A 288,358-nucleotide genomic window follows, 5' to 3' on the forward strand; every position below is an offset into this window, starting at 1 on the left:
GCTTAGGCCTCACTAAGTTGCTGAGGCTGGCTTTGAACTCATGATCCTCCTGCCTCAGCCTCTCAAGCTGCTGGGATTACAGGCTTTTGCCATAATGCCTGGTGCTTCACCATCTTTTCCAAACACTTTGCCTTTAGTTTAGGGTGGTGCTTAGAGGCTGTAGCACTTTAAATTTGGTTCCTGCCCTCTTAGGCAACAGGCAAATGTTTAGGGCAGGAAAAACAACTGAAATATCAACTAATAAACCACATGAGGTACATACTGTCCATATTCCAAAGCATAAACCTGGGAGTAGTCTGTTTAATCAGACCATAATATTTCTCTTTCCTGATAAATCCACTGAATAGAGCAGGTTCTTAACCTCAGTGCTATTAGCATTTTGGTTCTGAAAATTTTTTTGTTGAGAGTGCTGTCCTGGGCATCATAGGATGTTTAGTAGCATCCTTGGATTCTAATCACTAAGTCATGCTGTTAGGATTAAAAGGGGTATAGAAAAAGAGTCTGAGAAAAAGGTTAGTTAAAAGGTTAGGCCATTTTCATCCGTTTGATTTAGCACTAGTAGTACAAATTAAGCTAATTATTAGAATATGCATTGAGGGGTAAATTCAGATTATTTTCAGAGTTTTTAATTTTTTAAAAAAATTTTTAATTCAGAGTTTTTTGAGAATCATGTGAAGGGGCAAGTAGGATTATAGGTAAGATAATTGATAATTAGCATAAGATAATTTGATATGCCATTAGGAGCCACCCCCCACCCCCAACAAAAATGTCTACCAATGTTGTTAGATACCACTGGGGTAAAGTCAGCAGGTGTTCAAAAGCCCAGGTGTACAAAAAAAAAAAAGTCAATGAATGCATTAGCCAACAGCTGATGGAATCTTTTTCTTAAAAAGAGTGAAAATGTCAGTAACTGATAAACTTGCAAGTTTCTGAAAACTTGAAGTTGTTTCCAAATACAAAGTTTTTTTTTTAACAAAATGCCTTTTATAAAGTTACTTTTAATTTTTTTAACAGAATGCCTTTATTTTATTTGTTTATATTTATGTGATGCTAAGGATTGAACCCACTGTCTCACTAAGCTACAGCCCCAGCTCCCTAATACAAAGTTTTAAAAAGAGAAAAACAGATATCACTTGAATTCTGGCTTGATTTCTTAAAAAAAGAAAAAGAAGGAAGGGAGAAAGAAAGAAAGACATAAAAAGCTTCATTGAAATAATTCACAACCAAACTATTGGCCCATTTAAAGTGTGAATTTAAAGTCCACATTTTAATTTAAATTTTCAATTTAACATTCCACTTAAAGTCAATGTTCTTCAGTAAGTCCACAGGACTGTGAAAACATAACTCCAAATTTTAGATATCCATTCCCCCTAAAAGAAATTCCACACTTGATACCAGTTGCACAGGTCACTCACCAGGCAACCACTAACCTACTTGGTCTCTACAGATTTGCCTATTCTAGACATATAAATAATTATACAAAATGTGATCTTTTGTGATGAGTTCTTTCACTTAGAATAATGTTTTGAAGGTTCATCATTATCATGGCATGTATCATTACTTCATTCCTTTTTATTGCTGAAAAATAGTTATTGGTGAATGTATATTTCATTTTCCTTGGGTATACATGTGAGAGTGGAATTACTAGTTCACATGATAACTTCCTGAGTTTGAGGAACTGCCAAACGGTTTTTGAAAATGGTTACATACACAAAGCCCTGGGTTCAATCCCCACTATCACATACATGCACACACAAAGAACATGTATACACACACACACACACTAAGACTGCATCATTTTATATCCCCATCAGCAATGTACAAAAATGTATAAGGGCTTCCATTTCTCTGTGTTTTCCTCAATCCATACTTGTTATTTTCTGTTTGGGTTTTTTTTTTTTTTTTTTTTTTTTAGTCATAACCCTCCTTCTCTCATGGTGGCTTTGAATTGCATTTCTCTTTGGACAAATATCTATTCAAATCCTTTCCTGTTTTTTTTTTTTTCCAAATTAAGCATTTTATTTTGAGATATCGATTTACATGCATTTCTAAGAAATAATAGTCAATACAAATAATGCTTAATACTCAATTTTCCCGATGACAACATTTTATAAAACTACAATATAATATTACAACCAAAATATTGACATTGATAAGTCAAGATACAGAACAATATCCAGCCAAGTGGCTTATTAAAGCTGGTCACCAACAGCTGGTCACCAACATGTTGTCCTTTTACAGAAAAACCCCACTTCCCTCCTGCCCCACCCTGACAACTATTAATCTGTTCTTCAAGACATTTTGTCATTTCAAGAATGTTATAAAAATGAAGTAATGTGACAGTTTGGGATTTTTTTCCCCACTCAGCATAATTCTCTGAAGATACATCTAGGTTGTTACACGATAGTTTGTTTCTTTTTATTGCTGAATAGCACATTATCCTCAGGATATATCCATTTGTTTAACTATTTACCTAGTGAAGAACATGGAGGTTATTTATGGTTTTGAGTTATTACAAGTAAAGCTACTGTGAACATATGCACAGGTCTCGGTTTGGACAATCATCTTCTTTCCTCCAGGTTAAATGCCTGGGATTGAAATTGCTGGGTTGGACATTTAATTTTCAAAGAAATTGCCCACCTGATTTCCAGCATCACTATACCATTTTACCTTCCTTCAGCAAGGTATGAGCAATCTAGTTTATGTACAGAAGTAGAGCTTCTGCCCTCTGAGTTAATGCTGAGTGGGGAAAGTGAGACCTACTCCTCTCTGAGGCACTGGTTTGACCATGTTTTTATTTCAATTTCAATTTAAAATTTCACTTAAAGTCACTGTTCTTCAGAAAACCTGTAGGATCCCAAATACACAATTTTAGACATCCATTCCCCCTAAAAGAAATTCTACACTTGATACCAGTTACACAGGTCACTCTACTGTGGGAAGGGTAAAGGAGCTTGTTTGTGTCTCAAATGCCATAGACTCTCTGTTCTTTTTTTTTTAACATTTTTTTTTAGTTGTAGGTGGACATAATATCTTTATTTTATTTTTATGTGGTGCTGAGGATTGAACCCAGTGCATTACGCATGCTGGGCAAGCTTTCCACCACTGAGCCACAACCCCAGCCCAGACTCTCTGTTCTTACTGAGAGATTTTAGCAGATTTTCTTGAAAGAATGTTTCCTCATTTGCCATATGCTCTAGAGACCTAAAAAAAAAGAAAAAAAAAATTTGCTAGGGAGAGGATCTGCTTAGCTCCTTATACAATGTTACCCAGGCTTGTAACTTTGACAGACATGATACCAATTCTGATAAGCATGTGCAACTTAGAGGTCTGTTGCTCCTAAGAGGCCACCATGTCATTGTCAAATTTAGTGCAGACACCCTATCAGCTTAACGCACTACAGTCTCAAATTTCTGGGCTAGGAGATCCTCCTGCCTGAGCCTCCCAATTAGCTTAGGCTAATTAGATGCATGCCATTACACCTGGCTCTTGATTTTTGATATGACCAAGAATTTGGTAGAGAGGGAAAATTCCCCATCCTGCCCCCAAATTCTAGATCCTCTAACAAGGCAATCATTCCAGGTCCTCCCATGGATGATGAGAGTGGAAATGCTGCCCCTTCCCCTACAGTCTTGGTTGCCTATAAGGCTGGATGAAGTATACTGCCCAAACATCTCAGGGGCTGACCTGTTTTGAATTAAAAAAAAAAAAAAAATAGAGTTCTCTCCCCTCCTCCACTTCCCTCCTCTTTCCCTCCCCTCTCTCTTCTTTTCTTTTTCCTAAAGGGGTTGGGTTTATCAGATAATAAAAATGGACTCGTTCTTGAAAACCGAAGCTAGCTAATACTTTAAATTTTATGCCAAATATACTTCTATTTCCAGAGGCATATTGTCTTTGTGCATCCAGCCAAGTGGCTTATTAAAGCTGGTCACCAACAGGGGAGTCAGTGGACCAGGTTAAATAAGTAAAGCAAAGACAAATTTTTGTTTGTTTGTTTTAGGGCTGGGGGTATAGCTTAGAGGTAGAGTATGTGCCTAGCAGATGTGAGGCCCTGGATTAGATCCCATATACACCCCAAACCTCCCTCCCCCACATACAGAGGTTTTCTCCTCCTCCTCCTCCTCCTCCTCCTCCTCCTCCTCCTCCTCCTTCTCCTCCTTTTTTATTGGACTGCATTGTGAAATAGTTTACAGAATGACATATAATAGGACTTCCTGTCACTCCTCTTCCCCTGCCATATAATTCTCCTCTACTGACAGGCTATTCGTGAACTTAGTTCCTTATACTATCTTTCCATGGACATGCTATGTAAACAATATGTATCTTGTTTTCCTCCAAAGTCTGAGTTGAATTCTAGTTTTATCCTTTACTAGCTGGGTGACCATTGGCAAATAAGTTCACCTCTTTTCAGATTCTTCATCTGATAATGGTACTTACTGAACAAGGTTAGGGTGAGCATTTGGGGATTTAAGCCAGGCACAGTGGCATATGCCTGTAATCCCAGCTACTCAGGAGGCTGAGGCAGGAGGATCGAAAGTTCAAAAGCCATCCTGGGCAATTTAGTGAGACCCTGATTCAAAATAAAAATAGAAAGGGCTGGGAATATAGCTCAATGATAAAGCACACATGGGTTAAATTCCCAGTACTTAAAGAAAAAAAAAGATTATGTTTAATGGTGCTTTTTAAAATAGAAATATACCTATGTCAGCTGTTGTTCTAATGGAAACAGCTACCATGTACCAACAGTGAGGTGGAGACTGGCTGTATTCAGTAGGTTCTCCAGGATGAGAACTATAGATGCAGGGGGAACACCAGAAGTAGACTGAGAGAAAGAGAACATAAGCCATGGGGAAATTCTATTATGGTTAAAGTTGGTATAAAATAGGGTCTTATGTAATCCCAGTGGCTCAAGAGACTGAGACAGAAGGATTGCTGTTGAACCCGGACGCAGAGAAAAGACCACTGAAGCAAGCTTGTATTTGTGTACACAAAGACAGCTGATCAGCGGCTCTCTCTCCTAACGGGGGTTAGAGACCAGCACCTCCAGTTCCCCAAGAACAAGATTTTATAGCACAAAAAGTTGCAAAGGGGGGGTGTCTTGAGAACTTACAGATAGCAGGATTTTGACAAGCATGATACAAAGGCAGATAGCAGGTTAATGATCTACATGGCATGATATTTCAAGGTAGGGAGTAAATTCAGATCCCAACATCAGAATTTATGAGGCACCACTGAGGTTTCAGAGGGGGTTGTTTTCTGGTCAGGGGGAGCCATGCATGGATGCGTTCAAGGCGTGGGCAGGAATTCCAAACAAGTTTAGAAATCACAGTAATTTATAGTAAAACAGAAATTAACTTTTCATGATTTTGTGATGAGATGGCTCCCAATCTTAAAATGGAATTAGGCTGGGTTCATCAGTTGAGAGTTCAAAGCCAACCTAGCAAGTAAGTGAGGTGCTAAGCAACTCAGTGAGACCCTGTCTCTAAATAAAATATAAACTAGGGCTGGAGATGTGGCTCAGTGGTTGAGTGTTCCTAGGTTTAATCCCTAGTACCCCCCCCCCCCAAATAGGGTATGAATCATTTACAAGGGGAAAACTTTGGGAGTCAGTGACACACAAAACTATCATGGAGGTAGTTGGAAAACATTTTCATCTATCATCTGTGTACTGACGGCATCCTGTAGGGCTCAAGCCTCTGTGTGACCCTTTTCCCAAAAGAAGCCTGCTTTTGAATCAGTGACAGTGTTGGGGTTAACCCCAAATAGACTTGAGTGGGTTGGGGTCTTCCAAAGATCACGTAGAGGGGCTGTTTCAAAGATTATCTAGAATTTAATTTACAGCAGGACCAACCTAGGAGATCTGACACAGACTCAGGCCAGGAGACTAAGACTCAAACTGAGTTAAGCATACATTTGTTTCCAACCTTCTCTTTGACATAATGAGTAAGAATAGCAGCAGGGAAAATAAGAGAAATCAGAGGGGCATGGGCAAGGAATCAAACATTGTCTTCAGTCTTCCTCTACTTGAATACAAGATTGGAAACATCCTACAGGGAGCCTGTCCTAGGCTCTCACTGTCTCTTTAAAGGATCATTGAGGAGGTGGAGTGAGGGAGATACCAACAGTCTCTGGATAGGATGCCAAAAAGGTGAAAAGGTGTATAGGGCAGGATAGCTGTAGGCAGGCTGAGAGGAAGTAGTTCTCAGGCTGGAATTGCTCATTTTCTGTTTTGAGAAGAGCTGGGTGGGAAGAAGAAACAGTCATCTGCTACATTTAGGTTCCTCTCAAATTACAGATTCTGCAGCTTCTGCAAGGCCTCCCATGCAGGTCTGGCCACCAACTGCCTGAAATTGGGAGTGTGATTAATGGCTGAGGGAACACCAAGTCAGACCCCAAGGGTCCAGCAGAGTTGACTCTCTCTGAAGTCTTAGAATATGCTTTTAACAAGAGTCAGGTGCTCATTCCAAAGCCAGAATCAATCCCCGTTCTAAAGAAGTTTGGTCATCCCACTCTAAGCCTCAGGGTCAGATCCATATTGTCAGTGCCTTGTTACAGCTATTTGGGAGGCTGAGTCAGGAGGACCACTTGAGACTAAAAGTTCAAGGCCAGCCTGGGCAAAATAGCAAGACCCAGTCTCTAAAAAATAAATACACAAGGAGTTGATGAAGAGATGGTTAAAAGGTTTGAAAATGATTGCCTCTGTAGAGGACTAAAGAGTGAAAAGAAGGGCTAGGGATGTGGCTCAAGCGGTAGCGCGCTGGCCTGGCATGCGTGCGGCCAGGGTTCGATCCTTAGCACCACATACAAACAAAGATGTTGTGTCTGCTGAAAACTAAAAAATAAATATTAAAAATAAAAAGAGTGAAAAGAAGCAGGATTGGAGAGCAGAAAAAAAAAACAGTTATGTTAACTTTCTTTCTTTTTTCTTTGTGATGCTAGTGATGAAACCCAGGCCTTGCACATGCCAGGCAAGTGCTCTAACACTGAACCATATCCCAGCCCCAGCCTTCTTCTTTTCTTCCCTTTGTATTTTTAAGAGTTTCAAATCCTTGCAAAAGTTGGAAAACACATACAATAAAATAACACTGAAAGAACTATTCAGAAAGATGAACTGATAAATTAGATTTCATTTAAATGAAAAGCTTCTGTACCTTAAGAGATGCTGTTAAGGGAAAGAAAAAACAAGCCACAGGACAGGAAAAAAAAATCTCAAAAACACAAATCTGATAAAGGACTTATTCCAGAATATATATGTATTTTAAAAAGCTCACAAAATTCAATACAAACACAAATAACGTAGTTAAAAATGGGCAAATTATTTGAACAGACACTTCACTAAAGAAGATACACAAATAGCAAATATGCATATGAAAAGAAACTGGACGTCACAGGTCATTAAGGAAAGGTAAATTAAAACCAGGAGACACCAGAAAAACTAACAATATAAGCTGGTGAAAATGTGGAGAAACGGGATTCTCACATATTGTAAGTAGGAATAGAAAATGCTTTGGAAAAGAGTTTAAGAGTTTCTTATAGAGTTAAATATAATCCCAATGCTCAATATTTACTCAAGAGGTAAAAATTGGGGTTCACACAAAAATTCACAATGCAAATGTTTGTAGTGGCTTTATTCATAACTGTCTAACACCAGAAACAATTCACATGTCTTTCATCAGATAAATGGATAAACAGAGATCAGTACATCCTAACAATGAAATTCAAGACATTAATAAAAAGGAACAAACTACTGACATGCAAAAATGTGGACAAAGGAACATGACATCTACCCAAGAACAGTGCTTCTTGAACTATGAGAAACAATTTGAAAAATTTCCAAACCATCAGACTGATAACTTTACAAAATGCAAAATTAATTAAAGACATGCAAAAAACCAAGTTTATCATTAATCCAACATACTCTGTGAAACTGCTGAAAATGTTTCTGAACACTCATTCTGACTGCTTGTATTGATCTTGTCACAAACAGCAGTAGTATACATCAGGAGGGCACATCTGAGTCATTTCCAGAGCTTTTCTGAATTCATGTGCCTGCCTTCCAACCCCACAGGTTTGGCATGTTCATTATACACTCTTCAGAGGACTCTGATGCCCACCTGTGATTAAGTCTTACTCATAGCTTTAAAATACTACCAAATCTACTGTCTCCATCTTGATGCAAGTTCAGAGACAAAAGGTCCCCACCTGCCATTTTTTACTCATTTTTAAGATTGGTGCTTTATAATTGTACATAATAGCGGGATTTGTTGTTACATATTCATATATGCACACAATATAACAAATTAATTTGGTCAATATCATTCCCTAATATTTCCCCTTTCCCTCCCTGTCCTCTACTCTACTAATCTCCCTTCAATTTTCATGAGATCTGTTGGGGACCGCAAATCAAGTCAAGATGGCGCCTGGCAGTTTGCCAGGAGGAGTGGTTTGTGAGGTAATTCGGCTGAGCCATTTAGATGGTGGGGATTCCTTATTGGCTGACTGGTGTATCTAGATGATGCTAATTGAGTCAAGCTGTGTGTAATCAGTTAGGTATATATACCTCTGCTGTTCCGCAATAAAGCAGTTCCCATTACCTTGGGTTCCCGCTACCTTGAGTTCGCACTACCTTGAGTTCCTGCTACCTTGAGTTCCCGCTCAGTTCCCCCGCAATAAAGCAGTTCCCGCTTCAACCTTCAAGTTGCTTGTCACCTCCCGGTTATTTTGCCCAGCCGGACTGCGGGAGAGATCCCCACCCCATCTTTTTCTTTCTCCTCTCAAGCTTCCATACGTGAGAAAAAACATACAACTCCTGACTTTATGAGTTTTGCTTTTTTTGCTTAACAAAATGTTCTCCAATGTCCCACAAATGACATAATTTCATTCTTTATGGCTGAATAAAACTTCACTGTGTATACACCACATTTTCTTTATCCATTCATCCACTAATGGACATCTAGGCTGGTTCCATAGTTGGATATTGTGAATTGTGCTGCTCTAAACATGGTATGCATGTATCTTTATAGTTTGCTGACTTTAATTCTTTAGGATAACTACTCAGGAGTGGGTTAGCTGGGTCATATGGTGGTTCCATTCCTAGTCTTTTGAGGGACTTCCATAATGATTTCCATAGTGATTGTACTAATTTACTATCCCAGCAACAGCATGAAAGTGTTCCTTTTACTTCACACACTTTACAGTATTTATATTTACTTAGGTAGCAAATATTTATGATTTGCCACTGAGCTACATCCCCAGCCCTTTTAATTTTTTCAAGACAGGGTCTCACTAAGTTATTTAAGGCTTTTCTATGTTGCTAAGGCTAGCCTTGAACTTGTGATCCTCCTACCTCAGCCTCTGAAATTGCTGGGTTTACAGGCATGTGCTAACACCTCCAGCTTCCAGCAATTATTATTGTTTATATTCTTGATGGTGATCATTCTAACTGGAATAACATGAAATCTCAGTATAGTTTTGATTTTTATTTCCCAAATTGCTAATGATGATGAACATTTTTTCATGTATATGTTAGTCATTTGTATTTCTTCTATTGAGAACTGTCTGTTTATCATTTGCCTATTTATTAATTGGGTGGCTCATGGGAGGGTTGAGTTCTTTATATATTCTGGATATTAACCTTCTGTGAGAAGAATAGTTAGAAAATATTCTATTGGTTCTCTCTCACATTCTTAATTTGTTTCCTTTGCTGTGCAGAAGCAAAGACCTCAAAGAGGACTTTTACTTCCTTGGTTAGATTTATTTCTAGATTTTTTGTTTTTTAGGCTATTGCAAAATAGCCTAGGGATTGTTTTCCTGATTTCTTTTTCAGTAGATACATTATTTATGAATTGAAAAGCTATTGATTTTTATATGCTGATTTTGTAAGCTGCTAATTTTCTGAGTTTTTATTAGCTGTCAAAGTCTTCAGGTGGAGCTTTTGGATTTTCTAAGTATAGGATCATATATACAAACACTGATAATTTGACTTCTAGCTTTCCTATTTTTAATTATTTCCTTCTCTTGCCTAATTGCTCTGGCTAGAATTTCTAGTACTTCCTTGAATAGGAATGACAAGAGTGGACATTCTTGTCTTGGTACACTATAATATTGGCTTTGAGTTTGTCATAGAATCTTTATGATGTTGAGGTATGTTCCTTCTATCTCTAGTTTCTTCAGTTTTTTTTTTTAAATCATCAATTGGGTTCTGAATTTCATTGAAAGTTTTCTCTACATATATTGAGAAGTGATTTTTGTCATTAATTCTATTTATGTTATAAATTACACTTATTGATTTGCATATGTTAAATCATCCTTGCATTCCTGGGATAAAACTAATTTGGTCATGATGTACAATCTTATTAATATGTTGTTGAGTATGATTTGCTAATAATATTAAGGATTTTTGTACCTAAGTTCATCAGGGATATTGGTCTGTAGTTTTCTTTTTTTTATGTATCCTTTTCTGGTGCATCATTATGTGCTTATCTGAGATCTTTCTTATTTTTCTTATGCAGGCACTCATAGCTATAAGGGCTATCGTGACTTCACAGAATTAATTTGTAAGTGTTTCACCCCTTTCTATTTAGGGAAATAATTTGAGGAGCATTGGTATTTCTTCTTTAAAGGTCTGGTAGAATTCACCTGAGAATGCATCTAGTTTTGGACTTTTCTTTATTGGAAAGCATTTTACCACCTCTTATTGTTAGCTATTGGTCTGTTAGATTTTCTGTGTCCTCTTGATTTAATTCATGTGTATCTAGAAATGTATTCACTTCTTCTAAGTTTTTAAGTTTATTAGCATATGTTTTCAAAATAGTCCTTAATGATCCCCTGAATTTTTGTGATGTCTGCAGTAATTTCTCCTTTTTCACTTCTAATTTTACTAATTTGGTTCTTCTTTCTTTTTCTTTTGGTTAATTTGGCTAAGGGCTTATCAATCTTATTTATCTTTTCAAAGAACCAACTCTTCATTTCATTGATCCTTTGTAATTTTTAATTCTAAATTTTATTGATTTTTTGCTCCAATTATTTCCTTCCTTCTACTGATTTTGGAATTGATTTATTTTCCACAGGCTCTGAGGTGCATTATGTGCTTATCTGAGATATTTCATATTTTTCTTATGTAGGCACTCATAGCTATAAACTTTCCTTTTAGAACAACCTTCATAGTTTCCCAGAGATTCTGGTATATTGCATCTCTACTCTTGTTCGATTCTAAAAATTCTAAAATTTTTCTCCTGATTTCTTCTATCACCCATTCATCATTCAAACATGTACTATTCAATTTCCATGTGTTTACATAGTTTCTGTGGGTTTTTTTTTGGGGGGGGTTTGATTTTGAATTTCATTCTGTATGATAAGATGCAAGGAATTATATCAGTTTTTTTTTTGTTAGTTTGTTTTGTTTTGGCATTTGGTAAGACTTGCTTTGTGTCCTAAAATATGGTCTATTTTGGAGAAATTTCCATGAGCTGCTGAGAACAGTTGTTGGAAGAAATATTCTATAGATGTTTGTTAAGTCCATTTTATTTATAATGTTTTTCAGGTCCAAAGAGCTTTTACTGAGTTTTTGTCTGGATACACTATGTATTGGTGAGAGTGATATGTTTAAATCACACAGTATTACAATACTGTGGTCTATCTAAGTCTTTAATTTGAGTAGTGTCTGCTTTATGTAATTAGGTGCACCAATGTTTGGGACATAAGTATATATTATTATTATATCTTCTTGTTGGATTGTTCCCTTTACAAGTATGAATTGACCTTCTTTGTCTCTTCTGATTAATGTTGATTGCTCAAAATCTGCTTTGTCAGCTATAAGAGTAACTACTCCTGGGGCTGAGGATATAGCTCAGTTGGTAGAGTATTTGCCTCACGTGTACAATGCCCTGGGTTAGATCCCCAGCAACACACACACACACACACACACACACACACACACACACACAGTAGCTACTCGTGCTTGTTTTCAGGTTCCATTTATATAGTATATCAATATGTCAATTTTTATCTTTTCCCTTTCAGCCTTTGGCTGTCCTTGCCTGTAGGGTGAGTTTCTTGCAAAATCATATAGTTGGGTCTTGTTTTTAAATTCATTCTGCCAGGTTATTTCTTTTGATTGGAAAGTTGAGACCATTAGGTTTCAACATTTACACCTGATGTAATCAGAGAGATGTTTGATAAATCCCATCATTTTGATTTATTTCTAATGTCTAATTTAGTCCTGTTTCTCCTTTGCTTAGCTACTCTTCAAATGATATTTGTTCATTTGTGAGCTCTGGGTTTTTGTTTGTTTGTTTGTTTGTTTTCCTCTGTGTGAAGTATTTCTTTAAGTATTTTCTATAGTGCCAGCTTAGAAGTCATAAATTCTTTTAGTTTCTGGTTACCTAAGGAAGTTTTTGTTTCTTCTTTGATTCTGGATAGATTTTTTTTATATATAGCTATCTTGGTTGACAGTTATTTTCTTTTGGGACTTGGAATACATCTGTCCAATCCTCCTGGATTTTAAAAATTTGTGCTAATAAATCATGCTGAGAGCCATTGCCAAGTAGGAATGACGCATGGCAATTTGTCAGCCTACCCAATGTTGCTTAGAGGAAGGACTCTCCATATTGGACCCAGGTCATTTGCAGTGACATTGCATGTATGCTTGAGTAAGGTGACCTTGCTCAAGGACCAGGGCGGATCCAGGTTTAGGGTGTATCCTGCTGGGATTAAGGAGTATCCCGCTCCTTGGGTTTAGGGCAGTTCCAGGTTTAAGGTGTACTCTGCTGGGAATAGGGCGTATCCTGCTGCCTCAGGCGCGCCCGCTCCTTGAGTTCTTAGTTGAGTTCTCGTGGGATTCAGAGAGTATTTGGGATTTTGCCCAGAACGTGATTTTGGCCCAGAACATGGATTTGCCCAGAACGTGTGTGTAAAGTGCCGGTGACAGTTCGAGAATAAAGAGTTGCTGTTTGAATCTACAAGGTGTGTGGTGGCTCGTGATTTTGTGCCCAGCCAGACTGCAGCAAAATCAGAAGTAATTCTTATTGGCTTGCCTCTAAATGTGACCTGACAATTTTCTTTTCAGGCTTTTAAAACTCTATCCTTGCTTGGTGTGTTGGCATACACCAGTAATCCCAATGGCTCAGGAAGTTGAGGCAGGATGATTACAAGTTCAAAGTCAGCCTCAGGAGCTTAGCAAGCCCCTCAGCAACTCAGCAAGACCCTGTTTCAAAATAAAACATAAAAATGCTGGAGATGTGGCTCAGTTTTTAACCCCCCTGGGTTCAATTCCTGGTAAGAAAAAACAAAACAAAAAATTTTATCCTTGTTCTGTATGTTAGGCACTTTAATTATAATGTGTTGTGGAGAGGTTCTTTTTTGATCTTGTCTATTTGGGGTTCTGAATGCTTGCAGTATCTGGATGTTCATCTAATTCTCAATGTTTGGAAAATTTTCTCTTATTATCCTGAAGAGGTTATTAATTTTATTAGCCTGTATCTCACAACCCTCTTCAATTCCAACGATTCTTATATCTGGTCCCTTAATTTCTCAGAGTTCTCATATATTCTGGTCATGGTTATTTTTATTTATTTACTTATTTATTTTGTACCAGGGATTGAATCCAGGAGTGTTTAACCACCGAGCCTCATCCCAGCCCATTTTTATATTTTATTTAGAGACAAGGTCTTGTTGAGTTGTTTAGGGTCTCATTAAGTTGCTGAGGCAGTCTTTGAACTTGCAATTCTCCTGCCTCAGCCTCCCAAGTTGCTAGCATTATAGGCATGCATCACTGCACCCAGCTATTTTCCTTTGTTTAATAATACTGCCTGAATTTTTGAAGATGGTCACTTTATCTTTCAGCTCTGAGATTTCTGTCTTCAGCATGAAATATTCTATTAAAGGCACTTTCAACTGAACATTTAATTTGATTTATTGTGTTTTTCATTTCTAAGATTTCTTTTTTATTCTTTTTCAATCTTTCTTTATTGAATTTATGAATCATATTCTACATTGACTTCCTTAACTCATTTAGCTGTTTTTCTGTGTTATCTGGAATTCATTGATCATTTTTATAATCACTTTTTTGAATTCTTTATTTGGTATTTCATCTACTTCAATATCTTTGCAGTCAGTTGCTAATGAATTATGAACTTTAGGAGGTGTTGTGTTACCTTGTTTTTTTTCATATTTCTTTGTTGGGTTTTATGTATCAGTTGGGATGGATTTCTCTTCCATTTTTAAGTGTGGACCTTTTAAGGGCACAGCCTTCTCTTGCCAAAGTATCCTAGAGTCATTTAGATTGAGGCCCCTCATAGGTGTGGTATCCTATGTGTTAATTCTGTTTTGGCTGTAGAAGTGGATGTCTATGAGCAGGATTCCTACTTTAAGTCTGGTGATTTGTTTGAGATTTTTTTTCAAGTATATTTTTTAATATTTATTTTTTAGTTATAGTTGGACACAATACCTTTATTTTATTTATTTTATGTTGTGCTGAGGATCAAACCCAGGGCTCTGCATGTGCTAGGTGTGTGCTCTACCTCTGAGCCACATTCCCAGCCTGAGCTTTTTTTTCTCTTTTATTCTTCATATTAAACTATATATAGCTGAGGTTTGAGTGTGGTTAATTTGTGTGGGTCAGGTGTGTTATCTTTTGGCTGAGTTTAGTTCAGTATCAGACTCCCTATTCTGTGAACTTGTAGTGTCCCTGTAGATTCCCAGCATCTCACAGAAGGGGGGAAACAAATAATAGCAAAACCCAAAGCAAACAATACACAGCATTAAAATAAATACCTGGTTCCCACTATGACAGCTGCAAACCTAATTACCACAAAAACAGGACTGGTAGGGTTGACAATTGCAAATAGCAAAACAATAAAAAACTGTGGACTAGATCAGACATTAAAGTACAGTAGATGTCAAATGTGTCATCCACAGTACTAATAACTGCAACAACATGAACAATGGGGGCAAGAGTTAAATAAACCAAAAGTTCTAAAAGACGGTAAAAATATAGTTAAGAGAAAAGAAAATGTGATAGGAAGGTAGAAGAAAGTTTAGAATGTTCAAAATATAAACAGGGAGATACAGAAGAAAGTGGTATAAAGGAGGAGAAAAATAGGAAAAACAGAAAAAAAGGAGAGAGAGAACAAGATAATTTGGCTGTTAGAAGAACAAAGAGAAATAAACAAACATAACAAAACAAAACCAAAATAAAAAAAGCAAATACCATCAAAAAACAATAAGCATAAATAATTATTATTTAAAAAATGATAAAAGCAAGAAAAAAAGCAACAAAAGTGTATATGTACTCATGAACAAATCAGCACAGTAAGAAGACCATCACCAACAATTAAAAAAAAAAAAAGGAAAAGAAAAGGAAAAAAACATTCTTAATGAAAAAATAAAATTAAAAAATTATCTCCAAGGAGGTGGTCAAAACAGTCAATGAGGGGCTGGGGCTATAGCTCAGTGGCAGAGTGCTTGCCTAGCATGTGTGAGGCACTGGGTTCGATCCTTAGCACCAAATAAAAATAAACAAATAAAATAAAGCATGCTGTCCATCTACAACTACAAAAAAAAAAAAAAAAAAAAAAAAAACAGTCAACGTGGATGGATGGTCACTGCCTGTGCTGACTATCCTTTCCATTTCTTCTTGGGCTATGTTCTGGGCGTAGGGGATGGGGGGAGACCAAGAGCATGTGCATGCAAGGCTGGGTGTTGTTAACCCCTTCCTCTTTTTGTGATACTTACAAAACTGCCAGCTTGAGTGTCCTAAAACTAATGCTGGTTGATAGGAGTTTTGTCTGGACAGACCAGATGGATGCACTCCCAGGGCAGGACTGCTACAGAGTTCTGAGAAGGAGTTCTGACAGCTGGGCTTAGGTCTAATCAGGACTTAGGGGCTTTGTTTGGTGGTATCTGCTCTGGAAGAGATTAGATCAACATAACCACAAGGCCTAGGCAGATGCTTATCTCTGCTGCAAGTCTGAATTTCAGAAACCTCCGGAGAATACTACTCATGGGGTAGGGAAGCCAATCCTCCATACACTCTACTGCCCATGAATATGGCCTTCCCAGGCTTGGTCCCTGAGTGTACTCAACACCTGCCTATTAAGTTTTCTGGCCCTCTTCAGCTGGTCATGTGAGCCACCAGATTCAAAAGGGACAGTGAGTTGTACTCCCCTGTTTTTCTGACTTGAATTCCTTCTCTGTGCCTGTTTCACTCGCTTTCTGCTAGTTCTGTCACAGACCACATGATAGGGACAGTATAGCAATGTTTGCTATGATCTCCCAAGCTTCCAAAGCAGTAAGCGGCACTGTGGTCTGCTTAATTTTATGGCTTCCAACTCAACTTTTTATTTGCCAGTTGAGAAATACAGAGCAATTTTCAAACACTAGTTTTCTGTTCAGTGTCTGGACAAGCTAAGTTCAGGCTGCTTTTCTGGTCTGTAGGATTTTCCTTACCAAATTTGTCCATTTTGTTTCTCTCTGTGTGTCATTCCCTCCTCTATGCAGTTAACCAGTATCACTGACACTGCTTCACTTGGCTTGGCTCCAGTACTCTTTCTTGTTCTTTGTTCAATGCACTAAAATTTTGGAGTCTTTAAGAGACTCTGACTTATGTTGAATTTCAGTGAATTCCCTTTCACCCATCCTGCTGAAAATCGTTACTCAATAATTGAATTCTGATTCATGAAGCAACTAGAAATGCAGCCATCCTCTTATCTGCCATCTTTAATCTCCTCAAAGTCCCCTTCAGAACTCACTAAAAGCAGTATTGGACAAGGGGGTCGTGGATTATGAGATTGAGGCAAGAATACCAGGGAATAGAGGAATGGATTCAAGTATACTCTCTAACAACTACATTACTATCTGGTGCTATATCAAACATCTTTTCAACTTATAAAATGTTGATGTCTGGTTCAAGGGTAAAATCTCTCTGAAAAGAAAATTAGAAGCAATCAAAATTGCATTTCATAGATAATCGCTCTCAGCTAAGATGACACATATATTATGTTTCCTTCTCCACAGCTCTGCTTTTCTAAGAACTGGCCACCTCCTGCATCCTGCATAGGAGGAATTCTGGAAACCTTCCATACCACAGAAAAACTGTACATCTGTAATTCATCCCAGAGTATGACCAGTGGGTTCAGCAGCCAGTTATTTTCAAGAAGAGTCTGGGGAGAAAAAACATACCACCTTTTAAGATTAGGGTCAACAGTGAAAGACAGGGAGATAGGGATGGAGCCTCACAGAAATATTCACTTAAGACCTCAGTGGGATGTGGGTGTATTTCATAATAGAGTGCTTGTCTAGTATGTGTAGCATGTGCAAGGAGGCACTGGATTTGATCCTAGCAACAGTAGACACACACAGAACCCCAATGAAAACAGGAAGTGCTGTCCTTCAACTAAAAAAAAAAAAAAATCAGCGACTTAAGTGGCCCCAACAGAACTGGGGATCAAGAGGATGCTTGTGAAAATGACAAGTAGGCTGGATCAAAATACAATTTATTTTTCTCACTACTCCTAGTAAATACTATTTTATTATCACTGTGTATATTGAACTGATCCCACCACAATGTTAAATGAGTGCAAAAAGTTTGATGTATACAATTGTACTTCTCTCTGAGTTCCAGTTATGGCTTAGATCTAACAATGTCCCCCAAAGAGTACATGCATTAGGCAATGTAGCATCATCAGAGGTGAAAGATTGGATTATGAGAGCTGTTACCTCACCAAATTAATCTATTTGATGGATTAGTAATTTGAAAGGACTACTGAGTGGTAACTGTGGGTCACTGGGGTAGCCTTGAACGATATTTTGTCCCTGGCTTCTTATATACTGTCTTTACTTTCAGTTGCCATGAACTGAGCAGCTTTCCTCCATTATCTCCTTCTAACATGTCCTGCTTTGTCTTGGGCCCAGACCATGATATGCTGACCATAGACTGAAACTCCAAAAACATGAGTCCAAAAATAAATGTTTCTTCCACTAAATGGTATCTTACCCTACCTCATCCCCAAGGTATTTTGGTCAAAACAAGGAAAAACTAACACAGAAGTTGGTAGTGGGAGTAGGAACATGAATGTGACATAACTGATCATGTTGCTCAGAATTTTTGTAACTGGTTTGTGGTAGGAATTTTGGAAAGTTTGGAAATGTAGGCTAGAAAAGCTTTAGAATGCGGTAAGCAGAGTTTAATGGGTAATTCTGGTGGGAGCTCATAAGTCCAGTATGTGGACAAGCAAAGAATATGTTCATGAAGTTTCAGATGGGAATGAGGGACTGGATTGTGAATTGAACTAAAGGCCATTTGTGCTATATTCTGGCAAAGTATTTTGTAGACATCCTAAGAATCTCTGTGAAGCTGAATTTATTTATATATTTGTACCTTTTTCTAGCCAGTTTTCACATATACATACATTTTTCAGAATGATAAACATAGAATATATGTAATTTGCTATCTTTTACTTTATAAATTAAACATTTCTCCAGGTGCTATAGAATCTTTTTCCCCCCTCATTAAACTTTGTCTTACTGGATCTTAAAATTCTATGACAGATTTTTGGTCAAGTTGTTTCCATTAAAAAGTACTGATTTAAGCTAGACATAGTGGTCACACCTGTAATCCCAGCAGCATGGGAGGCTGAGATGGGAGGATCTAAAGTTCAAAGCCAGCCTCAGCTTCAGCGAGGCACTAAGTAACTCAGTGAGGCACTAAGCAACCCTGTCTCTAAATGAAATACAAAATAGGGCTGGGGGTGTGGCTCAGTGGTTGAGTGTCCCCAGCACACACATGAATAAAATTTTCTGTGTGCTGAATTTAAAGATGATGAAGTAATTCATCTGACAGAGGAAATTTCAAGGCAGCACAACATTCAGGTGATGGCATGGATATTGCTGGTTGATTTTAGCCAAGTTTACCGTGATAATCAGGAGCAGAAGGAGAAGAAATATTTTTAAAACTTTCAGTTTGGCTAGAAAAGCATATGTAAAACTGGGGCCAAGGAAGAGTGGTTGCTGAGGAGATTACTGTCGCTAAAGGTAAGCTAAATACTTTGCACAAAGACAGTGAGAAACATGTCTTGAGGGCATCTCAGGAACCAGCAAGACTAAACCCATCACAGACTTAAGGGTATAAAAGTAAAAACTCATTTGGAAAGACTATGTCAGCACCTGCTTGTACACAGGTGCCTGGGAAGTAGTTTCTCCAGGCTTCATTTTATTGTTCTCAGCAGCGCAGGAACTCAGAGCTATTGCAACCATGCTCCAAGGGAGTCAGGCTGCTGCCTCGAGCTGGCAGTAAACCTTGGCATCATCCACATGATATTGGTTCTACAGGAATGAAGGTTTCTGGAATTAGGGGATCTTGAAGGCTTTCAATGAGATTGTAAAGAAAGATCTGAAGGCCAGGCAAAGTGTAGCAGGGCTGGAATCTCTGTGGACAGCTCCTGGAGAAGGAGATATTTGAAGCAATGAGAAATGAAGCCAAAGCTGGAATGGAGACCTTGGGGATTAAGAGATGCCAGGAACATGGAAAGTCTGTTGAGGAAAGCTGCAGGAAGTGAACAGAGGCAGGCCAAGAGAGGTTACGTGGGCTGCAATCATCAAGGCCATGGGGCAGGATATCACATCTCACTGCCATGTGCCCTATATGCAAGATGTGTAGCTATAGGACTTCTTTGTCCAGCTACATTTTAGTCTTATTCCTTCTTTTTGTCCCTATTCCTCTCTTTTGGAATGGGGATATTTACTCTATATATTATAATATATATAATATTTATAAATTATATGCATGCAGTTTGCTTGCTTTTGATTTTTTCAAGCATTTACCTTGAATCTTGGAGGAGATTTTGGACTTGGAGTTTTTAGAAATGATGGAACTGGTAATTATGGGGACCCTTGGGGTATGGACTGAATGTATTTTGCATTGTGAGATGGGAATGAGCATCTGGGGGAAATGGTTTACTTCTAAAAATGTGCCCAAAGACCTATGTATCAGGAAATTAATCAAAGTAAAAGCGGTGAAAAGATTGGATGATGAAAGTTATAACCTCATTGGATTAATCCATTGGATGGGTTAATAATCTGAGTGAATGGATGCTAACTGTAGGCATGGATGGAGGAAGCAAGTCATTTTGGATGTGGCCTTGAATAAAACTGGTCCCTAGTTTCCTCTCTTTTTCTCTCTTCCTTCCTGCCATGAGCTGATACCATACTTCACCATACCATTCTACCATGATGTTCTGCCTCACCTTGAGCGATTGGAGTAGGCTGACCACGGACTAAGACCGCTGAAACCTTGAGCTTAAAATAAAATTTTCCTCCTCTAAATTGTTATCATCAGTTATTTTGGTCACAGCAAGGAAAAGCTGACTAATACATAGTTATTTCCTTTTCCTTTTTCTTCAGTACTGAAGCCAAGGGCACTCTACCACTGAGTTACTGTCTCAACCCTTTTTACTTTCTATTTTGAAACAGGGTCTCCTAAGTTGCTGAGGCTGAGGCTGATCTGGAATTTGCAATCCTCTTGCCCCACCTCCAGAGCCACTGGTATTCCAGGTCCACCATGCCCAGTTCAGTCCTAATAGTTCTTCATTGGTATGTTCATGTAGCAGGCACTCAACAAAATTTGAGAATATTCCTCCAATTTCACTCTCTAGGATAGTCTGAAAACCTCTTAAACAGATTACTATTTCCAGACTACAAGGGCTCCTATAAATCATTAGAAGACAAATAAAAGAAAAAGATGCAAAGGACCATTTTATGAGGAAGAAGAAAAATATAGCAAAGATGTGAAGATGTTCAAACTCTCACTGATTGGGAGAATGAAAAAAGTGTTTGACTCATCATATTGGTAAAAATGTATTTTTTTAATATTTATATTTTTTAATATTTATTTTTTAGTTTTAGGTGGACACAATATCTTTACTTTACATTTCTGTGGTTCTGAGGATTGAACCCAGTGCCTCATGCATGCTATGCGAGCACTCTACCACTGAGCCACAACCTCAGCCAGTAAAAATGTATTTTATCAAAGGTGTATGTAAACACATATACAGGGAGGCATGTGCAAGGATGTTCCTTGCAACATTGCTTACAATGGAGAAAAGTTGGAGACAACCTAAAAACCCATTGTTTAGGGAACTCAAACAACCACAATGTACTGTGTCTATGGAATACAATGCAGCAGTTGAAATTAATGAGGTAAATTTATATTTAACAGATGGGAAGAAAAACTTCTCTACCACTTCTCTAGGAATTAACTGACAACAGGCAAATGATTAGGAGAAAAAACATACTATGCAAGCAGGACTACCTCAAAGAGAGTAATTTAGGAGTAAAGAAACATCAGCTTAATAAAAGCAGAGGAATTTAGGACTTCAAAGGATGTGTGTCAGGCATATTTTTATTACTGTAACAAAATGCCTGAGATAACCAACTTCAAAGGGTGAAAGATTTTGATTGAGGCTTGTTTACACACATTTTTTTTTTTTTGGAATGTCCTTGTGCTCAAGGTTAGTGACTTCCTAACTGGAGACCTTCCTGGGGAGGGGCAGGTTAGGGTGGCAGATTCCAGTAAAACTCAGCTTTCACCAGATAAGAGAATACAGATATTATTTCTTTCTGCATCTTCTGTAGGTCAAATGTTTCTGTTTTTAAGTATTCCCTAGGCCCATTTGATGGGTAGTTGGTCTCTTTAGTACTAATATAGAAAAGTCTCAAGATATACCGTAGGGGTGAGGTGGGGATTTCTAAGACAATACATAATAACTATACTTATGTTACAGAAATACAGAAAATAATACTGTAAATGTGGACATACTTATAAGTAGGTTAAAAAAAATCATGGAAAGAACCTTAAAAGCAACACAATCAAAATGACAGTAGGCGTTATTGCAGAGGGGAGTAGAAAAATAAACTAGGATCAATGGTATTGGCCATGGGGACCTTTGTTTTAATTATAAGGTTTAAATGTTTCTCAAGTACAAGGTATACATGCATTATTTGTGTAGTTGAAATCAAAATAAAACTCCTTAAGACAAAATATTCATAAGCTTCTATCCAAAAGGCCAGGAAAACAGGGTTCTGTGCTCCTGGAAAGAGAGGCACTTTATTCCTGTGATATAGTCCCTCCTTCTCTAGTGACCTAGGTTTCTTGAGTGGCCCTATACTTCTCCCTACAGAATACTCTGTAGGATATATGGCCAGATTAAGACTCTTAAAAGCCCCTGAAAAACACTAAAAAGATTATGGTTCTCCTCCCTCCTCTACATTTGGGATTCAAAAGAAAAAATCACTTATACAGAGTTTTTATTTTTCCTGTATGACTACAGTGATGCTTTTGATATTTGAAAAAATTTTTAGTTTCTCAAAAAAGTGTGGCTTAGCTGGGGCTAACCAGGGAATTGATTTACTGGGTAATTTAGCACTTGGCAATACAATGACAAGAAATGACATCATCAACTTTGGGTCATTTCCCAAAGAGAAGGATAAAAGAATGGAAGGAAAAGAAAACAGTTTAATCATTATGAGACTCTTCAAACCAGAACCTTAACAACCTTGCACACAATTAATTTGCTAAACTGCCAGGTGCAAAACTAGGTGTGGCATTTGAGCTACAAAGAATGGCACAGGCTGTGGTTACGGTAGCAACCACTTCTCTCCAAAGGCTCACTCAAAGCAACAAGGACTTGCTGGGTCTTGCCCCTGAGCAGTGGTTCCTGGGCTGGTTGCCCAAGGGTACTTCAAGTTGATTCTCTCAGGATTGGGTCTCCAGTGAGGAGATTTCTCTAGCTCTTCAGAGATAGGAATTAACTGGGTGGTAACTATAGGCAGGTATGGTATGGCTGGAGGAGTTGGGTCCCTGGGGGAGTGCCTTTGGAGTATATATTTTCTACTTGTTGAGCCAGGTTATCTCTCTGCTTTGTATGTCCGTATTCCCAGCTGCTTTCCATCGTGATGTTCTACCTCACCTCGCACCTCAAGGAATGGACTGGATATTTATGGAGCAAGACCTCTGAAACCATGAGCCCCTAAATAAACTTTTCCACCTCTAATTTGTTCTTGTCAGGTCTATTGACACAATGATCAAACAAAAACAAAAACAAAAACTGACTGACTAGAAGAGGTTGATGGGTAAATAGAAATCCCAAGACAAAATTCAGTTTTGCACAGAATAGCAATCTTCACTCCTTTTAAGTCTTCCACAACTGAATTCTTCTTTGAAGGAAAGGTCAGGAAGAAATTTTTTGTTTCATTTTGTTTTTTTAAACCCTCATTTCCTCTGGCAATCTGCTTAGGGGATATGAACGAACGAACCTCCTGGGTTAACAGGACAGTGGTTTCTTTTTTGTATTCCACTCACTTTCCCTTTCCTGTCCAGGACCTAGGCTCTAGTGATTCTCTTTCAGGAGGCAAGTAAGAGACTCCTGAAAGAACCACAGACATCACTTCTGAGTCAAGACAGAAAGGCCCCACAGGGCTCCCAGGGATGCTACAGAAATTGCTTCATGTCTCAATTCCCCAGGGAGGGAGCGAGCCTGGGGGTTTGTTCAATTGCGCAGTTTACTTCTGTAAGCAGCCATAGGTTCTCTTATCCAGCTATGTTTGGCTTTGTTTGCCTTCCATGGGAACACAACTGCCTTGCCTTCCTTTTCTCAGTTCTCAATTTATAAGAACTTGTCACCAAAAACCTGAGTCCTGGATAATGACCTGGGTATGATTCAGGTTTGTAAATATCAAGGCGAAAAAAAAAGGCCCATGAAGAGGTGTGACCCCACTCATTCTTGATCATGTTCCCATCTCACCAAATTATTTTTACCTTCATTTATTTGGCTTCTCTACCCAGTTTAGAATACTCCTCAATCCTTTTCAAATTTGCCTGATTTTTAAAATTTTGGCTTACCATCTTTCCTAACGTCTCCAGGTCCCACTGCCCCTTCTCTTTGCTGAAACTTATAGCAATTGTAGTTGGCACCACTCAATTGAGCAAATGAGAATGAATTGGCTCCTGACTTGTGTATTACTTGTAAATTGTTACCGGTTTCAATTTCTTAAGGAGATAGTTCCTAAGAGTAATGATAATAATAGCAGCAGCAAACATGTGTTGACTCTATGCCAGGTAGTGCTCCAAAAGTGGAAATATTAACTTATTTTATTCCAGAATATGCCACTAAGGTAGGTACTATTGTATCATCACCTCATTTTTTTTATAAAGAAAAGGCATAGAACTGTCAAGCTGCCCAAGGTTACATAATTAGTAAGTAAAAGAGTCAGGATTTTATCTGGATATTTTGCCGGTAAGTCTCCAAAAGATGTCTTTTAGACTATATCCTAATCCCATTTAATCCTAATCCTGTGAATTAGATTTAACATCCCTATTTCCAGATGAAAAAACTAAATTTTCTGAGGTCAAGAACCTGGTGTAGAACTGAGATTCAGATCTAGGTTTGACTCTAATGCTATCCTTTCCTCACCAAATGTAATACTCAGCTCAATCATCACATCTCTCTCCCTCTCTCTTTAAAAAAAAAAAAAAAATTTGTAGTTGTAGATTGTCAGAATGCCTTTATTTGTTTATTTTTATGTGGTGCTGAGGATCGAACCCAGTGCCACGTGCATGCTAGCCAAGCACTTTACCACTAAGCAACAGCCCCAACCTCTCTTTTTTTTTCATGATATTGGGAATTAGAACCCAGAGCCTTGCCCATGCTAGGCAAGTGCTCTACTTCACATCTCTTAATGCTCATTCATTACATGCACATTTGTAGAGTAAGTTGGAGCATACCACAAGGTAAAAGGGGACAGAAAAATGTATAATATATGGTACCTGCCCTTTAAGGAGTTCACAGCCCTGTAAAGACAGATGTGAAGACAAGGAGGTCTACTAAATATAGCTACTGAGATGGCAGTTAAGGAAGTTCAGCAAGCACAAAGTTTAAGTGCTTAGAGGTGTCTGGGACTGACACATAGAGAAGTGGACTCAGAATTTACAATTTGTTATACAAACAAAAATCTTCACTATAGGAAATGTAAATCTAAATACAATGAGCCAGAACATAGGTATTTTTATAAGCAGATTCTTTTGAAGGATCTAGCAGGTAGAAAATAAAAATAAAAGAAAGTAGCCCTGAACTTTCTTCCTGACCATGCACTTGTGCAAGTCCTCTGCCCTTTCTACCCAGATGTTTCCTCATTATTGACAAAATTCTAAAATAGCTTCCACCAGAACTTACAAACCAGTCATTCTAAGATCTATGCCAATTCTTAGCCATGTTTCTAAAAATAGAATAAAAATCACATATGGGGGCTGGGGATGTGGCTCAAGCGGTAGCGCGCTCACCTGGCATGCGTGCAGCCCGGGTTCGATCCTCAGCACCACATACAAACAAAGATGTTGTGTCCACCAAAAACTAAAAAATAAATATTAAAATTCTCTCTCTCCTTTCTCTCTCTCTCCTCTCTCTCTTAAAAAAAAATCACATATGATCCCCAAATTTCTACTTCTTTAATATAGAAACTGTGTGATAACATTAAAGGAATGAGATTTTAAAAAATATTTCATCCTAAAATTCTTTTAAAACAACAGTTTTATCTTCTTCCACTTGAACAATCAAATTCATATTTCTCCCTTTTGTCTCTCCCCCACTTATATCCTGTGAATCAACAGAACTTAAATCCCTCACACCACCAGAAAACCAAAACCAGTCAAGAGTAGGTGAAAGAAAAACAAAAGCCCAAATTACAGGTCTTAGTGAATAAATGATGCAAATATGCATATTTTACTATCTACTCATGTGCAGCTTTAGTAATTTATTCTGATAATTTATGTACTGAACTTTTAAGTTCTGTTAGCTGGCACCCTTATCTGACAGGCAGCAGGCCTAAGCAGATTTCTTTGCAATAAAGGTTAGCTCAGTGTGACATACAGCTTGATGTTATGTGAGACAATTAGGGTCATCCCCATGTAAGGGCAAATTGACCATATTTAGATAAAATTGCTATTTCTCAAATTTTGAAGTTTAAAACTATACACCCTATAATTAGAGTTAAGCATAAGCTAATTATGTTCTATTTAGGTTTTCCTTTCTAAAATATGCCACCTTAAATTTCCACCTTAGCTGTAAAGGTGGAAAGCTAAGAATTGTAAGAAAGCAGATGTCCCAAAAAGGGGTACAGCATCCTGTTCTCTTAGGAAAATACCCAATCATTTCTCAGCTGATCCTAGGATTCTTTCTGTATCCTGGTCCTTTTCACTGGTCTAGATATTTACTGTTCACTTCAGAAAACAATTATTTTCTAACATCTGTTTAAGATTTATTTTCCTTTGATATTTATATTCTGTTTTCCAAATTTTCACCCAGGTCTAAAAAAAGAGCTTCAACAATTAATAGCTCCACATGATGCGAGCTATTTAAGACTTCAGATACTCAGTGTCATCCTTTGTTTTTCACCGCCTTCTTGCATTCATAAGAGAATAGTTAGGATAAGGTTTTTTAAAATGCTGTAGTTCTTTTTGAATCATCATTAAAATAAGACTGGGAAAAGAGAAATTATATAAAGGAAAGTGGAGGCCACACTGGTGGAATTCAGGTCTCCACTGATAAAGCTGATAAATCGGAACCAGCGCTTCCAAGAAAGCCAGCTCTGAGAACAAGGCCAAAACCTGCTCATTATCAACATGAAACTACCAAAGTCTGGAGTTACTTTCTGACTAGATTTTTACTTGGCTGGATTCTTTCTACAGACTGAAGCTAAAATGCTTATTGCTGAAGTAATTTTGACAAAACCTGATTCAGGCTGAGAATTATTTTGGTCTTTCATTTCCTCAACTTGAAATAGTTTAAATCTAGAATCACCAAAGTAGAAAACCTTGTAGTGGAGTAATGGAGTCTCTGGGATCTTTAGTTCTCTTCCTAGGTCCTTTCTTCATGCTTGCATTGTAAATGTCTCTTGCAAAAATTTACAAAAAAAATTTTAGTTTCACAAAATATAAAAAATAATATACAATCAGGTAAGAAATAGAGTGATTTATTCTCATACTTTCTGAGAGGGAATACAAATTTATATAACCTTTCTGAAGAGCAATTGGGCAATGTTTATCAAAATCTTAAAAACCATATATTCCACTTCCAGAAATTTATTCATGGAAAGTAAACTCTTTTCATAGTTCTCTCCATTATCTCTGTACATAAAAGGTTGATGGGTCATTTCACAGTTCTTGTTTGTTTTTAAATTTTTACAGTAGACTATATTAAAATATACTCCTTTTACAATAAAAAAATCAATAAATATAAAACACATCCTATTCAAAACAACTTTCATTCAAAAGTGGTTAGTATTAAGTGTGGAGACCATCTTTGGCATTTTTTTTTTTTTTTTTAGTTATTTTGAAAAACATTAATGGTAAGTTTTTAACAACCTAGGGACTGGGGATTTAATAAACAAAAAAACTCATGCCCACTTTTGTGACTATTACTTTCACAGGATAACTTAAACAGATTCAAACAACACTAAGTGGCCCATGGACCATTCCTTCATGCTTCCACAGACTTTCATGGGCTCTCTAAGTCAATATTAATATGGTAGCTATACTTCTTCCTTCTAAGACCATCTGGAATTTATTATCTGATGAGATACTCTCCTCCATTTTACAGCAGGAGAAATTATCTAATGTGTCCTTGATCACATGGTGGTAGCCTGGGGATCAGAAAGCAGGTTTCAATAGTGTTGTTTTATTTTTATTTTTTATTTTGCCAAACCACATGTCTTTTCTGAATCTACTTAAAGTACTGTTTCAAGATGTTTTCTGAGGGGCCCATAGGGGCTACATTTAAAACCTCTGGTCATTGTTTGCTAACTGCTGGGATGGTTTCAATCAGGAAGAAGCCAATATTTTCAGTTTGAGTGCTGGAAAAGCTCTTAAAATGTCTCTAAACGATTTAAGAGAAGCGCCTTAACAGAAAAGGACTTATGCTTGTCCTAGAATAAACTCATTAGAACTGACATATGCTGCAACCACAGACCAAGAGAACCACATTTTTTGAACACATTATATCCCAAAATCAAATGAGATTTCCAAATATCATCAGTATTAAATGACAAAGCTGTTCAAAAAGGGCTACAGCCTCAATATGCTGGTTGACATCCTCCTTCACCTGGAATATTCTTTATGTTTGATAACATATTATGGTTTAGATATTAAATGTCCCCTAAATTCATGTGTTGAAGGCTTGATCACCAGCCCTTGGTGCTATAGGGAGGCAGTGGAACCTTTAGGAGGTGGACCTAGTAAAAGGAAGTTAAATTATGGAGTACGCACCCCTGTTCTATCCGGCTTTTCTCTTTGCTTCCTGGCCATAATGAGATGAGCAGCTTTGCTCCAACATGTGCTTCTCACCTTGAATATTCTGCCTCACCACAGGGCCAAAAATAATGGTGCCAAGCAACCATGGACCTTTGAAATCATGAGCCAAAATAAGTCTTTCCTCTTTTTTTTTGGTGGTGCTGGGGATTGAACTTGTGCTGGCCTTGTGCATGTGAGGCAAGCACTCTACCAACTGAGCTATAACCCCAGCCCCTTCTGTCCTCCTTTTGATTATCTCAGGTATTTCTGTCTCAGTGATGGAAAGTTGACTAACTCCCTTTTCTACTAGGACCTACTTTTTATTATACTAGTTTTTCTTGAAGACATGTTCTGGAGGAGGCTTTGTTTGATAAGTCAGGTAAATTTTTCTGAGGTAAAAGACTTCTAAGTAGACATTTTCCCGTCCTCACAATCCCAACTTGAGTCAAGAGAAGGAAGGGAGTCCCTTTGTTTGGAGGCCAATTTGGTTTTATGCTCCAGAAAGGTCCAAGTCTCAGTAGCTGAGATCAAACAAAATCCCCCCAAACTTAGGTGGAACTAATTCAATTATCTGCATCAGTTTGAGGAGAATCTTACTAAGGTCAGGTAAATCTCTTCTGGTTCAGGTAGCTTTCTCTAAGCCGTAGCTTAGGACACATGATACTTTTTAAAAAATGTTTATTTATTTTTTTGTTTTAGGTGGACACAGTATCTTTATTTTATTTTTATGTGGTACTGAGGATTGAACCCAGTGCCTCATGCATGCCAGGCGAGCACTCTACCACTGAGCCCCAGCTCCAGCCCCAACATGATACTTTGATGAACACTATATTTGCATGACTAAAATGTTTTCTTCCCCCTTTACTAATTCTTGCATGATTTAACATATATAAACTCCTAAAATTTTTCTCAGGAATAACCAAAGGAAGGATTACCAAAGATGACCCCACATAGCCCAATCCTGATTCCAAGTCTCTGAGGGTAAGGCCCTAAAAGCCTGTTTTTTCTTTTTGTTTTTATTTGCTTTTGTGTGGTGGTAGTGGTACTGAGGATAGAACCCAAGGCTTTACAAGATAAATAAGTGTTCTACCACTGAGCTACATCCCCAGTACCCCCATCTTTAAAATAGTTTAATCTATGCTTTCAAAAAATACACCTTGTAGTTCTTCTGCATGCTGAAGTATGAGAACCCTTACACCAGAACAACTATAAGAGTGAATGAAAGGGAGTGAAAGAAATCCTGGCAAGCAAAAGCAGGCAAGATTTGACTTTTAAGGATTTAATATCAATAGGGGAACAAGATTTTAAAAAGGTCAATAGGGAAGGATTGTGAATATTGTTTCAATAACTCCAAGTCTTTCCTACATCAACTTCAGTTAGGCTGGTTGCATCAGTGTGCTGATAGTTTCTTCTACCTCTGAGAGCTTCTTCAAGATTTGGTTGACTTTGATCTCATCAAACTCCAAACACAGAAATTCAGATTCCTGTAAAATATAAAAGGATGTTTTAGAAGAGATCCCTAAGATAGCTAAAGTTTTTCATCTGGCAAGCTCCAGAGTCCCAATGCAGCAAGTCCAGCTCAGGTCTTCATACCTAAGTGATATATTACCCCATAAAGCAAATCCATACTACACTCTAAATGAAATTGCTTGTATGATGGTGTTTCATAAAATGTAAAGAGATACACAGATCTCAGGTACTCTCATTATGAGGAATATAAAAATTTCTTCCCATTTGTCATCTAATGTCATCCTATAATAATTTTAAGTAATTACTCAAATATTGCTATTTTATAGATAAGAACTCTAGGGTACAGAAAAGTTAACCTATATCCAAAAAATTAGAAAATGGCAGATTGGGATTATGAACTCCCAGTGTTGAGTGACTCCAAAATCCATGCTATCTCCACAGCACCCTGTAGACTAACAATGAAAGGAGGATTTTGATTTGCAAGTTAGTCTGGGTTAACTCAGATTTAGTGGTTAAGCCAGAAATTGTTACAAATTCCTTGGGAAACATTAGTCAGAAAATTAAAATACCCAAATATTGAAACAGCAACAAATATTTCTGGGGTCTTTCCACCTACTACAAGATTTCTCTCCTAAGATTCCCCAAATAAATTCCCTTCAATCAATGTTAGGATTACTAAATAAATCATATATATATATATTTGTGTGTGTATATATATATATATATTTGTGTGTGTGTGTGTGTATATATATATATATATATATATATATATATATATATATATATATATTTGTCTGATATACATGGCAGAATTTTCATGTATATCGGACAAATCCTAGGTCTGCAATGTTTTGAGAGAAAGGGGAAATTACATGTATCCAAGAATGACAATATTCAAGATCCTTAAGAAAAATAATCCACTAATTTTACAGTAGTAAGAATCCAACGAGATCATATAACCCAATTGCTTTGTTTTCTAGTTAATGAAATTAACATACTGAGCAAATTAAATAACATGCCGAATCGCTCTGTTTGTTATTGCAGAGTCACCAGTTAATGCTTTCTTTTCTACATTTTCTTCTTTATATATTAAAGGAGATCAGAATATGTCATCCCAAAATATGTCACTTTGGAATATGGATTATTTTGTGAACCAAGAATCAACAAGTGGAGAAAGTCTTCTTAAAGTTTCCTTTATCTGAATAAAAAAGCAGAAACTTCTGAGAAATGAAGACTGCCTTATATAAATCCCTCCTTTGGTGGAGTTTTATGGAAATAAAGAAGATGGAAAGTTGGCACCAAGATGAGTCTGCATAAAATAGGCTCACTAGCTGGACCTGAGGGTAATCCCAGCTACTCAGGAGGCCATGGCATAAGAAATAAAGTTCAAGGCTAGCCTGGGTAACCATCAGAGACTCTGACTAATAAAAGAAGAGAGGAAAAGAACTGGGATTATAGCTCAGTGGTAGAGAACTTGATAGTGTGTGCAAGGCCCTGGGTTCAATTTCTACTACAAACAACAACAGAACAAGCTTTACTAAAAACCCTAATCTACCATTAGTTCCCCCATATAGTTATCTTCCCATAATTTACCACCCCTAGTCACTTCATAATTTATCACCCTTTTATTAAGATGGTATATAAGATTTCAAGTCTAACTGCCTCTTTGGATTTTTAAATATATATTTTTTTTCCTGTATAGCCCTTGTGGACCTAATATTGAAAATATCAACATCAGTAAAAATTGTAACTTTTTCTCCTGTTGATATTTTCTCAGTTTAATTTATAGGTTTCATGCAAAAAACCAGGAAGGTGGAGGAAAAGTTTCCGTCCTACAATACCACAGCACTTCCCACTCCTATCCCCAAAGGGGCAGGTAAAAGATAACCAACAAATCTCTTCACAGCCTAAATCCTTAATGTTTTAGATCAAACTCATTTCCTACCAGGATCTGAAAGTATAATTATTATTAGTCTATAGAATAGCTGAAGGTGGCTATTAAGCAAATGTTTGGTTCTTTCCATCTATATACTAAATAACCTCTTTGTGTATAACTTCCATTTAAATGATCTTATCTAGGCCCTATAAGCTATACCTCAGTGAGTCTTCTGCAAAACAATAAAATTATAAAATAAAAAGATAAAATAATAAAATTAGAAAATAAAAAGACATGCCATTAAATACTTAAGTGGAACCATTTAGAACAAATTCAACTGAACAAAAATTCTATAATTTTCTATGCTATTACTATTTCTCACTTAAAATTTCACAAAGCTGTTATGAATTTATTGATCTCATTTATCAATATAATACAAATTTGGCAAGTTCTAATGTATTGTGTTTTCTTTTAAAAATGATAAAATTGGTGAAGTAGGCCGCCAATTCCATTTCAAAGCATCTCTGTGCTTGCCAAGTAGATAAAATGAGCAAAGTTAACCCTCCCAAACTAAAATATATATATATATATATATATATATATATATATATATATATATATATATATATATATATATAGAGAGAGAGAGAGAGAGAGAGAGAGAGAGAGAGAAGTTATTGAAATTAAATGGTGGCAGACATGTCCAGGGAATATTGCAGGGATTTGACCCCATTATGAATCTTGTGATAGATAAATGTGAAGATGGCAACTAGTGGGCAACTGAACAATATTGGAATGATGGTAATATGAGGAAATAGTATCATGTTAGAATCCTTGGAATGGGTATAAATAATGGCTGTTCAGCAGAGAAATACATGTCCTCTCTTCAAAGAGCCTATTTAACTATGATATAAAAATCAGGTCATATACATTTTCATATTAAACTTTTTGTTAAATAAACTTTTAATAGTTAGAAAAAAAGAGATAAAGTTGGGGGAAAGAAGGTGTCAGTAGGAAACAGTACCTTAGAAAACAAGTACTAATTAAAGAGATTCATGTGAAAAAGCTGGCTAGATTTTATAAGACTCATTTGCAAAATTTTTCTTTTGGTTTCATCTGTTGTTATAGAGACTACTTACTGAACATAAACTCTGGCCATAAAGCCTGTTGTCTGGCCTGTCTTTTCATAAATTTAAATAACTCTCCGACTTACAGGTATGCAACCTATATATTCTGTGTTTAACAACTAAGAGACAAAGAACATGGAGGTAGAGGTTAAAATTGGCACTGGCTTCTTGAGATACAATTTTATAATAAATAAGATATCCAGTAGTTCTGAAATTGCCCATCAGAGAAATTCAGAACATCTTGATAAGTAAACTTGTATTCTCCACTCATTTCACAGTTACTGGGGTTTTCTCAGAATTATCATTGATACTGCTCCTTAACTCCTTCATGATACCTTGAATCCCCAAAATAGCTCCTCTGCAGCAAAGATATCCAAGTTCCTAAGTAACCATTTATTGAAAATTAAAATGTTATAGTTCCCTGAAAACTGTGCTGATTATTCTCCATTTGTCCTATCATATCCATTCTCTACCATTCTGTGCCTTGTTTCATGTCCTGTGAAGCTGTTTTCCGAAGGCACTGTCACTCTTTTGTTCTCTAGCCGACAGCTGGGTTTAGGCAAGAAGAGAGAGAGGTCATAAACTTTTATTCCCTAACCCCCAACTCCTCTTCCTCTGCCATTTTCAACATTGTCTATGAGGGATATTATTCTTCTTTTCCTACTTTACTTACTGACCTCAATTACTCCATCTGATTCACATAGAGCGGAGTCTCTTCAAGTGCAGAATAATGGAATACAAAACCCAAAGAGGAGGAGAACAAGGATTTTTAACATGCCTAAATTGATAAGCCTTTTCAAGTGATTCCCCTTTCATGGGCAATATGTACAAGACCCCCCAGTGGATGCATAAAATCACAGATGGTAGTAAAACCTAAATACACCATGCTTTTTTCCTATACATATGCAAGCTAACTTACTGCCTTTTACATCTTAATGAAGCACTTATGTTACACTGTGGCTGTAATTTTTCCAGTATGAGGTGTGACAATAAAACTAGCATGAATTTCTTTTTCTTTCTTCATTATTTCATAGATAGAAAATTTTATTCTCACCGTGGACTTCCATAACCTCAGCATATAATTTTTCTTATTGATAACTTCTCATTTGTTATTTTATTATTATTTTTAACTGACACATAAACAAATAATATATATTTACGGGGTAATGTGATATTTTGTTACATGTATATATTGTGTGGTGTTTAAACTGGATTATACATATCTATTTCCTCAAACATTTATAATTTCTTTATGGTAAAAACATTGAAAATCCTTTCTTATGGCCTTCTGAAACATAAAAAATATCATCTCTAGTCATTCAACTGTGCAATAATATACCAGAATGTCTTATGCCTATCTAAGTATAATTTAGTACCTATTGATCAAACTCTCCATCTTTCCTTCTCCAATATTCTCTGCGGTCTCTGGTAACTACCACTCTATTCTCAACTTCTGTGAGATCAACTTTTTTTTTTTTTTTTTTTTGGTGCTGATGATTGAACCCAGAACCTTACACATATTAAGCACACATTATCACTGAACTATAATAAACATTTTATTTTTATTTTTTAGTTTAAGGTGAACACAATATCTCCATTTTATTTTTATGTGGTGCTGAGAATTGAACCCAGTGCCTCACGCATGCTAGGCAAGCGCGCTACCACTTGAGCCACATCCCCAGCCTGAAATAAACATTCTTAAAATATTTTTGTAGTTGTAGATGGACAACACACCTTTATAATATTTATTTATTTTTTTACATGTGCTACGCAAATGCTCTGCCACTGAGCCACAACACCAGCCCTGAGATAAACATTTTAATATTCAATATGAGTGAGATCATATAGCACCTGTTTGTGCCTGACTTATTTCATTTAACATAATATCCTCCTGTTCCATACATGTTGTTGCATATGACAGGATTTCATTCTTTGCTATAGCTGCATAGTATTCCATTTCGCATGTATATATATACATATATACATACCACTTTTTAAAAATCCATTCATCTATCAATGAACACTTGTCTTCATTTCTGGTTATTCAAATAGTACAAAATAAACATGGGAATAAAGATGTCTCTTTTGACATACTGATTTAATTTTCCTTTGGTATATACTTAATAGTGGGATTTCTGGATTATATGGTAGATCTAGTATTAATTTTTTGAGGAACCTCCACAGAGTTTTCCATAACAACTGCACTAATTTATAATTCCACCATAGTGTGAAAGTGTTCCCTTTTCTCCACATTCTTACCAGCACTAATTATCATTTGTCTTTTTTTTATCATAGTCATTCTGATTGATATGAGGTAATATCTCATTGTGGTTTTGGTTTGCATTTTTCTGATAATTAGTAATGTTAAACAGATTTTTTTTCAAATATCTGTTGGCCATTTCCATGTCTATTTTTGAGAAAACATCTATTGCCCATTTTTTAATCAGGCTATTTATTTTTACTATTCAGTGGTTTGAGTTCCCTATATATTCTAGATACAACCTCTTATCAGAAGTATAGTTGACAAATATTTTTCTCCAGTACTGTTCTCTCTTCACTATGATGATTTTTTTTCCTTTGCAGAGAAGAAACTTTTTAGTTTGATACATTTGTTTATTTTTACTTTTGTTTCCTGTAGTCTTGAGGTCTTGTTCAAAAAATTCTCAAACATTCCAATGTTCTGAAATGTTTCTCCTATGTTTTCTTTGTTTTGTTTTTAATGGTACTGGGGATTGAATTCAGGGCCTCATACATGCTAAGCAAACATTCTACCACTGAGCTGTATCCCTGGCTGCTTCTAGTATATTTACTTAATTAATTTATTTTTGGCACCAGGGATTGAACACAGGGATTGGTACCAGGACTGAACCACTGAGCCACATCTCTAGCCCATTTTTATTTTTAAATTTTGAGACATGGTCTCACAAAGTTGCTTAGGACCTTGCTAAATTACTGAGGCTGGCTTTGAACTTGCAATCCTTCCTGCCTCAGCACCACCCCCAGTCCCACATTTATTTATTTTTGATAATGGGAATTGAATGCAAAGGTGCTTTGCTACTGAGCTGCATCCCCAGACCCTCCCCACCTTTTAAATCTTTTTGCTTTGAGACAAGGTCTTGCTAAGGCTAGGCTCAAACTTGCCATCCTCCTGCCTCAGTTTCCAGGTTGCTGGAATTACAGGTGTGTCACCATGCCTAGTTCTTCTAGAAGTATTTTAAGTATTTTCAGGTCTCACATTTAAGTTTTTAATCCATTTCGAGTTGATTTTTTGGCATCTGATGAAAGACAGGTCCAGCTCATTCTTCTACATGTGAATATTCAATTTTCTTAGCACTATTTATTGGAAGACTGTCCTTTCTGCAAGGCATGTTCTTAGCACTTTTGTCAAACACCAATTGGCTGCGGTGGTGTACACCTGTAATCTCAATGGCTTGGGAGGCTGAGGCAGGAGGATTGTGAATTCAAAGTCAGCTTCAGCAATTTAGCAAGGCTCTTAGCAAGACCCTGTCTCTAAATAAAACATAAAAAAGGACTGGGGATGTAGCCCGGTGGTTAAACAATCCTAAGTTCAATCCTCAGTATATATATATATATAAAAAATCAATTGGTTGTAGATGCATGAGTTACTTCTAGGCTCTCTCCTCAGATCCACAGGTCTATATATCCTTTTTGTAATGGCAATATAATGCTGTTTTGATTACTACAGTCTTGTAGTATATTTTGAGGTCTGGTAGTATAATTCCTCTTGCTCTGTGTGTGTGTGTGTGTGTGTGTGTGTGTGTGTGTAGCAGGCACTGGGACTGAACCTAGGGGCTTATGCATATTAGGCATATTCACCACTGAGCTACGTCCCAGATTTTTATTTTTAGTATGTATGTATGTATTAATTTATTTATAGACAACAGGTCTTGGTAAGTTGCTCAGACTGGCCTCAAACTTGGCAATCCTTCTGTCTCCATCTCCTGAGTAGCTGGGAGTACAGCCATGTGCCTCTGTCTGGTGTCTCTTGCTTTATTCTTTTTGGTCAAAGTAGCATTGGCTATTTGGAGTTTTCTGGTTACACACAATTTTTAGAATTGTTTTTTTCTAGTTCTATGAAAAAATGTCATTGGTATTTTTATAGGGATTGAACTGAATCTATCAATTGCTTTGGGTAATTGGAACATTTTAACAATACTGTTTCTTCCAATCCATGAACACAATATGTTTTTCCATATGAGTGTGTATTTGTAGCTACTATAAATGGAGACTGTTTTCTTGATTTATAGTTAATTTGATATTGGTGTATAAAAAGGCTACTGATTTTTGTATGTTGATTTTGTATCCTGCAACTTTGCTCAATTTGTCTATTAGTTCTAATAGTTTTTGGTAAAGTCTATGGGGTTTTCTAAATATAAGACCATGTCATCAACAGTTATAATTTGACTTCCTCTTTTCCAGTTGGATGCCTTTTCTTTCTCTTGATTGGTGGCTCTGGTTAGGACTTCTAGTACAATGCTGAATAAACGTGGTAAAGTGGGCATTTCTGTCTCAGAGCTTAGAGATTAAGCTTTTTTTCCATTCAGTATGATATCAACTGTTAGCTTATTATATATGGCCTCTATTATTTGAAGACATGTTCACTCTACTTAATTTGTTCAGTTGTTATCATAAAACATTATTGAATTTTATCAAATGTCTTAGATTCTGTAGCTACTGAAATCATCATATGCTTTTTGTCCTTCATTCTGTTGGTATATTGAATTATTCTTACTGATTTCTGTATGTTGAAACATTCTTATATCCCTGGGATGCATTCTACTTGAACAACTTTTTTTTTTTTTGAGGTGGGGGTGGGGGGATGGCAGGAGAGTGTGCTGGGGATTGTCTGGAACATGCTAAGCACAACCTCTACCAGTGAGCTACACCCCTAGCACAAAGGTGAATAATCTTTGTTTAATGTGTCCTAGATTTGGTTTGTTATTATTTTGTGCAGGGTTTTTCTCTTCATGTTTATCAAGGATATTGGCTTAACAAGCTTTCTTTTTTGTTGTGTCCTTGTCTAGTTTTGGTATCAGGGTAATGCTAACCTCACACAATAAGTCTGGAAGAATTCCTTCTTTAATTTTTAGAATAATCTAAGAGGAACTGGTATTAGGTCTTCAAATTTGGTAAAACTCAGCAGCAAAGTCATCTGATCCTGGGCTTTTCTTTTATGGGCAACTTTTTATTACTGATTCAATCACATTAGGTGTTATTGATCTGGTTTTCTATTTCTTCGTGATTCAATCTTGGTGAGGTTTATGTGTCCAGGAATTTGCCCATTTCCTCTAGGTTATCAAATTTGGTGGCTATTATGGTTTGCATATAAGGTATTCCCCCAAAGCTCATGAGTGAGACAATGCAAGAAAATTTATAGGTGAAATGACTGGGTCTATGAGAGCCTTAACCTATCAGTACCCCAATCTACTTGAAAGGATTAACTGGGTGGTAACTGTGGACAGGTAAGGTGTGCCTGGGGGAGGTAGGTCACTGGATCTGACTATATCACAGCAATCCTGCAAAAGGTTTTATAGAAAGAGATTAGAATTATTGGGAGAAACTTGAACTGTTACTTCACACAACTATTTTTGAAAATTAAGCCAGAAAGACCTTTTATTTGAAATATTTTCCTCCCTTCAATGAAAAGGACTACATTATGTCTTTGAAACATAAACACTTTTGACTAGCAGTAATGCAGTCCATAACACTTTTAAATTAAGTAAATATCAGGAGATTTGGCCAAGTGAATTGCTCAGTGGTAGAGGGCCTTGGTTTAATCCTCAGCACTAATAATAATAACAACAACAACAATGATGACAATGATGATATCAGATTTATTTTCTCCCAGGAAGAACTCACTCAAGTAGCCTGCCTTAAAGCTCATGGTTTACACATTAAGAGGGGGTTGGGGGTAGAGGCTGTACAGGTGGGAACAAAACATAAAAGGAGGAAAGTACCAAACGCAAATCCCTTTCCTTACCCAGTAGCCCCTATCAGATGCACACACATATCCATAGTGAAATATCTTCAGTTACTCAGATCCCTTGATTCATACCCTCCCTGTCTTTCTAATTATCCATTCACTAAGGCTGCTAGGCATTAGGAAAATCTAGGGACCTTACAAAATGGAAATTAGCAAGATAAACTCAAAAAAATGTCTAAGCTTTCCATTGCTATAACACATACCACAGATAATCAACTTATTTTTTTTAAAAAAGGTTTATTTTGGTTCACAGTTTGGAGGTTTCAGGCCATGAATGATTGGTGCTTCTGCTTTGGGCCCAGGATGGCACAGTATCTTAGGGTAAGAGTGCTTGGAGGTAGTGCGGGCCTATTCACTTCACACAGGGAAGTGAGACAGAAGCAGGTAGATGGTCCCACTATCTTACTCAAGGGCATACCTGCAATGATCAGAGGACATCCCACTAGTCTTCACTTTTAAACTTTCCATCATCTCTCAACAGTGCCAAGATGGGGACTAGTCTTTTAAACAGAAGGGCCTTTGGGGGACAAATCAGATCCAAACTATAGAAAAACAAGGCTGAATTTATACATACACACCCACAACCACCTACAACTTACCCGCAAAATACACATCCTTTTGCTCCTGTATTTTCACTTTTATCTATAGGCTTGGGGCTGTGAGCTAACAAGGCAATGAAACTGCAAGAACACTGTCAACTCTAAGTTGTTTTAATTTCTAAAAAAGAAAAAAAAATGGGGGGCTAGGGTTGTGGCTCAGCAGTAGAACATTTGCCTAGCATATGTGAGGCACTGGGTTCATCCTCAGCACCACATAAAAATAAATAAAAAACATAGAGGAATTGTGTCCATCTACAACTAAAAAAATTTAAAAAAAAAAAGAAAAAAATGGAATATGTCAAGATTCTTCTCTAGGTTTAAGATTTCTTAGCTGGAAACAAGATACAGACATGATTTAGAAGAAAACTAGACAAGCTTTTCCTGCTGATGTGTGGACAAAAGAAACATGTATTTTGGCTCAGGCAATGCTGACTTATTTCTAAAAGAGAAAAAAATAGTTTTGTTCTTACAAGAATGGGTGGAGTGGACCTATCACTGGATAAATTACATACAGTTAAAGATTAGCAGGGTGCAGTGGTGCATGCCTGTAATCCGAGCAGTTTGGGAGGCTGCGATGGTAGGATCCCAAGTTCAAAGCCAGCCTCAGCAACTGTCTGAAAATAAAATATTTTTTAAAAAGGATGGGGATGTGGCTTGGTGGTTAAGCACCTCTGGGTTCAATGTACCAAAAAAAAAAAAAAAAGATTAACACTATTATTTTCCCCCAGAGTGTTCAAAACAGCCTGACATGCATTCTACTCCCCATTATAAGTCAGGGAATAATGAAAGAGACATACCATTGATCATCATTTTACTATAAGAAACCAACCAACCAACCAACCCACCCAGAGATGCCCCAATTATGGAAAGGCCAGAATTTCCAGTTTGATGCAACCCATCTGACTCTTGAGTCTGGTCACTTTTGAATTTGATTAGGGTACATTTAGTAAAATAAAAATTCATTAGGAATACTAAATTTTATGTTGTGTACATGAGCATGAGGATCTAAGTAAACCTTTACAGGAAATTTTAGAAATATTCAACAAAACAAAACAAAACAAAACGTAGCCAAGTTATATAAACACTAAAAGCTGAATACCAATGAATCGCTGGATAATTTCTATATTTTTTTCAAAACATCATACCCCGGTTTATTTTACAACTTCTCATTTTTTTTTTTTTTGGCGGGAATTAATGTTTAGCTGTTAAGATTTTCTGTATTTTGAAAACCTTTGGCTGAAAAATATTTTGGTATAAAACTATTTTTAGGTACTCTGGTTTGATCTGCAGGAAGGCACGCTAATTTTTGACAATGGACAGAGTACCTAAGGAAAGACTATTAAATAGCTGCAAGGCAAACCACACTGAAGGAAAGAGAAATTTCACTTAAATCTTTCAGAAACCAAATGACAAAACTCCTAGAACATTAAAGAAAGAATGTTGGGCCTGGAGTTGTAGCTGAGCAGTAGAGCGCTTGCCTTGTACATGTGAGGCACTGCATTTGATTCCCAGCACCACATATAAATAAGCAAAATAAAATAAAGGACCATTAACAACTAAAAAAAAAATAAAAGAAATAAAAAAAGAATGTTGCTCATTTTAGATTGAAATTCAAACTGGAACTCATCATCATTCCTAATGAGGTAAATACTAGAGCAAACTCATTTGCAAACAGTCCACAGTATATTTACATGAAAGGAATTGAGATTACCCCTCCCCCACAAATTAAAGTCATCTAGAGTCACCATACTTGAACATCATTAGTGAAGCTGCACAAACTACGCAACAGCACTTGCTTTCTTAGGGGTTTCTAATAACCTACAGATTAAGATCAGAAACATGGTGTAATACATCTAACATAAAAACAGGAGAGCAATGATGAATGACAAACTCCTTGGCAGGAAGGAAGGCAGAAGTGGTACCAATCAAACCATTTCTGGGATTGTGGGTTTTCTTCAATTAAAGGAAGAACCAACATACTCTACCAACAGCGCCAACTATTTATTTCCAGCATTCTCAATGTGGTTTACGTTATTAACGACAGTATCATTAAGCAGAAACAGGCATAGTTTGAAAATAAGAAAGCAACATATCTCTATCCCTTCTCTAGAAGAAGCAAATAAAGCTATGTAAGAAAGACAAAGTTTGAAATGATCAAGGACAGAAAGATTTTCAAATTCAGAATATGTTAATTCAGGGAGAAAAGTTTTATATTTTGTTTTTGGTGGGGAGCTGGGGTTGTTGGAGATTGATTTTGGGGGTTCCCAACTGCAAAATGTCTTCCAATTTGTACCCCTGTATTAGTTTTCTAGGGCTGTCATAACAAAATACCACAGATTGGATGGCTTACACAACAGAAATTTGTCACCTTTCTGTAGCTTAGATGTCCAAGATCAATTGGCCAATAGATTTGGTTTCTTCTGAGCCTTTTCTTTTTGACTTGTAGATGGTCATCTTGTCATGTGGTCTTTTCTCTGTGCACAAGCACCTTTGGTGACTTTCTCTTCTCATATGGACACAACTCATTTAGAACTCAGCACAATGTTCTTTTAACTCAATTGTCTCTTTAAAGAATTTATCTCCAAGAATAATTATATTCTGTAGTATGGAATGGAATTTCAACATATGAATGGGGGGAGCACGATTTAGTCAATAACAACCCCCAGTGCTTAGGGGGTCCTGCACTTATCAAGAATCTGGTATTTGTGGTTGATATGACAAGGACATCAACCTTACGCTTCACTTTTAGTTTGCTGCTCATGTTGTACAAAAATGAATCTCTAGTAGTTAGTTCAGAAATAAGAAAAAAGAATACAAATACAGAAAGTCCATTTGCTCATTGGCCAGGTCTGCCATCCCAGTTTGACAGAAGCCATATCTGGCCTCACCCTCACCGAACTTTATTTTGAAATATCATTTAATCTATAGTGCTGCCAGGACAGGGATTAGAAAATGGCACAAAGAAATCTCTCCTAATTACATCCTAATTACATCTCTTCTTACATCCTATTAAGTGCCTTGCCTGCCATGTTGTGTCCTAAAGTCTAGACTTGGGATTTGGCACACATTCTGTGACAGAATAATGTGGGCCTGAGGGAAGGAGAAAGGACTTATAGTCACACATGAAGTTAGTCAGTTACCTGCCCCTCTAGTAAGAAGTAGCTTACTGCAAACTTCTGGAGGTGGTATGCAGGGGGAAAAGAAGAGAGGAGGTTGCATCTTTATAGTCTAGAGTTGAATTCTGACATAACTTGCTGGGGACTTTGTTCAAATGCAATAATCAGCCCTCACATTAACACAGTGCTTTAGTTTAGAAAGCCCTTTCACATGCATAATCTCATTTGATCCTTATAACAGTTTTGTTAACTAGGAAGAGACAAAATTTGCTCATCTGACTCAAAGCAGATCTTCAAGTCATATCTGGCAGAAAGACTTTGTCAGAAAAGTCTTTCTTTTGTAGGCTTTGATACACTGTGACCCTACTTATGGAAAAAAATAAGCATCATTTATTTAAAACTGCCCAAAGTCTATAAACTACAATTTAAAAGTTTATTTCTTTGCAAAAGACACAGCTAGCAATCAGGTCCTAACTAGGGAAGAAGTATGATTCTTCCTTGGTCATCACCATTCATGCAGTAGACTTTGGAAGTAGTGAAGGGAACAGAGAAGTTTGGAGGTAGATGGAATACAAGGATCGTCTCTGGGCCATTGGGAGAAATGAAATGCCACTATTAAAGAAAAATAAGCATGAAAGATAGGAGTTGAGATTGTAGGAAAAGGCTGACAAATCTGAAGACATCAGCAAATTCAAGGAAAGAAAATTATAGTTAAAATAATAAAATATAATGATAACATTAATAAGTAATGATAACTAACAAGGGCTAATATATTGAATACATACTAAATATCAAACCTTGTACACACATTATTTCATGTAAGGATAATTTTATCACATTTTGCAGGGTAGGAAAGATAATATATAACTTGTTCAAAGCCACACAAGTAGTAAGTGGCAGAGTCAGTTTTAAATCCAAGACTGGCTTTAGAACCTGAGCACTTAACTATTCGACAAGACTGACTCACATTTATATACAACTTAAACCCCATCACTAATAGTTATTAAGTGCCCACACATGAACGCTATTCTATGATTCGATTAACCTTTTTAAAAAATATATTTTTGTAGTTGTAGATGAACAGAATACCTGTATTTGTATTTATTTATTTTATGTGGTGCTAAGGATCAAACCCAGTGCCTCACATGTGCTAGGCAAGCACTGTTCCACTGAGCCACAACTCCAACCCTTGATTCAATTAAATTTTAAGAAAGACTCAAAGGACAGTTGAGTGTTGCCAAACAGATACTCAAAGTCAACCTATAGTAACCAATAAAACCCATTTATAGATAATTACGTCCTGGCTCCATTTGGAAAACAGTAGTGTAATGGGGCAGCAATACAGCTTATTAATATACTCATGTACTCAGGTGAGAAACATATTTTATTTTTTTTCAAATATCCATCTTTTAGTTTTAGGTGGACACAATATCTTTATTTTTTACATTTATGTGGTGCTGAGGATCGAATCCAGTGCCCTGCACACGCTAGGTGAGCGTGCCACCACTGAGCCACAATCCCAGCCCCCAGAGAAACACATTTTAAAGAGATTAAGTTTTTACAATGGTCTCTTTTCTCTTCTGTTGGTATGGAGGTTGAGAGGCAGGGAAGATTCACAAGATAGCTAGCTTCTTATTACCATCAGCAGGAGAGCTGAAGCAAGGTTTACCTTTGTTATTCAATGGACCAAAGTGTGATGAAGTTTTGAGAATGAGATTCCTTAAATTAATAGAACCAAATTATCTGCTTACACCCAGTGTTCTCCTATCTGTAATCAGGAGGAATTCCTAATTCTGTCTTCTTGTCTGATCCAAGAACATCAAATTACTCATCTTTTAAAAATCACATCAGAATTTACAGGCACTTTTGGAATGCAAGATGAATATATTAAATTGTGGGTTTAAACCTTTAATATCCTTCATATTGGCCCACATCTATTCCTTAATTGAAGAGTAAGTGATACTGCTGGTTACTGGTGACGAGTTCTGCTTCCTCACATGTTGAAGTTTAACATTAGAAAAGCACGAAGAAGCAAGCATATAAAACAGGGTTTATTTTAAAATGGGTAACATAGGCTTCTCCTGGGACGGGGAAGCTGGTATCCTGGTATCCCAAGAAGTAAGTGTGTTCTGCCTTTTTTATATGTCCTTGGCTTCCTTTGTTCTCCTGCTCTCTTCCCCTTATCTAGGCCCAGGAAATGGCCCATGTGAGATGGCCAAAAGGCGAGAAGCAGATGGACAGGAGGATGGAGTGATCCAAGCAGGAAACAGCCCTCGACATATTAATTAACAACTTTTATAACTACAAGGGTGGAAGAAGGGGTCTAAAGGAATTAACATTTCAATCCCTTACAGGTAGTTTCCAACTTCCCAGACCCAAACTGGCCTATCTGTCTGTCTTTAATTCTGGCTTCATAAGTAGGATTAGGTGAGGCTGAGGTTGTGACTCACTGGTAGAACGTTCACCTAGCATGTGTGAGGCACTGAGTTCGATCTTCAGCACCACATAAAAATAAATAAATAAAATAAAGGTATTGTGTCCAACTACAGCTTAAAAAAAATATTTCAAGTAGGACTAGGTGGGTGGAATAAAGGGAAAGAGAGCCCTGATTCACTCATACATAACATGATCAAGGCTTGACTGACAACCACTAAAACATAAGGAGAATGCAGGTAATATATACACTGATATAAATAAACAAACATAAATAATTAGATAAAAAAATAATTCTTGACTTTGTAGCTTATCCTTTCATTAAAAAGAAAACATTTAGCACGTTACTCAAGCTTATATTAATAAATAAGAAATATGAATTATATAGGAAAAATACTGTTTGGGAAGATATTACTAGCCAAACAACTAATTACCTGACATAAAAGTAAGGTTATGACCCCAGTGGAAATATAAGAAAAACATCTTGACTAAAAAAATGACTTATGCATTTTCTCTGTGAAATTACTTTGTCTTACTAACTTGGTTTGGCAAATTTCTTTGCCAAAGGAGGAAGCATAAATAGAATATGAACCTTAAATCCTTGTTGAACTGCCTCATCAGCTAGGTTTTGCTAGTTTCTGGAGAATTTTAGCCACATTTATAGAAGGTAAGACATCTGACATTTTTTTTTTTGTTGTTGCATAATTTCAAATACACATAAAATATAACAAAAATATGACTCTTTTTTACCCACATTCACCAGTTATTCAATTATTTACATTTTGGTATATTTGCTTTATCTTCTACTTTTCTCACAGCCACTTGAGAATAAGTGTGGGATGTCATGCTCCTTTATTCCTTTATATATTAAACTTACTTTATTGTTAAATTTCCTAAAGATGAGAACATTCTCTTTTATAGCCAGTTATATAATATTGATAAATTGGGGTTGGAGTTGTGGCTCAGTGGTAGAGTGCTTGCCTAGCATGTGTGAGGCACTGGGTTCAATCCTCAGCACCACATAAGAATAAATAAAGGTACTGTGTCAATCTACAAATTAAAAAAAATCAAAAATATTGATAAATTGAGGTTGAGCATCCATAATCCAAAAATCTGGCATCTGAAATACTAAAAAATCCAAAATTTTGAGTGCCAACATGATGCCAGATGGGGAAAATTCACACTTGGGTCACAGTCAAAACACAGGTTCACTAAAAATACTATATAAAATTATGTTCAGGTTGTTCGAATAGGTTGGTATATATGAAACATAAATGGATTTCATGCTTAGAGTTGGGTATAGTCCCATTATTTTGGTACCAGGGATTGAACTCAGTACCCATTGAGGCGCATACCCAGCCATTTTTTCACTTTTTATTTTGAGACAGGGTTTCACTAAGTTGCTTAGGGCCTCACTAAGTTGCTGATCCTCCTGCCTCAGAACCTCCAAACTGCTGTGATTACAATGTGCGCCTACACCCAGACCCAAGATATCTTATTGTATGCAAATATTAAAAAATCTGAAATAATTGAAAAACTTCTGGTTCTATGCATTTGGGATGAAGGATATTCAATTATACTAATGATCTATTAATCTAATTCTGACAATATTCAAATTTTATGAATGCCCCAGATTTGTTTTTTCCTAGTCTGAAACCAAAGTCATGATCACATACTGCGGTTCAGATGTCATTATTATCTTCTACTCATACTATTATTCCCACAAGGAAAGTCCTCACTTCTAAATTTTACATAGCCTAGAGTAAGTCTTACTTCCCTAATGAGAATTTTCTTATTTTTTTCATTCAAATAAACCTGTTCCTTTCTGAATTTCTAAAAAAACTTAGTGATCTTGTAAATGTAACAACTATTGCACACACAGTATTTTTTTTTTTTTCAGTGCTGGGGATTGAACCCAGGACCTTGTGCATGCAAGGCAAGTACTCTACTAGCTTTGCTATATCCCCAGCCCCTTGTACACGCTCTTATAGTGTCTGATTCTCTGTGTGCGTATATGCCTAGTTACTGATTCCTATCTCCAATGATTAGCAAACAAAGGTTTTGAAGTTGTACAAACCTAAATGAAAATCTAAATCAAAATTCTATCACTTTCTACCTGTGTGGTTGATTAGGTTTTAATTTCCTAATCTGTAAAATAATGATTTTTACAGAATTGATGAGGTTTGTGTAAGGATTTTACAATAACACATCTAAAGCAACTCAATAGTTTCTGGGGGCAAAACTATTTCTTATGTCTCTGATTTTGCCATGGTACCTTACACCAACATTAAAATTATATTTGTTAGTTAAGCAGTATTTCTTATTTTCCAAAGGGAAAAATAAGTAGTTACTCTGCCACTAACACACTGTACCTCTAGCAATCTAGACTGGCCAACATACTTCACTGCCAGCCTGAAATCAGCAGCAACATCCTTTCCTCTGAGCTTTGGCTGTGACAGTGGCTAGAGAAGCTCAGTAGAAGAGTATGACGGGGCACAAATGCAAACAAGAACTAGAGTTGCCAAGAACATGCACCTGCTTGGGTGACTATTAATGAGCACTCTGACTAAAAATGTCAGGAACTCAGGTGCAAACTCTCCTTCCTCTCTGTCCATCACTGTCAATCCTGAGAATACCCAAATCAAGCACTTTTCTTATAACCAAATTGAAAGATAATTTTAATATTCAACAATAACATTAAAAAAAATCAGAAGTCCACAGTTCAAATGCCATTCATATTTTATTTTCATAATTTCCTTGCTCTTAGTAAAAAGGCAAGGGAGCTAGTAGGTAGAACATTTCAAATCTGTTGTTTTGATATGGTAATCTCAACTTCCCCATCTCTGAGAAAATATCAATAAAGTCATTTATGTTAAATGAAACCTCTATGTCAGGGATTGGAAAAACAGAAGAAGAAAAAAAAAAACAAGAACTACAGCATCTGTAAAACTTTAAAATATAAACCCACTGTAAGATTTGGAATAAAAAATTGAGTTTTTCTGCCATTAACTCAAATATTCCATCAAAGTGGAATGCAAAAAATCGTGTTAAAGTGATTTGTTACCCCCTCCATCAGCTGGAACTGCAAATGAAAGTCATGTGTTCCTTAGGAGTAAAAAAATAAAAATGAAACAAACAAGAAAATCCCTGTATTCTTCATTTCAAGATGCAAGGAGGGGCTTCCAGTAAAGCTAATAAAGGTTTACATCTGTGATCTAAAAACAAAAAATTCTAAAACAGAACCTTTATTTTTATTTTTGTCAGTAAAAAGTAAAAATACTGTAACATGAACATTAAAATGGTATGTCAAATAATTGTCTATAGGGCAGAGGCCCTAAGTTTGAGACTTTCCTCTGAGAAATACATTAAACAGTTTTAGAAATGTGAACTCTTAATTCAGGTTAAATCTAAATACATGACAATGAAAATGTTATAACCTGAAGGCATTATTAGTCTCCGTTCCTTTGGATATAATGGCCCCTTTGGAAATTTCCAGAAATTCACAAATACTTTATTTATTTATTTATTTTTTTGGTTGGAGAGGGTACTGGGGATTGAACCACTGAGCTTTTACCACTGAGCTACAACACCAGCCCTTTTTTATTTTGAGGCAGGGTCTAGCTAAATTGCCAAGGTGGATCTCAAACTTGGAATCCTCTTGCCTCAGTTTCCAAAGTCACTAGGATTATAGGCATGCACCACAAATACTTTTCTGGATTTTTTTTTGGGAAGGTGGGGGACCAGGAATTGAACTCAGGGGAACTCGAACACTGAGCCACATCCCCAGCCGTATTTTGTATTTTATTTAGAGACAGGGTCTCACTAATTGCTTAGCACCTCACTTTTGCTGAGGCCGGCTTTCAACTCATAATCCTCCTGCCTCATCCTCCTGAACCTCCAGGATTACAGGCATGGGCCAACATGCCCAGCTTTTGTGGATATCTTTAATTTGGGGAGAAAAGCTCATCTCTCATTACTCTGATGTGCTGGGGCTCAAAAAATGATGCCCCAAAGTATAGTATTTTGACATGCTAATCTAAAGTAGTCTCAACATCTCCCTGCCTTTCCTTTTGCACCCTGTGTCTTGATTCTCTTTTTTTCCCAAAGTACAGGATGGGGCTTTTCTCTAAAGTTTATCCACTAAAGGCCAGGTCTTCCAGAAGAAAGCCCAGGTCTTCCAGAAGAAAGCCCAGTCTGAAATTTGTCTCAGGTTAGTGTGTCTATTCTTTAGGCATTCACACCCTCTATGATAACCTCCACCCCAGCTTAGTTATTCTTCTCTTTCCCTTGTGAAAAGCACATATAAGCCTCAACCACCTAGTTCTTGTTTGAGTTTTTATATTTTGGATGACTCCCATTTGCTTGCACATTATTTTGTTTATATTAATTAAATAAATATATTTAAAATATTTGTTTATTATAGCTCATGTTCATCAATTGTTTTTGTTTTCAGTCAAACCTACAGAAGACAAGGGAAGTTCCCTTAGTCTCAACAATTGCATCACTCATGAGATTGTCATATGATGTTTAAAACTTCCGTACATTTAAAGCATTTTGAGTGGTAGGGTTAAAAAAGGAGTCTGTGAATGTAAATTCTGCTATTTTATACCCCATTTCCCTCTCCTTCTATAGGAAAGTCAGGAATTGAGCCCTCTCCAATCACTACTATGGAACCCAAAGCAATATTAGGGGGGAAAAAATCAATGATTTGATAATTGGACTATTTGGATTTGGATCTGGCTCTAACATTATTAGTTTCATGACCGTGGGGGAACATATATTTTTCTTAACTCTTGGTTTCCAAATATAAAAAATGGAAAAAATAATACCTATTTTGTAAGAGTGTTTAAGATAACTCATGTACAAGTCCCCACCACTGTTTCCTGTATGAAACAGGCTCTCAATAAATGTTAGGCTCTCTTCCTACACTGTTACACATATCATGTCCCTTGATATTTATAAAGAGACCTACTAAATACTTGGACTAACTGCTCTGTTTTCTCCCCAAAAAGGCAGTTGGCTCTTAATAGTGACAGCCATGTGAAAGACTCTTGGGGCCTGACATTGTCCCAAAGAAACAAAAAAGTTCTCATACTGATGAAAAACACCAACTGCTTCAGGCTACAACAAGCCCCAAACAGTAAATCCCTTCCTGCATGTTTTTATAGTGTTACTTAACATCCTGAGAGCTCTGTGCTCTTCCAAGAGTCTTTTATCCTTCCAAGGATCAGGCACACTGTTTACCTTATTTTCCCTTCTAAATAGAGGTTTTTATTGAACAAGACCACCTACTATATTAATATTATGAATCAAAAAGGGCCAGGTTCAACCAGGAAGAAAGTGACAGTTTTAGGACTAAACAGTAAGCTATTCTTAACCTTTTTAGAATCTGGAGTTTTATACTTTCTGCTCTCAGAAATAGCAGAGTTGCTGATGCACTGGTTCAAACATGTCTGTGTATTTCCCTTGCCTATACTACCAAAGAACTCTTACCATGTGGGAGACTTCTACTGAATGAAGTCCACAGTCTCAGACTACAACTATAATTTTAAAAAGCGGTGCATCTCAAACTCTCCCTTCATATGATAGATAAACTTTGAGACATAGCACCTCTTGGAAAGCTCTGAACTAAAGTGTCTTATAAGCAATGGTGGCTACTGCATCCCAAAACTTACTTTAGGAAACCAGAATATGCCACTTCAACATAACCGTTTTGGCATAAGGACTATTTTGAGAAACTGAAAACACAGTTATCCTTTTGTAAGAGAAATTTATATCTAAAAAGAAAATCTCCATTTGTAAGGGTACCCTCTCTATGGCAGCAAGAGGAGGATGACTAAACCACTAAAGGCTCTTAATGCAGAAAGCATAGACTTAAATCTGCATAGTAAATCTTAACCTTTGTTTTTTGGTGCTTTCCTGGGCATGTTAATCAGGTCTTTTCCCACATCTTTCTTTACTTTGGAGAATGATGGTATTTAAGCTTCAAGTTTAAACTACCTCTTTGAGGTCTACTGTAGAGACTGACTCATCTCTCTGGGTTATTTGTTTTATATATTGGAGCTATGTAAGTTATTAAACTTGTTTTTCTCTTGCTAATCTATCTTCTTTAATAGAGCATCACAGTAAGAACTCATGAAGGGTTAAGAAATTATTTTTCCTCTCCTACACTACAAAGGGTAAAAGTACAAGTAGCACTGAATAGGTATGCCATCTAACACAGAAACTTTACCACATAAACTGTTTCAACTCCAAACATCTCAGTCAAAGTCCACACTCTCTTACAGGGCTGATCTCTCTGTCAGATCTAAAGGAAAAAGTATACCTACAAAAGGCAACATACACTGACTTTCAGCAGCCATTTTTTAACATAAGGATCACAAAACCTTAAGCATTGATATAGGCATAAAATACTCAATGTTTTATACTTGGCAGGAACAGTTCTAGACAGTGGGAATTCGGTTTTAAAAAGCAGAGTCTCAGCCATTGAGGAGCTCCAATTTTAATGGAAAAGAGAGAATAAATTAAAACAACTTACAAAAGTAATTTCAATAGAATGTGTAGTCTACTATGGTAGACATGTAGAATAATACTTTTGATGTCATCAGAAAACTGTTAGCTACAACCCAAGTACCTTATTCAAAGGGGCAAAGAATTATAGATAGAGGATGACCTAGTTCCAAAATTCACCTCTTACATTACTATTTGCTATGGTTAACATCAAAGCCTCTGGCTTTTGGTAACTTACAAAAGGAGGATGACATCATTTATAGGCAGATAATGAAGACCTAGGCAGTATAAAATTACAGAACACAAAACAAGAAATCAGATCTAGGATCTACTTCTAATTCTATCACTTTATATTCAGAGGAACTTGGGTAATTCACTTAAACTCTTGAAGCCTTATTTTCTCTTAATCTAGTCTGTCCCACTTCATAGGTTTTAGAAAGTTTTAGTGAGTCAATAAAAGAACTTGAAAATGTTTAAAACACTGGGGAAATACTAACTACACATGCTAATCAAAATGTTAAGAAGCTCAAAGGAGAACAAACAAAATTAACTACATTTAAGATTATCATGAGTCCTTGCTCCTGTATATTAGTTGTTCTTAAATCTTTCCTTCCATATTGTTTCCTAAAAGAAACACCCACCTTTTCGAGAAATGATCCCCTCAAATGACACCTTTAGGAGCAAACTCCTATATTAACACACCTTCAAAGAATTCTTTCCTTCTGATTCAGCAAAATCTTTTTGGAGAAATTTAAAATGGGAGCTCCTCCAGCCAATATCACCAAGCTAATCTTTTTCTTTTAGATACCTAGAGTAAACTTGGCTTGTTATAATACTAAATTGAGCATGCCCAAAAGCATGTGTCTACCACCTTTAAGTGTCCATATCTACCATCTTAAACTTTTAACATATGATCTTTGATCTTGAGCTGGGCATGCCCAGAAATGTACATCCTTATATTGAGTGTGCTCAGGAATGTCCTCACTACTAAAGTGCCTTCCTATACGAATATGAACATGAATATGAATAGGGTCCCCAGTAAAATCCCCATGTTTCCATTCTTTAAGGAAACCAATGTTTTACAGAACTTTGGTATTCTCCTTACTTGTGGGTAATTAATCTCTCTCATAAGCCTAGTACATGTTGGTCAAGCACTCTACCTCAGACCTTTTAAAATTTTTATACCAAGACAGGGTGCCACTAAGATGTCCAGATTAGCCTCAAACTTTCAATCCTCCTGCCTCAGCCTCCCAGCCATCTAGGATTACAGTCATGCAAGGCCTATCTGGCACTCTGTGGGAGACCAACATTGCTTGTGACTGAGTCACACTCCCCGGCTGGGTGCTGAGGCGCTCAATCACAGAAATGTGGCAGAGCTTACCCTTCTTGGGTTTGAGGGATGGTGTCTCGTGCATGGGTGTGTCTTGCTACAGCCCCATGGGTGGAGCTACACTCACCTGTTCCTTTGTAATATAACCCGTTTAGGACAGAATCTTCCATGGAAGTGCCTTGTGTGTGTGTCCCCTTCTCTTACTGTGCCTTTGGGTGTGGCCTACCCAGATGTCAGTCAACCTGCTGACAGTGGACATCATGAAGATAGACCCAGCCCCCTGAAATCTGACCCCTTGCCTCATTTGAATAGCTTCTCCTCAATAAAGGGGGTCAGCGCGTGCTCTCTTTCTGTGGACCCTTAAGGTCAGAGGAGCTGTCACAGCGACCCCAATGAAAAAGGTATTTGTGTCACTTGTGTGGTTATTTCGTGCAGCCCAGTTAGCCCAGTTCAACTGGAGTAACCCCTGAGCCTTTTAGTCGTGAGAACAGAAACCCGGCAGCACTCTTTCTCCATTCTTTTATCTTCCAGTTGTGCTCATTGGCTTCACACTTTTCAAAAAGAGAATCTATTGTGTTTGGAAACAATGTCCAGCTAAGAGCCAATTTTAGTGATTATCCCCTACCTCACTGGGCCAAGAACAAAAAACTATTTTCTTGTGTTTCACTTCTTGGTATTCTGCTCCATGATTAAATGCCTTCATTTTTTGGTGCTAAACAAGGTAAGCACCCATAGGGGGCAAACTCCTATACTTTTATAGAGAAAAAAGCTGCTGCCCTTTTAAAAGACTGTTAATGTGCCTTCAAATTGTTTTTTCTTTATGTTTCAGCTAAGAGTCTATGGAGAAACATACAAGGAACCAGCCAACATTACCAAGTCACTCTGACTCTTTTAAGTGACTTAAACTTTGCTAATTATGACATAGAAGAAATAAAATGAGAAAGGTAGAAAGGAGAAAAAAGGAAGGAAAAGAAGACTACATTTTAAAAGCCTTGTCCTAAAGTTCCTCATACCTTTCCTCCCCAAGCCAGTTCTCTCTCCCAGACCTATCCCTCCCCAAATTTCTATAAATCTTCACTCACAATCTTAAAGTTACTGGAAATTTGCCCACTTACAAAAACTGCCCTGTACACTGTTTAATTGGCCTATAAATACAAGTATTTTTGTAATAGATTGAGAAAATGGAGATATAAAATCTATAACATAAGGTACTTTCCTTACATTTTTATCTATTGATCAAATAATGGAAAAGAATCAATCTTAGGATTCTAGGAATTACCAGGCCACTGTAAACCATTTTGTGATCACCAGACTGATGTCAATCTCATGTACCTTCCCATTGCCACCCTCACCAAGTTCCCTTTAAAAGAAGAGCCTGGGAACCCCGAAATTATTTCTCACTCTTAAGATGGACCACTGAAGAAGACAGAGTTACATGAAGGATTCAAACTCAAAGGCCAAAGGTCATAGCCAATAGCCTTGATGCTTTTTCAATACCTGTGTAACATAGATTTTGACCAATGGCCTTGATACTTTTTCATTTAACACAGATTCTGGTCAATGTTCATACCCCAAAACTATATATGTCCTAGGATAACACACCAAAAACAAACAAACAAAAACAATATCCTGCAACCAGGTCCCCTTCCACATGGAGGGAGTTCTATCTCTTCTCTTCTCACTTAAATAAATCCTGCTCCATTTACTCTTGCCTTCTATTATTGTCTATGAATTTTATTCTTCAGATTTGTGAGACAAGAATCCAGGAGAAAATTGGCTTGAGTTACCAGGGTTTTCTGTGATACTAAGAGCTGTACCACACAATTCGGTAGTATTAGATATGGAAAATGACAAACGCCAAAATAATGAGGCCTGGGAAAAGGGAGTGAAAAAGAAAGCCACACACTGACAGCATTGATTCTTTCCCAATACATTCTTTCCCAGTGATAAGACAAGCCCCGGGGAGGAGATAGGAGATATCTGAAATGAGAGTTTCTGGGAAGAAGCCAAAGCATTGATCCTTCCCTAAACAAATCCTTTCCAGATACCAACCATAACCCCAGGCCATCCATCTGGTCCAGTAAGATAAATCCCAAATATTGACCACTGACCCCAGACCCCCTCCCATTCTGCCCAATAAAACAGACCCCCAAGTTCCTGAGTGCCCAAACTGACACATTCATTTATTAAGTCACCTCTTAAAGAAGTCCAATCCCCTTCTTTGTTTAGTGGCTCATTTTCCACGAGGAAAGTGGGTCCACCGGTGTCACCCCCGTTCTTGCCCAACCCGTTCTGGCATGAAACTTCATTCCTGAATAAAAGGTTGCGATGAAGTTTGCATCAGGCCCAGTCCTTTTGTGCTAACAGGTAGTAGCAAAGAATCTAGTTTTGTCAGCTACAACCCTTGGGGCTGATGTCGGCAGATATTACCTGCTGTGTCTAGCAGTCCAATAAATGCACTTTATTGGCTGCAGAAGCCTGTACCCTGCATAAACCCCATTCGCTAACAGAAGCAGGGAATGTAGTTTCTTCTCAAATTCTGGTTTCACCACAATCTCCTTTGAATGTGTACTCCTTGCTTTCCTAAATAAATCTCTGTCCCTCAATATCTGATGCATGCTGAAATTCTTTTCTATCACATCCACCAAGGACTCCATAGTCTTAAAGTGAGGCACCCTCTCTGGGACCTCTTGGGATCTCCTCCAATGACAATTATAATACCAAACTCCCTGCCCAGAAAGGTTTGTGCCTGCCATCTTCCTTTTGAATATGATTTATGACTCTCAATTAAGCATGCTCAAGAATGTGCCCATCCCACATGTGCTTTCCTGTATGAATATGAATATTTTATAGGTTTCCCTAATAAAATATCCTTGCTTTCTTTGTTTGAGGAGAGTACTGTTTTGCAAAGAATCTTTCCAGTGTGACTGCAAGAACTGCTAATGGAGGACCACCACAGCTCCTTACTTGCTGCAAGTAATCAATCTTTTCTTCATTCTTTTATTTTCTGGTTGTATTCATTGGCTTTCCACTTGTCAAGAAGAGAATCTATTATGTTCAGTTATACTTACTGTATGAGTTATTCTTTTTTTTTTTTTATAATTTTTTATTGTGGGTTGTTCAAAACATTACAAATTTCTTGACTGTATGAGTTATTCTTGATGATTACTTTCAACTTGGAAGTGAAAGGTAATAGATATGAACAGTAGAACACGTAGTTAAGGGAATAACTCTATAAAACTAGACCTTCTGTGCTGACTCCAACATGCTTTCTTTTAAGAAGCAATTTATGGGCTGGGGTTGTAGCTCAGTGGTAGAGCACTCACCTAACACGTGTGAGGCACTGGGTTCAATCCTCAGCACCACATAAAAAGAAAGAAAGAAAATAAAGGTATTGTATCTATCTACAACTAAAAATATTTTTTTTTTAAAAAAAAAAAAAAAAAAAGGCAATTTACCTTCAGCTCTGCCTGGCTTAACTCAATAGAATATGCTATATTTCTCAACAAACAACCTGTTATCTACAGGAAAAATGCAGTCCTGAAAGCCTGCTAATAAGAACCTAAGTTGCCCTGAAGGGGTTACTTTTCTTGCCTTTACATAGACCAGATTCCAGAATTCAGGGAGATAAAATATAGAACCAGTGGAAGTCTGATGCAATCCCACAGTCATTAGAAATCAAGAGGTGGACCTGGGCTGGACTCTCTGGAAACTTCCTTGGGACTCCCAATAAAGCTGGAGGACAGGAGGGGCACTCTAGCCCTCTCCTCTATCAGAAGACCCACGCTCTCCCTTGAGTGTCCCATATTTCCTTTTATATATCTCTTCTCATAAACTCTTACCTGCTACTCTGAGCGACATGTCTGGAATCTTTCCAGTGTGACTGCAAGAACTGCTAATGGAGGATCACCACAGCTGTCTCAACTCAGTGGTGGGTAGAAAGTTAAGTATAAATTCACCTCTCAGCTATTAAGACACTGATTATCAAGCACCTTAATAACCTCTTAGTAACTTCTCTTTTTGGAAAACTGCCCTTTTGTTCTCCAGAGTATTTCTATAGCTACTATTTTAAATTCAATTGCATATGGGTCAGGAGGGCCAAGTAGAGTGTTAAAGTCAGGTAGAGTAATGTGGGGAAGAGAGCAAGGAGTGGTGGGACTGAAGTGGTGAGTGCAAGGATCATCTAAAGGGATAATCATTTCTTAGCTCTAGCCTACTATTGGTAGAAAATTCAACCCAGTATTGCCAGACCTTTGTTATTTCAAAAGATTCCAGAAACTATATTCTTGTGTGACATTCATAGGGGCTATTATAAATTGAAGGGAATCACAACATGATGCCCCAAAACGCTATGATGGCATAAGGATTATCTTGAACTGTAACCACAGAAAAACTCTCTACTTCCCCATATTTACCTAAAGAGAATTTTGAGGAGTTCCCACCCCTATTTTTTTTTTTTTATACAGGAAAAGCAGAACTACTCTTAAATCACCTGAGAGGACTCCAGATTCTTATCAGCCCATAGCTGGAATGGCAGAAATCTATATAAAAACCTTATCTAAAACAATCCTTATCTTCCACAAGTTTACCCTTCCACTACCTTCCTATAACTTACCATCCCTAGAAAGCTCAATTCTCTTTTCCTTTGTCTTTCCACATATCCACAATCTTCCTCTGAGGGTTACAAAGTTCTAAGGTTTCTTTGGGTATTCACTTCTTTTCTATAAAGTCCTCTACATACAAACATAACAAATCATTTCTTCCATTAATCTGTTTTCTGCCAGTTTAATCTGCAGGGCCCCCGGCCTTGAATCTAAGAGTAGAGGAAAAAAAATTTTTCATGTTTCATTTTGCAGATTTCCTTCGCCATTTTATGAAAGACTGAGTTATTTACTTAAAAAGTATTTACTAATGCTGATATGTAATTTATCATTTTTTTTCTGATATGTGGAAGTAAATATTAAACCTGGCCTTGCAAGCTAGACTTGGGAAAGAGGAAACTTCAGGCTAGGCAAACATGATGTGCAAAGACAGAGGTAGAAATATGCCTGGCATGTTGGAGGAGGATGGAAGATTGGATTTCTTTAGAGAAGTAGAACATAAATAGGAAAAAATTGTGAAAGATACTGAATTCTAAAGATTTTCATGGATAACTTTTTTCTTTCTGTAGCTTTACTGAGGTAAAACTGAAGTACAATAAAATTTTTGTGGATCTGCAGGGAACCCAGGCTCACAGTAGGCCTAGGTCTATCCTGCCACTGGTTGACACACACTGGAGCTCAGGCTCCGGACTGCCTCTTCCATTCAGCAGACCACCTTGGGAGCTCAGGCCCAGCCCACATCCACCCACACCAACATACGCAGCAACCAGGCCTGAGTTTGCCACCTCCCACTTGGGAGCCCAAGCCTAACCCACTTCCATCTTAGGACACTGCAGATATCGCCATAGCCTTCCACCACATAGTAGCCCCTACCTTTTTGACAAGAGACAGGGCCCAGAAGCAGCTGCATCTCAGAGCAGGCATCCCAAAGACAGTGTAAGGCCTACCCTTTAAGCCCCATCCTCTGTAAGACATTGCATCCATACTGGAGCACCTCCACTATTATCTCAAGTAATCTTGGCTATTGCCGCCACCACCTTTAGTTGCAGTAGCATACATTGAGGGACACCAGCAAGGTCTGGAAGCCCAATATCAAGGTGAGGTGCAGACAATCTGCACAGGTACTACAAGAATATAGGGTAGAAACTGTAATATCTCAGATCCACACTGCAAGAAAGGAAGATACATAGACAACATGAAAAAACAAGGGAGGAAAGTGCCCCAAACAAACCAGGACACTATAATAACAGAATCCATGGACAGGAAGTTGATGAAATGTCAGAGAAGGAGTTCATAATGTTCACATTGTTGAGAGCCACAGCCGAAGGGGCCCCAGCAAACTTCCAGCTGCCAGCAAACTTCCAGCTGCCAGCTGATGACTGGCTCACAGCGGCCCCAGCAAACTTCTAGCTGCCAACAGATTGGCTCCTCTGCGGTGATGCTCATTGGGCTGTTTCCCCGCCCTTTCAGACCACAGAGCTGCTCATTGGAGGAATTTCTTTGGCTCTGCCCACACGACCCAGCCAATCAGCCTCAAGAGCAGGAGGATGGGGGGAGGTAGAGAGGCTGGTGGGAAGCCAGTGGTGGCAGTTGGGCTCTGAGGGTTTTTCCTGAAGAGTTGTGTGGTGTGGTGTGTGTGTTCTAAAAATAAAGTTCGTTTCTTTTGACAAGTGGCTCCTGAATTGTGACCAGCCAGACTGCAGCATCACATAATTAAAATGATCTGTGAATTAAATAATGACTTAAATGAGCAAATACTAACAAAAATTGATCATTCCATTAAAGGGATAAGAGAGCAAATACAGGTAGCAAAAGATTACTTCAAGGAAGAGATAGAGACTCTTGGGGGGGGGGGGACAGTCAGAAATCCTTGAACTGAAGGAAACAATAAACCAAATTAAAAGCTCATTAGAAAGCATAACCAACAGACTAGAAGATCACTTGGAAGAAAAATGTCAGATAATGAAGACAAAGTATACAATCTGGAATATAAAGTTGACCACACAGTGAAGATAGTAAAAACCATGAACAGAACATCCAATAATTATGAGACAGCATCAAAATACCAAATCTAAGAGTTATTGGGATAGAGGAAGGCATACAGTTTCAAACCAAAGGAATGAGCCATCTATTCAATAAAATAGTATCAGGGGCTGGGGATGTGGCTCAAGCGGTAGCGCGCTCGCCTGGCATACATGTGGCCCGGGTTCGATCCTCAGCACCACATACAAACAAAGATGTTGTATCTGCCGAAAACTAAAAAATAAATATTAAAAAAAATCCCCCCTCTCTCTCTCCTCTCTCTTTAAAAAAAATAATAATAATATCAGAAAATTTCCCAAGCATAAAGATTGAATTGGAAAACCAAATGCAAGAGGCTTACAGGATGCCAAATGTACAAAATAACAACAGATCCACACCAAGGCACATTATAATAAAAATGCTAACATACAGAATAAGAAGAGAATACTAAAAGTCATGAGAGAAAGAAATCAGATTACATATAGGGGGAAACCAATATGTACAGATTTTTCAACCCAGACCCTGAAAGCTAGATGATCCTAGAACAACATGTATCAAACTCTGAAAGAAAATGGATGCCAACTAAGAATTTTATGTCCAGTAAAATTAAGCTTTAGATATGATGATGAAATAAAAACCTCCCAAAATAAACAAAAGTTAAAAAAATTTACAACTTGAAAGCCTACACTACAGAACATCCTCGGCAAAATATTCCATGAAGAGGAATTGCAAAACAAAAATGAGAATCAGTAAAGGGAGGTATTACACTAAAGGAAAAACTAATCAGAGGAGAAACCAAGTCAAGTTAAATATCAAAAATAAACAAAAACGTATGGGAATACAAATCATGTCTCAATAATAACCCAGAATGTTAATGGCCTAAACTTACCAATCAAGACATAGACTAGCAGATTGGATAAACAAAATTGACCCAACAATATTCTGCCTCCAAGAGACTCATCTCATAGGAAAAGACATCCACAGAATGAAGGTGAAAGGTTGGAAAAAAATCATAACACTCACATGGACTGCAGAAGCAAGCAGGGGTTTCCATTCTCATATCAAATAAAGTAGACTTTAAGCTAAAGTTAATCAAAAGGGATAAAGAAGCACACTACATACCGCTCAAGGGAACCATAAACCAACAAGACTTAAAAATTATAAATATATATGCCCCAAACAATGGACCATCTACGTTCACTAAACAAACTCTTCTCAAGTTCAAGAGTCAAATAGACCACAACACAAGAAATTTGGGTCACATTAACACAACTCTTTCATCACTAGATAGATCTTCCAAACAAAAGCTGAACAAAGAAACTATAGAACTCAATATAGAATCAATAATTTAGACTTAACATATACAGAATATTTCATCTTTCAATGAGAGAATACACTTTCTTTTCAGCAGCACATGGATCCTTCTCTAAAACAGACCATATATTATGCCACAAAACAACTCTTAGCAAATATAATGATCTGCATTCTATCAGAACATAATAGAATGAAATTAGAAATCAATGATAAAATAAGAAATAAAAGCTACTCCAACATCTGAAGACTAAATAATATGCTATTAAATGAACAATGGGTTGCAAAAAATAACAAGGAGGAGATTAAAAGATTCTTAGAGGTGAAGGAAAACACAGATACAACACATCAAAATCTCTGGAACACTATGAAAGCTGTACTAAGAGGAACGTCTATTGCATGGAGTTCATTCCTTAAGAAGAAAAAGTCAACAAATAAATGACTTAATATTACATTTCAAAGCCCTAGAAAAAGAAGAACAAATCTACACCAAAAGTAGCAGAAGACAGGAAATAATTAAAATCAGAGCTGAAATGAATGAAATTAAAACAAAAGAAACAATTCAAAAAATTGACAAAACCAAAAGTTGGTTCTTTGAAAAAATAAAAAAAAAATGATAAACCCTTAGCCACATTAACAAAGAGAAGGAGAAAGAAAACTCAAAATTACTAAAATCTGTGATGAAAAAGGAAACATCACAATGGACACTACTGAAATACAGAAGATAATTAGAAACTATTTTGAAAATTTATACTACATAAAATAGAATTCTTGATGACACCGACAACTTTCTAGAAACATATGATCTACCCAAACTGAATCAAGAGGGCATATACAATTTAAACAGATCAATTTCAAGCAAGGAAATAGAAGATGCCACCAAAAGCCTACCAACCAAGAAAAGCCCAGGACCAGATGGAAACACAGCTGAATTCTGCAAGACCTTTAAAGAAGAACTGATACCTTATAGAAGAAGAAAGAAGAAAGAAAGAAGGAAGAAGAAGAAGAAGAACAACAACAACAACAACAAAAAAAACCCAATAACAACAACAACTGATACCAATAGTCCTCAAATCATTTTGTGAAATACAAAAAGAGGGAACACTTCCAAACTCATTCTATGAGGCCAATATCACCCTGATTCCAAAACCAGACAAAGACACATCAAAGAAAGAAAATTTCAGACCAATTTCTCTAATGAACATAGATGCAAAAATTCTCAAGAAAATTCTGGCAAATCGAATACAAAAACATATCAAAAAGAATAGTGCACCACAATCAAGTGGGGTTCCTCCCAGGGATGCAAGGTTGGTTCAACATAAGGAAATCAATAAATGTAATAATATCACATCAACAGACTTAATGACAAGAATCATATGATTATCTCAATAGATGCTAAAAAAAGCATTCAATAAAATACAGTACCTCTTCATGCTCAAAACATTAGAAAAACTAAGGGTAACAGGAACATATCTCAACATCGTAAAAGGTATCTATGCTAAGCCGTAAGCCAACATCATTCTAAATGGAGAAAAATTAAAGACATTCCCTCTACAAACTGGAACAACACAGGGATGCCCTCTTTCACCACTTCTATTCAACATAGTCCTTGCAATTCTAGCCAGAGCAATCAGACAGACAAAAGAAATTAAAGGGATAAGCATAGGAAAAGAAGAACTCAAACTATCACTATTTGCCGATGACATGATTCTATATTTAGGAAGATCCAAAAACTGCCACCAGAAAACTTCCTAGAACTAATAAATGAATTCAGCAAGAATCAGAACACAAAATCAATACCCATAAATCAAAGGCATTTCTGTATATATTTCTGTATATCAGTGACAAATCCTCTGAAAGGGAAACAAGGAAAACTACCCCATTTACAATAGCCTCAAAATACATAAATAAATAAACAAACAAACAAACAAATAAATATAATGCTTGGGAATCAAACTAACAAAAGAGATGAAAGACCTCTACAGTAAAAACTACACAATGCTAAAGAAAGAAATTAAAAAAGACCTTAGAAGATGGAAAGATCTCCCTTTTTTGTTGGATAGGCAGAATTAATATTGTCAAAATGACCATACTACCCCAAGCATTATTCAGATTTAATGCAATTCCAATCAAAATCCCAATGACATTCCTCATAGAAATAGAAAATGCAGTCATGAAATTCATCTGGAAAAATAAGAGACCCAGAATAGCTAAAGCAATCCTTAGCAAAAAATGTGAAGCAGGTGACATCACTATACCAGACCTTAAACTATACTACAGAGCAATAGTAACAAAAACAGCATGGTGTTGGCACCAAAACAGACTGGTAGACCAATGGTACAGAGTAGAAGACACAGAGACCAACCCACATACACTTATCTCATACTAGACAAAGGCGCCAAAAACATATAATGGAGAAAGGACAGCTTCTTCAACAAATGGTGCTAGGAAAACTAGAAATCCATATGCAACAAAATGAAAATAAACCCCTATCTCTCACCATGCACAAAACTCAACTCAAAGTGGATCAAGGACCTAGGAATTAAACCAGAGACACTGTGCCTAAGAGAAGAAAAAGAAGGCCCAAATCTCCATCATATCGAATTAGGCCCCAACTTCCATAATAAGACTCCTATAGTGCAAGAATTAATATTAAAATCAATAAATTAATATTAAAATCATTAAATGGATTCAAACTAAAAAGCTTCTCTCAGCAAAAGAAACAATCAGTGAGGTGAATAGAGAGCTTATTAATGGGAACAAATTATTACCACAATGAGTCAAATCACTAATCTCTAGAATATATATAAGAACTCAAAAGCTAAACACCAAAATAATAATAATAACCCAATCAATAAATGGACCAAGGAACTGAACAGACACTTCTAAGAAGGTGATATACAATCAATCAATATATGAAAAAATGTACAACATCTCTAGCAATTAGAGAAATGCAAATAAAAACTACTCTAAGATTTCATCTCATGCCAGTCAGAATAGCAGCTATTAAGAATACAAACAACAGGGGCTGGGGTTGTGGCTCAGTGGTAGAGTGCTCGCCTAGCACGTGTGAGGCCCTCTGTTCAATCCTCAGCACCACAGATAAATAAATAAATAAAATAGAGGTATTGTGTCTAACTACAAATAAAAAATAAATATTTTATAAAAAAAAAAGAGAGAATACAAACAACAATAGTATTGGTGAGGATGTGAGGGAAAAGGCACATTCATACATTTCTGGTGGGACTGCAAATTGGTGCAACCAATATGGAAAGCAATATGGAGAATCCTTGGAAAATTGGGAATGGAACAACCATTTGACCTAGTTTTCCCACTCCTAGGTCTATACCCAAAGGACTTAAAAACTGCGTACTACAGGGACACAGCCACATCAATGTTTATCGCAGCACAATTCAAATAACTAAACTGTGTAGACAACCTAGGTGCCTGTCAGAAGATGAATGGATAAAGAAAATGTGGTATATATACACAATGAAATATTATTCAGCATTAAAAGATAATTAAATCATGGCATTTTCAGGTAAATAGATGGAGCTGGAGAATATAATACTAAGTGAAATTAGCCAATCACAAAAAAAAAATGCTGAATGTTTTCTCTGATATAAGGATGCTGATTCATAATATGCTGCAAGAGGGGTGGGAGGATTAAATAAACTCTGATAGGGCAAAGAGGAAAGGGGAAGGGAGGGGAACGTAGGGGGCATAGAGGTAGGAAAGACGGTGGAATGTGATGTTCTTCATTAGCCTAAGTACATGTATGAAGACATGAAAGATGTGACTCTACTTTGTGTACAACCAGAGATATGAAAAATTGTGCTTTATATGTGTAATATGAATTGTAATGCATTCTGTTGTCATATATAACAAATTAAAATTTTAAAGACATTTTAAAAATAAATAAATAATTTTGGTGACCGATACAATGAATTTAAGAAGCATTTCCATTACTTTTTTTTTAAATTTGAAATCATGCAGACTGTGTTTCCTGCCTGATTCATTACATTACAAATCAATCACCTTAAGATATATAGAACCCCACCCCCACATGTCAACAACTTCAAAATTAAATAACACACCTATAAATACCTCAGAGGTCAAGGAAGAAAGCACAAGAAAAGTAAATTAAAAGTGCTTTGACCTAAATGATAATAAAAGCTTAAAATATCAGGATCTCTGGGATGAAACAGTACTCAGATGAACACTTATAACTTAAAGTACCTGTATCAAAAAGAAGGTAGAATAACAAATTATTTTCAAATTACGTAGCAGGAAGGAATAAATAAAGAATAGAAGCATGAGTATATGAAATAGAGAGGAAATATTACAGGTAAAATTTGATAAAAAAAAAACAAGTCTAATCAAGAAAAAAGCAAGAACAAGAAATTTGTATCAATGGAAAGGGAGCTATCAAAATAATCCTACAGATGCTTATATATTAAGGTAATATTACAATTGTATGACAACATAAATAATAACTTACATAACAAGGTCTATATTATAGAAGAATCCATATGCTACTAAGAAGAAATGTATTCAGTCATTGATGGATGAAATATTTTATATGTCTGTTAAGTCTAAATTATCAAGTGTACTTTTAACTTCTATAGCATCTTTGTTTAATAGTTTTTGTTTGCAGAATCTATGGGGAATCTAACATGCCTCTGCATGTTAAAGCTACCCAGTATTATTGTGTTGTGGTCTATTTGATTCTTGACATTGAGAAGGGTTTGTTTGATGTATATAGATGTTCCATTGTTTGGGGCATAAATATTTACAATTGTTATGTTCTTGTTGAAGTATAATTCCCTTAAGCAGTATGAAATTGCCTCCTTTGTTCCTTCTGATTAATTTCAGCTTAAAGTCCACTTTATCTAATATAAGGATAGAAACCCTTGCTCGATCCATGTGAGTGATGTTTTTTCCCATTCTTTCACCTTTAATCTATGGATGTCTTTGCCTATGAGGTGAGTCTCCTGAAACAGCATATTGTTGGGTCTTATTTTTTAATCCAATCTGCCAGTCTCTGTCTTTTGATTGGTAAGTTTAGGGCCTTAGTGTTCAAGGCTATTATTGAGTTATGATTTGTATTCCTGGTCATTTCAGTTTATTTCTAGTTTTTAATTTGAATTAAGTTCTTGTTTGATAGACTATTTGTTTAGTGTAGTTACTCCCTTTGCTGGTTTTAACTTTTTTTTTTCCAAATTTATCTTCATGGAATATTTTGTTGAGAATATTCTGTGCTGCAGACTTTCTATTTGCAAATTCTTTTAATTTTTGTTTATCATGGAAGGTTTTTATTTCTTCAAATACAAAGCTTAATTTTACTGGATACAGAATTCTTGGTTGGCATCCATTTTCTTTCAGAGCTTGGTATATGTTATTCCAGGATCTCCTATCTTTGATGGTCTGGGTTGAGAAATCAGCTGAGATCTGAATTGGTTTCCTGCTATATGAAATCTGATATTTTTCTCTCACAGCCTTTAAAATTCTATCCTTATTCTGTATGCTAGGCATTTTCACTATAATATCCCTTGGTGTGGGTCTGTTGTAATTTTGTACATCTGGGGTCCTGTAAGCCTCTAGTACTTGATTTTCCATTTCATTCTTTAGATTTGGGAAATTTTCTGATATTATTTCATTGAAAAGATTGTGCATTCCTTTGGTTTGTATCTCTGCGCCTTCATCTATTCCAATAAATCTTATATTTGGTCTCTTCATGTTATCCCATAGTTTTGGGAAGTTCTATTCATAGTTTCTTAACGTCTTCTTTCCGAAGTCAACTCTATTTTCAAGATTATATATTCTGTCTTTATTGCCTGAGGTTCTGTCTTCCAAGTAGTCTGATCTGTTGGTGATGCTTTCCATTGAATTTTTAATTTGGCTTACTGTTTCCTTCATGATTTCCTTCAGGATTTCTGGGGTATTTTTTCCCCCAGAATCTGCCTCTTTATTGAAGTGATGTTTCACATCCTGTATTTTCTCTCTGATTTCATTATCTGCCTCTTTATTGAAGTGTTCTTTCACTTCCTGTATTTTCTCTCTCATTTCATTTCTTATACCGTCCTTTACTTCTCAGATCAGTTTAACTATGTACATTCTAAATTCCTTCTTGGACATTTCTTCCACTGTGGTGTCATAGATTCTGTTGTTGGAGTATCTTGGTTTGTTTCGGGCAATTTGTTCCCTTGCCTTTTTACATTGTTTGTGTGTCTACCCATCTAACAGTAGGGATCTGAGACAGTAGAATTTTTACCCTGTGGACATATAGTGTCCCTGAAGGTTTCCAATACTTCACTGTTTCAGGGGAGACAAATAATAACAACCAATGCAAACAATATACAGAATTAAACCACACAGTTCCTACTATGATATCTACAATGTTAATTATCACAATAAACAAAAGTGATATGATCAGATATTGCCTACAACAAAAACAGCAAGTTTGCAAAAGGGTTTATAATTTCAAATGGTAGCCAGGGAAAGAACAGAAGTGATAAAGGATGTGATGATTATGAGGTAGGAGGAGAGAAGTAGTAAAATATTAAAGGAAGAGTGAAAGAGAGAACAAAGAGATTGGCTGTTAGCAGAAGAGAGAATCAAGGGAAATAGGTAGGAAAAAATATATATACAGTAAATATTTTTAAATTAAAAATAAAAATAAAAGAATACCAGACAAAACTAAAATATACTAATCAAATATCTTAGTTCACACACACACACACACACACACACACACACACAAATCCATAAAAACTAACTGGCTTCAAAATGCTAGAAATGAGAAAAAAATAAATATGCATAAATAGCCACACACCATTAAGGTCACAATTAAACAGAGAAAAAGAATTTAAAAAAAAGATCTTAATAAAAAGTTAAAGAATTCTTTCAGTTGGAATTCAAAAGATTCTGTATCTCTACTCAGCAGTTTTAGGTGGGTTTACTGGAGTGTGATGCTCCACTCTCTGGACTGTTGAAGTGAGAGGATAATCCTGTAGGCAGAATTCCTGGAGGCAGGGTTTAGGCTTATGCAGGCTCAAGGATCTTGGCTGAATGCCAATTGGTCTGGAGGTTTTAAATGAGCGCACCTCCAGCGCCAAGTATTTGCTGGCCCACGCTGGAGGACTGTACCCTAGGGATCCCCCAGGTTCCAATTGTGTGGTGGGGGACCCAATTCTTAGCTCCCTACGTCACCTTCAGACCCCATGTTTCCTGGTTTTGGGTTCAGTCTCCAAACAATCTCTTCCACCCTTGCCTTTTCAAGTTCCTGGCCACACGCATCTCACCAAGCTGGTCCTGCAAGCAGTGGGATTGGAGGGAGAGGTGTACAGCCATGTGGGTTTCCACAATTAGTTTGTCCCCTATGTAAACCTCTCTCCACGTTTGATTTTCTCCTGGTCACTTAAGCACACTCTATGTTGTGCAGTGTGTGTTTACTGGCCCTGTATTTCAGGCCAAACTAGTCCCAGCACAGCAGCTGCAAAATGATTCCTTCCTTTGTCCTCTGCATGTCACCTGCAGAGATGGCGGCTTCTTTCCCCACACACGGATGTCAAGCAGTGCGTCTTTCAAGTTTGCTGGGCAATGTCCTTGATTTCTAACTGCTCAGTACCCAGAAACGATCCTGGCCTCCCGAAAATGTGGGTTTAATTCCTTTATCCCTCCTCTACACTCATGGCGGGACCACTCTGGCTGGTGCCACTGGGGATTTCTTCCTTATTTTAGTATATCCAATCTCCTAAGTGCTCAATCTCCTTTGAATGTCCAGTCTTAAATCCAGTAAAGTGCCCCCCCCCCTTTTTAGTTCATCCACCTTGCTAAGAAGCTGCCTATCTGTATTCTTGGTTTCTACAGAGCAACCAGGAAAGTAACTTCCTCTATTCCCCCATCTTGAAAACCTCTCCTTTTAATGGATAACTTTTAAAGGATAAAGTCTATAGACAATGGAAAACCATTACGAGGAAGGATATCATTGTACTGTATTTTCTATCTTGTCTATGGTCATGTTGCTTTTCTTTACATTTTTGCAAAGTAGAAGATAAGGTTGAAATGCTGACCCATGAAACTTGGGAGTTCTGAAAAATTCCCAAATGAATACCAGACCAGTTTAACCAACCACACTCTAAGTCAACTCTGTTGGCAATGTGGTAGTCAAGGCTTTCAAAGCAAAAATTAAATGATCTTTTTTTATATTTATTTTTTAGTTATAGGTGGACGCAATACCTTTATTTTATTTTTATGTGGTGCTAAGGATTGAACCCACTACCTTATGTATGCTAGGCAAGCGCTCTACCTCTGAGCCACAATCCCAGCCTCAAATTAAACGATCTTTAAAGGCTATTTCTTTTGGATCAATAAAAACATTTAGAATTTAAAACCCAAAGAAAAGGTTACTAGATAGTTTGGCACATTGTCAGATTCATCATCAGGCAGTGTTTTCATCAGACTGTCTGTCATTTGGCAAGAAGCTCATTGGGCAAGTCTGGCCTCATAAAAGTCTTCAAGCTAGAACAAAAGCCCAGAATGCACTGCCGTCCATGTTCACCAAGTAGAGACATGCCTCCAGCGGCTCATGTTTCAGCCTTAGATCCATTCCTGTTTTCTTCTGCAACACATAATTTTGGGATTATCAGTCCAGTGATACTCTTAGTAAAATTGCTGAAAATAAATGGCCAGGAGAATAGAGCTAGTGATTTCACTATGATCAGAAATATTAAATTACCAAATTAAACACTTTTAAATACTCTTTTAAGTAAAGAATTGTAGAGGACAAAGTTGAGAGGGGTCATACTTATATTCTAAAGAACTTCATTATAAGGCAATGAAGAAATCGTTAATCAATTCTGGCCAGGTGATGAGGGCCACAACCAAGTTAAGATGGCACCTGGCAGTATGCTAGGAGGAATGGTTTCTAAGCCAATGCCAATGAGCCATTAAGATGATGAGGATTCCTTAATGACTCATTGGTGTTGGCTCAGAAACCACTCCTCCTAGCATACTGCCAGGCGCCATCTTAACTTGGTTGTGGCCCTCATCAGCCAGGTAAAGAACATTATTAGATTTTAGGAAAAACTAACCTGGTGGCAATTTTCAGGCTTGCTCAAAAAGGGGAGAAAGATCAGAGAAGGGAGAACAATTCATGCAAATGCATGGAGTTGAGAATCAAAACAGGGTAGGTCTTCATGATAGTGAGGAGACCCAATTTAGGCCTCATGAGCCCAGGAAACCATCAGGAACTATTGCTATTCTTTAAAAAGCATGTATATTTCTCTCATACACACATACTTTTACCCACTTGCATGTGTACTTCCCATAAAGAGTCTACTGTTTACTGATTCTGTTTTCCCCCTCCCTTCTATAAAATTTTTATAGTACATAGATGACCAGTAATTACTACTATAACCTAAGCTCTATCTGACCTCTCATAGTGATGTAGGAAAGCTGATCCCCTAGCAGCTTTCCTACATCACTAAATTCAAAACTCAAAGAAGAATCCACCTCACGCAAAAACTATCATCTCCACCTAAGCAGAGCACATCACACCTAGCTATGTCACAAATACTTATGAATGGACCACTTGTGTTCAAGGTTTCGTCTGATATAGCTAATTGGGGCCAGGGAGTATGGTTGAAAGGCTGGCATGATATACCATTCACACAGCAGGGATAAAGTGAAAGTAGTTTCTCTTAGGTCATTTGGCAGGTAGATATTTTGTGATGCTATAAAAGAATACCATACCTTGGGTAATTTATAAAGAAAAGAAATTTATTCTTTATAATTCTGGAGTCTAGGAAGTCCCAAGATTGAGGGGCCTGCATCCAACAAGGGCTTTCTTATTACATCATCCCATGGCAGAAGTGAAAAAATAAGAGAGCACTTGTGTGAGAGAGCCAGAGGGAACTCAGAGACATAAGTCTTAAACACCTCCCCAAACTGTTACATTGGGGATTAAGTTTCTAAAACCTGATTTTGGAGGGAACATTCAAACCACAACTATAAGGCAGGTAATGATAAGTTATTTTTTGCTATAGCCTAGGAAAAACAAAAAATAAAGGCATCTTACTCAGATCCCAGAGAATATTTAAAACCAAATAAAAATGATAGCCATGTATGATCAGCAAACATGTAAGATTAATAGGTACTGACAGAAACAAATTGAACATCTGACTTAAAAGGATGTATATGTGCCCTTGATCTAAACAAACTACCACATATACTTAATTTCACACAAGTGGAAAATGATTGTTTATTTTCTGAAGGACTTCACAGGTGTTTTAAATATAATCCCCTTAGGGCTGAGATTGGAGCTTGATGTTATTTGTTATTTGTTTGATTAGCATGTACAATGAGATTTGATTCCCAGACTGCTAAATAAATACATAAGTAAATCCCTTAATACTGAAAAATTAAAGTTTCAGAAATTTAATGTTCACATGGCTATTCTAGGAATTTATATATTATTTATAATGACACATTTATTTAATAAATCATATTTAAATTTAATAAATTCTATTTAGGTTTAATATTTATATAACATCCTGTAATCTGGACCCCAAAATACAAATCCTAAACAAAAGTAGGTAGGCAAATTGAACATCTGACTAAAAATGGTGTTATGTATGAATTGATTTATTTAGGTAAAGACGGTGATAGAAAGGTAAAGATTTCAATTTTAATTTAAATTCAGAGCAAGCAATTTCACCTAGATTCTGATAATCAAGCAGAGATTTTCTATGAGTTTTCTTAGAATTTTGTATAACTCATTCTACTCTATGCTATATATAGTTGATTTCTTTACATGGCTATTTCCTGAACCTAGAACACAGACTGTTTTTTGTTTATAGTTGTATCTCCAGCATCTAGCATCATTGCCTGGCACACAATGGGCACTTCTAAAGGATAAATGAGTGGCTGGTAGGAAAGATGTATGAACAGAATAAGAAATATTTTGAATTTCACCAGTCCATATTATTGTTCTACAATAAGCTTTAATGAAAAGAAGACAGACGTGACATGCACAACATTAACATTTTATTATTGAAAACAGTTTACTATGAATGTTAGAAGATTCTACTTATATTTCAGGCAACATCCAAAAACAGCAACTTTTTCTGAGCTTTTAACTATATGAGAAGCAAAATTATTTTTTCTAGTCATTTAATTAGGGGTAATATGAAGATGAATGAATTCTTGAAATTGTTCAACTCCTCTGCTCAATGAGTTATAGAATTCAAAGCTGAAAGCAAAGACTACAATATGCAAAGTTCTATACATAGTCTCCACCTATATAATAAAATCAAGGTGATATGGAAGAGATGTATATAAATGATGAACTAAATTTGAAGTAACATCACAGATACAGTACATTAAAATCAAGGTGATATGGAAGAGATGTATATAAATGATGAACTAAATTTGAAGTAACATATCACAGATACAATACTCCAGGTTTTTGTACATACATATGGAAGGGGAATATTAAGTCTGGCTGGAGGATTAAAGAGATTTATGAAGAAAATGGCATTTGTATCAGGATTTTTACAGGAAGAAAAAGAGTAAGGATATTTTAAGTAGAGGAGCAGCAAAAGTACCAAATGGTTAAAATAGTTGAGAATGTTTATATAAAATTTAAACGTATAGTCTGATGGAAGGAGAGTCAAGGTGGGATGCAGTCAAGGTGAGAGGTCATAATAAGGCGTGAGGACTTCATACTTCTGGTGATGGGAAGTTGTGATACAATGGAAAATAAATATTTGGTCTTTGTCCCTGGTTCTGGCACATAGCTCCTAAAATTCTTGCTATCTTTAGTGATAGAACTATTTCTAATATGCTTTACCTTGCCTCGTCCATCTTTTCCATTTGGCTGTCACAGAATAGTATCCTTTAAGATAAACTGGTAATTAGTAGATACAGTACTTCCCTGAATTCTTTGAGCCATTCCAGCAAATTATTGAACCTAGGAGGGGAAAATACTCAATTTATAGCCAAGTACAACAGAATATACATAACCTAGGGTATCAATACTAAAAAATGGCAACTGAAGAGGGGGTAGTCTTATGGGACTAAGCTCATAGGTGAGACCAATAGTATCAGAATTGAACTACAGAACACCCAGTTGGTGTTCAGAGAACGGGTTGGTGTTCAGAGAATGAGTTGAAGTGAGGGGGAAAACACCATACATTTCATGTCAGAAATATTATGAATAAAAATAGTCCAGAAAAGTCATTAAGAGGAACCAAATGGTCAGGTATATATTCTAAGAAACAGTGTGAAAGACTAGAAAGGTAAATAATTAGAAACCAGGAGAAGAGGACCTGATTTCAGGCAATGACAATGTTAGTGGTGAATGAGTATACACAATACTGTAGACAAAAAGGACTAGACTGGAGACGAAAAAGAAAAGCAATGAAGATCACTTATATTTCCAGCACGGGTTATGAGTATGATGGTGATGCCATTAACTGAAACAGGAAATGAGGGAATAAGACATACTAAGTCAGAATAAGACATAAGAATAAGACATACTGAATCAGAAAATGCTTGTAGTACTTTTATGTAGCACTATTTAACATGAAGTTAAGAAATGTGGATCTGAGTCTCTGAGGAAAAGAGAGAGCTTAAGACAGATTTGGAAGCAGCTCACGAGGAACTAAGAATGAAGATGCTGGCTAGAGAGTAAACAGGATTTTCAAGTGAAAACACAGAGAAAAGAGAAGAAAGCTAAGGCTAGATGTTTGTTTATAGGACAAGTAGTGAAATAATGAAGAAGGCATCAATGAAGGAGACAGAAGGAAAACGATGGAAAAAAAATAAAGAAACCTCAACAGTAGAGGAAGAAGTCAAAGAAGTCAAGGGAGGAGGAAGAGGTCAATGTATAAAATATGACAAATGGACTGAAATAAAAGATAAAGATGATGCTAATTCTGGCAGTTAGCTATCTTTGACTTTTGTAAGAACAATTTGAGAAAAACAGTGGGAGGAAGAAGATGGTTACCAGGCCTTGTTTTTTGTTTTGAATACTTTTAGTCATAGATGGAGATGATATCTTTATTTAATTTTTCATGTGGTACTGAGAAACCCAGCGCCCCACATGTGGTAGGCAAGTGCTCTACCACTGAGCCACAACCCCAGCCCCCAGGCCTTGTTTTTATACAAATAGGACAAATACAGGTTTATGGTATGAGGATTTGTTGTTTACCATCTGTTCCCAGTTAGCCCTTTCTTTGATGGATTCTGTAGCAGGCATGGCCCTTGTGGACTCTCTCTCTAAATCATTAAAACTTTAGGATACCTAAACTGAAATTTCAGAGAATCATAATTATTGAAAACAACTGATAAAATTATCAATCTTTGTTAACTTTCTTAAGACTTAAAAAGTACATTTGGCTACTTATAGAACATTATTTAGAAAAAAATCATTCTGATACTAGATTGTTGTTTTCTTTAAAGATAAAGCTCTTTATCCAAAAGTTAATAATGTGAATAGTTAACATCTCAAAGAGGTTTGGATGCTAGGTGTATTGTCTAGTACTAGAACCAAATGTTATTCTCACTGAAGACATTAAGATCATAAATAATAAAGAATAGTGTCCTTACTCTTTGTAAAGAAATATTTTTGATGAGAGGGGCCATCATCAAGAATTTTTAAGCACCCACTAGAAAATGAATCAGTTAAGCATGATTTTTTAAGCACCCACTAGAAATGAATCAGTTAAGCATGATTCATTTCATGTTCTTATCTTTTGATTAGAAAAAAGTTCAAACTAAATTATAGCAATTCTTATAGTCCTGAAAAAAGCAACCATGGACTTAGAGAGGTCTAGAAAAATTAAGAAACAGTTTTTAAAAATTGATCCCTACTTTTGCTTTTATTTCTATGTGAAGCAGAATTCTAACCTCTTAAAGACCACAGCTACTTCTGTAAATTAGGGTAATAGTATTTGCCTGCCCACTTCAGAAGGCCATTTGAGAATTATGAGATAATATTCTTGTAACTCTTTGAAAATAACAGATGAAAGGCTTTAATTATCAGTATCAGTGGAATTATTCTGATGTCATTTTTCTTATTCAGGTTTCCCTAAAGTCTGTGCTTGGAAAAGTCTACCAAAAATAATAATAATAAAATAATCTTTAAATTTAAGTCTTAGTTTGTCACATCTAGATGTAGGTAAGTTACAACTACAGACCTTATGTAGAGCACATAAAAGAAGACTAGTGAGACAAGACATTCTGTAAAAATAATGGTTTCCATGTAGAGTTATAGATAACCATTTAAAAAACAACTGATAGTGGCATAATTTCTTTGAATTATAAAGAAGAGATGTCATAAAATAGAATATTTTTAAATGAGTTAGGAAGTCATTATATGACATTTGAAAATGGAGTTATGGTTAGAGTTGACTCTATGAAGAAAAAGAAAAAAATGACACTTTTCTAGCTACCAGAAGAGAGGAATTCAATTTCTAACTTACATAATATACAAACACATTCCCAAAGTTAATGCCAAAAAAACAACAGAAAAACCCAAAACAGGAGAATATTTTTAGAGAAGATCTAAACCTAAAACCTAAAATAAAAGCATAAGAAGACTGACATATTTGGATACCTAAAACTTAAAGTCCTTCTGAAGAAAAAAAGCATTATTAACAAAGTAAAAAAAAAAAAAAAAGCAGTAAACTACAATAGTTTAAAATTACTAAAACACAAAAAAGCTTCCGTAAATTGATTTAAAAATCATAAATAAATAATTTAAGAGAAAAAACAGGCAGAAATGTGCACAGGCAATTAATAAGAGGAAATTTAGATAGCTAATAGATATGAATGAGTCTCACTAATAGACAAAGAAAAGCAGAGTGAACCATGTATGTTTAATATGTCAAAATATACTCTACTGTCATGTTTATCTAAAAAAAAACAAAGAAAAAAGAAAAGCAGAGTGATGCATTAATGAGATATCATTGTTTTTCTAGGTTAAACAAAATTAAAAAGTGATAACATTTAGGTATGCTAAGAAGTAGGTAAAGGAACATTCTTAGGTACTGTGGCAAAAGTGCAAACTATAGCACCTTTAAAAAGTGATCTAGTAACAGCTATTAAAAATTAAAATATGGAGTGGAGTGTATTGCTAAGTGGTAGAGCACATGCAAGGCACTGGGTTCAATCCCCAGCACCAAAAACTGTGTGTGTGTGTGTGTGTGTGTGTGTGTGTGTGTGTGTGTGTCAGAGAGAGAAACAGACAGATGGACAGACACAGAATTTTTTAAAAATATGCATACCCCTTGCAACAAAATTCTACTTTCGTTCAGGACTTTTATAGAAACAAAAGCATCATTATATAAGAACACATAAACACAACTTCATTCCTCCCTCCCTCTTCCCTTTCTTGTTTTCCTGTTAGATAGTTATAGTGGCAAAAACACCAATAAAAACAAAGTCAAAACATCTTAAATGTCATTAATAAAGAATAGTTGACTAGAACGTGGAATGAGTACTATGCAGTTCTTAGAAAAGAACATGTTATGCCTTTATCTACTGAAATGAGTTGCCCAGGATCTGTTTAGTGGTAAAAGTCACTTGCTTGAACAATGTGTATAATAGAATCCAATTTTGGTAAAGACATTCCCAAACTCCGTAAGTGTGATTATGTTTGCATTTGTAAGGGATATGATGTGAAAATATACTACCACTGGTAGCATTGGGGTATATCTCATTAAAGTTTTGTGTATTTTTATAGTTTTCACTATTTTACAAGTAAGTATTCTTCTGTAATTTTTGAAAAGGCACTTGATAAAATTTTCTTGAGACAGGAGTTCTTCATACTATTTTAATGACTGTTTAAAGAGAACTGAGACTATAAACCCTTGTTTCTTTGCTGAAATTCAATTGTATCCAACAATTTCCTACTGATTTCTCCCCCAGACCACAAAGCAAACCAAAACATGTCTTACGCACCAATTAACAAATGGCAAGTACACAGTTTATCCACATATTCAAAGCATATTTATTTTTAGTCAACTCTACTAACTACAGCAATGAAAAAGGCAGACCCAGTGCTAGCTTTCATTCTGGCATTCTTTTGGGGTTTTTTTGGTGCTGGGGATTTGAAACAGGGTCTTACTAAGTTGCTCAGGCTGCATATACTCTGGCACTGAGCTACAACCCCCAACCCCTATCCTAGCATTCTTTGGAAGCATATTCTTTTGTGTATGTGTATGGTCCTGTGGATGGAACCCCAGGACCACAAATGTTAGGTAAGTGTTCTACCACTGAGATATATTCTTAGCCTTTTTTTTTTTTAAACACTAAAATATGCCCAGACTGGCCTCAACTTGGAATCCTCCTGCCTCAGCCTCCCAAGTACCTAGGATTACAGGAATGTACCTGGTTAGAAGTATATTCTTTATTCAATTTGTATACCATAGGTAGGTACCAGAGCAAATAATACAGAATGCCAGCCATTTCTACAAGAAGAAATCTGAAGAGAACAAGTGTTTATATTTCATAGGAAGTAGGATACTTTGAAGCACTTCAGACCTTTTGGAAAGGTTACATTCAGAGCTAATACTTTTTAATCTTCACATTCTACCACTCCATATTTATTTAAATGCTTCATAAAAACCCTATTTATCAATTCATACTGAATTTCCATTTCACTCAATTTCTTTCTATTGATGTCTGACAAAGGCAAAAGCAGACAGAATTTTGCCTTTGCCTTGGAAAGATCTCTTTTTAAATCATGTCCTCAGGAATGTAGTATAACGGAAAAAATGGTTTGTTTCTGAATGCCTATCATGGCTACTCACTGAGTTAGCTACTTCTACACAAAAGTAATAAAGACTAGGTCTCTGTCCTGAAATTTACAATCTCTTAGAGTACAGAGAGATGTACATATACCTTATCCACAAAGTGAAGTAATGTACAACAACAGGGTTATATCTAGAAAATACCCATGTGAGAGAGAGAAATACCTCTGACTGGGGTGTTTACCTTCAACCATTCACTTCTCAAAACAAAAGGAGGGGGTTGATTTGGTTAACCCTAAATTCAACTCCCTGTTTACAATTCCCTGTTTTTTTCCTTTTATAATACTTATTCTAATAAGTATAATTAAAATTAATTTATAATTATTAAAAATTGAAACAATAAGTAATCTTTTCCCTATCTTAAACAGAAGTAAATATGTACTGTTAGTTACTATTTAAACATGATACTGAACTTGCATAAAACAATTATTCTTAATAATAAATGCAAAATTGTTCTCCAAATGTACAAAGGATCTTTATTTTTTCCTCTCAGTAAATAGATCTTCCTCAATTTTCTGGTTTTAGATCTTATCTACCTTATTCCTTCCCTGAGCAAATGAAAGCCAACACACTGCTAAAATAATCAATTTGTTACAGATTATTTTCAGAATAATAATTTAGGCCCTGATACATTGTCTGCCCACAGTTCCTGTATTTCTAGCTATATGCTAGACATGGCTCTAAATCCATCCTCCTAGTGTCTTAAACCTAATCACATAGTCCTGGGTTAAAATTCTAGTTCTACCACCATATTAGTTGTGAGAACCAGATAAATTACTTAAATACTCTGAATTTGTTTCCTCCTCTATAAAATTCAGATAAAGGCAGTTCCTTCAGCGAAGTTTATTATGATGTTTTAATAAGATAATTAATATAGACCTAAGCACAGCACCTTACACACACTCACATTTAAAATGGATTGTCCCCTTCTCTAGTGAACTTGCTTATTATCATGTCTTCCCTATTTTGTCAAAAAACACTACTTTCTCTCTCGGAAGGGCCTTCCATGTTCTCCCTGGAGCACACTTTCATTTCACTAAATAAACCTTTCATGCTATTTCTTCAAAATGAAACAAAACAAAACAAAAACACTAATATCCTTCCACTCACCAAACTCAATTCCCACAGTTCTCGCTGATACGTTCCTTTTCCTTGTGGATAACATCCATTTAGTTGTCAAATCTTTCAATTCTGCCCAAATAAATTCAATTGCAAACAATAAACATTTATAGAACACTTACTCTGTTTCATAGGCACTGGGTTTAAGTAGGTAGGGATTGAAAGAAGAGTACCTTACACAATCTACCTTCCAGAAGGTCACAGTGTATTATCCTCAAACACTACAATCATTATGTATCTATTCTTTTTGTGCCACTGTCACAACTACTACCTAATTTTAGGTCTTTACCTTCTACTACTTGAACTACTGCATTCATCTCCTGTAGAGGCTCCCAGCTAACTTTTCACTGTAATACACACAAACTACTCACTATAAACAGATTAGCTTTCTGAAAGATGCCTATAATTATTTTACTTCTTTACTTAATCTTCTACATAGCTTTCCAACAATTACTTCTTTTTCTTGGTATGTGCCTCTACTTTTTGATTCCTTTCCTTTATTCTCTCTACTCTTTCATTTCTCTGTCCCATTTTTGTTGTCTCTCATGTACCATTATTTTAAGATGTGGGCTAAAGGCATCCCTCTTTTATGTATCCCTCTCAGATGGCAACTCCACCTCCTCCTAATTTTGGTCCCTCTCAGAACTTTATCTGTCCGTTCTCCTAGCAATAATCCTTTCCTAACAAAGACTATAGTTATGTACTTCATACCTCCTCTCTGCAGGTATCTGATTTATTATTGCATCTACACAGAATTTTGAACATAGTAAGTACTCAACAAACTACTGAACAGTTGATAAAAGGATGAAAGTGTGTATGGACCACAGTCAGTCAGTTGGGGAGAATGAGACACATCAAATCCATTGCATGCTAGCAAGTGCAATCTGAATAGCTAAATCAGTGGGGAGGGGATTTGATAACTACAGAATTTTTTTTCCCTTTCCCTTTATCACAACCTTTCTCCCTAAAATTCAGAGGAAGAGTTCTAAAGAACTTATTGCCAGAGTGGTCTCAAACTCTGGGAATTCCAGCAACTCTGCTAGAAAATATTTCTTTCTCAGGGACTTTCACATCATGAAAACGGCATGAGAAACATGGTTCATACAAATCAGATATTAATAAATATATTGCTTAACTTTTATTTCCACAAACATTTATCATACTAACACGCTGAGCAAGAAGTTGTGCTAGACACTTAAACATGTATTGTTAGTATCTGAATTTTAAGCTGCAACTCTCAGAATGGGTGAAAAGCTAGCATGTATGGCTATGTAAGCAGAACTAAAATCAGTAAAGAATGCTATCTGAATTCTAGTTCTTCCACAGATTATGAAGCTTTGAGAAATTCATTTGGGAAACTCATTTATCTAGTTTCATTCTGTTCAACTACAAAACAGGAGTTCTAATATTTACCTCATATGATTATATTGAGACAGCATAAATAAGAAACTGTTAGGGTCTGTAAACAAGTCAAGATGGCGGCTGCGGCAAGGAACTTTAACCAGAAACTAAGACATTATAGTTAGACCCTTTTTTCCTCCCTCTGAACTCAGAGAATTTTCAAAGATCAAATTCGAGATGGGGATAAGATAAGGCAGTAGGGCTAAGAATTGCAATAAACTAGATACTTATAAATTTTAAAGGAGACAGCCACTATTTCACTTCAGCCACAGGAACATAGGCCAAATGATATTTTTGATATTTTTAAGAGAAGTGAAAAAGTTCATATTAGTGTGAACTCTACCATTAAAAAACAAATTGAAATACAATTCAATTTTTTTCAAATTTGTGCACCAAATAAAACATGTGCCAGCTAAATTTTTTTAAGTCACTAAGTTGTAATCTAAGACATAATGGCTAAGACAAAAGAAAAGCAGCAAACACAGTTCCATGCTAGAATTTTCTAAAACGTGGTGAGAGTGGAAAGTGATGCTCTGTTAGGTTTTATCACTTGGTTCTTAAAGTTTTGCCATGCTGCAAAAGTGATAACAAATAGGTATGGGGTGGTGGTGTGTGGAAGAAGGAGGAGAAGGAGAAAGAGACAATGATGATGACCACAACAACAAACTAAATACTGCTGTTCACAGACAATGCCAAACACAAAAAATAAAGGTCTTGAATATTCTTTATATCATATTCTGATCCCAGAGACATAATACAAAATATAATACCCCTGAACTTGCAACAGGCATCTGGGTTCAAAGTATGATATAATACAAAATTTGACTGACCTTTGTTCCAAGTTCCTGGGAGAGAACATTTAAAATTTTGGAATTTCACAAGTGACAGGAGCTTGTCCTAATGAGATAACTCAGAACGGAGGCAGACCAAGCTAGAAAGTTTAGGGAGTTGGTACTTCAGTGCTTAATATCAGCTCAATCTCTGGAAACAGGGAGGACTGTTGACTGAGTTTAACCATGTGGCTAAAGATACAATCAATCATGCCTATATAATGAAAATCTATTAAAAACTCTAGACACAGAAGCTCAGTGAAATTTTCAGGCTGGTAAATGCACTGATGTGGTGGGAGGGTACCATATCCTGATTTCAATGGGACAGGGTATTGGTGTTTTGTTTTGGGGACCCATTTAGACTTTACACTATGTGTTTCTTCATCGGGCTGGTCCTGATTTGCGTATTAAATACTTAAACTGTAATCATAAAAGTACTTTCCTGAGTTCAGTGAGAAGCTGTAGTTAATTATTGAATCTAAGAGACCCAGAATAGCTAAAGCAATCCTTAGCAAAAAATGAGAAGCAGGTGACATCACTATACTAGGCCTGAAACTACACTACAGAGCAATAGTAACAAAAACAGCATGGTGTTGGCACCAAAACAGAATGGTAGACCAAAGGTACAGAATAGAAGACACAGAGACCAACCCACATGAATAAGTTATCTCATACTAGACAAAGGCGCCGAAAACATATAATGAAGAAAGGACAGCTTCTTCAACAAATGGTGCTGGAAAACTAGAAATCCATATGCAACAAAATGAAAATAAACCCCTATCTCTCACCATGCACAAAACTCAACTCAAAGTGGATCAAGGACCTAGGAATTAAACCAGAGATACTGTGCCTAAGAGAAGAAAAAGTAGGCCCTGTTGAGAGCCACAGCTGAAGCGGCCCCAGCAAACTTCCAGCTGATTGGCTCACCGCGGCCCCAGCAAACTTCCACCTGATTGGCTCCTCTGCGGTGATGCTCATTGGGCTGTTTCCCAGCCCTTTCAGATCACGGAGCTGCTCATTGGGGGACTCTTTTGGCTCCGCCCATGCAACCCAACCAATTGGGCTCAAGAGCGGTTGACAGGCTGGCCGGGAGAGCGTGTGGTGACAGTTGGGCTCTGAGGGAATTCCTGGACAGCTCGCGTGGTGCGTGTGTGTTCTAAAAATAAAGTTTGTTCCTGCTTGACAAGTGGCTTGTGAATTGTGCCCAGCCAGACTGCTGCATTTGGTGGCCCGCACGGGAACGACTGAGGGTAAGTGATAAGGTAAACTGCTTGCCCCTGAGGGCAGGGCGAGAGGATGGGTAGCCATTTTAAGATTCTTCTTTCATTTTGTTTCGCTTTTGTTTTAAGTTGCCTGTCCCTGGAGATGGGTGAGACGGAAGAAAAACCGCTCACATCTGAGGAAAAACTATTTGCGTCTGAGGAACAGATAGGGAGAAAAGACGGATGGACATTTCAGGAGGATAGAAAGGCTGATATAATGAATTTTTGTTCCATTTTTGTTTCATTCTGTTTCGGTTTTGTTTGGTGTTATCTTGTTAGGTTGTGTTATCTTTATAGTAAAAATATGGGATCAGAAATTAGTAAAAAACAAACAGAAAAAGTGTTAAGTAAATTGTTAGAGGAAGGAGGCACCCCAGTAAAACCAAGAACAGTTAGGGCATATGTCGATACAATACAAAAATGTAGCCCACGGCTTTTTAAGGAGGAGTTGTTGAATATATCACAATGGGACCATCATGGGGAAGATTTAAGGGAGAGGGAAAAGAAAAACCCAGGAACTCTGCCAGTTGGCACACTGCCATTGTGGATGATGATACGATTTTGTTTGCCTAGTCCAAAGCCTTCAGTTCAAATTATGCTAGAAGACATGTTAGATCAAGTAAAAGAGAAGGTCTCTCGAGCTAGTCAGACAGAGGAAGAAAATTTAAAGGAGGAAAAGCCATCAGGGGAGAAGTTACAACAGGAGGTTGTTACTAAACACCTTTCTATCACCAGAGGGTGTAAGTGTCCAACCAACAGTTCCACCTCCATATGCTGGGAGGCCCACAACCCCCGTAGTTGATAGATGGGATCCTGAGACAGGACCTCAAAGATTAGCATGCCCTGTATTTGAGCAGGCAGGAGGGCAGCGAATTCACCATGTTTTAGAGTTCAAAACAGTGAAGCAGCTAAAAGAGGCTGTAACAACTTGTGGTCCTCAAGCACCCTTCACTGTAAACATGGTCGAATCCATTACCAATTTGAGCATGACGCCAGCAGATTGGATTAGTATGTGTAAAGCTGTGCTAAATGAAGGACAATACCTGTTATGGAAGGTTGCCAATGAGGAATTTTGCACGGAGACGGCTAGGCAAAATGCAGCACCCAGTTATCCTCAGAGAAATCTAGATATGTTGTTAGGAAAGGGACCTTATGAGGGTCAGCAGCAACAAATTGCATATGATCCTGCCATATACTCACAAATTGCTGTAGATGTGGTTAGAGCATGGAAAACTTTACAAGGACATGGAGGTTTATAAGGTCAATTATTTAAGGTAATACAAGAAGCTCATGAAACTTACACTGAATTTGTAGATAGGCTTACTCAAACAGCTTACTCAAACAGAGTTTTGGGGAATACAGAACAAGCAATGCCATTAATAAAACAACTGGCTTATGAGCAAGCAAATCGTTGGTGCAGAGAGGTCATTAGACCATGGAAACATGAAGATTTAAACACATATATTAAATTATGTAGAGACATTAATGAACAAGCGCAAGTCTTGGCAGCTGCAGTACAACAGGCTTTAGATGCCAGGCCAAAAACATGCTACAATTGTGAACAAACAGGACATTTTAAAAGGAATTGCCCCATAGAAGGAGGGTTTAACAAAACTAGGTATCAAAGGAGTAGAATACCAGGTATTTGCCCACAATGCCATAGAGGGAGACATTGGGCTAATGAATACCATTCTCAAACCACCATAGAGGGTACTCCATTATCAAAAAACAGACAAGGACCAGGTGTTTACCCACGATATCATGGAGAAAGGCATCGGGCTCCATTGCCAAAAAACGGACAGGGGGGCCCAATGCTCCGGGGCCCACGACCACAAATATATGGGGCACTGGAGGAACTCAGCAAAAGCATCAGGGTAGTGCCCAGGACACATTATCCATTAGATCCCTCACTAGACAAACCAAAGGAAGTGCAGGATTGGACATCTGCACCTCCACCAGAGCAGTACTAACTCCAGAGATGGGAGTTAAATCATTCCCACAGGGGTAAAAGGGCCTCTTCCCCAAGGAACAGTAGGCTTATTATTGGGACGCAGTTCTTCTACTCTAAAAGGACTTACGATAAGTCCTGGGGTAATTGATCCCGATTATAAAGGTGAAATAAAAATTATAGCCAGTTCTCCAAAGGGTATATCAGTAATTTCACCAGGAGATAGAATAGCACAGTTATTAATAATACCCAGCCTACATGATAAATTTTCCAGTCGTACTGTAGAAAGAGGTTCCAGGGGATTAGGCTCCACAGGTGTAGATTGGGTTATGCTTTCTTTAAATTTAGATTCTCGCCCCATGCTAAAACTAAATATTCAAGGACATGAATTTAATGGGCTACTGGATACAGGTGCAGACCTTAGCATCATCTCTCATCAAGAATGGCCAAAACATTGGCCATTACAACAAGCCACTCAAACGCTTCGAGGCCTAGGAGTGGCGACTAATCCCCATAGAAGTGCAATGGTATTAGATTGGAAGGATCCTGAAGGATGTGAAGGAACTATACAGCCATATGTATTGGATCATCTTCCCGTAAATTTATGGGGACGAGATGTTCTAGATCAATTAGAACTAAGATTAACAAATAACATCAATTCAAATGTGTCCACTATTATGGCTAGACAAGGTTTTAGGAAAGGAAAAAGATTAGGAGAACAAGAACAAGGTATAGCAGCACCAATACAAATACATCAAGGAACAGACAGACATGGATTAGATTTTCAGGAGGGGTCATTGAGACAAAAAAAATTACTTGGAAATCATAAAGACCAGTATGGGTTCCTCAGTGGCCCCTGACTAAAGAAAAGATACAAGCAGCCCATGACTTGGTCAAACAACAATTAGCAGAAGGACATATACAACCTTCTGTATCTCCCCATAATACTCCCATTTTTGTCATCAAAAAGAAATCTGGTAAATGGAGATTATTGCAAGATTTAAGAGCCATTAATAATGAGATGGTTATTATGGGACCTGCTAAATCGGGGATTCCTCAATTGTCTGCTTTGCCAAAAACCTGGTATGTTTTAGTTATAGATATTAAAGATTGTTTTTTTTTTTCAATTCCAATTCATCCTGAGGATAGTCCACGTTTTGCATTTACTATCCCTGCACTGAATCATGAAGGTCCTGATCAGATATATGAATGGAAAGTACTCCCTCAAGGGATGGCTAACAGCCCAACTATGTGTCAAATTTATGATAACAAAGTAATCCAGCCACTTAGAAATCAAAATCCTGAACTACAAATATTTCACTATATGGATGATGTATTATTAGCACACAAAGATAAAAACACATTGCTAGAATGTTATGCCACACTTACAAACTTATTAAAAAATTATAATCTAGAGATAGAAATAGATAAAGTACAATGAAATTTTCCAATTAATTATTTAGGAGTTCTATTATCCTCAATCATGGTCCGTCCACCAAAAATTCAAATACGAGTAGATCAACTCAAATCACTTAACGACTTTCAAAAGTTATTAGGAGACATAAATTGGATAAGGCCTTATCTAGGCATACCAATAGGAGAGTTGGGACCTTTATTTGATATCAGATCCAAATTCACCCTGAATGTTAACGCCTAAAGCAAGAAAGACATTAAAAATCATTGAAACATATATGGAAAATATGTATTTGGATAGAATTGATATAAGTTTACCTTTATTATTTATTGTACTACCAACAAAAAATATTCCTACAGGAGTATTTTGGCAAGAAGGTCCATTATTATGGATACATTTATCTTATTCTCCTAACACTATTCTTACTAGGTATCCTGAGGTTGTAGGACAACTAATACTCAAAGGAATAAAAGCAGCAAAAGGAGTGTTTGGAATTTCTCCCAATAAAATTATTACTCCATATACTATGAATCAAATTGATGAGTTAGCTAATGAGTCAAATACGTGGACAATACTCATGTGCAAATCTAATGTTTCATTTGATAACCACTTACCATCTAATCCTTTGTTGTCTTTTTGGTCATCGCATCCTGTAATTTTTCCAAAAATGACAAGAAAAACACCTATCATGAATGCTCCAAATATATTCACTGATGGGTCAAATAATGGTACAGCAGCAGTAGTTACCCCTGATCAAACTTTTACATTTTTAGTACCCAAACAATCAGCTCAAAAGGTAGAGCTTAATGCAGTATTACAAGCTTTTGTGATGTTTAAAGATTCTGTATTTAATTTATTTTCTGATAGTCAGTATATAGTTAATGCTATAATATCCCTTGAAGATGCTGATAGAATTTCCCCTTCCTCTACTGTTTTCTCTTTGCTTTCCACTATACAAAGTATAATCTGGGACAGAAAAGATCCATTCTTTATAGGACATATTAGGGCACATACAGGATTGCCTTGAGCCTTTAGTTTGAGCAATGATTTAGCAGATAAAACTACACATGACATACATATTTTCTCTACACTAGAAGAAGCTACAAATTTTCATAAAAAGTTCCATGTCTACGTTAATACTTTACAAAAGCGTTTTACAATAACTAACGAACAAGCTAGACAAATAATAAAACAATGTCAAAATTGTGTGACCTTTTTACTACAAGTTAATCTTGGAGTCAATCCTAGAGGATTGATACCTAACCATATTTGGCAGATGGACGTCACACACTTGCCAGAATTTGGAAAATTAAAATATTTGCATGTTACAGTTGATACTTCTTCTGGATTTTTGATGGGCTCCCTTCATGCCAGAGAAAAAACTAAAGATATTATAGCTCATTGCTTACAGAATTTTGCCACTGTGAGCATTCCAAAACAGTTAAAAACAGATAATGCCCCTGGTTATACTTCTACCTCTTTTAAACAATTTTGCTCATCATTTGGCATTACTCATATAACAGGAATCCCATACAATCCACAGGGACAAGGCATGGTTGAAAGAGCTCATCAAACTATTAAAATGTATTTATTAAAGCAAAAAGAGGAAACTGGGAAGGGGGTATATATTCCCCAAAGATAAACTTAAAATAACCCTTTTACTCTAAACTTTTTAAATTTGGATTCATCAGGGCTTAGTGCTGCGGAAAGGCATATGTGTCCAAAAAATGTACATAAGCCCAAGATACTTTGGAAGGATATTCTAACAGGACAATGGAAAGGTCCTGACCCAGTGATTGCCTGGAGTCAGGGATCTGTTTGTGTGTTTCCACAGGGAGAACAGCAGCCGATTTGGATTCCAGAGAGATTAACTAAGGTCCTGACCCAGTGATTGTCTGGAGTCGGAGGTCTGTTTGTGTGTTTTCACAGGGAGAACAGCAGCCGATTTGGATTCCAGAGAGATTAACTAAAGCGATTTCTATAGACCAAAAAGAAGATGATTTGGCTCAAATCCATAACAGCTGATATCCAGAACTCCAGTTTGGCTATCTTTACATCTGCGACAGTGGTTCTCCCACACCTGGAGGCTAATGAAACCAGATGCTTTTTTCAATATCTATTTTATTACTGCCCTTTCCCACATCATGAAGTTGGTTTTTGAGCTCACACAGACCTAGGTTAATGTTTTGCTGATCAGTTCTATTTTTTTTGACTATGGAGTTTTTAAACATTGCAAAGGACATTTCACCTGAAAAAGGTTACAAGGCCTTTACTATTATGTTATGTGTTGTATGTATTATATTATGTGTGCACACTTGTGTTTTGTGTTGTATGTTTGTATGTGTGTATGTCCATATATCATATATGACGAGCTCTCATGAAAAAATGGATCCAAATATTTTTTTTCTTATTATCGTGATTTAAATGGTTTAATTTATATTGGGTAAACAGCTGTTGAGGATTGTTTTAATATGTGAACAAAAAAGGAGGTTAACAGATCTGTTTGTTTACTTTCACCTTTCCTTTTCATTATATTTAATAATTCTGTTCAGGTCTAATGTAAATTGTTCAGAAAATTGTTTTCTTTTAGTGCCTGCTGGAATGTTACATAATTTTTTCTTTAGCCATTATTGCCAGAATTCCTATGTTCATCCCAGTGCCGGTGAAGACGAAGATAAAACCAAACTACAGCTTCTGCAATAGCTATCACTGAACTGCTTGCAGAACTTGCCTGGACTATGTATCACTTGTGGTAGTGCCGGGGTATTTTTGCTGATGGTGTCATCGGTGGTACAATTTTTCCAAAAGGAGCCGTCAATTGGCTTGGTGTATCCTCCTCCCTTCTGCTTGTGATGGTCATTCAGCTAAAATTTGGGGGCCAACAGAGGTGAGGCAAAGAACCTCAACCCCCCCACTGGTACAAAGGCCTATCTACAGATGTGGCTGTATGCTGGACCGGTAGTCAATGATGGTTAAGATCCAATTGCAATGGTACCAACCTAAGACAGGAGGCTGACACCTTGAGGTCAGCTCAACCGATGATGGGTAAGGACCATATTTAGTATTGGACAACCTAAGACAGGCACGGTCCCTAAGCCACATGCTTGTTGTTTAATTAAACAGAGGGGAGAGATGTTGAGAGCCACAGCTGAAGTGGTCCCAGCAAACTTCCAGCTGATTGGCTCACCGCGGCCCCAGCAAACTTCCACCTGATTGGCTCCTATGCAGTGATGCTCATTGGGCTGTTTCCCCGCCCTTTCAGACCATGGAGCTGCTCATTGGAGGACTCTTTTGGCTCCGCCTATGCAACCCAACCAATCAGGCTCAAGAGCGGTTGAGAGGCTGGCCGGGAGAGCCGGTGGTGGCAGTTGGGCTCTGAGGGAATTCCTGGAGAGCTCGCGTGGTGCGTGTGTGTTCTAAAAATAAAGTTCGTTCCTGCTTGACAAGTGGCTCGTGAATTGTGCCCAGCCAGACTGCGGCAAGGCCCAAATCTCCATCATATCGAATTAGGCCCCAACTTCCTTAATAAGACTCCTAAAATGCAAGAAATAAAATCAAGAATTAAGGGGCTGGGGTTATGGCTCAGTGGTAGAGTGCTTGCAATGCATATGTGAGGCACTGGGTTCCATCCTCAGCACTACATAAAAATAAACAAATAAAATAAAGGTATTGTGACCATCTACAATGAGAAAAATATATTTTACAAAAAAAATCAAGAATTATAAATGAGATAGATTCAAACTAAAAAACTTCTTCTCGGCAAAAGAAACAATGAGGTGAACAGGGAGCCTACAGCTTGATAGCAAATTTTACCATTCACACATCAGATAGAGCACTAATCTCTAGGGATATAAAGAACTCAAAAAGCTAAACACACAAACACACACACACACACACAGAAACAAATAACCCAATCAATAAATGGGCCAAGGAACTGAATAGACACTTCTCAGAAGGTGATATACAATCAACAAATATATGAAAAAAATGTTCAACATCTCTAGCAATTAGAGAAATGCAACTCAAAACTACTCTAAGATTTCATCTCATGCCAGTCAGAATAGCAGAATACAAACAACAATAAGAATTAAAAATACAAACAACAATAAGTGTTGGCGAGGATGTGGGGGGAAAGACCCACTCATATATTGCTGGTGGGACTGCAAAATGGTGCAGCCAATATGGAAAGCAGTATGAAGATTCCTTGGAAAACTGGGAATGGAACCACCATTTGACCCCGCTATCCCACTCCTCAGTCTATACCAAAGGACTTAAAAACAGCATACTACAGGGACACAGCCACATCAGTGCTTATTGTAGCACAATTCACAATATCTAAACTGTGGAACCAACCTAGATGCCCATCAGTAGATGAATGGATAAAGAAAATGTTGTACATATACACAATGGAACATTACTCAGCAATAAAAGAGAATAAAATTATGGCATTTTCAGGTAAATGGATGAAATTAGAGAATATAATGCTAAGTGACGTTAGCCAATCCCAAAAAAACAAATGCTGAATATTTTCTCTGATATAAGGAAGCTGATTCATAGTGGGGTTGGGAGGGTGAGCATGGGAAGATTAGACGAACTCCAGATAGGGCAAAGGGGAGGGAGGGGAAGAAAGAGGGCAAGGGTGTAAAAAGATGATGGAGTGAGATGGACATCATTACCCTAAGTACATGTATGAAGACACGAATGGTGTGAATATACTTTGTATACACTAGAGATATAAAAAATTGTGCTCTATATGTGTAATATGTATTGTAATGCATTCTGCTGTCATATATAACAAATTAGAATAAAATTTTAAAAAAAACAAAACACTAATCTATTTTCTATTCCTATAAATTTGCCTCTTACAAACTGTTATATAAATGGAATTATATAGAATGCAGCCTTTAAGTCTGTATTCTACTTAACATAATACTTAAAGAGATTCATTCATGGTATTCAGTGTGTCAGCAATTCATTCATTTTTACTGTTGAATAGAATTCCATCATAAGTATGTACCACAGTAATTGACGCACTCACCCACTGAAGGACATTTTTGTCAATTATTAAAAAGCTGCTATGAGCCGGGTATGGTAGCGCACGCCTATAGTCCCAGTGGCTCGGGAGCTGAGATAGGAGGATAGTAAGTTCAAAGCCAGCCTCAGCAACAGCAAGGTGCTAAGCAACTTAGTGAGACACTGTCTCTAATAAAAAACAAAAAAATAGAGCTGAGGATGTGGCACAGTGGTTGAATACCCCTCACTTCAATTCCCAGTAGCTCTCCTCCCCACACAAAAAAAGCTGCTATAAAAGTTTGTGCATAGATTTTTATGTGAAGATAACTTTTCATAAGAGTAGAAGTGCTGAGTCATAATATATTTAGCTCTATAAGAAGATACCAAGTTGTTTTTCAAACTAATGTTGTACCCTTTTCCAGCCTCATCAATAGTGTATAAAAAATCCAGTTGCTCCACATCTTTGTCAGCACTTGAAACTGTCAAACTTTTAAATTTCAGCCATTCAGCAGGTTGATAGTGCTATTTTATTATGTCTTTAATTTGCATTTTCTTAATGATTAATGATGACTAGTATCTATTCATGTGTTTAGAAGCAGAAAGATCTCTCTGACCTTTCTTTTTAAAGACCTCATGTGACAGGTGTCCTCTCCTATCCCACAGGGAAGGAATATTATTATACAAAGAGGCCTAGAAAAATCTGGACAGATCTTGCTAAATACCCCCCCCCCAGTTTATTACCATTTTTGTCTAATCATTTTTCATCAAGCCCAACTATTTAAAAATATAGTTTTCTTTGGGTCTTTGAGCCTTTGCTTCTGAAGGTTCCCAAGTCTTATAAAGCTTATATTTAAATAAGCTTCTCTTGTTAATCTGGTTTTTGTTAGAGGAATGTTAAGATAAAAATTTGGGAATAAAGGGAGAGATACTGAGTCTCAAACATCCACAAATCACTAAAATGCAGAAAGCATCCATGAACAGTTACAACCCCCTGAGCAACACAGTCCATACCCTTGTCTAAAAAAAGTAACATGAAGGTAATGTTCAAGCTCAGGAAAAAATGGTATGAGATTGTATAACTCTACCCTGGCTCTGTCTCTGGTCCAGCCCCTGGCAACCTCCCTTTATAAATGTTAACACACCACACCACTGGGTTGCTGTTTCTCCCTTTGTAGATAGCTCACATTCTCCCTTGAATATGTATTCCTTGCTTTACCCCCCAAAGCCTCTCTCTTTCTTGAAACCGCCCCCATTTTCTTTGAATATTTTCCTGAATAAGCATCTGTCCATGCCTTTGACTGGCACATGCTGAAATGCTTTTCTGTCACATATGCCAAGAGCCCTGCTGGTCCTGAGTCAAATTAATTCTCTTTGGGAACTCTGCAGACCCCTCTTTGGAGACACTGGTTCTCCTGTGGCAGTGTTAGCCATGAACCCTGCAATGGATGATGAAAAGATACTGCTTTTTCTCCCTTAGGACCCCAAATCACATGATTTTCATGGTTCCTAGGGAAAATGATACCTGACAACAAAGAACTCTTGAAGGTCAAATGACAAAAAAGAACGGAAAATGTCTTAAATAAACATAAATAGAAGATTTATTCTTGTTTTAAACTTAGAAGACTAATTAATTTTAACTACTCATAAAGATCATGATTCATCTTTTTTCTGTACATCTGACATGGAAACTTGAACCTCAAACTTTAGCAGTAACAAACAGCCCCCCAAAACTGTTTAGATTTTATCTTGATTTGCATCACTGACCAGCCATTATAAAAGTGAAGTAGCTATAGTCAGGATTTCCCCTCATTGTCCGCTAAGAGTTAAGGCATTTTCATAATCACTTTCATGAAGATATTCTGCCCTCCTCTCCTCCCTCATTCTACAGTATAGGTATTTAAATACCAAAGAAAGATCATCTTAAGAATTAGAACAGGGGCTGGGGATGTGGCTCAAGCGGTAGCGCGCTCGCCTGTCATGCGTGCGGCCCGGGTTCGATCCTCAGCACCACATACAAACAAAGATGTTGTGTCCACCGAGAACTAAAAAAATAAATAAATATTAAAAAAAAAAAAAAAAAAGAATTAGAACACAGGGGCTGGGGATGTGGCTCAAGTGGTAACGCACTCGCCTGGCATGCACGGGGTACTGGGTTCAATCCTCAGCACCACATAAAAATAAAATAAAGATGTTGTGTCCACCAAAAAACTAGGAAATAAATATTAAAAAATTTTCTCTCTCTCTCTCTCTTTCTCTCTCTCTTTAAAAAAAAAAAGAATTAGAACACAGTAGAGAAAGGGGTGTTGGCAGGGGAGGTATTCCTATAGGTCATTTCAGGAAAAAACTGTAAATTAGAAATGTTAAAGAATTCAAGAATCCACTTTCTTTTCCCCAATTTTATCTTCCAAAAGAAATGAGTACAAGTACTCTTAGTCAATTCAAATTAAAGCTGAGTAATGTCATTTTCATTGCCTATAAGCAGTCAAAATGAGTGGGAAATTCTGGTGTACTTCTAGGGTGGGTGGTAATGGAAAGACCCAACCACTACATCTGGGTCTGTCACACACCCCTTACATTGTGACTAGCTACTTCCCAACCTTATTTGTACTTTTTTTTCAAAAAGTTCAAAATTTGACTTTAATAATTAAGTTGTATAACAATTCAAATGGTTCTTTCTCTTCTAAATTAAACAGGAATATTTAGGTTAATTTTTGCCTTGAGGCATAATTTATCAAGTTTCACCCAGAAACTTTTATCAAAAATAAATTAACAATTACAATAAACATCATGCCATCATCTCAATGATATTATTCTTGAAGGAGCATCTGAAATGAAAGTAACAATTAAAGTCCAGGTTCCCTTTAAGTCAGTGGATACAAAATGTCACTACTGTATTTGTTTGGGTCATGGTAGCCTGGTGTTAGAATCAGTTTAGGTTTATATATTTTGAATTTCTATATCATATTGCTAAAATTTCAAACTACATCACATACTTACCAGGTAAAAACAATTTTTTTTACAATGGCAAATACTGATACAAAAAGACAGATTATATTCCTTTGAATTATGTGTTTTCATCCACCTATGCTGAATAACTTTAATAATACTTAATTAAAATAGCTGCAGTTTTTAGTTTCTGAGAATATGGTGAACGAAATATCCTCTTACAAATGTAGGCTAGACACAATACATATGCTCTGTGTGTGTGTGTGTGTGTGTGTGTGTTGCCCAGGCTGGCCCCAAATTTGCAATCCTCCTGAATCAGCCTTCTGAATCACTGGAATTAGAGGTATGTGCCACTATGCCTGGCAACACATATGCTTTTAAATAAATGACCAAAGCCTATAAAGAAGCTAGGGGATGCTAAGAACAAAGAGGAAGTTGAAAAATCCGTGAATTTACTGATCTCACAAGACAGAAGACAGAGCCTGAGGCTCAAATGAGGCAGAGATAGAATGGAATTGCCTCTATGAAACTGCAACCTTCAGAGAGCTTTCTCCTCAGCAAAATGGTGGACAAGTCAAAAATCTACTTATCACAAGAGAAGGCAATAAAGAGATCATGTGATCTCTTAGTCCAAAATTATAAAGCACAGGAAGATAAAATCTAATATGAGTGAGAATAAGCAGAAACAACAGAAGTTAGACCTTCAAGAACTTCAAAAAATAGAATAATCAGATAAAGAATAAAGGACATTATTGTAAATGAACAGGCAGATTTTAAAAGAGCAAAATATGGGGCTGGGGCTGTAACGCAGTGGCAGAGCACTTGCTTTGCAAGTGGGAGGCACTGGGTTTGCTCCTCAGCACCACATAAAAAAATACACGAATAAAATAAAGGCATACTGTCCATGTACAACTACAAAAAAATTTAAAAATAAAAGGGCTAAATATAAATTGTAGAAATGAAAATAAAACCACTAATTCAAGTGGCTATTCTAATCTCAAAGAAAAATTCCTTTTTTTTTTTTTTTACCTTCACGCTATTTTATTTATTTATTTGCTTTTATGTGGTGCTAAGGATCGAACCCAGGGCCTTGCACGTGTGAGGTGAGCGCTCTACCGCTGAGCCCTAGCCCCAGCCCCTCAAAGAAAATTTCTTAAAATGTCCACATTGATGTTGGAATTTATACAATGTTAATCTGTATATAGACTATCATAGCAAGACAAACACACAGACCAAATTTTTTACTAAAAATATTTAGAGTAATTAATATAATAACATTGCTTTAAGGAATACAGCTGTGTGATCTGAAACTTGATATGAAAACTATCTCATTCAGTCAGTCATTTAAGGAACATTTATTGAGCATCTACACTATGTACTAGGCAGATATAAATAAAATTCCGGGATATGTATCATCTGTCTGTACTAAATAGAGATAATACTTGGTTGTAAAATAATTTAATTTGTATGTCAAGCTTCAAGTAGACTAAATGACCAAGTAAAGTGCCAAGATTATGAAGACTTTGATGACTGGGTCTAGAAAAAAATGCATGACAGGCAATCAGAATATTTATGTAGCTAACAAGCTCTCTGTCTCAATTTTTCATCTGTTAAATGATAATATCCCTTTTTTAAACTTCTTAAAGAAACTGTGAGGATAACACACACACACAAAAAAAAAAAAACACATATATAAATGGGATTTAAATGTGCTATAGACACAAGGAATTGGGCATATTTTTAAAAAGAAAAAAGTGCATCATCTGATTTGTCCTGCACATGTCGATCTATATAAAATTATGTTTTAAAATAAAATCTCGGGCCAGGTGTAGTAGTGCATGCCTGTAATCCCAGTGACTCAGGAGGCTAAAACAGGAACATCACAGGTTCAAGGACAGTCTTAGCAACTCAGTGAAACCTTGTCTCAAAATAAAACATAAAAAGGCAGGGAATAGGCTGGGGTTGTAACTCAGTGGTACAGTGCTTGCCTAGCATGTGTGAAGCACTGGGTTCAATCCTCAACACCACATGAAAAAATAAACAAACAAAATAAAGGTATTGTATCCATCTATAACTTAAAAGAAAAAAAAAAAAAGGTGGGGGATGTAGCTCAGTGGTAAAGTGCCCCTGGGTTCAATACTTAAAAAGAAATTAATTTCATTAAAGAAATCTTAAATGATGACAGTAAGAGACATATCTCCATACGTCTGTACCATTTCTACAAATTTTGTGAGCATACTGACTGCCTTTCTTATAAATTATCTCTAAAAGAATATTAGTATAGTGAATAGTTTTGGAAGACAGAGAAGGAATCAACGTCCAGAGAAGGGGTCAAGTCTGTTTATTGCCAGTATAATAATCTCTGCTCAGCATTCAGGGTTCCTCTCCTATAATGTACCCAACTACATGTGAAGGTTTGACCTGGACCTCTTTACCTCTTTCCATTAGAACAGGGACTTGGGTAAATGGTGCAAATTCAGATGAAGTGGCTACTGCTATTACCATGAAAGAAAAAGTTATTTGTCTCTAACTCATGAATTTCATGACTTCTGATAGCATCCATAAAACCATGCAGAATGGGATTTGGGGTCTAGCTCAGTGGTATACAGCACTTGCCTACCATGTGTGAAGCCCTGGATTTGATTCCCAGCACAAAAACAAAGAAACAACAACAACAAAACAAAACAACAACAATGAATGAAGCCAAGATGAACTTAGCTTGGGCAAATAGGGTAAAATCTCAGGTTCTTCATAGTTCTTGAGAGATAAGAACAATAGTATTGAAACCAAAGTTTTGAGATGAAACTTGATTCCCCTTCTGCTGGCAGGTGAAACTGGAGTTTCTCTGCTTCTACTGGCAGGTGGGGTCTGTATAAGGCTGCAGGCCTCTGCAGCCGGGAAATGTTACAGCTCTTAATGGTGGGCTATGCGCTCCAGTGTTGTAGCAGACCCCAGCAGCTCACCATCAATTTCTTCTTCTTTCCAGGTCCTTGTCTTGTACATTTGAAGAATGAAACCCACAAACCAGGATATGTGTGAGTTTAATAATAGAATTTATTGAAAAATAAAAACAGGAACATAACCCCTGCAGTGCAAGAGGGACCTGGTAGCAGATTTTTCCCCAACCAAATGAGCTAGTCTAGGGGTTTATATAGCACTTGGATCACTGCTATTGATCCAAACTTATCCTATTTAGGGTTTGGAAAGTACTAACAGTATTGGTCAACTCTTTTTTTTTCTTTTTTTTTATTGGTTGCTCAAAACATTACAATGATCTTGACATATCATATATCATACATTTGATTCAAATGGGGTATGAATTCTTATTTTTACCACGTGTACAGATTGCAGGATCACATTGGTTATACAGCCATGTTTATACATACTGCCATACTAGTGTCTGTGGTATTCTGCTGCCTTTCCTATCCTCTTCCTATCCCTCCTCCCTTCCCTTCCCCTCCCATCATCTCTCTCTACCCCATCTACTGTAACTCATTTCTCTCTATATATTTTCCCCTTTCCCCTCACATCCTCTTATATGTAATTTTGTATAACAATAAGGGTCTCCTTGAGTCCCAATTTCCATTCAGGTCTGCCCACTTCCATTTTCTCGCAGCAGGTCAGGAAGTGAGAAGTCACAGCGATGGGATAGTGTATTCTCCCATATTCTGGGCTACAACACTTCGTGGAGCAGGCTTTGTAACAGGCTTCTGCCACAGGCATCCATACTGTGCCCAGGCCTCCTGCCAAAGGATGACCTGTTGGTGCGCCTTTGCTCACAGTGCCTCAAGATCACCAGGCCTGCTTGGTGGGCTCCATGAAGCCTTGGGCCATTCTTGCCACCTGTGCTCCAACCCACCTGGGCTAACACTCCACCCCTCTACCACTCTACTGCCACTTTTTTTGTGTGGGGGGTTGGGGTACTGGGGATTGAACTCCACACATAAGTATATCATACTCAAACTACTGAAAGGCAAACATAGTGAAATCTTGAAAGCAGACAAAGAAACATGGTACTAGATTGTGTGAACAGCACTACTGACCAACTTAATCAAACTGACTTTTGTAAAATGCAATACCCAACAATCCACAAAACATATTACAGTTATCTCTCAGTAGTCATAGAAGGTTCATTTCAGGATCCCCATGTATAATAACATAAATGAATGCTCAATTATATCACATATAATGGCATAATGTTTGCACATAATCTATTATACACCCTCCCATTTACTTTAAATCATGTTATACTGTATTGCTTATAGGGGTCAATGACAAGAAAGAAAGCCTACACATGTTCAGTACAGATGCAGTTATTCTTCTGAATATTTTTGATCCAAACTGGTTGAATCCCATGGATGCAGAACTCACAGCTACAGAGGGCCAACTATACTTTCTTGTTTGCATGGTCTATTTACTAAAATATAAATCAGATGCATATTCAGAAGATAAGTTCTAATAAATTTCAAAGAGATTTATTAAAAACTTACATGGAATATGTTCTCTGAACACAATATAATTAAATCAGAAAGTATTAATAATATACTATAAGAACTCTAAATATTTGGATATTAAACACAGTATTTTAAAATAAACCATGGCTTCGGGCTGTAGTTGTGGCTCAGTGGTAGAGTGGTTGCCTAGCACATGTGAGGCACTGGGTTCGATCCTCAGCACCACATAAAAAATAAATAAATAAAATAAAGGTATTGTGTCCATCTATAACTTAAATAAATAAATAAATAAATAAGCAAGCAAGCCATGGCTCAAGAAAAAAATCATAAGGATAATTAGAAAAGATTTTAAATAGAATAAAATGCAATATAATGCAGTGCTCAAAGATAATAACTTTACACACAATTCTTTACAAAAATAAACACAAAAACCTTAACAGACTTTAGCAAATTAAGTCCTACAACATATTAAAAAGATCATTGGAGATTATGGGGTTTATTCCAGGACTGCAAGGTTTAAAGTGATAAGATCAGACACACACACATGTATATAGATACGTGTACATGTATATCTGGTTATGAGATTTTTACATATACATATATATATTTGCATTATATATTTATATATATTTATTCTAGGTGATCATTACTAGATTTTTAAGCTATGGTGTATTTATACAACGGAATACTATTCAGCAATTTAAAAAATGATCACAGAATTAGTACCCCTTATCTGCAATTCTGCTTTCATGGGTATCAGTTACCTGTGATCCAAAAATATAGAAAATTCCAGAAATAAGCAATTCCTAAATTTTAAATTGCATACATTTCTGAGGAGCATGATGAAATTGCTTGTCATCTAATGGTTCCTATCCAGGAGGGATATAAAACAACCTTTTATTCATCATATCCATGCTGCATTTGCATGCAGCTCTTAGTCACTAAGTAGCTATCTTAGTCATCAGATCAACTATTTCAGTATTATTGGCTTAAATATTGGCCCTAAAGTAAAAGAGTAGTGATGTTGATGGGTTTTATTACAGAATATTATAATTGTTCTATTTTATTATTAGTTACTGTTGATAATCTCTTACTTTGCCTAACTTATAAAAATAAATATATATCTAAATCATAGGTACATATGTATAGGAAAAAAACACATATATTTGGTTTGGTATTATACATGGTTTCAGGCATCCACTGAGGTCTTGGAATTTATTCTTCATGAATGAAAGACTATTAGAATCATAAATGCAACAATATGTATGAATCCCAAAAATATGCTGAGTGAGGTAAGTCTTTTACAAAAGAATATATACTGTGATTTCATTTAAATTAAGTTCTACTTTAGGCAAGCTGATCTATGATTTTTTTTTTTTTTAAGAAGTCACAACAGTGATTGCTTTTAAAAGCTAGGATTATCTGGGAAGAGGCATGTGAGAACTTTAAGGGGTTATAGAAAATGTTCTGTATCTTGATAGGGAATTTAGTTAAAAACAGTGTATCCACTTTTCAAAATTCATAAAAAGATACATTTCAAATTTTAGCACTTTATTGTATGCCAAAGTTACCTTAAAATCATAAACAAATTTAGTTATGAAATGTTATGCAAAAGAATTAAGGTGAGAAGTATACTGATGCCTGCAAATTACTTTTGAAATATATATAAAAGGATGAATTAATGGATGAATAGATGGATGGAGAGACAGTGATGAAGCAAAGAGCAGAATGTTAACAAATGTAGCATGTATGTGCTGGGTATGGAGCTATTAACAGTATAAGTGTTTCAACTTTTCCTTTTGAGAATTTACATAATAAAATGTAGTGGAAAATTAGTAATAAAATGTATGGGGAAATTACTTTAAAAATAATTTAAGACAGGCAGCCCAAGAGTAGACAATTGAAAATTATGTGGTTCATAGACTTAACCTGGTTTACATTCTTCTATCCAATTTACAACAATATATAACATTATGTTTCTTACTATTTTGCTAACGTGTCCACTGTTTGTTGTTATTTTAGATTTATATATTTACTTTTTTTTCTAGAATAACTCCATTATTTTCTTAGGAAAGTTACTTAAATTCTTTTGAATTTCATATACAAGTTTTTTTGTAAGGTGCTTTGAGAAAGCTAAAAGTGTTCCACAATTTTAAAAAATAATAATAAGGTCCTAAAACATCTACAATTTAATAAAAGAAACTAAATTCTTGGTTTTCCAGGCTTCATTTTAAATAGACAAAAATAAAAACATAGCTGCATGTGAATATTTTATGTACAGTAAAAATATGCCAATTGTAATACCTCATGCACAAAAGGCCCTTTTCTCTGGGATAAAGGGTATGACATCAATGTGATATCCTTGGACAGATCTGTTCTTTCTTGGAATTCAGTCAAGTATGTTTTCAGATATCCTGCAAGACACTGGCATTATGGCAAATTCAATCATTTCAGTCACTCCCGAAATCCTACTGCTAAGATCAGTCAATTCCACAGGAACTCATTGTGCTCATTTGAACAATTCAGAAGGAGTTGGCCCTTTCTATTTTTTACTCATACTCCCAACCTTAAACTCAATTCATCAGCTTCAAAACTGCATGCTGACTGAACATTAAAAGTTGAGAATAATGTTTTCTCATTCACTGGGAATGATAGAAGCATCATCCCATTTTCTATCATTGCACAAAACCCTATTGATAAAAATCTGATACCAAATAAATGCACACACGCATACACGACTTCCTAAAATACAAGGGCAAATTACTGCCCATTAGCTGATCTTGGTCTTCATTTCTATTCTAGGAATCCCCACCTCCCAAGGTTCCATGTTCTATTTCTGTATGCTGTCTTATATTATTACTAGGGAAACTTTTTTTAATCAATACTCTATTTCTGTCATTTTTTGCCTCTGTTCCCACATTCATCTTCTTCTTTCAATATTCTCATATATTCAGGAGGTGAGATAAGCATCCTCACCTTTCTAAGGAGGTAAGCTGTGCATCAGAATTATAAAAGGTATTGAGAATGATACGTCTTCATCAGCCTAGGTTTTATAACCAGAACTATTTGAAGACTGGAAGGATCTTTCATAAACATAGCTACTAGTCAGCTGACTCTCTGATCCAAAGAGAAAGTGTGTTCAAAGAGAAAGTATAGGCTGGGTTTGTAGCTCAGTGGTAGAGCTCTTGCCTAGCACATGTGAAGCACTGGGTTCAATCCTCAGCACCACATAAAAAATAAATAAATAAGGGGCTGTGGCTATGGCTCAGTGGTAGAGTGCTTGCATAGCATTATGAGGCACTGGGTTTGATTCTCATCACTACATATATATTAATTAATTAATTAAATTAAAATCCATCAACAACTAAATTTTTTTAAATAAATAAATAAAGGTGTCATGTCCATCTACAACTAAAAAAAATTTTTTTTAAAGAGGAAATAGGGCTGGGGTTGTGGCTCAGTGGCAGAGCACTTGCTTTACACACTTGCGGCACTGGGTTCGATCCTCAGCACCACATAAAATAAAAATAAGTAAACAAAAAAAGATATTGAGTCCATCTACAACTAAAAGTTAAAAGAGGAAGTAGTCTCTAGTGATATATAGAAACTCAAAAGGATTTTTATGTAAATACGCTGATGCAGAATTCATATCAAGTCTATTTTTCCCCTGATTTTTGTCTGTATTTAAAGTTATTATCAATAGTATCCTAAAGACACTATGTTAAAACTGGCATGAAGCTGTTGAAGTCTTTCTACTCAAAAACAACAGATGAAATAATAAACAGAGTATGGCAGGCTGCAATCTGTTCCAATATCCATCATTCCCTTTTCTATAGAAATAAACTGGACATGTAGCTACCCAGATTAAAAACATGTTCTTCCCTCAACTAAAGTTATATATGACCATGTGACTAAAGTCTAATCAATGGGATATAAGCGTAAGACATATGGGTAGCTTCTGCATCCATTGCCTTAGGAGTGAATATGATAGACCCTTGGGCCAAGAGGACAAGGAATCATAGCCAAGCGACAATGGAGTAATCTGATGGAAAAGTCTGGTATTCTGAAGACTGCATGGAACAGTATCCATCTCTGGACTTTTATTTAAAAGCCAAATAAACTTTTTCTTCTTCTTCTTTTTTTTTTTTTTTTTTTGCCATTCTGGGACTCCAACCCAGAGCATGCTGGTCAGGTGCTCAACCACTGAGCTACACCTCAATCCCAAACTTCTACCTTTCTAAAGCCTTTCATTTGGATCTCTGTTACTTGTTGCTGAACTTAACCAATAAGGAAAAACAGAAGACCTCAGGTACTTCTTTTGAGTAAGTTGCAGAGTTATCCAACTGAGGCAGACTGCATATTGTAGATGATACATTTTCTGAAAAAAGAGATGAGGAACTTTTTAGTACTATTAGTCTGCAGGGTTATTTGTATAAAAATTGAACTCAGCTAAGTGAATATGCTAAGTCTTTGGCATATTTACAGAATGCTAAGAGTTGCTATGGAGCCTAATCACATTGATAACTTGACAGAGTATATGAGCTTACTAAACGATTAGCATGCTCTACTGAACATATGGCTTTAAAAACCTTTGGACTACTTACAATGTTGCTTTCTGTCAACTGCAGGAGGCCCAAATGGAACCAATTATGATTAATGATAAGAGATTTAAAATTCATTCCTGAAAGAGTTATACCTAAGGAAATCTGTAAAACAATCATTCTCAACAGTAGGATAGACTAACCAACCAATGAAGTATATTACAAAATCGCTTTCAGAAACTTGTCAATTTTTTTTAAAAGGCGCTGAGGATTGAACCCAGGGCTTTGCTCATGCAAATCAAATACTCTATTCTGAAGCTATAGCCCCAGCCCAGAAACTATCAATCAAGAGGCTTGAAAGATTAAAGTGTCATGGAAGACAAATACCAAGGATAAGGAGAAGAAAGTCTGTTATAAGTTATTGACATTTTAGATTGACAAGATGCACATATGAAAAAAACTTGCAGAGTATAAGCTAATTGCTTGTCAATCTAGAAGCCTATCAGAAGATACACTGAACCTACCTAAGGTAAGCAGGTTATAAGATAAATAAGCTACATGAAAAACAGAATAAAGGGTAATTTACTCTAAAAATCTATAAAAATTATTTACAGCTTTGTGTCTTGGTCCTCAGCTTGAAACTACTGGGAGGTAGTAAAAACTTTAAGAGGTAGAGGCTAGTAGAGGTATTTAGGGGCATATCCTTAGGAAATGTGGGATCTCTCAGTCTCTTCTCTTTTTACTCTCACTTCTTAGTCATGAAGGAAGTAGTTTTGTTTCACCATGAACTTCCACCATGATGTGCTCCCACAGGCCCCCAAAAAACCAGAGCCAACCAATTAATAACTGAAACTGTAAGCCAAAATAAACCTTTTCTCTTTAGCTGATTATCTCAGATATGTGTTACAATAACAGAAAGCTGACTGACATTAATTTAGAGCATTTCTGAATTAATGATATAAGTAAATGAAAAATTAGATTCATGATAACAAATGCTTAACTCATTCAGAGTTTTTGATTAACAGCACATATCAAGGTATACCTGTTCTTTCATCCCAGCTTTTGTCACTGAGTTTCCATTTTAAGGAAGAAAAGGTATTTAAGGGGAAAAAAAAAAAGTTTAATTTCAAATAGCAATAGCATATTCTTTGACTAGGTCAAGTTCCAGAATATCAGTAATGAATCTTCAAGGGGAAATAAAATCAAATTTAAAGGCAAAAACTTTTCTCATCTTAGATTTAATTATATTTTTAACTGCCACATGATATAGCCAGTACCAAAAATGTCTCCACAGCAAGGCATGTAAACTGATCTTTTAGCAGGCCTCTTTGAAAGTGAAAAATCCTTTCCTAAAATGAATTATTCAAAGCTGAAAAAAAATAATAGAAGACAAGTGAGAAAATAATAAAGGGAATATTTTTCTTTCTTTTTCCCCAAACAAAAGAAAATACAAAATTACAAAATGCATATACCTTGAGTATTTTTTTATTTTGAGAATAAAATAAGTATAAGAAAAGAAGAACTTAAACTAGCACTATTTGCTGATGATATGATTCTATACCTAGAACACCCCACCCCCCAAAAAAAAACTCCACCAGAAAACTTCTAGAACTAGTAAATGAATTCAGCAATGTAGCAGGATATAGAATCAACACCCCAAAATCAAAGGTATTTCTGTATAAGTGACAAATCCTCTGAGAAGGAAATGAGGAAAACTACCCCATTCACAATATCCTCAAAAAAAAATAAATAAATAAAATAAGATACTTGGGAATCAACTTAACAAAAGAGGTGAAAGATCTATACAATGAAAACTACAGAACCTTAAAGAGAGAAATCTTCAAAGAAGACCTTAGAAGATGGAAAGATCTACCTTGCTCATGAATAGGCAGAATTAATATTATCAAAATGACCATATACCAAAAGCACTATACAGGTTTAATGCAATTCTGATCAAAATCCCAATGGCATTCCTCTCAGAAATATAAAAAGCAATCATGAAATTCATCTGGAAAAATAAGACACCCAGAATAGCTAAAGCAGTTTGAAGCAGGAAGAACAAAACAGGTGGCATCGCTACACCAGACCTTAAACTATACTACAGAGCAATAGTAACAAAAACAGCATGGTATTGGCACCAAAACAGGCCAGTAGACCAATGGTACAGAATAGAGGACATGGAGACTAACCCACAAAATTACAATTATCTTATATTAGACAAAGGTGCCAAAAACATGCACTGAAGAAAAGAAATCATCTTCAACAAATGGTGCTGGGAAAACTGGAAATCCATATGCAACAAAATGAAATTGAATCCCTATCTCTCACCATGCACAAAACTTAACTCAAAATGGATCAAGGACTAGGAATTAAACCAGAGATTCTGTGTCTAATAGAAGAAAAAGTAGGCCATAATCTTCATCATGTGGGATTAGGCCCTAACTTCCTTAATAAGACTCCTATAGCACAAGAATTAAAAACAAGAATCAATAAATGGGATGGATTCAAACTAAAAAGTTTTTTCTCAGCAGAAGAAATAATCTGTGAGGTGAACAGAGAGCCTACATCCTGGGAGCAAATTTTTACCCCTCACACATCAGATAGAGCACTAATCTCTAGGGTATATAAAGAACTCAAGAAGCTAAACACCAAAAAAACAAATAACCCGATCAATAAATGGGCCAAGGACCTGAACAGACACTTCTCAGAAGAGGATATAATATCAATCAAAAAATATATGAAAAAATAATCATCATCTCTATCAATCAGAGAAATACAAATCAAAACTACTCTAAGATATCATCTCACTCCAGTCAGAATGGCAGATATTATGAAGACAAACAACAAGTGTTAGCGAGGATGTGGGGGAAAAGGTACACTCATACATTGCTGGTGGGACTGAAAATTGGTGCAGCCAATTTGGAAAGCAGTATGGAGATTCCTTGGAAATCTGGGAATGGAACCACCATTTGACCCTATTCCTCTTCTCTGACTATACTCAAAGAACTTAAAAACAGCATACTACAAGGACACAGCCACATCAATGTTTATAGCAGCATAATTCACAAAAGCTAAACTGTGAAGCCAACTTAGATGTACTTCAGTGAATGAATGGATTAAAAAATGTGGCATTTATACACAATGGAATATTACTCAGCATTAAAAAAGAACAAAATCATGGCATTTGCAGGTAAATGGATAGCACTAGAGAAATTAATGCTAAGTGAAGTTAGCCAATCCCCAAAAAAACAAATGCCAAATGTTTTCTCTGATATAAGCGGGGGGTGACTGATAGTGGGGTAGGGAGGGAGAGCATGGGAGGATTAGATTAATTCTAGATAAGGAAGAGGGGTGGTAGGGAAAGGGAGGGGGAAAGGGATTAGCAAGGATGGTGGAATGTGATGGTCATCATTATATAAAGTACATGTATGAAGACTTGAATTGGGTGTCAACATATCTTATATACAGAGATATGAAAAATTGTGATATATATGTGTATTAAGAATTGTAATGCAAAAAAGTACATGTATAATGGCATAAATTGGCGTGAACATACTTTATATACAGAGATACAAAAATTGTAATGCAGAGGAAGATGGTGGCAAATAGAGGGCGACACCCCCATGTCCGCGTCACTGCGCAGGTGATTAGTGAGTTTAGAAGGGCCGGAAGCTATCTTGATAAGAATCTCCAGCAAAACTGGGGTGCACTGAAACCTAGAGGAAGAATTTCAGCACCTGAGGATCAGTGATAGCGGCTCAACTGCGAGTGAGCGGTGCGCCCAGAGATTCAGGCTGATTGATCAGAGGCCCACCCCATAGCCGGAGCCTGCACAACAACGTGCCAGCAACGCAGAGAAATGGTGCTACGGATTCTGTGGGGTCCTGCCAACTGTGCTCTCACAGTGCTCCAGGCTGAGTTCTGGGATTGAGACGGGGAGAGAAACGGTCCAGATCTGCCCTCCACACCAAACACCCCACCGAGGAAGCCAGCGGACACCATATTGGGGAGCTGACGTCACCATCGCCAGCTTCCGACAGATCAGACCCCATGGCAGCAAGTTTAGCGACAGAACACGTGTGTAACACTCAGCCCCTCTCCCATACAGCGGGGAAACAGCATAAAATCTCTCCCCGGCTTTCAGGTGGCGTGAATATCAGAGGCATGGGGAAAAGTAAAGACACCTGACCTCCAACTCCCCCCTCCCACCAGCAGTGAAAATGAAACTTGTCTCGCCAGCTCTCGGGGGAGTGGCTATTGGAGGGAATCGAAATAATAGGGGGCCGGTTCCCAATACCCGCGCTCCACATCCAGGAAACTGCAGGCCCAGAGTGTAGCTTGAACTGCGGAGAGGTACCACACTGGGGAAGGCTTGTCTGGCGGGAGAAGCAGGAGACTAGAAGCCAGGAATAAACCTAAGTGAACAGGATTGGAGAGACACCAGGTGGGGGAAGAGGGAGTGGCCTCATACTGATTGTTTCCTACAGCCCGAGGGCAAAATCTTGGTCTGGAAGGCACAGCTCCACCTACTGGAAGCGAAGAAAATAGAAGCCTAACAGTGCTTTTTTTGCTTTTTTTTTTTAATTGTAATTTTTATTTTACTTTATTTTTATCATTTCTTCTTTTTCTTTTCTATTTTTTTCTCTTTCTTTCTTCTCTCCCTCTCTCTTTCTTGGTTTGCTTCCTTACCTTTTCCCTATCTTTCCTCCCAAGCACGACCACTCCGATTATGTGTAATTTACTAAATGCAAATAGATGAATGTTACCAGACGGTCTATAGTCCGCCTAAGCCCTTAACTACCCCCAAGTACTCCTGTCTATTCTCTTGTTAATATCCGCCTGCATTTGAGCAACCCCCCAAAGAAGCTAAGATATACTAACCTCCATACCATCACATCTCCCGACCTCAACATAAATCTTAAGTTCAAACCTCAGTTCTCTATATGCCATCAAAATCTGTAGGCCTTTAATGAAACTAAGGAATTTACCTTAAATCACATTAAATCCAACATCTCTAAACATTGTCTCCCAACACAAAGGAGAGATCTTGGAGCTATACAAAACCAAAACAAATTTATAGGAGAAAATAATAACACAACAGTCAAACAGAGCTGGAAAGAAACATGAGCACTACGAAAAAAGGAAGAAAAGGAACACAAATAATGCAGGATAGCTTAAAATTACGGAGATGCTAGATGCACCAGAACAATGGTCAAATAAGGAACTCAAGGCATACCTGACTCAGATGGAATGGAATCTTAAAGAGATCATTAGACAGCAAATGCAAGCAATGAAAGAACACCTTGACAATGAATTACACAATTCAAAAAGCAAACGAACAACTCTACAGGGATATAGAGGTTATAAAAAAAAAAAAACCAAACAGAAATCCTAGAAATGAAGGAAAGTATAAACCAAATTAAAAAATCAAATGAAAGTATCACCAGTAGAGTAGACCAAGTAGAAATCAGAACATCAGACAATGAAGACAAAATATATCATCTCGAAAAGAGTCTAGTCAACTCAGAAAGGTTGGTAAGAAATTATGAGCAAAACATCCAAGAGATATGGGATATCATAAAAAAAAAAAATTTAAGTCATTGAGATACAGGAAGGTATAGAGGTCCAAACCAAAGGAATGAGCAATCTGTTAAATGAAATAATTTTAGAAAACTTTCCAGACATGAAGAATGAAATAGATTTACAAATACTAGAAGCCTACAGGACACCAAACATACAGAATCACAATAGACCAACTCCAAGACACATTGTAATGAAGATATTCAACATACAGAACAAGGAGAGAATATTAAAAGCTACCAGAGAAAGGAGGCAGATTACATTTAGGGGTAAACCAATTAGGTTACCGGTGGATTTCTCATCACAGACACTGAAAGCGAGAAGATCCTGGAACAACGTTTTTCAAATGCTGAAAGATAATGGGTGCGAACCAAGAGGTTTATATCCAGCAAAACTAAGCTTCAGGTTTGACAATGAAATAAGACAAATCCTCTGAAAGGGAAATCAGGACAACCACCCCATTCACAATATCCTCAAAAAAAATAAAATATTTGGGAATCAACCTAACAAAAGAGGTGAAAGTCCTTTACAACAAAAACTACAGAACATTAAAGAGGGAAATACAAGAAGACCTTAGAAGACGGAAAGATATACCTTGTTCATGGATAGGCAGAATTAATATCATTAAAATGGCCGTACTACCAAAAGTACTCTATAGGTTTAATGCAATGCCAATCAAAATCCCAATGGCATTCCTCGCAGAAATAGAAAAAGCAATCATGAAATTCATCTGGAGAAACAAGAGACCCAGAATAGCTAAAGCAATCCTAAGCAGGAAGAGTGAAACAGATGGAGAAGGTGAAATGCACGGAAGACGGAAGGTGACCCTCATGGGTTCACAAAATATATATACGATGGTGTGAGGGGGAAGGGAAGGGGGAAAAAAAGAGAGAGATAAGTGTCACAGTAGTATGGGTAGACAATAGGGATGGGAGGGGAGGGGAGCGGGGGGATAGGGAGGGCAGCTGAATACAACTGACACTAGGATTGCTGTATGTATACACATGGATGTATAACCAATGTGATCCTGCAATCTGTACATGTGGAAAAATGAGAATTGATACCCTAGTTGAATCAAATGTATGATATGTCAAGATCATTGTATTGTCTTGAACAACTAATAAAAAAAATGCATTTGAAAATAAAAAAATAAATAAATAATTGTAATGTATTCCACTGTCATCGTGTATTTAAAAAATAATAATAATAAAGAACACTTTTTAAAAAACAGAATAAAATAACCAAAAGGACAACATGAAAAAATACTAGCAACTTCACTGAAATGGTAGTAGTAAACTTTTCTCTTTTATCTATTTTTTTTCAAATTTTCTCCAACATTAGTTTTGTCACCATTATAATTTTTAAAAAAAAGTTACAAATAAGTAAATAGCAGAAAAAGTCTTTTAATAAATAGTTGTATTTCTTTTGGTCATAAAATAGTGATACTTATACTTATTTTGTGCAATGATTTAATATATACTTGTTACTCAGAAGCCTGATAAAAATAAAGAATTTTTGGCCTCATCTCACTTGCTAAATCACCCTACATTTTAAGCTAATGAAACACTGTTTAAGAATATTCACCTAGAAATAAACACCTCTCTCCAATATTAACAACTTCCTATATATCTCAGCCCATATTTATCATGTTTTTTCATTTACTTGTGAGATATATGCATTCAATTTCAATACATATTGATGATAAGAGATAATAAGAATATGTTAATCATGCCAGGCACAGTGGTGCATGCCTATAATCCCAGCTGAGACAGAAGGAATACAAGTTCAAGTCGAGATTGGGCAATTGAGCAAAGACCCTGTCTCAAACATTAAAAAAATCAAAGTGGTCTAAGAAAAAGGAGGGAGAAGGGGAGTTGCACGGAAGATGGAAGGAGACCCTCATCGTTACACAGAATACATGTATGATATTGTGAGGAGAAAAAGAAAAAAAAAAGTGTGTCACATTAGATTGGATAGAGAGAAGTGATGGGAGGGGAGGGGAGGGGAAGCGGGGATAGGAAGGGCAGCAGAATAGAATAGAAATCATGACTGCTGTACGTATATAGGTGACTCTATGACCAATGTGATTCTGCAATCTGTACAATCAGAAAAATGAGAAATTATACCCCAAATGTATGAATTGCCAAGATCATTGTAATGTCATGTGTAGCTAATAAAAAAAAATCGTCTAAGATGTAGATTAGTGGTGAAGCATATCTGGGTTCAATCCCCAATACCCCCTCCACACACACACACAAAAGAATATGTTAAATACACCACTATATTTGGGGTAATGTTTTTTAAAATAAAATGGAGTTCCAAACCTCAAACTCTAGCCACCAACCCCTATTACATTACACCACATCCATTAAAATGAGCCAAAACCAGATTCTGAGTATGCCAGAGACACTCTTAATAAGTCTGAAATCCATTAATGAGGAAACACTAGAACCATAGGGTGGCATGATACTACAATACTAGAATACCAAGTACACCCTGTCTCTACCTTATCAAGGCTTAGTCAACAACTTTGACTTTTTAGTTGCTTGAAATGCTCACCCTTAGCACTATTGACATTTTAAGCTGGGTAATTCTTTATTGTGGATCTTTTCTGTGCATTGTAGGTGGTTCAGCAGCATTCATGGCCTCTATCACTAGATATCAGCAGTATATTCCCAAAAGAATCTGTAGGGGCAAAAAGGTGTGAGAATTTTTTTCACCCATAGTAGGGGCCTTAGCCAACACTCCTATAACAAAAAACAGGTTAAAAAGAGAAAAGTGTAGCAAATTTATTTAATCCAAGCTTTACTAACATGATACAAGGAATACTGTTCCTATGCTTAGGCTGAAGAAGAATGTACAAATCATGTGGAAATGTGATTGGACAAAAGAATATGATATAATGGAAATAGAGATCGGGGAAACCGAGCAAAGCCCATCTGTTCAGATTCTTTCTGACCTCTATGTGTAGCACTCCTTCCTCCAGGAACACAAAGGACACCTCTGGAATGAATATTGCAAGGGGAGAAAGGAGGCAGTGACCTTTTCTAGATTTTAATAGTTTTTTTAAATATTTATTTTTTTTAGTTGTAGTTGGACACAATACCTTTGTTTTATTTATTTATTTTTATGTGGTGCTGAGGATCGAACCTAGGGCCTTGTACATGCTAAGGGAGCGCTCTACCGCTGAGCCACAACCCCAGTACCTTAATAGTTTGTTTTGAAGAAGAGGGATTCTAGATTTCATGATCTACCTTGACAAAGAGTAATTCTGATGGGATAGAAGATGGGAAGATGGGAGAATGTAAAAACAAAAACAAAAAAAAGAACTTGGTGCTGAGGGTTTTCTAAATTCTCTCAAAGTACTCACCTTTGGGATACTATATTCTGAGTCAACACGTCATTCACGTAATTATTATATTTTTCCCATTTCTCAGGTTCTATCCACACACACAAAATATATACATTCTGCTAATTACTACAAGAAAATCTATATATCTATAATCTTTTATAAATCACACAAATTAGCACTGAGAAAAAGCTGATACAGTTATAAGAAAGACTGGTAATGTAGCTCATTTGGTACCACTATTCCTGATACTGTGATTCAAAAAGAAATTAAGAATAGCACAATTCCTACTTTCATGTTCCTCAAAGTCTGATGAGGCAGATACAAGCAGGTGCAAGCAACTACAAATGTGACAGACCTGATAAAGAGGGAAAGGGAGGAATTGTGAAAAATAATATAATAGGGGGAATTCACCCAGACAGAGTAGTCAAGGGAAAAAAAATCTCCATTGTTAAAGGACATTTGAAACATGAAAGATGAAAAACAACTGGTTAGGTTAAGTTTACCAGAATAAGCACTTAAGCTTCCTTCCTTGGAATTCACATGAAGAATAATAACATTCCTTCACCTTCTCCCTCTCTCCCTCCCTCCCCCTGCCCTTTCTATGCTGAGGATCAAATTCAGGCATTGTGACTGCTAGGCAAATGACTCTACTACTGAGCTACATCACCAGTCCTCCTTCACCTTCCCTCTTACGTCAGTTTGCTATCTTTATTTCAAGTTCATTATATTTCAAACCTCAAGACAATTCAAATTTAACAGCTTGTATATGTGCAGGCAGGAGAAAACTACAGAAGAATCTATCTCCACCTCTGTTTTCAAACATTTGGTCAATAGATTTAATTAAATCTAACTTCCAGAAGTAAAGTTCAAGTAATTCAAATTTGAAGTAAGGACAGAACAAATAGGACACACTTTCTGCCTAAGGGATACTACTAAATGAGAATTTTAAAAATTTTCCTCTTTCCTTATGAGATTGAAAAGTGATTCCAAACAGATTTGGTTATTTAAAAATAAAAATATAAAGAACTGAAGGGAGTGCAGTTAACAAACATGAAATAAGGCAGTGAACTCAAGTTTGATATTTTGATGAGAGACACCCACCCCTCAGCTATTAGTAAGTCAAGCATCTTCAGTGAATAGTAATTGCAATTCTTATTTAACCTCCAATTGTCCAAGACAAACTATTTCCTTTGCCCAAAGCTACATCCAGTATTACCAGCTGAGCTGGTATTTCCAAAAGCTCTGACTCAGACAAATCTCAAGATGATGACAGAGCCTGGCATCTTTGAATAAAACAATGTGTATTTAGCAGATGAAAGACTGCATACTCAGCATTCATCACTTTAAAGTTAGAGAATACTTGAAAATCTTCTCAAATGTCTAAATCTTCATAGAAAAACAGGTTTAGAGTATTCTTTGGCCTTAAAAATAGAAAGGTTATTTCAGTTTCTGGTAAATACCTTTGGAGGTAGAGGCATTAACCAGCCTGACAACATATGTCAAAAGGTTGTTTACACTTTTGATTATTTTACCCCAGTGCCAGCATACAAAACACAAAACCAGTTCAGTAATTACTCAACCTCCTTTAGTAACAGAGCTGGCAGAAGAATACTACTAAATGGGAATGAAAGAAAACAAAAATCAACTTCACAAATGTAATTTATCAAGCAAAGAAATCTAGAAGTATTTTTCATTGGGAAAAAAAAACCCAAGATCTGAAATTTTTAATCCAGAGGTAGAAATGGATTCATTTCAAATAAACTAAAGCCATGAATTTTTAAAAGTTGTTTCAGGCTAAAGCATATCCCATGTTAAATGATGGTACCTACTGACTAATAGGTAATAGTGTGTCCCTACATTAGTCATATATATATATCTGGAGGAAGAGCAATTTCTGGTGTCATGGACCAAAAAGACGCCTATAATGTTTTGATAGCAGTGTGAAGAAGAAAATGGTGATTAATGGTCAAAAAAAATCTTGTACTAAAGAATATCACAAAACAAAAAGTAAGCTGACCAGGTATACCAAAACCCCCGGCAAATCAATCTTGGCAATATACAATTGCAAGACTTTCTTCCTGAAATATTTTAATTTTGTCTTCTGAATTTTGAGACATCATGTAATTTATCTATGAACCATAAAAGTAGGATTCAGTTAATAAAAATTGTTTTAAAAGGAATATGACTTTGAAATATATTTCAAAAATATATAAAAGTAAAAGGTAACACTTCATAAATGATTTTCCACTGAGAAAGAGCATGGTTAGTGGAAAAGATGAGTTTTAAGTCCAGAGAGAATTGCATTCAAACCTTCAGCCCTACTACTAAAACGTATGACTTTGGGTACATTGCTTAACATCTCTGAACCTCTGTCTTCATTTATTTATCTTGAAATGATTGTTTTAAGAACTGGCTCAAAAGAGACACTATCAACAAGTGCATATTATTATAATTATTATGGAAATGCTACTTACATAAACTTTTTCCAGGAAGGCTTTTGAGCAATAAAGGACCTGCTTTTGTGCAAGAAAATACCTAACCAGCTAAAAGTTCTATAACTCCTGTGATACCTAACCAGCTAAAAGTTCTATAATTCCTGTGAGGATTCCTAATTCTAAAAACTTCTTGTTTTAGTAGACGTTGTTTTAAACAAGGAAAGGGAACATCATTGTCAGTTACTAAGTTTTGCTAACTTTCAGAAGATATATTACCTGCTATATCCATAGGTAGATATATTCCTACATTAAGTAGGACTGTGCTTTCCTTTATTTCCTTAATTACCAACCAGAAACTGGACAGCTATGCTAAAAAATTGTCATTGCTAAGACAGTTGAATAAATCTAACATAATTTTCCTATGCACACATATGAAAATACCATCACACCCACCTGTAACAATAGGGTCCTAATTAGAATAAGATATATCCTATGCTTGTATAATCTTATCAAAATGGATTCTACTGTTATGTATAACTAAGAAGAACCAATAACATAAAATTTTTAAAAAAACTGTAATTGCTGCAAGAGCAACTTACTTTCCCTAATTATCTATGTATCTACTTGCTATCCTAGAGATTGAACCCAGGGGCACTTTACACTGAGCTACATCCATACATCCCCAGTCATTTTTATTTTTTATTTTGAGATGTGATTTCACTTCCCAAACAAAGCTTCTCAAATCCCAGGGATTACAGGTATGCAGCATCAGCCTGGCCTAATTTCCCTGATATTTAAAAGGAATATGTTGTGAAAGAGCTAGAAAAACAGCCAGCACCACCTAAGGACACTGTGCTATTCTCACATACTTTCTTTGAGTCGAGTTAGCTAATCAACTCCTCAGAGAGGACATTCTGATCATCACATAAAAGACTAGTTCTCTGTGCATGCCTGTAAATCCCAGCAGCTTGGGAGGCTGAGGCAAGAGGATTGTAAATTCAAAGCCAGCCTCAGCTAAAGTGAAGGGCTAAGCAACTCAGTGAGACCCTGTCTCTAAATAAAATACAAATAGGGCTGGGGATGTGGCTCAGTGGTCGAGTGCCCCTAAATTCAATCCCAGTACTTAAAAAAAAAAGACTAGCTGTCTTTAAGACTGGAACAGTTACTGACACTTCTGAAAAAAACCTATTCTTTTGTGGGGCCCTGTGATTTTACAAGCTATGGAATTTAAACAGTATACAAGCTTGGGATGGTTTCTTCAAGAAAATGTGAAGATTATATTTTCTATTTGAAGGGAAAAAAGGATATGGCATCCAACTCAACTAAGCAGCATAAAAATGCTAACCCATTTTTCAGGCACAATTTTTTTTCCAAGTTATATTTAATTTATCTACTTGTGCTGCCCTATGATTTAACAGAGATCATAATACAACTCTTCCTGACAATGCAAAACAATTTTTATTTTAAAAGCCAACAATAATCACAAAGTAACAACTTTTTTAAGGTATCATGAAAGTAAGCAAGCAACAAAATTTAGTTTAATGTAAATAGCAACAGGCCCCCAGAGAAAAGATAATACCTGTGAAAGATGATACCCTGGCTCGTTGGGTTAATATAAAATGAAAACAGAGATATGAGTTAATCAATTTTTAATCATCAACAATCTTCACTGGTGAAACATATCTACAGACAACTAGCATTTTTAGTTGTTTTTTTTTTTAAGTTGGAAACAATACCTTTATTTCATTTATTTATTTTTATGTGGTGCTGAGGATCAAACCCAGGGCCTCACCATGTGCTAGGAGTGCTCTACCGCTGAGCCACAACCCCAGCCCCACATTTTTAGTTTCTAACCACCAATGAATTCTATGCTTCTTAACCTGCTTCAATAGAGTTAACTAATGGGATGAAAAAACTATCATCTTTAGTAACAGAGTAGAGTACATAAAAAGATTTGGGTTTCTAAGTAAATCTGATTAAAAAGAAAAAGTACTCTATAAACATAGTAGCATTTCAGTAGAATGAATCAGACATAACTCTCCTATGTTCATAAGTGAATACATGACCAGTGTGAACTCCACATCATGTACAACCACAAGAATGGGATCCTAATTAGAATAAGTTATACTCCAGGTATGTATAATATGTCAAAATACACTCTAATGCCATGTATATCTAAAAAGAACAAACTTTTTAAAGTATGGAAAAAAAACACAGTAGCATCTATTTAGAATTTAATTACATTTTGTTTTATGTCATAAATAGGCCTGGTTCACTAGAATCAGGGTTATGTCTAACTATTGGGAGGGTTTACAAACATAAGTAAAGAAAGAAGCAGAGCATGATAGAGCACACCTGTTATTCCAGCAACTCAAGAGGCTGAGGCAGGATGATTCCAAGTTAAGAGACCAGCCTCATCAACTTAGTGAGGCCCTAAGCAATTTAGTGACACCCTGTTTCAAAAGCTTAAAAGGGCTGGGGATGTGGCTCAGTAGCTAAGTGCCCCTGGGTTTAATCCCTGGTGTACACACACACACACACACACACACCAAAAAAAAAAAAAAAAAAGGTAAAGAAAGAAGCCTAAAAGTTAAGGCAACCACCCTAAGCCAGCATTTTAAGTGGGTCAGACAGTGCAGATATCCTAAAAGGAAAATAAAGGCAAAAGGAGGCCAAGCTTGCTAGCATACATCTGTAATCCCAGCTACTTAGAGGCTAAGGTAGGAGAACTACAAGTAAGAGGAAAACATGGGCTATTTAGGAAGGCCCCTGTCTCAAAATATAACTTAAAAACAAAGGCTGGAGAGGTGGGAGGGAAAGGGAGAGAGAAGGGAAATTGCATGGAAATGGAAGGAGACCCTCGGGGTTATACAAAAGTACATACAAGAGGAAGTGAGAGGAAAGGGAAAAATAATACAAGGGGGAGAAATGAATGACAGTAGAGGGGGTAGAGAGAGAAGAGGGGAGGGGAGGGGAGGGGAAGGGGGATAGTAGAGGATAGGAAAGGCAGCAGAACACAACAGACACTAGTATGGCAATATGTAAATCAATGGATCTGTAACTGATGTGATTCTGCAATCTGTATATGGGGTAAAAATGGGAGTTCATAACCCACTTGAATCAAAGTGTGAAATATGATATATCAAGAACTATGTAATGTTTGAACAACCAACAATTAAAAAAAAGAAAAAGAAATAAAAATAAAAAATAAAAAATCCTGGGAAAGCTACTAAAATAAGTATTCAAACATAATTAAAAAGTTCAAGCTGAAGGGACATTCTTGCTATGTTGAGTATTTGGATCCTTGAATACAATATTTCTTTCCATTTAAAAAAAAAAAAAAAACAAAGGCTGGGTATATACTGAAATAGTTCAGTAGTAGAGCACTTGCCTTGCATGTCCAAGGCTCTGGGATCAATGGGAGAGTGGGGGTGGGCAGCAAATGGAGACAAATAAAGTAACAAATGGCATGTAATCCTTTCTTCCTGGAACAAGCAAGCTCTCATGCAATAAAAAATGAAAACAGTCAGTTAAGTGGTCAGAAGACCAAGATCAATTGCCAAGAGAGATAAGAGTAGTAAGGCAATGGCCAACAAAGATAGAGATGAAGAATTGAGAGAATGTTTACAAAACCTCAAAAGTACACTTAGTCTGCATTTTCCCTACCATTTGGAATCCTATTTAACAATACCAGTATCATCCTTTGAAAATAATTGGTACTAACACTAAACAAGAATAAGCTGCATTTATAATCTATAAATCTAAACCTAAAACCTGGAGGCTATAAGTGAAAAAAAATTAAGAGGATACAGTCACTTAGAGCACTGTACCTATATATTTTTATCAAATTCTAAGACTTAAAATAAATAGCAAAATAGCTAATGTATGGGGCTGGGGATGTGGCTCAAGCATGCCTGCGGCCCGGTTTGATCCTCAGCACCACATACAAGTAAAGATGTTGTGTCCGCCGAAAACTAAAAAATAAATATTAAAAAATTCTCTCTCTCTCTCTTAAAAAAATAGCTAATGTATTCTGGGTATTATCATATAGCATACTCATACAAATGTTAAAACTAAGGCTTGTGACACTTCAGGAAATATTTTAAGCATACAGAATGTTAAGAGAACACATAAGAGGAAGGAGATAAAATGAGGAGATGCTCAGAAAGGAAAGAAAAATATCATAACAGCATCTGATGGATTCTTGCCAAGAAACTGAACTTGAATCTGATTAAGTTCTCCACCAGGGGTGATTTTGCCCCCAAGGAACAGACTCCACCGGCCAGATACAAATATATACCCCAAAGCCACGCCCCAATTCCCATCTCCTCCAGCCACACCCTACCACTTCAGTTACTACTCAGTTAATCCCTATAAGGGGATTAATTCACTGATTGGGTTAAGACTCCTACAACCCAATCATTTCTCCTCTGAACATTCTTGCATTGTCTCACACATCATGGAGAATACCTCACGTCCAAACCATAACAGAGAAGCTGAGAGACACTTCTCTAAATCTAATGGAAAACATGGAAGTCAAAGAAACATGCTAAAACACTTTATGGGGATGCAACTGGCAAAATCCATAACATAGAAAATTCTGTGGGATAAACACAATACCTTCAACAAATAAATTGTAAGAGAGAATGGGTACATGGGTAATGGGTACATGATATTTTTTTCTCTAATACATGTTTGAAATTTTCATTATAAAAAGTTTCTTTTTAAGCCTTCTTTATGTGTGTGTGTGTGTGTGTGTGTATTTTAGTTGCAGATGGATACAATGTCTTTATTTATTTTTCAGTGGTGTTGAGGATCCAACCCAGTGCCTCACATGTGAAAGATAGGCGCTCTACCACTGAGCTACAGTCCCAGCCCCCTATAAAAAGTTTTTAAGGAAGAGTCATCATCAGTCTTTGAACTTTATGAATACATGCATCCTGCTGTATTCTCTTTAGCTAATAACCTTATACCAAATGACAGCTGCATCAAACACGAAAAGCCATCAGAATGGAATATGCCATTTTAAAAAACAGAATGCACTTCCCCTAGTAATATCAGCATTTGTAGTGTTAGGTACAGTGGATGTACAGCAGTACCCCATATATAGGAATCTTATATCTGTGACCATTTATAATCATTACAAAGTGATCCCATGATAGGTTAAACAATTCTAGTACATATCTTTGGACAGTGAACCCATATTCTCCTTTCTCATAAATTGGATAGTAAAGCTAATTTCTTCTAACTTCTGGTAACCAGAATGCTACTAGTAAGACCAATTCGAGAAAAGCAGCCCAGAAGCAAGAACTGTGAGTTAATATACCAGTACCTTCCAAATAATAATAGCTAATATTTATTATGGCCTCCCCATGTTCCAGACAGTTTTAAACACATTTACCCACAGCGACTCATTCATTCTTTTTGTTCGTTTGTTTTGTCGTTCATTCTTAAATAATTGAAATAAAGTATTCATCAAGTAAATGTTCATATGGTTACAGCAGAATCAGGAATTATTACAAGTGACTAAAGAATAAAATTATTTGACTATATCTCATTAATAGAATGTATTCAAAGAAAAATCAGCAAAGAAAACTGCAACACTAAATCTTAACGATCCATCCAATAGTTTTATTACCATTATTATTTTGATAAACTGTTTGATAAGCCTGATAAAGCTATTTACTTTTCATCAAAATCTTTGGATGTACAAAAAGTTCTGTGAAGTGATGATCATCTTTCTCTCAAGATGATACAGAAAAAATAGTACATTAATTTTAATACTGGAAAAATAGTACATTATTGCAGATGTATGAAGAAACTTAAAGACAGAGTGATCATGATGAAAACCTGTTCTTGGCAAAAATTTTTACATAAAACCAAAATCACTGAAGTCATCTTGGCAGCAGAACTTTATGAGTGGCTGATAGTTCCTACTCTGTTCTTCTAGAATACTTTGAAAGGGTAACTAAGTCTCAATACCACAGTGAAGAGTATGTTCTACTCTACTGTTTTGTTTTTGTTTCTAATGTCCTAAAGAGGCTAACATGAATAATCAAAATTTGGAACTTAATGGAGTTGTTATTAGCACCTGTTTTTAGATTAAGGCATAGGGACTTGAAGACAATGCTGTCCTTTTCTATCACAAAATAATGCTAACAATTTCAGTGTACCTAAAAGATACATAGGAATGTGTAAATTTAACAAAGTTCTAAAGGAGGTAGTCCCATGTTGCTAGTAACTTTTATTACCTAACATGACATGCATAACAAAAAAAATTATGAGTAAAAACAGCCTTATCTTATGTAGGGTTATGTTACTCAAAATAAAATCACAATTGCTCTTGCCAGGTGCAATGGTGCACTGCTTGTAATCCTAACGACTCGGGAGGCTGAGGCACAAGGATCACAAATTCAAGGCCAACCTCAGCAATTTAGTAAGGCACTAAGCAACTTAGTGAGACTCTGTCTCAAAATAAAAAATAAAAAGGATTGGGAATGTGGCTCAGTAGTTAAGTATCCCTGGGTATCATCCCTACCAGGAAAAAAAAGTCATGATTACTTTTAGTGGAATAATTACCAATGTTCTTCTTCTTTTTTTTTTTTAATGGTTTTTAGTTGTTGATAGACTTTTATTTTATTTACTTATTTGTATGTGGTGGTGAGAATCGAACCCTGTGCTTCACATGTGCTAGGCAAGCACTCTACCGCTGAGCTACAACTCCAGCCCCTAATTACCAAAAGATGAATAATAGCTTAGTCAACTTGTTAGATCAAATTACCATCAAAAATTATAGTAGAGAGGCTGGGTTGTGGGCCAGCGGTAGAGTACTCGCCTATCGTGTGCAAAGCCCTGGGTTCGATCCTCAGCACCACATAAAAATAAATAAATAAAAACAAAGTTATTGTGTCCAACCACAACTAAAAAAATAAATATTAAAAAAAAGAAATTATAGAATGAACCAGACATTACTACCCTATGTGCATATGTGATTACACAACCTATGTAACTCTACATAATGTACAACCAGAAGAATAAGAAGTTATACTCCATTTATGCATGATGTGTCAAAATACATTCTACTGTCATGTATAACTAATTAGAACAAATTTTAAATTTTTTTAAATTACCGTCAAGATAGTAAATATTATAACTATGATTTTATAAAATATTACAGTTCTTGATTTTTGTACTAACCAGAGACAGACCAAACTCAAAATGTGGAATGCTATACTTACAGTTCACATAATTCAGAACTGAGCCAGGATATAACTATTTGTACTAAAAAAATAAAAACACCAGCATCATCTTATTAATGATTGAGATTTATGGTTTTAGGTTAGTGACTTTGAAAGAAAAGTGAATAAAAACTGCACATTAAGTATATTAAGATAATACTAAGATAATGGCTTATCCTTTAAGAAATACAAAAAAAGGATTAGAATAGAAACAAAATCAACTGATACCAAAATAAGAAGCAAAAGAGAAAATATGAAATTACAACCCTCCAAAAAAAAGTCTTGACTAAAAGGAATTACAGAATATAATGGTATTAGATAAGCTTTGGAAACAATGATTTTTTTTTTTTTTAATTGAACCCAGGGCCTCAGGCATGCTGCGAAGCACATGCTCTACCACTAGACTATACTCCCAGCCCTGAATCCTTTCTCAACAGTTACCATATGTTTACTGTTCAGGCACAGTAATACATTTAAATATGTATCTTATGTATATATAATGTATTCTTTATTCTTTAGAACAATACTTAAAAATGTTACTGTACCTGTTTCATGCATGAGAAATCTAAGGATCATAATGATATAGTGATTTGGGCAGTAAATATCAGAAGTAAGATTTAAGTTTAAAAATGTCAGGAAACAGAATATATCATCTTTCCTCTACACTTTCTTTGATTATGATATTTTCCTAGAGAATGTAATGGACTAAGTTTCAAGGGATGAGGTATACCACCAGGAGAAGATAGCCCTGAGTAGCTTAAAGTAAAGGAGATAATTAATTACACACCAACAGGTAGCTAGATGGATTGCCGAGTTCTGATATAATATCTGGAGTCTGACACACAAAAAAAATATAAAATATATGTCAATAAGAAAATTTATTCAGCCCCAACCTCCCTCTACAAACAAAAGTTAACTCAGAATGGATCAATAGCCTGAACTACACAGGGGTAAAATCTTCATGACTCAGATTTGGCAACAGATTCTTATATTTGCAGCAAAAGTATAAACAACAAAAGGAAAAAAATTGTCAGGCATGGTGGCATGCCTCTAATCCCAGTGGCTCAAGAGTCTGAGGCAGGAGGATCACGTTCAAAGCCAATTTACTGAGGCCTGAGCAACTTTATTGAGGGCTTGAGCAACTTAGCAATTTATTGAGGCCTTGAGCAACTTAGCAAGACCCTGTCTCAAAAAATGAAAAAAATATATAAAAAATGAAAAAATGGGCTACTGATCAGAAAAAAATACTTACCTATCAAAGATCTGGTATGGTAAGAGTTTAATATAAAGAATATATTTTTAAAATTCTAAAACAACAAAAACACATATGACTCAATTTTTTAAATATGCATGACCTAAGCACACAGCATTCTTGTCTATGGCGTTCTCATAGATATAGAGGGCAAAGTTATATAGACATGTACTTCAACTTTGCTTCTATGGTGTTGTTTGTATCCTTGGCTTTATACAAAAGCTAACAAAACTTTATGATGTAAAAGATTTAATTTGCTTGAGTCAATGAGTTTACACGAAGAGAAACTGGAAAACTATCTAATAAACCCACCACATGAAGCAAAGTAGTACCACTGTCAATATTTATCTGATTCTGTACTTCCCATTTCTCCAATCTGTTTATGACTTATTCTAACATGACCACCCTCAGAGTATTTTTCCATTTGTCCATTAAAGGTGCGCATTTCTCAAAGTTTTACTCCTAGCTTTCTTTTTGTTATGGTTTAGATATGAGGAATCCCCCAAAAGCTCTATGTTAATACAGAAATATTCAGAGGTGACACGATGAGATTATAAGAACTGTAACCTCATCAGTCCATCACCTAGTTTGATCAACTGCCTGGGCAGGTAGGGCAGAGCTGAAAGAGTTGAGTCACTGGGGGCACGCCCCAAAAGGGTGCGTATTCTCTCTGGCCCTGTCCCTTTGCCTTTCTCTGCTTTCTGATCCCACCATGAGCTAAGTAAGCAATTTCCTCCAATGGGCCCTTTCCCCATGACAAGCTGCCCACCTTGGAGCCAGCTATCTATGAACTGAGACCTCTAAAACCATGAGCTCCAAATAAACTTTTTCTCCTTTAAATTGTTCTTGTCAGGCAACGCAAAAGCTGACTAAAACATTTCTGTTCTTCAATAGTCTCTTTAACCTCAACTGAAAAAATATTCATGACTCCCACACCTCTCTGATTGCCAAGGATATATCAATGAAATACAAAACCAAATTTCTAAGTTTCTAATAAATATCCTAAGAACTTTTTAATAAAAGGGAACTAGAGTGAGGCATGGTGATGCACACCTAATAATTCCAGTGGCTCAGGAAAGAGGATCATAAGTTCAAAGCCTCAGCAACTTAGTGAGGCCCTAAGCAACTTAGCGAAATAAACTTGTCTCAAAATAAAAAATAAAAAGAGCTAGGGATGTGACTCAGTGGTTGAGTGCTCCTGGGTTCAATCCCTGGTACCCTCCCCTAAAACAAACACATAAACAAAAAGAGCTAGAAATTACTAGTTTTGAATATTCACAGTCTTTCCAAATGCAAACAACATGAAAATAAGAAACAACTTCCAAGCAAAATTCAAATCCAAGGCACTATCTAGAAAACATGGTTTAAAAAACAAGATTGAGAGTATATCTATAAAATTCTTTGTTAGAACATCAGAAAGATCTAAGATGGTGTCTCTGAGTACCACAAGCCAGACAAAAGGCCTTTTAAAGATTTTAAAGGTGTGACTTACAGATTATTTTAATCAAACAGTAGAGCTTCTAAGAAGCTGAAAGGCACTGTAACTCTGGAGAATCCCAAGAAAGAAGATAACTTGTCTCAAAGAGATTTTTAGGTGTGGCTTCTGTCTAATTAAGTGACCCGAAAAAAGATCTACAGGAAACCCACAAAGTTTGAGAGAGAATTAAACTAGCAGAAACACTGCCCATTCAAACAGAAAGACAGTGCAAAACAAAAAGAAAGCCTTGAACACGAAAACTGCCACAGGCTAGAAGTAGGTAGAGGAAACTCTGCAACTACAGTCTACTTTTCATAGAAAAGAAACAATAACTCAAGAGTATGAAACCAAAAGCCTAGAAGGCAGAGCTAAGAGCCATGAAGAATTATTCCCAGATCTTGAACTCTAATCAATAAACTACCAATCTGGATTTCAGAACTGGTATGAAGCAAAGATATCTTTGTGTCAACATTTTCCTTCTTTTTGAACAAGAATACCTATAGTGACTATCTTACACCAGCTCACACTGAGCGGGGCAGATAATATGCTTCTTTTAGTTTAACAAGTCTTCTAATAGAGAGGACTCAAGGAGGTGCAATTAAGAATCTACTCCCAAGGACCCCACCTAAACCTGAACTGATTTGGGAAAATATAATAATACTAAACATATAATCTCATGTTATAAAAGAGGAATTCTTGTGGAAGAGGTGAGTATATTGTGCATGTGGGATTGGATGTAAATAATTAGCAGCCATAGAAAGTACTATGATCACCTAAAATATGTTCACAAATTCCCTGACACTTTCTTCAAAAAGTAGAAACTAATTCTCCTAATTTTGTCAGGGAATGTTCACAAATTCCCTGACACTTTCTTCAAAAAGTTGAAACGAATTCTCCTCACTGGGTTTAATTCTAATTTTGAATGTAGGGTGGACTTAGTAACTTGTTTCTATAATAAAACAAACTAAAAAAGAAAAAAAAAAAAAAAAGGAAAAAGAAAAATAGTAAAATTATAGTGCAGGAACCAAGTAAATGCTACCTTGATCAAATAATGAACATTAACATGAATAGTGAGATTATGTAGATTGCACCTACCCCCTAATGTGATATAACAAGATGGGTACTTCACCTCTGTTGTATTCTTTCCCAAAGCCCATCATTAAGGTTTAAATGGGTCTCCCAAGGCTGGGGTTATAGCCCAGCCATAGAACGCTTGTCTAGCACGCATGAGGCACTGGGTTTGATTCTCAGCACCCCATATAAATAACTAAAATGAAGGTCCATTGACAACTAAAAAATATTTTTAAAAAATGGGTCTCCCAACAATTATGTATTGGAAATTTGATCACCAGTGTGGTAGCGTTGAGAAGCAGAGGTCAGGCCTTTGGGGAGGTGTTTAGGTCATCAGGACTTTATCCTCAGGAATGGATTAATGCCCCTATAAAAATGGCTTACAGAAGTCCATTCACTCTATTCTGCCATGTGAGACACAACATTTATCCTTCCATCCTTTACCATGTGAAGACCGAGTTTGTCCCCTCTGGATGATAAGCAGAGACAGTGCCTTCACCAGACACCAAAACTACTGGTGCCCTGATAATGAACTCTCAACCTCCAGAGTTATGAAAAAATAAATATATCTTCTTTATAAATGACCCAGTCTCAGGTAATATAATAGCAGCATCAAAAAAAAAAAAAAAAAACAGCACATAAACCGGTCTAAGCATGAGAAAAATGACAGACCAAGACTAGGAGACATACTACTACAGGATATCTAGCTAGTATTTTTCAAGACTGACAAGGTCATTTCACTATGTATACATATATCAAAACATCACGTTGTACATCTTAAATATACACACTTTTAATTTGTTAATTTTACCTCAATAAAGCTGAAAAATAAACAAAAAACCTGTCAGGTCATGAAAAACATGGAAAGACTAAGAAACAGACATTCAAAGAGATTGGGGAGACATAAGAATTAAATGCAATTTAGTTAGTTTAGTTAGCAATTTGTGGTACCATGGATTGGACTCTGGAACAGAAAAGGAATATGAATGAAAAAAATAAATACAAATAAAGTCTGGAGTTTAGTTAGTAACAAAGTACTAATGTTAGTTTCTTTTTTTTTTTTTCCATTTGGTCATACAATGTTAGTTTCTTATATTGGATGAGAAGTTTAAGGGAATTTATAGCCCTATCTTTATAACTTCTGTGTGAACCTAAAATTATTAAAAAAAATAAAATTAATCTTTAGACAAAACTATATTGCCTTGATCTGTTTTGTGTTGTTACAACAACAACAACAAAACAGAAGCCAGATAACTTATAAAATAAAGAGGCTTATTTGGCTTATGATTCTGATGGCTAGAGAATCCAAACAGTATGGCAAGGCCCTCTACAGTTGTGTCACAATGTGGCAGAGAAGCAAAAAGGGAACTGATCATGTGCAGAAGGGGCAAGGCAGCAAGAAAGATTCAGAGGAGGTGCCAGATTTGCTTTTAACAACCTACTCTTGCACAAGTTCCCACAAGAGCAAGAACAAACTCTGTGAGAAAAGCATTGATTCCTCTTAAAGGCCTAATCACCTGCCATTACATCTCATCTCTTATAGATCCAATATCTCAATACCATTACATTGGATATCAAGCTTCTAGAATATGAACCTTCAGGGGACACACCCAAACCATAACACATACTTATCTCAGAGAATAGGTCACTTCATGAAAATATGTTTAGAACAGTGATTGGAACATGTCAAAGATATAATAAATATTAGTTATTATTCTTGTATTACGTGGAACATATGATAACAAGAACTATCTTCATTAATTCCTTACTTGTTATACTGCCCTTTTTATAATTATTTCCCAGCATAACTGAACTGCTTTCTCAAAAGCAGGAGTAATGGTGAAATGAGCAGAAGCAGCAGCTCACAGAAAAGGTCATTCAAGGCACTGCACCTTCCTGCACACACAGAGGCATTCTTCTCTCTTTCTCATGTGCTCGCTCTCTCTCTCTCTCTCTCTCTCTCTCTCTCTCTCTCTGTCCCTAAATTTTGGGATAATATGGTATATAGCAATAGGTGTCTAAAACATGTATTCTCTCTGTTATTAATTCATTTTACAAATATTTATCAAACACTAATATTTTCAGACTATAAAAGATATGAATATTAATGACAAATCGTAGGCTTCTTCAAGGCATAAGCTAACAAGACACTGTGGTGGACACACACTAATTTTGTTTGTCTAGAATGCCTAATCTCTTTGGAGAACTGCTCCTTAACTATTCCCTGTGATATCCACCGTCAATCTATATTACCTTATCCTTGGTTAAAGAGCTGGGCAAATACTACAAATGTAAATTACCCTAATTTCTATAAACAGTGACTACTCAATTTGACCTAAGCAGGGAAAAAAGAAAATTCACCTTTTTTCTACATACAAATTTTGGAAAGAGAGATAAACTTAAAAAGACAGATCTGGGCCTGCATCCATTTTGCCTCCATGTGAAGTCAAAGTGTATAAAGAATGATATGAATAGCCAGACACTGTCAAGAAATATCTGAAACCAGGAACCAAATTTGAGCTTTTTAAGCTGACTTCCTTTTTGGCTTTAGTTTGACACTAATATAGGTGTTTTCTATTTTTTTAAGGTATAACTATTTTTTCTTTGTTTTTTTGTAGTTGTAGATGGACAGCATACCTTTATTTTATTTTTATGCAATGCTAAGGACTGAACCAGTACCTCATACATGCTGGGCAGAAGCTCTGCCATTGAGCTACAGCCCCAGAAGGTGTTTTGTTTTTTAAATATAAATTGTACGAAGTGCTAGAGAAAGGTTCAGAATATTCCAGAAACTGATATTATCAGAATTGGTTGAAGTAACTGGGAAGAAATTCATGAGAGAGGTATTCAGTAATATGAAGAAGTAAAAGCATTTCACCAACTGAAAATGAGAATGGATAAAGAAAATTCCAAGTAGCAAAGGGAAAGAATATGGCATGTATGTAAAATGCAGTTCAGCTTTGTGACACAGTGTAATATAAACAGATGATAGATCACAAGTGACTTAAATGATATTCTTACAAGACTAGGCTGTTTCTCTAGACTAAAGAAGTGACCATAGGGCATAACACAGAAAAAAAGATCAAACTCCTTTTGTGATTAACACTCTTTGGTAATTATGTACTTATTAGCTTTATCATCATAATTTGGTGTAGGTTTTCTACTGTATCCATAAGAGAATTAAATGACTCATCAAAATTTAGATATATTTCCTCTGTTATGGATTTCTGATCTACTTAGGTAAATAATACTGGCAATAAAAAGGAACTGTAGCTTATTTGGCAGTTAATCTGAGTTGGTTCCTAGTGATTACCACTCATTATTGCAACCTGCATCTTGAGTAAGATCATTGAGCTCTTTAATTAATTATACAAAGTGTTATCTAGAAAGTTTAAAAACATGATAAACTAAAACTACTTTTGAATTAAAAAATCCCACTATTTTCCTGGTACCATAATTCATTAAAAAAAAATACATACAAAAGTGTTAGGAATGGCCTTATACCATATAGAAAATTAATTCAGAATGGTTCAAACTGGAGTTAACACTATAAAACTAGAAGAAAACAAAGGAAAAGATTCATAGTAATGGATTTGGTAAGGATTTCTTGGGGATGATATCAAAATCAAAGGAAAAATAGGTAAACTGGATAATATCAAAATTAAAAATAGTTGTGCATCCAAGGACACTACCTAAACAGATACGGAGTGGGAAAAAACATTTGCAAATTATTTATCTGATATAAGACTGATATTCAGGATATATAAAGAACTCCTACAACTCAACAACAGTTTTTTTTTTTTAATGGACAATACTTGAATAGACATTTCCCTAAAGAAGACCATTAACTTCATTAATCATTGAGGAATTCAATGCAAAACTACAATGAGGTACCACTTTATATCCATTAGGATGCCAACTATCAAAAAGAAAAAGGTAAATGTTAATGAGGATGTACCAAGTTAGAACCTTCATGCATTGCTGGAGAGACTACTGCATTGTGTACCCACAGTGAAAAACAGTTCAGCAGTTTCATGGTTCAATCTCTAGTACCGATAGGTAGGTAGGTAGGTAGGTAGGTACGTACGTACATAGGTGGGTGAGTGGGTAGGCAGGTAAGCAGACAAAATAAATAAATAGAATTGCCATATGATCTAGCAAGTCCAATCCTAAATACATAGCCAAATGAATTAACAGTGGGGACTCAAACAGGTAGGTATTTGTACATCCACGTTCATTATTCACAATAGCCAAAAGGTTGAAAAACCCAAGTGTCCATTTGTTGATGATGTGATATAATAAGATATCATTCAGCCTTAAAAAGGAATGAAATTGACACATTCTACAACATAGATGAACCTTGAAAATACTATGCTAAGTAAAATAAGCCAAATACAAAAGGACAAAAATTGTATAGTTCTATTTATCTGAGATATCTAGAATAGGCAAATGCATAGAGTCAGAAAATAAAATAGAGGTCATCAAGAGCTGGAGAGAGATGGAAATGGAGAATTATTGTTTAATGTGTATTGAATTTATGTTTGGAATAATGAAAAAGTTCAGGAAATAAATAATGATGATGGTTACATAACTATGTGAATATACTTAATATCACTAGACTGTGCACTTTAAATGGTTAAAATTGTAAATTTTATGTTATGTATATTTTATCATAAATGTTTTAACGTGCTAAGAATGGGCTGAGACCAGAGGCCTTCTACATTTATCCTGGCAGTAGAGCAGTGGCATACATGGAATGAACCCATAGCCAATCAGCCAGTTCTGAAATACTAGACAAACATAAGCAATTTCAACAATGCTGGGCATGATACACTGTTGCCCTGAGTTCAGAACAAGGGACTCAAATCCATATGTTGTTTCCAAGTGCTCTTAACACTTGGTTTCCTGGCTTCCTCTTAAGTACCTCATCTGTACACAAGAATATAAGAGAGCCTAAATGGCAGCAATGTGAAGTAAGTCCAACACCAGGGTCTGTTGGAAGGCTAGGAAGAGGCTGAGGACTTCTACAGTGCCAAAACCCTTTTCTCATAGGATCAACGAGTTTGCAAAGACAATCAGCCCTCTCCCTTTCCCTCTTTAAATCTTTTTCTTGATGTACAATGTACATTCAGAAAAGGGTATCATAAAATACAATGATTTTTTTAAAGCCTATTAAAAATTTCTTTAAGTTCAGTAATCTTAAATTCATTTCTTTATAAACAGATTTATTTCATCACAGAGAGCATTTTCTTAACTGTCAAGTATGAAGTAATTTCATTTGTTTTCCCCCAAGTGGAAGGACTAGAGCTATGAAAAAACTCAAGTTGCATATTAGATGGTCAACTTAGCAAAAAGACTTTTTAAAAAAGTGACTAACATATTGAATTTAGAAACACTGTACATTACTAACATATTGAAGCAAGAAAATACAAGCAGTTACCTCAATTCCTCACTTTTTCTTGTTACCTACATAATTCCAAGTCAGTTCAGAGCAACTTCACTACATTCAAAACACATTCGCTATCTGTTCAGTTCTCTTCATTCTGACAAAACTGTCCCCATCTTCCTTGATAGTAGTATCTTACTCGTACATGGTAGCAGCCCCCTTAACTGGTCTCTCAGCTTTACCTTTTTTTTTTCCACGACATGAATTTTTATTAGTTAACCTTGGACTTGGCAAACAAATTTTTGAACACATTACAATTTTAAAAAATTTTTAAACAGGGAATTGTCATAAATGAGGAAAAAAGATGGAAATGTCAAAAAAACTGTGTAACCCCATTTCTATTATTTTTTGAAGTGAACAACTAATATTATATTCATTAATCTCTGAATACATAAATCTTGTTAACAGACTGAAAGAGTTTTTTATTTTTTATTATTTTTTAAACTTGAGATCCTATTATATAGAAGTTTGGAAACAAATAAGAATTGCTCTTATAGTGTGCAAATCAATTTCAAACTTAGTGATTTTGCCTTCTGGGATCTCAGTATCTTGGCTTCACTCTTGACTATACACACTCCATTTTCCACCGGAATAAAATGATACAAATCATAGCACATGATTTCCTTGTTTGAAACTCCCTAATGGTTTCTAATGACACTTATAATAAAATTCAGATTTCCTCCCAACTTCTACCTTGGCTATTTCCTCTGTATTTTCTGCCCCTACATCTTCCTGAGGTGGCCCCTTCCTATGATTCCACACTCAGCTCACCTCCTCAGAGAAGTATTACCTAATCAAACTAAATCAGTAGTCCCTAACTTTGAGATAGAGTCTGGGCAGCTATAATTTTTTTCTTCAGCTCCTCAGTTGGGACTGATATATAGGGATACTAAGAATTTCTGCACTAAATGAGTTTTGCTTTTGCTTATGATATTTTTATGCTGATTTTTTTTAATATTTATTTTTCAGTTTTCGGTGGGCACAACATCTCTGTTTGTATGTGGTGCTAAGGATCGAACCCGGGCTGCACGCATGCCAGGCGAGTGCGCTACCACTTGAGCCACATCCCCAGCCCCATATGCTGATTTATTTCTTGCTACTTCTCACTGCCTGTGGGTTGGAAAAGTGGAAAACTGACAGGTCTGAAGTGGTGAGAAAGAAATGGCAATCACCAGAAACCTGTACTAAATCACTGCCAAAAGTCACACCTATCTGTTAAATGCAAGTTAATGTGTATAAACGCTAGAGAATTTGTCGTTGTTGTTGTTGTTCTTATTTCATGATTCTCAGCCCGGATCAGAAAGCTGAAATTGTCAGAAAAATAATATGCTTTATCACCTCATGTTACCAAACCAGGACCATTTTGCCCACTGCACAGTATGTTAATCACTGACTTGACAAGTTTTGCAAAAGAGAGTTTATTCACATGATGGCCAACAGATATGAAGAGAGGGGAAACCTAAGGGTCAACCCTACAGCCTCAAGGATAGAACTGAGTACTATTTATAGGAATAAGCAAGGTGATTTAAGGAATGGAGAAAGGTGATTGGTGGTAAAGCAATCTGTGGTCTGTACACGTGTATCAATCTTCCTAGCCCTTCACAGGATGCATGTTCAGAAATGACAGTTAGCAAGATCTAAGGGTAGAGATTTTGACCCTCTAACATCAAAAGGCCACCAATCAGACACCTGCAAAGACCCAAGGGAAGAGAGTGGTTTCAACAAAAGCATTCTTGAAGCGCCTGGAAAGTAACTTCATGTGTCCCACAGGTCAGAGGTATTATCTATAGCAGAGCTAATGGGAGACTATTAATTATATATTGCTCAGCTGCGTGATCCCCCAAATCAGTGATTTTTAAAATCAATTAAGGGCTGGGGATGTGGCTCATGCGGTAGCGTGTTCGCCTCGCATGCGTGCGGCCCAGGTTCGATCCTCAGCACCACATACAAACAGAGATGTTGTGTCCGCCGAAAACTAAAAAATAAATATTAAAAAAAATAAAAATAAAATCAATTAAAAGCAAGTGAAAATAGAGTTTTGATCCAAGTTTTCCATGGTTTCATTCAGAACTGTCTTAACTTTGTGAGTAAAGATTGCCATTCTCGGGGCTGGGGTTATAGTTCAGTGGTGGAACGCTTGCCTAGCATGTATGAGGCACTGGGTTCAATTCTCAGCACCACATATAAATAAACAAAAAATAAATATCCACCAACCACTAAAAAAAGTTAAAAAGAAAAAGATTGCCATTCTCTTTTCTAAGTCTTGGTAAAAATCTTCAATTTGATATAATTTCCTAACACTAATTATTAACTTTCTTCCACTATGAACTCTGTAAGATAGGGGATTTGTCTATATTGCTCATTGATAAATTCCCAACTCTTAGATGATGTCTGATATAAAATCATGAATTATGTGATTATTCATTCAACAAATAGTTACCATGTTGTTAGGCAGCATCCTAGACTTTGAGGATATAGCAATGAAAAAACAGCAAAAATCCTTGTCCTCTTGCATACTAATGGGCAGCACAGACAAGAATAACAAGTATAATAAAAATAAGTGGCAAGAAGAAAAAAATTTTAAAAACTAATCTAAGGTAACAAAAGATAGACCAGTAGTTGCCTAGGAATTAGAGTAGAAGGACTGAAAGGGGCACAGACAGACTTTTAAAGGGTGAGGGACATGTTCTGGTTCCTGACTGTGGTGGTAGTTTCACAGGTATATAGAGCAACCAAAATTAATCAAGTTGTATACTTGGAACAAATAAGGTTCATTGTATGAAAATTATATTGCCTGGCATGTAAAGCAAGAAGCAGAAGACTGAACTTTTAAAAATATAGCCAGTGAAGGCTTCATTAAAAATGTAATTTTTAAGAAAAGACATTAAGAAAGTGAATAAACTAGCATGCAGATATCTGGGAAGATCAACCCACAGGGGATAGCACTGGCCCTAAAAAGATAATGTGTCTGGCATGTTCCAGAAATCAACAAGGAGGCCAATGAGTCTAGTTAGTGTAGATTAAGGTAGAAGACTATTAATCTGATTGAGATAAGAAGCCACTGGAGTTAACATGAGAAGCCATGAATACATTATTGGACTTATGCTCTAACAGAGTCACTTTGGATACTGTGTGTTGAGAAAAGGCTGAAGAGCAGAAGCAGAGAAATCAGTTGGAAAGATGTTACTATAATCTAGGAGAGAGATGATAGTGATTTAAACAGAGTAGTAAGTGGGAGGGTGAGTAGACAAATTTTAGACACATTATAAAACATACCCAGAAATATTTGATGAAAGACTGGATCTGGATGTGAAAGGGGGAAAAAATAGAGGATATGAACTGGAAGAATGGAGGTACCACTAATTGAAATGAGGAAAAAACAAAAGAGGAGTAAGTTTGGGAGGTATATGAGCACCTGGTTTGGGGCATATTCAATTACTGATACCTTTTAAACATTTAAGTAGAGTTCTCAAGTATGTCATAAAAACATATCTGGAATTTAGTAGAGAAATTTAGTTTGGGGTTTAAATTGGGCAGTCATCAGAGTATAGATGGTATTTAAATTAAATCTATGAAACTCCAATATCATTAATTAGCAATTAGGGAAATACAATCAAAACTACACTGAAATTGCATCTCACAAAATGGCAGTCATCAAGAATACATTTGGGGGGTGCTGGGGTTGTGGATCAGCTGTAGAGCACTCACCTAGCACATGCGGAGTGCTGGGTTCAATCCTTAGCGCCACATAAAAATAAAATAAAAGTATTGTGTCCAACTACAACTAAAACAAAATTTTTTTTTTTTTTCAAAAAAGAATACATATAGGAGATAGGGCTGTGGCTCAGCAGTAGCACACTTGCCTGGCATGTATGAGGCACGGGGGGGGGGGGAGGAGGAGGAGGAGGAGAAAATAAATAATTTTCTATTATAGGATATAACAGAAGCATTTGTTTCATTGTTTATCTAAAAATAAGTCTGATTATCTAATTTATCTAATTTAGTGATCTGGTTATTCTCTTACTAATTACCAGCTTCTCCATCCCTGTCAAAATACATAAGTCAGGTCATTAAAAATCTAATTTGGCAGGCATCTGGAGCACAAACTGAATGACCTAAAGAAATATCATGCTAAGATTATCTGCTATAATGATTATTTATTTGCTGTACAGAACGCAAAGAAAGCACTCTTTTGCAAACATCCACAATCAAATTGAGAAATATTTGTGAGCTCAAGGTCAAAGAGAGCACACTTGGGTCTTTAGGAACAACACATTAATGTAATTAAAATACATTGTCTCCTACATCTTACTGACCATAAAGATAACTGGGTAAAACTGTTTTGTTCTGTGTTGTTTAATATCAAATCTTGTTCTTTATTTAGTATCTCGACTATTGCCTTGGAGAGTTTGATCAAATGTCAAGAATTTTGAAATCTAACCAAAATGTAGTAGGAGGCAACTTCTATACAATCACTTTAACCAATTCTGTTTTTCTAATCTGAGAAAACTGCAAATCCTGTGGCTGGTTCTAAACTCTGCTCATAATTATTAATATCCAAATTTTTAGATGATTCTACCTCTGAAAAGGAATTCAGGGTCTCTTCAATTATTTCTTTTATCTCTGCAAAGAAGAATGTCAAAATGCAATCTGAATGTATGGGCTAATATGTAATGGAAAATATAGTTTACAAAGATTGAATTGGAGTTGAACTCACCTGTCCACTTTTCCCAAATTCTAGCTCTATTATGGCAACAGGGGTGTGTATTTGAGATGAGTGCCTTGACTGAGACTTAGCATCAACTCTCCAGCTCAGGCCCCGAAGTCCATTGTCCCAACGGCTCTGGTTCATGAGGCTCTCTCGAATCTTTGTTTTGTGGCTCTTCCAGAATTTGGAAATGACAGCAGCCTGGTCAGATGTTATCCCACCTTGCTTTTTTGTTTGAGCAGTCAAAAATGCCTCCAGCTGGTTGAAATCCATGTCTGCAGATGCAATCGACTATAAAGATATCAGAAAAAGCAATAAATTTGAATTTGGTAGATAACTAGAAAAAGAGCTTCTTAACTAGAGCATATTTTGAATGATTCTTAAGTACTGACTATTTCTTTCAAATAGGATCATCAAACAATAGTAATGAGAATGAATAGTGAGTATAAATACAAAAACACTCCCGTTGCAAATATCAAAATATCAGAAAAGCTACTATTCAAAATTCTATCATTCCAATTCTATATTAATAACTTGAATCTAACTTAAATACCCAGTTTCAGAGTGAGGAAATACAATGAAAATTATTTTAAATAATAAAACAAAAATAAAATTAATCTGTTCTCTGATGTAATCTTATAGTGCCTTACGGATAGGCCTGATTTGAAAAAGTACAACTGTACAATGTATTCTTTTTTTATATGTATATAATGTATTCTCCATAAGAAGTATTAAGTAAACGTTGTTAAGTGAAGCATTATTTTAGCTTTGCAGTCTATCTTCAGTGAAACAGCTCATTTGCAATACTACTCTGCAATTATATATGATCTTAATACTTCTCCTTATATTTTCAAAAGTTAATTGCCATTAAAGTTGGGTTCTCGATTCAAGCATCCAAGAAAACACAGTAAATAAATATAAGTTCAAGTTTAAAATAAAAAAGCCCTAAATTTGCACAGCAGTCTTTACTCTTTCAAAGCATTTTCACTTTTATTATTACAATTGAGTTCACCATCCATTTTCAAAGACAATGAGGTAGACAGAAGTAGGATTAGTTCCCTTTACTCTCAATTTATAGAAATGGAAATGGAAGCATAGAGGAACCAAGTGATTTTCCCAAAAGTTCAGTAAGTGCAGAGTCAAAGTCTCCTAAATGCAAAGCCATGTTTCCCTCTAATTAGTTTTCATAAGTGACTACACAGAGAAGTAGATTCTGTATTACTTTCATTGAAAAATATCTAAACTGGCACTTTCTGCCAACAATAATTCAGAGACACCAGCACCTAAGGAGTAGATACAATGCTTTATTAATGGCCTTCAGAGACTATGAGACATTAAACAACATGCAGATTATAACCACCATCTTTTTATTTAAGGCTTGGCTATTTCAGTGAAGCGAAAAATACATAAATGTTAGTTTAATAATGAATAGCAAAACTGAGGGATAAAATCAAGAAGATAGTTTGGAGTCAGAATATAAGGTACCAAAAGCCAGAGGATTGTTATATATAGGCAATAAGGAGCCACTGAAGCTAGGTAACTGGGTAATCACAATTCAAAGCTCGATCTGAGCATTAGGAAGGTAAGTCTGAGAACAGTAAGCAACTAAAGTGGGAAATCATCAAAGTGTTGAAACAATGGAGCTTGGGAGAGGAGAGTGATAGTTAATGATTTAATACCAGAGCAAACTTTCCCTTGCCTCTTCTTTGATAGGTTCCTACTCTCTCCTCGTTATGAGGGCTGATATGAATTCCAAATCAGAATATCCTCCTCTTTCTGGACACACTGATTGGTCCAAATCAATTTCCCAATTTAGAATAGGACAAATGGTCTTGTCTTTTGGGATAATGGTACCAGAAGGATGAGAGGCTGGGGTTGTCATTTTCTTTGACCTCTGGGTGAAAGCCAAAGTACGATTAAAAAAAAAAAAAAGAAAAAAACCATACACACACACACACACACACATATCTATATATACACATATATACACACACATATATATATATATGAAGCCAAGCAGAGATAAGAGTAGATCCTAATGTGCCAATATCTGTATTCTATAATTCCCAAGGCCCTGGTTCCTGCAGGCATTCTTTCAATTTTGTACACTATATCACCATCTTTCCCACCTACAGGCACTAAATAAATATATATATTTCTATATACAAATATATATATATATTTCTATATACAAATATATATATATAATTCAAGATAGTTTAAGTTGTAGTTCTATCATTTATAACCAAGAGTCTGACTAAAATAGGGTAGTAGCAGTAAGAACAGAGGAATGTAAAGGTACAGGTAGTATATGGATGGGTAAAGTATGGCATGGCTATGGCTGAAAAATAAAAATACTGCCTTTCATTTCTCCATTAATATAAAAAACGTTATTTATTACAACTTTCTGGTAGATTAAAAATATTTCATGTTGCAACTCAAAAAAATGTTAATATCTCAGGGCTGGGGTTGTGGCTCAGTGGTAGGATGCTCACCTAGCATGCACGAGGCACTGGGTTCGATCCTCAGCACCATGTAAATGTAAAATAAAGATATCGTGTCCACCTAAAACTTAAGAATAAGTATTTTTTTAAAAATATTAATATCTGCCTATTTATCAGATATTAGGCCTAAAAACCTCTGGCTATGCCAACTCAATAGAAATATTAATTTACATAACATACTATAATTAAATTAAACTATTTCCATTGGCAACTCATATCAGAATTCAGGTGGTTTGGATCATTCTTTTCCCCAAATTATATCAAGAAATATCTATTCTGATATAATTTTACCTGTGATGGAATTTATTTTGTTTGCTGAGGCAGGCTGAGGCAGCAGGATATCGAGTTCAAAGCCAGCCTCAGCAAAAGTTAGGTGCTAAACAACTCAATGAGAACCTCTCTCTAAATAAAATACAAATTAGGGCTTGGGATATGGCTCAGTGGATGAGTGCCCCTGAGTTCATTCACCAGCACCAAAAAAAATTTTTTTTTGAACAACTACCATGATAAAGATCTGCTCAAAGCATGCCACCTCTATCTACTGATAGCCAAAGTTGATGGCCTGCTACTCATCTTTTGATTCTCTCCTCCATCAACACAACACCAGTACTGGGGATGGAACCCAAGGACACTCTACTATTGAGCTATATTCCAAGCCCTTTAATTTTTTAATTTATTCAAAAATAAGCAGCACATGGTATGAATTGCCAAGATCATTGTAATGTCATGTGTAGCTAATATAAATAAATAAATAAATAAATAAATAAATAAATAAATAAAACAAGCAGCACAACCTGTGGGCTATGGTTTGCCAACTCCTGCTCAATAACATCATAAAACAAACTGACCCATGTCTTACATGACTGCAATGCCCCACCTGACATTATGTGGAAAAACCTGCTTATAATTATTAGAGCCTAGATATTCACTATTTTTTACAAAAAAGTAGTTTCCACAGTTTATTTAAGAAACATCCAACTTTTCAGTAATGCATCTAATATAACTTACACTTTGGTTTGGGCATAACTTCACAAACAGGATGTTAAGCATTTTAGAAAAATCACATTATTGGGGGCAATGCTGTTTAAAATATCTGAGCTACCAATATAATACATTTGTGCATATCTGCATTTGTTGCTATGCATTCATAGTGACTCTACATATAGGTACAGCATCTAATTAATTCATTGTATGTTCTAATACTCAAAACATTTACATTTTAAAATAAACCTTTCAAATTACTTTAGTTTCACTGTATTTTTTATTTACATTACATTTGTATTATATTGATTTATTAGAAATTATGCATGTTAATTTTATTATATATGAGTTATTATTATATAAGAATTCCACTGAAGGATAATAAAGGGATATTTGAAAATGTTTACTATAAGAAGGTGACATTGGCTTGGACAGGTTTGAGAACCACTGAAGACTGAATGTAAACTCAATAAAACAGACCCTGGCTTATTTTTTTAGTATTTATTTGACAAATTCCTGCCTCCCACACTTAACGCTCAAATAATAACCTGTTTGCAATCCTAATATACTGTTTCTTTATGTGTGTTTCTGTTTGTGCTATTCTAACAGCCTAAAATATCCTTCTGTTACCATCTCCATCTTATTAAATTCTATTTATCATTCAAGTCTCAATCCAAGCATAACTTCCCTAGTAGTCCTCCTTCCCTAGTAAGGTAAATGCCACTTTCAATTCAAAGATGCCTTAATATGTCTATCATTCTATTTACCTCAATAGAATCAAATTATGTGTTTACAAGTCCATTTCTTCCACAGATTCTAATCTTTGAGGGCAGGGTCTACATCTCTCTGAAAATACAGCATCTAATGCCCTGAGTAGAATTCAGGTCCTAACAGGTACTCACAACCATATCAACTACTTTTCAAATCCTAAAAGTTGCATATAAATATTAAGTCCAAAAGCATATGAAGTTTCCAACTTTTTGCTTCACAAAAATCCTTCCATATCTATTCATAAATCATAAACTCCTTTGACATAAATGTAGAAAATAATCCAGGTTGTTGATTCTTGTTTACCTAACATAGCCCTTGAAAATTAACAAGGACACAGAGCCAAAAGAAAGTTAGGATAGGAAATTAGAGGAAAGGAAGAACTTGAATAAAATATGAAAATGTTATTCATCAAAATTAAACAAAGTTGTTACTCCAAGAAAATAATCAGTGATCCCACATGGTACAGCTGATGTAAAAAGCTTAGAGAAACTGCTGGTCTCTTAAGTCAACACAGATCAACAATATGCTAAAGATGTACTTGACTGGTGATCCAGTAATAATTTGGGTGACAGAGGCGCTGGGGATTGAACCCAGGGCCTCCCACATGTTAAGCCTGAGCTCTACCACTGAGCTACACCCTTAACCATGCATGCCTTCAGGCCTACATCTTGCTATGAAGTGTAAGTGCGTTAAGAGGATAAGGATCAGCAGTGCATGGTGGTGCATGCCTGTACTCCCAACTTTTCAGGAAGCTGAAGAGGAGTATCTCACAGTTGATGCCAGCCTGGGCAACTGAGTGAGATCCTGTCTCAAAATAGAATAAAAAGGGCTAGGGATGTAGTTCAGTAGTAGAGTGCTTGCCTAGCATAAGCAAAGTCCTGGGTTCAATCCCTAAACACACATACACATACACACACACACACACACACACACACACACGGCAATGATTTTGCCTCAATTATTTAATAGTTATTTAATAACTGTGGCCTCACACATTGACTAATACATAGTAGGTGCTCCATAAAAACATGGTGAATTATCAGCAAAACTATGGAAGAAATAAAAAGATTAGAAGTTTCCAGGGTTTAGAACAGAGGAAGCAATGAATATGTTCCAAAAGGATTCTCAGGGCCATGAAACTATTCTATAGGGCACTAAAAGCAGATATACGTCTGTTCTTACATATGTCAAAACTCATAGAATGTATGAACTTAAAACTATAAACTTTGAGTGATGATAATATGCCATTTTGGTTTATCCACTCACAATCACAAATTTGTCAACCCTGAAACAGGATGTTGACAGTAAGAGAGGCTATGTATATCTCGGAATAGCAGTTACATAGAAACCCTATTTTCTATCTTATTTTGCTGTAAATCTAAACCAGCTCTAACACTGGTTTTTAAAAAGTTAATTAGGGGCTGTGGGTAATAGCTTAGTGGTAGAATAGAATGTATGTCTAATATGTGCAAGGCCCTAAATTCAGTTCCCCTAGCATCACCAAAACCAGTGATACAAAACAAAACAAAAAAACACCTGGCAGAAGTGATGGCTATGCCAATTTTCTGGCTCAGGTTTTAGGAAACTGGCAACTTCCACTTTTGTCTCTCTTAAGAGATTTGCTCTTAGAGCCCACACAGAAGGCTATGAGCAGCATATGGAAGAGTCCTAAGTTGAAAGGACTCTGGCCTTAATTCCTCTCAGCTTTGGCTAAGCTCCCAGCCAACAGCCAACATCAAACTGGCAGCCATATAAATGAAGCATTTTGGAAGTGAATCCTTCAGTCACCAGTAGAACAGCCCTCATGGAGAGAATCTTCTGTCTAAGCTCTATCTACAGTTCAGATTCAGCAGGCCAATAAATGGCTGTTGTTTTTAAATAAAATAAACAAATACATAAAGCTAATGATCCCTGTTTCAGTGAATTGCTTAAGTATCAGCTGGGCACAGTGGTATACATACTATCCCAGTTACTTGGAAGGCTAAGGCAGAAGGATCACAAGTTCAAGGCCAGCCTGGGCAACTAGCAAGAAACTATCTCAAAATTTAAATAAAAACAAATAAGTAAAATAAAATAACAAGGGCTGGGGGGTATAGCTCAATAGAGCATTTATCTAGCAGGTACAAAGCCCTGGATTCAATCCTTAGTACCTCCCCCGACCCCACCCAAAAAAAAAACCTTAAGTATATGACCTGTCTTTATAGAAAACTAATCAGTCTCCTCTAATTTCATATTTATATATAATTATAAATTTCTCCCAGCTGATTAAAAAGAATAGTATTTAAAGCTGGTACTCAAAATAATCCAGAGAAAGTCAGTTCCTATTTCTCTTTGGCAGATAAAACAGCTTTTCCTTTAAGCTTCTAGTTTTTGAGAGTGGTATTTCAAAATCAGACTTAGTGATTAAAACAAACAAGCCAGGGGCTGTGGGTGTGGCTCAGTGGTAGAGAGGTTGCCTAGCATGTGTGAGGCACTGAGTTTGATCCTCAGCACCACATAAAAATAAATAAAAGTACTGTGTTCATCTACAACTAAAAAAAAAAAAATTAAAAACAAGCCAGGAATGGTGGCAGACACCTATAATTCCAGCAACTCAGCAGGCTGAGGCCGGAGGATTCCAAGTTCAAAGACAGCCTCAGCAACTTAGCAAGACCCTAAGCAACTTATCGAGACTCTGCCTCAAAATAAAAAATAAAAGGGCTGGGTATGTGGCTCAGTGGTAAAGCACCCCTGTGTTCAATACCTGGTACCAAAAAAAAAAAGAATAAATAGCATTTATCAAGAACTATATTTTTATATAATATAAACTTATATATTAAAGTTAAAAAGCAAAATTGTTATGTATTTTCACCTAGTAGAAATACATCAATAATAACTAGGCGTGGTGGCACACACCTACAATTTCAGCAACTAGATAGGCTGAGGCAAGAGGATTTCAAGTTCTAAGCCAGCCTCAGCAATTTAGGAAGGCCCTAAACAAATTAGCAAGACACTCTTTCAAAATAAAAAATAAAAGAGTGCTGGGGATGTGGTTCAGTGGTTAAGCACCCCTGGGTTCAATCTCCAGTACCAATATACATCTTCCACCATATGTTTTTCAATAAAAAAAATGGAATAAACTATGGAATACTGTTGGTGTTGTACATTCTATGGGACTTTGTTTTGTTTTGTTTTTTTTGTAGAACTAAGGATGAAACTGAGGATTTCACAAATGCCAGGCAAGCACTCTACCACTGAGCTACACCCTCAGTTTTTTTTTATTTTTTAGTTTGTGATGGGGTCTCACTAAGTTGCCCAGACCATCCTTGATTTGGAATCCTCTTACCTCAGCCTCCTGAGTAGCTGGGATTATAGACATGCACTACAAAGCGGGGTGCATCCTGTAGGTTTTGATAAATGTATAACTTGTATCCACCATTACAGTATCAGATAAAAGCATTTCACTGCACTTCTGTTTCATCTTTTTCATTTCTCCCTCACCCTCCTAAAGTATTCTATAAATGTCAATTAGATCCAGTTGATTAATCATTCTTTTCAGTTCAATCATATCCTTAATGATTTCTGTCTTCCAGATCTATCCATTTCCAAAAAAAAGGTGTTGAAATCTCCAACTATAAATGGTGGATTCATCTACTTCTCCTTGCATTTCTACTAGTTTTTACTTCACATATTTTGATGCTCTGCTCTTAGGTACAAACATGTTAAGGACTTTATGTTTTCTTAAAGAGCTGACTTTTTATCATTAAGTAATGCACTTCTTTCTCCCTGATAACTTCTTGCTCTGAAGTCTTTTCTATATGAAATTAATAACTACTCTCACTTTCATTTAGTGTTAAATGGTATATCTTTCTCCATCCTTTTTACTTTTAATTTGTATCCTTAAAGTTGGCTTCTTGTAGAACATATAATTGGGTCTTGCTTTTTTTTATCCATTTTGACAGTCTATCTTTTAACTGGTGTAAAGCATACATGCTGCAAAAACTGAGAAATGCAAAGAGAAATAGTCAAAATTGCTTTTGTAGTTGGAGAATTCAATACCTCTCCATTAGTAATTGACAAATTTAGAAGGTAGAACATAGTTGAAATGAACAATGCTATTAATCAACTGAATCTAACTAACATCTACAGAATACTTCATCAAAAATAGCAGAGTACACATTCTTCTCAAACATATATGAAACACTGACCAAGATAGACCACATTTTGGGCCATAAAACATATCTTATTTTAAAAATATAAATTAGCAAGGCACTTAGCAAATCAGCAAGACCCTGTCTCTAATAAAATAAGAAAAAAAAAAAAAAAAGACTAAGAATGTGGCTCAATAGTTAAGCACCCATGGGTTCAATCCCCAGTACCAAAAAGAAGAAGAAGAAAAGAACCAAGACAAAGTATCCATTCAGATCACAAATTAAACTAGAAATCAGTAAGAGAAAGATTGTTAAGCACCCCCCCCACCAAATACTTGATGATTAAACAACACATTTTTAAATTATACAAGAGTCAACAAATGAGGCTAAAATTTTAGAATATTTTGAGCTAAATAAAAATAAAATAAATACAACTTCTCTAATTAGAAGAATGCATCAAAAAGCTATGTACAGAGAAATTTACTGGAAGATCACATAAGGAAAATTGTATCAGATGGACAAATTTGAGAAAAGCAAAACAAAATACTAACAAAGATATGAAGCAAAAAGAATTCTCACTCATTGTTCACCAGAATGAAAAAACTGTATACTTGGTCTGGGGCTGTAGCTCAGTGGTAGAGTCTTACACATGTGAGGCACTGGGTTTGACCCTCAGCACCACATAAAAATAAAGAAAGAAATATATTGTGTCAAAAAAAAAAAAAAAGCCAAAAACTGTACATTCACTTTGGATAACACTCTAGCCATTTCTTACAAAACTCAACATATTCTTACCATATGACCCAACCATTGCATATATATATATTTACCCAATTGGGTCGAAAAATTACATCTATACAAAAACATGAGCATTGATGTTTACAGCAGATTTATTCCTAATTGCCAGAACTAGGAAACAAACAACATGTTCAACAGTAGATGAAAAAACTGTAATACATCCAATGAAATATAATTTAAGCACTAAAAAGAAATGAGTTATCAAGCCATGAAAAGTTATGGAGGAATATTAAATGCATACTCCTAAGTGAAGAAGCCAATCTGTTTTGGCTACATATTGTATTCCAACTGTATGACATTTTGGAAAAGGCAAAACTACATAGACTATAAGGAGATCAGTAACTGTCAAAAGTTTAGGAGGAGGGAAGGACAAACTGTTGCAAACAGAAGATTTGGGAGGCACTGAAACTACTCTATATGATACCATAATGGTAGACGCATGTCATTACACATTTGTCAAAATCCATATACTATATACCACAAACAGTGAACCCTAATATAAGCTATGGACTTAAGTTTAGAATAATGTACGAATAAATAATGAAAAATATAAAAAGAACTCTTACAAATTAAAAAGACAACCGCATAAAAATATGGTCAAATACAGGAACAGACATTTAATAGAAAAAGAAACCTAAAAAATAAAATACATATTAGTTCAACCTAACCAATAATCAAGACAATACAGATTAACATTATTTCTCATCCGCTATACTGGCAAAACTTAAAATGCCCTATAATACTAAATATTGTTTCCTCATATCCTCACCAGGAGCTCTCAAATATTTTCGGGAATGCAACATTTTGGAGGTTAGCTAGCAAATGTTGGCATTAACTACCAAAATTTAAGATTTACATCCAACACTGTGATGTTAAATAATTAGAGTAATTCTTGCATCTAGGCACTGTAGTCCTGTCCAAGATTGAGTCTGGTGGTGACTTGGTGGCGACTTAGAACAAAGCAGCCCCCCCCCCCAGGTGGGGGGGGTGGGGGATATCAATCAGGCGCCTGCGACGCCTGTCAATCAGCGAGATCTCCTGACTAACGCCTGTCGATCAGCAGGACCCCCTGGCCAATTCTGGAGTTCAGCCAACTCCCCTGACCAACTCCAACGGGAAGGGACCCTATGAACACCTTTTCCTGTCCCAAGCCCTTCCCCTCCTGCTGTAAGCCCCATAAAAGTCCAGTCCAGTCAAGCTTCCGCGCGGTTTCTCCTCAGACCCTTCTCCTGTCCACTCTGATGGTCTGATGGAGTTCCACCTGGGATATCTCAATAAAGCCTCCTTCAGCGGCCTTTTTAAATCTGCCTCCTTTGGTCCTGGCCACCTCGCCTGATCTGACAGAGTCTAACAAATTATAATCAATGCAAACAGCTAAAACAAAACAAAAATGGAAAAATAGTGAAATCTCAACAATGGACTAAGAAACACAAATGAATTAAAACCACATGATAAAGTACAAACAAGGCATACTGAACAATAATAACAAAAAAGCAAATTACAAATACATATACTATTTATGTGAAAATTTATTACAAATACTATTATAGACTTAAATATGTAGTAAATATGAAAATTATGTGTGCTACTGATAAACACCTAATTCATGATAGTGGTTATTCAAGACAGCAAAAGAATGAAATCCGATTGTAGAGTATGGTGGGCTTTAGGAGTATATATCATTTTGTTTTATTAATAAAATTTTCATTTTAAAATAGATTTAGATTTAAAGAAAAGCTGTGAAGATAGAATTTCTGTATATCCTGCACCCAGCTTCTCTTATTATCATCATCTTCTGTTATGAAATCTGTGACCATTAATGAACCAATGATATATTATTATTATTATTAACTAAAATTCATACTTTATTCTTATTTCTAATTTACCTAGTATCCTTTCTCTGTTTTAGAATTCCATCCAATTTATATTGCATTTAATTATCTCTTTTAAGCTCCCCCTTGGCTATGACTGGTTTCTCAAACTTTGGCTTTGATAACTGTAACAGTTTTGAGAAATCCTGGTCAGATATTTTATACATTCCTCAGTTGGGATTTGTCTGATGTTTGTCTCATGGTTAGGCTGGGATAAAGGTTTTTGGGGAAGAGATAGGAAGGTAAAGTGCCACTCTCATCACACTTACTGAGATTACAAATTACCAACACAGCTTATCCTCATTAGTGTTAAGACCTAGCTGACATAGTTTGTCAGGTTTTTCCACTACAAAATTACTCTTTTTCTCCTTACTATACTCATTAGAAGGAAATCATGTGTAGTCCACATTTAAGAAATAGGAATGCCAGGTGAGGTGGCACACACCTGTAATCCCAGGTACTCAGGAGACTGAGACAGGATGGTTTTGAGTTTAAAGCCAGCCTCAGCAACAGTGAGACACTAAGCAAATCAGTGAGACCCTGTCTCTAATTAAAATATAAAATAGGGCTGGGGATATGGCTCTGTGGTTGAGTGCCCCTGAGTTCAATCCCTAGTACCAAAAAAAAAAAAAAAAAAAAAAAAGGGTAATTCCAGAACCAAGCATGGTGCACACGTGTAATCTCAGCAACTCAGGAGGCAGGAGGATCATAAATTCTAAGCAGTCTCAGCAACTTGGCGAGGTCATAAGCAACTCAGCAAGACCCTGTCTCAAAATAAAAAATAAAAAGAGCTGGGGATTGGCTCAGTAGTTAAACCAACCTGATTCAACCCCCGGTACACACACAAAAAAAAGGTAATTCCATTCAACTTAATTTAAATTAAAAGGTAATTTAATTAAATTAAAATTAAAAGGTAATTTAATTAAAATTAAAAGGTAATTTAATTAAATTAAAAGATAATTTAATTCAACTTAATTAAATCTCCTAAATTTTCTATCCCCATATAAACTATCTTTGCCTTCACTCAGTTTTTATTTTCTTGTAATGGAGAAAAATGTTTAGCTTTATTATGAAAGCCAGTGGTTAGAGTTGGTTCTCAATTGTTATTCAGGATGCATGTACTTTATCAGAAAAAAAAAATTGTTTTTCATTGTTGAGGAATAAATTTTGAAAGGCCTATTTTTTAAAAAATATTTTTTAGTTGTTGATGTACACAATACCTTTGTTTTATTTTTATTTATTTTTATGTGGTACTGAGGATCAAACCCAGGGCCTCATACATACCAGGCAAGTGCTCTAACACTGAGCCAATAATCCCGACCCCTTGAAAGTCCCCTTTATACAAAATATGTGAAAACCCTCCTAAGTTACTACTTCACCAGTTTTGAATATTCAAGAATTTGTACTAGCCAATTCGATTATTCCATTTTATGACTTGTTATCAGTTTATAATCTGTATCTTACACTACACTTTTTACCACCTGCCTGGTATTATCAGGCCATATGCCAAGCTCTTGAATAAGATAAATAACTTGGCCCTACCTTTGAAGGGCTTTCAAGCTGGTGTGTAACCAAAAGCTCAGTATACTACAGCAAACTCAGCTTTCCTCATTTGCTAGAAAATCTAGAGCAATGCTACCCACCAATATTGTCAAAGACCAGTGCTTTGTTACCTAACTCCACTACAAAGAGACTACTGAAATGAGAGTAAAAATTTGGAAACTTCTACAGTGTTGTAACAGTATTTTTATGTATTTTTTGTGAGGAATTGAAAATATTTCAAAAAACAACACACACACAATAAAACTGGTCCTCAATAGACATCAGTTAAGCACTGCTATTAAGGGTATAAAAATTAGAAGGTCCTGTTATCTTGCAAATTAGGGCTGCTGAATTTAAAACCAAAAATATTCAATGTACATCACACTTCACTAACTTAAGAGCTACTTGGCCCTATTTATAAAATACTAAAAATCCTGGTTGCAATTGAATAAAAAGAAGAAAAGGTAACAAGGAGAAATAAGGTGCTGGTTATGGACAAGTTGGAAAGGCTAAGTCAAAACTAAAAAAAATAAAGGAAAAAAATGTTATTACTTTTCGCTGGGAAGAAGAAGAATATTTCAGGTTGACAGCAGAATTTTAAAGACCATTTTTGTGTATGCCTGGCTATACTTACAGGGGAAAAAATTGCACTAATCCTTTAAAATTTCTCAGCTTACAAAATTTAACAATTTGAAAATTACTGAGGAAACTGTAGCCAAAAAAGAAGTAGATTGCATTAGGTGGGGTGACTTCATTCTTCACAAATCTGTTTAATTAATCCTATTTTTGTCATCTGTGATAAAATAACAATGTTTCTATTTATCTGATATTGCCAAGCCCTGGGACATCACTGGAAACTTTATTCAAAGTCCAACCTTGTTTCATTTGGCACAGCTAAAAACAGAAATGGAATCAAATTATATTTTAAAAGTCAATTCATATTTCCCATTGTTAGATTTAATACACAACTGACTGGTGTTTCTTTTGGCTATTGCTGCCATATTCTGCATGCCGGCTTAACAAATTTACACATGAAAAACAAGAAACTAATGTTGTTTCATATGAAAAAATTGCCCAAGAATGGACTCAGTACACATGAATACTTTCCAAAGTTCAGTAACTTGTTGTGCACCTACTATGTAACAGTCACTGTGCAAGGAACTTTCCAATTGTCCAATCAAGGGCAGAGTTTAACAGCTAACCAAGCTCAGAATTTGCAGATAGAGAGCTAGGTGAGAATGAAGGGGGAAAATGAGTACATATGTAATATAGAGAGTTGATGTGCAATCTAATCAATATAGCAAGAAATAGAACATCTATGACAACTACAGTCTAAACATTCACAATTTCAAAACTATCTCAAGCTATTAGAATATTTCTGACATGCAGCAATTGGTCACAAGCTCAGGTATGAATTAGAATCATGTGTACTAGGAACCACATTTAACTGTAAGTAAAACTAGCCAACTTCTCAGTTTTCTTTTGTTTTTGTTTTGGATTAAACCTGGGGCACTTTACCACTGAGCTACATCCCCAGCCCTTTTTATTTTTTGTTTCGAGGCAGGGTAAATTACGTAGGTCCTCACTAAATTGCTGAGGCTGGTCTTGACCTTGCAATACTCCTTCCTGCCTCAGCCTCCACAGTTGCTGGAATTACAGGTGTCCCACTTCATCCAGTTTTCCAGCATTTTCAAGACCACTATACAACTGATTTGTGTCCTTAATAAAATCAAGCCTTGATACTTCAATATCAGCAACTTACTTGCCTTTATATATGTCTAAAAATCTTTACTAAGGGTTTTTTCCTAAAAGCTAACAAACATCAGATACAGAAAGACAAATACCATATGTTCATTCTTACACATGGAGGATAAAGGTGATCTCAAAGGAGTAGAGAATAAACTAGTGATTACCAGTGCCTGGGAAGGTGTGGGAGAGGGAAAGATGGAGAGAAGATGGTTAGTGAGTACAAGTGTAGTTGAGGATTTCAACCTCTGAGTCTATCTTCATTTTTTTTCTTCTTAACTACTTCGTCTTTGTGTGTGTGTGTGTGTGTGTGTGTGTGTGTGTGTGGTTGTAGATGGACAGCATACCTTTATCTTATTTATTTTTATGTGGTTCTAAGGATCGAACTCAGTGCCTCACACATGCTAGGCAAGTACTCTGCCACTGAGCTATAGCCCCAGCTTCTTTAACTACTTCTTAATTACTTCAAAGTTGAATACCTGGGTTTTCTATTTGTGGTTTTGAGATTGTTATTGTTTTTTAACTTTTTAAAATAACAAACTTAAGATAACTATCTAAATCCTTTCTCTAATGTTCCTTTATTAAATGAATTAATATTAAAAAGACTAGGTGTTTGGGAAAATATAAAGAATTATATTCTTAAGTTAAAAATCAAAAATAGTTCCCTGATCTTGCAAAATTAGTTCTCTGAACTAACATTTTAGGTTTTTTTTGCAATTTTTCTCCCTCAATGATTTTGCTATAAAATAAAAATTTCAGATGCAAATTTTTACCTGAGGAAATTAAATATGCATCTTCTTCAACTAAAAATTATGAAACTTCTTTCAAATTAATTTCAAGAAATTAATTTGAAGCACTAATTAGGGTGGGTTTTTTTTTTCCCCTCAAGTACTAGGAATTGATACCTGGACACCCAGCCTTTTTTTTTTCCCCCAATTTTGAGGGTCTCACTAAATTGCCCAGGCTATACTCCAACTTGTAATCCTCCTGCCTCAGCCTTCCAAGATGCTGGAATTACAGGTGTGTACCACCATGCATAATTTAACAATTATTCTACCTGCTATGTTATTTTCTTTTTCATTTTGGTGCTGAAAATTGAACGCAGGAACACCCTATCACTGAGACCTATCCCCACACCTTTTTGACACAGAGTTTCACTGAATTGTCAAGGTTGGCCTTTAATTTGTGATCTTCCTGCCTCAGCCTCCAGAGTCACTGGGACACGAACTGCATTGTACCTGGCTACTACATGTTATCTTATAACTATGTTATCTGATATAGATTAGTAAAAGAGAATTGAGAGAACAAAAATAAACCCTCATATTTATGGCCAACTGATTTTCTACAAAGGCGATTAAGACAATTCAACATGGGACAGAATAGTCTTTTTAACAAATGTAACTGGGAAATATGTGCACCAACATGTGAAAGTCTAAATTTAGACTGTACTTCTCAACTTTTCAGTATTACACCACTAAGAAGCTTTCCTAGACATTTTTACCTAATTGAGCTTTACACTAATGATATTTTAATAACCACAGGTAAACTATGTTATTTGTTTATGCAGACATACCTGTGCTTTATATGAAAACAGTAATTTTTTCACTTCCCAAGAACCAATCCTTGCCCCCAAATACAGAATGAATAAAAAATTAACTCACACATACAAATAAACTCAAACTAGATCAAAGACCAAATGTAAAATCTAAAACTATAAATTTTTTTTAAACCAGAGAACTCTTTGAGAACTTTGGTTAGGCAAAGTGTTCTTAAATACAACATTGAAATCATAATAAAAGAATAAATAGATAAATTACACCTCATCAAAATTTAAATTCAAAAGATACCATTAAGAAAATGAAAAGAAGGCTGGGGTATATGAGTAAGTAGTGGAGAACTTGCCTAGATTAGGGCCCTGGGTTCAATCCCTAGCACCATAGGCAAGGGGGGGAAAAATTACAAGCCATAGACATGGAATAAAACATTTACAAGCCATATATCTGATAAAGGGCTTATATCCAGAATATGTTTTGTTAAAAACCTAGCACACACACATGCCAATAATCCCATCAGCTTGGGAGGCTAGAGTAGGAGAACTCCAAGTTCGAGGCCAGTCTTAGCAATTTAGAGAGATCCTAAGCAACTTAGACCCTAAGCAACCCTGCCTCAAAATAAAAAGAGCTGGGGATGCAGTGGTAAAGTGTGTTCATTTCCTAAGAGGCGCTGGGGAAGGGCAATGGCTATAATTAAAAAGACTGCTAGAATGCTGTTCTCATTATTACTGGGCTTCATTTAAACCTTGACTAGAACAGAACACCTAAACAACAGTGTTTGAAGAGAGCTTCCATATTACTGATCACAAACACATGCTGGGAGGGTGGTATACCCCAAATTCTTGGGAACAGAGGCTTTTGCACTTGGGACCCTTAATCTTATCTGTATGCCTCTTCATCTAGCTGCTTGTCTGTGCCCTTTATACAAACTATAATAATAAGCAGAATTTTCCTGACCAAAAAAAAAAAAAAAAAGACTGCTATACTAAGTGTTGATAAGGTCATTAAAGAACTGAAATTGTTATAACTGTTGGTAGAAAAGTAAAATAGTATGACCACTTCAGAAAATAGTTTGTTGGGACTGGGGATGCAGTGCTTGCCAAGCATGACCAAAGCCCTGGGTTAGAACCTTAGCACTGCCAAAAAAAAAAAAAAAAAAAAAAAGAAAGAAAAGAAAAAAAAGTAGTTTGTACTTAAAACATTACATACAACTTTCTATATGAGCCAACCACTACACTGTTGCTTATTTACCTAAGAAAAACACTTGTACACAAATAGTCATACTAATTTTATTAAATATCATAAGAGAATTATTCTTATCCATAAAAAGGAATAAATTACTGATACAAGCAACATCTCAGAATAATGCTGAGTGAAAGTAGTCAGATACCATCTCCTCAAAAAAGAAAGAGTACACATTGTATGATTCCAGTTATATAAAACTTTAGAAAATGTAAACTCATCTACAGTAATGAAAAGAAGATCAGCAGTTTCCTAGAAAAGAGGGGATAGAGAGATACAGGGAGGAAAAATTAAAAAGAAACACTGGAGGGTGGGGCTGTAGCTCAGTGGCAGAGCGCTTGCCTGGCATGTGTGAGGCACTGGGTTCAATCCTTAGCACCATGTAAAAATAAATAAAGGCATTCTGTCCGTCTACAAGTGCAAAAAAAAAAAAAAAAGAAACACTGGGATGTTAGACATGCTCACATCTGTAATGATAGACATGCTCACTATTTTGTTGCTAGTTTCACAGGTATATTCATATGTCACTTTATCAAATTGTATGCTTTAAATATGTACAATTTGCTATATGTCCATTATAATAAAGCAATTTTATCTCTAGCTTTTAAGTGGCTCATCACTGAGCTCTCCCATGACACACTATTTCCCTCTATTAGCCTGCCTATTGTCAAATCATTTGCAGGCCCCCCCAGCCACTGGACACAAGTTAGAAGAGGAAAAACTTAATGGAACTTTCTTCTGAAACTGGTTTACTTGCAGAGCATGGGGTGTTAGCTATCATCTGTCTGATATGATCTTTGTATTAAGAGAATAAATAATGTGATAGTATCCAGGGAAAAAAAGAAGAGAAAAAGTTTTCTTTCTAACCGCTTTGCAAAAAAGAATGGGATGGTTGGATGGGATGACTAAAAATCGCAGTTGAGATCCCAGAACTTCTGACTAAGCCAGTGAACATTTTACCAGTGGACCCTAGAACTGTGCTCAGGGTCTGGTCAAATGAAGGTCAGAGACTCTCCTGTCTTTTCTAAATGGAATTTCTCCAGAATTTAGATTTATATGCAAAAATGGAATTAGTTCTCTGGATACTGTGACTTATAGATCCTTTCCCTGCGAGAGCCATTATGTCCAGTTTGTCTCATTTAGTGTCCTGAGAGCCTGTCTTAGATCCAGAGAGAGCTCTGAATCATTGATTTTCCGCCTGTTAGCGGGCACGAATTGTCAGATCTGTGTCTGCAGGCAGCTAGCCAGAGGCTGGAGGCCTAAGACATATTCCTATGGTTTGCCAACTCTCACAGGGTCCCCACAATGGACTGTGTAGTCTCTTTCCTTGTTGCCTTGCTAGTGCAGAGAAGTCCCATTTCATTATTGTCTGCCCAGTGTTACAAATTGCAGTCCATGATCTGAGGTATTTCACTTTTGTGGGAGACCACACACATGAGTTTTTCACAAACAACATTCTTAATGCCTGTAGCAAAAAGGGTAGAGTCTCTGCTTTCTCTCCCTTTAGCTATCTTTGGGAGTGACTTTGGAACAGAAGTTGCATCTTCTGTATCCTTTGGGGGGATATTATATTCATGATTAAGTCATAAAAAGGTTTATGATTTTTGAGTCACATTTTGAATGAATACAGCTCTGAACCTGGGTTAGAATTCCAGGCACCTTTGGAAGACACCTCCTGGGCTTGAAGTTCTTCCTTGTTTTGGTCTAAGGCTGTTCTCTTCTTGACTATTTGTTTCAAGGACTGTTATCCATACTTCATCTTGCTTTCTTCATGGGAACTTCTCTCAACTGAACCCGCCCCCTTCTCAAGTTCCTGCTGACTATATCCTCTATCACTGCAGCACTCTTTCTTCCTCTCTTGTAGGCATGATTTTGCTGTTAATAAGTGAAAAATTCAAAGGCTTCTTTGAAGCTGGCTCCATACCAATGTCCTCCTCCCTTCCTTGAGGTATCTCAAGGGAGACTTAGGACCCCAAAAGCAACACCTGGTGCTAAACAGGCTAAATGGAAACAGAATTTAGCCCACAACCTTCATAAAATTATGTTAAAACAAAAAAAAATCTTGTAAGTCTTCTCCACTGATATCAATAAAAAGCTTTGCCCTTGTATTGATTAAAGACAATTTATTTCATCTTCCCCAAACATAATTCAGAAAAAGAAAAAAATCACCAACTCATATATAACCTAGTGAATTCTATCTACTATATTGCTGTATTTATGTTTGGCTCAAGGCTAAAATTTTAGAGTGAAAGCCATAAAGATCTCTACTTGTGTCTGTCTGTACCGGGTGGACTCTTGAACAACATAGGCATTATGCACACTGATCCCTGCACAGTCAAAAAGCCATGTTCAACTTCTGACTCCCCCAAAACAACTAATAGCCTGCTACTGACTGGATGTTTTCAATAACAAACAGTTAACATATTTTGCATGTTGTAGGTATTTTATTTGTTGAAAAACATGCAAGATCTACAAGAGATCATTGTCTACTGATACATAACTTACTAAAAAACTGCTCACAGAGATAAGTGTTCACACAGTATTTTAAGTGAACACTTGTAGCACTTGAGCTCACTGTAATAGTGAACAGAAGGTGGCTATGAAATTATTACAGTACATTATATATTAATTTTATGCAGTTCTAATACTGCATCTTTACAGTTGTTTACATTTCTATTAAAGGTTGAGGGTTCTTTTATTCAATTCAGTTAGAAACCATGAATAGGCAAAGTGAAGCTCCTTTAGTGTTAGTGGCTCTGAGCTTTGAATGCCACCAGCTTTCAGCTCTTAGTGTTAGTGGCCCCCTGTGCTGTTCTCCTTAAATCCAGAGGCAGTAGCTATTGGAAGCTCTCTGAAACTCTTCCAATAGCCAAAGCAAGCAGCTCCCAGCAACTCTCAGTTACTGTTCTCTGGCTGCTAGCCACTTTCAGTAGAGCCAACAGTCTCAGTGTTATCAATTCTATAATCAGTTCATCCTGCTCTACTTAAGACTTAAGTCACAAAGAGGCAAAATTAAATTCATCCAAAAAAGATTTTATTAGGATTTATGCTGCAGCATAAGACTAAGCAGTACACAGACTTTTCCCCTAAATGTGAAGGGAAGACTAATCATATAGACAAAATAAGGGGGGGGGGGGGGGGGCGCCATGCACTGTGTGCTGTTAGCTAATTGCAAACTTTATGCTGAGTCATTGGTAGGGGAATAGCTCCTCACAGACCAGATTTCAGAAAGCTGAAGCAGCTGCAGTGGGATGGAATCATCCAGAGAGGCTGTGGGACAGAGTCATTTGGGACAGACCTTGACTGAAGCTACCACAGTCCAAACAAAATTTTCTGGAGCGCTTGGGGCAGCTTCAGATATCAAACATGGAAGAAAGAAAATTTTAAAAGTACTTCTTGGAAAGCACAGGGCCCTTCTCTTATGTCTCATGTCAACTATGAATATGCCATATACTATCCCTATTAGTAAGCACAATTTTTTTTTTTTTTTTTTTTTTTTGGTACCAGGGATTGAACTCAGGGGCACTTGACCAATGAGCCACATCCCCAGCCCTATTTTGTATTTTATTTAAAGACAGGGTCCCACTGAGTTGCTTAGAGCCTGGCTTTTGCTGAGGCTGGCTTTGAACTCACGATCCGCCTGTCTCAGCCTCTGGAGCTGCTGGATTACAGGCATGAGCCACTTGCACCATGCTAGTAGGCATAACTTTTGATAATATTTTAATTTTTTATGATAGATTTGTGTATACTTTGTGGTAGTAAATAAAATAAACTATTATCTACATACATCATCTACGTTCCTGACATGCTTTTTCTTAATTTTTATTTCAATATTTCTAGGCTACCCGATTTGTCTGCAAGTTTTTTTCAAATTGTTTCAAATATCTAAAAACAAAATCTGCATATAAGTGGCCCCAAACAATTCAAACCCATTTTGTTCAAGGGTGGACTATATATACTTTGTGTATTTCTTACTATATACACTATGTGATATTTCTTACCTCCAGATGGTATTAACATATTAATAAAAGAGCATCATTCTAATTGGCTTAGAGAAAAATAAGCACTTACATAAATTGCATACTTCTAAAACTCTCAAAAATACACAAAATTAACCCAACTATTTTCCAAGTTCATGTGATTTGGATAAATTTTTGGTAAATAAGGTTAGTTTAATACTGCCAGTTTAAGAAAACAGGCATGACTTCAGAGTTGCCAGCACTATATTTTATTCTACTTGGGTTTACTAGTCAAATAAGCCAATATGTTTATTACATGTTTATGGTTATAAAACTTACAAATTTGAGCAGGTGCAAAATAAATCCCTATAATCCCAGCAACCTAGAAGGCTGATACAGGAGAATCACGAGTTCAAAACTAGTCTCACTCAACAATTTAGTGAGGTCTGAACTACTGAGCAAGACTCTGTCTCAAAATAAGAAATAAAAAGAGGTGGATATGTAGGTGGGTAAGTGGTGAACCACCCCTGGGTTCAATCCCCAGTACCAAAATAAAGAAAAAAGAAAAACCCTTACAAAATTGACTTTAATCAAATTCAGTTACTGTTCTAACAAATTTCATTTCAACAATAATGTAGTTTCCGAAATCTGTTTGGTAACTTGAACTTAAAACTTAAGTTATACTAAATTAAATGATACATATTCATTGACTATCTAGATAATTTCTACATAAAATACTGAAACAATTACTGAATATGTTTAAATTTTGGATTCTTATTTTTAAAGAGAGACTAAAGATGGGCTGGAGATGTGGCTCAAGCAGTAACACGCTTGCGTGGCAAGTGCGGGGCACTGGGTTCGATCCTCAGCACCACATAAAAATAAAATAAAGATGTTGTGTCCACTGAAAACTGAAAAATAAATATTAAAAAAAATTCTCTCTCTCTCTCTCCCTCTCTCTCTCTTTTTAAAAAGAGAGAGGGAGAGAGAGAGACTGACTAAAGATATCTGGGTCTTTTTGAGACTCAAAATATTCTTTTTGCCACAATGGAAAAGGTGCACTGTGAAGAAGCATATACCTCTAGAACATGTGAGATGACATATTAATAAAATTGGCCAACTTGCTATAAAACATTGGTATATGACAGTCAATTCACAATAATTTACATCCTAAATTTCTTTATAAAGTAAAGGTTATTAATGGTTAAAATGATAATATATTTCAATGGAGCTAATAGAAACAGTAAGGGTGAATGAAAACAACAATGTATGAAAAGTATTCAAATGATATAAAATGTTTTGGTTAAGGGAAAGAAGAGTATCTTTGTCCTAAAGTAGTTGTTTAGAGGTTGTTAAAAGGTTGTTCCAGCATAAGAAAGAGGAAAGGAAAGCAAAAGACAAAAACATGGATGGATACAGAAAGTTATAAAGAGTATGTGGAGAAAAAAATGAGAAAGAATCTTATATCAAGCTGCAATTAAATAATCTTTAATATCAATAATTTATTGATCCAATGCCAGAGTTTACATCTCTTTAAGAAGACAAAAGTTTCTTGGACTATTGATCTGCTCTTTATAAGCAATTGTTAAGTTGTTTTTTGTTTTTTTTTTTTTCATTTTATAAGTAATCTATCTAGGAAACAAGGTTGCTCTGTCTTATTGGTGGTTAATCCTATCTGTGATTATTGAAGAAAACCTAGTCTTCTTTTAAAAGTGACCTGAGATCCTATTTAATCAAGCATTCAAACCTTTTGACATTTTGCCCCCTCAAAATGCAATTCTATCTGTAATCCCAGGGGCTCAGGAGGCTGAGACAGGAGGATCACAAGTTCAAAGCCACCCTCAGCAATTTAGCGAGGGGCTAAGCAACTCAGTGAGACTTTGTCACTAAATAAAATACAAAATAGGGCTGGAGATGTGGTTCAGTGGTCAAGTCCCCCTAAATTCAATCCTGGTACCACCCCCCTCCAAAATGAATTCTAAATAAAATCTTGGTTTCAAACTGACTCTTGAGATTTCCCAAAGGGATCCTGGACAATCTCAAGGGTTTGTTCTTTCACTTTTTAAAAGTGAGATTTTAAAAATAACTAGATGTATGGGGTAGGCAGGGGGAGCATGGGAGGAATAGATGAACTCTAGATAGGGCAGACGGGTGGGAGGGGAAGGGAGGGGGCATGGGGTTAGAAATTATGGTGGAATGTGATGGACATTATTATCCAAAGTACATGTATAAAGACACGAATTGGTGTGAATATACTTTGTGTACAACCAGAGATATGAAAAATTGTGCTCTATTTGTGTAATAAGAATTGTAATGCATTCAGCTGTCATACATAAATTTAAAAATAAAATAAATAATGAATAAAAATAACTAGATGTATTTAATAATGCTAAGTTGCATGGGAAGCACTGTCAACTGAGAAAATATGTTCCAAAACAACAAAATTTCCTAGTCAGTTGCATTATTTCACAACGCACTCTCCTTAAATCTTTACCCATGGCAATTTTAAGTCTTTTGTCATTCATATGCAGTTAACTGTTTTATTCAGAGGACTCCCTAAAGCTCCTGCAATCTAGTAGAAATCTTCAACTTAAGTGACTATCTTAGGACTATGTCAGGTACTCTGGAGTACAGGTTTCTGATAGCATTGCTTAAATAACTTTGAGATAATTTCACTGGACTGAGTAAGGATTTCCAGATCTCTAGCAGAGATGATAGTTCATAAAACTGATAACCCAAGATTAAGTAAAACAAGAATTACATGGTATTAAAATAAACAGATTTGTAAATTTTATGACTTTTGTTGTTGCTGGAGTTTGGAATATTGCCAGGTCTTTTAATTTTCTATTTTCTGGACATAAGGAACCCCCCTTCTTTTTTCTCTTAACTATCTATAAATCACAACTTACCTTTGTAAACAAAAATTAAATATTTATCTTTTTCTCTACCAGAACCCTCCAGAATTCTAAAACTCTTATTGAATATTCTTTCATCACAGAATATTCTTTCATTATTCTTTCATCACAGTCACTTGCATAAATTCCATAAGAATCTGTTCTTCTGAGGTTTTTCTGTTGTTTTGGTTTTGTACTATAAATTTAACTCAAGGGCACTTAAGCATTGAACAATATGCCCAGCCCTTTTTATTTTTTATTTTGAGACAGAGTCTCAGTAAGTGGCTTAGGGCCTTGCTAAATTGCTGAGGCTAGCCTTGAACTTGCAATCCTCCTGCCTCAGCCTCCTGAGTCGCTGGGATTACAGACATGAGCCACCACTCCTGGCAAAAATCTGTTCTTCTTATAACAGGACATAATTGAAGAAAGTGGCTCCAATGATGATGGACAGAATTAGATATGAGCAGAGGTTTTCGTTTTGTCTTGTTTTGTTTTTGATATGGGGGTTGAATCCAGAGGCATTTTACCACTGAGTCATATCCCCAGTCCTTTTTATCTTGATACAGGGTCTAAATTGCTTAGGACATCACTAAATTGCTAAGGCTGTCCTTGAACTTGCAATCCTACTGACACTGCCTCTATAGCTGGGATTACATGCACCACTGCACCCAGCAGATATGAGCAGTTTTAAGGAACTGAAGGTTAACTCAATGGAGCCAATGCCTACAAAGACCTCTTGCAAGAAAACAACCTGGGATTTCTATCCTCACACGTGAATAAGATAGGTAAGTTCCTCACAGACTGAGAACATTAGGAAATTTCGAGGACCTCCAGAAGGAAGGATTGCACCCTATCTATAAGTACTGCAGATAAAATCTGGCTGACAAGTGCTTACCTTGGCTTCCTAGTCTAAACATCTAGAAATCCTCTCAATTGGCTACCCTTTGGAATCAGAAACTAGGTTTATTGTCTACTTCAAGTATTAATCTTTATTTTTCTTTTTTGTTCCCTCATTCTATGTTCTTTCCCTTTGTAGATCTGTTACCTCAAAATTTCTAACCTGACTCCTCTTCACTGCAATTAACCTAGCTCTGTGTGTGTGTATGGAATAGTAATAGGAGAGTTTCAGATGAAGGAAATGTGGAATCCACCTTAACGATTAACATGTGGGAGACCAGAACACATCACCTTAAAATATGCCTTTTCTGGCATACAGATTATTAAACTGAAAGCAACCAAGGAGAAGCAGATGCAGGAAAGCTGTCTTCCCTTTATTTGCCTAAAAGCAGGACATATATGTGCTAATACCAAAGACAGCCTCCCCCTGCCCCTTTCTACCAGAGAGAACAAAAGACAACCTAGACCCTCTTAAGGCACCAGAGATGGTATCAGAGGAATTTACATCAAATAGCTTTACTAACCATGCTTTATTTGCCATTTATTTGCCTTACCACAGCTGCAGCCCCTAAACACTCAAAATCTTCTTCCTTTGTCTTATAACTAACCTAAAAATGTACTTACTGTTCTCTTGTTGAAGACATTATCAGCTTAAATTGACATCTCTTTGAAAACTACTGTTGTATATATGACAGTTTTATATATATGCATACATGCAAACGTCCATGCATATACGCACTATAAATATATAAATATTTATATATACACACGTGTGTACGTGTGTATATTATGAATGTATAGGTCAGTAAACTTCTCTTGTCATCTTTTGTTACAGGGTTTGGTTCTAAGAACTCCTGAAGGCTGATTTTTTTTTTCTCTCCTATACAATCAAGCCAGTGGATGCTATGCTACCCAGCCCTTTCTCCTTTTTGTTTACGTTTTTTTAAGACTTTTTTTTTTTTTTAGTTGTAGATGGGCACAATACCTTATTTATTTATGTGGTGTTAATTTCACATCCCTGGCCTTCTTACTTAAATGAAAGTTTCAATCCATAACTTAAATGTGTTAGGCCTTTTAAAAGAGGAACACAAATCTAATTTCCTGAGGCAAACTCATTTTGTGTATGGTAAACACATCCCCTGGTTCTCTCTTTATAAAGCACTACTTCAATGTACCCTCCAGGGCAGTTATCCCAACTGTGTCACCCAAGGGAGAAGCCTATTAATAACTAAAATTTATTTTTCATTCTATACTATTTCCTATATGCCCCCCTACACACACATACCCCTACCTCAAATTCATTTTGTGTTTACACATGTATAGTTGCTATGGTAGTTTGGATTTACTAAAAATTAAGAAAAATAAATTACTTGTTCACTTTTTCTGTGTTCCTTTGACTCAGTAAACCTCTGGTACATTTATGGTAAACCAAGAACTGAAAACAAAAGGGAGCATAGAACATAAAGCCAAAGTTCTTCTAAACACCTGTCCCACTTCAGCTCCATGCACAGAATACAGCTGCCTGATTATGACGACTGAGGAGTCTATAAAACATGGGTGGCATTTGAATTTCTTGGCAACTCAGACAAGTGAAATAACAGCAAGAGAATGCCATGAGTGAGAGGATTGTTTTATATAAATCCATTTGTGGCTTTAGTATACATTTTATCCAAAGAGCGCTGCCAGAGAAGAATTAAGAATGTAGGCTGAAAAGGAAGAAAAGATCCACAGCAAATTTGGAAAAGGAGACAAGCCTTCTTCAGTTTTGGGAGAGTTTACTGAAAAAGGTGGTTTTCATTCCCATCAGTGTTAAACTCCCAATCAACATTAAATAATAAAGAAATGCAGAGGTTTAATCTCCACAATGCTATATGGAATTTCTATGTATGTGATGGACACAATGGTAAAAAAAGAGTGTTTGCTGTTAAAGGGATATTTTATTTATTATCTACCAAATTGAAAATAATACAGATATTATTGCACACACTGAGCTTTGAGGCTTTATTCCAAGAAAATGGAAGGGCTGATTTGGGGGATCCAGAAACACATAGTATGACTCAGGAACTACACCAGTAGACCCAAAGATATAACATGAAAGAACAATGAAAGCTGTGTTCAGATAAAAAGGGTATCTTACAGTAAGAAAGGCTCCTGTATTAGCCAGGGTTCTCTAGAGGAACAGAATCAATGGGAATTTATTAGGTTGGCTTACAAGACCAGAAGCTGGACAGTTCACAATGACTATCTACAGGCTAGAGAGCTGGAAGAACAAGTAGCTGCACAGTCCAAAAAGTCAATGCCTCAGAACAAGAGAGATCAACAGTTCTAACCTAGTCCAACACCAAAGGCTTCTGGAAACTCCCTGGGGAATCACTGGCGGAGTCCGCTTTGGAAGAGTGAAGTAGCAACTATAGCAGCAGCAATGAAGAATCCATTCAAGAAGAATCGAGATTGCCTCTGCTGCTGCTTCCTTGTTCTTCCAACTTTTTAAAAAATATTTTTAAGATAGGACATAATACTCTTATTTTATTTATTTATCTTTATGTAGTACGGAGGATTGAACCCAGTTCCTGATATGTGCAAGGCAAGTGTTCTACCACTGAGCTACAACCCCTGTCCTCTTTCGACTTTTATTCCATCCAAGCCATCATCCTATTGTACCATGCTGCCCACACTTAGGGAGGGTCTCCCTTTCAGTTGGCTATCCCAGATGTCAATCATTCCTAGACACACCCTCACTGACACACCCAGAAGCTTCTTAATCATGGTTATCTCTCAATACAATCAAGTTGACAATTCAAATTAACCATTATAGCTCCCAACTATTTCAAATATTTATACAGCTCTCAAATATTTCACTATCTACATTACAAATTAAAACATTCAGTAATCAGCAGCAAGTGCTTGAGTGTTCATCATTGCTCAAGCAACTCAGCTTGATAAAAGCAGTCTTTCAAGGGTCTTATAGACACAGGACAGAAATACTGCAGGGCTCTACAAAATTCCCAAACACAAATTCTTTTGGTACATACATTCTTAAAATTTTAATTCTTCAAGGTGCCTTTCCTAACTAAAACTAGCAAAACTTTTCACTGAGCCTTCTGGAATTTTATTTATTCTTCTAAATCCTTAGCATATCTGAAACATGGTTCTTCCTTCCAAACCCCAGACACACAATACCTCAACTCCCTCTACTCCAATTTCACACCTATCAAGCAATCTTCCAATTTAATTATCTTGATCTTCCACATAATGTGATATTAGAGGTTTCTTTTTTCTTTTTGTGGGGGGGGAGTGGGGGGAGCAGTAACTAGGACTAAACCCAGGGGGGTGCTCTACCACTAAGCCACATTCCTAGCCATTAGGGAGGGGATACCTGGGTTTGAACTCAGGGGCACTCAACCACTGAACCACATCCCCAGCCCTACTTTGTATGTATTTTATTTAGAGACAGGGTCTCACTGAGTAGCTTAGCACCTCACCAGTTGCTGAGGCTGGCCTTGAACTCTTGATCCTCCTGACTCAGCCTCCTAAGCCACTGGAATTACAGGCATGCACCACCACACAGGGCTATCATACCTAGCCCTTTTTTTTTTTTTTTTTTTTGAGACAGGGGTCTTGCTATGTTGGTAAGGCTGCCCTTAAACTTGTAATCCTCCTGCCCCAGCCTCCCAAGTCACTGGGATTACAGGTATCCACCACTAGGCCTATCTAGAATGAGGTATATTGAATAATGGATGCAAATATTCTGGTGGCTGGAAAGGTGAACTCAACCATAAAGTGACACCACCCCACCCCCCCAGAAAAAAGAAAGTGCTCTGATTTATCCAAAAAGTCTACTTTGATCATTCTCTAAGAGGCTAATCAGTTCTACATGCCAAGGCATTCAGAAATTTATCAAATGTTATGGATCTTAAATGTCCCCCAAAGGCTCAAATGCTTAGTTGCCAGACTGTGACACTATTGGCAGATAGTGGAACCTTTAGAAGGTGAAGCCTAGTTGAAGAAGTTAAGTCATTGGTAAGCAGATCTTAATAGATCATTCTTGGGGGTTCAGAAGACCAAAATGCTGATAGAAACATGAACAGTAAAGGTTGTGTTGATGAGGTTTCCAATGGGAATGAGGACTCTACTGGGAACTGGACTATAGGCCATCGATGCTACATTCTGGAAAAGAACTTGCCTAATTTTTACCCATGCCTTGAGATTATGCAGGATGCTAAATTTAAAGGTGACAGATTAATTAATCTGGCAAAGGAAATTTCAAGGTAGCACAGCATTCAGAGAGTGGCCTCAGTATTGCTGGCTGCTTTTAGCTAGGTAAACAGAATTAGGAGCAAAAAGCAGAATACAAAGATCTGTAAAACTTGCAGTTTGATCAGAAAAAGAGTACTTTTAAAATTGTGGGTAAGGAGAGTAAGGCTACTAAAGAGGTTTGCTCCCTTAAAAAGAAGTGAACATTTCTGCACCAAGACAACAGGAAAGATGCCTTGAGAGCATCTCAGGAATTGGAAAGACCCCACCTGTTGCAGGTACAAAGACTTTTATTTGACAAGACAGCACTGGGTCCCCCAGCTCCCACAGGGCTGCCTTGGGGATTTTCCCCTAGGATTCATTTCCCTTGTTCAGCCAGCAAGGCACTCAGAGTCCCCTGTAGCCATCATCCAAGTGGGTGAGCTAGTGGCCCACTTGGCATCATCCACAGGATACTGGTTTTGCAGGCATGCAGAATGCAAGAGTCATGAGGTCATGGAGGCTTCTACCAAGATTTCAAAGGAAAACCTGAAAGGCTAGGTAGCTTATGGCAGAGCTGAAGTCGCTGAAGCAGCCCTAACAGACTGATGAGTGAAGCTGTGAGAGTGAGGTTGAAGCTGCAATGGAGACCCCAGGAAGTTAGAGATGCAGAACACCTGTCCAGGGAAGCCATAGGCAGCAAACAAATTTAGCCCAAGGAAGTGGTCATGTGGACTACAGCCAGCAAGGCAACGGAGGGGTGGGACTCTCATTCCTCCACCATGTACCTGGGATGCCAGACATGAAGCAACAGGAGTTATTATTTATTTGCCCTCCTGGGTTTCAATCTTGCTTTGGTTCAATTCCTCCTTGCTATTGTCCTATTCCTCCCTTTTGGAATGGAAATGCTTACCCTGAGTCATTATATATTTAAAGTACATATCATATTATATTATTATGTTATATATATTTTTTATAAACAGGAACTCACAGCTAAGAGTTTACCTTGCATCTCAGAGGAGTCTTTGGACTTGAACATTTCAATAAGCCGAAACAGTTTTAGCACTTTGGGGACCCCTGGAGATGGACTGAATGCATTTTGAATTGTGATATGGACATGAGCCTTAGGGTATCAGGGGCAGAATATTATGGTTTGGATCTCCTATGTTCCCCAAAGGCTCATATGCTAAAGGCTTGGTTACCAGCCTGTGGTCCTACTGAGGAAGGAAGATTCCAAGTTGAAGGCCAGTCTGAGCAACTTACAGAAACCCTGAAGCTCAATGGAAAATACCCCTGGATCAATTCCCCATATGGGGTGGTATGGGGATCAGGGTGGCAGGGATCGGAAGGTGGCAGAAAACTGCTTCATGTCTTTAATGTGTTAATGCCCATCTCCAATAAAGAAATATAATCTGCAATATTTTCCAATCTTAATTATCACTAAATGCTTTTTCTCCCCCTCCAAAAACAATAACTTAAGGGACTAATATTCTGTGAAACAAATTTTTGAAATGTTCTAATTTATCTTTAGATCATTCATAACAAAGTAGTATTTTATTTCAGTAGTTTCAGAAAAAGAAATAATTGAAAAACCTAATGTATCATGGGCAAATACAATGTTCTATTTCAAATGTTTGCTATCAACATGCTTAACAAATAGCCTTTTTTTAAAACATCAGATAGGTACTTTGCCAACATCATAACAAGGTTTAGAGGGAGGCAGATCTCACACAACAGTGTGAACACCCAATCATCTTGTTTATGAATTAAAAGTTTGCTGATATAAGACTACTGGCTTCATCTTTGCCCCTTCTCCAAAATTGATTATCATGATTTTTCATGTCTCCTACATGAGAATCAAGAAGTCTCCTCTTCTTTGCTCCAGGGCAGTAAGAACTCTCCTCCCTGCTGATGAAACAATCCATTTCTTTGCACCACCACCCACACAAGAGGTTAAAAAATAAAATAAAACTCTGACATACTAAGGAAATGAGGTGGTAATCCTCACCCTCTGAGCACTCCACTTCTTCCTTCAAGCAATGAAGTTTGAAGTTCTTACAATAGTAAATTTTAAAATTCTATATCTGTGATCTTTTTCTTCTGCAACATGACCTACTACACTGCTGACATAAATATGCAAAGGGTTTGTTTTCAGGTCTTATTCTTACTTTGAAGAAAAACAAAACCCAAGAGAACGTCTATCAAATTTCAAAAGAACCTAATAGAACACATCTTGTATATAGACTTCTTCCATTATGCAGCCATCCCTGAAGCAGCAGACCAAGATGAAGTACAATCCCTTTGTGACTTTTTTAAAATATATTTTTAGTTGTTGATATACCTGTATTTTATTCACTTATTTATATGCGGTGCTAAGAATCGAACACAGTGCCTCATATATGCCAGGCCAGTGCTCTACCACTGAGCCACGATCCCAGCCCCAATTCCTTTGCGACTTCTGACCAAAGCAAGAAACATAAGAGGCATTTCAATGCACCTTCCCACATTTACAATAAGATTATATCCTCCCCTCTTTCCAAAGAACTGAGAAGGAAGCTCTTTCTTATTCAAGCACACTATAAAGATCAGCAGATTGGCAAAGTAGTCCAAGTGTACAGGAAGAGATGTCATCTACATTGAATGGGTACAGCAGGAAAAGGTTAATGGTATTATTATTATGTGAGCATTCACCCCAGCAAGGTGGAAATCACCAGGCTAAAAGTGGACAAAAAAAGATCCTGGAATGGAAGACCAAATCTTGCCAAGAAGGAAAGGAAAAGGGAATATAATAAGGAAGAAACAACTGAGAAGATACAGGTATAAAGTAATCTTATTTACAACTTTTATTAAAAAGTGCTAAAATGAAAAAAAAAAGAATTTTTAAATGAGAAATCATTTAACAACCTGATTTGCAGAGCCAGGAGTATGGTATAATGGTATTTTAGGCATCATTAAAGGTTTAAATATACAAAGTCATTAAAATCCTTGATAGCCCACATTCTACTTCTTCTCAAATTGCCATATTTTTTAAATGTAATCAAACATATAGTAAAAAATGACCAATTTAAGAAAAGAGTTTATAAATGTATGTCTAATAAAAACAAATGTCAAAAAGACTTCATAAGTGGCCTGGATTTTAACTAAAATCAGCTCAATCTTAAATATTTAAAATACATCCTAAAAAAAAAAAAAAAAAAAAACTATACAGGCTTTCTTTTATTTTATCACAAATACTATAACTGGTATGAAAAAGAAAGGTATGCCAACCAATCACTTTAGTTCCTTTCTAGTGCTTATGTATATGCATACATAATTTGTGATCATAGTTATAAATATGGTACAGATACATTTTAAAGCTAGATAAATATTTAAACAAGTAATAACTCAAGACTATTTGGTACTAGCAATTATATTCTATTCTGGGTAAAAATACTGTCTATATATGAAAGAAAATAATAAATAATACTTCCACACAATCAAGTAGTCTCTAGGATCTTAAGAAATGAATCACCAAATCAGAACAACAATGAATCTATTGGAACTACCAAATTCCAGAATACTGATATACCAAACATTGGAAAGGATGTAGAGCAACTACAACTCTCATTCATTGCTGGTGGAAATACAAAAATGGTACAGTCACTTTGGAAGAGAGTTTGTCAGTTTCCTATAAACTAAATACTCTTATCATATATTCTAGTCATGCTCGCCTTAGCATTCACCTAAATGTGTTTTAAATTTATGTCCACACATAACCTGTATGTGAATGTTTATAGCAGTTTTACTCATAATTGTCAAATTTTAAAGATGCCCTACAGTAAGAAAATGGAGAAATAATCTGTGGTATAACCAGACAATAGAATATAAACTAGAACTAAAAAGAAATGAGTACTTTGGCCTTGAAAAGTCATAGAGGTACCGCAGTGGTTATTTTTTTAATGTATTTATTTATTTATTTTTATGTGGTGCTGAGGATAGAACCCAGGGCCCCATACATGCTAAGCAAGTGCTCTACTGCAGAGCCACAACCCTAGCCCCTATATATTGGGTTTTTTGTTTCATTTTGTTTTTGTTTTTGGTACTGGGGATTGGGCCCAGAGGAACCTTACCACTGAGCCGCATTCCTTGCCATTTTTATTTTGTATTTTGAGGCAAGGTCTCACTAAGTTGCTTAGGGAGTAGCTAAATTGCTGAAACTAGCCTCAAATTTGTGATCCTCCTGTCTCAGCCTCTGGAGTCCCTGGAATTACAGGAGATCACCACCAAGTCTGACTAAACATGCTACATATTGTACAATTCTAACAAATGCCATTCTGGAAAAGACAAAACTATGGAAACAATAAAACATCAGTGATTACCACAGGAAAAGGGGAGGGAGGAACAAAGAAGTGGAACACAGATATTTAGGAAAGTAAAACTATTACAGTGGTAAACACGTATCATTATACATCTGTCAAAACCCATAGAACTTACAATGCAAAGAGTAAATCCAATGTAAACCATGAACTTTGAGGGACAATGATGTCTGGACATGGTTTCCCCTATCCTAAAAAACATACAACTCTGCTGTGGGATGTTGATAGCAAGGGAGGCTTATTAAGAAATATGAGAACTCTCTATACTTTCTGCTTAATTTTGGTATGAACCTAAAACTGCTCTAAAAAAATTAAATCCATTGTATTTTTTAAAAAGTAATAGCAGTGGGCAGGGTATGGTAGCACACAAGTGTAATCTTGGTGGCTCAGTAGGCTGAGGCCGGAGGATCGTGAGTTCAAAGCCAGCCTCAGTAACTTAGCGAAGCACTAAGCAACTCAGTGAGACCCTGTCTCTAAATAAAATACAAAAAGGGTTGGAGATGTGGCTCAATGGTTGAGTGAATTCAGTACCAAAAAAAAAAAAAAGGGGGGTGGGGGCGAAGGGTGGGGGCTGGGATGTGGTTCAGTGGTCAAGTGCCCTGAGTTCAATTCCAAAGGGAAAAAAAAAAGAAAGTAATAGCAATATGTTTCACCTTAGTAACGATGAAGAAAATTAATTCATCAGTTTTCATATTAAGAAACATACATGAGGTAGAAACAGGTGCCTATAATCTCAATGATTCAGGAGGCTGAGGCAGGAGGATTACAAGCTATAGGTCAGCCTCAGAAACTTGGCAAAGCCCTAAGTAACTTAGCGAGACCCTGTCTCAAAATTATTAAATAAAAAGGGCTGGGGATGTGGGGAGTAGTGATGTGGTGATGTGGTTAAGCGTCCCTGGGCTCAATCCCTAGTACCAAAAAAATAAAAATAAGAAACCTATATGAAGGCTGAGCTAGGGATGTAGCTTAGTGGTAGAGTGCTTGCCTAGCACACATGAGACCCTGAATTTGATTCCCAGTACTGTTAAAAAAAAAAAAGAAAGAAAGAAAAGAGGAACATACATGGTCACAAGAAAAACTTCAGTCTTGTTTTTAAAATGAGCAAGAAAGTTGTTTTCCCAGGATTTGGCATTATCACCTTTTTTTAATATTTTAATAAAATTTTTAATTTTAATAGATGGATATAATACCTTTATTTATTTATCTTTATGTGGTACTGAGGATCAAACCAGGGCTTCACACATGCTAGGAAAGCACTCTACCACTGAGCCACACCCCCAGCCCTATTAGTTACCTTTTAAGCAAAGCCAAAACATAAGACCAAACCAGCACCAGAGCATAAAAATACCTGTACAATGTCTGTTGTTCACTGCTCATGCTCTCTGTACAAAGAACAATTCAGATTTGATAAACTTCAGAATAAAAGTATCTAACAGATTTTGATAATATGAATCTTAAAAAAACCAAACTCACTGACTAAAAGATTCTGATGACTATTAATTTTTCACCAGAAGAAATTTATACACAAACTAAATAGTAAATGTAAAAATTAATTTTCTTCTGGGCATGGTACTGCATGCCTGTAATCCTGGCAACTCTGGAAGTTGAAGCAGGAGGACTGCAAAAATGAGGCCAGCCTGGGCAACTCAGTGAGGTCCTAAGCAATTTAGTGAGACTCTGTCTCAAAAAAATAAAACAAAAAAGGGCTGCTGGGGACATAGCTCAGTGGTAAAGCACCCCTGAGTTCAATCCCCAGTACCAGAAAAAAAAAAAAAAAAAAGATTAATTTTTTTTAAACCTGTGGTATTAAAATAATTTATTATCATGGCAAAAGGTTGCAGGATGGTACAGACTGAATGTGTGTGTTCCATTCCTGCCCCAAATTTATATGTTGATACTGGGCATGGTTGCACAAACCTGTATCCCCAGTGACTAGAAGGCTGAGGCTGGAAAAGCACAAGTTCAAGGACAACCTGGACAATTTAGAGAATCTGACTCACAACAAAATGAAAATGACTGGGAATGTAGTTCCCTATAGAGCACCCCTGGGCTCAATCCCAAGTACCACCAAAAAAGGGAAGAAAAAGATCAATATGTCAAAGGCTTATTAACCCATGATGAGATTGGTATTCATCTAAGACAAGACATCAGAGAATTTGTTTTTTCTATTGCATAACCACACACAAAAAGGTCATATGAGCACATAGTAAGATAGAGGCCACTTAAAAGCTCAAAAAGACCTCAGAATGAAGCCTAATTTGCCATTAATTTTAAATTTCCTAGTCTCTAGAACTGAAGAAATACATTTTTGTTATTTAAGCCAACCAGTACATTTTATTTTGTTACAGTTGCACAAGCAGACCCAGACTCAGCAGAAACTTAAAGCAATTCTAATGGGCTTACCCCATCTAGAAACTGATTCAAACGACTGACTCATAAGGCCCATGATTTCTAGATTTATGCCCATTAACCTTTTTTTTAAAGAGATTTCTTTTTAAAAAAATTTTTTTTAGTTGTTGATAGACCTTTAATTTTTATTTATCATATGTGGTGCTGAGAATCGAACCCGGTGCCTCACACATGCCAAGCAACTGCACTCCTGCTGAGCCATAGCCCCAGCCCCGCCCATTAACTTTTTAAATGAGTTGCTATTAATGGATATAAATCCACAATAGGATAGAAAATAAAAGCAAAAGGTAAGAGGCTATAATAAGCAAAACTCAGTAATTGGAACTGTGAAAAAAAATCAACTTCACAATTCAGGATCAATCTCCCACCTTATGGATCATATCTGTTTCCCTGCTTTCTTCCACAGCACTTATGTGACCATTTTCTTCTTTACTGAGAATCTCAACTCAATGGAAAAAGGAAGGGTGAAATCAACTTTATTAATTTTGATTCCTCTCATTTAATAAAAAATGTCATAACATTTTAAACTATGATTTTTGCTTGAAAATCATGATTTTCAAGATGACCTCTGACTTTTAAAACCAACAGAAAATTTTAGGAAAATGAGTTTCCTAAACTACTGGAAAAGAGGCAGACCCCTGGACACTGGATTCTGCTTTCTTCCCTAGACAAATATGAAGCCTTATATGGCACATCAGGTGTTTTAAACATTTCTTTAAAAAAAAAAAATTAGTTGTTGATGGACCTTTATTTTATTCATTTATTTATATGTGGTGCTGAGAATTAAATTCAGTGCCTCACGCACATGAGACAAGCACTCTACCACTGAGTCACAATCCCAGCTCTAAACATTTCTTAATCTGGAAGGGTGATATGATTCAGTTTAAAAGGGCAGCTATGTAGCAAAAATTAAGTTTTGCAGACAGAGTAATAGTGGTGACCAAATCAAATATGATTGTACTTTCTCCTGCCCTTTGTGACCACTTCTCAGATTTTATATAGTTGACTAAATCAGGAATTGAAGTTAACCTCATAATGGTAAGGGTGGGTCCCTTACCAATAAGTACACCCACTTTGAAATACTATAGAGCTACACTGAAACAGTTTGGTAGCTACACTGAAACAGTTTGTGCTTCACACTATTCAAGAAATTCTCTTATAAATCTGAGTTTATTTTACCCTGGCTCTTTGCTCCCCACAGAATGTCTAAATTTTTTTTAGACATAAAAAATTCATAAAACATATGTATTCATAAAACATACTTGAAAATCAGGTCTCTTTTTTTATTTTTTTATTTTTTATTTTTTTGTAGTTGTAGATGGACAGCATGCCTTTATTTTATTTGCTTATTTTTTGTATATGGTGCTAAGGATCCAACCCAATGCTTCACCTATGCCAGGAAAGCACTCTGCCACTGAGTCACAGCCCTAGCCCCTTTTATCATCTTGTATCTCACCTGCTTCACCGTGACCTTGATATTTTTCAACTTAACGTACATTTCCATAGTTACATGTATTAATGCTGTTCTCCCTATATAGAACCCCTTATTGTGGAAATCTTATCTTGCAGGCCCAACTTAAATGTTGTTATAACCTAGCAAATGAAATTAATTACAACTCATTTATTAGGCTTTCAATTTTGCTTTCAAATCTTATCGTTTAAATACATATTCATGTTTCTAAGAAAACAATAGGCTCCTTGTAATGAAATAGAGTATTTTACTCATCTTTATATTCCCCTAATACTTAGCACAATACTTTGCACAAACTTTAATGTGTAAAGGAATGAAAGACTCCACATTTGTTTTTATTACCTGATTAAAAGTAATACTCCAACTCTGCATCATCCATCATTCAGTTTAGCCACATAGAAAAAAGAAAATTAATGCCTAACCTAATGAAGTATTAAAAGAGCTTACAATTTAATAATGAAAAAAATCTTGACAGGTATTCTACAAAAACTGGTGGCTTCTCTTTCCAAGTTCACTAATCAAGCCAGCTCTCCAATCTTAATATTCTAAATGTATGAAAGAACAGCTTAGTATCAGCTTCAGTAAAATCTCTTGAGGCTAGGTATCTTGAAAGCAATTTGCTGCCACATTACCCAAGTCTAATTACAGAACACTACATTAGGATTATATTAAATTACAATGTTATTCAACAAAATGATCTATAATTTTAGTCACTCTGGTACTAATTTACATGCTAACCAAGAAACCACACAAAACAAAGTCAATGGTGAATCTATGAATTTGATTCTAAACATTTTCCTCCAAATGATGTTTATCCTCATCCTTCTCCCAAATAGGTAACATGCAATCTTTGGCCAGAAGCCTACACAGGATGTTTTAAAGCAATTATAATTAATAGAATCTCTATAATTGCTCCAAATTTGTTTATTTCAAATCAATTTCAACTTGAATAAATACAAATGGGGAAGAAAACCTCAGAAACATTTATAAGATAATAAACAAAATAACTACAAATCTATAATAGGATGGAAGCAGAATCTTTAAAACCAGACTAAGAATTTGAGATTCTATCTTTAGTATAAACCCCCAGAATGATTCCTATGCTGGCCCAGATTCCTCCAAAAAATAATCCCACATCACAGTTAAATGCTAAAATCACCAAGTTTTCTTTTTTTTATTATTATTAGTTGTTCAAAACATTACATAGCTCTTGACATATCATATTTCATACATTTGATTCAAGTGGGTTATGAACTCCCATTTTTTCCCCCGTATACAGATTGCAGAATCACATCGGTTACACATCCACGTTTTTACATACTGCCATACTAGTGTCTGTTGTATTCTGCCGCCTTTCCTATCCTCTACTATCCCCCCTCCCCTCCCCTCCCCTCTCATCTTCTCTCTCTACCCCATCTACTGTAATTCATTTCTCTCCCTTGTTTTTTTTTTCCCTTTCCCCTCACTTCCTCTTATATGTAATCTTGTATAACGATGAGGGTCTCCTTACATTTCCATGCAATTTCCCTTCTCTCTCCCTTTCCCTCCCACCTCTTATCCCTGTTTAATGTTAATCTTCTTCTCATGCTCTTCCTCCCTGCTCTGTTCTTAGTTGCTCTCCTTATATCAAAGAAGACATTTGGCATTTGTTTTTTAGGGATTGTCTAGCTTCACTTAGCATAATCTGCTCTAATGCCATCCATTTCCCTGCAAATGCCATGATTTTGTCATTTTTTAGTGCTGAGTAATACTCCATTGAGTATAAATGCCAGATTTTTTTAATCCATTCATCTATTGAAGGGCATCTAGGTTGGTTCCACAGTCTAGCTATTGTGAATTGTGCTGCTATGAACATCGATGTAGCAGTATCCCTATAGTACGCTCTTTTAAGGTCTTTAGGGAAAAGTCCGAGAAGGGGAATAGCTGGGTCAAATGGTGGTTCCATTCCCAGCTTTCCAAGGAATCTCCATACTGCTTTCCAAATTGGCCGCACCAATGTGCAGTCCCACCAGCAATGTACAAGTGTACCCTTTTCCCCACATCCTCGCCAGCACTTGTTGTTGTTTGACTTCATAATAGCTGCCAATCTTACTGGAGTGAGATGGTATCTTAGGGTGGTTTTGATTTGCATTTCTCTGACTGCTAGAGATGGTGAGCATTTTTTCATGTACTTGTTGATTGTTTGTATGTCCTCCTCTGAGAAGTGTCGGTTCAGGTCCTTGGCCCATTTATTGATTGGGTTATTTGTTTTCTTATTGTTTAATTTTTTGAGTTCTTTGTATACTCTGAATATTAGGGCTCTATCTGAAGTGTGAGGAGTAAAAACTTGTTCCCAGGATGTAGGCTCTCTATTTACCTCTCTTATTTTTTCTCTTGCTGAGAAAAAACTTTTTAGTTTGAGTGAGTCCCATTTGTTGATTCTTGTTTTTAACTCTTGTGCTATGGTGTCCTATTAAGGAATTTGGAGCCCGACACCACAGTATGTAGATCGGAGCCAACTTTTTCTTCTATCAGACGCAGAGTCTCTGTTTTGATATCAAGCTCCTTGATCTATTTTGAGTTAACTTTTGTGCATGGCGAGAGAAAGGGATTCAGATTCATTTTGTTGCATATGGATTTCCAGTTTTCCCAGCACCATTTGTTGAAGATTCTATCCTTCCTCCATTGCATGCTTTTAGCCCCTTTGTCAAACATAAGATAGTTGTAGTTTTGTGGATTGGTTTCTGTGTCCTCTATTCTGTACCATTGGTCCACCCGCCTGTTTTGGTACCAGTACCATGCTGTTTTTGTTACTATTGCTCTGTAGTATAGTTTGAAGTCTGGTATCGCTATACCGCCTGATTCACTCTTCCTGCTTATAATTGCTTTTGCTATTCTGGGTCTTTATTTTTCCATATGAATTTCATGATTGCTTTATCTATTTCTACAAGAAATGCCACTGGGATTTTGATTGGCATTGCATTAAACCTATAGAGAACTTTTGGTAATATTGCCGTTTTGATTATGTTAGTTCTGCCTACCCATGAACAGGGTATATTTTTCCATCTTCTAAGATCTTCTTCTATTTCTCTCTTTAGGGTTCTGTAGTTTTCATTGTATAAATCCTTCACCTCTTTTGTTAGGTTGATTCCCAAGTATTTTAATTTTTTTGAGTATAATGTGAATGGGTGGTTGTTCTCATTTCCATTTCAGAAGATTTGTCACTGATATACAGGAATGCCTTTGATTTATGCATGTTGGTTTTATATCCTGCCACTTTGCTGAATTCTTATATTAGCTCTAATAGTTTCTTTGTAGACCCTTTTGGGTCTGCTAGGTATAGAATCATGTCACCTGAAAATAGTGATAATTTAAGTTCTTCTTTTCCTATTTTTATGCCTTTAATTTCTTTTGTCTGTCTAATTGCTCTGGCCAGTATTTCGAGAACTATATTGAATAGAAGTAGTGAGAGAGGGCATCCCTGTCTTGTTCCAGATTTTAGAGGGAATGCCTTCAGTTTTTCTCCATTTAGAATGATGCTAGCCTGAGGCTTAGCATAGATAGCTTTTACAATGTTGAGGTAAGTTCCTGTTATCCCTAGTTATTTGAACATAAAGGGATGCTGTACTTTGTCGAATGCTTTTTCTGTGTCTATCGAGATGATCATATGGTTCTTATCTTTAAGTCTATTGATGTGGTGAATAACATTTATTGATTTCCGTATATTGAACCAGCCTTGCATCCCAGGGATGAATCCTACTTGATCATGGTGCACAATTTTTTTGATATGTTTTTGTATCCGATTTGCCAGAATTTTATTGAGGATTTTTGCATCTAGGTTCATTAGAGATATTGGTCTGTAGTTCTCTTTCTTTGAAGTGTCTTTGTCTGGTTTCGGGATCAGGGTGATGTTGGCCTCATAGAATGAATTTGGAAGAGCTCCTTCTTTTTCTATTTCCTGAAATAACTTGAAAAGTATTGGTATTAATTCTTCTTTAAAGGTTTTGTAAAACTCTGCTGTATACCCATCCGGTCCAGGGCTTTTCTTGGTTGGTAGTCTTTTGATGGCTTCTTCTATTTCCTCCTTTGATATTGGTCTGTTTAAATTGTGTGTATCTTCCTGACTCAATCTGGGCAAATCATATGACTTAAGAAATTTATCGATATCTTTACTATCTTCTATTTTATTGGAATATAGGGTTTCAAAATAATTTCTAATTATCTTCTGTATTTCTGTAGTGTCTTTTGTGATATTGCCATTTTCATCCCGTATGTTAGTAATTTGAGTTCTCTCTCTTCTTCTCTTCATTAGCACAGCTAAGGGTCTGTCGATCTTATTTATTTTTTCGAAGAACCAACTTTTAGTTTTGTCAGTTTTTTCAATGGTTTCTTTTGTTTCAATTTCATTGATTTCCACTCTGATTTTAATTATTTCTTGCCTTCTGCTACCTTTGCTGTTGTTTTGCTCTTCCTTTTCTAGGGTTTTGAGATGAAGTGTGAGCTCATTTATTTGTTGGTTTTTTCTTTTTTTGAGGAATGAACTCCAGGCAATGAATTTCCCTCTTAAAAGTGCTTTCATTGTATCCCATAGATTCCAATATATTGTGTCTGTATTTTCATTTATCTCTAAGAATTTTTTGATTTCCTCCTTTATGTCTTCTGTAACCCACTGATCATTCAGTAACATATTGTTCATTTTCCAGGTGATGCAGGATTTTTCATTCCTTCTTTTATCATTGATTTCCAGTTTCATTCCATTATGATCAGATAAGATGCATGGTATTATCTCCACCCCTTTATATTTACTAAGGGTTGCCCTATGGCATAATATATGGTCTATCGTTGAGAAGGAGCCATGTGATGCTGAGAAGAACATATATCCACTTGATGATGGTTGATATATTCTATATATGTCAGTTAAGTCTAGGTTATTGATTGTGTTATTGAGTTCTATAGTTTCTTTATTCAACTTTTGTTTGGAGGATCTGTCCAGTGGTGAGAGCAGTGTGTTGAAGTCATCCATAATTATTGTGTTGTGGTCTATTTGATTCTTGAACTTGAGGAGAGTTTGTTTTATGAATGTTGCAGCACCATTATTTGGTGCATACATATTGATAATTGTTATGTCTTGTTGGTGAATGGTTCCTTTTAACAGTATATAGTGTCCTTCTTTATCCCTTTTGATTAACTTAGGTTTGAAGTTGATTTTATTTGATATGAGTATGGCCACTCCTGCTTGCTTCCGAGGACCATGTGAGTGGTATGATTTTTCCCAACCTTTCAACTTCAGCCTGTGTATGTCTTTTCCTATCATATGAGTCTCCTGAAGGCAGCATATTGTTGGATCTGTTTTTTTAATCCAAGTTACTAGCCTATGTCGCTTGATTGGTGAGTTTTAGCCATTAACATTTAGGGTAACTATTGATATATGGTTTGCACTTCCAGGCATGTTTATTTATTTATTTATTTTAATTTGGCTTGTTTTTCCTCTTTGCTTATTTCCCCCCCCCCTTTACTGAGTTACCTCCCACTGTTGGTTTTGGGTGCTGTTTTTCATTTCCTCTTCTTGTAGTGTTTTGCTCAAAATGCTTTGCAGTGCTGGTTTTCTGGCTGCGAATTCTTTTAACTTTTGTTTATCGTGAAATATTTTAATTTCATTGTCAAACCTGAAGCTTAATTTTGCTGGATACAATATTCCTGGTTGGAATCCATTATTTTTCAGCGTTTGAAATACGTTGTTCCAGAATCTTCTCGCTTTCAACGTCTGTGATGAAAAATCAGCCATTAACCTAATTGGTTTACCCCTGAATGTAATCTGCCTCCTTTCTCTTGTAGCTTTTAATATTCTCTCCTTGTTCTGTATATTGGATATCTTCATAATAATGTGTCTTGGAGTTGGTCTATTACGGTTTTGTATGTTTGGGGTCCTGTAGGCTTCCAGGATTTGGCAATCCATCTTTCATGTCTGGAAAGTTTTCTAAAATTATTTCATTCAACAGATTGCTCATTCCTTTGGTTTGGACCTCTATACCTTCCTCTATGCCAATGACTCTTAAGTTTGGTTTTTTTATGACATCCCATATCTCTTGAATGTTTTGCTCATGGTTTCTTACCAGCCTTTCTGCGTTGACTATACTCTTTTTGAGTTGATAAACTTTGTCTTCATTATCTGATGTTCTGACTTCTATTTGATCTAGTCTATTTGTAATATTCTCATTTGAGTTTTTGATTTGGCTTATGGTTTCCTGCATTTCTAGGATTACTGTTTGATTTTTTTTAATCTCTATCTCCTAGTAGAGTTCATTTTTTGCTTCTTGAATCTGCTTATGTAATTCATTTTCAAAGTATTCTTTCATTGTTTGGACTTGCTGTCTAATGACTTCTTTAAGATTCCATTCCATCTGAGTCAGGTATGCCTTGAGTTCTTTCTCTGTCCATTTTTCTGATGCCTCTACGTTGTCCTGTAAATTTAAGTTGTCCTGCATTGTTTGTAATCCTTTTTTCCTTGTTTTTTCATGGTGTTCACGTTACTTTCCAACTCTGTTTAACTGCTGTGTTTCTGTTTTCTCGTATAAATTTGTTTTGGTTTTTTATATCTCTGTGGTCTGTCCTTTGTGGTGGGAGACTATGTCTAGAGATATTAGGCTTTATTGTAATTTAAAGCTGATTCATTTGATTCATAAAAGGCTTACGGATTCTGTAGGCATATAGTGATCTGTTGTTTGGTCTTAGGACTTTATGTTTAGGTTAGGTGCTATGATGGTATGACGGTTAGTATGTTTTGGCTACTTTGGAAGATTGCTCTACTGAAGGGGGATATTAACAGGCGAATGGATCAGGGTATTTGGTAATAGCTAGGTACTTAGGAGCCCTATAGACAGCCTCGGAACATTCACCTATTATCATTTAGATAATTACACGTAATGAAAGTCATAATGCTTGGGATGAAAGTTAGGGGGAAGGGGAAGGAAGGAGTCCTTAAAGAGAAAGAGGGAGAGAAAAATAGGTAGAATAAAGGAGAATGGAAAGAACAATAAAAATTGAAAAGGGAAAAGAAAAAAAATGATAAATGAAGTCTTAGAGTTCTATTTTCTTCTCTTCCAGTAGGCGGAGCTGTGCCCTCCGAGCCGAGCTTCTGCCCTCTATGTGCCAGCAGCAATCCCTGTAAGGCGGCTCCTCTTCCCCTACTGGGCGTCTCTCCAATCCTATTAGTTCAGAGCTGTTTCTCTTCTCCGGCCCCTCCCCCCTTCCTCCTGCCAGCCAGCCAGGCCCCGCTCACCGGAGGCGATCTCCACAGATCTAGTTACACTTGCAGCCCCCTATTTCCCGAAAGACTGAGCACTCTCTCTGTTTGTCATTCATCCAGACCCCAAGGTTGTGGAGCGGATGATCTGGGAACCGTCAGTTTAATTTGTCTGGACCCCTTCGGTGGCCATGCCCCCGGGAACTGGTGGCTAAGGCCTTGGGTGTAGCCGTTGATGGTAGGGGGAGTTGGGGGTTGGGAGTCCCCTCTCTGCTTCCCTCGGCCCCTATAGTCACACCCACACCGCTGGTGGTAGGGGGAGTTGGGGGTCGGGATTCCCCATTGCTTCCCTCGGCCCCTAGAGTCACGCCCACGGAGTTCTGGGGCGAGATTTTTGAGGTTTCCCAGCTGTATGCATCTGGTGGGGATGGGAGTCACACACCTGTTGAAGCGATTTCGCTGGGAAGGGATCCCGTCTGCCGAACTCTGGTGACGTCAGCTCTCTGCTATGGCGGGCCCCAGACTCCTTGCCAGAGTGTCCAATGGGAGGGTTGGGTCGGGCCTGTCTCTGGTCTGTCCCAGACTCAGTTTCAGTTCTGGTCCGCTGTTTCATGAAGGCTTGGTTAGCAACCTCTTCAAAGGGTCTCTACGCCGCACACGGTACCGGGCAGTGCTGAAACGCCTCCTTCTGCGCGGGTCGCCAGGCAGCAGCAACCCGGACCTCCGCGCAGGGTGGCCGAGATTCACCCGTCCAGGGCAAGCTGTCACCTCCAATAATCCCAAATTCCCCACCTAGGTCTCACTTCAGCAGAATTTTGCTGGGAGTTTCTCAGCAGGTAGAATCCAAACGTTCTGATGTGTCTCTCTGTCCGCGTGGCTGAGGAGGTACTGAAAGCGTTGCCTCCCCGCCCGCCGCCATGTTGAGTCTCTGATGACCAAGTTTTCTAACATCATAATATGAAACCTTTTTTAACCAGGACCATTAAACCAAGACCTGGTCATTCTCTGTATTTAAGGGGCTACAGAACTAATTACCATCTTCTATATTTCTTCTTATATAGTCTGTTATTATAGTAAAAATGTTCTGCATTCTCAACAGAACACATCAAAAGAAAAACAACTGTATAGATGAGGGTTCAAAAAACCAACTTTCTAGATTTTACCTGTATAATTTTAAAAGTAGAGTAAATTAATAATTGACGAAATAAGCAGCAGGCTGCAGTTGTAGCTCAGTAATAGAGCACTTATCTAGCACGTGTGAGGCACTGAGTTCAATTCTCAGTAGTACATACAAATAAATTAAATAAAGGTCCATCAACAACTAAAAAAAATTTTTTTGAAAGTCAGAAAACAATAAAAACAAACAAACAAAAGACAAAAAAAAAAGAAAGAAAGAAAGTCAGAAAACAGCAACAGTACTGCCAAACTCTAAATTACACTCTAGTAGTATAAGCTAACTAAATGGTTTTCATTCTGCCAGTTACTTTTTCCAGTAACTTACTTGCCATCTATGTTCTTAACATTTTGAGTATGACACCTATCTCTATCAGCATCGGGGGTGGGGAGGAATTCACAATGAAGCAAAACAAATGTTTACTCCTATTAAATAATTCCAAGTAACAGATTAGCATTTAACTTCAGGGGGAAAAAATTTAGCCTTTTCTTAAAAAAAAAAAAAATTGGCCAGCTCAAAGATGTAAATGTGCGAAAGACTCCAAAAGAAATTACAAAGTTTAAAAAAAAGGCTCTTATAGATGAATGGATTTAAAAAAGTGGCATTTATACACAATGGATATTACTCAGCACTAAAAAATAACAAAATCATGGCATTTGCAGGGAAATGGATGGCATTAGAGCAGATTATGCTAAGTGAAGCTAGCCAATCCCTTAAAAACAAATGCCGAATGTCTTCTTTGATATAAGGAGAGCAACTAAGAACAGAGTAGGGAGGAAGAGCATAAGAAGATTACCATTAAACAGGGACGAGAGGTGGGAGGGAAAGGGAGAGAGAAGGGGAATTGCATGGAAATGGAAGGAGACCTGCATTGGTATACAAAATTACATATAAGAGGAGGTGAGGGGAAAGGGGAAAAAAAAAAAAGAGAAAGAGAAATGAATTACAGTAGATGGGGTAGAGAGAGAAGAAGGGAGGGGAAAAGAGGGGAGGGGAGAAGAGGGGGGATAGTAGGGGATAGGAAAGGCAGCAAAATACAACAGACACTAGTATGGCAGTATGCATAAACGTGGATGTGTAACCAATGTGATTCTGCAATCTGTACACGTGGTAAAAATGGGAGTTCATAACCCACTTGAATCAAATGTATGAAATACGATATGTCAAGAGCATTGTAATGTTTTGAACAATAATAAAAAAAATGATAGTGGAATGTGATGGACATTATTATCCAAAGTACATGAAGACACAAATTGGTGTGAATATACTTTTTATACAACCAGATATATGAAAAATTGTGCTCTATATGTGTAACAAGAATTGTAATGCATTCTGCTGTCATATAAATAAAAAAATAATTAATAAAAAGAAATTCAATACCTATTTTAAAAAAAAGAATAAGCAGATGTGGGTTATTCACACCCTAAAAAAAAAAAAAAAAGAGGCTCTTTCTTTCCCCCTTCATTTTTGGAACTATTTCTACAATATTGCTGACAGCCCCTAAAGCTTTCTCTTGGGAAACAGTACTTGATTAGTGTAGTGTCCAACTAAAGTACCTAGGTTAACATATTTTTTAAAATTACTATTTAACTTGGAATGGATCCACCATTTGACCCAGCTATCCCACTACTCAGTTTATACCCAAAGGACTTAAAATCAGCATACTACAGGGACACAGCCACATCAATGTTTATAGTGGCTCAATTCCACAACAGCTAAACTATGGAACCAACCTAGATGCCCTTCAACAGATGAATGAATAAAGAAAATATGGTACATATACACAATAGAATATTACTCAGCCTTAAAGAAGAATGAAATTATGGCATTTGAAGGTAAATAGATGGAAGTAGAGAATATCATGCTCAGTGAAATAAGCCAATCCCCAAAAAACAAAAGTCAAATGCTTTCTCTGATAAGGGGATGCTGATCTATAGTAGGGCAGGAAGATACAGAAGAATGAAGAATTTTGGTTTGTGTAGACGGGAGTGAGGGGAGAGGTGGGGCTGTGGGGATGGGAAGGATAGTAGAATGAGACAGACTTATTACCTTATATACATGTATGATTACACTATTGGAGTGATTCTGAACCATGTACAGCCAGAGGAATGAGAAGTTGTGCTCCATTTGTGTTCAATATGTCAAAAGGCATTCTACTGTAAAATTAATTAATTAATTAATTTTAAAAATTAAGGACAATATATAGTCCAGGTTAAAAAAATTACTGTTTAAGAATCAAAACTACTGGTGGGGATATAGCTCAATTGGTAGAGTGCTTGCCTTACATGCACAAGGCTCTGGGTTCAATTCCCAGCACCACAAAATAAATAAATTAATTAATAAATAAATGAATTTAAAAAAAAAAGAATCACAAAAGAATATATATCTCTGAAGAAGGCTCCAAGGAGTTCTCAGAGAGAAGAGGGAAATTGACCTAGGACTAGCAGGCATAAGTGACAGAAAAAAATGTCAGCACATGCCAGAAAAAGGCATAGACAGAGGCTTATTTAGAAAAGTAGATACATATCCAAGAGAGAATGGGGACAATGTCAAAAGAGATATCTTTGGGGTAAAGCAAGGAATATACATTCAAGGGAGAATGGGGCTATCTCCTGAAGGAGAGATAGCAACCCATGGTGTGGGGTATTAATATTTAAGAAGGGGCTGGGGTGGTGGCTCAGTGGTAGAGTGCTTGCCTAGCATATGTGAGGCACTGTGTTTAATTCCCAGTACCATATTAAGAAACTAACTAAACATTAAAATAAAGGTATTAAAAAAATATATTTATACAGGGACAGTTGCTGTGGGCTGAACTATATGTGGAAACCAGGGTGGAGCTGCAGAGCAAAATTTACATTATTTTGCATCAGTTTTCCTTTGCTTGCTTATTTCCTTTATTTTACAAAGGCATGGGCAAGGCCATGTCTCTTGAGAATTACAACTGTTCCTAAGCATTTATTGCATCTCTGGCTCAAGGGCACTTTCTTTGAGATTCAGCATCTCTCCCCCTCTTTGTACCAAATTCCTATCTCAGTTCTATAACAGTGAAAGAATTGAGCCAAAAGAAATTTAAAAGATTTAATAATAAAAATGAAAACAAGGGGCTGGGGATATGGCTCAAGTAGTAATAGTAACACGCTCGCCTAGCATGCGTGAGGCACTGGGTTCAATCGTCAGCACCACAAAAAAATAAAAATATTGTGTCTACCTAAAAGCTAAAAAAAAAAAATTTTAAATGAAAACAAGAGAAAAAAAAAACAATACTGCAATAATTAGCCAGGCAAAGTTGACATGTCTCTGTAGTTCCTTCACTCATGAAGATGAGGCAGAAGGATCACTTAAACCTAAGAGTTCAGATCACCTGGGCAACACATAGTGAGATCCTGTCTCTAAAAAAAGACATACTAGTTAATAAGGCCATCAAAGAACTATTGAAGAAGTCATAAAACGTATGACAAGGGAGAGTAATAAAGTGTAATTTATTCAATTATCTATAGTGCATCTTCTAAGAAAAACTTTTTTCAGTTATATAAAAAGGTTCAAAAGAAATAGAACTCAAGGGCTGGGGCTGGGGATCAGTGGTAGTGCACTTGACTGGCATGTGTGAAGTACTGGGTTCAATTCTCAGAACCACAAAATAAAAATAAAAAATTTCATCAACAACTAATAAAAATTTTTTTAAAAAAAAGAAATAGAACTCAGAGCAAAAGTTCCTATCTTATAGTCTTATTTGTAAAGACAAAACAGAGCCAAATTAAACTATATATACATATACTTGTGAAATCAACCTAAGTGTTGATCCAAAATGATTCTCAATGGAAGAGGCATCATGGGTAAAGAATGATTTTCTAACATTTACAACAATTTTAATGCTTGAAAAGTAGAGTCCTATGTTCATAATAGGTAAACTCTGGAAACTTCCCAAATGCCCATCAACAGTAGAATAGATATGTATATTCAAATATCAGTATACTCAGCAGGAATTGGCAAAATATTTTCTGAAAAGAGCCAAATAATAAATATTTTAGACTTTGCCAACCACCCAGTTTTCATCACATCTACTCAACTTGGCCTGAGGGCAAAAACTACACTTTACTACGGGCATTGAAATTTTAATGTCATGTCATTTTCAACAACTCACAAGATAATTTTAATTATTTATTTATTTTATCCATTTAAAAATATAAAAACTGGCTGGGGTTGTGGTTCAGCGGTAGAGTGCTCAACTCATACATGTGAGATCCTGGGTTCGATCCTCAGCACCACATAAAAAGAAACAAACAAAATAAAGATATTGTGCCCATATATAACTAAAAAGAAAAATAAAATAAAAAAATATTTTTAAAAACTATTCTCAGCTCACTAGTTGTACAAAAACAGGCAAGGTGTCCGATTTAGCCTGTGAATTGTAGTTTGCTGATCCCTGCTCTACATCAATGACAATGAATGATCTATAATTATACACAATAATGCTGAATTTCATAAAAATAATATTAAGTGACAGAAGCCACACATGAGTACTTAGTACTGTACAATTCCATTAATATAAAGTTTGCCAACAGGCAAAACTATACTATGGTATTAGAAGTTAGAAAGTGGTTCTTTGTGGGTAAGACATTAATGAATATGAAAAAGGATGAGGGGGTTTTACAGTGTTGGCCTTATTTGGTTTCTTATTCTGGTGCTGGCTACATGGTTACATTCAGCTTGTGAAGAGTCACTAAGCTATGTTAAGTGAGATCTGTGTACTTTGCTGTATGCTATATTCAATAAAAAGTTTTTGAGCCAGGCATAGTAGCACATGCCTATAATCCCAGTGACTCAGGGAGGCTGAGGCTAGGAGGATGGAAAATTCAAGGCCAGCAACAGCAATTTAATGGGAATCTGACTAAATAAAAAGGGCTGGGGGTGTAGCTTAGTGGTGGAGCAACTCTGATTCGATTTCCCCCCATTATTGGAGGGAAAAAGTTTTTAAAAATAAGGTATCCTTTCTAGAGAGCTACCTAAAAAGCCAGAGAGGACTTAAAGATCTACTCACTTTAGGAATACATAGCAAAAGAGAATATAAGGCTAGATATATGATATGTATGTGAGATCCATAGAGTAGAATTCTCAATAGGAAAATTCAGTCACTTTCCAACTCTATAAAAAAGGGAATTATGAGATTGGATGGCAAAAATATATACTGGGAGATTCTGTTCTGAACATCAAGTTTACATAAAATTAGTTTGAACATTTATCACTTTGATTATAAAATCTACTAGTTTTCTTATAAGAAAGCCAAATATAATAATTAAGCAATATTCACTATCTCAGGTAAAAGTCTGTCATTGACTTTAAGGGATAAAAAAATTATAGAGGTGAAAGCAAGGAGGGAAGTATATAAAAAAAATAAGTATTTTTCTGCCTTCATTCCTTTATTCGCATTATTTTAGTTTACTGTCAGGACATTCCCCCATAACAGTTCCAGGAGGAAGGAAGTTGTTTGATTCACTAATGTTTTCAGGGCCGTAACAGGTACTCAATAAATGTTCACTTGAATAAACACTTTTAAATGAATTATAGATAATAATGTTATTTCTTAAGAAAGTAACATGCTCTCTGAATAAACATAAGAGAAATTTAAGGATCTCATAAATGGTAGCTTCTGTGATAGGACTGTAGAAAACTACTGGGAAAGAGCTATATTGCTAATCATGTCATAACAGGGAATAATGTTCAGAACATTATCATTCAGAGATAATTCCATACTGGCATATAAAGATATTAAAAATTACTCTTCTACAGATTAAACATCCCTAATCCAAAAATATGAAATCTAAAGTGCTACAAATCCAAAATTTTTTGAGCAGACATGATATCACAAATGGAAAATTTCAACTCTGACCTAATGTGATGAATCAGTCAAAATAAAGGCACACTGCTGGGCATGGTGGCACATGCCTGTAATCCCAGCAGCTCTGGGAGGCTGAGGTAGGAGAAGTTTAAGTTCAAAGCCAGCCTCAGCAAAAGTGAGGCACTAAGCAACTCAGTGAGACCCTGTCGCTAAATAAAATACAAAATAGGGCTAGGGATGTGGCTCAGTGGTCGAGTGCCTCTGAGTTCAATCCTTGGTACTAAAATAAATAAATTAATTAATTAATAAAGGTACACTAAAAATATTGCATAAAATTACTTTCAGGCTATGTATATATTAAATACAAAAATGAATTTCATGATTATATTTGGGTCAAATCCCCAGTATATCTCATTCTTTATACATAAATACCCCCAAATCTGAACAAACCCAAAATACTTTTGGTCCCATGCATCCTGGATAAGAGATACTCAACCTGCATAAAAAGTACACATAAGCCAGGCATGGTGGTACATGCCTGTAATCCTAGACTCAGGAGGCTGAGGCAAGAGGATTTCAAATTTGAGACCAGACTCAGCATCTTAGGAAGGCTTCAAGCAACTTAGCTAGACCCTGTCTCAAAATTAAAAATTAAAAAAAGCACTAGGAATGTGGCTCAGTGGGTAAATGCCCCTGGGTTTAATCCCCAGCACCAAAAAATACCAAAAATTTATATAATTTAGTTATAAATTATAACTAAAAAGAGATTTGTGTACTTCGCTGTATGTATGCTATATCCAATAAAACATTTTGAACCAGGCATAGTAGCTCATGCTTGTATTACCAGTGATCATATAAAATTATAATTATAACTTTTGAAATTTTTTATAATTCCTTTATTTAAAAAGAATTTAAATAAAGGAATGAGTTGAGACAAATTTTCATCAAAGATAAATAATGGTAATGCAAATTTATAAAAACTATATTCTAAATTAAGACAAAGTTAAAAATGTGGATGTTGGGCTGGGGTTGTAGCTCAGTGGTAGAATGCTTGCCTTGTACATGTGAGGCCCTGGGTTTGATCCTTTGCACCACATAAAAATAAAGATATTGTGTCCATCTACAACTAAAAAAAATATTTTTAAAAATGTGGATGTTTTATTAGAACCAGAATCTTGATTTTTTTCATATTTCTGCAGTTAAAATAGGATCCACTTCACCACACCACATCATTTTTATCTTATGGCATTTATTATTTTGTAAGACAAAGAACTCTGACATTTACCTTGTATACAAAACAGGGTAGAGCACATTCGGGGCTTAGTAAATAATCAGTAAATACATTGAAGATAGGCACATCCTTTAAAATCTTATCCAAGTACTCCTTCAACTCAAGTTTCCATACCCAGAGTAGTTGTTTTGAGAAAAGGAGAACAAAAAACTGATTAATACAGGTTTTTCCCTAAATTAAGAAAGAAAACCCAAAACATGTCATTACAGGTCATTTGAGTCTGTTAAAATAGTCTGCAAACCCCAGCTGAGTAATCCACAATTACTGTTTATAATATGATGTCCAGTAACCCAAGAAAGTTACATCAATAAACTACCAATCCTTTAGAGAATTACCAATATGTCTTGTACATCATTACCTAAATTCTCAAAAATGCTCCATGAAATCAGGAAAACTCTATTATACAAAAACTAGAGAATTACAGCAAAAGGGATTGTTTACAGAGCTTTAAATTGTCCAAAAAATGATATTTCTAAATTCAAAATATCTACCCAAATATTTAGACTTCCTTTTGATTAAGAAATTCTTATTGTTGAATAGCCAACTTCTAAGCATTTTCTGAACTTGAACATTCCAGAGAAAACATTTAAACATTATGTTGCTGCTAGCATAGCAGTACATTAGCAAACCAATATTCTACTGCCACCTACAGTACAAAAAACAGAATTACAGCTTAAAGCTAAGACCTAATAAGTCAAAGGTGACCAGTAACACTTTAAAACCATATATTTTGTATCTATTTTACTTTATGCTCAATGTATTATTAATTATGTGGTCATAAATGGATAAAAGTAAAATTCATTCTTAAATTGAATATAAAAACAAAACAAAACTACAGCTGGGGACATAGCTCAATGGTAAAATGTTTGCCTAACATGCAAGAAGCCTGTAGTTCAATCCCCAGACGCACAAGAAAGAAAAATAATAATAATAATATTGCATTACACATTTTTCTTCATTTGTAAAATGACTAACATGCAAGAAGCCTGTAGTTCAATCCCCAGACGCACAAGAAGGAAAAATAATAATAATAATATTGCACTACACATTTTTTTCTTCATTTGTAAAGAGATTCTAATGGTAAGTAAAAAGATTATACAGTAAAATATTTCTACATTATACAATAAATGCAAATTTCTTGCATAGACAAAAATGATCAATTATACAAACCATTCTGGTTTTTTCTCAAGAATGAGCTACTCAAATATATTCTACAAGATAATTCCCAACATAGAAGCTGATACTACTGTTCTTTGATAATACAATTCTTTGATGATTAAAAAAAGTATCACTAACAGCCAGTCAACTTGAGCTATTTTGTAAATTTGATATTACATGCCCTTAAAAGTGCTTCTGCATTGTTTTGTTTTTGTTTTGTTTTGGGGTTTGGTTTGGTTTTGAACTCGGGGCACTCTACCACTGAGGTACATCCATAGCCCTTATTTTTTTAAGACAGGGTCTCCCTAAGTTTCCCACACTGGTTACAGGTGTATATATTCTACAAGATAATTCCCACCACACCCAGCTAGGCTTCTATTTTTACTATAAAAACTTTCCATAAAACTTTCCATATATTTAGAAATGAGAATCAAATTGTGCTTTTTAAAATAATATATACTATAGTATGCAAAACATAAAATTATTAGAATAGGGGCTGAGGCTATGGCTCAGTGGTAGAGCGCTTGCCTAGCATGTATGAGGCACTGGGTTCGATCCTCAGCACCACATATAAATGAATAATACAAAGGTCCATACATATAAAAATATTTTTTAAAAATTATTAGAATATTTAAAAGGTTAAGTGTTCCTCTGCAGACATTTAATTTCTTCTATTTACATCACATCCAAAAATATCTTAGAAATATGATGTTCCTCAAAAGCCTCTGGAGAAAGCTTTCACCAATGCTAGATACAACTAGTCTAAATTCTGAATACTGAAGAACTACATATGAAAAAAAACAGAGTCAAGACGGATAAACCTTTAAAAAGTCAAATACAGAAAGTTATGTTCAAACAAAATCTCCCTTATTTGAAAAATGACTTGGCTAAACATAATATTTTGTTCATATGAAAAGAGAACTATTGGAAATTAAAAACAGGATCAAATGAAAAATTCAAGTAAATGGTTAGAAGACAAAGTCTAGCAATAAATGTAAGAAAAAAACAAACAAATGGAAAGTAGAAAAAAATAAAAGAAAACTAGAAGATTCAGTCTAAGAATGTCTAACATTTGAAAACCTAGAATGCTAGCAAGAAGATAGGAAAAAAAAAAAGGAAGAAAATAATCAAAGTAGTACTGTTGTCCCTGGGTGTCTGTGGGGATTAGTTCCAGGACTCCAGCAAATACCAAAATCCATTGATGCTCAAGTCACTTATGTAAAGTGGCACAATATTTGCATATAACTTAAACATACTTTAAATAATCTCTAGATTACTTTTAATAGCTAACATCATTTAAATGCTATGTAAATAGTTGTTAACCGGTATTGTTTAGGGAATAATGACCAAAAAAGAAAAAGTCTGCATATGTTAAATGCAAAAGCAATATTTTTTTTCCTAAGTATTTTCAATCTACATTTTCTTGAATTCTTGAATGTAGAACCCAAATATTCAGAGGGCTCACAGTTTCTTGAATTCTTGAATATAGAACCCAAATATTCAGAGGGCTGACTGCACAACTTTTCCCAGAACTAAAGGTCACCAGTCTCCAGACTGAAAGGACAAACAGTAGCCTGAATAATGAAATCCTAGTCACACACCAATGACAAGGAAACAAAGGATAACAAGAAAATCCTAAAAGTCTCCAGAGAGACAGGTTACATTCACTGAAAACAATGCCTTCAAAATTGTGAGTCAGTTATTTGACAACCTAGAAATATATTCTCAACCAAACTACTAAGTGTGAGACTAAAAATAAAGACATTTTTAATAGTAAAAAAGAAAAATATTACTTCCTATATACCCTTTCTTAAGGAACTACTTGAGTACATGCTTCAGGATCTGACAAGAGATAAAGTAAACTGATTCCCAGAAGGAAGATGGAGCTATTGCGCTAATGTCTTGGCCTGACCAGGTCAAGCTTTGAGATTGAATCTGTCATAAAAGAAACTTAATATGAAAGTCCCAGAGAAGCCAAATCCTTAGCTGAGAAAGACCCCAGTCAGTCATATTCATAAGAAGCCCCTACCTTCAGACCAGGGTCTGACAACCCAAACAAGGAAAACTAGTTCTATGCTGTTTTCATCTTTTCCTTTCAGTCTAATAAGTAGACCTTTTTCATTTTTTTTTCTTTTCTCTTTGTTCATGTTGTACAGTAGACTAGGAATTATTCTACCTATAACTGCTGTCTTAAAGTCTACATGCTCTTCTGTCTACATGATTCACAAGGACAGAAACTACAGCTTCAATGTTTACTGCTGTATCCTAAGTATAATGCATGGTGCATAATTAAGATGTTTAGTAAGTACATGTGAGATAAATAAATACATAAAAATATTAAAACTAGTTACCTCAGCAGAAAATATTAGATGTGCTTTATCACATCTCAAATTTCTATATTGTAATTAAATAATGTTTATAATAAGGAGTTAATAAGGTAGCTAAAGGGCTGGGGGAAAAAAATAGGCACAGCAGCACACACCTGTGGTCCCAGTTCTATTTATTTATTTATTTTTGTCCTGGGGTTAAACCCAAGGTCACTTTACAGTTGAGCTACATCCAGTTATTTTATTTTGGGGGACTGGGTCTCACTAAGTTGCTTCAGGTCTTGCTGAATTGCTGAGACTAGCCTTGAACTTGAGATCCTCCTGCTTCAGCTGCCAAAGTCACTGGGATTACTAACAGCTATATATGCCACTGAGCCCGGCTCAGGTGTTCAAATAATTCTTAAAATCTTTTACCATTATAATTCTAAATATCATGTTTCTGATTGGTCATTTCCTATAAAGTTTAAACTAGCTTTCATATGTCGGTTCTGAGGCTCATAACATTATATACGTGATTCTGAGGTCAAAACATTAAATTTTGTTATTTTTACATTACACTAATAAGCATAAATTTTAACATTCTTTAAATATGAACAAAATTTTCAAATATAAATTCTACATCTTACTAAGAATGCATACTTAGCACTTAGTACTACAGAAACATCAATAAGTTTTTTGCTGTTTTTGATTTGTTAATCACAGTTCTCAAGTCTTTTTTTTTTTTAAGAGAAAGAGAGAGAGAGAATTTTTTAATATTTTATTTTTTAGTTTTCGGCGGACACAACATCTTTGTATGTAGTGCTGAGGATGGAACCCGGGCCGCACCACATGCCAGGCGAGTACGCTACCGCTTGAGCCACATCCCCAGCCCCAGATCTCAAGTCTTAAGAACAAGTTAGTACAAATGGTGCTGGGAATACTAAACATCCACATGTAAAAAAAAAAAAAAAAATCCACATGTAGAAGAATGAAACTACAAATTAGTACAACCATTTTGGAAAGCCTTATGGAGATTCCTTAAAAGACTAGGAATAGAACTACCATGTGACCCAACTATCCCACTCCTCAGTATTTACCCAAAAGAATGAAAATGAGCATACTACAATGATAATAGGCACATCAATGTTTACAGCAGAGAAATTCACAATAGCTAAGTTATGGAACCAGTCCAGGCACCCATCAACAGATGAATGGATTAAAAAAAAGTGCTATATATACACAATGAAGTTTTTACTCAGTCATAAAGAAGAATGAAATTATGGCATTTGCTAGTAAATAGATGGAACCGGACAACATCATACTAAATGAAATAAGCTACGTCAAACTCAAAGTTCAAATGTTTTCTCTCATGTGCAGAATCTAAAGCAAAGTAAGGGGAAGGAAAAGGAGGTGAATCCCTCAAAAGTAGGGGGGAGATCAGTGCAATAGAGAAAGGAGACTGAGAGGGAGGAAGGAGAGATGGGAAAAGGGAGGAAATGTGGAAAGAAAATGATAAAATTATGCTAAGTACATATATGAATATACCAAAGTGGATTCCAACTTTATGTACATCTATACAGCAGCAATTTTAAAGAACAATAAAAAAAACAGAAGGCAGACCAACAGAGTAAAGAAGAAGGGGAATAGGGAAAGAGGAGAAGAGTACTGAAATGAGGTAATTATATTCCATGTACAATTATGTCACAGTAAATCCCATTATTATATATAATTACAAGGCACTAATAAAAACTTTTTTTTAAAAAAGGAACAAGTTAATAAAATTAGTCAAGAGGCCTGAAGAGGTACCTATTTCCAATTTTTAGGTATGTTTCAAGCAACCAACTTATAAACATAATTTACATATATGTAATTAAACATAATTTAAATATATTGTAAACAGATGTTTGAGGCAGGAGTCAGCAACCTTTTTTGTAAGTACTCAGATGGGAAATATTTTAGGCTTCGAATGCCACATGATATCTGTCACAACCACTAACTTTATTGTAGTGACTAAAGCTGCTCCAGACAAGATGTAAATGAATGAGCATGTGGCCATGTTACAATCAAAACTTAAAAGTAGGCACCAAGAAAGTATAGCTCAATGGTAGAAAGCTTGCCAAACATATCCATCCCCTGGGTTTGATCCTCAGCATCATAAGGCAAAACAAAACAGCCAAAGCTAGGGTTCTAATAGGAGGAAATTGGAAAAGAGCGCCAAGCCACATTAGACCCATGGGCCATGGTTCGCTGCCCCGATTTAGAGTACTACTACATTTTCCAACTCTCCCCATCTAGTAGTAGTATAGGTTTTCCTTCTGTATTGCCCAGGCTGGCCCTGTGTTTGATCCTCAGCACCACATAAAAAATAAATAAATAAAATAAAGGTATTGTGTCCATCTACAACTAAAAAAAAGTAAATAAATTAAAAATATATATATAAAATCATCACCATAGAGGGCAGTAGTGAATAAAGAAAATAAGGGAACAAAAGGTGATGGATCCTCACACCAAAGATCTTTATTCAGAATTTTAGTAAACTAGAATTAGGCATACCCACAACTTGAAAAGCAAAAGCAAGCCATGTGCGTGGTACACGCCTGTAATCCCAGGAGCTTAAGAGGCCAAGACAGGAGGATCATGAGTCAAAGCCAGCCTCAGCAATAGCAAGGCACTAAGCAACTCAGTGAGATGCTGTCTCTAAATAAAATACAAAATAGGGCTTGGGATGTGGCTCAGCAGTTGAGTGCCTGAGTTCAATCCCTGGTACCAAAAATAAATAAATAAATAATAAAAGCAAGAGCAAATAAAAGAGTATAAAAACTTATATAAATTGAAATTACAAATGTGAAAAAAATCATATAAAAATAGCAGCAAATAGCAAGCAAGTACTGTGTTATATAGGATGTCATCTCCCTAAAACACCACTCCCAATTCATTTATTCATTGCTCTTGGAGCTACCCAAAAATGAAAACTAGAGTAAGTGAATCATCTGCTGCACACATCTACAAGAAGATGAAATGTTTGCCCTTTTGTGTTTAACTGGGCTGGAGGTTTAGCTCAATGAGGGGAAAAAAAAATGAAGGCTATTAACATTTGTGACACTGAGCCAAGAGAGGCAGTACATGCCTGTGATCCCAGCTACTCTGTAGGCTTAGCAAGTGACTAGCTCCAGACCAACCTGGGGAGTAGAATGTCCCTGAATTCAATCTGTAGTGGAGGGTATAGGGTGACACTGAATTTCTTGCTGGAGGTTACACATCCCTTCCTTCCTTTCCTCTTACCCCTATCATCTCTCTCCATTTTCAGTTTGTTCACAGACCGTGATTTTCCTGCAGATGACTGAAAGGTATGAATTCTGCTGTCACCTATATGTAAAAATGTATACTTTGCAGGGCTGCGGTTGTGGCTCAGTGGTAGAGTGCTTGCCTAGCATGCATGAGGACCAGGGTTCAATCCTCAGCACCACATAAAAATAAAGATATTATATCCACCTAAAAGTAAAAAATAAACAAAAAAATGTATACTTTGCTTAAAAGCAAGAATAAATGTTAGCAAGATTTAAAGGGACAAGCATTGTTTCACTTTTTTTTTTTTTTTGCCTCCTCCACTAATACTCCTGAGTGGTTACCACATTAGGATGGAATTGAACTAGTCACCATTTCCTGAACATGCTCTACATTTTCCTGTCCCACCTCTATTTTGTTAACCTAGAATGCCCTATATAGCTGGCCCCTATTTCAGTCTTAAAATACTCTTCATTGGGCTGGAGATGTGGCTCAAGTGGTAGCACGCTCGCCTGGCATGCGTGCGGCCCAGGTTCGATCCTCAGCACCACATACAAAGATGCTGTGTCCGCCGAAAACTAAAAAATAAATATTAAAAAATTTTTTTTAAAAATACTCTTCATTGCCAGGTGTGATGGTGCAAACCTGTAATCCCAGAAACTGGTAGACTGAGGCAGGAGGATCAAAAGTTCTAGGACAGCTTGAGCAATTCAGTGAGACCCTGTGTTAAAATTCAAAAAATAAAAATAAAAGGATTTGGGATGAAGTTTAAAGATAGTGTTTGCATAGCATTGTGGGGCCCTGCATTCAATCTGAGCACCACCAAAAAAAAAAAAACCAATTTCACTTTCTTCAAGAGCAACAAAAATGGCATCCCCATGAAGCCTGCCAGAAAGAATCTCTTTACTGTCCACAGTTGCTTAATCACACTTCTTTTTACAAAACTATAGTACTCCTGCATCATGCGTATTTGTGCATGTTCCCTCTTGAATGACATTCTATCTCTGCTCAAAGCTTTTTGTTTAAAAACGTTTACTTTTCATGTTTCCATAAAAATTACACATTTAACCTTCAGTACTGCTTATGAGATAAATGAAGATTAAAAGCAGATGTCACCCTGAGCCTGAGGTTTCAGTATTAAGTTAAACAACCAAAGACTTTCTTCCTGGTTCCTCAGACCAATCAGCTGCACAAAGACCATGTTACCAGGCCCAGGCAAATTTTCTGGTGCCTTCTCTCAGTACCAAGAGAGCCATGACAACATTGCAACCCAGAATTGCTCAGCAAACTTAAGTATCCTGGATATTAATCAGCAATGTATTTAAAAGAAAATAAAGGAGAAAAATTTCAAGCAATCTCTTCTCTGAATATCTCACAATTTTTATCTCATAACAAAACCAAGAATCAAAATATGGTCCACCTAAAGAGGTCCCCAATATATGAAGATCCTAAGACCAACAAAACATGACTGTATGCAGTCCTTTATCCTCATCCCCATAAGCACAATAAACACTCAAAACTCAGTATGATGTCAAATTTTCTACAAAGCCTTCTCTGATACTTAAGATTACAAATTAACAGAAATAGAAGGATTGTTAGTGGTTTATGCAATCCCACTACTCCACAGGTCAGGCAGGAGGATCATGAGTTCTAGACCCACCTGGCCAACATAACAAGACCTTGTCTTCAAAAAAAAAAAAATGAAATGAAATGGGTGTTCACCATGTTTTTGCAAAAAACAAAGGAAGTAACATGTAAAATGCTTAGTGTGGTTCCTAACACATTCAAAATCCACAAAAAAAAAAAAAAGCATTATTTTTAAGTCTATTTCTAAAGTACATTTTGGTACTAGATGTAGTCCTATGACTAATTTCTTGGTCTAAACCAAAGTTGTCCAATACCACAATAATTAACCACATGCAATTACTGTGCATTTCAAATGTTGTTAGTTAGAATTGATATGTGCTTTAAGTGCAAAATACAAACCGGATTTCAAAGACTTAGTGAAAAAATTACAATTCTTAATATTTTGTATCCTGATTACATATAAAGTGATAATACTTTGAAAACACTGGGCTAAATAAAGCATTAAAATTATTTCACCTACTATGTTTGTTTCACATATTTTTATGGGGCAGGCTGATCCATATTTTGACTTCCAATCGGTAAAAATGCTCTTAACCATACAGTTGACTGCTTAACAGGTGTTCATTCTGGCTAATCCACCCCTTAAATAAGCCAGCAAACAGTGGCTCATTTTAAGGCTCTCAAACTTCCACAACCAAGAAAGCTGGCGATCAACCCAGCGCTCTTAATTTTTAAAAGTCCAGAGCCCATAAACGCCAAGGAAACGCGAAATTGATTATCACCCAAAAAGAGGCATAAAAGAAGTCTTGAAGGTTTAAAAAAAAAAAAATCAAAGCAGTACCCTGAGAGTGACAGTCAGCCTTGAGCAGAAAGAGGTCACCCTTAGGAAAGAGACGGGATGCAGAATGAGCTCCTCAGATCTGAAGCGGCGCAATGTGAATGGAGCCCACTACATAGAAATCTGAAGAGCAAAGTCTTTTCAGACTTGGGGCTTGGGGCGAGTCTGAGGGCTGAAAGGAAGGGGCTGGGCTCTGTGGCAGAGGCTTCAGGAAAAGCAATACCTTAAGAATCCCCCTCATCTTCGCCAAAAAGGGACGGAACTCCTCAGCCGACACATCCGGATACAGCTGGCTCCTCAGCAGCTCCTCCGTGATGCCCCGGTGCCTGTGGAAAGCGTCCTGGGCCAGGCCGCTCAGCAGCCCGCTCAGAGACTTGCATCCCTCAAGCTCGCCCGCCATGGTCTGCAAAAGCCCTGCCCCACAAACAGCTGAGAGGCGCTCTCTAACGGCGGCCGAGATGAGTCTAAATTGCCCAGGCAAAGGCACTCTGGGAACCTTGAGGCTTTTCAACCAGTGGTCGGTGACTGCAGCTTCCAGCTTTACTCAGTAAAACCCATCCCCACAGAAGGGCACCACCGGCGTACGCATTCAATTCCATGCAGGCTTCTTTACTCCCTCTGATTTCTTTCAGCACTCCAAAACCTATCCAAAGGATGATTGCTTGATGGAAATCCCTTGTTAACCAGTTTAACTTTTTGACTTGCCAGCGGATTAACTGAATGGAATCTACCACTCAGCTCTAATTGCGGCCTAAACCTTACCTATGGAACATTGTTCAATAAAACTATCTCCTGATGACATAATTGGTTTGCTTTCGTTGTTGATTACCTTTAAAAAAAATTTTTTTTTTTTTTGTAGTTGTGTATGGAGAGAATGCTTTTGTTTATTTATATGCGGTGTTAAGGATCGAACCCAGTGCCTCACAAATCTAGGCAGGCGCTCTGCCACCGAGCTACAGCACCAGCCCTTGATTGCCTTTTTATAGACATGCATCTTATATGGCCAGCTAGACAGTGGCTCTGATCCAGTGTTGCCTTCGAAAACAAATATTTTGCCAATGCTTTCTTTGCTATCCTGCAATACATTGACAATTTAACTTCCTATTCATAAAATTACAAAAATTCCATTTATTACTCAGGCGTAAAAAAGATAAAGTACTGATACATGCTAACATAAATGAACCTTAAAAACACTAAACGAAGGAATCCAAGCAAGGTGCATGGCACAACTGTAATCCCAGTGACTCAAGCAAGAGGATCGTGAGTTCAAAGCTAGCTCCAGCAATTTAGCAGGAGGCCTTAAGAAACTCAACAAGACCCTGTCTCAAAATTTAAAAAATAGAAAAGGCTGGGGATATGGCCCAGTGTTTAAGCACCCCTGGTTCAATCCTTCCTATAAAAAAAAAAAAAAAATCCAGTATCTGGCTAAATGAAAAAAGCCCAAATACTGGATAATCCCTTTGTAGTAAATGTCCAAAATTGGCAAATCCATAGAGACAGTAATAGTTATCAAAGACTGGGGGAGAGAGGAATGAGAAATATTGGGAAATATGTGAATTGACTCTCTAAAAATTAATGTAATGGAGCTGGAGTTGTAGCTCAGAGGCAGAGCACTTGCCTAGCTAGCACATGTGAGGCATTAGGTTCGATTCTCAGCACCACATAAAAAATAAATAAATAGGATAAAGTCATGCTGTCCATCTACAACTACAAAAAAAAGTTTTTAAAATTAATATAATGACCTGGTTATAATTTAGAATTTTAAAAAGGAAATAATTCATATTATATTAATTACAATGTGTGTCCAGACACAACTACACTAGGTGACTAGAAGACATATAATATGTGCCTGAAATTTTTTTCAAAGAAATATGAAACAGTGACTTACAAAAGATGTAAATGTGTCTTAATTGAAAATTTTTTTCTATGTGAAAAATCAAAGAATCCTCTCACAGATAATCGATACTGCATTAATGATTCGATAAGAGTGTACTAGCAGCCAGGCGTGGTGGCGCACATCTGTAATCCCAGTGCTCAGCATCTAAGGCAGAAGGATCCTGAGTCCAAAGCCAGCCTCAGCAACTTTTGAAGGATTTAAGAAACTCAGCGAGACTTTGTCTCCAGATAAAATATTTCTTTAAAAGGGCTGGAGATGGGCTGGTTTGTGGATCAGCGGTGGAGATCTCACCTAGTGTGTATGGGGCCCTGGGTTCGATCCTCAGCACCACATATAAATAAATAAAATAAAGGCATTGTCTCCGACTCCACCTAAAAAATGAATATTTAAAAAAGCGGCAGGAGAGGGGTGGGCTGGAGACACTAGCTCAGTGTTTAAGCCCCTGGGTTCAATGGAGACACTAGCTCAGTATTCAAGCCCCAGTACAAAACAAAACAAACAAAAAAAAAAAAAATGTGTACTAGCAATGACTATAGTTTTTTGGTTTTTTTGGTTTTTTTTAATTACATCTGAAAGATCAACCTAAATACTGTTGGGGCTGGGCTTGCTTTGTAGCTCAGTGGTAGAGTGCTTACCTCTCATGCATGAGGCCCTGGGTTCGATCCTCAGCACCACAAAAAAGTAAATAAAGATATTGTGACCATCTACAACTAGAAAAAAGAACTTAAAAAAAAATACTGTTGAGGAGGAGTGTTTTTATCCCAAACTCCAATATTCCCATTTGTGTCCTGTCCTGTTCTACTTTGTAGAAATCTTAACAACACAGATGCCTACTTTGTAGAAATCTTAACAACACAAAGGCCTACATCTTCATGTAGAACTACTTGTGATTTCTGCTGATGCAAACTGATAAAGTTGTGCAGTGCTGGTGACTCTAAAGAGACAGCAGTTGCTATTGTTAACAATGATATTCTGAAACAGAGATTGGTAAAGTTTACCAAAAACTAAAGCTTCTCTCACTTAATGTAGTAATTACAAACCTGGAAAACTGGAATGTCCGTATATATTAAAACCAATCTAAAAGTACATTGTTTCTATGTAAAAAGGAGTTCAGTTTAGGCTCAAATCATAACAAACAGGTTTTTTACATGGATGTCCTCCTGCATGGCAGGATGTCTCCTCATATCCCTGGCCTCTAGACACAACTATACTAGGTGACTAGAAGATATATAATATAGCCACATGCCTGTGCTACCCCTACTCTTCTATTAATATAACAATTGAAATGCCCTTTCAAAGCATTGGTAGTCTATTAATAACCACTAATAGAGGGCTGGGGTTGTGGCTCAGTTGTAGAATGCTTGCCTGGCACATATGAGACACTCAGTTTGATTTTTAGCACCACATAAAAAATAAAGATATCTTGTCCATCTACACATTAAAATATTTTTTAAAAAAGAATCACTAGACTGCTTTAATTAAAGTTTATCTGGGTTTTCAAGATAGTAATTTGAAGGCAAGATAGTCTCTTTTTTTCCTTTTATTTTTTAGTTGTAGTTGGACACAATACCTTTATTTTATTTATTTTTATGTGGTGCTGAAGATCAAACCTAGGGCCTTGCATGTGCTAGGCATACACTCTACCACTGAGCCACAACTTCAGCCCAAAGGCAAGATAGTCTTTATATTAAAAAATATCTGATATATTTCTTCCCCTAGAATTAATTTCATTTTTTGCAGTACTAGTGATTGAACTCAGGGGCATTTTACCACTGAGCTACATCCCTAGGGGAAAAAAATTTAAATTTTGAGACAGGGTCTCACTAAGTTGCCGAGGCTATCCTTGAACTCCCAATCCTCCTGCCTCAGTCTGCAGAGTTTCTGGGATTACAGGTGTGCACCACACCTAGCTTTATAGTTAGTATGTATCTCTCAGTAACAGAATGGTTTTTATTTTCTTCTTTTTGCTTACCTGATTTTTCTAAATGTCTACAATGTACATGAAATACTGTTGTAATGAGAATATTTTTAAAAATCTGTCCAAAAAAAATTTTTTTCTGTACCAGTTCCTGGCTCATTCGAATTACCAGAGAGGTCTAGGACATGATAGATTACCCATTCAAGAGAGAACCCTCATTTTGGATGGTTGGTCAAGTGTTGTTTTGTAAAACCTATTTTACAAAACATTAAAGAAATTCTATAAAGCTATTGTTTATTGACAATATTCCTACATTCTCCTATATCTGCATGGATCTGTTAGGAGAGTTTGTCGTTATTGTTTTTTGCAATGCTGGGGATTGAACCTATGGCCTATGGCAAGAACCTATTGAACCTATGGCATGCTGGGTGAGCACTCTTCAACTGAGTTACATTCCCCAATCATAAGAGTATTTTTTTAAAATGTCTATCCTACAATAGAAACAATGTTTTGTTTATATAAAGTATCCTATAAAAGCTTTTAATTTTGTTGAAATGCTGTTCTAATGGAGAATCCTGTACATAAACACATTAACACAAGCAAAATTTAAGCATTTGTTTATTGTTTAATCCCAGGAATAACAATAAAACCAATGGAAAAAGAGAAAAAAATGCTTATAACTTGAAAGATTTCCGATAATCAAAGCAACTGTCATACCCATGGAGACTGTCCCAAGAAACCAATAACATCAGCTTTCAAATTTTCTATCTTCTGAGGCTGACAGGTCTACTTCTTACATTAATGGGACTAGAGTTTAATAAGCCTCTATAGATTATGTAATTCAACCTTCCTATTTTATAGAAGAGGAAAATAAGACTCAGAATGAGTTGCTCAATATCGCAACAGTAATAAACATCAGAGCCGGAACTCAAACCCAAACTTTCAGACCCTCAAATTAATGCTATCTCCATTATCACACACTTATTTCTATCATATTATGTAAGTTGTTTAAACAAATAATCATAGAATGTTTATGTGCTACATGGAAGTAAATTGTTTCTTTGAAGATAAGTTGATCCCAAAGGCTTACAGATCACAGGGACCTAGGAAGTTCATCTCCTACAGCTAACAGCCTGGATGGGTGTACAAACACCTCAAGATCACAGGATCACGTCCTTGGAACAATCATACTTGGACCTATAGTAGGCATCTGTCACTTTATGGGGGCTTAATAACTTGGGAACAAATACTGAATGAACCTCCTACAAAAATCTCCCAATTCAAATACAATGGTAATGAGAACTCAGCAGGTTAGATATGACAGAGTCTTTGCTCTGTATTGGAATACTGCTTCCATCAACTTACTCGTCTATCTTGAACTTCATTACTCCACCAAGTAAAGATAATGACACCTATTTCACAGGATTATTGTCCAGGATTAAATGAGATAAAATATGTAAAACGTTAGCATTTTGCCTAGCAGGTAAGTAAGCTCCCTAAGAGTCAGTGGCTATGTTATGTAGGAGAAACCAACAGAAGACGAGTGGGTTGTACTGACAGGCAGTCTTTATTTGACAGGTGGTCACAAATTTTAAAAAGTTCTCTGGCATTTAACCAGAATATACTTAAGCTTCTAACTATCACCCAATAACAACGAGTACGAAATAACTAACCTTAACACTTTTGGGGGGAAGGAGGGTACCAGGGCTTGAACTCAGGGGCACTCTACCACTGAGCCACATCCCAAGCCCTATTTTGTATTTTACTTAGAGACAGGGTCTCAGTGAGTTGCTTAGCGCCTCGCCAAGTTACTGAGGCTGGCTTTGAACTCGCGATCCGCCGGCCTCCGCCTCCCGAGCTGCTGGGATTACAGGCGTGCACCACCGCGCCTGCTTAACCTTAACACTTAAAACAAAGGAAAACATTCACCCATCGCAAATCGTCTCCTTCAACCCGCTTTCAAACTGAATAAAATGGATAATAAAATAGGAGTCAGGCGCAGGGCTGAACAAAGGGAAACTGAACTAGCAATTCCGAAGCAAGACTGAAGCGCGCAAGACCGCTACTATAGGTCCAGCCGCTTAGGGGAGGGGACCTCAGAGTCGAGGAGGGTGGAGTAGGAGATGTGGTGTCCACAACACTCGCCTATAAAAATGGCGCGCTGTCATTGTGGCATCGCGGGGAATGCGCCCCACCGCGCCTGCAGCCCCCAGCGCCCTGGGATTCCACTCTCCTAGTGCCGGATCCCGGCGCGCAACCACCTCAACCGGCGCGCGGCGGCCAGCCTCTTACGTCAGGCCGGCGACGCGCCACTAGACAGGCCCCTTCTCCACCTCCGCCCCCTCCCGGCGCCGGCGCCGTTTTCTGGAAGGTTCGTGAAGGCATTGGGCGCGTACCGTTAGTCCGGCCGACCTGAATCCGCGTCCATCCATCCTTTCTGAACTCCGGCAGACTTAGCCAGGTTTGCCATGCCAGAGAATATAGCACCCCGAAGCGGGGCGCCCGCTGGGGCTTCTGGCGGCCGAGGAAAAGGCGCCTATCAGGACCGCGACAAGCCGGCCCAGATCCGCTTCAGCAACATTTCCGCGGCCAAAGGTATCACCCCCGCGTTCCAACCCCAAGCCTGATCCTCGCAGCAGCGTGGGGTCAAGTTCTGCTCTCTCACCCTGAACTTGGGTGGGTATGGCCCACTTCCTGTTATTTCAGGGTGGCCCTTTCCCTGTGGAAGCACTATGAAGGGATTCTTTCTCTGAGTGTGTGCGTTTTTTTTTTTTTTAAGCCAGTAATTTCTGACCCTGCCTAAGGAGTGGTCGGAATCCATTCTGGATTTTAGTCGCCCGTTGTTTTCCACCTGGGTTTTGTGTTAATCACGCTGGAGCCGAAAGCAGTTCAGTTCAAACTGCTGAAGACTGCCTGCAGCGGCTCTTTGGGATCTGATGCTTAAAAGTTAATCCTTATTTGCTTATTGAGCCCACTGACCGTTGCTTGCACAGTAATTTTTGAGAGTTCTTATTCTTACAACAACGTGTTTAAATAAGTTTTCTTCGGCACAATTATTGGGTCTGATTGGGTAATTTTCGCGGTTAAACTGGGGCGGGACACATTGTATTGTATGGTGTAGGGAACTGACCCATCTTTTGGAGAGTGATTATGGAAAGCTACGTCTGTGTCATCTCTCTAGTCGAGAAACACTTTCTTAGCTCTAAAGAATAGTATGGCAAGTAGTGGAGATCAAAAGACCCTAGTTTCATTCTCTATTTTTGTGACTGTGATTTTTAATCTCCGAACCGAGATTTCCTTACCCATAAAATTGAAGAGGAACATGTTTGCTTTTTTAGAGTTATGAGGATTAATAGAAATCAAGTTGAAACAGTAAAGTGTGGAAGGAAACGTGAGAACAAAGGTTTAGAGATCCCGTCTGGTTGTGCATTGAGTATAGTGAGTTATTTGGTTTGGAGAATAAGATGCACAAAGAAGCAATGAGATTGGAAAGGTAGGCTGGCGCCAGATCTTGAAAGATCTAGTGTCCTGGAAAGTGTTTTTTCTTTGGCAGCTACAGATCATTCTTTAGTGGAATGAGGTAATAACTAATTTGTAGAGTTACTGTTAGGATTAAATGAGAATGTGTATATGATATAATATATGTGTGTGCACATAAATAATATAGATTACACATGTAGGTATGTGGTGTGTATATATCATTCTGTATATATCATTCACATATGTGAATGATATATGTCACACCTTGAAACTATTTGCTGTCATTAGCCCAAGTGATTGGGAATGTGATGTTGCTAAAATATAGATGCTGAACGGTCAAAGAAAAAAATATTCCTGTTTGGGGCTAATGAGTTGAAGAGGTCAGATTGAGCAGATGCTTAGATTCATTTGGAAGTTCAAGAAATAATACTCCTGGAAATTGAAATTGTTGAGGTGCTGGGGATGTGGTTCAAGCGGTAGGGCGCTCGCCTGGCATGCGTGCGGCCCGGGTTCGATCCTCAGCACCACATACAAACAAAGATGTTGTGTCCGCCAAAAAATAAAAAATAAAAATTAAAAAAAAAAAAAAAGAAATTGAGATTGTTGATTTCATGTATTGTCTATGGAGCCATAATTTAAGTTTACATAGATAAGGGTCAAGATGTTGAAAGAAACTGGGGCCATTGGGATGGTCAAACGATTATATGTTATCGTTAATTTTCAATAAACAAGATACAAAATGCGAAAAATACTCTTAACATTTCAAACATAAGGCACCTAGTATCTAAGAACATAATCTGTGGATCTTAAGTCAGGAGATCTCATAGAGCAAAGGGACATAATAAGTTTATCTGAGTCAGACAAAATCCTTTTGACAAAATGCAACTGAGAAAAACTTCTACCAGGTTTATTTTTACTTTAATTCTGGGGGCCACCACAAAAAAACATGAGGATACCATTTATTGAGGAAAACAGCACATACATAAAAGTACTAATAGTTGTAGTACTATTCAACATGAGTCATTTAAGAGTCTTGTGCTTGCTTATGCCACATCATTTTTATTAAACTTCCAATACTTTCAGAGATACAAGAAGTCTAGAGTACTATGTTTATATGAAAACAGATAATTTTCCAGAGTATTCACATTGGTAGATAACAAAGCATTCTAAGTCCCTTTTGTAAAATTGTGGTATACAGGTCTAGTATATCACCTGAAATTGTAGTATTCACCAAAGTTTTACAAAATTAGTAAAATACAGTTTTAAAATTATACAATGTATGTTCTGCTAAATTTTTAAAGATTATTATTGCTAGGTCATAATCCCAGCAACTCAGGAGAATGAAGCAGGAGGGAATCACAAGTTCAAGGCTAGCCTCTGCAGCTTAATGAAATCCTTTCTCAATATAAAAAATCTAAAGGGCTTAGGATGTAATTCAAGGATAAAGTATCCCTGGGTCCAGTCCCCAATACCACCAATAAAATAAGGTGATGTGTTACTGTTCATACTGTATGGGTAATCCATTTGCTAATTGTGGAGAATAAAAGGAATAGAGACAATCTGTGTGTGTGAGGTGCAGTGGTATGCAGAAAGAAGGGGAAGAACCACTCATTTGTCCTGGACTTGTCAAAGAAAAGGGGAGAGAATACTATTTCTCAATTTTAGTTTCTCTTAGAAAAATTGTAAGTGAATTAATAGAAACTTTCTCACTGATAATTAGTAGGAGCATGACTTTGGAATAATAAGACATATCTAGAGATGTTTCATAACATGCTTTTGTTTTCATTTTGTTGGTGTGTAGTGTTCTACAGCATTTTCAGGAGTTATACCATTGAGGTTTGCTTTGTTGACAGTGTTAATGTTAATTTCTTTTGTTAGCCATGAATATATACCATGTTCATATTGCTGAACAAAACTCAAGTTTGGGGTTTTTGTTTGTTTTTTTGTTTCTGGTTTTTGGTACCTGAGATTGAACCCAGGTGCTTAACCTCTCGGGCACATCCTCAGCCCTTTTTTATTTTATTTAGAGACAGGGTCCCACTGAGTTGCTTAGCGCCTCACCGTTGATAAGAATGGCTTTGAACTCCTGCCATCCTCCTGCCTCAGTTTCCTGAGCCACTGGGATTACAGTTGTACACCACGGCGCCCTGCTAAAACTAAAGTTTTTGATCTCAGAGATTATATTCTTGGGAGGGGAGAAAAAGTAAACAAATGAATTAGATAGTAAGAAAGTCTAGTCTTTTGTTGGCTTGTCCTTTTTTTTTATTTTTTTTATTTTTATTGTTTAATTTTTGGCAGACACAACATCTTTGTGTGTATGTGGTGCTGAGGATCGAACCCGGGCCGCACGCATACCAGGCTAGCGCGCTACCGTTTGAGCCACATCCCCAGCCCTTGGCTTGTCCTTTTTAAAGGAACAGGAAATAATACAGTCCCCAATCAGCTTATAACTAGATTGTACCATTTTGATGCTTAAAGGAATCCCTAGAATGTATTCTGCCAGAAGCAGAACATAAATACTATACATAATGACTATAACACAAATGTGAAGCATCATAAACTTAGTAATAAAAAAAGTAATAATTGTTTTCCTATGTTACTATTAGATGTGAATTTTCTTTATACATTTATATATGTAGTTGTAGATGGACACAATACCTTTTTTTAATTTGTTCTTTTTCTTTTTTTTTAATGTGGTTCTGGGATCGAACCCAGTGCCTCATAAGTGCTGGACAAGCCCTCAATCACTGAGCCACAACCCCAGCCCAGACATGAATTTTCTCCAATGTACATAGTAAATTGTTGTATACCATACCCTAATAAGGACAAAAATGATAATTTGAAAGGAGGAACACTGCTTTTTGAAGGGTTAATTTTTTTTCTTCTTCCTTTATAGCGGTTGCTGATGCTATTAGAACAAGCCTTGGACCAAAAGGAATGGATAAAATGGTAAAAAGCTAAATCATTCAATACTTTTAATTAAGTACCATTATTTTTACTACTTAATACAAAGGATTAAGATGTGCTGTTTAAAAAGTACCTTGTGAGTTCAGAGGAAGGAGAGATTACTTTGAAGTGAACACAACTTAATTTATATTTTGTTGAATGCTTTTTAAACGAGAGTCCATACACAAAGTAGTTCTTTGTTTTGTAGTTAAATGAAAAGTATGTCCAGGAGTCAGGACTTGAGTTCAGTGTTCCTGTAGATGATGCCCTGGTAAGGGTCCGTGGGATTTCAACTTGTATATTGTTGAGTTACAGTATAAAATAAATACATTTCAGTAACTTGAATGGTACACACTTAGGTTCAGTGCTAGTTAATAACCCCCCAAAAAAAGAAAACAGTATATTATATTCTCTGGATGAAATAAAGATTATTATTTCCTCTGGATTCTAAATTCATATGTCTCCTACCAATCCTTTTGCCCTTTTTAAAGATACTATGAAATAAGCTACTTGTGTTAACCACATTACATGGTGCTGTCTTTTTGGAGTTCTGGTAGAAAGGGTGTTTCTCTAATCATTAGTATGAAACCAGAAATGATAGTGATTTTTTAAAAATTTTTAGTTGTAGATGGACACAGTGCCTCGCACATGCTAGTCAAGTGCTGTACCAGTGAGCTACAACTCCAGCTCCTATAGCGATTCTTTATAGTGTCTTTTTTGTCCTCTTGTGTATGTGTATTTCTTTACTTTTAAAGTACTCTGAACAAAGCCAGTTATTCTTTTGTAAAGTTAGGCTGTTCTTAGATTTTTTTTATCAATGTAAGGAAAGAATTTGAAATTAAACTCTGTATAGACATAAATGAATTTCTCTGAAGTATTAAATTTAATAGAACTTTTATGGTGTCACATTGAAATATAGCTTTTTAAAAAAAAACTTCCAGATTCAAGATGGAAAAGGTGATGTGACCATTACAAATGATGGGGCCACCATTTTGAAACAGATGCAAGTGTTGCATCCAGCAGCCAGAATGGTGAGTATAATTATAGGTGCTATTTGTGTATTTTAGTATATTGTTTGATATTTGATAAAGTTTAATTTGCTTATTTGGTAAAGAGTTAAATTTGTTTATTTGGTCACATTATAGCATTTAAACATGGTAAATTTTTTTCTTTATGTTAACTAGGTATGATTTTAAGAATATTATGTATCTCTTCAGGGTGATGCTGGTAAAACATGAGTTACCTTGTCCTTGTCCATAAGAATGTGCTGTACAGTTGAGGAGAAGATAAAAACATAAATTATACTTTTTTTTAGTGTAGATTATTAGTATAATGAGCATTAGCTGAAAGATAACAAAACAATTTGTTTTTGTAGTGCTAGGGATTAAACCCAGGACTCCACAAAATTCCAGCCAAACAGACAACAGAATAATTTTAATCGTGTATAAAATAAATTCTGTCAAAATTTACACAGACATTTATTTAAAATACTGATTTAACAAAGGGTCAAAATTGTGATTCACATGTCAAGTGAGAAGTCATATTGGTGGGGGGGTAAAAAAAAGGCCATATCTATTAAAATGTTGTGGTAGGCATAGTTTGTCTGCCTGTAGTCCAGGCACTCATGCTGAACCCGAAAAATTCCTTGAGTCTAGTTGTGGCAACATAGTGAGATACTCATCTCAAAACAAAAGACCCTTTAATTTTATAAAGATGACTTTTAAAAATAATCAGATTGTGCTCATATGAGGTAGGTTCTGGTAAGCTTGGTAAAGGACTTTAAACTGATATTTCATCCTTATCTGGAATGCCTCATTTCATAACTTACAAGACTGTGGGGTACCTATGATACAATTTTCATACTTTTTGGTGCTGGAATACTTTACTGTTGATGTGCATCACCTCAGCTTCTCAAGTTGCTATGATTATGTATGCCACTGTGTCTGGCAACATCAGTGCTTTGGGTTTTTTTGTTTGTTTTCACTTTGTTTTTTGAGACAAGGTCTCACTAAGTTGCAGAGGCTGGATTTGAACTTGTGATCCTCCTGCCACAGACCCCCCAAAATGCTAGAACTACAGGCATGTACCACTGTGCCCAGCCATTGATGCTTTTTGACAACGTGTGTGTGTGTGAGTGTGTGTGAGAGAGAGAGAGAGAGAGAGATGCTGGGGATTGAACCTAGGGCCTTGTGCATGCAAGGCAAGCGCTGTACCAACTGAGCGATATCTCCAGCCTGATGACAACTTTTCAGAGAATTTTTTGAGAACTTCTCTTTACACCACAGTCTGAATCAGAAATCATAATATGGCCTTGTGTAAAATTTTATGAGAAGAATGTCTTGTACTACAACTGTACAGCTTTCATTTTAAAATGAAATCCAAGTCAGACAAGAATTATGATGAATCTTTAATTTCAGTTTGTGATTGATGTGAGAATTTGATGTTATTGGGTTCTCATTTTTTACTGAGTCATTTGCCATGTTCTTTTCACTTAGCTTGTGGAGCTGTCTAAAGCTCAAGATATAGAAGCAGGAGATGGCACCACATCAGTGGTCATCATTGCTGGCTCTCTCTTAGATTCCTGTACCAAGCTTCTTCAGAAAGGTAGGTAGGAGGTAATTTGTTACTGAATAAAAAAGCAGAAAAGTTTTTAAAAATTTAGAGGAAGCCAAGTTATCTTAAGTAATATAATACTGATTTGAAATAGTTACTCTTTTTACCAAGAAATTTTAGATTTTGCTGTTTTGCTTCTGGTTTTTGCCACATTTCTTTTTTCCATATAGTACTCAGTAGAGTTTTACTTTTCAGAAATGAAGAGGTGCTATTATTTTTATTAATCTTAGATTGTGAGATATGATTTGGGAGGGAAAATGAGGGTTCTTTGGTAAATAGTGCTTAATCATAGTAGTGATTTTCCTGTTACTCTTATTTATTATGTAGATGTGTGATGTTTTGAAAAATATAAAACTTGGTCTCAACCTTCAGTATCTACATGAATTTGTTTCAGATTAAGTAGAAGTAAATTATTAGCCAAGGTTAGCAGTTAAATTTATATAAACCTTGATGTTTCTAACAGAAGCATAAATTAGTTTGTATTAAGAATATTTGTGGAGGCTGGGGCTGTAGCTTAGTGGCAGAGCGAATGCTTGCCTACCAATGCAGGAGGTACTGGGTTTGATCCTCAGCACCCACATAAAAATAAACGAATAAAATAAAGGCATTCTGTTGATCTTAAAAAAAAAAATTTTTTTAAAAAGAATATTTGTGGACTGGGGATATATATAGCTCAGAGCTGTAGCACTTGCCTAACATGTGAGGTCCTGGGTTCATTCCCCAGCACCACAAGAAAGAAAAAGTATTGGTGAGTGATATTCTAATGAGTAGAAAATTTTTAAGTCATGACATAGATTATCTGTTACAATTAAATAACTAGACTTTCATAAATGTCAGGGATTCATCCAACCATCATTTCCGAGTCATTCCAGAAAGCTTTGGAAAAGGGTATTGAAGTTTTGACTGACATGTCTCGACCTGTGGAACTGAGTGACAGAGAAACTTTGTTGAATAGTGCAACCACTTCATTGAATTCAAAGGTGAGACAAGCACGAGGGAATGGTTAAGTCTTGAGAGACTAGGTAACTAAATTGTAAAACTGAATTGGATTAAATTATGAATTTAAATTATCGATAGGGCTAACAAAAGAGAGTAATATGTATCAAGTCCATTTTTGGTTTTTAGTTACAGCTTTAAAGCGAACTTTTACATTTTGGGGAACATTTATAATATAAAAATTTTGGTATTAAATCCACATATTCATTTTCTTTAAATGTTAAGTGGAAAGCTAGATAGTATTAGTGACACTAAGTGATGTTGAATACTCCCCAGAACTAATATGGCATAATGGTTACAAGCACTAGTTATAGAATCTACACAGTTCATGTTCATTGCTGGCTTCACAACTAAGTTGTGTGACTTTGGGCATATGACTTGGCCTCTGTTTTAGTCCAGTTGTTAGTTCAGTGGCAGAGTGCTTGCCTAGCATACACAGGGCCCCGAGTTCAGTCTTTGGCCCTGGAAAAAAGAAGAGAGTGAGTGAATGAGGTTAATAATATGTGAAGTGAGGGCTGGGGATATAGCTCAGTTGGTAGAGTGCTTGCCTTGCATGCACAAGTCTCTGGATTAGATCCCCAGCACCAAAAACAAAACAAATAATATATAAAGTGCTATAGCCATTTCCTGTATATAATGAGTGACCAATAAATGTTAACCATTAGCCGTTTTGCCAGCCCCTCAGTATTACATGCATAACTTGATCACGTTTATTTTAGGTAGGAAACCTCCATATAAAATTAGTAGAATGCTCTTTTGGGTGTCCTATAAAACTTTTGGTAATCTGGACAGTCCCGAATACTATATTAATTTAAAAAAAGAAAAGCAAATGGGTATTTTTAGTCTGTGCCCCTGGCTGAACAAGGCAATTTTATATACAGTGTCCAATCATGTGGTTTTCTTTCCCCATCCCACCCAAAAAAGGAGATAAGAATTCAAGCTAACTGGTTTTTGTTTGTTTTTCAATAATTTTAGGTTGTCTCTCAGTATTCAAGTCTGCTTTCTCCAATGAGTGTAAATGCAGTGATGAAAGTGATTGATCCAGCCACGGCTACTAGTGTAGACCTAAGAGATATTAAAATAGTTAAGAAGCTGGGGTAAGCATCTCTATAAGTCTCTCATAACTTTCATATTGTCAAAAATAAATCTAGTTAAATGAAAAATACCTAGATGAAAGTCACAAAGCTTGCTTTCTTTTGGTTTTGTTTTCTTGAGAACATATGTTCCTATAGGAATCTCAAACTGTTATTTATATTCCCTTATTATGGTAAGACAATAGAAGATCAGAGTATTCTGGGAATGGGATACTAATGTGAGGCTAATGATTGGATTGATGATTAAAAATCATCAAGACTGGTTAAACTTTCAGATTTCCACCATTTCTAATATTTTTTTTTTCCCCTTTTAGTGGAACAATTGATGACTGTGAATTGGTGGAAGGACTAGTTCTCACCCAAAAAGTGGCAAATTCGGGCATAAACAGAGTCGAAAAAGCCAAAATTGGGCTTATTCAATTTTGCTTATCTGCTCCCAAAACTGATGTAAGTAGATTCCAAATGAAACTGGTTTCCTTTTTATAGTTTGACTTTTTACTAACTGAGGTGTTTATTCATTAAAATAAAGATAGAAAATGCTACTGGATGTAGTGATACATGTTGTAATCCCAGCTGCTCAAGATGCTAAAGCAGGAGAGTTGTATTTGAGACCAGCCTAGGCAACTTAGTGAGCTCGGGTCTCAAAAATTAGAAAAGGCTGGGCACAGTGGTGTATGCCTATAATCCCAATGGCTCGGATTGAGAGTTCAAAGCCAGCCTCAACAATTGAACAAGGCTTTGTCTCTAAATATTTAAAAGGGCTGGGGATATGGCTCAGTGGTTAAGTTCCTCTGGGTTTAATTACCCCACCCCCACCCCACCCCGTACCAAAATAAATTTTTAGGAAGGGCTGAGGATATAGCTCACTGGTCTCAATCATTCCTCATCACCTTTAGAAAAGGGTGGGGGGAATGTTGATACTAGTGATTTAAAAAAAAAAAAAATCTTGGCCTGGGTAGGTCAGTGGTAAAGTATTGCATATCCTATGCAAGGCTCTGGTTTGATCCTTAACACCAACAAAATAAAGACCTATAAATCTCAAATGGATCCATAAACTGAGACAAAAATAGTGTTGTTATCACTGGTGACAAGTCTGTAGCCTTAATTGAATAATCATTGAAATTCTGTGATATACTTCACATTAGAACATAAATTATGATTGGAAATATGTATCAAATAGATAAGTTACAAGTGTTTGTGGAATTTTCAGATTCTTTCTAGCTTTTTAAGAACAGGAACTTCATCTGTGCAGTTGCTACCAATGTTTCTTATATAAATGGAATCTTAAATCAGTTTGCTTATATACATTATGAAGAAATTGCTTTTTACTTAAGATAGTCCAATATCTATTAGTATGAGTGCCATTCTCTCAAAGAGGTGGTTAACATCTCAAGATTTGCTCTCATAATTCCTTATGCTACCATACCGGTTTCCTGTTTTGTATTTTGTCTCTTTAAAGTTTCACCCATACAAAAATTAATGTAGTTTAATGTGGTAACATAAAGGGATTTGTCCTTGCTACTTCTCGGCATATCATTACTTACTCATTTATGGTAGTGCGCATTGAACCCAGGGGCACTTAAAACACTGAGCCATATCCCCAGCCCTTTATTACTGATTTTGAGACAACAGGGTCTCGCTGAGTTGCTTAGGGCTTCACTAAGTTGCTAAAGCTGGCTTTGAACTTGTGATCCTCCTGCCGAAGCCTCCCAAGTGGCTCAGATTATAGATGTGCACTGCTGTGCCCTGCACATTTTTTGAAAAGCCATAGAGTAAAAAAGATGCAACTGAAGCTGTTTATAGGTGAGTGTGTATGTGTGTTGAGAGAGAGAGAGAATATTTATGTGAAAAAGATTGCCATTCCTTACATGATTATCAAAAATGTTTTGGGTTTTTTTGTTGTTTTATTTTTTTGGTATTAGGGATTGAACTCAGGAGTACTTTGCCACTGAGTTATATATTCTGTTTTTTATTTTGAGACAGGATTTCACTAAGTTGCTTGGGGCCTTACTGTATTATTGAGGCTGCCTCAAACTTATAATTTTCCTACCAGACCTCTGGAGTTCATAGGATTACAAGTAGGCGCTGAGCTTTAAAATTTTCTTATAAGACAATAGTGGATATAGTTGAGTAAAAGACTGTGAAGTGTGTGTATGTGTGTATTTTTCCAGACTTTTCTACGTATGTCTGTATTGTTTTGTGTGCTTTTTCATTGACTTTATATATAATTTTACATAAAATTCTTCTGACTTGAAATCTCTTTAACTGTACATACTATTAATAAGTTCTTTTTTTAAACAGATGGATAATCAAATAGTAGTTTCTGACTATGCCCAGATGGACCGAGTACTGCGAGAAGAGAGAGCCTATATTTTAAATTTAGTGAAGCAAATTAAAAAAACAGGATGTAATGTCCTTCTGATACAGAAGTCTATCCTAAGGTGGGACTGTGTTTTGTTCCTCTCTTAATTATAATTGGTTTTGGATAACTACTAGCTGATTCCCAGAGTATCTTGCAGGCCAGGCAAATGTTTTACCATTGAACCAGCCCTAACTAGCATTTCTTTACTTTTTCCCCCTTATTTTTTTTTTTTTTTTTTTTACTAGTGCATTATAACTAAACAAAATACTGTGATTTCCCCACTAGAGTTTTTTGTTTGTTTTTGGTTTTGTATTTTTTAAGAAATGGTGAGCTGAGTAAGTCACAAGAAACCTAGAGTGAATCTGAATCTACATTTTAGAGCATTATTATATTTTTATTAATAATAAAAAGTGGTGGGCTGGGTTGTAGCTCAATGGTTGAGTGCTTGCCTTGCATGCATGAGGCACTGGGTTCGATCCTTAGCACCACATAAAAATAAATAAGTGAAATAAAGGTATTGTGTCTAACTACAACTAAAAAAATAAATATTAAAAAAATATTAATAAGTGGTTTCTTGAGCTGGAGTTGTAGCTCAATGGTAGAGTGCTTGCCCAGCATGTTCGAGGCACTGAGTTTGATTCTTAGCATCACATATAAATAAAGGTCCATCGAGAACTGAAAAAAAAGAAAGAAAGAAAGAAATTTACTCAATTCTGTAATTTTTTTAAAAAGGTGTTTTCTTTTCCCTTTAGTATAATATGGGGTATATAATCTCGCTAGACCATGCTTTTGTTTGGTGTTGGAGATTGACCCCAGGGATACTTTACCAGTGAGCTACTACATACCCAGTGCTATCTATCTATTTTATCTATTTATATATTTATTTATTTTAACTCTTTTTTTTTTTTTTTTAATTTTGAGACAGGGTCTAAGTCAGTTACTTAGGATGTTACTAAGTTTCTCAGGCTGGCTTTAAACTTTCAATCCTCCGGTCTAAACCTGCCTCCCAAGTTGCTAAGATTACAGGTGTGTACCACCAAGGTCTTTAATAGCAAGTAAATGAAATGACTTGTTTTTTAAAAGCTAATTTGCATGCAGTTGGGCTCACCTGTAATCCCAGCTACTCAGAAGGTTGAGGCAAGAGGATTAAAAGTTCAAGGCCAGGGCTGGGGTTGTAGCTCAGTGGTAGAGCACTTGCCTATCAAGTATGAGGCACTGGGTTCAAACCTCAGCACCACATAAAAGTAAATAAATTAAAGGTATCATGTCCATCTACACCAAAAAAAGAAAGATTAAAAAAAAAAAGTCCAGGGCCAGCCTGAGCAATTTAACAATATTGTTTAAAAAATAAATAAATATTATCAAAAATTTTTTAAATTTTATTTTCCTGGGAATGTTTAGATAGTAAATAGATAAAAGGAATTCTCCAAAGTGTGAACTGATCCCTTTTTTTCCTCCTTTGATATTTTCTTTCTGACAGGTAGGCACATTCCTGTTTTCCTCCATTGGTTTGTTATACCAGAAAGTACTATGGATATTTTTCTAGAGTCCTTGATGGGCAATTGGAAGACAGTTCCAAGTTATGTAATAGCTAGTGACCTTGAATAAATTGCACCTAAAACTTAGTCTGCAAGTTCAACAGAGATAATTGAAACAGATAGTAATATCTACCTTTTCAGTATCACAGGGTTGTTAAAAGGATCCTTACAGATAATTTGTGGGAAAGTGTAAATTTTTAGAGTCTGAATCACATTTCTAAATTCATGAAGTATCATTAAAATTTGAATTACAAAAATGCACTTATTAACAAAAATGATCTAATTCTCTCGTGGTTTATGGTTTGGGGAGAAAGTCCATTTTAAAAAGTTTCACAGTTATAATAATTTTCAGTAGAATTGGAAATTGATTTTAGAATTTTGAACTTAATGTAAAAATTGGCCATTTGAACAACATAAAATAATTTTAAAGCTCAAAAGCTATTGAGCTGGGCTTGATGGTGTACACCTGTAATCCCAGCGGCTTCGGAGGCTGAGGCAAGCAGGATCTTGAGTTCAGAGCCCACAAAATTGAGACTCTGAGCAACTCAGTGAGAACCCTGTCTCTAAATAAAATACAAAATAGGGCTGGGGATGTGGCATTAGTTGAGTGCCCCTGAGTTTCAATCCCAAGTAACCCTCCCCACAACCCCTCCCAAAAAAAAAGCTCTTGAATAGCAAAATGTATTTTAATTAGTATTAACTAAATACTAGTTTTGTATTTTAGAGATGCTCTTAGTGATCTTGCGTTACATTTTCTGAATAAGATGAAGATTATGGTGATTAAGGATATTGAAAGAGAAGACATTGAATTCATTTGTAAGGTAAAATATTAACATCTGTTTATGTAGAGTGTTCATTGATCAAATAAATGTGATAATTTGAGGATTTGATTCTTTGATTCAGACAATTGGAACCAAACCAGTTGCTCATATTGACCAATTCACTGCTGACATGCTGGGTTCTGCTGAATTAGCTGAAGAGGTCAATTTAAATGGTTCTGGCAAACTGCTCAAGGTAACTAGTGTTTATTATGATAATTAGCTTTCGTTCACCTGGGTTGGTTTTAGGTTTTATTTTTCATCTTGGCCTCAGATACCTAATCTGAAAGTTGTTTACTAAAGATTACAGGCTGTGCAAGCCCTGGAAAAACTGTTACAATTGTTGTTCGTGGTTCCAATAAACTGGTGATTGAAGAAGCTGAGCGCTCCATTCATGATGCCCTGTGTGTTATTCGCTGCTTAGTGAAGAAGAGGTAATGTAAATGTTAACATTAACTAAGTAATATTTTGAACATTAAAACTTCTGTATTTGGGGCTGGGGTTGTGGCTCAGTGGTAGAGTGCTTGTCTAGTGTGTATGTGAGACACTGGGTTCAATCCTCAGCAACCACATAAAAATAGAGAAACAACATTTTGCTGGGCACAGTGGCACATACCTGTAATCCCAGTTATTCAGCTCAAAGATTGAGACACGGCAGGAGGATCACCCAGTTCAAGAAGGATAGCTTCAGCAACTTGGCAAAGCCCTAGGCAACTTGGACTGTGTCTCAGAAAAAAAGAGAGTTGGGGATATGAGTCTGTAGTAAAGTGCCCCTCAGTAATCCATGTTCCCCCCGCAAAAAAACAAAACTATTTTGGCTTTTTTTAAAGTATAAATCATAAATTATTAAAAATAGCTTTCTGTTGGATTAAAATAAGCTAAACATATTTTGTATTTTCAGGGCGCTTATTGCAGGAGGTGGTGCTCCAGAAATAGAGTTGGCCCTACGATTGACTGAATATTCACGAACACTGAGTGGCATGGAATCCTATTGTGTTCGTGCTTTCGCAGATGCTATGGAGGTCATTCCATCTACACTAGCTGAAAATGCTGGCCTGAATCCCATTTCTACAGTAACAGAACTAAGAAATCGGCATGCCCAAGGAGAAAAAACTACAGGCATTAATGTTCGAAAGGTAATAGCAAAAGTCCTTTTAATTATTGCAGAATATGTTAATATAAAAACATTGAAAATCTTATGATTGTAATGGAAGGCTTTGTAGTGAAAAGTAGTATTTTTTTTTTTATTATTATTTAAAGATGAGATCTGCTGCAGGTTAATGGTGCCTTTGAGAATGAAAATGATGCCTTAATTGGGAAATATTATTTGTTTATTAACTCTGCCACTTATTGATGTTATTTTTAGCAAGATATTTAGTCTGTGCTTCAATTTCCTCAGTTGGTAAAATAGAGATAATAATGTCAGGTATATTGTGAAGACTAAATGTATTACTAATACTACATAAATACTAACCATTTCTCCTGTGCTTGAGCATCAGCTGGTTTAGTAATGTAAACACATGAAACAGCAATAATATTCCCCTTTTTAATTAATGCTTAAGTGAGGCAATATGTGATGGGGGGAAACTAGTAATCTAAGACGTTATTTTTTGAATAGTACAGAACTCCACAGGACAGTATGACCTGGTTACGATTATACAACTTTGGTTAGGGGATGAGGAAATTTCAGAGAGGGACGTACTGGTATACAGGGGAGAGGCCAATGTTGGTGATATAGTAAATACTAAAGTTGGAAAGATAAAAAGCTAGAATGAGAATACCCTAGAGTATTGAGACAGGCATTTTTCTTCCAGTGGTTTAGAACCAGTAAAATTTTGTAAGCAGGAGGGTAAGCCAATGCAAAGTTTTGGGACTCTTTTGGGGTGGTTTTTTTTTTTTTTTTTAGGCTGAGATAAAAGGGATTAGAGTGGTGGGTGGGGTAGGATTGTAGTTCAGTGATAGAGCTCTTACCTGGCATGTGTGAGACAGTGGGTTTGATCCTTAGCACCACATAAAAATAAATAAATAAAGATCTTGTATCCATCTACAACTAAAAAAATTTTTTAAGTATTAGGATGGTGTAGTAGAGACTTTAAGATAGGAAATAGGAGATGTAAAGGAATAGTAGACCAATTTGGCCTGATTCAGAATTAAGACTCACCATTGATTTAAGCATTGAAGGTTAGTTATAGGTGGATACAATATCTATTTTATTTTTATGTGGTGCTGAGGATCGAACCCAGTGCCTCACGCATGCTAGGTGAGCGCTCTACCTCTGAGCTACGACCAATATCTCAGAATTTTTTAACTACTATAATAATCTACCTAATTTTGCTGGGATTTTTTTAAGGAAACCATATCTAGAAGTTGTTCTGGGAGTTGGCTGGGTGCAGTGGCACAGGCCTGTAATCTCAGTGGCTTTGGGGTCTGAGGAAGGAGGATTTGTAAATTCCAGGCCAGCCTCAGCAACATCATGAGACCTTAAACAATTTTGTGAAACCCCATTTCAGAATGCAAAGGGCTAGGGATGTAGCACAGTGGTAAAGTGCCTCTGGGTTAAATCCCCAGGATTAAAAAAAGATGTAGGAAAGAGCTTAGAATATCTTACTTTAGCCTTACCTAGAACCAAGAGAAAAATAGATTTGAAAAGGTCTTAGCGTACTGGTGACAAGTTGGTGGTTGCTAATGTGTAGAATTACAAACACTTTAAAATCAACTTCTGGTGATTTGCAGGGTGGTATTTCTAACATTTTGGAAGAAATGGTTGTACAGCCCCTGTTGGTTTCAGTCAGTGCTCTGACTCTAGCAACTGAAACTGTCCGGAGCATTCTGAAAATTGATGACGTGGTAAGTATATATATGTTGTAAATTGCTCTACAAGTTTAGTTTTAATGATAAATGTTTGCTAATTATGAAGGTTATAAGCTTATAGTGTTTTTCACCTGTACAAATGAGAGAGAACCTGGTGCAGTTGTACACTCATGATCCTAGTAAATCTGGAGGCTGAGGTGGGAGGATGGCCAGTTCAAGGGTAACAGCAAGTTCAAGGACAGCCCAGTATCAAAATAAAAAACAAAATGGACTGGAGATACATGTGGCGCAATGTTAAAGTGTCCCTGGATTCAATATCAAGTACCAAGGGCGGGGGGGTTGAATAATTGAAATAATTGAAACATCTTTCAATTTTAAAATATCATAAGTTTTGAAACCTAAGTTTTTTTTCTTTTCAGGTAAACACTCGATAATCTGGATAACATTGGCTGGCTGGCACCATTTTGGCCACCAATTACTGGGATTAAAGTGGAAGATGATGGCCTTGGTGTTCCTTGTTTTCTGGAAGATTGTTCCTCTGACTTCCTGGGCTTTGTGTTCTAGTTTGCATTTGCCTGAAATTGTATTGAAACACTTTAATGAAAAAATTAAATATTTGGTTTCAAACAGGTTAATTCCCTCCCGATGTTGTATCAAGTCTGATACTTCTGGAAAACATCCTCCCCCCTCCCCCCAACCCGCCAAAAAAGTTTGCTTTTACACTGATTTTTTTTTGTTTGTTTTTTTGGTTTTTTGGCTGTAGGTGAACACAGTATCTTTATTTTATTTATTTTTATGTATAAAAAAAAACATGAAAATCTCCCTTTACAATCTCTTACCTTTCTCTAAGAATAACCACTGATCATTCTGGGATTCCTTCTATAAATAAAAGTATATGCAGAAATGGGGGTGTACCTCAGTTACAGAGTGGTAGCCTAGTAGTATGCACAAGGCCTGTGTTCAATCCCCAGTACCACACACAAAAAACACATGTAGGGTCAAAAGGATTTTTTTAATCAGGTTGTCTTGTTCCAGTTTTAAACATTGATTGCCACTGTCTCATCCAAGCATCATTGTCTCATCATGAACAGTGTAAGATCCAACTAGTCTTTCCCCATATTTTAGCCACTTTCTGCCCGTTCCCCACACATTTTAGCTAGTATACTTTTTGTTGGAGTACCTTGATCACAAATAGGGCTGGGGCAGTGCATGAGCATTGTTTACACAGATGGTAGTTCTGGCAGAAATACTGCGTGGAGGGATGACAAATCCAATCTAGTGTCTGTCCCTGTAAGGACAAAACACTGCTCTTTCTGTGAGGGAAGTAGTCCAGGATAATCAACATGCCACCTGGTAGCTGGAGTGTGGTGCCATTTTGGGAACTCAGTGTTGGTTCCTGCTGCTAGCAGGTTGGGTGCTCTTCAGTGATCACATCTAGGACATCTTCGGAGAGTATAAATCCACGCTGCTTAGCCCATCTATAACCTTTATCCCTGCCACCATGACCACTTTATGTGTACTCCAGGCTCCCTGGAGTGGGTCTGTCTTCTCCACTTCTCTTCTGAGGTAATAATCTAGTGAACATTCACATGAGATGTAAATTCCTTCATATATTTTGCCCAGATAGGTCCACATTACCTCTTCCCCAAACTATTTACCAATTATCCCAATACCAGTTATGAGTCATGTCCCTTACAGGTCCATAGCCATCTAGCCAAACCTTTTCTTACAACCAGTGAACCTACATATCATTTCTCCTTCCAAAGTGTACAACTAGGTACATTGACCCAAGAAGGAATTCCCTTCACTACTACCCTTATGGGATGTCCCAGAGAAGCATTGTAGTTCTGCACCTGCCTATTTTGGGGTGGTGCCTACATATCACAGAACCCTTCTATAAATCAGGTTTGAACGTTCTCTTCCCCTGTCATCTTAGTGTTGGTAATGGTTGAAGCCTTAAGTGCAGGCTGGTAAGCAGGAGTGTAGACCATGGTAACATTCCCTCAGAGCCTGCTAAGGCCCAAACATGTATATTCCATTTTTATTTGATGATAGAATACTGCTCTACATGTCCAATTCATGGTTTAGTGGGTCTACATGTCCATTAGGGGCAAATCAGGTCATGTTAATGGTTGCCCATGGTTAAGCATTTCCTCTTTCTAAGATCCTGTAGCAGGCCAAGAGCTTTTTCTCAAAAGAGTCATCTACAGTAGGTGGCAGAGTTTTGCTTCAAGGTCTGTGCTGCATTTCAACAGAGGCCTGCCAAAGTCTCCAAAAAACATCTCTTTATCTGCCACTGCCACTTCAGGCTTCATTGAATCTGCTGGGTCATATCCCCAAGCATCAGAACAACTTGCACAGTAGCCTGGGCCTGTTGCAAAGTTGCCTTCTCCAGAGTCCATTTGAATCTATCAGTATTTTGAGTCAGTAAATGGGTTAGAATAACAAACCCAAATGACAAATGTTTCCTCCAAAGTCCAAAGAGGTTCATTAGATGTCCTCCTTTTATATGAGGCACCAGATGTAACAACTTTTCCTTCACCTTTAGAAAGGATATCAACACACTGTACAGTACTGAACTCAGAAATTTCACCTATATAGAAGACTCTTGGACTTGCATAATCATCTCCCATCCATTAGCATGCAAATGTTTTGTACATAAGATCCTTTAAAATAAATTATGACATAAAATCCTGAAATTGGATAATAACAGTATATTGCTGCCCTTAACCAGTTGAAAGCAATTACTTCTGATAGACTTTATGGACCAGTAGGGAGAAAAATCCATTTTGTCAGTTAAGTAGCCGCATACCAGGTACCAGAAGATATGTTAATTTGATCAAGTAGTTAAATCGTATCTGGTACAGCAGCTACAATTGGAGTCACCACTTGATTAAGCTTAAAATAATCCACTGTTATTCTCTGAAATCCACCTGTCTTCTGCAAAGGTCAGAAAGGCAGGTTGAGAGGGAAGTTAGTGGGAATCACCACCACCACATCCTTAAGTCCGTGACTGTGACACTAGCCTCCATTATCCTTCCAGGAATGACCTGATTCTGATTTACTATTTTCCTAGGTAGAGACAGTTTTAGTGGCTTTCCTTTGGTCTTTCACACTGTAATAACCTTTGCTCCGTGACATACAAAAAAAAAAAGTGAGATCATTCCATTTCTAATGATGTTAAATTTGATCACCCAATAAAGTGGTAGCCAAAAGATCTCTCCTTTGCATATTTTCCCCTTTGCAGTTATTAATCTGTGGGTAATACTTTATGCAAATATCCTGTATTCTAAAGTATGTTTGTTTCTTAAAACTTAGCTCTCATACCTTTGATAAGCAATTTTAACTAAGGACATAATTAGTTGAAAGCAATTTAAAAAGCTTTTAGAAACTGAAACAAATGTCATATCTTAAACAGGACAGGAGAAAAAAATTCCTGAGCTAAGAGGAGAGGTGATTTTTACTAATGATAGTCAAGGTATTAATGTTCCTGTTATATAAAGGAATGTTTCAAGTTGGTGAGAAAAGATTACCATAGAAAAATAGGTAAAGGACATCAATAAGCCATTTGCCAAAGAAATATAGACTGTTACATGAAGAAGTTCAATATCACTGCTAATGAAAAAGATAAAAGTACATGAGATTGCTTAAGATAATAAAATTGATAACACCTGTGTTGCGGTGAAATCTGGTTGGTGTGTAAACTGGTATAAACTTTCCAAAGCAAGTTTGGCAATAATAAAAGCCTTTAAAAAAATCATACATCCGGGCTGGGGATGTGGCTCAAGCGGTAGCGTGCTCGCCTGGCATGCGTGCAGCCCGGGTTCGATCCTCAGCACTACATACGAACAAAGATGTTGTGTCCGCCGAAAACTAAAAAAAATAAATATTAAAATTCTCTCTCAAAAAAAAAAAAAATCATACATCCAGCTGAGGATGTAGCTCAGTGGTAAAGCACTTGACTAGCATGTATGAGGCTCAGTTTGAATCCCGCACCAAAGAGAAAAAGAGGAAAGAAAGAAAAGAAAAAACTATGCATACTTTTTGCTCATATTTGTCCTGAGGAAATAATAGCATCAGGGCACAAAGATGTATGTATGCATGGCAGTGTTAATACTGATAAGTGCACAATAAACATTGTTACATAATACTTCCAGAGTAATAATTATCAAAATGCTAACAGGTACAGTAATTATGTCCTGATGAAATCTTAGGTTAAAATTTTTTTAAGTATTTTCAATTTTAGGGGAAAACAGTTAACAATGGAAATTACATGGCAGCAAATGGAGGTGCAGAATCCCTGGTAACCAGTGAGACAGTAAGCAGCTCAAGAGAACGTATTCCATGGGCTGGAGTTCTAGCTCAGTAGAGTGCTTTGTGGGAAGCTGTTCTCGCATGTGATTGGGCACATCCCTGACTGGGTGTGAGGCGTTCTGGAGAGCCCATCCTTGTGGGGGTGTGACTGACCATTGACCCTGAGACCAATCACTGACCCTGACCTTGGAATCCTGTCCCCCTTGACCTTCATTGGATGGAATTTTCCCCTGAATTTCTTATTCCCCAATAAAAGGCCACTCTCTGGCGTGCCCTCTCTCTCTCCTGCTCGTCTCTTGTGTAAACCTCGCTACCCCACCAGGTGGCTCAAGGCAGGAGCCTGGGAGGGCCGTCTCTGACCTGGTCAAGAAAAAGGTAAATTGAGTTTATGTGTGTTTATTTTGATCTCACTAGTTAACTTCTATGCTTAGGACCTCTAGTATGAAGCTAGCATGCTGGTCGCGCGGCACAGTGCTTGCCTAGCATGTGAGGCACTAGGTTGATCCAAATAAATATTGTATTCATCTACAACTAAAAAATAAAAAAATAATAAAAATAAGAAATTGGGCTGGGGATATAACCCAGTTGGTAGAGTGCTTGCCTTGCATGCACAAGGCCCTGGGTTTGATCCCCAGCACACATACAAAAAAAAGTTCCATGTTACAAAAATTATTTCTTGAGGACTGCATATAATAATCATAGTAAAGGGATATACATCATCTATAAGAATGTTTATTTTGGGGTTGGGAATGTGGCTCAAGCAGTAGCGCGTTCGCCTGGCATGCGCGAGGCACTGGGTTCAATGCTCAGCACCACATACAAATAAGATGTTATGTCGGGTAGGAGGGAGAAGATGGCGGCGAGGGGAGTGCATTACCCCCGTGTGCTGCTTCACTGTGTGGGAGTATGACAAGTCAGGACGGCTAAAGGATATCTTGTTAGGAATTTCCAGCAATAGTGGGGTGCGCCGGAACCTGGAGGAAGGATTTCCATCACACGAGGATCGGCTACGGGGACTCAAACGCGAGAGGTTTGTCGCACGGAGGGTAAAACTGCTTATTCAGCAAATCGCCCTGCGGCTAGAGTCTGCAACGCGCGCTGGGATAGAGACGCAGGGTTACAGTGCTGCAGTTTCTGCCAGCCGCGCAAGCACCGCACTCAGGGCTGAATTCTGGGTTCGAGACGGGGGAAGGAAGCGGTCCATCTCGGTTCTCCACACCGGTCAGACCACAGAGGAGGCCAGCAGCCACCATGTTGGTAAACTGACGTCACCATACCTGTTTTTGACTGACCGCAGCTCATTCAGCCATAGAACAGGTAATTTCAGGCTGCAATTCGCCTGTGGCTCGCAGACAGATTGCTAGGGTTCAGCGCCTGGGTGCTTCTTAAAATCTGATCTTATCGGAGTGTGTTGGCAACAGGTCCACCTTGGCCCCTGGAGCCCTACCTCCACTAGTTTGTTCTGCATGCCAGTGTGGCCAGCTCACAAGGCCATGGCGAACTTGCGGTTTTTCTGTTCCTGCTTGTCCGTCTGAGACATATGTATCCCACGGGAATGCCTTGACCTTTTCTGGTCTGATGGACTTATTGTTAAGGGAGGTTTCGGTACCTGACAATAACAGATGTTAAAACTAAATTTCTCCCCCCTCCCTCCTGCTTTTGGGTAGTTTTCCACTTCTGCTGCTTGGGGTATAAAAAAAGGTGTGTTAGCAATAAAGATTATTATTGACTCCTGGATGAAGAACCTTGGTGTCCTGTGTGTCTTTTAACCTCGCCGTCCCTCGCCGGACTCGGCTCCCTTGGCCGGACGCGGCAATTGGAGGTTCCACCGAGATCCGGAAAGCAGGGGTAAGCGGACGGGGCTCACCTTCTAAGAAAGAAGGGGGAGGATTGGTTTAAAGATATTTTAAAGAGACAGGGTACGTACCATGGGTAACTCAACAGCGAAGGTTCGTCTGGCCAACGAACTGAAAGAGCTGTTAAATACACAAGGAACAGGAATAAAAACTAAGACTGCAACCGAATTCGTTGAAATTATTGCCCAGGCTTGTCCTTGGTTTCTGACAGGAGGATTTCTTAATAATAGTGACTGGGACCTGGTGAGGCATGACCTTCAGAAATTATTGAGGGACCGGGGCTCGGACAGTGTCCCAGTTGCCACCTTTTCCTTATGGAGGTTGGTAAAGGATGCTTTATTAACAGATAAAGTAAAGATCAAGGATCAGCTTGCTGAATGTGAACAGGCCCTTAATCAGGTGCAGGAAGAGCAAATGGCAGAATCCTTAAAGGATGAGGGTCCCCTTGAGGACTCGGGCTCGGGGGGTAGGAAACGCCTCCAGATTTCTAAGCCCAAAAAGGATCCTGAGGACCTCAGTTCTCTCTCTGAGGAAGAGGAGGGATTAGAAAGGGAGATAGAGGAACTAGAACATCGCCTTAAAAGGGCAAATGTGAGGGTGCCTAGGGCCCCCTCAATTGCCGCACCTCCTCCCTATAATCCTGATTGGAATGAGGACACCCCTACTAGACGGGCGGGGGTCCACTGGGGTTCTAGAGTGGCTCAGGTTTTTCCAGTGATTGAAAACGCAGATGCTGATGGACAGCCGGCCAGAGCCCATGTCCCCCTAGCCTTCAAGGACATAAAACAGCTTAAGGAGGCGGTCATTAATTATGGACCTCATGCCCCTTTCACATTGACCCTCTTCGAGTCTTTCTCAGCCAGTCAACTGATACCTAATGATTGGCAGCAACTTTGCAGGGCTGTGTTATCTGGAGGGGATTTCTTATTGTGGAAAAGTGAATATCATGAAAGGTGCCGCGAGCTGGCTCAGATTAACCTGAATGCGGGCCATCAACGGCGAAATGCTGAAATGTTGACAGGAACTGGGCAGTATGCCACCATAGGCCAACAAATTAATTACGACCCAGGTGTTTATGCTCAAATAGCCTCAGCTGCAGTTCATGCCTGGAAAGCCCTGCCCGTTTCTAAGACTGAAACAAAAATTTCCAAGATCTCTCAAGGACCCTCTGAACCTTATTCAGACTTTATAGCCCACCTAATGCAGGCGGCTGGAAAAATATTCCCTAATCTGGAACAGGCTATGCCACTTATTAGACAACTGGCATATGAAAACGCTAACACTTACTGCCAAAATGCTATTAAGTCCTCCCGGGCCAAAAGTATAGATGACATGATTCGAGCATGCAAAGATATAGATGGGCCTCATATTACTGGTCAGGTTTTGGCTGCTGCCCTTAAGACTGGAATGCAAAAATCTGATAACAGGGGAACCCGCTCTAAGGGGTGTTTTAAGTGTGGGAAAGAGGGACATATAAGGAGAAACTGCCCGGAAAGGAGCGAGGGTGCTGGCAGAGGGATGCCTAAAATTTGTCCTAGATGTCATAAAGAAAATCATTGGAGCAGTGAGTGCAGGTCAAAATTTGACATCCAGGGTAACCCAATACCGTCGGGAAACGGGAGCAGGGGCCCGCCCCGGGCCCCGGAAGCCAAAGTGTACGGGGCAGTGCAGGGACAAAACAGTGCCCCAGGGAGTGGGCGTCTCCGCCGCCTCCCACTGACCAACCCCTTTCTATCTGGGAACTCCCCAGGGGAACACCAGGAAGCGCAGGACATGCAGATTACGCAGATAGATTATTCTCTGCCCTTGTCATTTATAGTTCTACCTTCTAAAATTACTCCCACAGGAGTGTTCTGGCAAACGGGTCCCCATTTATTGGGTCCACTTGCCGGCTTCTAACCCCCGGGTGTTGACTCCCTTTTATGAACTAGTTATTAACTTAATTTGGAAGGCTAAATATTTGGGTGATGCATTGTTTGGAAAAACCTTTGACATACTTATTCAACCTTACACTCAAGATATGATACACAAGTTACAACAAGAACATGACCTTTGGTGTCTTTTCCTGTGCAGCTTCAAGGGTCAGATTGATAATCACTTCCCTAAACATAGACTTTTGGAGAGCTTTAAAAGGTGTCCCATTATCTTTCCAAAGATTATAAAAAGGAAACCTATTCCAAAGGCCCAAACTGTATATTCAGATGGGGCCAAAAATGGATTTGCCGTCGTTTTTAATGGATCTCAAATTCTCCGACAACCTGTGTCAGGTCAGTCGGCCCAAAAGGCGAAAGTTGAAGCTTTAATCATAGCTCTCAAAGTCTATAGTTCTATTCCTCTTAATGTATATACTGACAGCTTGTATGTAGCCAATCTGGCTCTAGTCATAGAAACAGCATCATATATTGGAAAGCAATCCACCATCACAGAACAACTACAGGTAGTTCAGCTTCTCATTTGGGCTAGACGAGATCCTCTATACATCGGCCACATCCGAAGCCATTCAGGGCTCCCTGGACCTTTGTCAGAGGGCAACGCAAAAGCAGACGCTGCTACTCATGCTGTTGGCCTTTCCTGTGTGACGACCAAATATGATAAGGCCTTACAATTCCATAACAAATTTCATTTAAATGCACAGTCTTTACGCTTCCACACAGGATGTTCACGAGACCAAGCTTTACAGATTGTCTCATTATGTCCAACCTGTGCACCATTTATTCATTCTCCTTCCCTTGGGGTTAATCCAAGAGAACTACAACCTAATGATGTCTGGCAAACTGATGTTACACACTTCCCTAGCTTTGGTAAGCTCTCCTTTATACATGTTTCCACTGACACATATTCTGGCTTCATTTTTGCCACCTTACATACTGGAGAGAAGGCTAAGGACGTAATCAGTCATCTTCTAAAAGCCTTTTCCTCCATGGACACCCCACGATGCCTCAAAACCGATAATGGTCCCACATATGTAAGCCAGGCGGTTCAACGGTTTTGCACCCAATGGGAAATTAATCATAAGACTGGAATCCCTTATAATCCACAGGGACAGGCTATCGTGGAACGAGCCCATCAACACTTAAAAACTTATTTACAAAAAACAAAAGAGGGGGAGATATACCGGAATTGTCAGGGACCACAAGCACTTCTAAGCATAACCTTATTTACTTTAAATTTTTTACTCACTGACACTGGAGGGCGCACGGCTGCACAACGCCACTTTTCCCCTCCCACTGTACAAGATGCTCAAATAAGGTGGAAAGATTTATCCACCGGAAAGTGGCAACCCCCGGCTCCACTCTTAGCTAGAGTGAGGGGAGCTGTATGTGTTTTTCCCCCAGGAACTGAGAAGCCCATTTGGATCCCGGAGCGCTGCACCAAACCGGTGAATGAAAATTCAAGACAAAATGAAGTTCCCAAGATGGCTGATCCTGCCGCTGTTGTTCTCACCCCTTCAAGTGAGTGCCGAGACACACCTCATGAGCTGGACCCCGCTTGTGGCATTCCTTCTGGACAGGTTTGCTGAAGGAGGGCTTGACCCCCCACCTGGAAATATTCATGAATATCTTTTTGGAGCCCCTTGTGAGTGTAAGGGAGGGCCCCGGCACTCGGCCCCCTCTGGTTATATCTAGAGCATTGATTGTGGGACTAAAGTAGCCTACATGGCGGCTAAACTCAATAAAAACATCGGAGGATTTAAGCAACCAAAATGGGTATGTGTTAATAAGCCCGGACTTGTTGTCCCTAATCCGACCGAGACTCTTGGAAGCTGTTCCACCACTTGTCATTACACCCCAGCAATGCACATCTCCTGTTATACATCGGCCTCAATTTGTGTTAATAATCAAGGAAAACAGTATTTTGAGGCCATCCTAACTAACACCCGTGGAGAATGGGGGACCACTTATAATTATATTCCTTTTCTTGGTGACCGGGGAGGGGAAGGCATCACGACTCGGTTAACGGAGGCGGGATGTGAGGGCGTCGTGGGTAAACCTTCCTGCTGGCCCATGCAGGCCCCTATCGAATCTCTGACGGAGGGGGACCCACTGATGCTATCAAACACCTTCAGGTGATTAAGCTTTTAAAGCCGGAGATCCCTAAGCCTACATACCACCCCTTGATATTGCCCAAATCCCAGCTTCCTGATTTAGATGCCAATATATTAGATATCCTAGAAACTACCTTTTCTTTACTTAACAGTTCCAATCCTACATAATCCTAGATGATGTACAAACCCTATCGGGAACCATTAAAGACTTACAAGACCAGATAGACTCCCTAGCAGAAGTAGTTCTTCAGAACAGGCGGGGTTTAGACTTGCTTACTGCCAATCAAGGGGGAATTTGTTTAGCCCTTGGGGAGAGGTGCTGTTTTTATGCTAACAAATCTGGCATAGTTCGCACAAAAATTAAACAACTCCAAGAAGACCTAGAAAAAAGGAGGAGGGAATTATTTGAGAACCCTCTCTAAACTGGACTTAATGGATTTTTGCCTTATCTTCTTCCCTTATTGGGACCATTGTTAGGCCTCCTTCTAGTAGTGGCAATAGGACCCTGCATTGTAAATAAGATAGTACAATTCATTAAGGATCAAATTAATATCTTAGCCTCTAAGCCAATACAAGTTCACTATCAACGCTTAAAGATAGATGATCGCCCCTCTGAGATATACTTCAGACCGATCCAAAGATGAGTGTCCTCCTTAAAAAAAAAACTCCTGCCATATCTTTTCTCTATGCATACCTCTCCCTCTTGCCTTCCTGTACTACGATCTTTGCTGTCTAATCTCTCGGTCCAATCACATCTGCCATTCGGTGGTGACGGTCGTGGGTCCCGTAGGTGGAGACGGTTAAGCGTTCACCGCAATAATGTCTTGATAGGTCATAACACCTTGAGCTGATCTTGTAGTACCCAGTGACGGGCAACTTTCACGCTTGCTGTGCGACCTAAGCCAGGGAATCGGGGCCTTCCCAGAGACGGGTAAGCATCGCAAGGGCTGTGAACGACCTAAGACAGGGGCTACTTGATTCCCACTGGCATGCAAAAAACAAAAGAGGGGGACTTGTTGGCAACAGGTCCACCTTGGCCCCTGGAGCCCTACCTCCACTAGTTTGTTCTGCATGCCAGTGTGGCCAGCTCACAAGGCCATGGCGAACTTGCGGTTTTTCTGTTCCTGCTTGTCCGTCTGAGACATATGTATCCCACGGGAATGCCTTGACCTTTTCTGGTCTGATGGACTTATTGTTAAGGGAGGTTTCGGTACCTGACAATAATAAATGTTAAAACTAAATTTCTCCCCCCTCCCTCCTGCTTTTGGGTAGTTTTCCACTTCTGCTGCTTGGGGTATAAAAAAAGGTGTGTTAGCAATAAAGATTATTATTGACTCCTGGATGAAGAACCTTGGTGTCCTGTGTGTCTTTTAACCTCGCCGTCCCTCGCCGGACTCGGCTCCCTTGGCCGGACGCAGCAGAGTGAACACGGAGCGCGGGGCGGCCGAGTTCCAGCTCCCGGAACCGTCCCGGAACCGCCCTGGCTCAGGGCTGCGGAGCCTGCGGAGGCTGCTTCTTGGACCCTGCTACTATCAGAGCAAACACCAAGCACCAAGAAGCCGAATTCCAGCTCCTGGAACTGAGCCCGCGGGGACTGCTTCTTGGAGCTTACACTTATAGGAGCTTACACCGAGCACGGAGCGGCCGAGTTCCGGCTCCCGGAACTTCCCTGGACCGGGGCTAGGAGCCCGCGGAAACTGCGTCTCGGTCCAGGTCCTGCTGAGGGCTGGTCAGGACTCACCCGTTGCTTGGGTTGCCCGGCAAGGGGAACGAAATGCTGCCATTCGCATAGGATACCAACATGGCAGAGATCTGATGTCAGCAGAAAGCGGTGGAGGAGAGATCTTCATCAATACCAGCGGTGACATAAGCAGTTTGTCTCCTGGTAAGGGGGGTGAGGCTCAGTCACCCGAGTCTCCTCAATTTGTCCTCGAGCCAGAGGGAAGGAGCCGGGCCGCCGCCAGTCCCCGGAGCAGGCCCAGCGGCTCGCCAGCGTGGTGACCGCGTGACCCCAATTGGAGAGGGGGCGGAGCGGAGCCGCCACCCACACGCGCCAGGTGGGCAGACCCACGACCCAGTAGTACATGGGCGTGGTAGGAGGGGCAGGGCAGAGCAGCCCTTCGCGCTTGCAAGGTAAACAGACCTGTGACAGCCTGGCGGGTCAGGCCCAGTGGCCTGCCAGTGTGGTACTCACGTCACCCCAACTCGAGTAGGGGCAGAGCAGATCCTTCTCCCACGCCCGGATCAGGCCCTGCCGGTTTGGTGGTCACGTGACCCCAATTGGAGTGGGGGCGGAGCGGAACCGCCACCCGTGCCCGCAGGGTGAGCAGACCAGTGATCAACCTGCAGATCAGGCCCAGGGGTCCGCAGGCGTGGTAGGAGGGGCAGGGCAGATCCGCCGCCCACGCCTTCAAGGTAGGCAGACCTACAACAGACCAGCGGATCAGGCCCAGGAGCCTGCCGGCGTGGTACAAACACCACCCTAATTGGAGTAGTGACAGAGCAGAGTCGCCTACCTTGCCAGGAACAGACCCAGCGTCCTGCAGGTGGGGTAGTCACGACACCCCAATTGGAGTAGGGGCAGAGCAGAGCCTCCACCCGTGCCCGAAAGGTGGGCAGATCTGCGACCGACCAGCGGGACAGGCCCAGTGGCCTGCTGGTACGACAGACATGTCACCCCATTTGGAGTAGGGGCAGAGTAGAGCTGCCGCCCGCACCTGCAGGGTAGGCAAACCTGCAACCGACCGGCGGATCAGGCCCGGTGGCCTGCCGGCGTGGTACACTCGTCACCCCAATTGGAGTAGGGGCAGAACAGAGCCACCACCAGCTCCCAGAACAGGCCCAGTGACCTGCCGGCGTGGTAGCCACGACACCCCAATTGGAATAAGGAGAGAGCAGAGCCGCTGCCCGCGCCTGCAGGAAAGATACGCAAGCAGTATGAAAAGACAAGGAAAGAAAGGACCACAAGCAATGCAGGTCAACGCAACTTTAGAAGAGGTAACAGCTGCAGCAGATGGAATGTCAGATAAAGAATTCAGGATATACATGCTTCAGATGATCTGGAGTATCAAGGAAGACATTAAACAGCAAAATCAGACAATGAAAGATCACTTCGACAACGAATTACGCAAACAAATCCAGGAAGCAAAGGATCAACTATACAGGGAGATAGAGGTTATAAAAAACAAGCAATCAGAAATCCTAGAAATGCAGGAAGCAATAAACCAACTTAAAAACTCAATGGAGAATACTACCAACAGAGTAGAACACTTAGAAGATAGAACATCAGACAATGAAGACAAAGTATTTCAACTGGAAAAGAACATAGACAGCTCAGCAAGACTGTTAAGAAACCATGAGCAGAACATCCAAGAAATATGGGATAACATTAAGAGACCAAACTTAAGAGTCATTGGGATACAGGAAGGTACAGAGCTCCAAACCAAAGGAATGAGCATTCTATTCAATGAAATAATACAAGAAAACTTCCCAGACTTGAAGAATGAGACAGAATCCCAAATCCTAGAAGCCTACAGGACGCCGAATGTGCAAAATCATAAGAGATCCACACCTAGACACATTATAATGAAGATGCCCAACATACAGAATAAGGAGAGAATTTTAAAAGCTACAAGAGAAAGGAAGCAGATTACATTTAGGGGCAAGCCAATCAGGATAACAGCTGATCTTTCAACACAGACTCTGAAAGCTAGAAGATCCTGGAATAACATATTTCAAACACTGAAAGAAAATGGGTTCCAACCAAGAATTGTGTATCCAGCGAAATTAAGCTTCAGGATGGAGAATGAAATTAAAACCTTCCACGATAAACAAAAGTTTAAAGAATTCGCAGCTAGAAAACCATCTCTTCAAAACATCCTCGCCAAAGTATTACAGGAAGAGGAAATGGAAAATAACAATGAAAACCAACAGTGGGAGGTAGGACAGTAAAGGGGGGTGGAAATAATCAAAGAGGAAAACAAACAATGTTTAGTAACAGAAATAAACAAATATGGCTGGAAGAACAACCCATATCTCAATAATAACCCTAAATGTTAATGGCTTAAACTCACCAATTAAGAGACACAGGCTAGTAGAATGGATCACAAAACAAGACCCAACAATATGCTGCCTACAGGAGACGCATTTGATAGGAAAAGACATACATAGGCTGAAGGTGAAAGGTTGGGAAAAATCATATCACTCATATGGACTTCGGAAACAAGCAGGCGTGTCCATACTCATATCAAATAAAATAGATTTCAAGCCAAAGTTAATCAAAAGAGATAAAGAGGGACACTACATACTGCTTAAGGGAACTATACACCAACAAGACATAACAATCATAAATATTTATGCCCCAAACAATGGTGCAGCTATGTTCGTCAAACAAACTCTTCTCAAGTTCAAGAGTCTAATAGACCACCACACCATAATCATGGGAGACTTCAACACACCTATCTCGCCACTGGACAGATCTTCCAAACAAAAGTTGAATAAGGAAACTATAGAACTCAATAACACTATTAATAACCTAGACCTAATTGACATATATAGAGTATACCACCCAACATCAAGCAGTTACACTTTTTTCTCAGCAGCACATGGATCCTTCTCAAAAATAGATCATATATTATGTCACAGGGCAACTCTTAGACAATATAAAGGAGTAGAGATAAAACCATGCATCTTATCTGATCATAATGGAATGAAACTGAAAATCAACGATAAAAGAAGGAAGGAAAAAGCATACATCAATTGGAGAATGAACAATAGGTTACTGAATGATCAATGGGTTATAGAAGACATCAAGGAGGAAATTAAAAAATTCTTAGAGATAAATGAAAACACAGACACAACATATCGGAATCTATGGGACACATTGAAAGCAGTTCTAAGAGGAAAATTCATTGCTTGGAGTTCATTCCTTAAAAAAAGAAAAAACCAACAAATAAATGATCTCATACTTCATCTCAAAATCCTTGAAAAAGAAGAGCAAAACAACAGCAAAAGAAGTAGAAGGCAAGAAATAATTAAAATCAGAGCTGAAATTAATGAAATCGAAACAAAAGAAACAATTGAAAAAATTGACAAAACTAAAAGTTGGTTCTTTGAAAAAATAAACAAAATCGACAGACCCTTAGCAATGCTAGCGAAGAGAAGAAGAGAGAGAACTCAAATTATTAGCATACAGGATGAAGAAGGCAATATCACAACAGACACTTCAGAAATACAGAAGATAATCAAAAACTATTTTGAATCCTTATACTCCAATAAATTAGAAGATAGTGAAGGCATAGATAAATTTCTTAAGTCATATGATCTGCCCAGATTGAGTCAGGAGGATATAGAAAACCTAAACAGACCAATATCAATTGAGGAAATAGAAGAAACCATAAAAAGACTACCAACTAAGAAAAGCCCAGGTCCGGATGGGTATACAGCAGAATTTTACAAAACCTTTAAAGAAGAACTAATACCAATACTTTTCAAGCTACTTCAGGAAATAGAAAAGGAGGGAGAACTTCCAAATTCATTCTATGAGGCCAACATCACCCTGATACCTAAACCAGACAAAGACACTTCAAAGAAAGAAAACTACAGACCAATATCTCTAATGAACCTAGATGCAAAAATCCTCAATAAAATTCTGGCGAATCGGATACAAAAACATATCAAAAAAATTGTACACCATGATCAAGTAGGATTCATCCCTGGGATGCAAGGCTGGTTCAATATACGGAAATCAATAAATGTTATTCACCACATCAATAGACTTAAAAATAAGAACCATATGATCATCTCGATAGATGCGGAAAAAGCATTCGACAAAGTACAGCATCCCTTTATGTTCAAAACTCTAGAAAAACTAGGGATAGCAGGAACATACCTCAATATTGTAAAAGCAATCTATGCTAAGCCTCAGGCTAGCATCATTCTGAATGGAGAAAAACTGAAGGCATTCCCTCTAAAATCTGGAACAAGACAGGGATGCCCTCTCTCACCACTTCTGTTCAACATAGTTCTCGAAACACTGGCCAGAGCAATTAGACAGACGAAAGAAATTAAAGGCATAAAAATAGGAAAAGAAGAAATTAAATTATCACTATTTGCAGATGATATGATTCTATATCTAGCAGACCCAAAAGGCTCTACAAAGAAACTATTAGAGCTAATAAATGAATTCAGCAAAGTGGCAGGATTTAAAATCAACACGCATAAATCAAAGGCATTCCTGTATATCAGCGACAAATCCTCTGAAATGGAAATGAGGACAACCACTCCATTCAAAATATCTTCAAAAAAAATAAAATACTTGGGAATCAACCTAACAAAAGAGGTGAAAGACTTATACAATGAAAACTACAGAACCCTAAAGAGAGAAATAGAAGAAGATCTTAGAAGATGGAAAAATATACCCTGTTCATGGATAGGCAGAACTAACATCATCAAAATGGCGATATTACCAAAAGTTCTCTATAGGTTTAATGCAATGCCAATCAAAATCCCAATGGCATTTCTTGTAGAAATAGAGAAAGCAATCATGAAATTCATATGGAAAAATAAAAGACCCAGAATAGCAAAAACAATGCTAAGCAAGAAGTGTGAATCAGGCGGTATAGCGATACCAGACTTCAAACTATACTACAGAGCAATAGTAACAAAAACAGCATGGTACTGGTACCAAAACAGGCGGGTGGACCAATGGTACAGAATAGAGGACACAGAAACCAATCCACAAAACTACAACTATCTTATATTTGATAAAGGGGCTAAAAGCATGCAATGGAGGAAGGATAGCATCTTCAACAAACGGTGCTGGGAAAACTGGAAATCCATATGCAACAAAATGAAACTGAATCCCTTTCTCTCGCCATGCACAAAAGTGAATTCAAAATGGATCAAGGAGCTTGATATCAAATCAGAGACTCTGCGTCTGATAGAAGAAAAAGTTGGCTACGATCTACAGTCGGTGGGGTCGGGCTCCAAATTCCTCAATAGGACACCCATAGCACAAAAGTTAATAACTAGAATCAACAAATGGCACTTACTCAAACTAAAAAGTTTTTTCTCAGCAAAAGAAACAATAAGAGAGGTAAATAGGGAGCCTACACCCTGGGAACAAATCTTTACTCCTCACACTTCAGATAGAGCCCTAATATCCAGAGTATACAAAGAACTCAAAAAATTAGACAATAAGAGAACAAACAACCCAATCAACAAATGGGCCAAGGACCTGAACAGACACTTCTCAGAGGAGGACATACAGTCAATCAACAAGTACATGAAAAAATGCTCAACATCTCTAGCTGTCAGAGAAATGCAAATCAAAACCACCCTAAGATACCATCTCACTCCAGTAAGATTGGCAGCCATTATGAAGTCAAACAACAACAAGTGCTGGCGAGGATGTGGGGAAAAGGGTACACTTGTACATTGCTGGTGGGACTGCAGATTGGTGCAGCCAATTTGGAAAGCAGTATGGAGATTTCTTGGAAAGCTGGGAATGGAGCCACCATTTGACCCAGCTATTCCCCTTCTTGGTCTATTCCCTAAAGACCTAAAAAGAGCATGCTACAGGGACACAGCTACATCGATGTTCATAGCAGCACAGTTCACAATAGCAAGACTGTGGAACCAACCTAGATGCCCTTCAATAGACGAATGGATAAAAAAAATGTGGCATTTATACACAATGGAGTATTACTCTGCATTAAAAAATGACAAAATCATAGAATTTACAGGGAAATGGATGGCATTAGAGCAGATTATGCTAAGTGAAGCTAGCCAATCCCTAAAAAACAAATGCCAAATGTCTTCTTTGATATAAGGAAAGTAACTAAGAACAGAGTAGGGACGAAGAACAGGAGAAGAAGATTAACATTTAACAGGGATGAGAGGTGGGAGGGAAAGGGAGAGAGAAGGGAAATTGCATGGTAATGGAAGGAGACCCTCAGGGTTATACAGTGGAGGGGGTAGAGAGAGAGGAGGTGACGGGAGGGGAGAGGAGGGGAGGGGAGGGGAGAGGTGGGGAGGGGGGAGGATGGGAAAGGCAGCGGAGCACAACAGACACTAGTATGGCAATATGTAAATCAATTGATGTGTAACTGATGTGATTCTGCAATCTGTGTATGGGGTGAAGGTGGGAGTTCATAACCCACTTGAATCAAAGTGTGGAATATGATATGTCAAGAAATTTGTAATGTTTTGAACAACCCACAATAAAAAATTAAAAAAAAATAAAAAATAAAAAAAAAAATTTTTAAATTTTGAGACAGGTTCTCACTAAGTTGCCCAGGCTGAGTCTCAAACTTGCAATCCTTCTGCCTCAGCTTTTCGAATAGCTGGGATTACAGGCATGTGCCATGGTGCCTGGCAAAATCTTGCAATTTTTGGTAAGGTAAAATTATGCCTTAATTTTGTGAGGTTTGTTGGCATGGTTAATCGTAAACAAGAACCTTCAAAAAAGAAGACAATAGACACCTGTACTTACTTCTACATGTAGATGTACAACTAGGTATACACAAATATATAAAAAATATTATTTATCATATATATATATACTGCTTCAGGAGATTACCAGTTTCTAATTTTTAGATTTATAAATATACTTTTGAATTTCTAATGATGCTCAGTGGCCAAGATTTTGTACATTGGACCCAAATAAAATATATCCGATCCCTAAAAAAAAAAAAAAAAAAAAAAAAAGATGTTATGTCCACCTAAAACCAAAAAAATAAATAAATAAAACAAAGAATGTTTATTTTGATGTGTTTTTTTCCTCTTCTCTTTGAACAAACTAAGTTATGCTCTCTCAACACAATATCCTCACAGAGTAATTGTGAAGATTAACTGGATTGTCCTCTCAGTTCAGGTGATCCTCTTGCCTAGGTAAAAAACCACAGGCAATAATCTTTTCACAGACTCCATGATAAATTGCACTTTCAGACTGTTTTAGATAAAAGCAAAGTTTATCCTAAATCCTTCCTTTCACTTCACTCACTGCAGTAGTCACAAAAATCTTATAAATCCATCATTCTTTAATTACATACGAATTACCTTGGGAATCTTATAAAATACAGATTCTGATTTAGTAGGTCTGAAGTAGAACCTGAAAGCCTGAACAACTCCCAGATGGTACTGATATTGCAGGCCTACCAACATTTTCAGCAGTAAGATTCAGCATCCCATATTCATCACTGCATCTACTGGCTTGAGTTTAGACCCGTTTCTGCCTGGACCATGATAGTAAGTATCTAATTGGTCTTCAATTCAAAATCTATATTGTTGTCAATGTTAAGTCTCTTAAGCCAGTACTAGCAGGCTCCAACACATCACTGTATCAGTTGACTGCATTCTGCATAGTATATCCTATCTTTAAGGGAATTCTAAGCCATCTCAGCTGGGTGGCTGCCACATTTGCTATTGTGAATGAGCAGCTATGAACTAATTATGTGTAATCCTTTTTGATACATTTGTATGCACATGGTCTCAAATGGAAGGGGATAGAAGATTTGAATAGCACAATTAGATAATATACATTTATTAAAGTCAGAGGATTCAATCAACTTTCTCTGATCATTTAATGCAAGTAGACATTTATAATGAAAAATAATTAGCCAGGTGTTGTGGCCCACGCCTGTAATTCCAGCAACTTGGAGGCTGAGGCAAGAGGATCAAAAGGCCAGCTTCAGCAGTTCAGCAGACCCTGTCTCAAAATAGAAAATAAAAAGGGATACGGATGGGTTGGGATTGTAGCTCAGTGGTAGAGCACTTGCCTAGCATGTGTGAAGTGCTGGGATAGATCCTCAGCACCATATAAAAAATAAAGGTACTGGGCTGGGGATGTGGCTCAAGCAGTAGCGTGCTTGCCTGGCATGCGTGCGGCCCGGGTTCGATCCTCAGCACCACATACAAAACAAAGATGTTGTATCCACCGATAACTAAAAAATAAATATTAAAATTCTCTCTCTCTCTCTCTCTCTCTCTCTCTCTCTCTCTCTCTCTCTCTCTCTCTCTCTCTCCCCTCTCTAAAAAAAAAAAATAAATAAAGGTACTGTGTCCACCTATAACTGAAAAAGGGCTAGGGATGTGGCTTAGTGGCTAGGTGCCCCTAGGTTCAATCCTCAGGACTGAAAAAAAAAAAAAAGAAAAGTAACTGGAGGAGGGAAGGTAAAGAGGAAGTGCTATGTGCCTATATGAATATATCACAATCAATGCCACTGTTTTATACAATTATAATGCACCAATTTAAAAAAAAATCCTTGTAGATCCGCTCATTTCTGTTCTAAATAGTTTGAGGTTATGTTATGAGATTTTAAAATTTTAAAAATTGCCGATGAACTACTCCTCCATCACACAAACTATGTCCTCCACACTCATTCCCATTATTTTACTATTTTATTTTAATCTTCCATTAATGCAGTGATTCAGTATGTGGACCTGTCTGGCTGGTTTTGAGTTGGGCTTACATCAAATCCCTACAGGGATACAGGCAGCCACAGAACTAGCTGCATATCCTGTCACTTTGGAGACCTCTCTGGCTTCAGAGCTTCCACCTCTGGCTTCTGCTTAGTATCAAAAAAGGATCCGTTCCAGAGTGAGAAGCAATTGCTTTCAAAACAAAGAGCAGTCTGAAGGAGCTGGTGAAGTAGAGGATTTTACAGAGGCTCACAATCTCAATAGACAAACAAGAAACTTTCTGAAAAGAGCCCTGAACTCAGAGATGGGTTGTAGTGTAGACTCCCCACATAACGAGGGAAACAGGGCAACTTTATGGTAGAGAACGACAGCTGTTTAGGTAACCGGTGGCTAAGACTTAACCATGCCCGCTATTTGGGGGCTTGGTCTCCATCACAGTCAGGTGCTGCAGAATGAAGGAACCCAAATCCCGAATGGAAAGGTGGTGGGAGAGAGGTGCAGGTGGGGATGTCTGTGGTTAAGGTTGGGCTCTTGTGCCTTCCAATCCAGCCAGTCTCAATCTCAAAACTGAACTCAAAACTGAAGAACCGGATTCACATTACCTGCACTGTGACTGGTCAGAGCGCCCGGCACCAACCAACTCTGGGCTTTCATTAGTCAAGCCGAGAAAAACGCATGCGGGACAACTAGTAACCTCCTTATAATTGGCCGATTCCTGCTAGTTCTCAAATCAATCAGCGGGGAATACACTACCCTTCCCATTCTCTGGCTCCTGGGGGAGCTATGTTAGGCAGTAGCCTGTAAACCCTGCTGCTTTCTTCACACAATAGCACCGCCTGCTTCCTCCTCTTCCGTCTCCTATCATACTATTTCAGCTAATAAATATGCGCTCTTTTCTTCATAAAACTAATTGTTTCATTTATATAATGTGAGAAGTCTGCGTTTAGGAGGTTAGACACTAAAGAGGGGAAAGAATGTTCGGTTCAGTCGGTCAACTTTCTAAACCAGCAAAGACTCAGTACCGTGCTGAACGCGGTGGCACAGCATGTAATCCCAGCGACTCAGGAGGCTGAGACAGGAGGATCACAAATTCTAGGACAGCTTCCGCAACTAAAGCAATTTAGAAGCAACTAAAAGAGAGAGAGAGAGAGAAAGAGAGAGAGAGAGAGAGAGAGAGAGAGAGAGAGAGAGAGAGAGAGAGAGAATGAGAGAACCGACTCCCACTGTCTAGTAAACTGGATAGTAAGTTAAATGAATTAGTGATAATTACAAACTGCCAGTGAGACACTCATTTGAACAACTCTTTTAAGATTAAATTCGACTTTGGCTTGTTTGTACAGCAGTTGCAGTAATAATTTCAGAATGCCAGGTTAAACTGCGTTTTTTTTTAAAGAATGATATTCATATGAAAAAATTTTATCAGTTTTAAGGATGTTAATACAAACTCATGGAGAACAGGTAAACTGCGGTTTAGTTTTATACCTCAGGAGAGAAGCTCAGCGGAGGATTTGGGGCTTCTGGGAGCATGCCAGGATTTTTGCGTGATTCTTTTTTAAATTTTTTTTCTTTTTAGAGAGAGAGAGAATTTTTTAATATTTATTTTTCAGTTTTCGGTGGACACAACATCTTTATTTTATTTTTATGTGGTGCTGAGGATCCAACCCAGGCGAGCGCGTTACCGCTTGAGCCACATCTCCAGCCCTTTTACGCGATTCTTGATCCCTAGCGGCTCCTGTAGCGTTCCTAGTAACCGCGCCCCTAGTAACCGCCCACCCCAAGCCTGGAGCCGCTGGGTTGCTAGAGGCCAAGCCAGCTTACCCGCCCCGAGCCAGCGCTGGCGCTCAGGCTTCGGAGGCGGGGTGATGGCCTCCGTCTCCCACCGAGACGCGAGGGTAGCGGCCTCCAGTTTCCACATGCCGGTAAATCCCAGCACCGGAGCGCGGGTCGCCCAGTACGAACGTGAAGACCCCCTAGAGGCCTTGGCGGCAGCGGCGGCGGCTCTGGAGGAAGACGAGGAGGAGAAGGTGTTGCGGGCCACGCGGGCGTCGGTAATTCGGGGCGGGACGTGGGCCGGGACTGGGCGCGGGCTTGAAGGCTGGTCCACGTCCCTGCCCAGCAAGGAGGCGCTCGAAACGCTGTGCCCAATGCAGACCTCTACCTGATGATCCTGGCCCACCATCATCTCCTTTCTCCCATGAAAATTGCTAAAATTCAAGGCATTGAAAATTTTTAAAATTTTACTAAAGAGATTGTTGTAAAAATTTATTAGGGAGCATTTTTATAACTATTTTTAGAGAATACAAAGTCAGAACTTTACTCCCTACTTTCCAGCATCTGTTAGGACTGGATATTTCCTTTCTTCTTTAACTTGAAGAAAACTATCCTCTAATGGATGATCCATAAAAACACGTGAATCACTTTGCTGTCAGGAGCGTGTCTTATCATCTTAAGACCTGGTTTTAGCAGATTTTAACATAGTACATAAGAAGTGAGTGCTTAAAAAAAAAAAAAAACCCATGCAGAATTCAGTGTCTAGATGAGACACAGATATGTATACAGATAAGTATCCAGACAAGCAAGTAACTGAGATCCCAGTGCCTCCAGGGGGTCAGGGGTTCTGCAGGGTGGAGTGAGACAGCTTTTTCACAGATCAATTTTCAGTGTCAGATGTCTCCTGGACACCTGTCCAGCAGATGGAGGATAGAGTCGGCCATCTGTTATAGTCACTTAAAGATGGAAACCTTGATTTTAAATCAGCAGTCTGCATATATAAACTTCCTTATACCCAGTTAAGGTTTCTTAATGCCATATGTCCAAAGCAGCTCAAATACAAAACATTATGGTCTAGGGCTAGTAGAAATTACTAGGTGTTTTGACATTTTAATTCTTTTTTTTTTTTTTTGGTACTGGAGATTGAACTTTACCACTGAGCTACATTACCCAGTCCCTTGTATTTTTTAATTTGAGACAGATTCTGGCTAAGTTGCTGGCTAACAACTTGAGACTCAAACTTGAGACTCTCCTGCCTCAGCTTTCCTAGTCCCTGGGATTGCAAGCCTGCATCATTGCATCCAGCTTGAAATACTAATATCTTTATACTAAAACTATTCATGAGAAAACCTGTGGCAACATCTTTTATGGCCAATATTTCACCAACAGACAGACACCTCAAGGTTATCCAGAATGAGGCAGATTGAGACCATGAGCATGAATCAGGATTAGAGTCCTACTAGAACCAGTTTCAATTATTCACAACTGACAGTAGATAATAAAAGAGGCAAAATGATGGAGTAGCCACTTGCTAGGTGATATTATAACATTGTTCCTTAGCCCTCAGTGTTCCTATCTGTAAAAGAACTATAATAATTGTCTCTCAGCTGTTAATGAAGAGCAAATATATATACCACAGCTGCCAATGGGACTGTCATTTGAAAAACTCCTTTGAAGATTAAGTTCTACTTTGGTTTTCTGTGGTAGGAGTTAGTCATTTCTGCAAAGCAGAAGCAAGGAGACTGGCCAGGAGTCTATTGGGTGCCAGGGACAGTGGCTTGGACTTAGAATCCAGTGGTGATGGCAAGAAGTGGACAAATTTCTCTAGAAAAGACATACTGCTGGATTGCATGTGAAGTCAAGGAACAGAAATCAAGAATGCTCATCCCCAAGTTTTCAGTTTGAACAGCTGCATCAAATGTAATGCCATTAGTTGAATTTGGGACAACTGGGGAAGGAATATGTTTGAGGGGCTGGGTAGAATCAAGGTTTCAGTTTTTGATATGATAAATTTGGGATGCCTCTGGAACTACCAAATGGAAATGTACAGGAAGAAGATGGGTTTATGAAACTGAAGTCCTATGGGCTCTGGGCTGGAGATTTATATCTGGGAGTTTTCAGCATTTCCAAAACAATGAAAATGGATCACAGATCACTTAGGGAGAGAGTGTAGAGAAGGGTTCTAGTATAGAGCTCTTAAGAACCTCAACATTTAACAGCCAGAAAAAATAGGCAAGAGATTAAGGAGCCACCACAGTGGTAGGAGGAATGACAAGAGGCTGCAAGGTTCATAGTCATTGTTTTTAATGATGAGGGAGGTGTCACCTGCTGCATTTCATCCTTGAAATATGAAGGAATGAGAAAAGGGTCCCAAAAGGAAGCTTTGTAGATGGGGACAATGAGGGAGCTTCCCTTTGATGGTTTCTGTATTCCTAAAATAAAATAGTTAGGAGGGCAGTTGAAGGATAGGGGAAAGGGAAAGATAAGCAGAACTTAATTGCTGGGAAGTGGGAGCCATCTTCTAGAAGAGATATGGGATGCTGGGCAGGTGAAGTGTTCATGAGACGTTGTTTGGAATATTCTTTTTTTTTTTTTTTTTTAGTACTAGGGATTGACCCCTGGAGCACTTTACCACTGAGCTACATCCTCAGCCTTTTTTGTTTTGAGACAGGATCTTATAAGTTGCCCAGGCTGGCCTCAAACTTGAGATCCTCCTGCCTCAGCTTCCTGATTTGCTGGAGTTATAGGGATTTGCCACCATGCCTGGCTTGTCTTTTTTGTTGTTGTTGCTAAGTTACATTTCAGTTATGACAATAATACATGAATACTTTCTCCTTTTAAAATATCACTTGTTAGTTGGGTGCAGTGGTACACACTCATTCATAGTCCTAGCACTGTGGAAACTAAGGCAGGAGGATTGCTTGAACCCAGGAGTTCAAGGCCAGCCTGGGTAACATTGTGAGACCCTATCTCTTAAAAAAAAAAAAATCAAATATTACATATGAGGCTTAGTCCCTTATAACACTTCTCCCCTGCAAAAAGAAAATCTGGATACCCACCAACTCTCCTGAGTAGGAGGGAGAGAGTGTAGAGAAGACCACTGTTTTGAAATTTTATGTATTCTATTCTTCTGGACTTTTTTCTGTCTTGTATATAATATTTTAACAGATGGTACATATTACAAATATAGACATAAAATACAGATAGACATAAAGTTCTACAACTTGCTTTTTTTCTTTTTCATTTATTGGGGATTTACCCATGTTAATACATGTAGGTCTGCCTCATTTCTTACAAATCCTTTCCAATGAAAAACATTTCTGAATAAAAATTTCAGAATTGCCAGTGAAACTTTATAGACTGCAATACAAATAGTTCCTTATGCATGCTGACACTAAGGAAAGAACAGGTGCTGGAAAAGGTCATTATCTAAGTGGGTCAAGCCAATCTCAGGAAGATTATCCTCTAATCCAGGGGCAGCATTTGCAACATTCCACAAAAAGCGGAACAATTAAAGGGAAAGGAAGAAAAATGTCTGTGACCTGTGTTATTTAACATACCAAATGTTTCTGGGTGGAGACAATTAAAGATGAAATTAGAATCTGTTTTAGGTAAAACACTGAGATCACTGTCTGAAAAGTTCTAGCTAGTATTAACAGTATTAAACTGAAAATGGAACACATACTGTGCCAAAGTCACATGTAGTCTAAGTAGAATTATCAGACCTGCCACAGTCTCTTCAAAAGCTTCTCTTTTTCAAATAATTCTTCGAGGTCAAAGTAAATTTGACCCATTTTGTGTAAACAATTGAAATAAGATCTTTTAAGAGATATTCTCAAAGGATGAATGGTACCACATGGATGCTTTTTTTGCCTAAAAATAGTTTCTTTGGAATAATTTCTCTGTTTTATTTATAGTTTTTGGAACTTAGGTCTTTTCCTTAATACTCGTAGAATGAAGACAGCTCTCCATAGCTGCCAGAATGTTTGCATGATTCACTCATTTGAAGGGACGGATTTTTTTTCTTTGTTGGAAACTTCTTTTTTGTTTGTTACTGTGCATTCACTTGTTCAACAAATATTTATGGTCACTTGTTAACCAGATACTTTTCTAGACACTGGGAGCACCAGAGTAAACAAAGCAGACAGATTCTTACCTTCGCAATGCTTGTTTTCTGGTAGGGGCAGGCTATGTAGAATATCAGTCGTTGAATACTTCTGGGAAAAATAAAGCAGAGGAGGGCTGACAGTGAGTGGGGGAAGAATTGTCATTTCAAATAGGGCAGTCAGTCAAGACTTGTTGAGAAGATGGCATTTGAGTGGAGACCTCAAGGGATGAGCAAGTGGGCTCTGCAGATTTTTGGATGAAATCGTGAGGAGAGGGAATAAGTGCAAAGGCCCTGAGGTAATTCTGCTGATTCTTCCAGCTGCAAACTAAATTCAGCTGGAATAACAAGGCACACATACAAACAGCAAAAGATATTAGAGAATTCTCTTAATTGATTTGTATGACATATATTAAGTAGTTTTTTGATTCGTGGACCTGTTGGTAACAAATTTCTGCATATCAGTTCTACTGAAGAAAACTTGTTTTCTTTTATTTGTTTTTTCTAAGTTACCTCCAAGTGGTACAACACTGGCCTCTTGTTTTTAGTTCACAAAAAAATAAAAACAAAAACAAAAATCTCCACGTCCATTAATTTTTTTCAATTTTCTGTCAGGAAAGCCTAAACAGATTTATTTTCCAGAGTCTTATCAGATTGAATCTGTAACTTTCTATAGCAAATATATTTTATTCATTTGAGTGTTCCAGGCAGTAGGTTAAATTTAAAAGCACGGTTGACAACCTTTATTCATAGTATCATGAATAATTTCAACTCTTTCTTGATTGGGAACATATTAAAATTTTTTTATTTGTGGAAAAATGAGATTTTAGCTCTTTAGTTGCTTCAATTAAAAGAACTAAAAAATATGTGAAAGGAGTGAGGCTTGACTTGTATGTAGAATATATACAAACACATATTTCTCCTTGTGTTCTCAGTCCCAAAGATTCTGTCACCGATAGGAGTTCCTGCTGTTGCTGTCCACAGGAACAGTGTTCTAAGAGTGCCCTCCATCCACTCCTAAGTCCTCTTTCCTCTCTTGTGAGGTCTTGTCCCAGCTGGCTCCTTGATAAACCACTGAGAACTTTGTCCCTGACCCCACTGACCCCCATTGCCTCCTCCATTCTGCTGCCTTCTCCCCACTGGCGCACCATAGAGCTACACTGCAGGAGCACAGCTCAAGGGGCAGCATTAGTTCTGGTGGTTTGGCTGTGTTCCTTTTCATCTCAGTTAAAACAACTCAGGAGGCTCCTTATAGAAACGCTTTGTAAAGGATGGTTTGGTCCTGTCCTAATACTGTGAATGCAGTGAGTCAAAAACCTTTTGTTGGTTGACCAGAGAACCATCCATTATAAAATGGTTAAATAACTTATTTTCTTGTAGTTTGGTCTCAGTTTCTCTCATGTTTGGTTTTGTTTTCTCTGTTTGTTTGTTTTTGGTGTTGGGGATTTAATCGAGGAGCACTTTTACCACTGAGCCACATTCTACCTCTTTTTATTTTTTAAGTCTGAGACAGGGTCTCAGTTGCTCAGGGCCTTTCTAAATTGCCGGAGGCTGTTTGTGGCTCGGTGGTAGAGCCCTTGCCTAGCATGTGTGAGGCCCTGGGTTCAATTCTCAGCACCACATACAAATAAATAAAATAAAGGTCCATCAATAACTTAAAAAAAATATATGTGTGTGTGTGTGTGTGTGTGAGAGAGAGAGAGAGATTAGGGGAAATATGGGGAAAAAATCATTAAGGGAAAATGTAAATATCCAAAAGTAACTTATAATCTAATTGGAAGCAACATTTGGATCATTATCAACTTAATTTGCTTTTAATTCCAAATGTCATATAACAGGTTTTTCCCTCCCTACCAGGCTGATTTTAACACCAACTTTTCTGGGTTGGATGAACATATGAACTATGAGGACATAGTGCACTTTTCTGATGTTTACTACTCTAATGAAGAGTATTTCAGGAAACTAGAAGAGCTGAAGGCAGCCCACATAGAAACTATGGCAAAATTAGAGAAAATGTATCAAGACAAATTAAATTTAAAGGAAGTTCAGCCACCGATCATCAAGGAAGATGTTCCTAGTATTTCTTCCAGGTAAATATGTGCCTAATGTCATTTGTGGACTATAAAATAAAATTTATGCTTAAAAGTGGGGAATAAATTGTTTTTTAATTCAGAATATTTACTCTCAAATATTCTTTTGTAGTCTTGGGCCTGGTGTGTGGTTCAGTGGTAGAACGCTTGCCTAGTACATGTGAGGCACTCAGTTTGATCCTCAGCACCACATAAAAACAAAGTATTGTGTCTATCTACAGCTTAAAAAAAAAATTATGTGTTCTTTTTGTACTCTCAATGATGGTAGAGAAGGAATTTTATTATTTATTTATTTAATTTTAATTTTAATTTTTTTTGTGGTGCTGGTGATCAAACTCGGGGCCTTGTTTCTACTAGTCAAAGTGCTCTACCACTGAGCCACATCCCTATCCCTGGGGTGGGGTTTTATTCAAAATCTCTAATGACTTATCAGTTTCTAGGTGATCTCTTGCTTTGAGAGACAATTGGTGGTCATTTGGTTTTTTTCTCTTGGACTTATCACCCACAGACCTGTAGACATGTTTCAAAATATTTAGGCTGTCCCATTTTAAATTATGAACATTAAGATTTAATTTTAAAAAACTTTGTAACATATAGATTAACATAAGATCTTAAAAGATTCAATACAAAGGGCTAGGGTTGTGGCTCAGCAGTAGAGTGCTCACCTAGCACATGTGAGGCCCTGGGTTCCATCCTGAACTCCACGTATAAATAAATGAAATAAAGGTTTTATGTCCACCTACAACTAAAAAAAAATACTAAAAAAAAAAAAAAAGATACAATACAAAGAGTTCAAGAGTAGGAGATGTGAATCTTTAATGTTTTCAAAATCGTCTTTTTTTTTTTTTTTTTTTTAATATCAGGGATTGAATCCAGGGATGCTTAACCACTGAGCACATCCCCAACCCTTTTTATTTTTTATTTTGAGACAGAATCTTGCTAAATTACTAAGGCCTTGCTATGTTGCTGAGGCTAGCTTTGAACCTGCAGTCCTCCCTCCTGTCTCAGTGTCTGAGTTGCTGGGATTATAAGCAAGCACCACCATACCCAGCTCATCTGTAATTTCAAGACCCATTTCTCCTGTGAATTCTCTTGTTTTGAAACTTAAGACCAGTCTCTGAACTCACCCAGTTGATCAATGCTGATTGCATATTTCCTGTGTGCCAGACTATGCCTCAAGGAGAAGTCAAAACCAGGATGACCTCAAGGAGATCAAAGACTAACCAAGAACCAAAATTGCATTACAATATGATATAGCAGAGTGTTACATTAATGAGGGAAGAAGCAGTTGATCATACCAGGGTATTGGAGAGATGCAGCAAGAATTTTCCACAAAAGAAAGTGTTATACCTGAGTTCAATCTTAAAGGACAAGTAAGAGATTCAGCAGATGCAGGAAGTAGGGAATGGCCTTCTAGGCAGTAGAAAGCATGTGTGCAAAGGTATGGCGGCATAAGAAATCATGATGTACATGAGGAACTTCATGCAATTGGATGTGGTTTAAGAATGGTGACTGGAGGTAGGGAGTGGTAACAGGTCAGACTGGAAAGGTAAACAGGGTCCAGTCCTGAAGGGCTTTATGATGTAGACTTTGTAGCAATGAGAAATCATTGAAAAGTTTCAAATGGGGGAGTGATGTGATCAGAGGTATGTTTTAATATGATGACTTTGAAAAACATATGGAGAATTTAATAGAAGTTAGATACAAGGTGACTTTTTTACTTTCTTGTAAAATGAGAGCATGAACTAGATAATTTATAGGCATGTCTCAGTTGTGTTCTAAATATAAATGATAATTTTCACAAGCCCTGTCCAGCCTTTCTCTTATAGCTAATTATAACCTGATCTTAGAAAATATATACCTCTATTTTAATATTTGGTCATATACCAAATTGAAACTATACCCTAATTATTATTCTCACTTAGCTTTATATCAGAAAAGAACTCCTATCAACATGTTCCATTAATGACAGCACTTTCAGAGCCTGACTTAGGCCGGTCCTCCTCCTTGCATACTTCTTCCTCTGAAGAAGATGTGCCCAATCTAGAAAAATACACAATGATGAACTATGCTAAGGATCTCATCAACAACATGTGGACAGACTTTCGTGTTAAAGATTATATTCAGTATGAAGATACTGACTTTCAGGCAAATGAAAAAACAAAGAAGAAACCAAAAGAATGGGTGCCCAGGATTACAATACCTGCTCCTTTTCAGATGATGATTAGAGAACAGAAGAAAAAAGAAGAGGCCATGAAATCTAAACCAAATATTGAAACAGTACATCAGCTGCTCAAAAAACAAGAAGAAGATTTAGAGTGTAAGAAGAAATTCCGAGCCACTCCAGTTCCTGTGTGTGTCCTTCTCCCCCTTTATCATGATATGGTCAAACAAAAAGAAGAACGAAGGAGGTCTAGGAAGGAGAAAAACAAAGAAGCTCTTCTGAACTCACAAAAGCCATTTAAGTTTATTGCAAGAGAAGAACAGAAGCAAGCAGCCCAGGAAAAGCAGCTGAAAGACTATTTTAGATCTAAAAAGAAATCAAATTCATTTAAAGCTAGACCCATACCTCGTTCTACTTATGATTCAAATACCAGTGACAAGTTAAAAGAAGAAGAGCATTATAAAAACATGAAGATACAGCCGAGATCCCAAGAACTTTTACAGAATTCATCCCCTATGCCAACTTTCAGGCATTCTAAGGGTCCTGGACAGGCTGGAAAGTCAAGGTATAAACACAAAGCCAGGTACCCGACTCATGATGTTGAAGACCTTCCTGAGAAATATAAAACAGGCTTCCCAGGACACAAGGATTCAAAACTCTTAACTGGCAGTAAACCATCTGATCTTCATACATCCTCAAGTGCATCTGCTAAAAGAGAACCCCTTTTGACAGACATTAGAGCAGATGAAGAAAATTTGAAAGAAACACATTGGCCTTATCAGTCTCTAAGACACAAGTCATCAGTAAGAAGTACAAGTGCAAAGATCATGCCTTGTAACTGCAACCCTCCAGCGCCCACAGTATCTTCCAGAGGAAGGGAACAAGCCATAAGGTAAATAACTAGGACTCGGTATTGACTGACTCATGTTTGCTAAAGTAGTGTATGCAGCTCTGTTGATTTTATGTTGGTGAATTTGCAAATATTAAGAAATTATTGTAAGATATTTTACTACATAATTTAGGGTGTTTTACTAAGGATGTTGCTCTAAGAATGTATTTTTAATTTTATGAATCTTTGGGTATAGAAATGGTTATAGTCAGCCTTGATTGGATTTCCAGTTTCACAAATCAGAGCCTTCTCAAAAGGTTGTCTTTTTTTCAGCCTTTGAAATATCCCTTGTTAAATTTTTGCTAAACAGCTTTCTCCTTGGCTTAAAGTGAATTAAGCCTTAGTTTGTTGCCCTCAGGAGATCACTTGAGGAAAAGAAAATGTTGGAAGAAGAGAGAAATCGGATCCTAACTAAGCAGAAGCAAAGAATCAAAGAATTGCAGAAACTCCTGACAACCCGGGCTAAGGCTTATGACTCACATCAAAGTTTAGCTCAAGTTTTTAAGTCCAAAGTAAAATATCTCAGGTATTATGAAAGAATCCTGAACTCCAGAACATTGGTTTCCAAACTTTCTTTTTTCTTAATCAGTGGCTATCAATATATATACAGATTGAGAGTGGTAATAGTATTTTAAGTTATGAATTTAAATTATAACTAGTTACTTATACTCAAAATGCATACATGAGTGTGCGCTTAGACACATAGAAACACATACCTTGTGGTGAGAACCAATATACACAACTCCATGGTAAGAACAACCATAAAGCTATGTTGATGAACAAAAACATTTTCTGTTGTGGCCTTAGTTAATAGCTATGATCTTATGTCAGCATAAGATCATAGCTATTAACTATCCTTTTTTTTTTTTTTTGAGTGTGTATATGTGTGTATGTATATGTGTATATATAATGTATGCATATATAATACATGCATATATTATTATATGCATATATTATATGTGCATATATTATATATATATACACACATATTTATTATTTATTTTGTGTGTGTGTGCGTGTATGCACAAATACTAGGGATCAAACCTAGGGTCTTGTGCATGCTAACCACAAGTTCTACCATTAAGCTATATCCCCACCCTTCTGTATATTATTTTTAATTGCATAGTACAATATTGAGAAATTCTTAATGCTCATAGATAAAACTCTTTTCTTAATATCTTGCCATATGTTAGAATGAACCCAAGGCCCTGCTCATGCTAAGCATGTGCTTCTACCACTGAGCTACATCCCCAGCTCAGAATACTTTCTTAGTAAACAGATGTCAAGTAGTTTTGTTCTCAGTTATGCACAAAATCTGATAGCACAAATTAAAAACATTGTAGAAAATTGACATCTTTTATGCTATGCATTTTTAACATGTGTGTTAAATTAGTGGTATATATTCATTTTGATAGTTTCAATATAAAAAATAGAATCCCTTCACAGAACAATAGAATTCTGCAGTACAGAGTTTGAAAGCCAGTGTTCTGGATGTTGTACATAAAAATGTTCATGTTTAAGTAGGAAAATATCCCTCCCAAATCTGGGTAAGTAATAATTATTTATTAATTTTTATAGGAGCCAAAAATGCATATATTTGTTTTTGGTGATGAATATTCCTTTATAATACAACATTAATCCTCTGATACAGGGAGTTTAATTTGTTGAACTTAAGCAAAAAAAAAAATAAAACAACTTAGAAATATACTATTTACCTATAGAGAGTAAACTAGCTTTTTCATAACACCAACTTGTATATATTAAGCATAATTATCATCTTAAAGGTCATTATTTCCTTTAATCCATGGAATCTCATTATCTTGGTTGCTTTAATATATCTTACATAGAGAAAAACTATATAGTTTAATTCATTATATAGGATCTTGTCCAAAGAGTAAGTATACTTACTGTAAATGTATGTGTTTTGGTTCTTATTCTTCCGTATGTTATATTCCCATGTACCCCATTTCTCCCCTGACTTGCTCCCATTTAATTAATTTTGCCACTAAACTTTAGGAGATCTCATTTAGGAGATACAGTAAGCATGAAGTCTTATTTACAGAAGAACTATTTTGAGAGAAGACACCTATTTTGGTATTTTTTTGGTTTTGTACACTTATAAATAAGAGGACATTCATTCATCTGTTCAGGCCAATTTGAAGCCCCTTAGTAGTATGTTATGTTTTGAGGATTTTGGAAATCAAAGCACCAAGACTGTTCCCAGGGTGATAAAATATGTACTCTCAAAACCTAGGATTTTTATTCTACATTCCATGAGAATTTATCAGTTTAGAAAAGGAATTGACGTAAACTGCTAATAGCTTCTTTTGTCCTCTAAGCTAAATGTTATATGTGCAAGTTTTTTTTAAATGACCTTTTTAAAATTTTATTCCTTTTATTTGATTTTAGAAAGAGTGAAAAGGAAAGAATGAGAGAATACCGACAAGAAATAGAAGAAAGAGAAGAAAAATTAAAAAAGAGGCCACTACTATTTGAAAGAGTTGCTCAGGTTGTGTTTATTGGAATGTAAGAACTATTGTCAGCCTCTTTGTTTTGTTTTAATATCTTTAGCTCCCAAGTTTACAGTCAGTTTTTCATATATGTTATGATTCTTGAGACACATTATTGTTTTTATGATGGCTTCATCAAATCATCCACAGAAATAATGTTGCTTAAATTCTAAGTTTTGAATTTTGTTGATGAGGCACATAAGCTTGACAAAGAACCTGTTGCTAATCCAGTTCTCAAACTGTTAGTTTCACAACCTGTTTTTAATGGCCAGTCTTTTTTAAGTACCAACATGGTCAGATATTAAGTTGAAGCTTCATGATATAACTGGACATCTTTGAAGAATTAAAAAATCAAACAAAATGGCTAACTGAATCAGATTTATTTCTGCCAATTTTTAAAAAATGAATGTATAATTTAGTCTTATCTATAATTACTAAAAGGGCTTCCTTTTTATAGGAAAAACAAACTGGTCTAATGGACAGTGGATCCTGATTTTTCTAAATTTTCAGTTTTATAATTTGTTCTTTCAGAGAGGTTTATCAGTTTCAGGTCATCTTCTCCTATGTCCTTCTAAGTGAAGCATTTGTATGGGTCACATTGCTTAACAATAGACAAAATCACTGGAGGTTACTGGTGTTCATCTGTGAATTCCAAGCTGTTACATTGGACAGTAGATAATTAGCACACTGACAGATGAGCATAGTTACAAGACTATACTTGGTTCTTGTCAGTGACTCACTCAGGACAATGGACATGTGTTGTGGGTGAAACTCCACAGTACAGTCTCTCAAAGTTATGTAATCCTGGATATAATTTTATATAATGCCTTTTGTTTTAAGGATTATATTTTTTTTGTCTCAGTTAAAAAATCAGTTTTAAGGGCTGGGGATGTGGCTTAAGCGGTAGCGCGCTTGCCTGGCATGCGTGCGGCCTGGGTTCGATCCTCAGCACCACATACAAAACAAAGATGTTGTGTCTGCCGATAACTAAAAAATAAATATTAAAATTCTCTCTCTCTATCTCCCTCTCTCTTAAAAAAAAATCAGTTTTAAGCTGTTCTATATTATGTAGTATAAAGCAGTTAATTGACTTTTTGATTCAAAAGGTTTTATCTCCAGCTCTAAACTGCAAATTTTTATTTTCACTGCTTTGACAGAAATCTCTGCTTAGATTTTCTGTATACATCTTACCTTTATCTTCCTCTGCAATGAGATCTTCCTGTTGATTTTTGTCCTTTGGTTGAGGGTATAATTCAGGTGACTGACAGCTACTTCTCCTTTTGGTTGAGGGTCACTAAGGGATCTGTCAAATTTTTTTCCTAAGTAATTTGCCCTGTTAGATGCCAGGTGAACTACCTGAATTATTATAACAATGACTTGATTGAACTGGATACAGTGGTGCATGCCTGTAGTCCTGGCTACTCAGGAGGCTGAAGCAGGAGTATGGTTTGCGCCCAGGAATTTGAGCCTGGGCAAGATAGTGAGAACCCTATCTCTTGGAATTATTATTATTATTATTATTATTATTATTTTGGTCTTTCTGCTTTGCCTTTTTTTTTTTTTTTTGCCATTCATTATGTCTTCTCCTTGTCATTCCCATTTTCCTGCCAAAATGTTAACCCTGGGTAGGCTGTTAATAACCTTTGATAACAGTGGCAATCATCCATTTTCACTGATTCTATGCTATAAGGTAAGTCTTCCCATATTATAGATGAAGAAGCTTACATTGAAAGAAGGTAAGTAAACTCATTAAGTTTATAGTTAGTAAAACTGAGGTTGGAACCCAAGTTGACCTACTTCTAAACACTTAACTCTAAGCTGTCCTGCTTTGTCCCAGAAGACGAAATCACAACTCTTAGCATGATATACAGAATCCTCTGTGATCCTTTTTTATCTCCTTAGTCTATTTCCTGCTGTGTTCTTCCCATCCCTGTCTTCTTTCTCCATGTACCCCCTTTATTTTTGGGCTATTTCAGACTATGCTACTACTTCCAAACTTGAAGTCTGTATTCATACTGTATTCTTAACATCCTTAGAGTCTCTATTTTTACCTAACTCCTACTCCTTCAAGTCTTAACATGCAGTCACTTTTTGCATTATTGCCCCAGGTTGGGTTGAGTGCCCTTTTCTTTGTGTTCTTTCACTAGCCTGTGCACCCATCTGTCATAGCACTTGCCACAGTTTGGAAAATATCTATTTGCATGATGGTCTCTCTTCCCTTCTAGCTAATTCATTTTAAGGGTATTGGCCAAATCTTTGTATTCCCAGCACTTAGCACCTAAAATACTTTCTGGCAGAGTGGAGATGTTTGTAAGCATGTGTTGAACCCAAACTGAACAATTATTATCAAATTGGCCAGACATTGTTACCTTACATTTTTTCTCACTGGGGTTACCCTGGGCTGAGGGCACTACTCTGATGTATTGGTGATGAGTCTCAGTATTAATAAACAGTTTTGTCATGTTGTGAATTCCCACTGTTTCTATGCACCAGAGAAAATGTGGCAAAATAAATGGTTATATAAAATTAAACAAAAAAAAATTGTAAATGTTGAAAACACAGGTTAGTTGCGCAGCTAATATTTCTTTTCCCACTTTTGGCCCTCACAGATTTTGTTCCTTCACTCAAAACCTTTTTCTCTCCCCATACTCTCCTTACTTCCCATAAGTGCTTGTTACAAAATAAGTATTTGGAAATTGTTAAATAAATGAAAGAATTACTACAAACTAAACTTATGATGATAGAAAAATATTTTTCTCTTTGAACTAGGACACTGATTATAGACATACTTTCACCATCACATGTTATTATTATTTTGGTTCCTGGAAGAAATAAAGGCAATCCTTTTCAGCAGAGTTTTGGGTTTTTTTGTTTTGTTTTGTTTTTTTAATGTTTACTTTTTTTAGTTGCAGTTGAACATAATACCTTTATTTTATTTATTTTTTTTTATGTGGTGCTGAGGATCGAACCCAAGGCCTCGCATGTGCTAGGCGACTCTACCGCCGAGCCACAACCCCAGCCCTTTTTTGTTGTTGTTTTTTGGACCAGGGATTGAACTCATGAACACTTGGCCACTGAGCTACATCATCACTGAGTTGCTTAGTACCTCACTTTTTCCTTTTTTTTTTTTTAATATTTATTCTTAAGTTTTAGGTGAACACAATATTTGTATTTTACATTTATGTGGTGCTGAGGATTAAACCCAGTGCCTCGTGCATGCTAGACAAGCACTCTACCACTGAGCCACAATCCCAGACCAGTACCTCACTTTTTCTGATGCTAGCTTTGAACTCTCGATCTTCCTGCCTCAGCCTCCTGAGCTGCTGGGATTACAGGCATGTGCCACCGTGCCTGGCTTTGTTTTGTTTTGTTTGTACCAAGGATTGAACCCAGAAGAGCTGAACCACAGAGCTACATCCTCAATGCATTTTATTTTTTATTTTGAGACAGGGTCTCAGTGAGTTGCTTAGGGCCTCACTAAATTGCTGAGGCTGACTTTGAATTCAAGATCCTCCTGTCTCAGCTTCCCAAGTTAAGGGATAACAGGCATGTACCTTAGCAGAGTTTTTGATAATAAAATAGTTATTTTATTATCTGTACTTTTTTATTTCATTGTCTTTACAGTTCTTTTGCATGGTGAGATGCTGGGGGGAAATACTTGTTCCAATTAAAAATAATTAAACATTGTTTATCTTGAAGTAAATTATTAAAAGATAATTAATTCTATACTGAATCAACATGATTTTCAATTAGTTAACACAAATTATTACTTTCTTACAGTCTATTTTGCTGTGACTATTGCTGCTAATTAACAGCTATTTAATAAATTCACTTGCAGCTTTATGCACTGCCCATTTAAAAGAAAGAATTATAGTCTTCCTGCTGTTGAGTTATCCCCTAGCAGAATGTGCCCATGATTCATTATAGACCAAACCATGTGTCCTGTTTCTTGGAAATCATAGGATTTATTAGTTGAGTAGATATTAAGTTGAATTTTAAACCAAATTCCAATGAAGTATTCCTAGCATTGACTTTGGTTAGTGTCATTACATTTAGTTTGCTTAAATCAGAATATACTGTTCTTAATGTGTCCAGAGTTAGGTTTGGGGTTTCTTTATTGTCTCCCTTTCTTTATTGTTCTCATTTCTCACTTTGCCCTGTCTTTTAGTTCACCAAGGTTTGTTGGTATTCAAAGCCTCTAAATGCATTTTCACTTCTTTTTAAAAAACTGTTGTTATTCACAGATGCATTTTAACCTCATTTGAAGTTAACCTTCTTTTTTAGTTTCCCAGAGTATCAGAAAGTGCACTGGTGATACTTATATCCATTGTAATTAGTCTTTGCTATTTGTTTTCACTTGTAGAATACTGAACTCCATGAAGTCTCTGAGTTAGGCAACTATCTGACAACTGACTTGCTGGCATCAGGCTTTGAGCCACCTTTATTTTTTTAATTAACTAATCAATTTATTGGTACCAAGGATCAAACCCAGGGGGGTTTACTCCCATCAGCCCTTTTTATATTTTATTTAGAAACAGGATCTTTCTGAGTTAGGACCTCACTTAGTTGCTAAGGCTGGCTTTAAACTGTGATCCTTCTGCCTCAGCCTCCTGAGCCACCAGGATTACAGGCGTGCACCACCACATCCAGCTTGGGCCAAAACCAGTATAGCCACTACCATGAAGAGAAAGCAGTGTAATAGAATGGAAAAGACTCAGAAAAAGGTCAAGAGATTTAGCTCTGCCACTCACTAGCCTTGTTAACTTAAGCCATTTAACCTCTGCTGGAGTGAGGTCTTGGTTTTCTTCATGTCTTTTTCTTTTCTTCTTCCCTGTTAATATTTTTTAAGGTTTTTTTTTCCCCCCTACTGGGGATTGAACCCAAGGGCTGCATCCCTATTTCCCTTATTTATTTATTCATTCATTCATTCATTCATTCATTCATTTAGTGGTACTGGGGATCAAACCTAGGGCCTTGCACATGCTAAGCAAATGCTCTACCTCTGAGCCACATTCCCAGCCCTTCATTTTTTTTGAGACAAAGTCTCATTAGTTTGCATAGGACCTTGCTAAGTTGAACCTACAGTCTTTCTGCTATCCTATCCTTTCCTATCCAGTCACTTTGCTGTAGGTGGAGGTCCAGAGAGCAATTCTGGGTCCTATACTAGTTCAGATCCATTCATAAGAGCTAAAAGTAGATCAAAGCTAAGGCACTAATGTGAACACTGTCACTTTGCAGCTCCATAAAGCCTGTGACCTCAAGAACTGTGATGACTTTCAACTTGTAGCAACCAGGAGACATCACAATTCCAACAGATTTCCAAGTTTGGACATTCCAGAGATTTGAACCCAGTTTTAAATCCATGTTCTTTTTACTGCTATCCCTTGCTTCTTCTACAGAGTAGAGATAACAGTACTGATGATTTTATTTTCTTTAATGTATTTAGGTATGGATTATAAAGAGTTAGCATATAAAATAGAAGAGCCCTCTAATAACTATCACATAAACTTATTCTTACTGATTTTTCCAGGTTTCTTTATATACAGTTATAAAAGTATGTGAAACAAATTCAGTGTAAAGAATAATTACAGATCGACAGTCTTGTGACTACACCCCAGGTTAACCAATAGAGCATTCCAGCTCTCCAGAAACCACTGGTGTGCTCCGTCTAGACACAACCCTCTAGTTCTCCCTTAGAGGCAGCCCCATTCTAACTTTCAAGATGAACATTTCCTTGTTTTTTTGCACAGTTTTACCACCTATGTTTCTATCTCCAAACAACATAGTTTACTTTTGCTGTTTCTGAACTTTTAGGTAAATGAATAAATGTTCTCTTTTGGGTTTTCTTTCCTTTGCTCAGTATTATATTTTGAGATCTATTCATGCTGTGGAAGATAGGTATAGTTCATTCATTTTCATTGCTTTGTGATTAGACATAACTTATCAATCTATCCAGGCATTAACAGATATTGGGCTGTTTACAATTTCAGGTTATTACAGACAGTATCATCCTGAACATTCTTGTACATGTATGCCTCTTGGGGCATAGGTATAGGAGTTTCTTTGGATATATACCTAGAAGTATAATTGCCGGTCATATAAAACACATATTTCGATCACCTGTTATTGATGAACTTAATTTTCACTGGAGCTTCTAACCCATACATTTTTAGTGGAAATTTAAAGTCTGTTCTCATCTAAAAAGATTTGTTTTTCCTATAGAAAAATGCAAGAATGGCAGCAGAAAAGCATTATTCTAACACCCTAAAAGCACTAGGAATATCTGATGAGTTTGTTTCAAAGAAAGGCCAAAGTGGAAAAGTATTTGAAAAGTTCGACAATCAAGAGATGAAAAGTTCCACTGAAGATAAAGAAAGGTAACATATGTAAGATGTCTGAACAGTTTACCTTTGAAAAATTCTTACTACAGGAAAGCATACACTTCTCTGTTTTAAAAATCTTTTACCTAAGGGAATGCATGTGAACTGTTGTAAAACATACTGATATTTTACAGTGTTTGATACAATCAAAATATTACATGGTGATGAAGTATTTTGTTATTAAAACAGAATAACTTAGATTTCTGATATAAATAATGAAAATAATAGCATGCTTTCAAATGAATTTTTAAAAGAGTCACTCAAGTTTTTAAATAAATTAGTTCTCAAAGGAATATTTATAAAATTTTAAAGTTGACACTTTCGTAGAATTTTCTTTTCTTTTTTTTTTTTTATGGTACTGGGGATTGAACCCAGGGGTGCTTAACCACTGAGCCACATCCTCAGCCCTTTTTGTTTGTTATTTTGAGACAAAGTCTCACTGTGTTGCTTAGGGTATCACCAAATTGCTGAGGCTGGCTTTGAACTTGTGCTTCTCCTGCCTCAGCCTCCCTAGCCTCTGGGATTACAGGCATACACCACCTCACCTGGTTTAGAATTCTCTTGATAATATATTGGAACTCATACACTTGAGGAAGACTGGCTACACTGCAAAGGGTTTGTATTCCTATAAACCAACTCATTTTTCCTTTGAAAGATTGATAAATTTCTTCCTCTAGCTTTAATGAAGAAGAAAAAATAGAAGAGAGACAGAATGAAAAAGAAAATTATTTTATTGATACCAGCAGCCAGGATTCTTGCAAGGAAGAAAACGAAAATGATGAAGAAAGTGCAGAAGAAAACTCTGTCGAAGAACAAAACTGAATCAGCAAGGTCTACCCTCTGTGCCCTTGTGATTGATTGTTTGTGGCATCAGAATGTCAGCAGCTGCACTTGTGATGTTGAGAACATCTGTGGGACACCTTTGATAGTGCAGGGCTGTTGAACAAAGCCTGAAAAGGCTGAATCCATCTGAGTGGTGATAATTTGGTCAATTAGAGTAAGGCTTTGCCTATTTAGATTTTTAAAATTGCTACTTATGGTCTGTTTGCAACTACGATCTTGTATTTTTAAGAAGTATTTGGGGAAAAAAAAAGGTTTGAGAATCACAGCTGTTACAAATTGATTAGTTATAAAAATATACATTATTATATTTAGTGGGAAAAATGGCTTAGTATTGAGAGCAAAGGAAAGTATTGGCCCTTGATGATTTAATTAAAAAATTTTCTAGAAAGCATGAATCAATAAAGATTTTGATTAATTATACTATTTGCCCATTCTTTTTATCTGCAATACATTTAGATCCTCAAACAAAATAGATCCTCAAACTTGTTTTGCTAGGTGTTTTAAATTTCTTTAACCATTTTTAAAATATAGGTAAAATATCTACAATAAAATATAGATAAAATAGTTGCAAATTTACATTCATGTCTGCACTGATAATTTACTGTTAAATTATCTATACCATCATCACTTTTTCTTTTTATCCCTTGTCTTTTTTTTTTTTTTTTTCCTGGTGCTAGGGATTGAACCCAGGGGCATCTCCTGCATGCTAAGCACACCACTGAGCTACACTCGTAAATCCCGCCCCCTTCCCCTTTTTTTTTTGTACTGGGGATTGAACTCAGGGACACTCAACCACTGAGCCACATCCCCAGCCCTATTGTATATTTTATTTAGAGACAGGGTCTCACCATTGCTGAGGCAGGCTTTGAACTCCCAATTTTCCTGCCTCAGCCTCCCAAGCCACTGAGATTACAGGTGTGCACCACCATGCCTGGCTCCAAATTATTTTTGATATGTAAAATATTAGAAAAGCCTATACACTGATCATTTTATACTCTATGTATTATTACAGATGGAAATAATCTGTGAGTTATAATCTTAGACGTAGATATAATCCTTGTTATATATATACTGAACTCATGCATAATAACTTAAGAAGAATTCACATTTAACTTTTTAATACTAGACTCATTTGTGCTTAACTCTTCATATACTATTATAAACTCCCTGTATCTGTGCATGATGTTAATTTGATTTTATGAATCATTTTTAGTCTTTAAGCAAATTTTTGTTTTAAAAATTCAAACCAATCATAAAATTGCTATAAGGTAAAATATTTACTTTTCTAAAAACAACCAGTATCCCTTAAAAAGGATAAACTAATAAAGGTACACATAATAATAATGTTTTCCAACCCAATTTATGCTTTAGTAAATAAGGTGATCCTTTTCAACCAGGGACAAATGTTTACTTTTTATATAAATTTTAATGTATATATTTAGTTGTCAATGAGCTTTTATTTAATTAACTTATTTATTTATACACACTTCTCAGGATCCAACCAGGGCCTCACATATGCCAGGCAAGCGCTCTACCACTGAGTCACAAATCCAGCCCTGTGAATGTTTGCTTTTAATTCCTTTCCTACAGTTTGTTAAACTATTATCACTGTCATTAGATTGTAAACTACTTAAGAGTTGGCACCACTTTTTTTTTCTGGTATGGGGGCTGAATTCAGGGGCACTCGATTACTGAGTCACATCCACAGCCCTTTTTGTATTTTATTTAGAGACAGAGTCTCACTGAGTTGCCTAGTGCCTTGCTTTTGCTGAGGCTGGCTTTGAACTCGTAATCTTCCTGCCTCAGCCTCCCAAACCACTGGGATTATAGGCGTGCACCAGCATGCCTGACACAAGTTGGCACTATTTTAAAAATTCACTTTGTATTCCCTTCATCTTTAGCATAGGATTATACATGTTGTAGGCACTTAATAAAGATTTGAATGGATAAATGCAATATATAATTATACTTACAATTACTTGAAAATGAGTACACATGGGTTTTAAAAGTTCCTTACATATTGAGAACTTGTGAAACTCCCCATATTGTAATATTTGAAATGTTACTTCTAATTTTTCAATGAAAGTATGGGTTTTAATCATAAAAACTTAGCTTCATGGCCATTCTTTTAAAATAGGGAGAGCAGGGCTGGGGTCATAATGCAGGGGTAGAGCTCTTGCCAAGCATATGTGAGGCACTGGGTTTAATTCTTGGCACTGCATATAAATAAATAAAGATCCATTAATAACTAAAATAATATTTTTTTTAAAAATGGGGATAGCACCTATCTTAGGTGTATAGGAAGGATTGGATGAAATCTTGTATGAAAAAATTTGTAAAACATGGTATTGAAATGGTAGTGTCAGGACAGAATATTCCTGAGGAAACTTTTTTGTGGTGGTGCTTGGGCTCAAACCTAGGACCTCATAAATACTAAGCATGCATTTTACTACTGAGCTACACCCTCCAGCTCCTCCTGTCTTCTTCTTATAATTAGAAAATAACCATTGGGTTGCAGGCATGATCTTGAAATAAGGTGTTCTCCAAGAAAGGGATGTGACCCTTGTTTCATTGTTTGGTCATTAACTATTTTCCCTTTCTTCCTTTCTGTTATGTCTCTTTTTTGCTGGTGGTAGCACCATGACCAGAAAAGAAAAAAAGAAAGAAAAGAAAACAAAAAATCCTCTATTTTCCAAACTTCCTTTAGTCAGTGGCCATATGGTACCACATTGGCCAGAGAGAAGAGGATTTTCAAGTCTTTCCCTTTAGAAGGTGCAGTGAAAAGGAATTGTATTCTGCCTCAGCCTGCCTTTCTCACAAGGAGGCTCTGAGCTAGTGTCTCCCATTGCTCTCCTGTTTAGCTTTTCTTCTCTCCATCCCCTCCAGTTTCTGATCTTGGTCCAGTGAGTGAGATGCCTCAGAAGGGTGCTCAGGCCTACTATTATCACTTCTGGAGCCATAGAGTCTGATGATTTTTAAGGAAAGAGGAAAAGGAGAGTTTACAAGCAGCAATCATATGGGAGGAGAAGCTTTTCTTATTCAAAATAATAGTCTGTATTTGTATTGCTTTGTATTTTTTTAAGGAATTTCACATTATATTATTGGGGCTTCACATACCAATAATTCGAGGCAGGTAGAGTATTTTTTCCATGTTGCTGAAATGAAATAACCCCAGCAATATCATGTCACTAGTCATGATAAAATATGAAGAGTCCTCTGCAAATTCAACTGCTCCACTCTATAATCAAAAATCAGTCTATTTTAAGTCTATTGTAAGGAAAGTAGAAGGAGACACAGAGACAAGATGCAGAGACAGGAAAGGGAAAGAAAGAGTGGCTGCCCCTCCAAGCAGCTGCATTTATTTATATCAAAAGTTATATAGCTCCATAGTACCATCTACATTATTATTTAGTATTTCTTTAATCCTAAGTGCTTGATAGCTGAGATCAAAGTCCAGGCTATTTAAGACACAGAGCCTTTTTCTCCAAGGATAGAAAGTAGATACTGCACCTGTGTAGTTATCTTAACTAGCTTCAAGGAGAAACTGCTGGGCATGGGAAACAGAGTGCTTGTTACCCACCCCACCTCCCACTCCCAGCTTGTTCACCAGAGGAACGCTTCCCTGTATATTTCCACCGTCAGAATACCTACAATCTATGTTGACTCAGTAAAAAAAAAAAAAAAATGGTCACAGTTTAAAAGTTTATTTATAATCCTTAGTAGAAGTACTCTGCAATAGAAAGAATTCCAGGGTTGGAGATAGAGTGTTTGCTCAGTGGTAGAGCACTTACTTAGCATGCCCTGGCTTCAATCCCTAGCACTGAAGAAAAAAATTTATAAAGGCTTATAACCTTGAATCAAATAGCAAACATTATGTATTTTTTTTATAAAATTCAAAAGCAAGCAACCTGGGAATATACTATAGGTACTAGGGTTTTGTTTTGTTTTGTTTTGTTTTGCTGCTGTTGTTGTTTGTTTGTTTTTTCTTTTCCCTTTCTTGTGGTTGTCTATAGGTACTATTTTACATCCTCAATTTAGCTAGTTCTTGTGAGGTCCAAAAATATGTGATGTTTTAGAAAAAATAATATGAAATAAGTCTCAGTATCACAATATAGCAGTTTAATCACTCTACGTAAAAATTCTTTTTTACTCTTGATTTTGAAAAATTTCAGACCTACGCAAAATTTGAAAGCACATTCATGTACCTTCACCTAGATTCACCAGTTATGTTGGCAAATTTGCACTCCATCTTTAAACACACTTTTGTTCCCTGAATCATTTGAAAGTAATCACTGAAAGACATGAGCACACCCATGTAATCCCAGTGAAGGGAGGCTGAGGCAGGAGAATCACAAGTTCAGAGCCAGCCTCAGTAACTTAGCAAGGCCCTAAGCAACTTAGATCCTGTCTCAAATAAAATATAAAAAGGGCTGGTGTTGTCCTCAGTGGTTAAGCATCACTGGATTCAGTCCTGATACAAAAAAAAAAAAAAAGTAATATGCATCATGCTATGGTGAACATTTACTCCTAAACATTTCAGTAGTAATATCCTAAGAACTAGGACTTTTATAGCCACAATACCATTATAATACCTAAGAAATCATACACACACACACACCTTTTTTGTGTGCTGGGGAGTAAATCCAGGGTCTTGCACATGCAAAGCATATGCTTTATTACTGAGCCACTCTTCCAAGTAAGAAATATAATATTGATGTAATAATTCTAATATAAAGTTCATATTCAAATTTACCTTGTCCCAAATAATGTCTTTTATAGTTGATTTTTACCCAGTCCTGGATCCAGTTATCAAATATCAAATTTAGTTATTTAGTTATAATGTCTCTTTAATTTCCTTTTATCTGAACCTGCTGTCTTTTTTCTTCTTTCATTACATTATTACTTTGTAAGAGTCTAGGCCAGGCATATTGTAGCTTGATGTGCAATTTTGATTTCTGTAATTATTTGATTCTGATTAAAAATCATGGGCAAGAATAACACAACTAATTTATGTACTTTGTAAAAGTATTATAGGAGGAGGCATGGAATGTCAGTTTTTTGCCATTATGTTGATATTAAATTTGATCACTTGGTAAAGGCAGTATCCATGAAACATTTGCATCATAAAAGCACCTATATCTTTTATAGTAAGGTAATCATGTGGGATGGGGATGATGCTTTGACACTGCATGAATATGCTGCCCCCCCAACAAATTTATCACTCAATAGCATTAATATTTCTTGATTGTCCTTACCTGAAAGTGTTGTTATATTAGGAGTTGCAAAATGGCCATTTTAAAGTTTCATTATTCATTCTGTATTAGCTGACAGTCTCTGTAAAGAAGTTTTCTGCTCTCTCTTATATGTAAAGTAATCCTATGATTCATGAATTATTCATTTACTCAATGTGTTACAATGTATGACCATCAGTAATTTTTTTTTTAACTGGAGATTGAACCCAAGGCTTTGTGAATACAAGGCAAGTGCTTTGCCACTGCCTTGTCTCAAACAATGAAAAAGCTGTATTGATGTAGTAACTGATGTAGTAATATAAATATATGGTATCTAACTGTGGAAGAAAGATAAATATATCTGCTTTACATGTGTGAGGCACTGGGTTTGATCCTCACCACCATATAAAAATAAATAGATATTGTGTGTCCATCTACAACTAAAAAAATATTTAAAAAAAAGAATTTAGAAACTTAAAAAAATACTCCACAACCAGAGAAGTAAAAAATTATGTTCCATTTGTGTACTATGAATCAAAGTGCATTCTACTATTATGCATAACTAATTAGAACAAATAAATAAATTTTAAAAATACCGCAGATACAATATGTATACTGAAGAACGATGTTACAGTCCTGATAAGAAAATAATTAGGAAAAACTAATGAAAAACTTTTTAAATCATTTTAAAAACATCATTTAATGCATATTCATGGTAAAAAATATACATACATATAAAAGGGTATAACTATTTTTAAATAGCTTTATGTATATTTTTTCAGAAGTATGATATGTAAAGGACTAGAAGTGTAACTCAGTGGTAGAGTGCTTGCCTAGTATGCATGAGGTCTTGATTTAACTCCAGAACTGAAAAAATAAAATAAACACATACACATATATACACACGTGTGTGTGTGTGTGTGTGTGTGTATCCATATGTATATCCCATAGTTTTCATACATACCTGCTATCTGCATCATTCTCAGAGATGTCACCTCTTTTTGGACAACCTGTCCTTCTCTAGACCTCTTAGACTTTGGACCTTTGACTTCCTCAACCCCAGGCATCTCTTCTTTTCCACTTCAGCTGCTCACTCTAAAAATCACTCATTTGAATTCCAAACACTGACTACAATTGCTGCTGGTTTCAATCTCCATTGATTTTTTTTTTCTATTTACATTTTCTCAAATTCATTTTCTAGATTCATCCACTTTGTTTCTTCTCTTGTGTTCTTTGTCCTTGTGGCTTTACACTTATTGCTTTATTGACATTTTAGTAGAGTTTCAGGAGGGACCATATGATCAGAGCAATCCTCCTTTCATGATATTTTCCTTCTCCTGGTTATTTTCCTGCTGCCTTTGCTTGTGGCTTCTACTCTACCTTCTAAGTGCTCCTTAGGGCTCTATCCTTGATCTCCTTCTTTTGTCTCCATAGGTGATTCTATCTTTTCCTTAATAGCATCTACAGTTGAAAATTCTCATTTGCATATCTCAACCTCAGACTACCCCTTCAAGGCCTTACCTTTTAAGGACAAAGACATCTCACTTGCAATGTGCCCCAAACCAATTTTCGGTTTTCTTGTTTCCCCCTTAAGTAGCACTGCCATCTTCCTGGTTACCTAGGAGTTGTCATCCTTGGTTCCTGCTTCTCTCTATCCTCCTGTATCCAAGTCATCAGCAAATTCTATTGTAAATCCCTCGTAATGTATCTACAATCAGGCTGCTGCTTTCTATTTCCACTGTCCTCACTCTAGTGCAAATCACTGTCATTTCTCACCTTGATCAGTGGAATCCCATCTTTTATGATTATGTCCCCATGAGAAAAAAAATTTGATTATGCACCTCCAATGTTTTTATTTTCATACAATATTTAATTTTGATTAATTTTCTATTATTATATTTGGTAAATGTTAGAAGTGTTTATTTTATATATTGTTTTCTACTACTCTCCTAACATGTACATTATAAAACATATAAAAGATATCTAAAAGGATAAAATATAAATAGTAACATTATCTCAACTGAAATTTTAGAAATATAAAAAGCGCATAAAAGCATTTGTTTCATGATAGGAAGGTGCTTGCATATACTTCTTTTATTTATTTATTTATTGTATCAGGGATTGAACCCAGGAGTGCCTAACCACTGAGACACATCACAGCCTTTTAATTTTTTTTTATTTTGAGACAGTCTTGCTAAGTTGCTGAGACTGTTTTTGAAATTGCAATCCTCCTCCCCCAGCCTCCCAAGCCACTGGGATTATAGGCATATGCAGCTTTAGTTTTGAAAATGTTGGTTTAGTACTTTGTGATGAAACAATTTGAAGGATAGTTCTAAGTTGAGTATATCTCAATGCTGGGCTTGAACATCTGTCATGCTGAAAAAGACTCCATGAGGCTCAATGTTCAGGGTCATATGTTCATACATGGTGAGGTTTTAATATGGAGTATAAAAATCTTTATTTCATCCAGGTGCAGTGGCACACACCTGTAATCCTGGCAACTTGAGAAGCTGAGGCAGGAGGATCACCAAGTTCAGGGCCAGTCTGGGCACCTTAGTGAGACCCTATATCAAAATAAAATACAAAGGGCTGAGGATTTAACTCAGTGGTAGAATACTTGCGTAGCAAGTAAGACTCTGGGTTCAATCCCACAGCACTGCAAACAAACAAACAATCCTTATTCCAATTGTCTTCTTGATAATTTACATTTTTACTAAATACAAAGTAAGACTTGATTAGATCACCATTATTTTCATCACTTCATATAACTGATTAAGAGCTCTTAACAGGTACAGGAGAAATGCTCTCCCACTTTCTTAGTTCCCTTCAGCCTGTGATAGTAGTATTGTCCTCAGTCTAAGGTTTATTTGCTGGATTTCCTTTAGAAGCCACTTGTTCATTTTGTGAAGATCAGTGAGGAAAGCTGCTAATATAATCTGTGAAGCTAGCTAATATTAGGCCTGCTACCTGAGACACAAGGCCAACTTCCATATGAATGAAAATGAAGGGCCCTGTCCCAGTGTTGTTCTTGGGTATCTGAAAACTGAAATATGTGGGCAGTGACAATCTATATATTAAGTTTTGGTCAAAGTTCATTTGTTTTGGGGAGGCTGAGGGAGGAGGATTGCAAACCACTAGATTAAAACTAGTGGTTTCTGCTTTGTTTCATTTTGTACTGGGGATCAAATTCAGGGGCACTCTATCACTGACCTACATCCCAACACTTTTTATTTTTTATTTTGAGACAGGGTCTTGCTAAATTGCCTGGGCTGGGCTTACACTTGCAATCCTCCTGCCTCAGCCTCTAGGGACAGGAAAGGAGCAAGATACTCCATTTCTTGCAGAAAGAAACTGTTACCCAAGTAAGCCCAGCCTGCACAATTTAGCAACATCCTGTCTCAAAATAAAAATTTTTTTAAAAGGGCTGGGGATGTAGCTCAGTGGTACAGCATATCTGGGTTCCATCCCCAGTACTGCAAAAAAAAAAAAAAGAAGTACGTAATTGGTGATACATTCAGTTTCCAGTAGGGCAGGACAGAGACAATGTAAATAGAACAGTCCACCACTATCTACAGTGTTGAGATACTTGAGGAGTTGGGCAAGGAACAAAGAGATGCCTTTTCTCTTGGGTCAAGGTCAGAGTGCTTTGTAATATGACCGAGGCAGTGGGGAGGATGATGTAATAAGGTGAGAAAAGATATTAATAGGAAAAAGTCTTCTTTGTGTAGATCTTAGGTTCTGGGAGAAAACCAGCATGGAATGGAAGTCTCACTACCACCCCCTAATCAGAGCTTACCCCTCCTCCAAGGTAGGAATGAGGGAAGCAAGGAAGACCTGAGTTTACCATGCCTCTCTGCAAAGCCAGCAGTAACTGGCTTAAAGGCTCAAGAAAATACATTGATTTCAGTAGAAGCCTGAGGATGCTTAATTTGCAAGATGCATGAAAGACAGGATGAGGTGGCCCATTATTTTTGTTGGGAGGATTGGTTTCCTTGGGTAAAAAGGTTTAGTGGGAAAGAAGGGACAGAAAATAGGGATAGGTTGAAGAGGTAATTTGGAGTAACATGGAGAAAAGATTTTAAGGAGGCCTAGACTTCACATATATCCTTGGCTTTGGGCATCCAACCTGATAGTCTACTCCCTCTCAGAGAAGAACTTTAAAAAATTTCCCAGAGCTCTCTGTGTTTTGTTCCCAGTAAGCAGTTATCTGTAGACACTTGCCTCATCCTCATTTAAACTTAACTCGGTTTTTTCTCTTTAAAAAAAAAAAAGTAATATGATGGAATTTTCAAGACAGCATGCCACCTGGAGAACAAAGGGTTATTCAGTTGATCTATATTCTCTGCACAAAATGTATAATGTTCAGATGCTACCACCTATTGTGGGATATTTTTCATTTATCTCCTCAACCTCATGCATACACATCTTTCAGGGTGGACACAAGGATTTTGCCAGTAAATAACAAACACTTTTCTTCAGGAGGGCAAGGCTTCTGAGCCTTTGTACTATATGTGCTCTGCTGGAACAGGACAAGCAGCCATGAGGACATTAGTCATGACTCATCCCTCCCTTGAGGCCGAAGCAGCTGGCAGGTTCCTTTCTGCTCTCCAGGTACATCAGCATTCTGGCATGGTTTTTGGACAAAGATTTTCCACCTAACATTGTAATTATATGGAAACTCACTAAGAAAGTTCCTGTAGATCTGGCGACTTATTATAGAGTAATAATCTATAACCATAATCTGTTAATTCCATTTGTACCCTTAGAGAAGGAAAAATCCTTGATTATATGGAAGATGTAGGGGAATTCAGGCCCAGATAGGAGAATTGATCTAGTGTGGTCCCTTCCTGTCCTGGGTTATCTGATGAGGCACAGCGTTCTCCTGTGGACTCCTAGGCTCAAGGCATAGCTATACACCCACATATGGTGACTGATTTGGGCAAACAGGGCTAATCACTCACTCAGCAGAGTGGTGATGGATCTGTGGGTGCTACACAGGGACTTGAGATGATAGCCAGGATTTTTCTTTAAGATGTTTTTGGTTTGGTTTGGTTTGATGGGGCGGGGGTACTAAAGATTGAACCCAGGGACGCTTAACCACTGAACCACATCCCAAGCCCTTTTATTTTTTTATTTCGAGACAGGGTGGCGGTGGGGAGATAAGCCATAAAAAATAATATGTTGGCCAACTGACAAAGAAAAATGAAGCAGGATAAGGAGACAAAGAATAGAAAGAGTGTGCCTAGTTAGAGTCAGGGAAGACCTTCCTGATAAGGGGACATTTAAGCCAAGTCATAAAGGAAGTTAGGGCTGTAGACAAGAGGATAACTGGGGAAAAGCATCACAGAGGAATAGCAAGTACAATGGCCCTGAGGCAGGAGTGAGCCTGGGTTTTTAAAGAACTACAAGTGAGGCTAGAGCAGTGAGAGGCTGGGAACATAATAAAATAGGAAGTCTGAAAAATAACAGGGGCCAGATTCAATGGAGTCTTCCAGACCATAGTAAGGATTTTGCATTTTGTTCTGAGTGAGATAAAGAGCTATGGGAGGGCAAAAAGTGAATTTACCATCCTCTTGCTTCAGCCTCTACAGTTGCTGGGATTATAGGCATATGCCACCTCACTAGGCTAAATCCCCCTTCTTGATGAAATGGAGGTCAAAGTCACATTGCAAAGGAGTAGGCATACAGGAAGGGAAGAATGTTGAGGACATCTATGCAAAGAATCTATCTCCCCCATCCTGTGCTTCCAAATGGCCATTGTTCTCCTTTGGAGGTGAATGGGAATCAAAACTCTGGTATGGACATGCTAAGTTTGAAATGTTTATTGGAGAAATCCAAATGGAGATAAAATTGGCAGTTCAATATCTGCATATGAGTATGGAATTCAGAATGGGGGTCTGGGCTAGAGATACTCAGTTGGGGAGTTACTGAAATGTATATAAGTATTTAAAGCAATGGATCTAGATTAAAACGTATAAGGAGACTGCGTAGTAAAATAAGAAGTCAAAAGACTGGGCCCTGAGCCACATCAGTGTTGAGAAGTCAAGGAAATAGAGGGGGCCAGGAAGGGACACTGAGAAGGAGCAGCTAGAAAGGTCCTAGGATGACAGTGGATGAGTGTTTCCCAAAACTAATATATGTGACAGAAGAGTACTCCATATACTTTCCATGGGAAGAGACATGAGGTTATTTTTCCTGTGGGTTGTTTCATTTTGATAATCATTATTTTCTCATTCATTTTAAATTATTTTATAATTCAAAGGCAGAGGTATATAAATCATTTATCTTTGGGAAGATCTGTAAACTAAAGGAATTGAGAAGGAAGCTAGGAAAGAAATAGCCCTGAGATTTAGCACAGTAACAATTGTAATTAGTCCATGCAGCCCTATGAAGTTTTTATAATTTTATACAGTTTAGATCCAGATGCTGGAATTACCATGGACCTTCCCAATGATCTAGGAGGGTTAGGCCTTTTTAAAAGGCATATTTTTTTTGGTTAGTTTTAGGTATACATGGCAGTAGAGTGTATTTTGACATACATAAAAAGAGTATAACTTATTCTAATTAGGATTCCATTCTTCTGGTTGAACATGATGTGGAGTTTCACTGGTGGTGTATTCATATATGAACATCTTGTTCACATCCCCCTCCCTTCCCTTCATTCCCCTTTGTCTAATCCAATGAACTTCTATTCTTCCCTCCACCCTAAAGTCATATTTAAAAGGAAATCAACATTACTGTGTTGTTTGCAATTAGCTTTTGATTAGTATCATCTACTCCCATTCCACTCTAGATGGTGCCTCATTTTATTTTACCCAGAGGTTTGGTCCCCTCCCTTCCCCCATGAGTAAGAATTTTTTTATCTTTTCCCCTCCAAGACTTCCTGAACTTATTCTTGTCATGCATTCCAAAACAATAATGCTATCATTTCCTGAATAGTACATTCTGTGCCTAAAAGAATAAGAGGTGACCTTAAAAATTTTGGTTCAGCTCATGACTTGAAAACATTCCCCATTATCTGTAAACAATTACTAAGAAGCTTTAAATATGTTTACTGTTAATCACTGGAACCTAAAAATATTTCTTTTGAAAAGATAAGACAATTTCCTCTTTCCCCTGCTCTCAGGCATTGGCAGATGGCAGGTAGTCCTATCACAGTCCTTACTCTTCCACCAAGATCCCTAGGATAACTTCCCAAATAAATAACTGCACCCAAGTCTTATCTCAGGGTCAGCCTTTGGGGAAATCCAAATCAAAACATTGTTCTTCAGAATACCCCAAAGTGTAGCAGCATTGGGCTCACATTTTGCATGGCAAAAAATAACTGGATCCCAGAGGCAATTGGCCCTTTCATGGGCACATGCAAGCGTCTGCTTTGCACAGCATGAGTTTTCAATTCTGCACATGTAAGATAAAGGTAAGGTGAATTCTTACTTTTTTACATTTTCAAGCAGTGAGAGAAGAGACAAAGAACAGGCATATTTCATAGCTTTAAAACTAGGGTGCAGCTTATGCAATACCAATAACTAAAACAACAACAAAAAAACTTTCCTTTCATAACCACCTTTTATTTGGCAATTTTTTTCTTTTTTAAGCTTTTGACTTTTCTTGCTTATTTTCTCAAGTTGAGATTTCAAGAGTTTCATTTTCAAGAGTAGACTTTGATTTGCTTAATTTTTGTCCTCTGGGCCTTTGTTACCTCATTAGTTTGAGTGTTTTCAGGAGGACATGGAATGCTTCAACTTCAATTAGCAAGCTCTCCTGGAAGAAAGAACACACCGCTGTCACATCTAAATTAATTCTACAACCTTGCAAAATTTGATTTCCACAAAAGAATGTGAAAAATCATCTTAGATAATTTAGACAGCAATTTCATCCAACAAATGTAAGATTCAATTCTTCAAATAAAAAGGTGTGGAAAGCAACAATTGCTTTCATGTGAAAAAAATGAGAGCACCCATATGATTAAACTTTTTAATATCAATTACTCTAAAATCCTTTCTCTACATTTACTTCTAAATAAGAAATGTTAATCTGCATGACAATCAAAACCTGAGAATTAGTATTAAAACTTCAAAACCATAAATCCTTCATCTGATTTTAAGCTACTATTAATTTTCCCCTTCTCTTGGTGTTTAAAATGAAAATTTCACAATGACAGTGACACTATAATAGGGGGCAACTGCAACCTCTGCTACATCTGAAGACTGTTCATTGTAAAGTAATGCTAGATTTTTAAGCTGGGGCTAAACAAATAATGTGAGTTTTTAAATTGAGTTTTAATCTGTATTGATTGAGATACTGCTGGCTCCCTCAGAAAAGTGGTTCCAAATGTTGTGAGCCACTGAGGAAGGATTTAACACCATCCTTCTGATTGAAATTGACTTCTGACTCTGGGGTATATTCCTTTGAACTCAATAGTGACAAATACTGCTTATTTGAGAACAGGTTAATTTTTAAAAACTGAAAAGAATGTGATAACAAATCTAGCAAAGAAGATGTATAATCAACTAGAGGTATCAATTTAGAAGGAAAAAAATCTTAGCAGTAAAATAATGATTCTGGAGTTCTTGCGTTACTCAGAAAGTGCTTCTGAGATGAGTCCATAAATGCCCAAAGTGTTTTGGGGACGCCACAGCTTCACTGGCAGCCTAAGGCTTTAGCTCCATGAGGGCAGGGTCTGTGACAAATGTGACAATTGCTGTTCCACTGGCACCTGCTGCACAATGATGCACAGTCCCAATGAATGAATGCATAAATTCACAGTGCAATAGTACAAAGTAACTGACACTCTTTCTAATGCACACATTTGAAATATATTTTTGTGTGTAATTTTTCTGTAGTTGTAGATGAACAGCATGCCTTTATTTTGTTTGTTTATATATGGTGCTAAGGATCAAACCCAGTGCTGCACACATGCTAGGCAAGCGCTCTGCCACTGAGCTACAGCCTCAGATCTTAAAATAGTTTTTAAAAGAAAATAGTTTCCATAATTTGCAAATACAACAATGATCTGATGGTTTATAGGAAATGTCCCAGCTACCGAACTTTTTCTTTCCTTTGGATATAATACCATCTTCTGAATATAATCCCTTTGCAAAATAAAAAGGCATTTTACAGTGGAGTTTTATACATGAAAACAAAGGTGCAGGTCAGTTATGTAATTTTTTTCAACATTAGTGTTGAGTTAGAATCCTTGCATAAAATGGCTAATGCCCGTTCCTGACCAAATCACTGGGAAGGGCCAGGGGAACACCCATGGCATGGGGTGGAGTCAGCTTCACCAAAAGTGCTGAAGTTATAATAGGCAAGGTGGATACCTGGGAAGCTACAGGGAAGGAAGAAGGTGGGAGTAGATCCTGGGTAAATGCTATGTCTCCTAAAGTCACATAACAACTGGAAGAATAACATTCAAATCTAGCCTTCCTGATATTAAATACAGAGCTTTGGTTTCAAGGGAACATGCTATAATTAACAGTTCCTTTTAAATTAAGCTTTCAGGAATTAATCAATTTTACCCAGGTCATCAGTTTTATTTGGGTTGAAAAGTTAAATTTTATTTATGTACTTTTCTATTATTACTTTATTTTGAAAGAGAGTCTTGCTACGTTTCCCAGGCTGGCCTAGAACTAGTATCCTATTGCCTTAGTCTCTCCAGCCACTGGAATTATAGGCATGCACCTCCAGATCCAGCACCTTATGTGTTTTGATCTAGTTTGATATATTTCACAAAGAGTTGTAGGTAAATGCAAATTATAGATTTTTGTTTGTTCATTGTTTTGTTTTTAAACTTGAAGTTGTATTATATTATTCTGGGAGTTCTTTTGTTAGCATTATTCTAAGTCCATTAACATTATTTAAGAAAATCTATGGAATTTATTCCAGGAATTTTTGAGGAGAATTTTCAAATTTCTTTGAAATTTTCATACATAGGAGAATTTCTTCTTCCCCTCCTCCTCCTCCTACTCCTTCTTTTTAATGAAATTAGGGAAGACTTTATTCAGAACTGTCATATAGGGACTACTCTGATGGGACTTCACAGTGGGGGAGAGAAATTGGACTGAACTTTAGTTCCTTGTGAACTTCTGTCCTAAATCTTCCTAAGAAATTCCAGAGTTCAATAAATATTGGATTTATAACATGCATCATATTATGCTGGTGTAGCAGACATTGCAAGTTGTTGTCCAATAGCCAATTTCCCCATTGTCTTTATTCACAGAATCCAATTTTGTCCAGGGCACAGTGTGTCCAGTTAAAATCTTAAAGTTGGGCAGGTCGAGACTGAATCAGGTAGAGTTCTTGAGCCCAGGAAGTTTGAAGCTAGCCTGGGCAACACAGAGAGACCCTTTATTTAAAAAACAAAACAAAACAAAAGATTCCCAGCCTCTCTTGTGGTTGAGTGCACCCTATAACATTATTCTGGCCAATTCTCAATTCTATAAACAGTGGCTTGCTGAAGCTTTCGGGAACAGGTCCATTGTCCCTTTCTTTTTCCTGTCTGACTAATGAACATAATGCTAGACAGTGGAGGAGCCATCTTGCCATCCTGAAGATGAGAGCAACAACCTAAGGATAAGAGAGAGAGTTCAGAGGAACCTGGCTCCTTTGAACAGCTTCAGCAGCCTGCCTGGATTACCCACCTTTGAATCCTTACCATGTGAACAAAAAAAATCTGTATTTGATAAAGACATTGTGTAGTTGGGTTTCTGTTTACATGCATCCAGATACAATGCTAACTGATATATTTGATATTTCCATTTTTATGTATTTCTTAAAGCTCTGTTAAGAAAATTGAGGTACAGGACTGTTATGGTTTGGATCTGGAATGTCTCCCCTAAATTTCTTGCATTGAAAAGCATGATCCCCAATGCAGAAAGATTTAGAGGTGGGGCTTTTAGGTGATGTTTAGGGCCCTGATCTCATTAATCCAACAATTGGATTAATCCATTGATAGTTGAATAAACTAGTGGGAGAAAGAACTTAGTTGGAAGAAGCAGATCACTGGGCATGCTCTAGAAGGGTTTATCTATTCTCTGGCCTTTTCCCCTCCCACCCCATCGCCACAACCTTCTGCCATGATATTTCTGCCTTGGAGCCAGCTGACCATGGATTGAATCCTCTGAAATGGTGAGCCAAATAAATTTTTTCTTCTCGAAGTTGTTCTTGTCAGATATTTTGGTCACAGCAAGGAAAGCTCCTTTCCTAACATACTGGACACAGTTCATTCTTCTATGACACATTTATGTAACAATAGCTCACATGCAATTGATTAGTAAGAGAATGAGGAAGCATAACATGGAAATTGCATTGGTTTGTATGCTATTTTCACTTATTATTACTATTATTATTCATACATTTTTTAGTATCAGGAATTGAACCCAGAGATGCTTAACACTGAGCCACATCCCCACCCCTTTTTATTTTTTCGTCTTTGCTAAGTTGCTGAGGCTGTCTTTGAACTTGTGATCCTCCTGTCTCAGCTTCCCCAGCCACTGGGATTACAGATGTGCACCACGATGCTCAGCAGCACATTAATATTTTGAAGCAATGTATGAATGGGGTTTTTGTTTGTTTGTTTTTGCAGTACTGGCGACCGAACCTGGGGCAACTCTATCAATGAGCTTCATTCCTACTTTTCATTTTAAATTTTAGTACAGGGTCTTGCCAAGTTGCCCAGGCTGTTCTTGAACTTGCAATCTGCCTGCCTCAGTTTCCCAAGTATTTAGTATTAGATTACAGATGTGCACCACAGTGCCCAGCTTTTAAGTGCTAATATTTTTATCAGAATTATTATTTGTGTTAGTGCTCTGCTTACAACATTGCATAAAATTTCATCAGTTTGCTCCAGACCTAAGTTGATTTTTAGCATGACTTTGCAAAATTCAATTTTTTAAAAAAAGGAATGCATTTATCCAGTGCAGCAGAAATCTCTGATCCTTAGAAATAGATGTTAATCCTTGCCAGGACTTCTATTAATAGCCTGTATAGGTCAAATAATCATCTTATTTGACCTCTGAAAAGTGCACTGAGTAATGAAAATAATACTATGTCATAAATGGCCTAGTCACAGAGGACAATCTTATGCATCATAGTATTCTTTACATAAAGGAGGTAATTTTCATTTGCAAATACCCATATCTTCTAATTACCAGTGAATTCTGGAAACAAATCTCACAGGGCAAGCATTGTCTAGTTCCTGTCTACTTAACAGTCTCTAAACCAAGTGGCCACACTGCCAATTGAGCAACCTTTCATGAACCTTAAATGTATCATGATGAGCAACCAACTGCTCAGCTAAAGGCAATGCCAACAACAGATTTCTAAGTCAACCTCCACTCCTACAAAAAGACAACCTAAAACACATTCCATCCATAGAACCAAATAACACACTCAAAAATTAGAGTCCAGAAGAAAGGGGTGAGAAGAGAGGTAGATGTGTGAAACTTCCCTTTATCTTGTAACTAGAGTTCAGAAAATTAGCAATTCCTTCTAAATTCTGTATAGAGAACTAGACATAACTCTTCCCCCTGTTTTGGCCAAGTCCTAACCAAAAAGGTCCCTTGTGATTTAGCTCCTGCCCAACCCTCTAATTTCCATAATTCCACCACCACATATTCCACCCCAAAGCCACACTGGCTTTTTTTGCTGTTCCTCTTCTTCATCCAATACTCCACACACTTTCCCACCTCATGGTCTTTGACATGCCTTTTCCTCTGTCTGGGATACTCCTTTCCCAGATAGTCACCAGATCCTCTCTTCCACCTCAATCAGATCTATGTTCAAATGTTATTTCCTGAGAGAAGCCTTTCCCTAAACCCTTTTTTCTAAAATGACGTCACTTTAAATTTCCCATCTCTACCTACTTATTCTGTTTTTCCTAGGTAGCATTTATCATTACTAGGAATTATACATTAATTTGCTTATTTGTTGTCTATCGCCTGGTAGAAAATAAGTTCCACAAGTGAAGAGATTTCCTCTGGTTTGATCACTCTGGTGTCCTAGGACTTAGAACAATGGCTAACACATATCATTCAAAACTGTTTTAAGCACTAGGTTTACAGAAGAAGGGAACAAAACAAAAGTCTCTGCCCAATGGAGCTTCTATTCTGGTGGCACATAGTAGGTGTTGACAAATATTTATTGAATAAATTTTCAGCCTTATAACCAAAATCCATTAAAACATTATACCCCATAAGCTCATTGTAATGTTAATGAGACTATAGTTACATTAATTTCCTAGGGCTAATTAACAAATTACCACAAACTAGATGGCTTAAAATAAGAGGAAATTATTCTCTAACAGTTCTGGAGGCCATAAGCCCCAAATCAAGGTGTTGGCAGAACTGTGCTCCCTCTGAAGACTCTAGGGAAGAACCTTCTTTGCTCCCAGCTTCTGGTGGCTGCCAGCATTCCTTGGCTTGTGGCAGCATCAATCACTCCTATGCCTGTTTCAAATCTTCCTGTTGCTCTCTTACTAAGATATATGTGATGGTATTTAGAAGTCACCTGGATGATCCAGGAAATTTTTCCTATCTGAAGAGAAATCAGAAAAAAGCCACATCTTCAAAGACCCTTTTTCCACATACAGTAAAATTTACAAGTTGAAGGGATTGGAGCTGATTATCTTTGGGGGTATCATTCAGCTTACACCACTGATGTTCTGTAACCAAAGGAAAGTTCCCTTTAGAAGACTAACAGAAGCATCTTTTGCTTTCTGCTTTTTTCCTTTCCCATCCTCAGAAAACATGTTTACTTCTGGAAAACTAAGGTGATATTTTAGTCTGTTTGGACTGTTATAACCAAAGTACCATAGACTAGATGACTTAAACAACAAATTTATTTCTCACAATTTCTGAAGATTGGAGAGAAAAAGATTTCAAAGTGCCTGCAGATTTGGTGTCTGAGGGCCCACTTTCTGGTTTATACACAGTCATTTTCTTACTGTATCCCCACATGGCAGAAGAGGGTGAGGTTTTGGGGGCCCCTTTTACAAGGACACTAATACCATTCATGAAGGCTCACCCTCATGTCCTAATGACCTTCCAAAGTCCCTGCTTCCTCATACAATCACCTTGAAGGTTAAGATTTCAACATTTGACTTGAGGGGGGGGATGCAAATACTCTGTCTATTTCAGGCAATGACTATTTTGTTATATAACAAAAAGAATTATGTTTTCCAAAGAATCAGTGAAATAGTATTTATGACTCATTCATAAAAATGTTAGATTGTCTTCCATCAAGAAACTCCTACAAAATTAAGTTAATGAGGAGTGGAGGTGGCAAAGCTGTACTAGAGAATAAATTGTTTTATATCTTATACCACTAGATTCTATCATGATTTGCAGACAGAATATAAAAGTATTAGCATTCAACACTTAGTCATTATCACCAAATCACAAAATCAAGCTGTGACCAGGGTCTTTGCCAAATGCCAATGAACGCCATAGGCATGTGGCTTCATGGGGACACAGGGACTCCTGGCAGTTTGACATGTTTGAGAGCTCCTAAGATAAAGGGACAAATACATTATTAACAATAAGGTCATTTTTGGTACTATTAATCTCTTCTTAAACTTGGTTTGAAGGCCCAGAGTTTTAAACTTATTCTGCTTTTTGCTTCCTTAAAAAGACAAAAAAGCATTCTACAACTTTATTCAAATAAAGTATTTTGACAACTTCTTTAGTGGGAAAGAATGTTATGGATTATTTAAATATGACTACATTTAATCAGTGTAAAGTTACACTTATTTTTTTATAGTTGTATTCTAGTCTTGTTAAAAAAAACATCTTATTCTTGGGCTGGGGTTGTGGCTCAGTGGTAGAGCGCTCACCTAGCACGTGAAAGGCCCTGGGTCCGATCCTCAGCACCACATAAGAATAAATAAAATAAAGGTATTGAAAAAAAAATCCTTAAGATGATTAAAAAATAAAGATATTGTGTGTCCAACTACACCAAAATTTAAAAAATCTCATTCTTAAGTAATATATTTCTATTGAGAAAGTCAGGTCTAAAAAAAAGAGTTGAATAATTCTTATGAATTTTATTTCATTTATAATAGACTTGGGGGAACATTTTAATTTTATTTCTGACATTAATAATTTAAAAAATCAAATTGTGAAAGTAAATTGCGAATTTCTCCTTTTCTAAATGAGGTTTAGAAAACCTAGATTGGGACTGGATATGTAGCTCAGTGGCAGTTCATTTGCTGGATGTGTGCAAGACCCTGGGTTTGATTCCTAGTACCACAAGAAGGAAGGAAACAAAACAAAACACCTAGTGGTATTTTTGTTGTTTTTGCAGTGCTGAGAGTAGAACCAGGGACACACCTACCACCCAACTACATCCCCAGCCCCAGAAAACCTAAGTTGAAGAAAGACTATGAGTCCTATTTAGTCCATAAAATCGGCTGCATACATATTTTTTTGGCAATTAAAAGTGCTTCAAATATGCTACTTTATTCTTTGAAGAATTACTGATATGTTCTAGGCATGCTAGGCATTGAGGGTGCAAAAGGGAACAAGCCCCAGCTCCCACCCTCAATGAGTCTGTCATGTGAAGGGGACGGAGGTTCGCAGGGATAATGTGGCTGATGCCCTGATGGGGCTGGTAGGGTGTTGTAAAGGTGGAGCAGAGCCTCACCAGCCTGAGGGAGGTCAGGGAACTCTTCTGAAAGGATGTTAAAGCCTGAAGAATGAGTAAAACTCAGCTAGTTGCTCCAACAGAGACCACAGGGTGCATGTGTATGATGGCCCAGAAGGGAGAGAAATGGAAGCCCTATAACAGAACAAACATGTTTACTGTAAGAAATGACAGGGACCGGGTCTGGTGGCACACACCTGTAATCCCAGAAGCTCAGGAGGCTAAGTCAGGAGAATCACAAATTTAAAGCCAGCCTCAGCAAAAGCGAGGTCTAAGCAACTCAGAGAGACCTTGTCTCTAAATAAAACACAAAATAGGGCTGGGGATGTGGTTCAGTGGCCAGTGGTCAGTTCCCCTGAGTTCAATCCCCAATATCCAAAAAAAAAATATATATATATATATTGACAGAAAGAGTTAAAAGAAGAGTATTGGGTCAGCTCCTGTGTGGCCCCATATACTTATGGAAATATGGACTCCGAAAGGCCATTGAAGGATTTTTCAAGCAGAGCAATAACATACTTTTTATAATGATCATTTTAGTAGCAGCAAGACTGAAGTAGAGACCTGTCAGGATGGGGGAAGGGGAACCATGCTTATCTGAACTAGAGCTGAGGTGGTGGGGGAACAGAAAAGAAATTGATAAATTTGAAAAATAAATTTCCCCAAGTAATATTCTTGAAACAAACAATATACTGATATGCTTTTCTGGAGCCATGACAAATGTTAATGGTCAGTGATGAAAGAGTTTTCAAATTGCCTGCCTAGAAGCCTAATTTTATGCTTCCAAGAACAGGCTTGAAAATAGCTGTCTCTAATTTTTATTCCTAAGGTTATATGACATTATCCTAAATAAGCAAATCTAGCCTTCCACACAGTATGAAAACATGTCAAAGCTGCTGATCCCAAGGGCGTAGGTATAGAAGCAGAAGCAAGCAGCAGAAGCAGAAGCTCTCTCCTCGGGCTAGTCACCTGGAGGATTCGCGTGCTGTGACTCCACCTCACCCAGTTCCCAGGTCCCTCGTCCCCCGCCCCCGCAAAAGGGAGAGAAGCTGGTCACACAACGCGTCATAGACATGGAAAGATCGAGAATCTCTTCTCCCCCCATCCACACAACACACCATTCCTCCGCCTTCACCTTGGGCAGTACGGGCGCCGCCTTTGAGGGAATGGCATCATTTCCGTGTGGCATCAATGCCGCTGTGCAGAAGGCGTAACAGGTTTGATACCATGCAAGCGTTCAGCGGTATTTTTCTTTTCTCCTCCAGCAGGTGGCGATGAGTGTTTACCAAAACGTCAGAGAGCTATTCAGATCCAAGATCAGAAGGGCACGAGTATTGAGCATTATTAATTAAATGCCAACCTTAAAATATTTAAATTTTGTTTAAACTGGCATAAGATGTAAGGCCTACACAAGACCGTAGGAATTGCAAACTATTATGACAGAACTAGGGAATCTTAAAATGTTCAAAAAATAGAATCCTCAATTTAATGGCGTATATTAGAAGGTGATGCCTCTGACAAGGGCTAGTGGTGAAACAAAAAGGATAGTATGCATACGGTCCTAGGAGATAACTCTGAGCTGCCAGGAAAATCAACCAGCTGTAACCAAGGGCCTTCTTATTTCTCTCAAATATGGCTTCCCATGGCACAGGTGGCTTCCTCCATCCCAGCAAAGCGGGGGCTGCAACTTCCCATGGACATGCAAGGAGTCCACACACAGGCAGCTGGCTTTTTCAGATAACTCCTGACAGCTATCATCTAAAACCAGACAACCTGATACCAAGTCAGTGTGTGGACCCAGCTGACAAGGATGTTCAACATTCCGAATGTTCATTTGTGACATGTCCAACAGAGGCCTTTTCTTGCAGACTTATGGATTGTAAGTCTTAAAACAAAGTCAGTTCATATCTTTTTTTTTTTAACAGATACAACACTTTTTTATACTTTTATTTTTTTATTCATTTTTATGTGGTGCCAAGGTTCAAACCAGTGCCTCACACATACTAGGCAAGTACTCTACTACTGAGCCACAACCACATTCCCAGTCCTTTATCTTTGATGCCATGAATTTGCCTGAGAGCCATTGCCCAACAAACATAACAGGCTTCAAGGTCTTTCCAGATAGTGAGTGCTCCTTCTGTCTTCCATGGTCTCAACCACTGTAATTTCTCTGGAGACCAACAATATATAGAATGAGACAGTATTCTGATTGCAAGAAGGTAAAGAAAGCCATAGTCTGTTTCTCAGTGAAATGTCTTTTTTTTTAAGAATATGCATCTTTAATCTTTTTTTTTTTAATTTATTTTTGTTGTTGTAGTTGGACACAATATCTTTGTTTGTATGTGGTGCTGAGGATCAAACCCAGGGCCTCACACTTGCTAGGCGAGCGCGCTACCACTGAGCCACAATGCCAGCCCTGAAATCTTTTTTTTTAATATTTATTTTTTACTTGTAGTTGGACACAATACCTTTATTTTATTTATCTTTACATGGTGCTGAGGATCGAACCCAGGGCCTCCTATATGCCAGGCAAGCGCTCTACTGCTGAGCCATAACCCCAGCCTAGTGGAATGTCTTGAAAGCAATTTTAAAAGGCATCATTTGTATTTGGTATAAGACTTAAGAAATCTCTACTTTTCATTTCTCTGGTTTTGTTGTTTTTTGTTTTTTGGGGAGTGGGTTTTTTGTTTTTGTTTGTTGTTGTTCCTTTTATTTTGAGACAAATTTTCACTATGTTGCTTAGGCTACTCTCAAACTCCTGGGCTCAAATGATCCTCTTGCCTCAGCCTTCAAGGTAAGAGGGACTACAGACAAGCTCCACCAGACCTGGCCTCCTTTTTGCATTCTTATCTATGGCACCGTCAGTTTGTTGATTTGTAAAATTAACTCAGGCATTTTCTACCCCACACGTCTATGGAAACATTCAGGTTTTCTCAACACTCCCCTTCTGATGGAGGCACTGAAGAAAAGAAATTCTCCATTCTGACATCCACTTGTAGAGTCTTCCATGCTTCAGAATAAATGAATAAAGACCTTATTAATCATAAAACAACAAAGTTTCATGATTTCACAACTTCTTTTGTTTATAAACAAAATCTTTTATCTCTAGCATACCCAACTAATGATTGAAAACCAAGAAAGAATAGGTCTCTCAGGTTAAATTATGGAAATTCCTGTTATTATGCAAAATGATTATTCTCTCTCTTTTTTTGCTCTTTCTACCAAAATATTCAATGAATATACTGCTAAAATAAATTAAAAGAAATAGTAGTATAGTGTACTGGTATGAATTTCAATTTGTGAAGTTGACACACAAACTATCTCAAAGTTTGTCCACAAACCTTGTTTAGATGAGCTTACAGTAGGGATGACTTGGGGGTAGAGGGTGCCACTTGTTATCTCCAGATAACCTCATCAAGCATTAGTACAGCTACCAAGAAAAGAGAATCAAGCCAATCCAAGTGTAACCAGCCACCTCCACACTGAATACAGAGAAGAGGACAAATCATCTGTGAGACAATCTATGAGCAGATTGTTCTTTTGAACATGATTAAGAGACTATGTTTGTAAGTAACCTTGAGGACTCAACTTATTTTTAGTCAGAGATGTGACTAAATTTTATAAATTGCCACTGATACTCTTCCTAACATGTAAAATTACACAAAACCCTTTACATTTTTTCACTTTGTAAGACCCATTACAAGTTTACACACTTTTTCAAAACAAAAAATTAGATTTTTCAGACAAAATTTATAGAAAACCCCTAAGTATAAGAAAACAAATATAATCTTATACTTTAAAAAAAAATCATGTCAGCCAGGCACAGTAGTGCATGCCTATAATCCCAGTGGCTCCAGAGGCTGAGGCAGGAGGATCACAAGTTCAAAGCCAGCCTCAGCAGCTTAGCTGAGACCCTGGCAAAGGGCTGGGAACGTGGTTTTGTTGTTTTTTGTTTTTTGGTGAAGGGCTCCTGAGTACAATCCCCAGTACCATGTTAAAAAAAATGTGTATATATATATATATATATATATATATATATATATATATATATTCATCTAATATATAAACAAGCCTATGAACTTTAGTCATAATTTGAAGATGTAAAATAACTATTTGCATGTTTTCTTTTATTAACTTATTTGACTTACAAATAGAATCATACTGTTTTGTAACCTGCTTTTCCACTTAATGATCTATCCTGGACATCTTTCCATCCATTCTTTTTTAAAACTGTGTAGCATCCCAATACATGAATATCACTTTGCAATTCCACATTTATAGATATTTGCATTGTGTTCAGCTTTTCATGTTTTAAACAATGCTGCAATAATATCCTATACATATGCTTTGTGCCCTCAAATTATCATCATCATCATTATTATTATTTGTACTGGGTATTGAACCAAGGAGTGCTTAACCACTGAGCCACATCTCCAGGTCTTTTTATGTTTTTTTTTTTTTCTCCACACTTCTTCACTTTTATTTATTTTTCAATTCATTTCATTTTTTGGGGGGGGGGGTGGTGTACTGGGGATTGAGTCCAGGGCCTTGTACATGCTAGGCAAGGGCTCTACCACTGAGCTACAGCCCCAGCCTCTTTCACTCATTTTTAGCTTGACATTAAAGATGTTTCATCATTGGTCTTTTTATGTTTTAAGACAGGGTCTCTCTAAGTTGCTTAGGACCTCACTAAGTTGCTGAGGCTGGCTTTGAACTTGTGATCCTCTTGCCTTAGCCTCCTGATTGGTTGGGATTACAGGCGTGCTCCACTATGCCCAGTTTCAAATGACTATTTGTAAAAGATCAATTGCTAGAGATAAAAACGGTGAGTCAAATAGGATGAGTATTTAGATTTTAACGGATATTGCCAAATAGTCCCCCAAAAATGTCAAACTGCTTTCTGTTCTTGTGTAAACATTGTATCAGGATATGGTAGTGATTTTCAGACTTTTAAAATATGGGCAAACTTTCTCTGAAAGAAATTCTTTTCAGAATCTAGAACGTAAAACAGAAAAGGAACTTTGCTGTAGTAGAAGCCAGTTCAGGGGTGGGACACATCAGCTCAACCACCTGGCTCCTTCCTTAGCCCTTTGTCACTCCACGTGCCCTCTGGGAGCACAGTTCAATATAAGCAATTCCTTTCTTCCTAACATAATTGTGTTTATATGTATATAACTGGCTGACCAGGAAACTAACATGATTAAGACCAAAAATTATTGTAAAATTTCTAATTACATCTCAATTTCAGACACAATTTTCAGAAATTTAGTCCCATAACTTTTATATGTGTTCTTCTATGAGTTCCTTTTCCTTTCTAGTGAACATCTGACTTTGGCTGATTTCTATTCTGTTTAGTCAAATGATTCCCATCTTTGTCTTAATTGTACAGAGTATTTGAAAACAATCTAAATTTTGCTCTCACTGGCATTAGCTCTTTAATTTTTGTTCCCTTCATCTTAGTAAGAAAGGGCAAATAATTGCATAGACATAAATTTTTCAGCAGAAGTAGTGACTGCTAAAAAGGGAATTTAAATTACTCTCGGCTATATCATCATACCAAAGTTCAAAATAGGAATTCATTAGCTGATATAGAAAGACTTGAATTCAATGAAAGGTGGGTTGGCACATGACTTTGTACACACACAAGGGCAAGTAGTCAAAATCTGAAGGATCACCTACATAGCACTGCAATCAGAGACTCTCTCTATCCAATGGCTTGCTGGATCCAATTTTTTAAAAACAGTGTTACCAGACTTTAACAATCTATTTTTTTCCAGGAAAACAATGAAAAGCAAATTCACAGATAAAGAATACATAAATGTCCATTTAGGATAGGAGCTACTGTACCAGTGATCTTCAGAAACAGACGCCTCTCCCAGAGCTCTCTGCATATAACTTCGGTGAGACTCTCTTGGCCTCCAATACCCTGATGTACCAGGAAAAACAAGTCTCCTTTTTTTCTCTAAACCTTTCTACTTTTATTCTGATTTTTGCCCAATTGAAGAGAAATCATCCAAAATTTATTTCAAGGTTGTTCCACATTTGTATAATTAGGCTTATTATTTTCAGCCAATCAGGTTTTATCCCTTTTTTGATAATTGTATAATGCTTCCTTAAAGGCAACCAGAGATTCTGGCACTTAGAAATAAGGATGAAGTGCATTTGACTATCAAAAAAGAACAAATCTTCAGCCTCAATCAGATACTTATTGTGAAAGAAGGGGGGAGGAAGCCAGTAGGAGAATACACACAAAATTCTAGAATTATTTTCTATGTTGGTTCAATATATGAATTCCTATGAAGGAATGTGCTAGCTGCTAAGGGTGTACAAAATGCATAAATCATGGTCAGTATCCTGAGTTTATGATGTCATGGGGGAGGCTCAGCATACCCACCAAAAAAGTTTTGTGCTATTTTAAGACTGCTTATGAATAAAATGTGATCTGTGTTCTAAAGATTACAATGACTACAGAAGTTCTACTCTTTAATATTCTCAGTTCATTAATTCCTTTACTTTCATGGGCCCTACTGCCCTC

General features: G+C 37.0%; 3 protein-coding genes, 1 non-coding gene and 2 pseudogenes across 9 annotated transcripts; 4 read left to right on the plus strand and 2 right to left on the minus strand.

The window, feature by feature from the left end:
* Positions 1–29,596: 29,596 nt before the first annotated feature.
* Commd1 (copper metabolism domain containing 1) lies at positions 29,597–197,511 on the minus strand. Of its 3 annotated transcripts, none has more exons than XM_046423247.2 (4): positions 197,316–197,511; positions 135,049–135,330; positions 102,244–102,317; positions 29,597–29,817 (listed from the first exon to the last, which is right to left on the minus strand). In XM_046423247.2, the coding sequence occupies exons 1-4, from the start codon at positions 197,490–197,492 to the stop codon at positions 29,763–29,765; spliced, it is 588 nt and encodes a 195-aa protein (XP_046279203.1). In that variant the 5' UTR covers positions 197,493–197,511; the 3' UTR covers positions 29,597–29,762. The 3 variants fall into 3 exon arrangements, with proteins under 3 accessions (XP_046279203.1, XP_046279189.1, XP_058428806.1); XM_058572823.1 differs by lacking the exon at positions 102,244–102,317 and adding an exon at positions 39,922–40,023 and having other exon boundaries at positions 29,704–29,817; XM_046423233.1 differs by lacking the exon at positions 102,244–102,317 and having other exon boundaries at positions 197,316–197,510.
* On the plus strand, positions 32,348–32,528 carry LOC124078453 (small nuclear ribonucleoprotein G-like; annotated as a pseudogene).
* LOC124079861 (large ribosomal subunit protein uL24-like) lies at positions 164,008–166,983 on the plus strand (annotated as a pseudogene).
* On the minus strand, positions 165,834–165,935 carry LOC124080199 (small nucleolar RNA U13). Its single transcript, XR_006847624.1, has one exon. It is a non-coding gene; the product is annotated as a small nucleolar RNA U13 (small nucleolar RNA).
* A 5,729-nt stretch (positions 197,512–203,240) lies between the features above and the next one.
* On the plus strand, positions 203,241–220,200 carry Cct4 (chaperonin containing TCP1 subunit 4). Its single transcript, XM_046423271.2, has 14 exons — positions 203,241–203,502; positions 207,284–207,336; positions 208,275–208,364; positions 209,829–209,937; positions 210,784–210,926; positions 211,918–212,039; positions 212,351–212,483; positions 214,338–214,477; positions 216,661–216,757; positions 216,840–216,950; positions 217,058–217,188; positions 217,656–217,890; positions 219,488–219,601; positions 219,985–220,200. The coding sequence occupies exons 1-14, from the start codon at positions 203,376–203,378 to the stop codon at positions 219,997–219,999; spliced, it is 1,620 nt and encodes a 539-aa protein (XP_046279227.1). The 5' UTR covers positions 203,241–203,375; the 3' UTR covers positions 220,000–220,200.
* Positions 220,201–241,967: 21,767 nt separating this feature from the next.
* On the plus strand, positions 241,968–261,373 carry Fam161a (FAM161 centrosomal protein A). Of its 4 annotated transcripts, none has more exons than XR_009225020.1 (7): positions 241,968–242,250; positions 247,935–248,167; positions 250,093–251,223; positions 251,579–251,746; positions 253,630–253,746; positions 259,953–260,107; positions 260,788–260,924. XR_009225020.1 is itself a non-coding variant. In XM_046423283.2 (7 exons), the coding sequence occupies exons 1-7, from the start codon at positions 242,065–242,067 to the stop codon at positions 260,930–260,932; spliced, it is 2,118 nt and encodes a 705-aa protein (XP_046279239.1). In that variant the 5' UTR covers positions 241,968–242,064; the 3' UTR covers positions 260,933–261,373. The 4 variants fall into 4 exon arrangements, 2 of the variants coding, with proteins under 2 accessions (XP_046279239.1, XP_046279241.1); XM_046423283.2 differs by having other exon boundaries at positions 253,630–253,729; positions 260,788–261,373; XR_009225022.1 differs by lacking the exon at positions 251,579–251,746.
* The last annotated feature ends 26,985 nt before the right edge of the window (positions 261,374–288,358 follow it).

This window comes from Marmota monax, unplaced genomic scaffold (assembly GCF_021218885.2).
Source record: "Marmota monax isolate L192 unplaced genomic scaffold, Marmota_monax_Labrador192_F-V1.1 WCK01_AAM20220418_F8-fsc00015, whole genome shotgun sequence".
Taxonomy (NCBI): Eukaryota; Metazoa; Chordata; class Mammalia; order Rodentia; family Sciuridae; genus Marmota; species Marmota monax.

Excerpts from the sequence above, each read along its gene's own strand:
- Commd1 (XM_046423247.2), bottom strand. The coding sequence starts at position 197,492 with ATGGCGGGCGAGCTTGAGGGATGCAAGTCTCTGAGCGGGCTGCTGAGC. Across the intron at positions 135,331-197,315 it reads AGATGAGGGGGATTCTTAAG|TCGATTGCATCTGCAGACAT; the intron begins GTATTGCTTTTC and ends ATATCTTTATAG. Across the intron at positions 29,818-102,243 it reads ACTCAAAAGAAGTACCTGAG|GAATCTGAATTTCTGTGTTT; the intron begins GTCTTCTGTTTT and ends TATATTTTACAG.
- Cct4 (XM_046423271.2), top strand. The coding sequence starts at position 203,376 with ATGCCAGAGAATATAGCACCCCGAAGCGGGGCGCCCGCTGGGGCTTCT. Across the intron at positions 203,503-207,283 it reads CAACATTTCCGCGGCCAAAG|CGGTTGCTGATGCTATTAGA; the intron begins GTATCACCCCCG and ends CTTCCTTTATAG. Across the intron at positions 216,951-217,057 it reads GTTCTGGCAAACTGCTCAAG|ATTACAGGCTGTGCAAGCCC; the intron begins GTAACTAGTGTT and ends TGTTTACTAAAG.
- Fam161a (XM_046423283.2), top strand. The coding sequence starts at position 242,065 with ATGGCCTCCGTCTCCCACCGAGACGCGAGGGTAGCGGCCTCCAGTTTC. Across the intron at positions 242,251-247,934 it reads TGCGGGCCACGCGGGCGTCG|GCTGATTTTAACACCAACTT; the intron begins GTAATTCGGGGC and ends CCTCCCTACCAG. Across the intron at positions 260,108-260,787 it reads TCCACTGAAGATAAAGAAAG|CTTTAATGAAGAAGAAAAAA; the intron begins GTAACATATGTA and ends TTCTTCCTCTAG.